Source organism: Corvus cornix, chromosome 18, assembly GCF_000738735.6.
Source record: "Corvus cornix cornix isolate S_Up_H32 chromosome 18, ASM73873v5, whole genome shotgun sequence".
In the NCBI taxonomy this organism is placed as follows: Eukaryota; Metazoa; Chordata; class Aves; order Passeriformes; family Corvidae; genus Corvus; species Corvus cornix.
Genome location: NC_046347.1, coordinates 1,276,854 through 1,561,413, shown reverse-complemented (window position 1 = coordinate 1,561,413; position 284,560 = coordinate 1,276,854). Strand labels below are relative to the sequence as shown.

General features: G+C 51.7%; 2 protein-coding genes and 1 long non-coding RNA gene across 3 annotated transcripts in view; 2 read left to right on the top strand and 1 right to left on the bottom strand.

The window, feature by feature from the left end:
- The window catches only part of DNAH9 (dynein axonemal heavy chain 9), a 179,501-nt gene extending 104,934 nt beyond the window's left edge, over positions 1-74,567 (top strand). The window contains 19 exon segments of the mRNA XM_039562282.1: positions 1,578-1,697; positions 7,188-7,376; positions 8,523-8,758; positions 11,053-11,175; positions 12,602-12,806; positions 16,582-16,746; positions 18,902-19,042; positions 20,945-21,115; positions 22,119-22,241; positions 34,685-34,878; positions 38,753-38,901; positions 41,857-41,984; positions 53,362-53,589; positions 57,044-57,235; positions 57,561-57,752; positions 58,508-58,678; positions 60,999-61,181; positions 68,291-68,680; positions 73,689-74,567. Of these exon segments, the coding sequence (XP_039418216.1) occupies positions 1,578-1,697; positions 7,188-7,376; positions 8,523-8,758; positions 11,053-11,175; positions 12,602-12,806; positions 16,582-16,746; positions 18,902-19,042; positions 20,945-21,115; positions 22,119-22,241; positions 34,685-34,878; positions 38,753-38,901; positions 41,857-41,984; positions 53,362-53,589; positions 57,044-57,235; positions 57,561-57,752; positions 58,508-58,678; positions 60,999-61,181; positions 68,291-68,680; positions 73,689-73,916 (3,528 nt within the window). The 3' untranslated portion in view covers positions 73,917-74,567.
- An 18,263-nt stretch (positions 74,568-92,830) lies between these two features.
- Positions 92,831-275,743, bottom strand: SHISA6 (shisa family member 6). The gene is given in 10 exon segments (XM_039562578.1): positions 92,831-99,226; positions 106,686-106,838; positions 117,240-117,302; positions 236,851-236,946; positions 264,071-264,231; positions 274,544-274,697; positions 274,700-274,787; positions 274,789-274,935; positions 274,938-275,296; positions 275,578-275,743. Coding segments are annotated over 10 exon segments (1,938 nt in total). The 3' UTR covers positions 92,831-98,675.
- Positions 202,635-233,312, top strand: LOC120410970. Its single transcript, XR_005603354.1, has 2 exons — positions 202,635-203,139; positions 233,117-233,312. It is a non-coding gene; the product is annotated as an uncharacterized LOC120410970 (long non-coding RNA).
- Positions 275,744-284,560: the final 8,817 nt, after the last annotated feature.

Below are 284,560 nucleotides of genomic sequence, written 5' to 3'. Positions count from 1 at the left end.
TGGGAATTCAGTGCTCTGCCCCTGGGGGCTGATGGAGGTGGAGGCTGTTCACAGCACACAGCTGTATTTGTGTGCCCCTGGTGGGGCCCTGCTCTGTCCTGCAGCCCAGATCCAAGTACATATTCTATAGATCCTCAATTATCACATCCTGCTTCTATAGTGGAATATCATCTATATGAGCCTTTGTAGGCTCACAGATCCAAATGCACACGGGGACAGAAACTTTTGGTGTTACTGTTCCAAGGCAGGTCAAGGAGAGGCTGCTTTGTGTTTGCCAGTATCCAGGAGAGCTGCAGAGATCTCTAATATAATCCTTTTTCATTTTTTGGGTTTGTTTCGAGCGTGTAGCTCGGTGTTAAAGTGATTTACAAGCAGTTTAGCCTTAAGCAGTCTGCACTGGGTGCAGATAAAATCAATTATTACTTCTCTTATCAGAAGTGAAATGCTCCAAGTGCTTGTGGGAGCTGTTGGCTTGGTTTAGATCCGAGTGTGAGCAGCTCTGTCCAAGCAAAGGGCTCTCCAGCTTTTTCTGCAGCTGCTTTGGTCTCTTCCTGCCCCTCCCAGCCCAGTGACCTGCAGGGGACATGGCACCTGCTTGAGCCAGCTTGAAGAGCAGAACCATTTTATTGAATGACTTTTTATATTCCTTGCTGGAAGCAGCGTGAGGGCATAGCTTGGAGATGGTTCAGGCAGAACTGCAGGAGCCCCTTGGGGATTTGAGCAGGACTTGGGGAATCAGCAGAACCTCAAGGGCTGGTCAGAGACAAGGGGCTGTAGCATCAGGAAATACCAAATTTGGGTTCCTCAGCTGCCTGCTCGTTGCTCTGCCATAGCACTTGTCATCAGGGCTCAGCCAGAAACCCCAAATAAATCCATTTTGTGTGTCCTTTGCCTCTGCTCTGTGCCAAGGCTGTGAGTCCCAAGCAGTGGCACAGCCCAGCCCAGCGCTGCTCCGTGCTGGCTCCCAGTGCCAGCCCGGGGTGGATGAGCTGGGCTGGGGCTTGTCCAGCCCTGCCACAGGGCAGGGCAGCTCTGGACAAGGGTTTGTCTCAGGATCACAGGATCCCAGAATGGTTTGGGCTGGAAGGGACCTTAAAGATCATCCCATTCCACCCCTGCCATGGCAGGGACACCTCCCACTGTCCCAGGCTGCTCCCAGCCCCAATGTCCAGCCTGGCCTTGGACACTGCCAGGGATGCAGGGGCAGCCCCAGCTGCTCTGGGCACCCTGTGCCAGGGCCTGCCCACCCTCACAGAGAACAATTCCTGCCCAATATCCCATCCATCCCTGCCCTCTGGCACTGGGAAACCATTCCCTGTGTCCTGTCCCTCCAGCCTTTGTCCCCAGTCCCTCTTCAGCTCTCCTGGAGCCCCTTTAGGTACTGGAAGGGACTCTAAGGTCTCCCTGGAGCTTTATCCAGGTGAACACTCCCAGCTCTCCCAGCCTGGCTCCAGAGGAGAGGGGCTTCAGCTCCTGGAGTGTCTTCATGGCTTTTTGGACTCCTCCAACAGCTCGCCATCGTTCCTGAGTTGTTAAAACCGTGCTGTTCCTGACTTCCTCCTGTTTTTCATGTGCAGCGCCTCAACGAGAACCTGGGCAAGCTCACGGCCAAGTTTGAGAAGGCCACGTCAGACAAACTCAAGTGCCAGCAGGAAGCTGAAGCCACAGCCTGCACCATCGCCCTGGCCAACCGCCTGGTGAGTGCCAGCAGGGCAGCTCTGGTGGCACAGGAGGGAGGGGCCAGGGCTGGGCTGAGCCCCGTGCACACAGCACGCTCCATCCTCCCGTGGTTTTGGAAATGTTTCCTGCACTGCAGCAGGTTTCAGTAAGGAAAACGCTTTTGCAGTGGCTGTTTCTGTGCATCAGGGCAGCTCTGCTCGTTAAGGTGCCTGGCTCTGCTGCCATCACAGCTCTCGCCTCCTTCTTGGGCCTTAAAGGTGTGAGCAGGTGCTGATGGGCCAGAGCTCTATGAGTCAGAAGTGGTATCATAAAAGCAAAGGTGGGAACTTGCCTGTAGCTTTACAGGTCTAGAAATGACAAGAATTGGAATGAAAAGCTCTCTAAAAGCCTCGGTGTCCTCCAAGTCAGAGTACAAAGGCATTTAGAGAGGGGCCTGCAAGGAGCTGGAGAAGGGTTTTGCATCAGGAACTGTAGTGACAGGACAAGGGAGAATGAGGAAAACTGAAAGAAGGGAAATTTAATTTAGATATATGGAAAAATCCTTCCCTGGGAAGGTGGGCAGGCCCTGGCACAGGGTGCCCAGAGCAGCTGTGGCTGCCCCTGGATCCCTGGCAGTGCCCAAGGCCAGGCTGGACACTGGGGCTGGGAGCAGCCTGGGACAGTGGGAGGTGTCCCTGCCATGGCAGGGGTGGCACTGGATGGGCTTTGAGGTCCCTTCCAACCCCAACTCTTCTATGACACCACATCCCAGGCCAGGCCACATCTCTTCCCCACCCCATGACCTGGGAACAGCTTCCAACCTCAGCAGTTCTGTGATTCTACACTGTCCAAAATTTATCATTTCTGCAGTGTAGGCAAGGAACTCCTCGCATCCCAGGCTCCTGCCTTGCACTGCACACCATCTCCTGTGTCATCCTGGCTTTGCTCTGGGAACAGAGCCTGACAGCCCTCACCGATGCGCAGCTCATTTGACATTCAAGAAGTGTCACCGGTGTGGCTGTGGGTAGAAATAAGTTCCCAGACTTTGAAACAAACACGTCTGAGGTTGTATAAAGAATGTAACTGAAGATGGAGAGCGATGCTTTGGATTGACAAATGAACCTGGGGGATTGAGTCCAGTGCCACATTGGCATCTCACGAGCTCCTGGTGACTTCTAAGGAAGAGGCTTCAGGATCCAAGGGCCAGGATCTGTGCACCAGAAAGGGAGGCTGGCTGCTGAGCGGTGTTTGTGAGTGGGTGTGCGCTAATGCAGAGGAGGAAATCTAGTGGTGACAAATGCTAAATAACGTGTGCAGGGAAAACAAACTGTAATCATGCAGTTACATGGATAGGGCCTAATTGCACCATTATCACTCACAGAAGAGCTCTTGGAGTTGTTGCAGAGAGTTCTCAGGAACAGCAGCGTGGCACTTGACAGGAGGAAAAAAAGACAAATTGAATATTACTAATTGGTAGAAAAAACCTCAGGAAACAGAAGTTAAGCGTCATTGTATCGGGTCTGTCAGTGCCTACATCCCACACGTGGTTACCCTGTCTGAGAGGGCTGTGAGCAGCCTAGGAAAGCTACAACAAAGTGTGTAACCACTTCCACATGAGAAGAGAGGGAATAGATTGGGGCTGTTCCCTTTGGAAAAGGTGTAGAGGGGATGGATGCGACAGAAGCCCCTAAAGTCATGACTGGTGTGCAGAAGGTGGATGAGGAATGGTGAATGGTTGTTCATGTTGACATTACCAAAGAGCCAAAGGTAATCGAAGGAGTAGCTTTTAATTTGCTGCTTGCTAAATAAAAAGAATTCCAATGACTTCTAGGATCTGAGGTGGGAGACACCTGGGATGTCTGGAACGTTTTAAAACTGGCAGTAGTGTGTGATCCAAGCAAAGGAGAAGAAAAAAGCCTCTAGGACCTAAGGAGATAGAAAGTAACCTGAAAAAATTAATTAGGAGCATGGAAGCACCTCTGAGTACCGGGAAAATCAGATCAATAAAGACTTCTTGGTGTTAGAAGGGCTGTGGGAGAAAGATGGGAGTTGACCTCAAGGAGATTGGAGGGGAGACCTATGGATGCTTCATCTATAAAAACTACAAAGGAAAGGTGCAAGAACTGGGCTCTGCCCTGTAACTGTAGTTGAGATTAAGGATAATTTATGAATGATCCTTAAAAGTGACCAATAACTTAAAAGCAGTGCTCTGCTTCTTTTTCAAGAAGTAGGATAAGATGAGATATGTGGGCTGAGACCAGGGCCTGTCCAGCTCCAGCTGGACTCCTGCAGGTGTCCGGAACAGAGGAGGAGCAGGGCAGGTATAGCCTGTGCTGCCTGATCCTTGTTATTTTCCAGCCTTCGTTCCACTGTAAGGAATATGGCTTTCCATGATAAAACAAACTTCCAAGGCTGACAACATAAATCTGGGAATCCCCCCACATAAAGAGGCAGCATTGCTGTAGATGAAAGAACTGGATGGTGTGGATATGGGACCCACAGGAATGGGATGAGGTTCAGTGATGCAAGATGCAGACCTGTGCCTATGGATTGAGAACAGATTGTTCCCCTCTGAACCAGGAGCTCAGTGCAGCAGCCAGGGAGGCTTGGATGTGTTGGATCAGGCTTTGCCCTACGCATTGTGCAGCCCTAGGAAAGGCAGCTGAGGTCCTAATCCTATCATGAGTATCTTCCTAGCAAGGCTAAGGGGACATCAGCCCAGTCTGAGACCAGCAAAAGGCACTGGGGAACCTCTGCAGCTCTGTGAGGATGGTGGTGGCTCATGTTTGTGCACAGCAGCTCAGCTGGGGCACATTTAGGGACAGCTCTGAGGTCGGGTGGGACAAAGAAAACCTGAGGCTGCTCTTTCTGCTCCTGGGAGGGGTCAGACTTCCCAGAGGCAGTTTTCCCTGATCCAAAGGGGCGGTTTGGGCAGGGCAGAAAGGCCATCAGAGGTATTTTTGCAGGTGTCTGTTAGTTCTTGTGTTCATCAGAAGAAACTGATTGTCTGGAGAAGCCGTGGCTGCCCCTGCATCCCTGGCAGTGCCCAAGGCTGGACTGGACAGGGCTTGGAGCAGCCTGGGACAGTGGGAGGTGTCCCTGCCCATGGCAGGGGTGGCACTGGGTTGGCTTTAAGGTCTCTTCCCACCCAAATCAGCCTGTGGTTCTGTGATTCCATGAGTCATAAACGAGCTGGTGTGCAGGGGGTCGCGCGGCTCCACAGTGGTGATGTCGACTGTCTATAAAGAATTGTAAAAATAGTCCCAAGTGATGGAGGGGTGAAACACCAGGTAGATAAATGTAATGTAAAGTACATTGGTAAAATTAGGTTGTATTTCACATGCCCTGTAAGTGATGCTGAGCTGATTGTTATCACTCAGGAGTGAAAGGATGGAGTTAAGAGTGCTGTGAGCTCTGTGCTCCCGGGAGCAAAAAGCCTTCACCAAACCCAAAGCCCATCTGAAACCGGATATTAGGGTTTATTAGGAAAAGAAGGGAGAACAAAACAGAAAAATCCCCATCTTGCTCTGTGAATACCTTCTAAATAAATCTCGAATGTGCAGCATGACCGCCGCCCCCTCTGCTGCACCTCAAAGGCTGGAGGAGAATGGGAAATGGTGCAGAGACAGCAACAATAAAAGGAACCAGATAATAAAGATTGCATCAGTCGGTGCAGATAAGGATTGCAAGGAAAATCAAAAGGCTGCTTCTTGTGTGAGGAATTATTGAAGAGGCTAAAGCTCTTCAACCTGAAAAGAAGACAGCAGAGGGGTACCGAGGGCTTGGAATCCTGAGTGGTGCAGAGAAGCTGGTGCCAGCAGGATTGTTCCCTGGTTTTGCACTGGACAAACGTTTTAGCAATTGAGAAGTTCAGGCAGCACATCAAAGAATGTACTTTTATACAAAGAACAGCTGAACTGTGGATCTCCTGCCCACGGGATGCTGTAGATGCCAAAAGTTGGGTTGATATCCACAGCAGCTTAGGCTCGGTCATGAAGTCAAAAATCATCAGTGGCTGTTAAGCACAAGGATACAAGCTCTGGGTCAGAAGGTCCTGAAGTCTGCAGCTGTGGGAAGCTGGAAGTTGTGTCCAGAGCTGTGCTTGTGTGTACAGTGTTCCCAGGCCAGGGGCTGCTGTCAGCTGCAGGAGGCTGCCCGTGGGTCTGCCCTGCAGAGCCTGTGCTGAGGGGTTTCAGAGGGGAACTCAGTAACTTCTTGGCTTAAAAGATCCTGGCTGTTTATCAGGGGATATGGAGGTACAAGGGTGGAAGGAGAGCTGTTTGATCTGGAGTGAAGCAGAACCAACCACGGGAGCGAGTTTGTGTTGGGAATGTGAAGGTGGTGCTGACTCTCGGCAAGATTCTGCTGGAAACAGGACTTGGCCAGGTTGGAAGGTGTGACAGTGAAATTCAGTGAGGGTCTGCAGGTGTTGCCTTCCCATGCTGGGGATCTGCGTCTGCACAGCAGGTTAAGGTGGCAAAATAGCCAGTTTAGGGGAATGAACTATTGGAGGTGTTGCCAGGGCTTGTCACAGGGATTAGTGTCAGAGCTGGGCCTGTTTAACACTGAACAGGGGCCTGGAAAAATGGACAGTGTCACACCAGTATTCCTTACATGGGGAGGCTTGAAGAGGAGAAGGATACAGAGGAGGTTTTAGTGGAAATGAGAAATATGAAGAAAAATAACCATAAGTTCATGTGGACTGTGGACTGTGGACTGAGGAAGAAAAGTAGAAGGTGCTGGTTGGCCCCGGTGGCAGAGGCCTGGGAGCAGAGGGGAGCTGTGCCTGCTGTGGATGTGCCCAGAGCTGTACATGGAGAGAGGTTTCTCCCTGGCAGCAGGAGGCTGATTGTGAATTTCACCATAAGATCTGGCATTCTCCATCTCAAACCCATGAGGTCAATTCAAAACTGGGTTGGGTTTTTCTGGCTTGCGAGCTGAAGGCTGCATTCCATTCCTAATTCCAATGGTACCCCAAAAAGTACTGATGGCCAAATAAGTGATCTTTGCATGTAGAGGTAAATTATTTTACAAGGAGATGCTGAACCTCATCAAAGCCCCAGCTGCACTGCCTGGACATTGGATGCTGATGAAAAATAGGTGCAAGAAAACATTTTTTTGACAGAATCTGAAGGGAATTGTGATCAAAATCCCACGTACCTGGTGTGATAATAAATTGTGTGACATACTGAAGGCTGTGGAGAGGAGTGTTCTGTGTGGGAGACGGTGTAATGACGTGGGAATCTGTGGCATTAAGGCAATTAACAACTGATGGGCTTAAATGCTTCTGTAATCCTTCCCTGCAAGGGTGGGCAGGCCCTGGCACAGGGTGCCCAGAGCAGCTGGGGCTGCCCCTGGATCCCTGGCAGTGCCCAAGGCCAGGCTGGACATTGGGGCTGGGAGCAGCCTGGGACAGTGGGAGGTGTCCCTGCCATGGCAGGGCTGGCACTGGGTGGGATTTAAGGTCCCTCCCAACCCAAACCATTCCATGACTGTATGAATGATCAATCTGACTTTGGAACTTGCAGGTTGGGGGACTTGCCTCTGAAAATGTGAGATGGGCTGAGGCCGTGAAGGACTTCAAACAGCAGCAGAGCACCTTGTGTGGAGACGTCCTGCTGACCACGGCCTTCGTCTCCTACCTGGGCTACTTCACCAAGAAATACCGCCAGGACCTCCTGGATGGTGTCTGGAGGCCCTATTTGCACCAGCTAAAAGTAGGTTCTGATTCCTCTGAGAAGCTGTTGCTACTGGGATTAATGTGTAAATCCTGGTGCCCACAGGGGATCTCTCAAGTGAGGGACATCACTGTGTCTTCACCGAGCTGGAGTGAGGATCAGGACATGGCCTTTACTCCTCCCTGGGGAAAATGTGGTGGCCTTGCTCCATGAAGTTCCTTCATGTACACAGGGAAATCCCAAACACAGAGCCCAGCCCTGCAGTTTTGTCCACAGCCATGAAGGAGGGGGGAATATGGAGGAGGAATTACTTGGAGCAGGCAGAGCTCGCTGCCAGCTCTCCAGTAGGCTTGGAAAAAATCCAGGTGTTTTTTCATTCTGAACACAAGCTCTGGTCACGCTGGCCATGCCTCTCAGCTGGTTTTATCCATGTCATGCTGTTAGGACCAGATGGAGATCATTGTGCTTGAAACTTATTTAATATTTCACTAATTTTAACAGGGTCCTCTCCTACAAATGGTGCCAAGAAGATTTTAAATAAGGTCCCAGTGGGGCAGAGATGCCCAGATCAAAGGACTGACCGAAGCAGGCAGTTTGAGAGAGGGAAACTTCATTCTGCATTTCTTAATACTAAGCCAGAAACTTAGTTAAGAGGCGCAATATTGTTCCAAAAATGACCTGACTGTGCTGAGAAATGTCACCATCCTCACAGCCAGGAATTCCTTCCCAATATCCCATCCATCCCTGCCCTCTGGCAGTGGGAAACCATTCCCTGTGTCCTGTCCCTCCATCCCTTGTCCCCAGTCCCTCTCCAGCTCTCCTGGAGCCCCTTTAGGCCCTGCAAGGGGCTCGGAGCTCTCCCTGGAGCCTTCTCTTGTCCAGGTGAGCACCCCCAGCTCTCCCAGCCTGGCTCCAGAGCAGAGGGGCTCCAGCCCTCACCTCATGGAGCATCTCCACGGCCTCCTCTGGACCTGCTCCAGCAGCTCCACACCCTGCTGCTGTTGGGCACCAGTGCTGAGGGCAGCTCTGCTGGTGGAGTCACACCCAAGTGGAGCAGAGGGGCCGAATCACCTCCCTCAACCTCCTGGTCGTGCTGCTGGTGACTCGGATCAATGTAATTTATCACTTCTTAACGAAGCTCACTTTCCTTGGAATCACTAGGAAGCCTTTCTGCTTGCCTCCCAGGTGCCAATCCCTGTGACCCCGTGCCTGGACCCGCTGTCCATGCTGGCGGACGGCGCGGCCGTGGCGGCGTGGCAGAACCAGGGCCTGCCGGCCGAGCGCACGTCCACCGAGAACGCCGCCATCCTGAGCAGCTGCGAGCGCTGGCCCCTCGTGGTGGATCCCCAGCTGCAGGGCAGCAAGTGGATCAAAAGCACCCATGGCGAAGGGCTCCGGGTGATCCGAGCGGGGCAGAAGGGGTAAAACCGTCCTTCTCTCGTCGTGAGCAGGGGATGTGCCCGCCTGCCCGGGGTGCTTGGTGGGCAGGGGACACTCAGCTGCAGCCATCGGAGGCAGTCGCACTGAGGCAAACCTGCCGCTGCATTTGCTCACGTTATCTGCTCGTTCATTACCAAAATGACAGGTTTCTCATTAAATCAAGGGTCTGTTTAGTGCTTGGCTCAGTTACCATAGAAACTCCTCTGAAGGTGGTGATGGAGTGAGCTGAGTTCGGGTATCACAGAATCCCAGACTGGCTTGGGTTGGAAGGGACCTTAAAGATCATCCCATTCCACCCCTGCCATGGGCAGGGACATCTTCCACTAGCCCAGGCTGCTCCGAGCCTTGTCCAGCCTGGACCTGGACATTTCCAGGGATGGGGCAGCCACAGCTGCTCTGGGCAATGGGCCTTTGCAGGACTGTGGCATCCTCCACGGGCTCATTGTAACTGTCAGCTGTCCTGCTTTAGTCTCATCCAGGAGGATGACCAGGGCTTCCTACCACTTGGAGAAAGAGAGGGCTTGGGTATGGAGAGGGCACCATGCCCTGCAGACCAGCTGGGCTGAGGCTGCTCCCACCAGCTGGACACTCTCAGTGCAGCACCCCTGCATGGATCTGGATAAATCTTTCATGGGAAGGCCTTTCCACCCCTGGCTCTCTTCTCCAATCAGACAGACTGGTCTTCTGCTGTGTCACCTTGCACCCATCTCTGCCCACTCGTGAGGAGCCCCAGCAGGGGTGGAGCAGCCCGAGTGGAATCCTTATGGAGATGTGCCAGCACTGGGGGTTGTTTCCCAAATACAGAGCAAAGCTCTGGTGGCAGGCAGGAGTGACCCAGGCCTGGTGCTTCCAAATCCCTGTAGATTTGGAGATGCCTTGGGGTTGCCCATGCTTCCTCCTCTGAGGTTACCCAGGTTTTGCTGGTGCCTCCTCTGCTTTCCTCAGAGAAAATAACAGCGAGTTACTCAATCTGACCTCGTGTGGGATCAAAACAAGGCTCGTTTTTCACAACAGCAAATTTCTGTTTCCCGGCCACCTTGGCCACCATGCCTTGCAGCTACTCAAAGCTGTCTGTGGAACAGCAGGGATCCCAGAAGAGGCACCTAAATCTGAACCTGCAGGATGGAACCAGAGGAACAGACCCTGTAGCATCCCTGCTGTGCCAATATGACATCTCTTTTTCCCCTCCCCGGCCACACTCTGGGCTGGCAGGGGCTTTAAAGAGGGGAATTTAGTGTTTTGCTGTGATGTCTCAGAGCTGAGGACTAAAAGCATCATCAGTGCCCCATTACAGCAATTCAGGGGATGTTTCATCCTCTGGGAGATGGAGCTTTTTGCTTTCAACTGCTGGAAGAGGTCTAAACCCACATGCAAGGCCCACCTTCAGGAAGGTGCTGCTGTGTGAGCAGCTCTGGGGCTGCTCTGTCATTCCCTCTGACTTTCTTTGTGTAAAATACCCCTGGACTCAGAAAATTCGGGGCTGCTCATCAGGGGTGGGGGTTTCACTGGGTCAGCATATTTCTCTAAAAATCAGGCCTAAAGGTCACTCTAAACTTTTGTTTCAGCTCCTTCTGTCACCTCCTGAGCTCCCAAGCTCTCTGGCTTTGACGAGGAGTATGAATTTTGAGCAGTGGATTTAGTTGAGGTGACTCAGTGTAAGAGTGATGGTGGAGAAGTGCCTGGAGCACCCTCCCCTCCTGCCCAGGGTCCTGCTCCCCTCTTGGCAGAGGGATTGTGTGAAGAGCAGAGCAGCCCTGAAGGACACCACACAGGCACCTGGCCCTGCCCTTGCATCCCAAAGCAGAAATCCCCATTTCACAGCTAGGCACTGGGCAAAGGGTTCCATTTCCTCATGGGGAAAGAAGTTGTCCTAAGCATGACCCTAAACCCTGGGCACAATGGAGCTGAAAGCTGCTCTTTGTCCTTGCTTTTATGCACGATGAACTTCACCAGTGGGTTCTGTGGGAAACAAAGTACGTGCTGAAAATAACTCCAGGCTGTGACAGCTTTTGCTCACGGCTGCCCAGACTCTTCTGGGACAGACTCGGTGGTCACTGCTTGCCCTTGGAAGGTCTTCAGCCTCATTCTCTCTGTTGGACAGCCAGGACTCTGCCAGTGACACTTTCTGCACCTGGCACTGACACCACCTTAGCCCTCTTTCTGTCTCCAAATGCTGGCACCTGCCTGTAGCTGCCACCGCAGTGAGGGTCCCCTCTGTCCCCTCCTCACTGACAGTGTCACAGCCTGCTCTGCTGCTCTGTGCTGTTTCCCACAGGTATCTGGACACACTGGAACAAGCCCTGGCTGCTGGAGAGCTGGTTTTGATTGAGAACCTGGAGGAATCTGTGGATCCAGTGCTGGGGCCGTTACTGGGGCGAGAAACAATCAAGAAAGGCAGGTGAGCTTGGGGGGGCTTGGGGACACGTGTGGGTGGGGGCTGGGGGCTGTTGTGCTCTCTGTTCCTGCCCTCAGACCGTGGGTGTTCCCACCCAGCAGCATCAACATCCTGCCTTCAGCAGTGAGGGCGTTTTAAATCAGGCAATCACAGGTAATTCAGCCACAGGATGGCCTGGAAATCAACCTGGATTTCTCATTCCATTTCACAGCATCATTCAAACCTCATATAAAAGAGAGACCTGTAATTCTCCCATTGTACACTGACCTCGGGGTCTGTAATTGGCTGTTCTGACACTGAATTATTACCAAAATAGCTGCTGCTGTTGTGAAGTAAAAGTAGCCTTGAATTTTAGCAAACACTGCACAGCGTTTAGAAATGCAGCTACCAGTTTCAGCATCAAGGATATCAAGTGTTTCTTAATGAGGTCAAGCTCTCATGGCAGCTGCTGGTCACCTCCAGCCGAGAGGAGGTCAGCAAGAGAGGCAGCCAGGGAGCTCTTCTTCCTTAAGTTCTTTAAGGATTATTTCCTTGCTCGCCTGAAACATCCCAGGGTGCTGTAAACTGGTGGGCAAGGCAAGCTGTCTGCAAAGGGCTCAGGGGAGAACATCCCAGGAAGGGTGGCTGAGCAGGGGTTTGGCTGCAGGATGGAGGGGCAGGATTGGTCCCAGTGCAGGACTGAAACGGTTGGAGAATGTTGGGAAGGGGGATGAAGCAGAGAGGGAGCAATCCTGAGCCCCTCTCCAGTGGAACACTCAGGCAGCCCCTTTTGGGGCTGTGCATCTCAAAACTCCCTGTGAGATCGTGTCTTTCCTAACAAAGGGAAAATAAGTCATAAATCACAAAGGAAGTCCCTGAGTTTTGTGTCTCCAGGCCCTAAGCCCAGACTCCAGGCAGATGCTGCCAGTCCCAGAGTGGGAATGATTTCGCTGTGGGGTCTGGCAGGGTCTCGTGCTGCTGTGAGCTGCCTGCACTGGGGGGTTTACAGCTCTGAAAGCAATCGAGGGGGCCAGGAGGGCACCCAGTGAGTGATGTTGGACTGGGAAGTGTATTCAAATTCCCTTGAGAACCTCACCGTTCCCACAACAGTGACTAATGAAAAGCTCTATGCTGAGAGGCTTTTCCTCCCTGGAACTCCATTCTAGGCAGAATTCAGCCTCTGTCCAAAGCCAGGAGAGTTCATGGTTGGACTGGTTGTGCTGCCGCTGGAAAATCTGAGCCTCCTTAAACAGGATCCAAAATTCAGGGGAGACTCTCTGGGCTTTTTACCCAAAATCAGAAATGATTCCGGTGTGTCCAGGATGAAACACTTTGCTTAAATAATAATTTCTGTGAGGAGTGCCGAGTACCTGACTGAGACCCACCCTGTCCTGCGGTGACAGCTCCTGGCACACGCTCCTGGCTGATGCTCCTTTTGCCGAAATTCCAGGTACATTAAACTTGGGCACAAGGAGTGTGCCTTGCACCCTTCCTTCCGCCTCATCCTGCACACCAAGCTGGCAAACCCCCACTTCCAGCCCGAGCTGCAGGCACAGTGCACCCTCATCAACTTCTCCGTCACCCGCGAAGGCCTCGAGGAGCAGCTGCTGGCGGCCGTGGTGAGCGTGGAGAGGCCTGACCTGGAGGAGCTGAAGGTCAGCACCTGGGAATTGTCACTGGGAGCAAGTAGAAATCAGCATTATTATTATTATTATTATTATTACTGTTGTTGTTCGTCCTACATCAAGAGGCCTGACCTGCAGGAGCTGAAGATCAGCACCTGAGAGTTTACACTGGGAGCAAGTGTTCCAATCATCATTAGCATGAAACATCATTTATTTTTATTTTTATTTTTATTTTTATTTTTATTTTTATTTTTATTTTTATTTTTATTTATTTTTATTTATTTTTATTTTTATTTTTTATTTTATTTATTTTTTATTTTTGTTTTTGTTTTTATTTTTATCTTTTAGGACAAACAGCATTTCTCATGCCAGCTTGCAGAGATTGTCGAGCTCATCACAAAATCAGATTTTCCCTTTATGAGAAACATTGAGGGTTTTTTTTTCCTTCAGCCTTCTCTTTTCTTGGTATTTTGAGAACCCTGGTACTGCATTTTCAAGGCTTTTCTCCCCAAAATTCTCTTTATTTTCCTCCTCCTGTTGTGACTGAAAGCTGAGGTTCTCACCACCATTGTTTTTCTGGACTTCACAGATTTAATTTTGAAGGCAGCATTAATCTCACTTAATTTTTGGCATTTATGGTGAAGGATTCTCTCCATAAATATTGTGAGGCTGGTAATGATAATTTTCTCTTCCTCCCACTTCTTTGTAACAGGCCAAAATATTTTCTCTCTCTCTTAGTAAGTATGGCTTCAGTTTCAAGATAATTTTCTAAAGAAAACCCTCCCTTCTGATGACACCTTTAACAATGCAACAAATACGTATAATACTAAAAATTTTCTGAGAGTGGGAATAAATTTACTGCACATGTTCAGTCAGGCCAGGCCAGTTCTTTAATAACCTTTCCATTTAATGAGGTTCTGAAGTACCTTAACTGGGCAGCCTTAATGATGCATCGAGGCTCATGTGCTAATGAGCCAAAAGATGCCATCAAAAATGCACAATGAGCTGATTTAATGTGTGAGCCAGGGTGCTGTGCTGGGGCCACGAGGGACACAAAGCCCTGCTCAGTCCCCCCAGCACAGTTCCTGGGGGATGGCATTTTCCTTACCTTGAAGAATATTGAATTCTTTCTCTCTAGCACCACAGCAAGGTAACACCAGAGCCAGCAGCTCTCCTCTCCTTCTCACCCAATTCCATCCTGCTGCAGCCCTGCTGCCCCGGGGAGGAGAAAAGCAGCCTGGTATTCCAGATGTTCTGCTGGATGGGGAACTGTCCTAAAACCTGTTTCCTGCTGCCCTAAAAGCAGAGCTGTGTCTCCTTGGGCACAGTGAGGGATGGCAGTGCCACGTGTGACGAGGGGCTGGCCAGGGGCTCAGCACCTTCTGCCCCCAGGGCTGGGTCTGCTCACTGGGGAGCTCCTTGGAGGCCTGGGCTGGAATCCTGGATTCCCCAAAGGAGAGGTCACCTCTCCAGGTCTGTGTTAGTCCTTCCTCTCCACCGTGGGACTGAAGGGACAGGTGTTTGGTGGCCAGGGAAGGTTCAGAGCTCTGGTTTGAGGGCGATGGAGATGATTCCTAAAGCACTGCACAAAGGTTGCTGAGCTCAAAGCACACCTTGTGTGTGGAGCCCAGAATTTATTGCTAATAACCTAATCAAATAAATAACACAACAAAACCAGCAGAAGGGAAAAGGAGAAGTGGCTGCTGTGGCTGAGCTTGGAAGGCTCTGGAAGTGAATCCTGCAGAGGTGGCTTGGAGTCCTGGTGAACTTTTTTTGCCCATGGAATGAAGTTTGGAAGGCTCTGGGAGTAACCTGTTTGCCAGGAGCAGCACTTTCATACATCAGCTGTGAAATACCAGCTAATGAGCTGCACTGCAGAAATAAGGAATGATGACCTCGCTGTGCTGCAAACCACGGCAGGATGAGGCTGCAGCACCCACAGGGGCTGGGGGCACCCAGTCTGGGCTTCTGAGGGTGCTCCCAGACCCTGTGTGGGGCTTACAGGCAATTGGAACAAAAATCCACCCCCTCCTCATTAATAACTCCAGGGCTCACAGTCCATGGGCTGCAAAAAGAGCTGCAAAATGTCATTTTTCCAGGCATTCTATGCTCGAATGACAGGAATGCACACAATTAGCCACGTTAGTTTTCTGGTTCAGGACTTGTGAAATATTCAGCACCACCAGGAGCAAATTCCTGTGTGTAAAGCCGGGAGAAGAGGCCTTTAAAACAGCCCTTTCCAGCTGAAATACCAAAGCAGACACACTCCAGTGCCTGCTCAGCAGAGCTGCTGTTAACTTGCAATGAGGGTGTGCACGGAATTCCAGCCCATATACTGGAAGATGAGTTATTAATGAAAGAATCCCTTAACCTGCTGGGAAATCTCTGAGAACAGGGCAAATCCTATGGGCTCACTTCTGCATGGTGGGATTGGGAGAGGCACAGGCACATTTCTCCTTCCTGGGGCTTCTCCAGACCCTACAGAGGGACATGGTTTTCCCAAAACTCTCTTTGGAGCATTAGATCCCGTGGCTCATGGCACCGAGTCTGTCATGTGCCAGCTGCCCAGGACTTGTCTCAGTTCCACATGCCCCACGTCAGGTGTTTCACACAGCTGCTGGGTTTTGCAGGGCTATAAAACACTCTTCTGCAAGATCCTTGAGTTTCTTGGCTTGTGTCACTTCAGCACAGTCTGAGGGTTTAAACTGTCACCCAGCAGTGTTTCCCACAGCACTGACTTCACCAGGCTTAGACCAGCATCCCAATCAGAGCTTTCCCACAGGGTATTTTCTGTGAGAGCGCTAAAAATAGGTGTTCACAATAGGGACATATTGTGGAATGCCACAATAAACCCAGAGAGAGCCAGGAGTTTTCTCTGAGCAAACACACAGAATAGGGCAATCACATTTCAGGGCAGGAAGCCTGTCGTGGAGGAGCAGTTCAGAAAGGAGCCAGATGAGAGCCTTTGTTTGCACCATGAACAGAGTTAATGACTGGTGCTTCTGCAGGGGAGAGGGAGGTGGGACCAGTGCCTGCAGAGAATGGAGAGGGCACTTCAGACACAGATTTGCTCTGTAATTCAGAAATCTGCCCGTGGCACAGGATGGTTGTACCGGCCTGAACCTCCTCGCCCATCTGTGTGCTGAGTTTGCAGAGCCTTTGGCAGGGGGGCTTTGTGCAGGTCCAGCTTTAGCCCAGTAAGCCACTGGTCCCAGTGGGACCTGGAGGCCAGGATACAAATGGGAGCAGGACAGGAGAAGCCATGGCTTTGCCCGCAGTTCTGAGCCTGAGATCTCCTCGTGCTCACCTTGGGATCTGAGGGACTTTGCTGCTGGTTTTGCTGTCAGGTTTTAACCCCGTGGCCCCCGTTGCTGGTGCGACTGGTGTGGTGTGGAGTGGCACGAGCAGAGGGTTCAGCAGGAGGGGTGAGGAGCAGCAGGGACTCTCCAGGCTGATGTGGCCCCAAGAAATGAGGTACAAAGATACAGGATGTGTGTCTGAGATGGGGATAAAGGACTTTTCTTCCTGATTCATTTCCAGCATTTTCCTGCATTCCTAGCAAAAGGACTCCATTCTCCTGGTGCTTTCTGTGCTGCACCAGGTTTCTCTGAGCTGATAGCTTGTTGGATAAGGAGTCATCCCAGATTCCAGAACTCTGTCCTTTCCCAGGAGTTGCAGAGAGCAGGAATAAGCACTACAGGACTATGGAAGTTGTCAGTGGGAAGCCTGTTCCCATGTGAAGGTGATTAATCCTTATTTTACCACATCCTTTGTGGCTAAAACTTTCTGAATTTATTACTTGCAGTCAGATCTCACAAAGCAGCAGAATGAGTTCAAGATCACCTTGAAAACATTAGAGGACAACTTGCTCTCTCGGCTGTCATCAGCATCTGGTAATTTCCTGGGAGACACAGCACTGGTGGAGAACCTGGAGACCACTAAAAGGACAGCTGCAGAGATTGTGGAGAAGGTACAAAGACGGTGACAGCCTGGAGAAAAGCATGTCTGTGATCCTTTAAGGATTTCTGGGTGGAATATAACCTCTGCTCTGCCCATCTCTGCTCCGTCTGCTGAGCAGAGAATAGGAATTGGTACAACTTGTAAATGCTCTCCATTCTGGAGAGCTCCAGGCCATTTAGTTCTTTGGAGCTTCTTTTGTGTTAAATGACCTATTTAAGACCAAGAGAAAACATTGGTGCCTGATGTAAAGACAATAAAATTTACACACTGTATCAAGGCAGCTTTAAACTGTTCCAGCATGATCCTGGGTACATCACACTGCCTCAGTTAGGCTGGATTTTAGTACTGACCAGGGACTGGAATCCGGTGAGCGTGTGATCTCGAGTAAATCTGCAATAACGCAGGTATTTCATACCCTTCCATTCCTCAGAGTATAAATCAGCATTTGTAGGAGCTGGGTGAGCACTGCCACCTGCCCAGCTGTCCTTACATGGGCTTAGGCAAATGCACAGAGGTTTTTCCTTGCCACTGAGGGCACTTGGGAAGGGTGGTTCCCATGCCAGGATTGACCCAGGACCCCGGTGTGGCCGTTCAGCTGCTCCCCTCTGCAGTGCCCCCATCTCCAGAGCCTGCACTTGCCCTCCCCCAGCCACTGGCCCATGTTCTGCCTGGCTGGGGCTGGAACTGCCTCTCACTTCCCAGCCAGTGACCAAGAAACTGAGTGCTCCTCCCTCCACGTTAAAAATCGGAATTATTTTCCATTTGTGGTGCATCAGGTGCATTCAGCTGCCTGGGGAGGGGTTGCTTGAACCCCCAGAGGGGGTGTTGAAGGGAGTTTTTGACGTGGAAAGCTTGGCATCTCCCCCTTGAAGTAGGTGGTTTTGAAGTGCTTCACCTTCTAAACCAGCAGTGCCAACAGGGAATGAATTTTAGAATTTGCACCTGGATTTTATGAGTTTGTTCCCACCTGGAAGGCTGTGGAAGAGCCCTGTTAGAGGTTCAAGTCAAGCCTCACTCTGTTTTTGGTCTGTCTCCCCAAAGAAAGGTGTTCAGCCAACATTTTCCTTCCTATGGAAGTCCTCCCTGCTCTACAGATGAAGAGCATCTGTCTGCCCCACCTCTGGCTCTGAGTTTCAGCAGGGGCTGTGTGATGCTGTGCTGGCTGGTTCTGCCACAGAAAGCTTAGGAAGGGCTGGAGAGGGACTTCTTGCAGTGATAGGACAAGGGGGATGGCTTCAAGATGAAAATGGGCAGATTTAGATGAGATGTTAGGAAGAAATTCTTGGCTGTGAGGGTGGGGAGGCCCTGGCACAGGGTGCCCAGAGAAGCTGGGGCTGCCCCTGGATCCCTGGCAGTGTCCAAGGCCAGGCTGGATGGAGCTTGGAGCAGCCTGGGGTAGTGGAAGGTGTCGCTGAGTGGAATGAGAAGAACTTTAGGGTCCCTTCCAACCCAAATCATTCTGGGATTTTATGATCCCATTGCGTGGCTGGCTGAGCTGGCTGGGTCAGCACTGTCTCAGCAGCTCCTGGCCATGCTGTAAGACGTGTCTGTCCTCAGCCAGGGACTAAAATAAACCCCAGGAGGCTCAGGGATGTCACTTCATGCTGCTGAGGTGGAATGAAAGAACGAACAGGACCGAGGTGATGATGGGGTGCTGTATCTGCCAAGAAGATTTTCACATATCCCCCACAGCAGCTGCAGAGCCCTGAGCAGCGAGGTGGGAGAGTTTGGGGCTGCTGACTAAAGGCAGCAAAGAGCTGTTATAAATTAGCAGCTCTCAGCCCTGGGGAAGCTGCCTGAGAGCAGCACTGGGGCTGCTTGACCCAGGGTTGTTAATGACCTGCACAGGAGGGGGGCAATTAGCATGAGAAACTCATTGATGAGAAAACCAATTCCAGTTAGCAAAGAGCAGGGATCCTAGGGAGAAGTCTGGAGGGGACTCAGGAAAACGAGGGATTGGGCAACTGGGTGGAAAATGCAGTTAGATGGAAGGTTCCAGAGGGGGAGGATGCTGGGGAGGGCAGCTCCAGCCTGGCAGAGGCTGGTCCCGTGGCGGGCACTCGTGGGTTGCCCTGCTGCCTTTGTGGCCGATGTCCCCCCTCCCTGGGCTGCACCCGCTGCACAGGGGGGTTCTGACAGGAGTTCTGCTCCGTGTTTCTCTCCAGGTGCAGGAGTTTAAGGCGACAGAAGCCAGGATTAACGAGGCCAGAGAGCACTACAGGCCCGCGGCCTGCCGCGCCTCCCTGCTCTACTTCACCATGAACGAGCTGCACGCCATCCACCCCATGTACCAGTTCTCCCTGAAGGTACCTGCCCTCCAGGGGGGCACTGCTCCCTCTTTGTGGGGTTCATAAAATCAGAATTACAGAGCCACAGAGTCACAGAATTACACAAGGTTTGAGTTGGAAGGGGCCTTAAAGCCCATCCCACCCCTGCCATGGGCAGGGACACCTTCCACTCTCTCAGGTTGCTCCAAGTCGTGTCTGGAAAAAGCTACAGCTTTAATATTTTATTCAATGGGAAACGGGGGTTTTTTTTGTCATATAAGGAAGGTATTTTGGGGCATGGAGGGTTAAATGAGCATCCTGCTCTACAACTTCTTCCAAACGATTTCTTACCTTGACAAGTGCCCTGGAAAAAGGAATTGAGGAGAGACTACAAAATGTTGAGGCTCTTCCACAAAGAAGCTTTTCCTTTTGATATCCACGATTCGTTTGTTGGAGTAATTTTATCAGAAAAATGTACAGAATTCCTTTTGTGCCTTTTGAAAGATTCATCCCTTACACATACATAACAGATACAGGGGTTCCTGAGGTTTCACCTTTAATCTGTGTCTCCCATAGTTCGTTTGTTTTACGTTTTCCAGTGAACATGAGCAGCGTGTATAAATACATAGAAAATTATTGGGTGAAATGTTTTTATCTAATAAATTTTGATGACAGATCATAAAGCATTGTGTAAAGATGCACAGGGATGATTTTAGAATACTTGCCACACAGCTGGGAGCCCATTACAAATTAGAACACAAAGATTTATGTGCTGCTCTGCCGCACGTTTTAACACAATTTAAAGAAACATTAAGCAGGAAAATGCATTCTGCAATTATTTAATAATGCATTAGGTATCAGTGTTACTTTAATTTGTTGAGGCATAATTTTTCCTTTGTAGAACCCTAAAAATAAGGCTGCTAACACGGTCATGCCTTGTCCAGTTGGTGCCATCACTGTATTGGCCTGGTTATTTCCTTCAGCTGGGCCCAGCACACGGAGCCTTTGCACTGCTAAACAGGACTTGGCTTTTATTTTCTTGTTAATTTTCTTTTTCCAGTTACATTTGATAATTTGCTCATTCTTTTAATTTGGACAACTCTGAAAGTTGTTTTGTCTTTTCTCATTTGGATCAGAAATGTTGTTGAAATAATCCTTAATCTCTTATATAAGAGGGTTGTTCTCGATGCAGACACCCACCCTTGAGGGGACTTCACTGGCTGCTTCAGCTCACTACCACTGCTCCCTGCGCTCCTCAGCCAGTCCTTTGCTGGATCCAGACAGTAAGACACTCATGGGACTTAAAAAAATAAATTACTACTACTATTATTATTATTATTATTGTTGTTGTTGTTGTTGTTGTTATTATTATTATTATTATTATTGTTGTTGTTGTTGTTATTGCTATTATTATTATTATTATTATTATTATTGGTGTGGCTGCCCCTGGATCCCTGGCAGTGTCCAAGGCCAGGTTGGATGGGGCTTGGAGCAGCCTGGGATAGTGGAAGGTGTCCCTGGCAGGGGGTAGGACTAATGAGCTTGTGTTGGAGTCTTTTTCCCATGGAAACCATTCTGGAGTTTGCGTGTCCTCTGGGAACCCCTCTCTCTGCTGGCTCAGCATTTGCAGAGAATTTCAGCATTTGAGGCCTGTGTCTCAGTGGCAGCACACTGAGCACAGAAATATTTCCTGTGTCCTTGTGTCTGAGTTCCCTGTGCCCCCCTGTGCTGCCTCCTCAGCCCTGGGCAGCGCAGTGTCCCAGGGGATGTCACCACTGCCAGGCTCTGTGTCCCTGAGGAGCAGCCCCAAGCAGAGCCAGGGCTGGTCTCTGTGTGCTCCCTGTGATGCAGCACCTGAGCTGGCACCACTGTGACACCTCAGGGGCACCCAGGGGTGTGCAAAGGGCATCTCCCAAGCCCTGTTCTCCTCTGCCCTGCCAGGCGTTCCACGTGGTGTTCCAGAAGGCCCTGGAGAGGGCAGCTCCTGCTGAGAGCCTGGCGGGGCGGGTGCTGAGCCTCACTGACAGCATCACCTTCTCCGTGTTCCAGTACACGGCACGGGGGCTCTTCGAGAGGGACAAACTGACCTTCAGTGCCCAGCTCACCTTCCAGGTACCAGCACCACACACCAGCTGTGTGCCAGGGTTCAGTGCCACAGCAGCCCATACAGGGCCTGGGGGCTTGATTGTTTTCTCTGCCTCTCTTGGAATCACAGAATCATTTGGGCTGGAAAAGCCCTCCCAGACCATCGAGTCCAACCTGATCCCCGCCTTGTCCCCAGCCCAGAGCTCTGAGTGCCACCTCCAGCCCTTCCTTGGGCACCTCCAGGGCTGGGCACTCCAAACCTCCCTGGGCAGCCCCTGCCAAGGCCTGAGCACCCTTTCCATGGGGAAATTCCTGCTGCTGTCCACCCTGAGCCTGCCCTGGCCCAGCCTGAGGCCGTTCCCTCTCCTCCTGTCCCTGTTCCCTGGGAGCAGAGCCCGACCCCCCCGGCTGCCCCCTCCTGTCAGGGACTTGTGCAGAGCCACAAGGTCCCCCCTGAGCCTCCTTTGCTCCAGCCTGAGCCCCTTTCCAGCTCCCTCAGCTGCTCCTTGCAGGATTTATTCCTGCCAATAACAGGCACAGATGCTGTGTTGGGTTTGAATTACACTGACAAAGGTTATGTGAGAAAGTAATTCCTGCTTGCAGGACCTGGAAATACTGGCAAAGCAAACTGGCCTGGAAGGCTTCTTGCATTTAACATAAAGAAGTGCTCACTGCAGAGCTGCTGTACCATGTCCACTGTGTTTGTGTAATTTTTAGTGTCCAATCTGGCTCTGCAGCCAGGGCCTTCCCTTCAGGCTGCTCTCTACCCACCTGGATCTCAGCCTTTACCACATGGTTTTCCCAACTTTCTTCCTGTTCTGTTGCCAATCTCCACACTCATTCTTGCTCCTCTTTTGGGACACCCAGAGCACCTACATGGTGTGTCCGTCACACCCCTCCAACATGGGGCACCCTGTATGTTTTAGTCACACATTTTTCGAGCACGTTAATTGAATAATGAATCTGCTGGAGTTTGTTGCTGCTCTGGATCCTGGCTGCTCTAGGACATCTCGTTTGTTTGGAATTGCAGATACTTCTGATGAATAAAGAAATCAACCCAGCAGAACTGGATTTCCTGCTCAGATACCCAGCACAGCCCGGAGTCACGAGCCCTGTGGAGTTCCTGTCTGACCACTCCTGGGGAGGAATCAAGGTACCTGATCCATGGGAAATCAGCTCCCCTTATCTCCTCTAAAAGCCCTTCAGGTGGATCCTTGTGGCATTTGGTGAACAAAATGCTGGTGAAACAAAAGGCTGCAGATATGGAGAGTTCTGCAGGTCCTGATTTTGAGGGCTCTTCCTGGGTATCCCCAAGAAGATGGTTCTTCCCTCTGAGATTTAGCCTTCTCCCTGTTAGACTAGACCGAGAATACCCTCAGGGGTTTGTGGTTATGGTTTGTAAAGGACATGGAGATGCCCCATTATTTGGGAAGAAGTGCGAATTTCTGCAGGGATGTGCTGGGGTTGGAACTGTGACAGCTGCCAGGCCTGCAGGGAAATATTGTCATGGGAATGGGCAGGTCTGGCACCTGCCACGTGTTTGGAGTGAGAGGGGAGGAAGAGCATCCCAGAAAAATGACAGTTATCCCATATTTGCTCCTCTTTGTCAACAAATGTGAATTGTGCTGGGTCTGGACCTGATCCAGCAGGGTGGGATTTGGTTTCTGAAAAGGGTCCAAATACTCTCCACCTTGGCCCGTTCATTCACACCTTGCTGGAGCTGGAATTGTGTCCCTTGTCTGACTGTGGTGCTGGTCAGTCTCTGGCACCTGTGGTGATGTAAGAATCAGTTTTGTTTACAGCATGTTGCCTCTGTGGGACCTTTTCTTGGTGCTGTGAAGTAGGGAGTGAGGACTTCCCAGTTTCATTGGGATAGTTCTCAAATTTTCACCTGGGGCTTTGGGCTTTCCCTTTCTTTCCCTTCCCCCTGCTGAATGGAGAATGTATCTGGTTCCTGAAGAGGGACCAGACAGAAAATCTTCATCCAGGCCAAAGACATCTGTGAAGAAATTCCCACTTCATCAGCCTGTGATGTCAAGCAATGGAACCTCTCACTGAACCAGCTCTGTTCAGCCCCTAAAAGGTCTATTCCCATAATAATGAAGGAATTAAAAAATCCCCTACACCTTTTCCTTAATCATCTTTTGTTCAGTGGTGGCACTTGGCTGTTCAGATAGCAGCAGCAGCTTTAATTTTGTCCCTTAATTGAAGACAAATTAAATGGACCCTGAGGGTCAACACACACAATCAGGGGGGCTCAGCCATCAAGCCCACGGAACACCTGCTTTGTAACAGCAGATTTTGTCTTTGGGCTGTGCAGTCTGTATGGATTGTAGATGTACATCCCCATCGCTGCTTGGCATCACAGCTTTTCTCAGCTCTGCTCTGTCCCTGCCCGTGTTCAGCCTGGGGAAATGTGGGCTGAAATGTGCATTTCAGTTCTCTGGGTTCTCATTCTGCACGGCCTGGGAGCATCCTGCCTTGTAAAGCTGCTTCTGACTTCACTCCTTTAAGCTTCCTCTGGAACATGACCTTCCTTCTGCCATGGGATTTAGAGGTTTCAGACTCTGATCCTCATTTTGGAGATACTTTTATGCATCTGAGGAAACACATATGTTTCCTGGCACTTGAGGACGTGGGTTAGTGGTGATGCTGGGTTGATGGTTGGGCTTGGTCATCTTAGAGGTCTTTTCCAACCTTTATGATTCTGTGATTCTCTATTACTCCAGCAGTGCCCAAGGATGCCTTTGCCACCTGCCTGCAGGAGGTACATTCTCCAAACAAACACCTGCTGGGCTTGCAGGCAGTTTTCTTTGTCAGGTCATCCCTCCTGTGCTGCCAGGCCCCCTCCATGGGGCTGAAATGGCCTTTCCTGCTCCCTGAGTGATTCCCTTCAAGATGAGCCCTTCCCACTCCGCTTCCTCTTCCCCACTGAAGAGCGTTTGTGGGTTTGTGGTTGAGGTGGAAACTCTGATGCCCACAAATGCATGGGAAGGTTTCCAGGTGTGCTGCACACCTCAGGTGTCCTCAGCCTGCACCTGATGGCTCCAGGAACTGCACATCTCCAAGAGTCACTGCCCAGACTCTGCACAAATTCTAGGAATTTCAGGACTTTGTGATAGTGAACTCTACATTATCAGATACTGAATACCCTTCAGGTTGTCTTTTGTGACGATTGTAGCATTGATTTTACTGTAAATAATATGGTTGGTGTCAACTTTATCAGTGTTTATGTTGATGTCTGTTGGTTTATTAGCCTTTGAGTTTTTGGCAATTCTAGTTACTTGAGGCATGGCTTTAGTAAAATCATATTTTGTCACAGACTGCTATAATTAGGTTAATTAGTCATGGCTTCTACACAGCTTATTAGCAGGCTAAAATCTCCTTTTCTTATATCAGGAAGATTAAATGCTATAATAAATAGTTTCTTCAACAAAGCTGGAGCAAAGTACACTTCAGATTTATATTTCAAATTCAAAGTGAAATTTAGCATTCTGCTGATTTTTCACAGAAACTTTGAAAATGCTCCAGCCCAAGGGGCTCCTTTGGCCAGGGGGTTCTGGCCAAGATAGTGCCAAAAGAAATCAATATTGATATTTGTGGCCCATTCTGAGGGCCACATTAAATGTTGAGGGCTCTGGGCATGCAACTGGCCTTGTGTGACTTGGCTGATTATTTACTGCTGGGGGTTGGTTAATATTATATATAGGCCAATAATCCTTTGCAGTTGTGTGGCTGTTTGCGGCTCGTGGTGCTGGAGCATCTCATTTAGGAAGCATTCATTTATGATTTAGTTTTCCAGCTTCTTTCCAGTTCAGCACAAAGTTTCACAGAGCCTTTTGCTGTAAGGGGTGTGCCAGGGAGGGTCGGTATTCACCCCTGGATGAGGAAACCCACATCCCTGGCCAGAAGGATGTGGTTTGTAGGGAGAGGTAATAGCTTTTATTCTATCTGCTGATAGACCTGGGAAAATAGGCACATTTCAGGCTCTTTGGTGCTTCTTTAAACCTGAAACAGGAATTTCATTCAAGCTGAATAAAGGCTGAGAAAAGCTGCTCTGAGCTTGGCTTGGTTCTGTTCATCAGTGAGATGTGTGGGAGGGAATGGTACCTGTGGGGAGCCCCTGTGGAGGAGCTTTCCTTGGCTCTGGAGCAGGGGAGGTGTTAGCAAAGGGCACAGTCATTGCCTCGGTGCAAATCCTGCCTCTGGGTTGTTGAGGGTTAGTTGAGAGCAGGAAGGGGATAGAATTTTGTCATTTAATTAAAGCAGTGCCTTTGCTGAGTCCCTGGCTTTGGTGCTCGGTGGAGTTGGTCATTTCAGTCCTCTCATTTGCAGGGGCTTAGCAGTGATCCCTCGAGAAGGAAAAAGTGTTCTCTGGCTCCTAATGAGGTTTTCTCTCTCTTTTCAATTTCTTTTATTACATCCTGTTGTACTGTTCTCCCCCTCTGTGTTCCCAGTGTCTGCCCTGAAAGTTTTTATTTCTGTTGGTACTTCTGAAAACGTTTTCTGTGTCCATGCAAGGCTGGCCATTTCTCCTGGCTTGGCTGGTGGTTTCCTCACCAGTAAATATGTGGCCACACCTTAGACCACAGTGGCCACAACCATGTGCAAATGCCATTTGGGAATTCTCGTTGTGGGATTGAATTAACACAGACTCCATGTAGAGATTGTCCTCTGGAAGGTGAGTATTCTCTGAATTCATCTCTGAAGTGATGCTCTGTGGTCCCTTGAACCCTGTGTGAAGCCCAGGCTGCCGTGTTGAGCTGTTCTTGGTTATCCCCAGGGCAAGGACAGACAGCTCCTGTCATGGCTCTTCTCTGAACATGATATTGAAATGATGTCATTTGGTTTTAGAGTTGTTTGATCTTTCAAACTGGACTGTATCCAGGCTAACCAGTAAAATGAGCCAGCAGTTGTTTGCTGGCCCTGGCAGCACCTGACTGCACACAGCTAAACTCCCCTGACCTCCCAAACCAGAGCCACCTCACCCATTGTTTCCCATGGGCGGCTCTGCAGAGTCCTGCCCTGGGTCGTGCCCAGCATTTCCTGAGAGCAGGAGAGCTCACCAAAGCCAAAGGTGAGCCAGCAAGACACTGGCAAATTGTGTGGCTCAGGGTGAGCCTGTGCCTGGGCACCTTCTGCAGGCACAGACAGAGGAGCAGATCAGCAGGGAGGGAGCAGCGCCTTCCCCTCGCCGTGCTGGGCTCTGAGACCTGCAGGGACAAATTCCTCCTGCCCATGCTCTGACACAGCCTTGCTCTGGAGCAGCCCTGTAGCAGTGGGTTTAGGCCTGAGTTTAGACCCTGTGCCCGTCAGTGGCTCAGGCACAGCCTCACACAAGGCACGGTCACCCTTTCTGTTCAGGCCAGGCTGGTGTTCCCAGGGGTGCAGCAGAGCACTGGGTGTGTGCCTGGCAAAGATCACCTGAGCATCCCCTGGGGCCAGCTGGGCTCTTCCCAAGCTTCTCCACTACTGATGGAGCCGTGGGCTGTGCCCTCATAGTCTTCACTGCCAGGGTTGCCTTGGCCAAAACCAAAGCCAGGAGAAGGTGAGGGTGGTTCTGGAGGGGTTCCCTGGGACCCCAGTCATCCCAGCTGCCAATTCTCCCAAGCTCCAGCTCCTCCACGTTGCCCCGTGGTCCCTGGCTCCGCGTGGTGCACGTGGCTGTCCCCGTGTCCGGCTGTTCCAGGAGCCTCGGCTGGGATGCGCATTTCCCGAGCCTGATTTCCTTTGTGATATTTCCTGCAGTGCCTCTTCAGTGCTGAATGCAGATGTGTCCCACGGGATAAGTGCAGCGAGTTAATACACAGCAGGAGTACACCTGGCCAACTTGGATTACTTCTTATCCCAATCACTTCCCTCATCTTGTTCTGAAGAGGAAGAATTTTCATTATGTAGATATGAAAACGCCACTGAAAGGGCATTGTTTAATAAATGTGATGTTGAATAATGAGCTCTAAATACCGAATTCAGCTTTCGAGGAGGAGAACAGCCCTAGACAAAGTCGTATATTAACTCCATATTTATAATTTTGCAGAATGCAGATGATAAGATTGCGTGTGTGGCTTATGAGATAAAATACCGAATCATATGTTTTGCATTTAAGAAAACTGGAATTCTTTGGACAAAAGAACAGAAATCTCTCTTCCAACTTTCACTTCTTGCACTTTTTAGATGAAGAAATTTTTCATTCTTCTCCAGGATTCATTGTGACACAATCTGCTGCACACATTGTGTTCTCTGTGCATGTGCAATATCCTTTGATCAGGCTGGTCAGACAGGAAAGGCTCGCAGCTCACAGCTTCCCTTCTACCTTCAGAATTATTATTATGCCAGAAAACCATAGTCTTAATTAAATATCTTCCATTAACTCAGTTCTTCAGATGTGCAGCCTTTTAGAGCATCTTTGATAGAAAACATTGATTGTGACACTTCAAATGGACATTTATCTGCTCTCATCTAGAAGTTTCCTAAGGACATTCTTCTGTCCTCTGTATCAAGTCTCAGAGAAATATTCCCAGTGTCTCACAGAAATGCTACTTGAGAAGGTTTTACCTTTTTTTTTCCCCTTTTCCTTTTTAACCTGCTGGCTAACGATCTGATGCTTATCTGAAATACAGCAGAGATTGTGATCACATCAAATATTTAAGGACTCACTTTGCCGGTTTGATTGCAGAGTGGAAATCGAGTTTTCCTGGATGCTCTACAGCCTCTGTGTTTCCCTGACACAAAGCCTGCTGTCAGCTGAGCATTTGGAATGTAAAAGCCTCTTCACCCTCTAAATGGAAGGAAAGGGAAGTAATGGCTCCATCCTGCCCTTGGGTCACACCAACCCCAGGCTGGGGCAGAGGGGCTGGAAAGCTCGGGAAGGCCCTGGGGGTGCTGGTGACAGAGGCTGGACAGGAGCCCAGGTGTGCCCAGGAGGGCAAGAGGCCAATGGCACCTGGGATGTGCCAGCCCTGGGTGGCAGCAGGGCCAGGGCAGTGCCCGTCCCCTGTGCTGGGGCACCTCCAGTGCCGAGGACAGCTCTGGGACACTCAGGACAAGAAGGACATGGAGGGGCTGGAGCGTGTCCAGGGCAGGGAACGGAGCTGGGAAGGGGCTGGAGCCCCAGGAGAGGCTGAGGGAGCTGGGAAAGGGGCTGAGCCTGGAGCAAAGGAGGCTCAGGGGGGACCTTGTGGCTCTGCACACAGGGCAGGGCTGGCACAGAGTGCTGCAGCTTCCATCCCCAAGGTTCTTTGAGCAGGGCTGTGACCACAGGTGGGGCGGATCTCAGGGCTGTGTGTCCCTGCTCTGGGAGGAGCAGCTCTGCAGCTCATTCCCTCTGCTGCCTGTTCTTGAGGCCAGTCCTGCTCCCACGGGTGAGACCATCACGGTGCAGAGCTGGGAGAAGCCTCATCAGGGGACCAGTCCATACATCTGAGTCCATATGTCTGAGTCCATTTGTCTGAGTCCATTTATCAGGACTGAACCACGGACCTTGAGAGCTTTCCAGCAGGGGACATCTGGAGCAGCTGCTTCAGCTGAATTCTTGCAGATAATGGGACATATTTTCTCTTTCAGCTTTGCTGTGCATTGGTCCATGGCGATGGCCCATCTGGGATTTATAACAACCAAATCCAGAAAAGTTTTCAGAAATACACAAGTACCACCTTTCAGCTGCCCTCGGGCCCCATGCCCAGCTTCTGGCTGTGTGTTGCTGATGTGCTGAGAGGCATCCAAGAGTGAAGAGGAAAGATGGAAAGCATGGCTTAGGAGAACAGCCTGACTTTGCAAGGCCCATTCTCAAACCCACTTGAACAAACTTTTTAGAAAGTGGAGAGAAAATGTCAACATGAACCTATCTGGGAAACATCTCAGGCAGAATGAGGAAAGTATGGTGGGTGGTTGTAAGCAACGAGAACACAAAGATTGTGACTAAGTCTCAGTTCTGTTACTGACCTTTCCTGTCGAGAGGAGCTGGCTTTAAGAACACACTGGTAGGAAGGAGATGAAGCCATTGTTCCCTAATTTATGATATTTCACTGGGAATTTTCTGAGGAAAGGTGGTGAGATCCAACCCATCACTCATCAGATTGCTTGTGGTGTCCGCCCTGCACGTTGTGACGCCCTGGGACCCTGCAGATAAACAGGGTGGGTTTGTACAGGGATGTGCTGTGGCTCTGCACACCTTCTGTCCCCACTGAAATGTTGAAGCAGCAAGGAGGAGTTTGAAGGGAGACAGGCCCATACAGTGCCTTGAGCTTGTCAGTCAGCTTTTATGGAAGAAATAAGGAGAATTAAAATAACATTTTTTGTGTTGAAAGGTGATTGAAGCTTGGCAAACCCCATCAAATCTTTATTTTCACCTTTGGTAGAGATTTTTCTTATGAGTTAAATTATTCAGGTAGTGCGGCTAAACAGAAAATAACACCTTCAGTGTATGAATAGCACAACCCCAAACCTGGGATGGGAGAGGTTGTAAATAATGCATCATCTGCTACATTAATTGCTCTAGTTAACAGTAGTATTCAAATGGAGCAATTCATCTGCCCATACATCTTTTTCCTGAATGATCCAATCCATCAGTTGGAGCCAGGTGCAGGTCTGGCTTTGCCATTCTTCCAGGAGCTGTCATTTTCCAGCTGTGGGGATGCTGCTTTCCCTAGAGACTTTTGGGCCAGCTGCAGAAAATGAAAGAAATGAATATTCACTGAAACCTGTATAAGCAGTGCCCACAGACAGTGTAAGACCTTTACAAAGTGTTTGGGGGATCACAGAATTGTGGGGTCGTTAAGGCTGGAAAAGACCTTCAAGATCCTCGAGTGGCACAACTGCTGAGCACTGTGAACTTCTCATGTGTGGATTTCTGCTTAAAAACTGTGTAATGCAATTCATAAAGCCACAGGTCCTTAGTTCTGCAAGTGGAATCGTGACTAATCATCAGGATTTAATCATCTCACAGATTATTACGACTGTGAGAATATTAAATATCATTTCTTTCCAGTGCTGACAGGTTGTGTGACTTTTGTAGAGAGAGGTTTGATGTTCAGAGTGTTCCCTACAGAACATAATTTTTTCAAGCAGAGGCTCAAGTTTTTTTTTAAAGCAAAGCAAGATATATAAGTGAAAACTGTAAGTAAAAACCAGATATAACCTGAAGCCTCAAAAGATAATGATAGCTTTTACAAAACCCCTCAAATTCCTTTATTTTGATTTCCTTCTGTCTTTTAAAATGCAGTCTCATGGCTGCTGGGGAGGTGGGTAACTGGGTGTTGGGAGTGTTCTGGCAGCTCTGCCTTTACTGGCTCTGTTTTATTTTCGCCCTGTTTGTGTCAGTACAGGGCACAGCAATGAGGTGATGTTGTCCTGCCTTGCCCCAGAGCTGTTCTCGAGTCAGGTGGTATTTTAAATTATGGAAATATCTTAAAATGCAAAACAATCTCTTATTTTTTAAAGTATAATTCCTTTTGGAACTGAAGGGAAAGGAAACATGGTGCTAATATACGTGTTTGGGGTTTTTTAAGGTTTTGTAACATCTTATGAAGCAACACCTAGACTTGAGGCTGGCTTGAGCAGATGGTTCCCTTCGAGCAGTTGCCTTCAGTGATCAGAGCAAGTGTTCCCTCTAATGAATGTCCAGAACTTGTCGTGCTGTGTCTGGAACCAGGAGATAACTCATGGGCAGCAGCAGCCCTCTGGAGCTGTTCTCTTCTCTAAAGACTCCTCTGGATTCTGAGGGTTTCCTCTCCTCCATGGGTGCCCTCCCTGTCCCCCCAGACGTTGTCCCCACAAAGATCCCCCCTTCCCTCGGATCCTTGGCCGTGTGTGGAGGACACTGCCAGGCTCTGTGATGGCATCCAGGGTTGGTGTCCTGCAGCCAGGGGCTGATCCGTGTTGTGTTTCCCACAGCTGTGGGGGAATGGGAGAGCTCTGCATCTGGGAATGTGTGAGTCCCACGGGGCTGCTGACACATCAGCCCCACAGTAACGCTGCTTCTGGCTCAGACGAGGAACTGTCAGAGGAACCTGAGGTGATAAAGCAACTTGTCTGTGACTCAGTGAATGAAAAACCATTTTCTCTGGGAAGATGGTGGATCCTCTCCTTGACATGGTGTGAAGAGCCCTGTTTTGCTGAAAAATTCTCATTTTGAGATGTAAGCTCAAGGCCCTCCTGTTCCCAGCCATCAGAGATGATCGCAGTGTGGGTTGCAAAGACAAGAGCTCGGGTCGTCCAGCCCTTTGGATCATTTTCTATTTCAACCAATCATTTTTGTCTCTCTCAATTTCCATGACAGCTCTAAGTGACAAATGTACTTTTCATTATGTGGACAAAAATAGATACCCTGCACAGGTTGATGTGCAGCTCCCATCTGCTGCCCCAAGGTACTGCTCCTGCCTGGGAACAGGGATCTGTTCGTGCTGGACTAAGTTTCCTGGAAAAATTCACACCAGAGGTATTGAAAAGCAATTAATATTCACAGAAAGGTTACTGATTGAGAGAGCTTTCACTCCACTGGCTTTTAAATGGAAGCATCTCCCATTAATACCATCACTCCTAATAAATGCTATTAGAATTGTTGACTAATGAAAATTTTAGTGTTAATTTATGTAATACAGAGTTTTTATTTGCAATTAGAGCTTTCTTGATTCTGCAATATGTTGTTCAGGGAGAGAGGGAGACTATCATTCCTGATTACATGTCTGTCATTTAGTTAGAAAAAAGCAATTTTCCAGAGTCTCCCTTGTTAACATCAGCCAAGAGACTTCTCGAAACAGCAGCAGCCAAAGTTCTGAAGTGATATTTTGAGTAAATCTCATCAAAAGTGAGAAGATGTTTTATATAAGCACTTGCACTGAGAATTTCCTGAATTCAACATTTGCCATTGTATTACGCTCAGCCACGAGAGGTGCCCTGAATACATTTATTGCTGCAAGGACCAGGGCTTGGCAGGTCAGAATTTGTGGCATCATTCCTGGGAATTCCAGTTTCTCGTGGTCGGTGCTCTGCTTGCTGGTTTTTCACAGAAATCAGGATATGGCGCTGGTTTGGAGCAAGTCCTTCTCTCACTGACGTTCTCCTTGTTAGTGCAAATCCACACATGGAAACAACAGCTGTTGAATCACTGCTTTGCTCACAGTCTCCATGAAATTCCCTGGATCCCTGGGACTTTGGCATGGGGCTGGTCAGGGGAGAGCTGAGCCTGTCCGTGCCGTGGCTCTGCAAACCCTCTGCTCTTCCCTGTGCCTTGGGTGGAGGTGTTGATGGAATGCTGCCTTTGGGCAAGGCTGGGGGTGTTGCAGAAGAGTTTTTTGGTGGTATCCAAAAGTTCTCCTCTGCCCAGAGCTCTGGTTCTGGCCCTCAAGCACACGGCCTGTGAGGGAAGGTGGGGGATTTGTCCAGCTAGGAGAGGACAGAGCCACGTTCTCCATCTTGGCAGAGCGTAATAAGGATCCGCTGTGGCAAACTGCAGCTTGGGAGGCTCTGCTTGAACATATTTTTTAAAAAATCATCTCCTTAGTGTAAGGACAGCACAGCCCTACAGCAGGGCACCCAGAGGGGCTGAGAGCTTCACCTTGGATGGCAGCATTTTGGTGGGCACGGCCATGGGCAGACCCAGCCTGAGCAGGAGCTTGGCCTGGGCCCCTCCAGAGGGTTCTTCCAAGCATTGCTGCTGTGAAGCTGTGAGTGGATATACAGCAAAGGTCCTGGGTTGTGGCACCCTCTGGGAACAGCTCCACAACCTCTTTCCCTCTGTCATCCACAGGCATTCGACCCGGGAACAGGGTGCCCAGAGCAGCTGGGGCTGCCCCTGGATCCCTGGCAGTGCCCAAGGCCAGGCTGGACATTGGGGCTTGGAGCAGCCTGGAACAGTGGGAGGTGTCCCTGCCCATGGCAGGGATTTGAAATGAATTGATCTTTCAGGTCCCTTCCAACCCAAACCATTCTGGGATCCTGTAATTCCCACTGCTAAAAACCTGACTGCATTTGTTATCAGAAGCCCCCTTTTCTGACATCTTCCTCTAGTCTCTTCACTCTCAGTCTGTAAATTCAGTCTGTTAGGAAGACCAAAATTTTACACTGCTCTTGTCTTCTCACCGGGAAGCCTTCCAGAGGGAAAGTGGGGTTTTTAAAACAGTGTGATCCTCAATGTCTTCTGCCTTGTTTGCAGCAGACAATCCCTCACACCTCTGCCAGGGCCCTTCTGGGACTTTCCAAGCCCTGTGCAAGGGTGGATCTTCCCAGTTCATCTGAACAAGGTGTGAAAACAGCATTTCCTAGAGGGCTTCCTCAGGTGCTTCCCACAGTGAGGCCTTATGGGGTGGGAGCAGGAGCACTGCTGTGGGGAGCACCTCTGCCCATCAAGAAGCTTCTGCTTCCCTCCGATGCCCTTTTCTTTCTGTAGAAAGCAGCTCATTCACTGTCTGATATCCTTCCCTTGTCTTTAATCCTTCACTTGTCGTTTCTGTTTCATGTTCAGCTGCTCACAGCCCCAGATTATGCAAAATGAAGATGTTTGTTTCAGTGAGAATTTTACTCGAATCCAGAAGAACCTTACCAGCTCTGCAATGTGTTCTGCCACCACTTGTCTGAAAGAGAATTTGGATTCTTCACTTGTCTGCATAACATTTATAGTTGCCACTTTCTAACTACAAAATTCAACTGCATTTTCATTGTAATTTGAATTTGTTTAATGCCTTGCTGGGCTGGTTTTTGGGGCCTTCTTCAGCTGCCTGTTTCTGCTACAGACTTGTAGCACCTAGAAGTTCATGTTCATGTGCCTTTGGCAAGTAGAAACCAAATGATTTGATTTTTATCACGATCCTGGATGGGCTGAGTGCTTGAGCAGAGAAAGCACCCACCTCTTTACATCTGCCTTGTGTTTGTGGGGGTTCCTGGCTCCATGGTCACCATGAGATGAGTGGGAAGGCTCAGTGTTGTGGGTTCACAGGGGGATGTGAGTGGGGGAACAGAGAGAGAAAAGCAACTGCGTGTGTATGAAATGACCCAACCCTTGGTGGGGGGTTGGAACGAGATAATCTTCAAGGTCCTTTCCAACCCAAACCATTCTGTGCTTTTGTGAAGACAATTAAAACTCTAGCTGTGAAATCCCTTTAAAAAAGAATTTTGGTGAGCGTGGCATGGCTGAGTGCTTGTTCAGCATGTTTTTTCAGCAGCTGCTGTGGGTTTTGCTGCACAATTCTCCTCGTTCCTGTGGAATCAGTGAGGAGACCATGCAGCTCATGGGAATGCCAGCAATGTACTCTCCTATCAGACATGGGCTCCAAATTTCCGGCTCTCATCCAGAACAGGCATTTCTGGGATAACTGACAGCAGCAAGTCCTTGTCACCAGAGGCTTTTCCCAAACAGGAGAGGAGACTTCTTCCCTTTTTGGGTAATGAACAGGGTGTGCTGGTTGATGCCAAAATCTTTCATCCTTCCCTGGACTGTCTCTTCCAAGGAGAATGGACAAAATCTGCTCCTGATGGGTTTCTGGCTGTGGTTGCCAGACTCCAGCTCCCTGATGGAGCAAACCATGAGGAGTCAGTAGCGTTAGAAGAATGGTTCAGAGGCACATAGGCTTGTTCTTCCTGACCTTCCTTGAATTTTTGCAGGCTCTCTCATCCATGGAGGAATTCAGAAACCTGGATCGGGATATCGAAGGGTCTGCAAAACGGTGGAAGAAATTTGTGGAGTCGGAGTGTCCTGAAAAGGAGAGGTTCCCCCAGGACTGGAAGAACAAGTCAGCTCTGCAGCGCCTGTGCATCATGAGAGCCCTGCGGCCCGACCGCGTCCCCTGCGCCCTCAGGTGGGGCCCAGGGGCAGCTCTGGGGCTGGGCTTTGTGGGGAGCAGGAGCAATTCAGGGCTCTCTTTGGATTTGTGAATGTCAGTACATTTTTAGGATGTGAGTTCTGTGATATGGTTTCCTATCAAGGGGTCTTGAAGGAACTGTGAGGGTGGGCAGACCCTGGCACAGGGTGCCCAGAGCAGCTGGGGCTGCCCCTGGATCCCTGGCAGTGCCCAAGGCCAGGCTGGACATTGGGGCTGGGAGCAGCCTGGGACAGTGGGAGGTGTCCCTGCCATGGCAGGGGTGGCACTGGATGGGCTTTGGGGTCCCTTCCAACCCAACCCATTCTGGGATTCTGTGATGTCTGAACTCTGCAAGCCAATCAACACATTGGGTTTAAGTGGAATTTCTTGGTTAGTGGGATCAAAGCTCACTGTCAGCAGCAGGGATGGAGCAGTGTAACCAGCACTGGGTGGGAGCAGACCTGCCAAGTCAGAGATGAGAATCACCATCCAGGTGTTACACATCTGCTGCAGTCTGGGTGGTCATCACAACCTCTAGAGTTCAATAACATCCATTTTAGTTACTAGGTAATTTTTGGCTGCTTCTTAGGCACCGGAATAAAGAGGAGAAGTAAAAGAAAGTCTTATAGAGGTTTTCTCACTCTTTTTTTTTTTTCTTTTCTGTAAAATGCAAAATTTATGTGCTGCTGGTTCTGAAAGTTGTAGTGGTAAATTATGTAGTGAAGGTAACTGGGCGAGGCTAAACTTCCCAAAGTTATGCAAAAGCAACATTCTTGTTCCAGGACAACCTAAAGGTCTTTCACTCCATTAGGATTTGGTTTTCCCTTCTCTGTCCAATGTCTTGACATTTCTGTGATGTCTCTCATGCCCCTGCTTCTCCAGTAGTTTATATTCCTGCACCACCTGATGTGCACACAGCAGCGTGTATTACTCAGTGCATGAACGACATCTGTTTGTGCTTTAAAGTTCACAGAAAAACACAGACAAGACTGAGTGAAGTCTCCCCGTGGTCAATGGTATTATTTTTTATTAGAATAAATACTACAGTTTATCATAGTACTAATACTAATCCATCTTCTTTTTCGTTTCTTACTCTGATGGCTGGATTCTCCATGTGTCCCTCAGCTGAAAATACTGGTTTTCCTGTTGTTGTTTAGCTTGAGTAAAATAAGCTCTTGAAATTTTAGGTGCAACTTATGCAACTAAAATTCATTTCTTTCTTACTCACACAGCTCAGAAATAACTGGAACATCAAATTTCAGCCCCTTTCATATCTCTCTTTTATGAAAAGGGAATCCAAGTTCAAAAGCTTGGCTGGATATTTTTAGGGTTCTGGGCATGTCAAGCTTCTCTGTTTGCACAGGAGTATTTAAATGGGTTTTTGTATTGTTTTGTTTTGTCTCTTATCTCGAGGACACAAATGTGCAAACAGTAACTGTTCACTGAGCCTTCCCCAGGGCTTTGGAGATGCTTCTGGAAATACACCTGAGTTATCAACACTTCAGTGTGCCAACATTAAACACCTCACCAGGGATCCATGGACACCGTGACCAGTCCAAATCTTCCCATCCCTCTGAGGGCCCTGTCCAGACCTTGGGTGCATTTTAGGAGCAATATTTTAGCCCAACCACAGGTGGCCAGGGGGATTTTAGATGCCCTGGAATACTCCCACCTCATTTCCAGCTGCTGCTCAGAAAGGTGTGAGGACCTTTGTATCCCACATCACAGCTCTATGATGATGGTATAGGATTTCTTCGGGATTTAAGATGATCCAGCCCTGTACAGGCTTCTTGCATTTCATGGCCTGGGAAGTTGGGTGTTGCAGCCACTCTTCCTAGCAGATCCCTGGGAATGTTTGCCCAGTCTGGTTCATTCCCTTGGCCTAAGGAGCCATCAGGAGAAGCCCCTCTTACCCTGACTCACTCCTTAGAGCTTCAGGGCCAGCAGTGCACCAACAACTGTAATTCCCTGAAGGATTTTCCCCTGTAAATATCCATTTCATCCTTCAATCTTATTGAAGAACATCAGCCAAAAGCTGCTGGTAGCACCTTGTGCTCCCACTCCTCCACATCCTCGATGAGGTCAGGTCAGTCCAGCAGCCTCTGGTGAGGTGTGGCTTCGTCATGGTGAAGTCCTTGCAGGAGCACTGCCTTAGGGACAGACCGTGGGGACAGTGCAGCAGGACTCAGGGCTCTGGTGCCTCCATGGTCATTGCACTCACTGCCCAGAGAAGGGCTCATGGGCAGCTGTGGGTGTGTGCAGCACAGATCAGCCCTCAGACAGCCACTTGGCTTGCAGGATACATTTTTATTTTTCTTCTGGCCCCATTTCTCATCTCCTGCTGCTGATATGGTGACCCAGCCCCGGGGACACCTTGTTTGAAAGGCACCACACGTAGGGACTCCTCCAGCCTTCCCTCTGCTGCGCTGGGGTCCCACCTGGGAGCCTCCCTCTCACATCAGTTGTGCTGCTGAGTCCCCAGGACACCGTTTCAAAGACCTGAGACCTGAGGTAAAACAAGAATGTTGTGACCTTGGATCTGATGGACTTTGTGAAATTTTGTGACCTGAAGCTTTCCAGCAGCAATTTAGCAAATCTTGACCCTGAACAGAAATTCTACTTGAAAGAGGCACCAAAAACATGGAAGATTTTTTTTTTTTTTTGCAATCCCTTAGGCATTTCTGTTCCAACTGCCTCTCACCAGTCCTTGAAGGAGCTTCTCAGCTCTCTTAGAAAGAATTTGGCTGCCTTCAAAAGGCCTGAGTAATCCACCTGCGTTCCAGCAGCATTCCTGGGCTTTGGATATAACATTCCTACCTGTGAATCAGTGTTCAGTGTCTCTCTCTTTGTAAAGCAGTGATGTCAGGAGCTCACCCTGGGGGAATCCAGCCAGAACATTCTCCATGCGCCGTGCTCTGCTCCGGCAGCTGCTGTGGAGCTGAACCTTTCCCTGTTCACTCCCTTGTATTTTTCCTTGTCACTCCCATGCTCCAGATATTCTTAGAGCCCTTCCCTTTCAGCTTTCCAGATCAAAGTAATTGTGTAAATCATCTGGACTTCCTGTGGATTGGTGCTTCCTCTGGAAGGCTGCTCGGACTGCAAAGCACGTGGCTGGTTCTTGTATCTCGTACCTTAACTTATTTCTTTTCTCCTGAGATTCCTGAGTCACAATCAAGGCATTGTGCTTCTGAGTGCAGCCTTGGGCTGGCAGCTCCCACTGCTCCCCATTCTCACTTCCCTCTGTTTGTCAGGAGCTGGTGTCTCCTGGGGCATCCCTGCCCTGTACACAGGGCCCGGCGTTGCTCCCGAGGGACAGCCCTGCAAGCCCAGCTTGCAGATCCTCTCCACAAATATTTCATGTTTGTTTTCCTAATTTCAGTTTCTAAATCGCTTGAGTCATCAAAATTGGAAACTAATTGGAGGACAGGTCGTATGAGGAGTGGCTGAGGGAGCTGGGAAAGGGGCTCAGCCTGGAGAAAAGGAGCTCAGGAGAGGCCTCCTGGCTCTGCACAACTCCCTGACAGGAGGATGCAGGGTCGGGCTCTGCTCCCAGGGAACAGGGACAGGACCAGAGGAAACAGCCTCAAGTTGCACCAGAAGAGGTTTAGTTTGAATATCAGGGGAAACTCTTCCAGCTGAAGGGTTATCAAACCCTGACACCATCCCTGGAAGTGCTCAAAAAACCTGTGGGTGGGACACTTGAGGACATGGGTTATGGTGAACACGGTGGTGCTTGATACTGGTCGCACTCGATAACCTTGGAAGTCTTCTCAATCCTTCATGATCTGGGATTCCATGATGATTTACTGATTATTTGCAGGGGAATCTGCATTTTCTGAACAAGCTGGCAAAAGTTGTTTCTCTCTGGCAGAGATTTTGTAGAAGAAAAGCTGGGCAGCAAATACGTGGTGGGGAGATCCCTGGATTTTGCCACAACCTTTGAGGAATCAGGGCCTGGAACCCCGATGTTCTTTATCCTGTCCCCAGGAGTGGACCCACTGAAGGATGTGGAGAAACACGGTAAATAAATAAATCCTGTCTCTAGGCACACCTCAGCACTGCTGCTTATCTGCTGCATTATTATCTTAGCACGACATGCCTGTTTCGTTGGGGTTTTTTTTTTCCTCATCTCTTTGTAGATAATGAAGTAATATGTTAAAACCAGATAATTGTGCGAGGATGCGACGGGATTTTGGGATGGTTTTATTGTTTTTCTTAACGTTTCTTGGATTTTCATCTTAAATTTAAATTAAACTTGTCTCTCTCCTGCACTGCCTGGATTCCCAGTGTGGTTCGCACTGCAACAATCTCTGAGTTGGGTTTGTGCACAACCTGTAATTTACGTCAGAGATATCTCACATGCTGTCAGATGCTTGTTACCAGGAAAGGTTGAACCAGAGGACCCTTGAGGTCCCTTCCAGCCTGCTATTCTATGATTTTATGATAACTAAAAATAAGCAACAGCTCCCTGTAACAGATTGCCGCTTTATGGCAAAGTTTCCAGGCTTTCTTCCCGTCCTTCCTGAGCTGATTTCCATGTGGATGGTCAGCTGTGGAGCTGTCAGCTGGCTCCAAAGCCAAAGGGGCTTCTGGGAGATGCCTCCCTAGAGAAGGCACTGATGCCCTTGTGCTGCAGCCACTGCTGTGCTGCAAAGCCACCCTTGTGTAGAATTTGCTCTGGGTCTTGGCTCCACTGTGGAAAAATTCTCATTTTCATCCTGAACATCCCTCTGGAGCAGAGGAATCTGATGCCTTTGGGGCTGGACAGTCCCAGGACTCAACATCATCCAGGCTGGCACAGACCAGGGCAGGAGAACAATGACCTGTGGGTTCCTTTTCCTCTCTGCCTTCTGGGCCATCCCAAAATAAAGTTGGAGTGATCCTTTGCCCACATTCCCAGGGGCAGCTGTCAGAGCTGTTAAACCTGGTGCAGCCTCAGCCACAGGCAGCTCACTGTGGGGAATTCCTGGGCTTAGCTTTGCATTTGAGGCTCCTTCTGCCCCCAAACCAGGTGTCATTACTGGGAATTGAAGGGACCCCCCCCCCAAAGGGAGCTCCTGTCACGTCCCTGGCTTCCTTTCGGAGCCACGTTGGTGATCCTGTCTCTCACTGTTAGTTCCTTGTATGGGCAATGAAGCACTAAAATCAACCCATGAGTGGTTTAATTGGAATTGTAAAGATGAGCATAGCTGAGCACCTGGGGTCAGTCAGCCAGAAAAGCTACAGCAAGAAAAAGTGAGAAGAGAAGCAATGAAATAAAATCATTGCTACAGAGCAGCTGCACTGGCCTTCGAGCTGCCTCTCTGGGGCTGTGTTTGGCTCGTTATTGGTATTTTCTCTGTCTTTCATTAGGTTTTATTAAAGTGCAGGATGATTCCTGTGAATGGCAGTCAGCTTCTTGCAGATGCTGCCCACTCATGGCACCTTTCCTTGGTGTCACAGGGAGGGCCCTGCAGCAAACACCGTGGGCTGGAGGAGCTTTGTGCCCTTCCTGAGTGCCCATCCCCTCCCTTCTGCAGCCAGCAAGGAGGGGCAGGGCTGGCATTGCCAGGGCAGGCTCACTGATATCCCTCTGCAGTGAAAAGAACAACCAATATTCATTTATTATTGGTCATCTGGTTTGGGGTAGTGCCCTGGTTCTGTGATTTGCCCCATCCCCTCTCGAGACAGTGGATCTTGAAGGCAAAGGAGAAGATCAGCAGCTTTCAAAGTTGGCAGCAGCCAGAGAGTGTGGGAAAGAGAACTGGAAACTTTAAAATGTGGGAAGCTGTATCCCAGGGGAAGCTGTGGTGAGGCTCAGCAGAGAGCTGGAGTTTGGAGGTTTGTTCTCCTCATGGCCAGCTCTTTCCAATCTTGTCCCACGAGATGGTTCCTAAGCCTTGCAAGACAAATCTTTTCTTTGTTTCACTCTAAAGCTTGCCTGCTTTTAGCAGGAATCGGGAATTCAGGCTGCACCGTCTGCAGGAAGGCAAACCTGCATGCAGAGATAAGTGTGGGCAATCCCCAGGGATCAGCGTGTGGGGATGAGTCCTGACTCCCTGGCTGAGCCCAGCCCATCCTGGGGGATGTTCGTGGGGCTGTTCCCTCTGGCAGCTCAAACTGGGGTTTGTCTGGGAGAGCTGGTTCCCCTGTGAGAGGGACAGCAGCGGGGCTGCTCTGTCTGTGGATGACAGATTCCAAACCTGGCCAGGAGATCTGCAGCCGTGAGCACAGAAACGATCTGGGATGCTCCAGAGAGACCAGGGGAGGCTGAAGGATCATCACAGACCACATGAAGGGACACTGAAGAGCTGCCATGCTTCCCCCAGAGCAGGGCAGTGAGTGACAGGGGTTTGGGGTTCCCAGCCTGCAGTGCAGAGGTGGAGGGACACTGGGAGGTGTCCGGGTGGCTCCCAAACCACCCCTTCCCATGGCCTGTGCTGACTCCACTGGGGCCTTCCCACAGGAAGGCAACTCCAGTGGTGCTCCATGAGAAATCTGGAGGGATTCACTGCTCTCCAGGTCCCAGACACCTTGCTTGAGGCCACAGGAAGCTCACACGGATTGCATTCCAGCTGCCCTCCCCAAACCCAGCTGGTGCACCCAGCCTGCATTGCAGGGGCTTTTCCCCACCCAGCTGTGGGTGTTCAAAGCCTGGTTAATCAGCAGGAAAAGATTTTAATTTCTTCTCACAGTAAAATGTGTTTTTACACGAGGTTGCAGGGGAATAATGTTCTTTAAACAAGAAGCACTGTGTAACAACGTACCTTTGTGTGGATGCTGCTCTGTAATTAAAAGAGTTTGGGAGAAGCTGCTGCTGTTTGAGCACTTGGGCAAGGAGTGGGTGAGAGCCAAGAGAATGAGACGGGAGAGCTGATATCAGGAATGGGATAGCTCATGTGTGAGGTGGGGTACGAGGGAACTCTGCCTGGCTGTGCTGGGGCCCGGCCCTGCCTCCCCTCCAGGGTGCTGAACTCACTCCTTGTTCCCTCCTAGGGAAGAAACTGGGCTACACCTTCAACCACAGGAACCTCCACAACGTTTCCCTTGGGCAAGGCCAAGAAGCGGTGGCTGAACAAGCTCTGGACCTGGCTGCAAAGGAGGGTCACTGGGTCATCCTTCAGGTATGGGGTCACTGGCCAGTGCTGCCCTTCTCCCGGCTTGTCCCACTGCCATGAGGACAGCCTGCCATGCCTGTCTGGGGCCATGGGACACTGTGTGTCCCAAGCAGCCGCCTCTCCCTGAGTTGCTGCCATCCCTTGCTTTGATCAGGCCCTGCCAGTTTGGGTTTCTGGAGCTGTCTGTGGGGTGTGCACGAGCAGGAGGTTGTGCTGCACTTCCCTGCGCCTTTATTTGCTCCAGGAATGAATGAAGAGCTCTGTTCTGGGAGCCCCTGGACTCGTTCTCTGCCTGCTGCCCAAAAGTCCCCCTGCACCTCAATGAGCATGGAGGGGCCACTCAGGGAGGAAACTCTGCAGTGGGGCTGGCTCCTCTGCCCACCCCAAACCAGGGAAATGCTGCCAGCTCTCATCACAACCCCACAAAGTGCTTCAGAGCCTGCTGGGGTGCGGAGGGAGCTCTGTCTCTGTCAAGTGCTCTCAGGAGCTGCTTGTTAAGTGAGTGCTTGGGTTTGCTGATGTGCACTCGGTGATGTCAGCTCTCATTACAGGTTTTGGGAGCCCCTCTGATTTCCTTGATGTGGATTATATAAACTTTTATTATCACTGAATTGTTTGCATAAAATTAGATTAAGACAAAGCTCTGAGTCCTGATCTGAGCCCTCAGGCCTGGTTACGAATTGAAATTAAATACCCTTGATATTTTGATCTTAATTTTTGCTTTTTTTTTTTTTTCTTGCAAGCTCCCTTTGAGGTAAACAATGCTGAGCTTCTCTGGAGCTTTTAATATAGAGAGGGCTGCAATCCTGGCATCTGCCTTTGAGGTGGTGCAGAAGGAAGGATGCAGCTTTTTGAGCTGTTCAGTAATGCAGAGTGAAGAGTTATTTTCTACAACGCCTGTGTGCTGCTGTAAAGGATCTGTCAGCAGTGCCAGTCTCCATGTGCTGCTTCAGTGCTAACAGACAAGCACTGGGGGCCTGAAGCATTTTTATTACATCCATTCCCATCTTCTCTGGTGGTCAGAGCAAGCAGTAAGAGATCTCAGCAGACACTGAAAGGTAAAGGAGAATAAATCCTTCCCTGGGAGGGTGGGCAGGCCCTGGCACAGGGTGCCCAGAGCAGCTGGGGCTGCCCCTGGATCCCTGGCAGTGCCCAAGGCCAGACTGGACATTGGGGCTTGGAGCAGCCTGGGACAGTGGGAGGTGTCCCTGCCCATGGCAGGGGTGGCACTGGATGGGCTTTGAGGTCCTTTTCCACCCAAACCATTCCATGATTTTATGATTCTGTGATTAAATGAGAAGAAATCAGATTTCTGTACAAGAAGAATGTTGGTGGTTGGGCTGGCTGGTTTTCCAGGTGTGACTGTCTCAGGTTCCCCCTGCGCTCAGAGAGGAGCTCGATCCAGCTGGGTTAGGGTCAGGGTGCTCTGCTGCATGGGGCAGGCTCAGCAGTCCCCCAGTGGCCCTGGGGACAGGATTCCAGGTGCCAGTGCTGGGTCAGGGTCACTCAGACATCTGGGATTGCCCCTGGTGTAGTCACAGAGCTGGTGACACCTCGTACAGGCAAATATTCCAGTTCTGTGCTGTGCTTGGCCTGGAGTAACGGGGTGTGGGCAAGAGTGGCTCAACACAGAGCTCAGAGCTCTTTCTGCTTTTGTTCCTAATCCCAGATTCCTGAGCAATCCAGCACTGAGGGCCCCACGAGGAGCTGGAGTCTGCCTTGGTGGCACTTCACCCTTGGGACAGAGCTGGGCACGTCCAGCAGGGTTTGGGGCAGGCAGCCCCAGTTCCAGCATTTGGAGGAGTGACAGCAAAGCAAAGGCACTTCATTGTCACCCAGCCAGGCCAGGCTGCTCCGCTCCAGAGCCTGTCTCTGCATCTCACTTTGCATTCCCAGCTCCTCCCAGGGGCTGGAGCTTCATGGAACAGGAGAAGGAGGGAGAGCAGCCTGAGAGGCTCAAGGTGTGTCTCCTACATTGGCAGGCAGGAACCCCTGGTCTGACAGAACTCCTGTAGGGTCAGCAACTTCCACGGCAGGAAAGCACCCTCTGGCCAAACTGGGCTTTAGGAGGTTGGACGAAGCACCTTCTGAAGGCTGAAAATCTGACCTTTGGCAAAACCAGTGCCCAAACTCATCCCCGTGGGAGTCAGTGAGGAGGGGTCCCACAAAGGATTCTCCTGCCATTGCAGTCAGAGGGGGATCAGAGCAATATTTGCCTTATGGTTTCTTTCTTACGGAAAGATCCTCTGGCAGGATCTTTCCGGCAAGGTTTTGGTGACAAATACCTCACAACCAGTTCCAGCAGTGTTTGTACAAGATCTGGAATGCCACAGACAACTCAATTTACAGAAACATCACAGGATTTGTGGATCATTGCATTACTAATAAAAGAGAGGACAGAGCAGATCTCAAGAGGCACTCGGGGTAATTTTACCCAGATTAATTAAACTCATTATTTCCAGGCTGTATCCCACCCACAGCACAGTTATACCCAGGCTTCCCATTTGTTTCTGAGCAGACAAAAAGCAACTGTTAGCTTTACTTCTGTATTTTGCTATCCCCTGACCAACAGCTCAGCTCATGTGGAGCAGAGCTTCTCATACTCACATTGTCCAGGACAAACACTTGAGGGGATCATCTGGGTGGCTTTTACACACGTGGCTCATTACTGGTCCTTGATTGGGACCTGACATAATGAGAGTCAAGGACTTTGAGCACTAAGGAGTCGGGGAATTAGGTTTGTGGGAGTTAAAGGGTATTGAGGCAGCTGGGAGGTTCTTATTGGATTACAGGAGCAGGATCACTGCTGTGCTGGGAAGGGCTGCTGTCCTAGGGCCAGCTCCTCTCAGTCCTGGTGCCTCCTGACACAGCAGGAGGTGAAATGAAGACAAAAGCATCCATGCCTGTCCTGGGAACTGCAAAGTTTCTCAGCTCACTGAAAATTCATAGGTTTTCATAAATGACTCATTTTATGGGAGAGAACAGCAGAAATCCACCCAACCCTTCATTTCCATGGGAAGACAATCTCCCTCACCCTGGCAGAGCCTGGCCAGCAGCTCCCTGCTCCTTTAGCACCAGTGTTGTTCTTGTCTGGTGGCTTCAGCTTTGCTGAGCCCTGGTACAGGGTGCTGACAGATGAGGAGAGTGAAGCCCGGAGCTAAAATTATTCTCTACAAGTACAGATGGTCCAGCTGCAAAATAGGAGCCCCTGAGGCAAAAGTGCAGCTCTTTAAAGGAGCCTTTGTTACCTGAGGGCTGCAGGAACAGCCCAGCTCAAGCCCAGCAGCTGCTCTGTTCCTGGCACTGAGGAGCTGAGCCTGATCTTTGAGCTCCACAAAGCCCCATTTGATAGCGGGCTCAGCCTCTGGGTCTCCTTAGCAACAGTTCTTAGGTTTGGAAGGCTTGGAAGCAAGGGGTGGGTACCATTTGGAAGTGCAGCCAGAGCTCGTTGTCAGCTCCTCACGGCTCTGGGGGGCAGGAACAGCTGGGCCCCACAGCTGGAGATGCTCTGGTGAGGCTCTGTGCAGTGCTGGGGATTGTTCAGCCTTGAGAAGAGATGACCTGGGGATTCCATCCCCCTGGATGGTGAGGAGTGAAGAGCAGACTCTCTCCAGTGGTGTGTGGTGGCAGGACCAGGGGTGATGGGGACCACTTGAAATCCAGGAAATTCCATTTAAACATAAATACAATCTTTTTTCCCATGTGATTTCCCAAACACTGGATGTTGCCTGTAGAGTTTGTGGTGTTTTCATCCACAGGGCACCTGAGCATGTTCCTGGGCCACGTGCACTGCCTGCCACTGCTTTGAGCAGAGGGCTGGGACTGGGGGATGCCAGACGTGCCTGCAGCCTCAGTGACTCTGTGATCTCTGCCTTCCCATGCTGAGTTATCCATGGATCTGGTTTCTCTGATGCCTGCAGTCTCCTCTGTGCAGGCAGGAAGGAGCTTTGCACTAAGCTATGAGTTAGCACAAGCTGTGTCTGCTCGGTTTCCCCCTCAGAAGCCTTTTGCTGATCCAGTGGCCACCACAGTCACCAAATGAGCTTTATCAGCTTACCAGCAAAGACGCAGTGGAATTTGCTTGTGTTTGTTCAGATGCACGTCTGAATGCACTGATGGAGGGAAGAGTTCAGACGTTAGATATTCCCAGTTTAATTGTAGTCTTCATCCATTAGCCAAAATGTCACTTCCCTCTCTTTGTGATCAAGTTAATTTAATTCTTGAGCATCTTTCCATTTTCCTAGGTTGCTGCTTCACTGAGTCAGGTTCATGTGTTAAATTGAGTAACAGTGAGCTCCTGGAGCAAACCTGTGTGAGATTCATCACTGTATCATAAATCACAGAATCCCAGGATGGCTGGGGTTGGAAGGACCCCTGGAGATCCTCTGCTCCCACCCCTCTGCTCCAGCAGGGTCACCTGGAGCACAGGGTCACATCCAGGTGGGTTTGATCATCCCCAGGGAAGGAGCCCTGGGCAGCCTCTCTGGGCAGCTGTCCCGGGGCTCTGGCACCCCCACAGAGGAGAAGTTTCTCCTCCTGCTCACACAGAGCCTCCTGGGTGTCACTCTGTGCCCGGTGTCCCTGTCCTGTCCCTGGGCACTGCTGGGATCCGGCCGGCCCCGGCTGCTCGGCCCCCGGCCCTGAGGCGTTGGGACACAGGGATGAGGTGCCCTCTGGGCTGTCTCTTCTCCAGGGGAGCAGCCCCAGCTCCCTCAGCCCTTCCTCAGTCCCCTCATCATCCTCGTGGCCCTCACGGGACCCTCTGCAGTGGTTCCCTGTCCCAGCTGAGCTGGGCAGCCCAGGGCTGGGCACAGCTCCAGGAGCAGGGCAGAGGGGCAGGATCACTCCCTGACCCACTGGCCCCTGGGACCCCAGGACACTCTGCAGGCTCAGGGACAGCTCGGTGTCCCCTGGGACCCCAGGACACTCTGCTGGCTCAGGGACAGCTCGGTGTCCCTGGGACCCCAGGACACTCTGCTGGCTCAGGGACAGCTCGGTGTCCCTGGGACCCCAGGACACTCTGCTGGCTCAGGGACAGCTCAGTGCCCCCAGGACCCCGGGTCCTGCCCCTGACAAGGGGTTGGAATTGGATGATCTTTGAGGTCCCTTCCAACCCAAACCATTCCATGACTGTGATTTTGACAGCACGTCCCAGGCCAGGCCGGTTACATCTCATCCCCACCCCAAACCTGGGAACAGCAGAGCCCTTCCCTGTCCCTCGGGGTCCCCCAGCAGCACCAGTGAGCACGGGCAGTGTGGGTGGCCTGGCTGTGCAGCCCGGCCGGCACAGGGGTGGAACAACGGGAAACATTTTCCAAGAGATCTCACAGGAGAACGAGACTCTGTGAAAACAACCAGCTCTCCTTGTCACAGGAGGTGATTTGTGACAAGGCCTGAAGGAGAGGGGTACTTTCAGAGAGGGGCAGGGTCCCCAGTTGCTGCCAGCACAGGGAGGGGAGCGTGTGCTGCTTTGTGTACATGTGGTGCTATTTCTGATGGTTACCGTGGCAACGCCTGTGCTTTATGTTCCGCCTTGTGAAGGGCAGACACACAGAGGGGCTTGGGAGGGACCCCCCAGGGAAAGGCCTCTGGTGCTCCCATGTTCCTGCACGTGCACCCCAGCCCAGCCCTGCCCACAGCGCCTCAGCCTGCAGCACCTGCTCTGAGAGCAGGGGATGGCCAGCGGGGATGGCCAGTGGGGATGGTCAGCAGGGGTGGTCAGTGACAGTCAGTGTGCAGGGGATGGCCAGTGGGGATGGTCAGTGTACAGGGGATGGTCAGCGGGGATGATCAAGGGGGATGGTCAGTGGGGATGGTCAGTGTGGATGGTCAGTGTCAGTCAGTGTGGATGGTCAGTGTGGACGGTCAGCAGATGGTCAGTGGATGGTCAGCGGACAGTCAGTGTGGACAGTCAGTGTGGATGGTCAGCAGATGGTCAGTGGATGGTCAGTGGGTGGTCAGTGACAGTCAGTGTGAATGGTCAGTGGATGGTCAGCAGACGGTCAGCGTGGACAGTCAGTGTGGATTGTCAGCAGACGGTCAGTGTGAATGGTCAGTGGATGGTCAGTGACAGTCAGTGTGGATGGTGTGTGGATGGTCAGTGGATGGTCAGTGTGGATGGTCAGCAGACGGTCAGTGGATGGTCAGCAGATGGTCAGTGTGGACAGTCAGTGGATTGTCAGTGTGGATGGTCAGTGTGGATGGTCAGTGTGGATGGTCAGTGGATGGTCAGTGTAGATGGTCCAGATGGTCAGTGGGTGGTCAGTGTGGATGGTCAGTGTGGACGGTCAGTGTGGACGGTCTGTGTGGATGGTCAGTGTGGACGGTCAGTGTGGACGGTCAGTGTGGACGGTCTGTGTTTCAGGCTGCCCACGCTGGCTGGTGGTTGTTGGTAGCTGGCACATCTCTCCACACAGTGGCCGGCTGTGCTCTCCTCCCTGTGCTCTCCTCACCCTGCCCTCCTCCCCGTGCTCTCCTCCCCGTGCTCTCCTCCCCGTGCTCTCCTCCCCGTGCTCTCCTCAGCCGTGCTCTCTCAGGTTTTGTTTTCTGACTGCTGGGAATTAATTTGCAAAGTTTCCTTCCACCCTGTGAATCCCTCCCACAGCCTCTCTGCCCGGCCTGGGCAGATATATTCATTGGAATTATGAATTCTTAGTACCAGCCCATGTTTTGCTGCATCTGTTCCTCTCTTTCATCCCTTCTATCACAAAAGGACAGGATATAAATGCGCTCAATTATCACAGGGCTGGAAATATTCCCTAAGTTGGCTGTTAGCAGGCAGTGATACCCACAAATAATGATCACTGGTGTCATGTCAACACAAGCAAAAGCAATTATTTTTGAGCTATCTAACACCACAAAAGCAGATGTGGGAAGAAACTACCAATTAGAGATGAAAACACTTAAGGTCAGATATGCAGACTATGATTAAACTGATACTTAATGCATGAGTTTTCTCTTGATATTTTCTTGAGCTCTTCCCCTGTTTTATTAGATCTCTGTGGTGTTGGAACCACTTTGGTTGCAGGTTTCAGTCCTGACTGTTTGACTTGTGTTTGTAGAGTGAGTTGGTTGTCTGGGCCCTGGGGATGATCTCATCTCCGGAAAGCCTGAGTGCATCAGGCCAGCGCTGGTGCAGCAGCACTCAGGTGTAATTGCATTCTGTCTGCTGCTCCTCACACAGTCCTTGTTTGCGAGAAAACAACCCCAGAACACGATCCCTTTGCCCAGGCATCTCCTCTCATCTCCCCCCACACCCCAAACTCCTTTTCACCCACGTAATACGAGCACAACCCTAACTCATTTCAGGGAAGGGGACTGAATTTCTGCAGTTCTTAATAACAAATACTGTTCGCAGCCATGCCAGTCAGACTTGGGGCAACAGAACCGGAGGCAGCAAAGTGTCTGTGGCTTCCCCAAACAACAATTTCCTTGGCTCACACCCCTTGGTCCATCTCTGAGTGCTGACCCATCCCTCCAGCAGGTTCAAATCCTGATAACAGTGACAGCAGCCGCCACTCTGTCCCAGCCTACAGGAGCTCAGCTTTTCCTTCCCACCATGTTCATCCTCTTCTCCGGTCCCAGCTGGGATGTCTGCATACGTAGCTCACCAGAAACCTCACAGGAGGCACCTGCACCCTCTACCAGGAAAGCCAGAAGAGGTTTCTGTGTTCCCATGAGGGAGCTCCCGGGGTGTCCCTGTGTGGCACCAGTCCCTGTGTGGCTCAAGGCACTGCCAGCCCGGCTCCTGCCTGCCCCAGGCACATCCACAGCCTCAGCGAGGGGGGTGGAAATAGTGCAGGTGTGCAGAGATGTTGGAACAGGGCAGTAATGGAATCACCATCCCTGGAAGTGTTCAAAACCCATGTGGATGTGGAACTTGGGGACACGGGTTAATGGTGCTGGTGCTGGGGTGGGGGTTGGGTTTGGTGATTTTAGGGTTTTTTCCAGCATTAAGGATTCTGTTTCTCTCTGTGACTTCCAGCTCAGCTCCACTCTGTGATTCTCTCAACTCCCAGAGCACCCTGAAGCAGTAAATTGGCAGTTTAGTTCTGTGTCATATGAAAACGCTCTTCCACTTTTCTGCCAAAGCTTTCAGCCTGCTCTGTTCACCCTTCACTCCCTCCCTCTGCCCCAGCCTCTGCTCCCTCCAAATGGGCGAGCCTTTATTGATGGAGTGTCTCCTTTTGTGGGAGTTCAATCCTCTTGGAGCTAAGAGGAGTGGGAGCTGGGTGCTGTTTACATGATGAAGGCCCACCATGGATTTATGGAGTGGCAAAACAATGTCTGCAGCTTTATTCTCTGCTCCTTTGTTGGCATTTGATTGCTGTTGCATTGTTAAGCATTGAAGTGTTATTTGCAGGAAACAACTGTGAGGACTCTGAGATCTCTTCCCTGAGTGATAATAGTTAATTTTGGACCCGTCAGTGTGTGTATCTGTAGCTGGGGTTGTTTTCCTGAGTGCATTACTCTGCATCTATCAGCGCTGAATTCCTTCTGCAGTGTCATTGCCAGTCACTTAGAGTGATGGCATCCTCCTGCAGTTCCTCGCTACCAGGCTTTATTTTCAGGGCTCGAAATGACTTTGTCTTATGAGTAATTTTGTCAGCTCACCAATCATTTGCTCTTTCAGATGGTTTTTGATCTGGTGAGAAGTCAAAACTCCACCAGTAGTTTCCTACTCCGGTACCTGTGTTTTAACTGGTTGGCAGCCTGTGAGACCTTTCCTTTTGCCTGCAGCAATACTGGTTTTGGGAAGATAACCAGCTGGTTCTGATGAAAATCCATGCCTGGGGATACAGTGACCCCACAGAGACAATTCCTGCTCCATGCTGGTGTGGGGGGTGCCTGGAGAAATCCCCTCTCCTGCCCCCAAGAAAGGAGTTCATGGGGATGAGCTGCTGTGTTTAACCCAGATGGAAACTGAGCCCCACATGCTGCTCCCTCACTGCCCAGGGGTGGGATGGGGGAGAATGTGGGGTTAACAGTGAGAAAACTCATGGGCTGAGGTCCAGACAGTTTAATGGGGAAAGCCAAAGCCACCCAGGCAAGGAAGCAAAGCAAGGAATTCATTCCCCATTCCCCTGGGTGGGCAGGGGCTCAGCCATCCCCAGCCAGCCGGGCTCTGTCACACCCCGTGGTGACTGGGGAAGGCAAACACCATCCCTCCCGACATTCCTCCTTCTCCTGCTCTGTGCTGAGCAGGATTCCATATGGCTGGGACATCCCTGGGGTCAGCTGGGACAGCTCCTTGTCCCCCCAGCCTGGTCCCTTGGCCATGTCCACCCTGCTCAGCAGGGACTGACCCCTCCCAGTGACCAGCACTGCTCCAGGACAGATCAACCCCAGCTTGGGGCAGCTCCTGGGGACAGCAGCTCCACCCCAGCCCCAACAACACACACAGCTCAGACTGTGATAGCCTCAGTTTAGCTCTCTAAAATGGGTTTGAACTTGGAGATTCCTGGTTATTCCTAACTCGTGCTGTTGGGGAGTGACTCCTGTCCTGCTGGAGCCCCTGCCAGGCTGGCTGCTGCCTCCTGACCTTCCACTTCTGGGGTCCTTTTGGGGTGAGACCATCTGCTCCTAGAGACCTCTTGCTATTTATTACCTCATCGACTTCTCTAAACAGTTCTTTGTCTGCTGCTTCAGCTTAAGAGTCTTTCCAACAATTGAGAGATAGAAGCATCTGTTATTTGAGAAGAGGCTGGGCTTGTTTAACCTCCAGAAGCTGGGGTTTGGCTCAGAGGGGTTTGTTGGTGTGTTTAAATCCCTCGTGGCAGGGGAAGTGCAGAAGATGGAGTCAGGCTCTTCATAATGGTACTGAGTGAACGAGCAAGAAGCAAAGGGCTAAAATTGAGGTACAAATTTCCCTTAAACATTCATTTCATTTCATTTCCCTATATTATGCTATTTTAAAATTTAATTTGGTTTTTTTTGTGAGTGTGGTTGAACACTGGCACACATTGCCCAGACAGGTTGTGGAGATTCAGCCTTGGAGATATCCAAAAACCCCAACTGGACACGGTTAACAACCTGCTCTAGCTGGCCCTGCTCGGAGCAGGAGGGTGGGATGGATGATCTTCAGGGACATTTCCAGCCTCAGGGCTTCAGGTACTCCACCAGGCTGTAACTGTGAGAGCCTCCCCAGGCTCTGCAGGGAATATTCCTGCAAATATGGGCTGCTCTGGGCTGGCCTGGCCTTTCATGGGCGCTCCCTGCAGACCTCGATCATGTTGTAGTTTTGTAGACTCTCTAGTAGGTTCCTGGTTTCTGGAAAAGGCTTTTTTATTAGCTTTTATGGTTTTCAAAATATTGCTTCTTATAGTACTTTTTCACCTTACCATGACTGGATTTTGTGCTCTTTTCTGTTTTTCTCATTTGGACAAAACTTCCACTTGGTGAGGAATGTAATTTTACTCCTAATAATCTCCATTACTCCGCTATTTAACCACGAGAGCTCCTTTCTGGCCCCATTTTTAGGTGATATATATTTATTCTCAGCCTCTAATATGGTTCCTTGATGTAATTTCTTTGCCACCTCCAAGCAGTTTATCTTTCTGGCAGCTGCTTTTAATTTCGGTTTAGCAAGTTCCTTGTCCTTTCTTTGGGTGGGATAAATCACCATCCCAAGTGCCCGTGAACATAGCCAGTTCAGATTGCACACCTGCCTTTAGAACACGGGTACTTTAGCCCACAAATCCCATTCCTAATATAACAAAAAGCTGTTTTCTTGCCTGGAAACCATAACGCTGTATAGGACTCTAGGGGGAAAACTGAGGCTTGACTTCATCCACTTCACCATCTCCCCACGATTCTGCTTAATCTTCTGAGAGATGTGCCCAATTAGTTGCATGAATAAATAAATCCTTTTGTGTTGAAGGACTTTGTGAAATCACCTGTTTGACATCTTTGCTGTTGAGGGTCCTCACTGTAATTCTGATGAAAATGAACAAATGTTTTCATTTGAGCATGGTGGTGTTGGGGGGAGGAATAACAACTTTGCTCCCAGGAAAAACAGCTTTGCTCCCCAAGAACAACAACTCTGCTTCCCAGGAATAACAACTTTTCTCCCCAGGAATAACAACTTTGCTCCCCAGGAGTAACATCAGCTGGTATTGCTGAAACGAGGACAATTCCAGCACTGAGAGCCCAACCAGCCCAGCTGCCACTTGCAGCTCTGCTGCTGATTTATATTGATTATTCTGAATTTTAAAATGTTCTTGATGCACATGGATCTTTGGGGCTGGGAGCTGCACACAGGCACTCCTGGGACAAGTCCCAAATTCCAGAGCGCATCCATGGGTGGGATGGGTTTGGTGCCTGCTCACCCCACGGGGGTGTAACGGGGGGACTGACCAAGCCTTGTCCCCTTTGTCCCTGCCAGAACATCCACCTGGTGGCCAAGTGGCTGAGCTCTCTGGAGAAGAAGCTGGAGCAGCACAGCGAGGGCAGCCACCGGGATTTCCGCGTCTTCGTCAGCGCGGAGCCGGCGCCGTGCCCGGAGAGCCACGTCATTCCCCAGGGTATCCTGGAAAACTCCATCAAAATCACCAGCGAGGCCCCCACCGGCATGCACGCCAACCTGCACAAGGCCCTGGACAACTTCAGCCAGGTAGGAGCACAGTGGGGCCCCTGACAGCTCTGCTGGAGCCCCTGAGGAGCACGCTGGACATTACCTCCCCAGTCCTTTGCATCACGTAGCCTCTGGGTCCAACACCCCCTCTGCTCTTCCCCACAAGCCGGGCACGGATCTCTTTCCAAGCACTGGGTTTCCCAAGAGAAGGTTCAGGTGGTCCTGAGAAGCCTCTTTCCTGCAGCAGGGCACAGGACACCAGGCTTCTCTTCAGTTTAATCATTTTCTCCCCAGTGTGTGATCACAGAATCGCACAGAATCACAGGGAGAGCCAGGTTGGAAAAGACCTTTGAGATCATTGAGTCTAACCTATGACCCAACACCTCCTCATCAACCAAACCATGGCACAGAGTGCCACATCCAGGCTTTTTTTAAACGTGCAAGGACAGTGACTCCACCACCTCAGAAAGGCTCTTTCAGTACAGAATCAGACTTCCAACTGCAGCATTGGGAGACTTGGTCATGTTTCAGTTGATTTCTCTTTCTGGGTCCCTCCTTTCTGGGCTGGTGAGTGACCCATGCCATCTAACACCCAAAGCTGTGGCAGGTGAGCAGGTTAAACCTCGCTTTTCTGCCTGCTGTCTAACCAGGGTTAGAGGTTCAGAGCTGCTGGTCCGCTCCCATCCCACATCCCCCTCCAGAGCAGCGCAGGGAGGGTGGTGGTGTGTGCCCAAAGGCCATTGAGCTCAAGACCTTGCTGACATCAGAAGTGTTGCAAATCAGAGCTGGAAGCTGCCTGCAGGCAGGAGTTGCTTTGCCAGGATCTAAATTAGGCCCTGTGAGAGTGGCTGGGCCACAAGAGCAGCCTGTGGCAGGCTGCTCGTTGTGTTTATTGCTCACAAACCCTCCTGTCACAGCAGGCAGTGACCCCTGTCCCTCCTGGGCAGGGGAACAGCCCCGTGTGTGGAAGTGATGGAAACATTCCCGGTGCCACAGAGGGTGTGGGTCAGTGCCAGAGGAGCTGCAAGGCTGTGCTTGAAGGAGCTCTGCTCTGTGGCCCTGCTCACACTGAGGGACAGGAGCAGGGCAGGATCCCATCCCTGCAGGACTCCCTGGGAGCAGGATGGAGCCAGGGGTCTCAGCCATGACCCTGTTTGCCCCTCATGACACGAGGGCTGAGCACTCATGGTGCTGATGATCCCTGTCCTGGGGACACCGAGTGCCATGTCCTGCCACCCTGACCCTCACCCACACACCTTGGCACACCCAGCTCTCCCAGCAGGACCCCATCAGAAGGGTCTGAGATGCTCTCAGCCCTCGAACTGCCCTTTAGGATCACTGGTGCTGACATTATTCCAGCTTCTCCATTCAGCCCATGGCTGTGCTGGGAACACACCCACAGATCTTGCAGGGTTGTCTTCTCTCGTGAGGAATCTCTGCTTTGCTTTTGGGAAGCCCCACCTGCAGTGCTGAGTCCCACTCTGGGGCCCCAAACACAGCTGGAACGAGTCCAGAGGAGGCCACTGAGTTGATCAGAGGGCTGAGGCACCTGTGCTGAGAAGAGAGGTAGAGAGAGCTGGGGTTGTTCAGCCTGGAGGACAGAAGACTCCAGGGAGACCTTCCAGTACCTAAAGGTACCCAGAGAGCTGGAGAGCGACTTTGGACAAGGGCCTGGAAGGACAGAACAAGGGGAATGGTTTTAAATTGAAGGAGAGTAGATCTACATTGGATATTGGGAAGAAATTCTTGGCTCTGAGGGTGGGGAGGCCCTGGCACAGGGTGCCCAGAGCAGCTGTGGCTGCCCCTGGATCCCTGGCAGTGCCCAAGACCAGGCTGGATGGGGCTTGGAGCAGCCTGGGACAGTGGGAGGTGTCCCTGCCATGGCAGGGGGTGGAGTGGATGGTGTTTTAAGATCCTTTCCAACCCAAACCATTCTGCAATCGCCTCCATAAAGCCTCTTGTTATTTGGGATGAGGCAAGAGCAGCCCCATACAATTGTGGACCCCAGGCCCTGTGTCATGGGATGGGGGAATGGGGCAGCTCACAGCTGGTTTTGCACTTAGATGTTGGTGTGGAGAGAATCCCAAAGCAGGAGGGAACGCTGATGAGCAGGTGTGGGGGGAGGCACCATGCCAGGATTAGTGCCAGCGGTCAGGGGGGATTATTCCATTTTTATCTGCTGTCATTCATCATCTTGAACTCGACAAAATGTCCTGGAGAACACGGGAGGGGAGAAACTTCACCCCAAGTAACGTTTTCATCCTGCCTCTGCTTATTTCAATCAATAGCAATTAGCATTTTCTAAATTGCTGGAGGATTATAAAACATCTCTTATCAGAAATCCTGGGGCGAGTGGGTGGGGTCCCTTTCACACCTCATTTCCTTGCTTTATACAGAAGAGATGTTCAAATTTAGCTTTCAGCTGCAGGCTACAAAGAAGGCCCTTTATTCTGTGCAGGGGATATTGTTCTGCTTTGTAGCTGAAGAGAAATTCACAACTGAAGAGAGGCCGAATGAGAGTGAACTGGGTTGTTCTGGGGATGTTTCCTAAAATGAGAAAGGTGTTCTGCACGCATGTGAAGCAGTTCTTCATCACAGTGCTGGTCACAAAGGGAGCTTCCAGTGCTGCCTAATCAAGGGGAAAACAGATTTTGGGATATTCTTGATTATCACCTGCACTTGGTCAATGTCTTGCACCCTTTAGAGTAATGGATTCCCCCTTTTCTGCACAGACCCTGAGCTCTGTCATGCTCTCAGAGGATTAGAGGTCTCACATGGCATTTTTTTAAGATAAAGGTTGGACAGGGCTTGGAGCACCCTGGGATAGTGGATGGTGTCCCTGCCCATGGCAGGGGTTGGAAAAACATGGACTTTAAGGTCCCTTCCAACAGAGAGTTCTGTGATCCTGTGGCTCCCTCCCCATGTTTCTGGTGAGGGATGCTGAGCACATGCAGGTGATGGGGCATTGAGTGGGTGCACGTGTCCTTCCATCCCTGTGTGTGTTCCTGTGCAAAGCCACTCGGAGCTGGGAACTGTAAATATTAAGTCAGAAAATATTTGTTGGAATTTGCCAATAAATTTGCAATGCAAAGCCACTGACTTTGAAAATTAGCACGTGTGTGTGAGATGCAAAAATGGACTGGAGGACAATTTGATTGGCCTCCTATCCCAGATAACGAGGGGCAAGGACAACAAGTGTCAGCAGGGGAGGTTCAGGTTGGATGTTAGGAGAAATTTCTTAACTGGAAGGGTGGTTAAGCACTGGAACAGGCTGCCCAGGAAAGTGGTGGAGCCCCATCCCTGGAACGGGTCAGAAAATACGGTTCACAATTAATTGGGCATGGGGCTATTTGGTCAAAGGTTGAACTTGATGATTTGGGGGTGTTTCCCAGCCTTGGCCTCTGTGATTCTGTGATTCACCCCTGTCCAAAGTCCGGTGTGTTTGTGTTCCCTGGGAGCCTCTGGGGCTGAGGGCAGGTGTCCTGTGTTGCAGGACACCCTGGAGATGTGCAGCCAGGAGAAGGAGTTCAGGAGCATCCTCTTTGCCCTCTGCTATTTCCACGCAGTGGTGGCCGAAAGGCGCAAGTTCGGCCCCCAGGGCTGGAACCGCTCGTACCCCTTCAGCACCGGGGACCTCACCATCTCTGTCAACGTGCTCTACAACTACCTGGAGGCCAGCTCGAAGGTGGGGGCACCACGGGGGGGGCTCTGGTGGCTTTGAACTGCCAGGGGTGGCCTGGTTTGTGCTGAAGCTCTGGGGAAGTGTCCTGAAATGCCGTTTCCTTGGTGCCTTTGGGTTTAGAACTTCATGGTTCGGGGAGCCTTTGGGAGGAGATGGGAGGCCTCAGTGCTGCTTGCTCAGTGGGAACACTGTGGTGTGATCAAGCTTTCCTGGGGCAGGATTGAACTCCTACCTGATGCTTGTTTGCTGAGAAAATTGAAGCAGTGAGGTGGGAGCCCTGAGGGCTCGGGGCAGTGCTTGGGCTCAGCCCTCCCTGCTCCACACCCAGGTCCCGTACGATGACCTGCGCTACCTCGTGGGGGAGATCATGTACGGAGGGCACATCACGGATGACTGGGACAGGCGGCTCTGCAAAACCTACCTGGAAGAGTTTATTAAGCCAGAAATGCTGGAGGGAGAACTCTGCCTTGCTCCTGGATTTTCCATCCCAGGGAACATGGACTATAATGGCTATCACCAGGTAAGCCCTTGGTTTGCTGCCATTATTTATGCATGTAAATGGGATGCCCCATAATCTGCCTTAGGAGGCAGGAGCAGGGCTGCAGCGTTCCTGCACTCTTCCTCTTGTCTGCCATTATGTTCTGTTCCTGTGGATGTTTCAGCATTCCCCTGCATGAGCCAAGTCTAATGGTAATTTGCTACTTCATCACGGGCTCATTCTGTTCGTGCATGAGTAGAACAACTGTATTGGTGCTTGAGACTTAAGCGGGGCTCCTGGAAAATTACATCCACATACCGTTTGCTAAAATGGCCCTTTCAAGCTCCTTTTATCATCAGTTTTGATGAGAATCACTGAAGGGTCATGTTGATCTACTTACTGATCTCATCTGCTCTTTGTACACAAATGCAGTAGCAGAGAGAGGCACATTAGGCTGGTTTTGTTCATAAAACTTAACTACTGGAAGCTCAATTCCCACAAGAGATTCCAGGATGCTGATGCTGAAATGCACAGAAGATAATTGCTAGAGAAGGTCCAGCCTGAGACACGGAGCCAAGCCAAACTCCAGCAATTACAGAACTTTCCCAGCAGGAGTAGAAGCAGCTCTGTAAACATTTGTTCTCTCCTTCCTCCATCACTTCCCCGGTGTTTCAGCCACAGGCAGGGCTGGGGCAGCCTGGGCTGACCTGTGTGGGGGGGTGAGTCCAGCACTGGAGCTCTGCAGGCAAAGCGCCCTGGACTGTTCCTGTAACCTGCTCCTGACTCTCTCTGTGCAGTACATAGATGATGCCCTGCCTGCAGAGTCTCCCCACCTGTATGGCCTGCACCCCAACGCCGAGATCGGCTTCCTCACGCAGCGCTCGGAGCAGCTCCTGCGCGCGGTGCTGGAGCTGCAGCCCCGGGACGGCAGCGCCGGAGAAGGCGGAGTGGGGACCAGGGAGGAGACGGTGAGAGTGCACAGGGCGAGCTGCTGGGGTTTGGTGCCTGTCTCATCCATCAGTCCTGTCTAGCTCAGGCTTGTCCATTGTTCTGTGTTCTGCCTTTGCCTGCCTCAAGCTTGGTTTCATGCCGAGCATCGCGCTGGCGGGGTGTACCTGAGTACTGGCAGTAACAGGGCAGTGCCTCTTAATTACCCCTTGCACTGCAGAGCCTTCGTTATCATCCTCTGAAGGTGTTACAAATAAACCTTCCCTGAGCAGCAGCCCCTGTGACTGGCATAGCAATGGGCCCCTGAGCACAGTGCCTGCCGCCCGCAGCGTGCCACCCAGAGCTCAGCCCTCCTCTCACTGCTGCCACCACGTCCCACCAGCTCCCCAGCTCCCAAGGGCCTTGTAACTCCTTATTTCCAGCTGAACTCCTTTGCTGTGCCTGTGTCCTGGGCTGATCTCAGCCCTCCCTGTGGAAACTCACAGCTCATTAAAACGTGGCCCAAACATCCCTGACAGGATCTGGAATCAGCCAACACATGCTCAGGTTTTCGCTCCTGCAGTCTTAAGGTGCCAGCTCTGCGTTTGAAGCTTTGCAAATTAATGACTGGCTAATAGCAGCTCATACGAAGCCGTGGTTTCACACGAGCTTCCTTTGGCTTGGTGTGAAGCTGGGGAACTGACTGCCTTCCCCTAAAGGGGCTCCTATAAGTGCCCAGCATGGGCAGTTTTCAGTTCATACTGGAATTTGAGGTGAGGGGAATAATCCAGAGGTAGCACAGCCAAACAAGATGCTCAGAGATAGCAAATGTGAGTGCCTCTTCTCCCCTCCCACTCCTTTTGTTATTGAAACACAAATAAACTCCTCAGCCAGAGAAGCAAAATGACCAGTGAGTGCCCCAGCAGTGGTGTCACAGGTCATAACCACCCTGGTGACAGTCAAGAAGACTCTCACAGGAGCACAGAAGTCCTCATGGCTCTGCCTGGGAATAAAATCTGCCTGAGAGCAAGCAGAGAGGGACCTCAGTGCCCGGTGTCATGCCTGGGGACACGCTCCCACAGCTCATTTTCTTCCTGGGGTCATTGTCCAAGCTGTCCCTTCCACTTGGTCCTTGGATGGGAGTGAGCAAAGCCTTGTCTCAACTCCTCCACTGCAGGATATCCAGCCCCTGGTTTGGCTGAGGTGATTTTAGGGAGCTTCAGGGAAAATGTGAGCCTGTCATTTTCCCGAGGCTCTGACAAGTCCAGTTACTCCCACAGATTTCTGAGGTCACATTACAGCAAACGAGCTGTAATTGCTGTGAAGGAATCAGAGCCAAAGGGACTTGCAGGGGACTTTCAAATTAGCAGATATTTCTGTACTGCCCCCGCCGTGCAGCTGAGGAGCTTTTCCAGCTTTGGCCACCTGTGTGGCTGCAATAACAGCCCACACATCGTCACTGCTGGCAGGAGCAGAGGGTTGGGAAGGGCAGCAGTGGGAGGGGGTTGGAGTGCAGGTTCCAAAATATGAATATTGGTGGCCCTGGCTGTAAAATGACCCTGCCCTGGCTGGCAGCTGGCACTGGCCCTGCATGCCAGGTTTGGCACTTTGGATCATAGAATTTTAACTGTTTTATGTGTGCCCAAGAAGTGCCCAGGAAGCAGAAGTGTTGCTCAGGTTCCAGCTCAGAAGTAAAGCAAAGCTTTGAGTGAGACACTTCCACAGCCCATGTAACCCTGGGAAATGCAGCTGATCCCATGGACAGGAGGGGGGTTCATGCCTCATTGTCAGAAAGGGGTTTGTCTCTTTTATTTAATTTTTTAGATACTACAAAGATCCTGTTGCACTGGAGCTTTCCCTGTTCAGTACTTAGAGTCCCGAAGAAACTGTGATGGTGACCAGAAAATAATTTTGTTTCGTTATGCTTTTCTTCCACAGCTCCTTTAGTCCAGAATGCCAAATTCAGCTTAAAATTCAATTTTATATAATCACATCTCTCCATCAATACACCAGAGAAAACCAGCTCATAAACGGTGTTGTCCTGAGGCTCAGCTGAGGCTTCAGCCCCATCCATCTCCTCGTGAGTGTGACCTCGGGAGAAATAAGAGAGCCAAGAAGAAGGGAGGCTGCCACATGTCACAGGGACATTTATAAACCATCATTTTGAAAGCTGCCTGTCTGACATTAACTTCTGTCAGCATTTGGATTTTAATAGGATGGGGCAAGCTCTTTGAAAGGTGCCCACGGCTGACAGGGATGGTTTTGGAAACACTGATGGGCAGAGGGAGTTCTCACAGTTCAGGCAGCTGTGAGCCCAGGGATTGCCCACCAGCATCCCCCTCTCTCCTCCCTTTGGCACAGGTGCAAACCCTTCTGGAAGAGATGCTGGAGAAGCTCACGGATGAGTTCAACATGGCAGAGCTGATGGCAAAGGTGGAGGAGAGGACACCCTACGCTGTGGTTGCCCTGCAGGAGTGTGAGCGCATGAACGTCCTCACTGCCGAAATCAGGCGCTCGCTGGCGGAGCTGGAGCTGGGGCTGAAGGTACTGATGCCTTTTCCTGGTCTTAAAATCAAGAGTCAAACACGGTTAGAAGGGGAAAAGGGATTTTACCTTGGGATTTATTTTAAGGATCCTTAGGTGCACACGTCCAGGTCATATGCATCGAGATGCACCCCGCAATGCCCACCCCCAAAAGATCAGGTATAACATTATAGGTGTTACTAATTAGCAGATCTATCAAAGATTCCCCAATGAGAGGCTCGAGTGAGCCCCCCTCCCCAAGGAACCTTCCCCTGGATGGTTCTATCTTGGTTTACAGAATGTGTTCTGGAGAGGACCTTGGGGTCTGGGGCACACTGATCCCTGGCTACACAGCTTCTAAAATGTTGAGTCTCTTAGCTTGACAAACAGGTCCAAGAATGTAGGCAAAAAGCACTGGGAATACAGAAGCTGTAAAAAGGTATAACAGGGGTATAAAAGAAAAGGCAAAAAATCTTCATGGCATCAGTAGGAGAGCTGGAAAATCCTGCAGGGTGCTGCTCAGGGAGTAAGAGGTGTCACAGGGAATGCTTTGCTGCTGGCTCCACAGGGCTCACAGGTGGATTTCTGATGGCACAGTGTCTGCAGGCACTGGGAGGGGTTACAGGCACACACAGCAGTGCTGCCTTTGGGCAACAGGGGCCAAGTGCTTCTGGCCACCCCAGATTGTGGCACAGCAACAGCAGGTCACTCCCAAATTGAGACATGGCCTACTTAAAGGTGAGCCAAAAATCACATCTTTTCATAAAACGTCCATCAGTGGGGGGAACTTGGAACAAAGTGTCTCAGAGGCACAGGCTGAGCTGAAATCAAAGATTGGTTTTGTGTGAAGGCACAAAATGTCCAGAACTGTGAGAGAAAAAGGCTAAAACCACAAGAGTTTTGGAAGAGCTACAACTGCCCTTGCTGGGTGTGAGCCACTGGAGGAGGGCAGGAGCTGACCTTCCCTAGGGAGTCACTGTCCGTGGGGCTCCACTGCTGCTGCTGCTCCACCTGGTGTGAAACGAGACTCTGCCCCATGTCTGTGTCCCCGTGGGTGCTGGCTTTGCCACACCAGTTAGGATGCAGATTTCTGGGTTCAGCAGGGTGCAAGGGAGGGCTGTGATTGATGCTGCATCCACTGGGAGGAGAAGTCACCTCCTGCACCCGCCCAGGCACTCAGTGGGACAAAATATAAAAGGCTCTGAGTGCCCCTTAGGGGATGAACCAGCACGGTCGGGCTGCACTGCCAGGAGCTGCCTGGGCAGTCCTGGTGCTCTGGAACAGCACTCTCCCTCTGCCTTGGGGCTCTTCTCCCCACAGCCAGGTGCTGTCCATCCCTTGGGAATGCTGCAGTGCAGGGCAGGAATGCAGCCCGGAGCCGGCAGAACAAAGCTTCACCACTGCTCTGCTGCCTGCCCTGCCTCACCCTGCACACACAGCCGGGCCCTGGAGGATGTCCTGCCCATCAGTCAGTGGGCATTCCCTGCTCCATCATTTCCACGACGACAGGCTGCCATCCCATTTCACTGCAGTGCTCAGCTCCCACAGCTGGTTTGCACAGCTGGGGACCACCGTGGCTGAAGGATCTGGGCTTTGACCCAGCCCATTCACAGGAGGAGCTGAGGGTGAGCAAGGAGGGCCAGCCCTGGGATGGAATGACATCCCAAACCTCTCCCAGGGGCAGCTGGGAAGAGAAACCTTCAGCTGCCCGCCCTGCACAGGGAGGGGCAGGCTTGGCTCGTGATTGAGGCAGCAGCAGGATTGGGACCAAGCTGCTCCCAAATGCCAGCTGCACCCTGGAGCCAGCAGCTGCAGATGTGGCTGCACTGCATTTGCTGCTGGTGCTTATTAAAGGAGAGACGTCAGCGACACTTGTGGTGGGTCAGTGTGTACAGCCCCTTTTGAAAGAAGCTGATATTTATGTAGTCAATTATCATAAACAGATTTCTCTTATTTTCTAGCATAAGGCAGTGGAATTGAAAATTCCGTTTCCTGAGACAGGTAAACAGAAGTGATTTAATGTTCCAATCCCAGAGCCCCAAACAAGATATAATTGTGACTTGGACAATGTGTGGCAATTAGATTTAATGTGGGGAAGGATGTGCTGTTTAATGTTGGTCGGGGAACGAGGGGATGAATAGTGTGCAAATAAACCACAAACAAAATAAACCACAGGAATCACAGGTGCAGACCTCTCCCCAAGCCTGCACCAATCACAGCAGGGCAGGAGATGGGATCTGCAGAAAAGGCTCCTCTAAGGGCTGCAGCAGCCGCAGCCCCTGGGCTGGCATTCAGGGACACCCGGGGCTGGGACTGCAGGAGAAGCACAGAGCAGAGGAGCAGCAGCCTTTTGCCATTTCTCCCTCTGGTGTTTGCTGCAGAGACACATCTGAAGGCTCTGAAGGCCGTCAGTGGGCACTTCAAAGAGTCATGGAGTCCTTAAGGCTGGAAAAGACCTTTAAGATCACCAAGTCCAACCGTCCCCCCAGCAGCACCACCGTGCTCACCACGGAACCACGGCCTCAGGTGCCACATCCGTGGTTTTCTGGACACTTCCAGGGTACTTTGGCTCAGTTGGTGCTGACACCACCAGAGCTCTGGGTTCAATCCCTGCACAGGCCATTTACTTAAGAGTTGGACTCGATGATCCTTGTGGCCCCTTCCAGCTTGGAATATTCTGTCCATCTGTGGTTGGTGACTCCAGCCCTGCTCTGGGCAGCCTGTTCCAGTGCTTTACAACCCCTTGCCTGAAGAAAGCTTTCCTAATATCTAAACCAGGTCTTCCCTGGCACAACTTGAGCCTGGTTCTTCTGTGTCTGCAGGTAGATGTCACACGTGGGTCCCTGCAGAGCTGAACTGACCTTGTGCATGGCCCAAAACCCTGCTCAGCGTCCCCCACATCACTTCCCACACCTCGAGGACCACGGAACAGCCAGAGGGGGCTGATGGCTTTTTCTGCTGCTGCCCTGGCTTGACTTCTGGGCCTTACACTGAGCTTGGGGAAGAAATCCTTCTTTAATTGTTCCTTTCAGTGAGAGCCCGTTCATCTCTGGGGCTGGGGGCCTGCCCTGAGAGCACTCAGAGGAGGAGAGTTTACAAACCAGGCCCCACAGAGCTCAGCAGAGAATAAATAACGCCCAGGGAAAACAAGGCTTATTGTTTTTAGCTGACTGAAGGATCTGCCAGAAGGCGGCGATTCGGAAATGTCACGGCTAATTTGAATTTTTGAATAATTCATCGTGTCGTCCTAGCGGAAAGTGATTGTTTGGTCCAAAAATAGGAGACATCCCATTAGGAGGAAGAGAAATTGCAATAGACTGGTAGCCATCAGAAATAACTGGCATGGTGCATTTCAAAGCCCTTTGTTCTGGCTGGCTTGGGTGGGACCAGAGGCTGGGCTGAAGCACTTGCATGTTAATGTTGTACCAGCCTCGTTTTTGCAAGCAGATCCTCTGGTTTGCAATTTGGGTGAAGGATGAGCCTCCAGAATGAGGATAATATGTACTGTAAAATAGCAAAGACCAAATTTTGATCGGCAAGCTGGGTATCAAGTGAAAATAACTTGAACTGAGAAAACAATTTGTGCCAATAGTGTGCTCATCTTGAGGGAATGGCTGCAGGCTGATTAGGATTTCCTTCAAGGGTGTCTTTAAATGAAAATTACTCCCAGTGTTGGGGGAAAAAAAAAATTTTTAAAAGTAACGTGAATAATTTCTGATGCACTTTAGTATTCAGCATCTGAAATGCAAATTTATGCATAATTGTGTTTGGACAACTCTATGAGATTGCTGCTGTAGATGCTTTGAACGCTCACAGGAGACTCAAAGCATGCTTGAGTGCGCAGGCTTTAAAAATTGCTTTTCTCAAGCCTTGCTGAGAATTACATTTGCTAATTCATTTGTTTCCTGCAAGTAAAACTAGACATGATATATGATCGAGGGGGGTTGTCTTCAAATCAATTTGGCTCCTTGCACACATTCTGCCACGTTCTTACCCACGTCAAAACACTTCCAGGAGCACAAAATCCTCCTGTTGCAGTGTCCTGCTGTGGCCAGTGCAGGACTTTCTTTTCTTCCTGCATGGCCTTGCCATGGCTTTAGCCCAGCCCCTTGGTAGCTCCTCTTTGTGCCCAGTTTCTCCTGAGGATGGAGATCATGATGGAGATTTTGGAAGGTTGTTCCTCATATTTTAGTACTAATTGCAAGTGCTCCTTTTTCATTTAACCTTATTTGCTGTTTTAGCTTCGAACCCCATCTTAAACCCTTTGTACTCAGGATTTTCTCTATCCACCAGAAATCTGCTCTCCATGGGGAAACCCAGCAGGTTCAGACAGTGTCTGCCTTTAAAACCTCGCTGCATTTAACAAATCATGTCTGGAGCAGAGGTTTAATCTTGCCTTGCACCAGTCCATCCTGTTGAGAGATTAACATTTCGCAGGGAGGGAATTTTGGGATGGGAATCCACAGACCTTGGGAGGGAGGGAGATTCTGAATGGAGATCCAGGGCTGCAGTGGTTTCCAGGCACACAAAAAGTTCTCAGCTCCCATTGGAACTGGGGGGTGCTGGGGACTTCCCTTGAATTCCTGCCCTTGCCTATTGCCAGACAAAAGGAATTTTAGTGGGAATGCTTAGAAATTTTCACAGGAACTAAAAAAGGAAAGAAATAGGACAAGGGAAGAAAAAAAGGATAAGGGTTGTAAGTCAGGTTCTGAAAACCAGAAGTGCTCAAGTGGACATTTCCAGGGCCCAAATTCAGCTGACACCCTTCCTCCCTGGGGCTGGACACAGTGGATGGAGCAGGTGTGTGTCCAAGCCCTTGCTGGGGCCGCCATCCAGCAGCTCCCAGGGCTGTGTTTGCCACAGTGTGGTCATCTCAGAGGATCCTTGGTTCCCTCAGAGGATTCCTGGCCTGGAGACAGTTGTCTGCCAAGGGAGGCTCTGGTCTCTTTGCAGGGCACTTCCTTGGAGAAAGGTTTGCTAACCCCAGAGCAAGCCTGGTTTGCCCTAAGGAGGATGTGGCCAGGTAGGTGCATCTTCTCCAGGTGTCTCTTCTCCCAGGTGACAAGTGACAGGACAAGAGGAAATGACCTCAAGTGGCACCAAGGGATGTTTAGTTGGGTATTAGGAAAAATTTCTTCACATAAAGGGTTGTCAAGCATCAGCACAGGCTGCCAAGGGCAGGCTCAGAGGGAGGAACCATTCCTGAAAGTGTCCAGAAAACCACGGATGTGGCACCTGAGGCCGTGGTTCCGTGGTGAGCACGGTGGTGCTGCTGGGGGGACGGTTGGACTTGGTGATCTTAAAGGTCTTTTCCAGCCTTAAGGACTCCATGACTCTTTGAAGTGCCCACTGACGGCCTCTCAGAGCCTTCAGATGTGTCTCTGCAGCAAACACCAGAGGGAGAAATGGCAAAGGCTGCTGCTCCTCTGCTCTGTGCTTCTCCTGCAGTCCCAGCCCCGGGTGTCCCTGAATGCCAGCCCAGGGGCTGCGGCTGCTGCAGCCCTTAGAGGAGCCTTTTCTGCAGATCCCATCTCCTGCCCTGCTGTGATTGGTGGCAGGCTTTGGGGAGAGGTCTGCACCTGTGATTCCTGTGGTTTATTTTGTTTGTGGTTTATTTGCACACTATTCATCCCCTCGTTCCCCGACCAACATTAAACAGCACATCCTTCCCCACATTAAATCTAATTGCCACACACTGTCCAATTGCCACACAATTATATGACTGGGCTTGGTGATATTAAAGGTCTTTTTCAGCTGTCAGTGTGACCCATAGGGCATGGTCAGCACAGGAACAAACTGCAGGGATCTTTAACTGCTGAGCTCTGACAAGCACTGCCAAACAACTGTGGGGGCTGCTTGAAGATGATTTCAACTTTTGCTAAAGCTCCATTGATTTTTGTGGCCCCAGCAAAGGGCACCTCTGCTGACCTCACGGCTGGAGGCACTGAAGTCCTGTGAAAGAACAGTTGGAATCTTCTAATGTGAATAGACTGACCCAATTCCCTCACCCTAGTTCTCAGCAATGGCTCAACTGATTTCAGCTAATCTTTCCAAAAACACTTTGCCCGAGGCAAAGTGAAATTGTAAATCAGATAAATTTTGGCAAAGTGATAAGGGAACAAAAGGAAGTGTTTATAATGGAGAGCAGTGATCGACATTATCTGTGAGTCTCCAAAGTGCTGGGGGTGTTGTGCCCCTCCAGCTGAGCACAGAGTGTGCAGAGATTTCAGTCGTGGAGATCATTCCATACCAGGGAAGCTGAGCCTGCTTTGCAGGCTTTCTCTTCACATCCTGCATGAGTGAGCCAGAATCAGAGGAGTTGTTCAGGACATTGTCTGGTCCAACCCCATCCCAGAGCAGGGACAGGCAGAGCAGCTTGTTCAGGACCATGCCCTGCTGGGTTTTGAAGAATGGAGACTCCTCTGCCTCTGTGGACACCCTGTCCCAGTGTTCAGCCACCCTCACGTTGTACTTCAGTGGAATGTCCTGGAATTCAGCGCTTCTGGCAGAACTGATACAGGCTTCTAAAAGCTTTAAAACTAATTAATTGCTGCACAAAGGAAAAGTCAAACCTCTCTCTTTATCTCACTTGGCTGAATCATATCTTAGTTTGTTGTGTGTTTCCCTGCTGTGGAAGGAGCTGTGATTATATTTGCAGACAACACGTGAAGTCAGAAAGACAATCTTGCACTGCAAAGCAGTAAATGGGGGGGGGAGTGGAGGAGAGGAGGGGGATAGGACTTGACATAACAAATATTTGGACAATTTTAGAGTAGATCATCAGACACTCCAGTATCCTGCCCTGGCAGTGAGTGAGAACAGCTTTACACCCCTGAAAATCTGCGAGTCCATGAGAGAAAACAGAAAAAACACTGGGACAACTGAGGGACAGTCCTGCTGCTGTCACTATTTTTCCTCTCAGTAGCATTTTTACAGCAGGGAGGGTGGGGATGCAGGAATATGCAATAGGAAGTGTGCAAGAAAACCCCAAACTCATGAAGTCACTCCCGGTACGTGGGCAGCAGTGACTGTGTGGGGTGCTGTGCTCTTCCCCACATCCTGGCCCAGCTCTGCTTCCAAGCAGGCTCTGCTGGGCAGTTGTCAGAGGTGACCGTGCCCTTTCTCACCAGGGGGAGCTGACCATGACCAGCGACATGGAGAACTTGCAGAACTCCCTCTTCTTGGACACGGTGCCCGAGTCCTGGGTGAAGAGATCCTACCCTTCCACGGCCAGCCTGGGCTCGTGGTTTGCCGACCTCCTGGCTCGCATCAACGAGCTCGAGGCCTGGACCAGGGACTTCTCCTTACCCTCCACATTGTGGCTTGGAGGGTTCTTCAACCCGCAGTCCATCCTGACAGCCATCATGCAGACCACGGCCCGGAAGAACAAGTGGCCTCTGGACAAGATGACGTTGCAGTGCGATGTGACAAAGAAGAGTAGAGAGGATTTTGCCAGTGCTCCTCGTGAAGGGGCCTATGTCCATGGGCTGTTCATGGAGGGAGCACGCTGGGACACTCAGGTGAGCTCTGCAAGGCTCGTGGGTTGAGAGAGGACCCACAGGTGTTGTGTTCTTCCCTGGGTATTCCAGGGAACAGGATCTCATCTCAGATAGTCACCTGAGCTCTTTGGGAATGAGAGATGGGAGATGTGGGCCTGTCCTGTGCAGCCTGAGTGGGTGTCCAGGGTGTCAGGGGAACCCCCCTTGGAGCTGGGTGTTCCATGGCTGTGCAGGGCGGTCAGCTTGGACTGACCATCGACCATCCCGTTGGTACAAGGGGAATCTCAGTCTCAGGGTTCAGTCAGTACTTGAGGTGCTGCTAGAGACACAAACCACGGGGTTCTCTCAGGGCTGCATTGTCCCCACACCTTCACGGATGGGGTTCCACTGCTGCCTCCAGAAGTGACCTGGCAGACTTTTGTGGGGTCACTCACTTGCCTGTTTGGCAGCAGTGGGGAGAAAGGAGGGGACATCCTCAGAGCTGGATGTGCCAAACCCAGAGCACTGTCCCTCCACTGCCAGGTGCTGCAGGATGCCATCTGCCGGGGTAGGGTCTGTGACCAGCAGTGAATCTCATCCTCTAGCTACCCCTTAAATAAAGCTGGATGAAGGTCTCCCTGTCAGTCCTTGGGACAGTTCCCAGCTGTCGGGAGCACAGTGTGCACAATGAGAGCCATTGGGCTGACAGTTCCCCATGGGCTCGGACCTCTGAGTCACCTGGCCCGTGGTACCATGGCTCCCAGTTTGTGCTGGGACCCCCAGTTTGTGCAGTGCATGGGAATTCAAGGACAGGGCTTTGTGCAGCTCTTCCTGTGAGCAGCTCGTGCTCTGCTGCTGCTCGTCCATGAGAGAGCCAACGCTCCTCAAAATGGGTCACCCAGAACTTTCATATCTGTGTCGAGCTTACCCCCTCACGAGAAGAGGTTCTCATGCCAAAACCAGCTCTGTAGCCAGCCCCAGCTCTTCAGGCTCCAAGCCAGCCTTGGAGATGCTGGTTTATGTGCTGTGGGATGTGGTGCTGGGTGCTGAGCAGCGAGGCCCGTGCCTGTCACACTCCAAATCCCAGCCTGACCTTGCAATTCTGATCTAACATTCCACTTATTTATCATCTCCCTCTCTGCAACGGTTTTCCATGAAGGATAGGAAACTAGGGAAAGCTGGGACCTGCCTGATGGATGCCATTTCATCACATATCCTCGGGGAGTTGAAAGCTCCAGGCTGTTTTTCACTCTGGAAATGGCCTGAATTGGGTCTGGGAAGCCACAGGCAGCTGGGAACATTGGCAAAGGCTCTGCTGGAAGATTGCAGTGAGGATCTCACGTGGGCCAGGTCAGATCTCTCTGCTCACAGCAGAAGTCACAGCAGCAGAACAGGGCCCAGCCCTGTCCATCTCCCAGCTCTGGCCCCACACTTCCCTGGCTGCTCCCTTCTCCAAGCCTCTGGTGTGGCTGCCATACACAACCCCTGGGAGATCACAGCCCCTACCACAGGGAGCACTGGATTTCTGCTGCCCTAAAAACCTGACAGAAATCAGCAGGACATGCCAGAACAGGGAGTGTTTTTAAAAATTCCTGGTCCTGCATATCAAATACTCCATTTAAGAACATTCCAGTGCCTGCTGTTGTGTTTTCTTTGCCACCACGATGAGAAAATGAATTCTGCCCGGGTTTCACCCAGCTCCAGTCAGTGCTGGGAGTGAAGAGTGAGAGGTTTTGGTGGTGCAAAGCCAGAAATCTTTGGGAAATACTTGGCTTCTCCCCTCTGCCTCCCTCCAATAACTGGTGTGGGTGATTGCATCCAGCAACAGGATTTGCCTTCAGAGACCATCCCAACTCCAGTAAATGTGGTTTTCTGATTACATTTTCCTTGTGATTGAAAGATACTGAGCAATTATGTTTATGGAGCCATTCATAATCTCTGGGTATCATGCTTCAATTTATTTCAGAGAGGAAAAGGATATTTTCATGGGTTGCTGCTCACACTGAAATATCATTTCCACCTAGTGGAACTATTCATTTTACCTATAATCCAGTGAGTACCAGTGTGCATTAATGGATGCAGGACTTTTAAAACAGGTGCACAGCTCTTTTGGGTTGTGTGCTCCTTCCAAATTAATCCTCTGATAAAAATGGCAGAGCACGTTTAGGAGAATTCCTCTGGGGAACACCTCCACTTTTAAAAGAATATTTCACATTTAGGTTGAGCCTCCAAAAAAGGGAAAGAGTCCTTCTGTGTTCTGCTACTCACATTTTTCTATTTATTTAAACATTTATGTTTGCCCTTGGGTGTCTTAAATTTATAAAACATTCATTACAAAACAGCAGGCAGCTATTAGATGAAATGAAACTAAGCAGATTATTTTGGGTGCAAATGATCTCTTGCTGCAGCCCTGTTCAAGTCACTGGGACTCAGTGGCAGTCAGAAGGATGCTGTGGCTGGGGACACTTTGAGACATTTTATCTCACGCTGCTGACGGATTCTTGGCTTTCTTGCTCTCAGCAATGGACAGTTTGATGTCTAAAGTGTGCCCTGCCCCTCCCCAAGGGGGTTGGAGTGTGGTGGGAGAAGGGCAGGGGTGGGTTTTACACCCTCGTGTGCTCCATGGAGCTTTGCCAGCTGTGGACAGCACAGCCCCTGGCATGGCACCACAGAATCCCAGACTGGGGTGGGCTGGAAGGGACCTTAGAGATCAACTCATTCCACCCCACCATGGGCAGGGACACCTCCCACTGTCCCAGGCTGCTCCAAGCCCCAATGTCCAGCCTGGCCTTGGGCACTGCCAGGGATCCAGGGGCAGCCCCAGCTGCTCTGGGCACCCTGTGCCAGGGCCTGCCCACCCTCACAGGGAAAAGTTTTTCTCATTTCCCTTGTCCACCACCACTCTGGGACCACCTTGGAGGGATCCCTGCTGGCTCTGTGTCCCCCTTCCCTGCCAACAGGTGACTCCATCCCAAAGGCAGCCAAGCCATGCTGGGGGTCCCTGGGCCAGGTGACCCCAACGGGGCTGTGGTGTGAGGAACCTGTGCTGGGACCACCTCCACGTGCAGAGAGTGCAGGGCTTTGGGTCACAGGGGCTGGCTCTGGGCCCATCTGTCACCACCCCTGGTTTGGGACAGCTCTTTGAGCCCTCAGCCCATTCTCAGTTGCCTGCTGGGAATCTGGGGCAAGCAGAACTGAGGGATCCTTTAGGATCTGAGACCTGAGCTCTACAGGCACAGAACGGTGGCTTTTCAGCAGGAGTGCCGTGCTGCTAGTCAGGAGAAATTGCTTTCAGAGCAGAATTAATTTCTGATGATGAGAGCGATAAAAAATGCAAATGAGAATCAGCCCAGACATAACAAAATGATCTCTTACACAGAGGTACCTCAGGAAGATTTCAGCTCTTGTTAACCCAGAAACAGGTAGAATATCTCTTGGAAATCACATTTGAAGCAATCTCAGCAGTAAAAAAAAAAAAAGAAAAAGGCCTGATCAAAACCCAGTCTCAGAAATGAAAGGTGTGGATTTAAGAAGATTGCATAATAATGTTTCATAAATAGCTACTGTGCAAGGTATTACACAAATTATTTAATGTTTTTTCAGCACGTTGGAAATATAAAACCCTAAACGAGAGTTGGATTTATCATAGCTGAGTAGAACAGATGGCATTAGCACAATTAAACCAAGGTGTGTGGCAAGAGGGATTTTTCTTCGCTCGTTTGCAGAACTAAATAAACTACTGGAGAGGCTGAATCTCACCCCACAACTCTGATCCGAGAGCATTTGGAATAATGATGATATGTGAAGCTTCAGCTGCAGTGAGAGGCAGCTTCTTTAGCACTGAAAAGTTTCCTTTCCATTTCCCTATTTGTTTTCATTTGGTCTCTCCAGCCTCCATTAGGCAATTCTCCCTGGATATGGATTGATGTGCAGGGTATTTTATTGTCAGGAAGAGAGAGAAAAAAAATGCCAGAGAGACCCCAATTAGAGAAACAAACTTGATTTCTTGTCCTGGCAGGGTTCTCTCCCTCTCCTGGGTTGGGCAGCCTGCTGGGCAGGGCATTGCTTGGAGGAGGATGGCGGGGACTTGATATTTAATGGTGATATTCCCACAGGAAAGTCCTTTTGGATTCTCTTGGTTGCATCCATGAGAGTGGGAACAAGCCCGTGGTGCCTTTTGGGGCCAAACAAGCCCCGTGTGCATTCAGTGCCCAGACAGGGGTGTCCCAGGTCATGCTCACATTGGGGTGCTGTGGTGGGACCTTACTCAGTGACTTTCAGGCTCTTCTCAAGTGAGGGTTGCTCTCCATCCCAGGGGTTCAGGTGTCCACCCTCTCTCCCACCATAAGCAACACCTCCCACGAGGTGATTCTGGTCTGGCAAAACCCTGAGGAAGAGCTGCACGAGAATAATCCCAGGATCACTGAGGGTGGAAAAGCCCTCCCAGCCCATCGAGGCCCAGCTGTGCCCGATGCCCACTGTGTCCCCAGCCCAGAGCCCTGAGTGCCACCTCCAGCCCTTCCTTGGACACCTCCAGGGATGGGCACTCCAAACCTCCCTGGGCAGTCCCTGCCAATGTTTAATCACCCTTTCAGTGAAGAATTTCCTCCTGGTGTCCAACCTGAGCCTCCCCCGGCACAGCTTGAGGCCGTTCCTCTCGTCCTGTCACTGGTTTCCTGGCAATAGGACAAGAGGAAACGGCCTCAAGCTGCACCACAGTTGAAGGCAGGACACAAGGAGTGAAACTTTGTTCATAAAGTGGCTGGACAGGGCCAGGGACACTGTACCCACACAAAGTCTGGCTTGGATGTGAAGGTTTGAGCATCTGGTGAGAGTGCAGACAGCTGGACCCTGGGGATGGTCTACACTGTGGTGAGACAGGGAGGTGCTGCATCCAGACCCTCCTTCCTCAAACACACTCCTCCAGCCCCTGCTTGCATCTCCCCAGTAGGAGCAGCTCGGATAAAGATCATGGGGGCTCAGGTACATCACAGAGCAGCTGATGGACACCTTGGAAATCTGACCAGTGCTTTGCCTCCTTTCCTCACAGACCGGGATAATCACGGACGCCAGGCTCAAGGAGCTGACCCCGGCCATGCCTGTCATGTTCATCAGGGCCGTTCCTGCTGACAAACAGGACACCCGGGGCATGTACCCGTGTCCTCTGTACAAAACACGCCAGAGAGGGCCAACCTACGTGTGGACTTTTAACCTCAAAACGAAGGAAAACCCGTCCAAGTGGGTGCTTGCTGGTGTGGCCTTGCTGCTGCAGATCTAAGGCACCAGCACAGCCCCTGGTCTGCAAATCCCTCACGATGCCTTTGTCACAGAATGCAACCAATTAACTGCTGAGGTTAACCCAAGTTCCATCTCTCTGATGGAGTCCCAAGTTATGTCCCCAGGGCTGTCTCTGTGTCCTGGGGATGTGACCCAAAGAGGGCTGTGAGGAGGTGACGGAGGAGCAGAGTGACACATGGCCCAGGGTCCTGGTGGCTGTAAATCAATATCCTGTAATTCTCACATTGCTGCACTAGAAGATCCCAGCCCAGAGCCTGACATACCACACCCAGAGAGTGCTAAACTTAAATCTAATTTTTATTTCTCCTCATGATCCAAAGTAGTTTTAAAACCAGCGGCCTTCTCCAAAACGCTTAGTCTAATGACTTGTGAAATTCTCCAGAATTTATTCTTTTCTCTCTGTGAGTGTTTCTTTGTCGTGTGTGTAATGCTGGAAGCTGGGAGATGAGCAGATGTTGTGGTTATGAGCTGTGTCTTTGCTAACACTCCTGTAAATCTTAGAAACATTGAAAATGGTGTTAATATCCAGTGTGCTTAATGGAATCAACAGTGAAAGTACAGCACAGGGATTATTTAAGAGAAATATGTCATGATGATAGGTATTTACTAATAAAAGTAATTGTTCCTGGAATAGTCTCTGGAAGCTGCACGTTGACTCAGGTGAGGAGAGCACGGGGATCAGGTGGGAGGAACACACCTGTGTGGGTCACTGGGAGTTTAATTCCGACTGGAGTGGGAGAGGAGTGAGGAGGGAAGTGTTCCTGGTGCAGAGAGCACACAGGGTGGCAGGGTGGGCGTTGTCTCAGTGACAGCCACACGGAGCGAGCATCGCCCAGCGCTCCGAGCCGGGAATGGCAGGAGCCGGGGTGGTTCCTGGGCAAATGGGGCTTTTCCTGGGGAAAGCTCCCGTGCTTGGAGGCACACACAGGCCCTGCCTCTGTCCAACATTTGCTGTTCCTCTCCTCATCCTCCCAGCCCTCACCACACGAGCAGCTCAGGGCTTCCACCTCTGAGCTGGTGGCAGGTGCCAGGGAGCCTGGCAGGAGGGAGGGGGAGGTGCCAGGGGTGCAGAGGGTTTGGTTCAGTGGTATCAGCATCGATGAGCACCCCCAAACCTTCCCACCCTGAGCCAGTGCCAGGGGTGTGGGGACTTGGCTGCTGCTGGGGTTAAACCAGGACAGCACTTCTGTGGGCAGCATTTGGTTTTTCGGAGCCTTGCCTCAGACTGAGTGGTTTTAGGGCTGGCCTCGGCACATGGCAGAAGATGTGGTCAACTCTCTGCTGCTCCAGGGGATCAGCTTTGCTCCCACTCACTCATCCAGGAGGGTGAAGCCCTCAGGCTTTGCAGGAGATCCACAGGAACTCTCCTGCCCTGAGCAGCACAGCAGCTCCCTTCCTGCAGGGATGAGAACATCCAAAATCCTTGTCCTTGCAGTCCTGGAGAACAACAAACTTTGGGATGAAGGTAAGGAGGGAAAGCTCTCTGGTAAGAACTTTGTTTAATTGCCAGGCAGTGTCTCCAAGGCACAGCCCCAAAAACTTAATGATGAAGGAGCTAGTTATGGCTTAGCAAAAGACATCTGCAAATATCTAATGAAAGGCAGAGAACTGTCTTAATCTGGCTTTTTTAAATTGCCTCTAACGCATAAATGAAGAAACAGAGTCTGTAGAGTATCCCACATAATGAGTACCTGCTAGAAGAGGTCTGTTAGCTGGGGAAAGCTTTGCTATTAAATTAAATCCCTCCCAATTTAAATTAAAACCTGCCAATTAGATAGAAAGCATAAACTGGTCACTTCCCACAGCTTTGCAAAGTTGGGCACATTAAATTCCCCCTGTATTTCACCATGCAGGAGGTTTAGATGCATAAACAGATGCTGAGTTAAACACAAGAGAGAAGGATCAGAAGTGTGTGCTCCAGATAATCCATCATGCTGCATTAGTCCTTCACTGGGATGTCTTCAAAGCTTCTTTTGCCAGGAGGGGCCTTGTGGCTCTGCACAAGTCCCTGACAGGAGGGGGCAGCCGGGGGGGTCGGGCTCTGCTGGCAGGGACCAGGGACAGGAGGAGAGGGAACGGCCTCAGGCTGGGCCAGGGCAGGCTCAGGGTTGACAGCAGCAGGAATTTCCCCATGGAAAGGGTGCTCAGGCCTTGGCAGGGGCTGCCCAGGGAGGTTTGGAGTGCCCATCCCTGGAGGTGTCCCAGGAAGGGCTGGAGGTGGCACTCAGTGCTCTGGGCTGGGGACAAGGTGGGGATTTGGAACAGGTTGGACTTGATGATCTTTGAGATCTTTTCCAACCTCAGTGATCCTCTGTGTGATTCCATGTGATTGTCAGTGCCCTGGATGTGGGATTTCCTGCCATTCTGGAGACTTTTACTGTTCTAAACTTCATTCTTCTTCTCTTTCAACACCTTTCCTCCTTTTTCCAGCACACCAGGGCCTCTCTCTACTCAGTGTTGCCCTCCAAGATGCCCCTGTACATGCAGGAAAGAGAAGCTCAGCAATTCCCCAGGCACTGCCTGCTCTTTCCAGAGCCCCAGCCTGGGCTGTTCTCTTGTCAGCTGAAGAAGAATGGTCTGTTGACAACAAAATGGATCCGATTGTTTTATTATATATATATCTCCCTGCATAATTCACCAGTTGGGCAGGCAGGGTAGTGGGGAGATATTTATAGATACTAGAAATGTCACCAGGGTGCTCATTCTTCATCCTTTGAAAATCATCACAGGAAAGAGTTGGCTGCAAAATGCTACAAGAGGATGGTGAAAAATTTGTTGCTTTAGGGGGTGGAAAAAAATCTGACAGGCGTCAGATTTTCCAGCCGTATCTGCCCAAACCAGGCAATTAAATCCAGCTGGACAGGCTTTTCATTAGCAGTGATTCATTAGTCAAAGGTCAACGTTTTCTGTCCACGAGCTCTTGGAGACAGCTGCCCACGTGGCACTGCCATGTGCACCTTCCTCTGCTCCCCTGGGCTGGTGTGGAGGGTCCAGCACAGGAGGGACCTGGAGCTGCTGGAGAGAGCCCAGAGGAGGCTCCAGGATGAGCAGAGGGATGGAGCAGCTCTGCTGGGAGGAAAGGCTGCGAGAGCTGGGGGTGTTCACCTGGAGAGGAGAAGCTCTGGGGTGACCTCAGTGTGGCCTTGCAGGGCCTGAAGGAGCTCCAGGAAAGACGGGGAGAGAGGATTTCCAAGGGCTGGAGGGACAGGACACAGGGAATGGCTTCCCACTGGCAGAGGGCAGGGCTGGGTGGGATATTGGGCAGGAATTGTTCCCTGTGAGGGTGCCAGGCCCTGGCACAGGGTGCCCAGAGCAGCTGTGGCTGCCCCTGGATCCCTGGCAGTGCCCAAGGCCAGGCTGGACATTGGGGCTTGGAGCAGCCTGGGACAGTGGGAGGTGTCCCTGCCATGGCAGGGCTGGCACTGGATGGGCTTAAAGGTCCCTTCCAACCCAAACCACTCCGGGATTCTGTGATTTTCAGGCAGTTTGACAACAGGGAACATGCGGTTGCTCACTTTTACATAAAGCTGGAGATGCTGGGAAATGGCTTCTCCATCACTGGAACAAATCTCACGAGGTCATTGTCCAGGCCCAGCTCTGAGGCTGCTCTCTGCCCTACAGCCCCCTCCATCCCAACCCCACTCCTTCACCCCACCTTCACCACCGAGCTCCCCAGGCCTGCTGAACCCCAGCCCTTCCTTCACCAAGCCCAGCACTGGTCAAGCTGAGCAAGCAAAGTTTTAAACAAGCAGGTTGGTGTTTCTGGATGCCCAGGGGATCCCAGCCTGGCTCTCAGCCTTCCTCTGCATCCGTGGGGCTGCTTTGGGCCTGACTCCTCAAATGGTCTGTGGTCAATTGGTTAACTCCAGATTGGTGACATTTTCCAAGGAGATGAAAGGCAGAGAAGGAAAATTGTTCTACTGAGCACTTAATGTCAGGTGAAATTGAACTCTCCCAGGACACAGAAATGGCTTTTCCACAGCCTGGGAATGTTGTACCTGCTGCAAATTATAATTGGCAGAAGAGCACAGCTCAAAGTAGAGTCTTCACAACTGCTTTGTAATGGTGTCCCAAATTTTGGGGTTAACCAGCTCCATTTTACTGCAACTGTTGCTCACAGAGCAAAGGGAAATGTGGAGTAGGCACATAAAAGGAGAGCCTGGTGGGTGGGCAGGAGATTGGCTCTACTGGGGCAAATTAATTGCAGCTATTCCTGGGCACTGGCAATGCCCAGGGATGCAAATTCTGCGTGTGTCACTGCTCAAGTATTTACAGCACAAAAGTGGCTGTAACACATCAGCAAGATGCATTCATTTTATAACGTGGCATTAATACATTTAATTAGCAATGGCTTATTAGATTCATGTCTGTTATTATGCATTGTTTTTTAAATGACTGTAATTGCCCAAACAAATCTACAAATGTATTTACCTTGTTCGTGGCTGTGAGCCTCATTTAAAAAGATTTTAGGCTGTACGAGACGTTCATGGAGTTGTAAGCAGCCCCTCTAATTGGAGTGCTGATGCTCCTGTTAGTGCAGAGGGTGGTTTGAGGCTGGAAACACCTTGTCCAAAGGCCTTGAAACCCACTTATGTGTGCAGACTTTAGGGGTCTCTTCTATGCAACCCCTAAAACATTCATTTTGATTAGGGCCAGAAGCCATGAGGCGAAACCCTGAGCCTGAATTTGGTGTTTTGGTTCAATGTTTCTGAGAATCCACTGGGAGCTGGGATGAGGGAGCTGCCAGCTGTGACAGCCCCGGAGCCTGAGCCCCTCTGGTTCCTGGAAAGGGCTGTTTCAGTGCTCCAGCCTGGCTGTGGGAAATGCTGCCTTGGAAAATACAGAATATTTGTAGGACTGTGGGAGGTTCGATGAAAGCCACACGGGGAGAAGTGGCTCATGTTCATGAGGGAAGTTTTGCCCACATCAGCAGTCCTAGAGACCCTGGCACATTCAGGGCATTTGCAGGATAAAGACACAGAATCACAGAATGGAGGAGAGGAGAGGAGAGGAGAGGAGAGGAGAGGAGAGGAGAGGAGAGGAGAGGAGAGGAGAGGAGAGGAGAGGAGAGGAGAGGAGAGGAGAGGAGAGGAGAGGAGAGGAGAGGAGAGGAGAGGAGAGGAGAGGAGAGGAGAGGAGAGGAGAGGAGCGGAGCTGGCACAGGAGAGGAGCTGGTACAGGAGATGTGCTGGGGTGCCACAAGCTGAGAGCCTCATGAGATCAGCCCTCACTTCCCAGCACAAAAGGCAGCACACAGGGCATGAGGGAATGAGGATGTGGATCTGATTACAGTGGAGAAAGATGTCAGCCCTGGAAATTAATTATCTCCTTTGCAAAAGGACCAAGTTCTCCAAGTTAATGACAACTAGGAAGATAAAATTGTAGAGGGGGAAACAAAAATGAACAAAAAGTGAAACATTCTCTAAAGAAAGGTATTGGGAGGTAAAAAAGTCACAAGCAGAGAGGCAGTTCTGAGGAAAAGCCTGGAGGGTGGATGGTGTTGGCAACTGCAAATGAAGCTGAATGGAGAACAACTGCAAAGGGAAAAAAAGGATTCTTCACAAAGCAGAGCTGGAAGATGTGGGAAATTGCTAAGGGAAGCTGAAAACAGCGGGAGAGAGCCTGTAACAGGCAAAATTGCAGTCCTGGGATTCCTTCCCAGTGGGTCAGGTCCCACCATGGCACGTGCTCAGCTCTAATCCCTGCTTTGGACAGATGGACACCAGAGTCTGGTGGTTCTGAGGTAGACTTTGCATGCTGGGAGATGTTTACCTCTGTTCCCTAAAGTAGGAGAAGGAATCCTTCCCTCTGTAGCCAGGCAAGGGTGTTGGTGCCTCCTGGGCTCATTGCTGGTGTGCCCAGGGCTCCCAGAGAGCTGCCCTGGAATCCCTGGGAATTTCCAAAGCCCCCGGATGTGAATTGGGATGACCAAATTGGATGAGGTGCTTACAGGAGAACCTGAATGAAAGGCCACGTGGAATCCCTCCAATGCTGGATGAAAGGCCAGCAAGACAATTGCTGGTGGGGTTTGAGGCTTTGCAGCACTTGGGTCTTGTCAAACAAACAAATGATGCAGTTCCAGGCTGGGCTGACAAAGGTAACTGCACAGTGGGCTTAGTCCAGGGGAGGCATTTCATTTAATAATGCATAATATGCTAATTATAAATAAAATCGATAAAACTGTGAAGGAAATAAAACTTTCCTTTGGGAAATGCAGAGGGAGTGGGTGGGGATGGCTGCCTGGTACTGGGAGGAAGGACTCAGTCAGGGATTGTGCCTGGTGCGCCCTCCTGGTGGAAGGGATCTGGCTGTGCTGTCAGCACATCTGCCTGGCAGGGCTGGAAACAGATGTGCAGAGCTCAGCAGTGAGCTGGGAACAGCTCTGATTTTGATGGGATTCCTGAGAGCCGAGCCCTGCTCCAGGACTGCTGCGTTTAGTTCATGGCTCAGCTGAGAGCTCCCCATCCCCGCAGGCACAGGGAGAGCTGAGAGATTGTCTTTGCTTCTGCTCCTTATCTTTGAGATAAGTCATCATCACAGGGCGATTTCCAGAGGCAAACCTCATCCAGAGATAGAGCCCATGGGGCTGTGGGTGCTTCCCTCAGTGCTCTGCCCCCTCCACTGCAGCCCAAGGGTGAATCAACTCCTCAGGGAAGATGCTTTTGGGGCTAATTAGGGAACCAATCGTGGCTCCACTCGGAGATCACAGAGGAGCTGGCATGGCCTGGTGTTCAGCAAGCCCAGCTGCCAGCTTTGCCTGCCCACAGGTCCCTGCTCCCATCCCTGTTTGCATCATCCAGGCCACCGTCCTCATCTGTCGCCTCTTGGGAGTCATTTGTCCCCAGCTTGTTTGGTGTAGGAACATCTGGGCTGTGTCAGTGCCAGCCCCTGCTGCTGAGCCAGGCTGGGCTGGTGGCACAGGATGGACAGGGACCTGTGGCACGTGACAGAGCGTCCAGAGCCAAGGGTCAGCCTCGCTGCTCGGTGTGGGGACAGCAGCGAGCGGCATCTCTGCAAATTGATGAGACGTTGGACTGCCAGCTGGGATCTGCTCGACTTGAGATGACCTCTGCATCTGGGAGCAGAGCCAGGAGGCAGGAGGAGGGAGCAACTGATGCAGATAACAATAAAACACCTCTATTAACACTGACAAAGGATGAGAAGTGCTTTGTCAGGAGCCACGTCTTCCCCCTCCACGTGCGCACAGCGCATTGTCTGGTTTAGTTAAGCTGTGTCTAAAGAATAGGCTGAGATTGCTGTGAGTGAGAGCTCCCCCCCACCCTGGCCATCACCTTTGCTGGTTCATCAGTGGCCTTGTGACGAGCTGATCACAGCACAACAGCTGCCAGGGTTCCTCCAAACATCCCTGGTGGCCCCGTCTCAGACCATTGCTGCACCCTTCCAGCCCTCCGTTGTGCTGTACACGATACATGCATAAGCAATATTTATAATTATTTTAATAATGTATGATCTCGAAGACATCATGGCAGCCAAAAGGGTTGCTCTGGGAAATCAAGATGCATCCGGTTCTTCCCTGGAAAAGAGAACAGCCTGAGGCAGTCCCCTGCCCATATCCGTCTTCAAACAAGGCAGCAAGCAAATCTTCCAGTCTTGCTGGGAAATTGTTCTGTTGGTTAAACCTGGATTTCGGGGAGGTGGATCAGCAAGACACGAGGAAAAGGGCAGCCCACAGAGAGATCTTCCCCAGGCCCGTTTGTACTGGGAAGGAGCAGGATGTGTGCTGGCTGGCAGGTCCAGAGGAAGGCCCGGCTCACTGGGATGTGCAGAGCTGGCAGGAGATGGGTGCAGACCATGTGCAAAGCCCTAGAGAGGATTTTGGTGCTTCCCCAGGTCATTGCTGCATCAACACTTGGTTACCCAATATTTTAGATTCCACAGAAAATCAACCTCCCCTTGGAAAGAGTGGCCAGAGCAGCATGTGAAGGGACTCCCGGAGCACGTGGGGGTCAGCTGGAGCATGAACATCTCTCTGCAAGACCTGTTGGGGAGCTGAGGATGCTCCGGCAGTGCTCTGGGGCTGCTCCAGGGAGCAGAGTGGGGGGTGGAACCACGCTGGACCAAGGACACAACTCATACAAAAGAGATATCTTTAAATAATTAAGAGTGAATTAATTATTTTTAAAAGTGCTTGTTCCTGTCTCATCCTTCCTGGGAAAGATCTGCATGATTTTTCCAACTCTGAATGTGCCTGGCTTCAGCTCCCAGCCCCTGCTCCTGTTGCTTTTCCCAGTTTATTGAGGAGCTTTTCAGAACTTGGTGTTTTTCCACATCAAGCTGCTCCGTGTTGTGAGCACATTGTCTTTCAAGTGTCTCCTCAATTAGCTAAACAGGTTGAGGTTTTAAATCCTTCACTTCAAAGTGTTCTCTTCCACCCTCAAATCATTTTTATGGCTCTTTTTTGCACCGGCTCCCTCTTTATCATCCCTCTAATGTGTGTGGATGGCCTCAGCCCATCATCCCCAGGGGCTGGAGTCACCTCCCTGCCCTGGGCCTCTCCTCTGCTGGAACATCTCAGAGCAGGGTTGGCTTCCTTGCTGCTGAGTCACGCTGAGTTACAGTGCTGCTCTGACCCCTAAATCCAGGTCAGTGCTGGTACTTTTGGGATCAGCTTTGGTCAGGGCTGCGTCAGCTGCAGAGCCCTGCCAGACCTCTCCGCAAGAGCACCAGGGAGCACAACTGGAACTGAACAAACCCGTGTGAGGTGTAAATGGGATCTTCTTGCCCGTGCTCACCACCTTTAAGAACAGCTGCTCTGGGTTTGCTCCAGTGTCCCACAGCCCCCCAAGTTGTCACTGCCGTTCTCAGTGGGGCTGAGCGTGGGGCAGAGCAGTCCCCACCCCCAGAGCATCCTCCAGAGTGTCCTGGCTTCTGCAGGAGGACACAAACCCCCAGATGACCCTGCCACTGCCCCCTACAAACCCCCACGATGCCCAGTGACCTCCTGCTCGCAGCAGGGCTCTCCTCAGCTCAGCTCAGCTCAGCGCTGAGGCAGGACAGAGGACAAAGGACAGCCTGTCCAGTCCTTCCCTGGCCTGTTTCCTCCTGGTCCATTGACTGGACACTCCCTGGCCAGGGCTGTGGCTTTGCAAGGAGAGCAGAGTGGGAGGGAAGCAGGCTGGCAGAAGGACAGAAGGAGCCTTTCCCTTGATTTTGTCCTACCTTGGGTGTCACCGTGCCCTTTCCCCCTCAGAGCTGACCCTGCAGGACACCTGCCCTGCTGCTCCCCGCAGGCTCTGTGACCTCCCACACACGGGGACGTGCCACTGCCTCTGCCCAAAACTGATCCTCAGGGCTCCTGGGAGGTTTTCTTGGCAGGAATCAGGGAAGACCAAATGCTCTGAAGGCACAGTTAGACACAGTGCAGGAATTGTGTGCAGAACTCTCGGCTCTCTGTACTGCCAGGTGTGGGTACGTGCTGGGGAGTCACCGCCCTCCAACACCTCCTCTAAAGGCACCCAGGGGCATCACAGACCTGGAGACCTTTCCATTCCTCTGGGAGCAGAGCCCAGCTCCCTGTGCCCTGTGAGCTGCCAGTGTGCTCAGCTGCGGTGCTGCAGAACAGCCTGGCAGGACGTGGCCCCTGCTCCGTGTGCCCTTGAGGTGACACCACAACTCCTGGGGCACTCTGGTCCCACGGCCCCACACCCAGCACAGAGGAGGTCACGTCCTGCAGCCTCCAGTGATGTCCCTCCAGGGCTGTCCACGTGGAATCACAGAATCATTCAGGTTGAATAACACCTCCAAAACCAACCTGTGCCCCATCCCCACCTTGTCCCCAGCCCAGAGCACTGAGTGACATCCAGGAATTCCTTGGACACCTCCAGGGATGGAGAATCCAAACCTCCCTGGGCAGCTCTTTCCAAGGCTTGACCACCTTTTCAATGAAGAAACTCCTCCTGATGTCCAACCCAAACTTCCTCTAGTGCAGTTTGGGCTCATTTCATCTTCCTGTCCCTATTCCCTGGGATGAGGAACATTTTACATGGGATGATGAACTTTCTTTTAAAAAGAGCCTCACAGCACTTGGGCTTTGCAGCATTCCTGGAAATTTGATTCACAGCTTGGGACAAAATACCCCGGAGAAAAATCTGGCTTCATCCACTTCATCTGGGGAGAACTTCAGCTGTGCCCAGGTGTGCCTGGGCTTGGGAATGTGTCCTGTCCATGTCAGCACCAGCCTGAGCTTCCAGGGGTGATATGACCATTCCCACAGCACCACCATTGCCTGAGTATCTCCTGCCAAAATCCCCCATCATTTGGTTTAGGGCTACTCTGTTCCAAACAGCCCTTCTGTGAGGGAAACCCTACTCTGAGACCCAGCAAACTGTGGCTGGTGGGAAGAGGCAGCCAGCATGTCCTGGAGAGCAGGGCAGGCTGTTCAGGCTTGGGGACACATCTGGATGTGGTGGCTGCGTGTTTGGGCCATGTGGAGTTTTTTTTAATTACAAAGCAAGGAGGTGGCTGCCAGCTGAGACAACGAGGAACTGTCCTGTTTCACATGGAGAGCCTTTGGATTCCAGCACGGGAAGCCTTTGAATTCCAGTGCAGCAGAGCCCAGGCAGTGACTAATAGGCTCTTCAACAGGTGCTAACTTGAATTTACCTTGGGAAAAATACGTGCAGTGGAAGGCAATTAATCAGATAATCCAACATTTGACTAAATCCGTTTCTTGAACCCTTTGATCTCTTCAATTAGCTGCTACCAGGCTGCCTTGGAGAAATACCTTCCAACATAACAGGGGTGGGTGAGAACCATGAATTAGCACCCCCCGTGCTCAGAGCTGGGCCAGGAAGGGGGCAGCAGGTCAGACACAGCCTGGCCTGGCTGGGGGAGATGGGGAGATCGCTGCTGAAGGCTCTCCCTCTTCACCCACAGCAAGGCTGTGCTGTTTTCCTGCCACCAGGCTTGGGCACAAAGGTGTCACCGAGTTGGCTGTGCTCTGGAAACCAGCCCAGCCTGGAGGGACGGGGAGAGCTGATGGACGATGACCTCGCTGCAGTGCGCTGACTCCAGCACATAAACAGCCTGAGGGGGCTGTGTTAGTGCAGGAGATTAAACCAAAATCCAAGCCAGATTCCCCTGGTGGCAAAGCTTTCCCACCACGGTTGTCTGGCCCTACATTTAAAGCCAGCTCTGCATGTCCCCAGGCCAACCTCTCCCAAACACGGGCAGAACAGGGAGACCTCCCCATCCCCATCCCTCCTTCCCAGGCAGCCCTCATTTACCCACTGCATCCTTGGAGACTCTGCTAAAAGCAGCTCTTCGGCCCCATGGAGGGGATGTTTCTGTGCAAACACAGCCTCGAAAGAAAGCCTGGGTAAATGCCTCTTTATTTTGCTCACAGCAGGCAGTGCAATTTGTCTCTAATGAGCACTAACAGGCTCTGCTATCACTCAGAGCAGTTACTCTGGGCCCACTGCTCGCACACAGAGCTCGGATATCCAGCTAAGGGCCTGTGCCAGGCACTGCCTCAGTGGCAGCTCCTGATGGACGCCGTGACCAGGGCACCCTGCAGGAAGAGTCAGCGGCTCAGTGTGACACAGAACCAGGCACAGGAACATTGCCTCTCCTCGGGTGAGCTGCTTCCACCTTCTTGGAGCACCAGTGGCAGGGTTTGGCTGCTCCAGGTGCAGCTGTGGGTGGGCACGGGCTGCCAGACAGAGGAGAGACAAGCTGGGAGCCTGCGCTGGCCACTGGTCCCTGTGTGGCGGCTTGCACAGATGGAGACTGGCTTTTGGGGTGTGGCAGGAGACATCAGTGGCCCTGCAGGCTGAGGGACAGGCACTCTGTTCTCCTCAGTTAAGGATTCCTCCCCTAAGATTTTCCTCCTCCTTCATGTGTTTCTCAGCCTATGCAAAGAAATTCTGTGGATGCCCGGGTCTGCAGAGGAGCAAACACGAGCTGGGGGCTCATCTTCAGCATGGAATATTGAGAGCCCTTCCTGCTCAAAAGGCAAAACTCTTCCTGTGAATTCTCCTCATGCCTGAGGGTGAGGCAGGACCTGGAGATGGAAAGCGAGGTCCTGCTGCCCATGGCCACGTGCATTTCTTCCCCTCCAGTCCATGCCCTGTGACACTGCAGAGGAAGCAGCTCTGTGGTGTCCCACGGCCCTGGGACCGAGGCACGGCACTGCCCTGGCTGCAGGTGGGAGCTGTGCCTGCTCCAGGTCTCACGGGCAGAGCTGAGAGCAGATCCCTGAGGGCTTGAACAGCTTCACAATCTCTGTGGTTTCACCTGTCCAAAATCACCGGCTTTGGGACAAATCCCTGCGGGAATGCTGCCTGCAGGTTCCTGGGGAGTTGCTAATGAGTATTTGAGGAGCATTCTGCAAATCCAGGACAGCATCCGCTCATTAACCCCACAGGCACGGCCACAGGGTGAGCGTGGGGTGAGCTGAGCAGGGCTTTCAGCCATGCAAACAATCAGGAAAGTGCTCAGAATCCAACTCGAGGTGCATTTCAGAGGTTTTTCTGTTGGGATCTTCACTAAAGGTCAGTTCCACTCAAGTAAAAATAGTATTGGTTGGTCCAAAACCAATAAAGAATAAATTGTAAATAATAAATGTATTGTTTGTAAATAAGAAAGCAGTTGGGACTTCTCTCCCAGCCTGCTGTCCTGCCCCACCTCACAAATATGGGATATAAATAAATCTTCACACATCCTTTTCCACAGACCAGTCAAGGGACTCCACTGATAATCCCCGTTCTAGTCAGCCCCCTGCTTGGACTGGTTTTTCTGCCTCCCTCTACACTCCCAAAAGGGCACATCTAAAACTTTGTGAGAACTTCATTTCCTGAAGCTCTTGGTTGTACCATACAGAGGAATGAAAATAGGAATGAAGTTGCCTCCAGCCCTGAGCTGAGCTCAGCACAAGAGGTTAACACCAGCCCTCCTGCCCGAGATCTTTCCTGTCAGAGAATTGCAGCCAGGGATCCAAAGAATCCTAAATTAATCTTAATATTTATAATGGGCTTCAAAGGAGGTGGAGCAGAGCAGCCCCATATCAAAGGTGGCTGCTTTAACAAGAAGGTTCCTTGCAGAAGATCCCAAAATTGAGCGCACAGCAATTGGAACAGAGAGATGGCTCCTGGGCAGGGACTGGGTGAGCAGTGTGGGGTTTTTGTTACTAATTAGGTGCTGGCTTATAGCAGTGATAGCTCAGGATTTAAAGCTCCCTCAGTTTCTTTCTGTGCTGCTCTGGCTGCTCTGTGCTCTGGTGGTGTCAAGGCAGAGGTGGGGTGGGGCAGAGGTGGGATTCTGGCATCCCTGAGTGGAGAGATTCTCTTCCAGATGTATCCCAAACTCCACTCAGTGATAGTTCTCAGCACCGATTCTGCATCAAACTGAAAAACTGGGAGCTGACGGGAGAAAAATAGGGCAGGGTTGGAAGATGACGCTGGGATTGCGCTTGAGGAGCGTTTATTGAAAAGAATTAAACTGATTTCAACGTAGCTCCAAAACATTTAGGGAATACCTGAATGGTGCAGCCCGAGGATCCATCCATGACTGCAGCTCACATTTGTTGTGGCCCCACCTCATTCACTGCACAACCGGACCTGCTCCGGGGCAGCCCTGGGCTGGCTGCTGAAGAGATCCTTCTGCCTGTAGAGCCCCACCCCGAATTCAGGAGCAGTTTTGGGCACGGAGAAGGGAAGAGCTGCTGGCTGATGTTGGATGGGGTCATGGTCAGGATGCTGCCTGGGAGCTCAGCTCTGTCTCCACGCACTCAGGGGATGTTCACACACTAAAGATGGTGTTGATTCAGCCCCATTCTCTGCTGAAGGTAATTCCCAGCAATGCTCCAGATTCAGAGCTGCAGCCGAGGCTTTTCCTGTAAGCCCAAAGGTGCTGTGCGATGGTCAATCTTCTCAAAATCTGTTCCTTTCATGAACCCAGCCCTCAAAAAGCACCAACACATTTGCTCTTGCCTTCCCAAGCCTCAGTTCTTTGTGCAATGAGGATAACACGAGCCCTTCATCTGGGTGTCTGGAGATAAACTCGGCTTTGCACAGCCTCGTCCCTGCCCGTGATGAATGGCACAGAAAAGGCCTCTGGAAGTGACTCATCCCTGAAATGTGGACAGCTGAAAAGGCAGCCTCCCTCGGGACCAGGGCTGGGAATTTGTCTCTCATCTGCTGTGAATGCCAGGCTGGTCATGGAGGAAGGACAACAATGGATGGGGTTTGCTCCCCCAGAGAGCCCCCAGTCCCTGACAGGCAGTGACAGACAGTGACAGACAGTGGCTCAGGACCTGGCCATGGAGCTGAGCTGGAGGGAGGGGGAACCAGGGTTCTTGTTCTTCCCAGGACTGCAGAGAAAATAAGCATTAGCCCAGGGACCTCGATCCAGAAGGCACAAGCCCCACCATTTGAGATAAAGGGGGTCCCCAGCAGCATTACTGGGTTCCAAAATGTGCCTCTGCCCCAATGGACACAGCAGGGCACTCAGAGGGGGGAGAGGAACAGCTCAGGCACCAGGGTCACAAGGGGTTGTGGCCAGTAGAGGTGCTGATGACAGAGGCTGGACAGGAGCCCAGGTGTGCCCAGGAGGGCAAGAGGCCAATGGCACCTGGGATGTGCCAGCCCTGGGTGGCAGCAGGGCCAGGGCAGTGCCCATCCCCTGTGCTGGGGCACCTCCAGTGCCGGGGACAGCTCTGGGACACTCAGGACAAGAAGGACATGGAGGGGCTGGAGCGTGTCCAGGGCAGGGAACGGAGCTGGGAAGGGGCTGGAGCCCCAGGAGTGGCTGAGGGAGCTGGGAAAGGGGCTGAGCCTGGAGCAAAGGAGGCTCAGGGGGGACCTTGTGGCTCTGCACAAGTCCCTGACAGGAGGGGGCAGCCGGGGGGGTCGGGCTCTGCTGGCAGGGACCAGGGACAGGAGGAGAGGGAACGGCCTCAGGCTGCATTAGGTTTAGATTGGCTCTTAGGAAGAAATTCTTCATGGAATGAGTGGTCAACTCCTGGTCTTTGTTTTGAGCACTACAGGCACTGCCACATAACCCTGCACAGTCCCCGAGCAGACCCAGCTCCTAAGGAGCTCTGAGGCAGCAGTGTGACACTAAATCATCTGAAGTCAGCCCTGGGTTGATTTCTGACCTGATGCAGTCTTGTGTCAAGCAAGGAGAGGCAGCAAGGTGAGCAGAGAAACCCTCCTGGCCGTGTTTGGGTGACAGGGACACGCACTGCAGGTCACCTGTGTGGTTTGTCCCCTGCCCCCCCCTCGGTCCCCTGTCCCACAGCAGCCCCGCGGTCACTGCGGAGCTGAAGTTTTTTTGGCAGCGCTGAAGTTCAAGTTAAAATAAATAAAAAAGTGCTTCCCAAAGCTGGAGGCAGAACAGAGGAGCTGCTACCTGGCATTCCGACAAGGAAACAGGATGGGGAACTGCATCGTATTCCCAGTGTGCTCCTGACTCACTCCGTGCCTGGGGTGAGTCACTTCCGAAGGTCTCTCCTTCCAATGTCCTCTCTGCTCTGCAGGGAATGGAAATGCTCCTGAAAGCTCTTCCAAGCCCCATTCATTATTAAATGCCTTTAAGTGTGTGACTGCTGGGGAAGAAACACCTTGTGGGCACAGAGCTCTGCTCCGTGGGCAGAAACACTAGTGGGTTTGAAGGGAGTTTCAAGTCTCACAGAGGGACTGCCTGAGCTGCAGGTTCTGACGGTGAAAGCAGCTGAGAGAAAGGTGGATTCCTGCTCAGAGAGCTCCTGTGTTGGCAGCCATGCAGCGTTTACTGCAGAGGGACACCTTCCCCATTCCGTGTCTCCCTGACCTGTTCCATGGCAGTGGGTCTGGCCCTTCTGAGCCTGGATTAAAGAGTCGTTTAACACCCTACGCTTTTCACCCCCTAAAAGTGCTTATACACACTGAGCCTGTCACCTCAGCCTCTCACGCTGAATTAAAACGCTGAGCTTTGTAAAAACCTCGCTGAAAAGCATTCCCCCAACTCAGTTTTGAGCTGGAATGCTTTTCCACTCGGGCATCCACGTCCACCCCAGCAGCCCTGCTCTGGTTCCTGCAGGTCTGAGAGAATTGGTGGCATTAGGACACCTCATCTTCAAGGGACCCAGCCCACCCCTGACTCAGAATTTCCCTCTTTTGTTGCTCTTTGCATCCCAAGCTCTTTGTGCCTCCTGAAACTTGCAGCAGTGGGAATTTCATCCTTATTTCTGGAGTGCTGAGCTCAGCGTTGTAAAGCGTGTGTGGCCTTGCCCTGAGTTCTGCCAAACACCACTTGAGGTGGCACTTCAGAGGGTGAAACCCCTCTCTAAGCTCCTCCAGTCCCTCTGTGCTGCAGCCCTTTGACACCAGCTCCCTCAAGGATGTGCGGTGATAAAATTCTCCCTCAGTTTATCCAGCAGCACAGGCTCCAGTGCTGTGGGAAAGGAGGAATCGTTGCACCTCCCCATCATCCTGCCAGCTCCAGCTGTAAGAACTTTATAGAGAACTGATTTTGAGTTTGTTTGACAAGATCTGCTTTTTTTAAACCCATGGCTGACAGGTGTTAATTATCCCATAGCCCTTAATTTCCTCATCATTTTCCAGCATCTTTCTGAGGCAACAGGGAGCAGTGCTAATCCTTCGGCTTGGGAAACATCCCCGTGTGTTTTGCTGAGGCCCAGGAAGAGTGGGAGCTGCTGGGAAGATGGGCTGGATGGAGCGGCCACTCTCACTTCAACAGCACCTTTGGGGCCTCCCAGCAGTTTTAGTGGATTCTGCCTTTCAAGGCTGGACACAACCCTCTCTTTTTTCATGCATGAGGATCCCAAGCCTTCCCACACGGAGGAATTGCTGCTTTGCCAATGGAATGGCTCTGTGCCAGCACTGATGTGACAAGGTGACACCAGGCCCCTGCTGTACGAGTGGCCTGTGGCCAAGGAAAATGGACAAAATCCCAGCTTTGTTGCTCCTCAGGGGACTCCACACCCATCCCATCACTCCCACTCTCCAGTCCTTCCAGATAAATGTCCATCAGCTGATTCTGTTCTCTGCTGCCTCCGGGCCCCCAGTGAGGTCCCCGCTGGGTCGCAGGGCCCTTCTCAGCCTGTCCCTCTGGTCAGGTCTGCCCTGTGCCCCATTCCCCAGCGAGGGGACGTGAGATCTCCCCCACACAGTGGGGATGAGCTGTGATCCCACTGCACCACCCAGGGTGGTGACAGAGTTGCCCTGGTGCTGGCCAGGGGCTCTTTCTGTCCTGGGACAGCCACCAAAGTGTCCCTCCAGTCACACTTGGGATGTCCTACCCTCATCAGGGGTGATGCCAGGCTGCCCAGGCCACCTGAGCCACTTCTGGCCACCACCAGGGCAGCTGAAGAGGTCACTCAGTGAGGCCAGTGAAGGTGGCTTGAGGGAAGGCTGCTCAACAAACAGTGAGCTCTGCACCTAAGTGCTGGCATCAATTAGCACAGGGACTGGGAACAGTGGGATTTGCTGTCTTTTGAGGTAGGAATTCGTCCCAGCTTCATCTCTGTCACCACTTGCTCTCAAGACCACAAATCCTGATGTTCTCCTCGATGCCTTTTATGGGAAGTGCAGAAATTAGCTAATTCCCCATTGCTCCATCCCCACTTATTAGTGCTACACGGAATTGGGTAATTATGAATAGAACTGCCAGGCAAAACGAAACTTCTCCTTTAAAAATGCATTTTAATTAACTCTGTTGGGTTCATGTGCTCCTTAGGAAGAGCTGACTGTGCCTTACTGACTGAGCTGTGCTCACACAGGAGACCACAAGCTTGGCCAAAGGGCTGCAAAAGGGCTTTGCCTTCCCTCTGGACCTACCCTGGAAGATGATTGTGGGGTGTTGCTCCTCAAAGCTTGTTTGATCTACTGAAGTTTGGTCTACTAAAGCTGAGCAGCAAAGAAACAGAAAGATACGGAATCACTGAATTACAGACTGGGGTGGGTTAGAAGGGACATGAAAGATCACCCAGCCCCAGCCCTGCCATGGGCAGGGACACCTCCCACTGTCCCAGGCTGCTCCCAGCCCCAATGTCCAGCCTGGCCTTGGGCACTGCCAGGGATCCAGGGGCAGCCCCAGCTGCTCTGGGCACCCTGTGCCAGGGCCTCCCCACCCTCCCAGGGAACAATTCCTTCCTAATATCCGATGTAAACCTACTGTCTCTGCATGAAGCCATTCTCCCTTGTCCTGTCACTCCATCCCTTGTAAATAGTCTCTCTTCATCTTTCTTGTTGGCTCCATTCAGACACTGAAAGTCAGGTCATCCTGAAACCTTCTTTTTTCCAGGCTGGGCAATCCCAATGTGCCAGATCAAAGACGGAAAACAGAGCTGGGGCTTGGTGAGTGAGTGGTAGAGAGGTGACAACCTCTGCCCCGCACAAGGCAGCGGTGGGAAGGATCCCTGGGATATCAGCAATGCGAAATATGGAATTTTACATTTCCTTCACAAAAGGCAAGGAAAGAACCCCTGCCACGTTTCCCAGCTGGACAGAGCGGTAAGGAAGCCCAGGCTCAGAGGTGGTAGAAATGAAAATGCAGTTTGCCCCTCCGGGGTGGCAGTGGGGGCCGCTCAGTCACACCCACCCTGAGCTCCCTGGCACTTCCACATCCTGGAAGGGTGATGGGGAAACTCCTGTGTGTGCTCCACTGCTGAGAGCAAAAGCAAAGCCCCTGTGGAAGCCTCACCGCTGTGGGACATTCCACAAGTTCCAGCTTTGCAATCCAAGGCTTTCTAGATGGAGACAATATCATGGATTATGGAGGCAAACTTAAAGAAGGGCAACTTTAAAATGAAATCCTCTAGGCTTGTGAGACTAAATTTTACAGCAAATGGCAATGTGTCTCTGATTCCCCTGATTGTTCCTGGCACGATGATGAAATGCAGTAAATAAATACATAAAAATAATGAGTCTTCCAGACCTTGCAGCATTCATTTTAATAGATGCTATTTAACTACACATAGAACCACAGATATCTACCTTTCAAACGCTGGTTACAAAGATTGGGAAGGCTGCCAAGAAAATGGCTTTTATTTGCCCCCAATAGATATCAAAAAGAAACAATTTATATGTTGAAATTGCCTTTATTTTTTAATCCATAAATAGTTGTTACTGACAAAAGTGGAAAAATCCTTAAGACTCTAAATTTTACTAAACTGATAATATTTTTGTTTACAGTACATACAGAATGTGCTTTTACAGGTAGGTATAACAACAAGAATAATACAGAGAAAAACAGTCAAATACTGCTCATCTTGAAGCTCGTTTAATGGTTAACCAAGAGTCTGTGCAAAGTTACAGATACAAATGTACTTCCTCTTCAGTACTACTGTATAATAAACATGGAATCCATAAACTGGGCTAAAGCACAAAAATATCCACTTAACCCCTCTTAGGAAATATTGTCCCCCAAACTAAAAATATTACAGTAAGAAGTGTCTTTCTCAGAGCCAAGAAATTCTTGCTACAAAAATGTCTCAGGGGTTTGCAGGCGGGCGGGGGCGGCAGCGGAGCAGAGGGGCAGGGGGAGCGGCTCCTCCTGGCAGCGGGGCGGGATGGAGACCTCCCGGGATGGAGAGAGACCTCCTGGGACAGAGAGAGACCTCCTGGCATGGAGAGAGACCTCCTGGGATTGAGAGAGACCTCCCGGGATGGAGAGAGACCTCCTGGGATTGAGAGAGACCTCCCGGGATGGAGAGAGACCTCCTGGCATGGAGAGAGACCTCCTGGCATGGAGAGAGACCTCCTGGCATGGAGACCTCTTGGAATGGAGACCTCCTGGGATGGAGAGAGACCTCCCAGGATGAGATCTCCCAGCATGGAGACCCCCTGGTATGGAAAGAGACCTCCTGGCATGGAGACCTCTTGGTATGGAGACCTCCTGGCATGGAGACCTCCCAGACATCGTGTGGCCACGGTGGAGACCCGAGGTGCTGGGAGCAGAGATCTCTTTCAGACTGACACCAACACACTCACATGGCCCCATCCAACTCTCCCCTCACCCTGGGCAAAGCACTGTTGGCTTTTCCCAGCCGGGATTTTGGCTCAGGGAGGGCACCTCTCACAACAGAGAGAGCTGGGAATGATCCCTTCTCCCACCTGCCTGTGGACACAGCACAGAAGTGGCTGTTCCCCAGGGAGCAGCCCCAACACGGGCTTATTGCTAACAGCACTCACTAGGAAAATATTTCAGCCCCTTTCTCACACATTTCCCTTCCTTCACTCAGCTGAAATACACCTGAACACAAAATCTGTTGGTGCTAAAGGTACTTCAGCAGAGCCCCTCCTTCCAGATTAAGCACTAAATCTGAAACCAAACTAAGACAAGCAGTTTCTCCATGAGCTGAGGATGTCAAATTGATCGCAAAGAGAACACGTATTTCAAACACAACTACAGTTCCCTGGTTCATGGCGATTTTGTTTGTGGTGGTGGAAGAAGATGAAGATGTCTTCCCAGCTACCAGGAACTAACCATCTCTTACAAAAACCTGATGCCAAGCTCCTGCAGATTCCTGGTGGGAATGCTTCTGATAGAACAGAAATGTGCATGCGGGAAGCTCAGGTTCCTGGGAGCAGCTTTGCAGCCAGTCAGGCTCAGCAGACAGAAATTAAATCCAGGCCAGGGAAGGAGGGCTTACTCCTGGACAGCTGTCTCTGTTTCTTCCCACCCACCCCCATCCCCAAGTAACAGCTCATCGTTTATAAAAGGAACATTAAAACATTGAAAAATATTTCTTTTTTTTTTCCTTAAAACACGGTTCACTGGCATTAGAAGGCTTTTTATGACAAAGTCTCTGTTGCGTGTGGTGCTGTGTGTGGTTCATTAAAAACAGTTTTCCACGTTTCAAAGAATGATTCAACACAGTTTGGAAGCTTCGATTGCGACAGGGTCAGTCAGAACGTGTTGATTGCGTTTTACAGTATGTATGTGTATATATATTTATATATATACACACACAGAGTTGTATAAAACCCAGTGCAGCCACCCGGGATGTGTCGCTGCTCAGGGAATGCAAATCATTATCAGCTTGTAGGAAATAATAGAAACTTTTCTACATCCCCCTGCCCCAGTCCCTGCACATGCGCTCTGGGAACTGGACACTGCCCAGGTGTGGGTTTGCACCTGTGGGTGGAGAAAAAGACAGATCAATTCTGCAGAGTATATGACATTAATCAAGGCAGGTTATATTTTACTGTACAGAGGAATGTGGCTGCTTCCCTCTTTTCTCCTGAGTGCAGGGTGTTGTGGTGGCTCAGACATGGGGAGAAGGAAGCAGGAAGGTCGCAGTGCAGGGGAACAGCATCCCTTAGAGCTGCTGCCTGCCAGGACCCTGGCCAGGAGGAGAGCAGTGGGAGACTCGGCAACCCCAGCCCGGCACTCTCGTTCTGGGCAGACAGTGGATTGTGACACACCACACACGATGTGTCAGGACAATGACAAACAAGATTCACAAAAACACTTTGCTGCTCTACAGTTTCTGTTGTGAGAGGGTCTCAAAGCACTTCACAGCTGTTATGGTCTGATCCCTCCACAGAACTGGAAATTCCCACTATCATCATGTGTGGGCCACGGGGAACTGAAGTGCTGGGGACCAGGCTGTGGGTCTCGACACTCGGTCCCAGGGCAAGTGTTCCTTCAGTGACAAACTCTCAGAAGGAGGAATAAGGAAAAAAAAACGACCTAAGGACAGCTGTGTGTGCTGAAATGCCACTGCCCCATCTACCAACCCATTCCAGCACACAGAGTGAGCTGTGGGACCACATGGTGCCCAGGTGGTATCCAGGGCACGGTTCCTTCCCAAGGAAATCTGCTGAAAATTTTCTGTGGTGGTGGCAGAGTCCCTGAAGAGATTTGGCCTAAAAAGGCTCCTTGTGGGACACATCTGCTTGAAACAGTTGAGTGGGTAGAAAAAAGACAAGGAAATGAGGCTAAGACTTCTCTGGAGGATTCTTGCCCAGGTAGGACACATCAGCAGAGGGCCTGTGATATTCATTAGCTAGAACAGGAGAAGACACAGAGGTCAAATGGCCCAGGCACAGCTCAGCACCTGCACGGGCTACTTGAACGCAAAGTTTCCAAATTTGCATCTGGTCCAGTAACTTCTTAGTTCACAAATGGAACATTTAGATGAGGACTAGAGCTTGAGACACACAGCTATGGACATGGAAAGAGGAGTGTTCACCTACCCACAGCCTCCCACCATCACCTCCTCTCCGGCTCTGCCACCACAGCTCCTGGAGGCTCTACAGTGAACTCTGCTCCCCCCCAGTGTTCAGATCTCCCTGGCTTTGCTTGGGCCAAGAGAGAGTGGAAGAGCCCCAGAACCTCAGCAGCGGCTACAGCCACAAGAGTTTCTCTTCTCTTCACTTCGGCCTGTGGGAAGGTCAGCAAGGGCCATGTTTTCACAGGGATTGTCTTCTGGGAGGAAATATCCAGGGCTGAGCTGAGGAGCTTGGAGGTAGTCAGGGGAGAGTAGTGTCCATCAAGGGAGGGGGGCAGGAGAGGAGGTGTGAGCCTGTTCTCTCTCATCCCTCGCATGCCATGAACTGCCACCCTGATCCACTGACAGTCCTGGTTGTTGCCCAGAGTGATTTTGCCCAAGGCTGCAGGATCTGACCCTGGAGACTATTATTAGATTATTCCTTCCCAGCTCAGTTTCCGTCAAACAAAGCCCCAGTAACCTCTCACTGATGGAGCCCTTCTCAACACAGTCTCCATCAGATGGGGCAGGATAAAGCTCTGGAAATAGGACCACCTCCAGGACAGTCTGGGAAGGAGAAAGGCCACCTGGACACCCCGCTGAGGCCCACCTCTAAGTCCCACTGGGGTAAGGACACATGCTCCTCCCACCTACCCTGCACCAGAAAAACCCAGTGCTGCACCAAAGCCTCCACAGGAGACTCACACTCAGGCCCCAGGATCATTGTTTGCTACAGGACTTGGCACGTTGGACTGGGAATGTCATTAAGGCCAGGAGGTGGGAGGTATTTGAGGGGAGGGAGAAGGGCAGAGCAAAGTTCAGTGAAGCCTAATGAAGAGCCATGTAGGAAAAGAGTCAGTGTGGGGAGGTGGGACAGGAAGAGAAATGCACAGGGATGTGCTCACAGCCTGAAGTCAGTCGTCATCTCACCCGGAGGAGGGAGCGTGCCTGGCCGGATCCACTGGGGGTGTGTGTGTGTGGTGGGGCCTCAAGGGCATGCCAGGGATGGTGTCCAGCACCCACAGCTCCAGCACCAGGTCTGGCTGGCCTTCAAACCCTCTGAGACCCTTTCCTGGCCGCAGAAGTGTGTTCCAGTGGGAGTCGGTTCTACAGAATTTGGTAGGAGCACAAATCAAAGGGAAAAAAGAAAGGAAAAACCAAACCCAAATCCAACAAAAAAAAAAAAAAAAACAACCCAAAGCAAAGCCCAATCTGCCTGGAAAGCCAAAGGTAAAACCCTCACAAATTCTGGACCCACGAGTCTATGTTTTAAAGATTTTACAAATATACAGTATCTAATTAGCATTATATCAGATATACAACATGCCCATTAATTATAATTATGCTTGATATATAATTTATATGCATGAAATGTAACTGTCTTCATGGTTAGGATTGGGACTCAGTGGAATTGGAATTTGGAAGGTTTTCTTGGGAAGCCATTGCAGGGAGAGAAAACCACGGAAAGTTACCGACCTGCTTTTCGGTAAACAGACGCCCTCAGCTCTGTGCCTCTGGTAAGGGCTGGAAAAAGATTTGCTACATATGGAGTTCTAGGCTGTAAATGGGAGGAGAAAACGTTCAGAAACAGGGGAACTGGGCCATGGAAAAGGCTATCAGGAAAAGAAACTTCTGGGGAGAAATCCTGGCTCGGTGACAGGCATGGCAGCCTTGGCTCGCGGGGGTCTCGGTGGGGTCAGGACCTCCCCCAGCACAGGTCAGCAGTGTGGAGCTGAACGGGTTCTGGTGCTTCAGGTTCAGCAGTGGCAAGAAGCTGGAGGAAGAGTAACCCTCTTCCTCCTTCCTATTTACATGTTGGAGACACCAAGATACTAGAATGAGTGGAGAAAAGGGTCTAACAAGCATTTCAGCATATTTGTGCTTATTGAACACATCAACCCCACTACTTCCTACACTGAGAGAGCAGGCGATTTGTAGGCACTAGTATGTTTTTTATCTTATGAGTATATTTAATATAAACTAAAACTTTATTTCTCAGCCAGGCTATTCTTGTCCCTAGATCTGCCAGTCCCGTAGGAAAGTCTGCCCTTGAACTTGCTCCAAGGGTGACAAAGAACAGATGTGTGGGTGCTGACGGGTGTCAAGCAGCCTGGGGGTGACCCCAGCAGCCAGAACTTCCCTGCTTGCTATAGAAAGGCCAAACATGAGGACCAAGAACGAGGCCCTTTCCTGTATTTCCTCCTCCCTATCTCAGGCTGCTTCTCCTTGGAGCAACTGAAAAGTCCTGAATTAATGGAAACTGTGGGATAATGCAGGTGAGCCCTTGGAAGGAGCCATCGATTACTATGGCTTTCTTTGACAGAAACTGATGCACATCAGGAAATTTCCTCTGTTATCCCTCACTAGTGTCTGACTGCTGCTTCAGCTCTTCCTGTGTCACTGATGAAGGGGTGGCTTTAAAAACAACGTGGATGGGACTGTCAGAGAAGTCTTTGCAGACACTGAGTTAGTAGAGGTTATCTTGGCCTATAAGGCCACTGCAGAACGGGGTGCTGTGGCCACCCCAGTCCTTAAGGAGTATCTACAATGCACTGGGTCATGTCAAACAGTCACCTCTGTTTTGCTGGCGGTGCGGTAGTGGTGGTGGTGGCCGGGGATGTAATGCAGCTGTTCCACCGTGTTGTGCCGGCGCGAGGCGAACGCTTGGCGCTTGGCCGAGGTCGGGTTCATACTCAAGGTATTGTACAAGTTATTTGAGGCACTGGGATGGGAGTGCATTTTTGACATCCTGTAGCGATCCAAGACTGGTGTTGACACAAAGACATCTGTGTGTGACAATGCCCTGGACATGGACTGCTCGGGGTACCCCGACCGCTCCGGCGACAGCAGCGGGTCCTGGGAGTGCAGGCGCTCTGCCGACAGGAGCTGCTCGTCTGAGAGGATCCGTTCATAGGACATGCTGAACTCCTCGGGCATGATCCTCTCAGGGGACAGCACTCTGTCCTGGGACATGGCGCGAATGGGACGGCGGGGCCTGTCCCGGTGGTTGCTCTGCTGAGACATTTTGATGACGTTGATGGGCAGCGTTCCCCGGGCTGCCAGGTCGGGCAGGTGTCTCCTCCTCATGTAGTACTCGTCAGCCTCTTTGTCAGCTGTGGGAAGGGAAAGGGAGAGGTTAGAAACATCAGAGTGCTGTCCCAGGGGTGAAAAAGGGCTGTGCACAGCACACAGCCCTGGAGCTGCCTCCTGGTGACACCCGAGAGACCATCTGCCACAGGCACGGACACCCTGCCAGAGAGACAGCCTGCTGTGGGTGGTGCCACCAAGGGCTTGTGGCAGACAGAGGAGTGTGCAATGCACGGGGACAGTGTAACCCCCTGGGCAATGCATCCCATCCTCCTGCACCGTGGGACAACAGACTCCATGTGCTGGGGAGGCCAGACGGCGGTGACTTACATGAAAGATGAGTTATGGAGAAATTCCCAAATGTCACCTTCACGGGAAAGAACAGGGCAGGTGACACGAGCAGACGAGGTCCCCGTTTGAGGACATGAACATATCACCTCTGCCCTCAGACATGGGTATTCCCTGGAGCCATGAGTGACCTCATCACATTTTAATTACCACATTTAAATATTCGGAAATGTGATCACAAAACAGGTTTCGTGGTCGTGGGATGGTCTCTGAGACACTGAATCACCTGCCCAAGGTTTCATTTCCCACTTTTTTAGTCAGCCTTGGTTGATATAATAGAATTTATCCCATGGAACATTTCTTGCTCAGTTTGCTGCTCCTGCATCTTAAACGACTCTCTGTTGCTCTGAAATGCAGCACACACCCCACACACACTCACCCTCCTTTTATTTTTTTCGCTTTGGGAGAAACGCTGCAGTCTCAGAGAGGATGTTGGCTACTGCAGCTGTATCGTGATAGATCGCTGGGATCCTGCAGCAGCTGCAATGACCTGATTCAACCAGCTTGTGACTTGAAGAAGCAACTCCACAATTGTTCCAGATTTTTTAAAAAAGCAACAACAGAAACACAAAACCTTTCTGGTTAACACATTGGATGTTCACATGCTGGGAACTGGGGTACTGGGATCACTTATCTGGAAGGAGGCTGCCCAGAACAGCCATCCTTCCCCAAAATTCCACTGTCACAGGTGGGAGAGCACAACTCTGGTCTCCATGGGTCAGGGGATGGAGTCACATTTAATGCTCCACACTGATCATCCTTGTGAGCCTTCTCCCTCATTGCTCTGTCTGAGGTGTTTTCCTGATGTCTCCAAAAGCATCCCCCTTCCTTTCTGGCTCATCTTAGAGCACCTCAGAGTGAGACCCACCCCAGACACCTGGCAGGAGCCCTCCTCTCCTTGGAGAAGACAGCACTGGTGTGCAGGAAGGGATTCCTCATGCAGAGGTAAAGGAAATTTCTCCACCTTACAGAAGAAGCGAGGCTTGTTGCAAAGTAACCTCGTAGGAAGAGCTTGGCACGGAGCCCCCAGAGCTGGGAACACACGCAGGACCCAGCAGGGACTTGTCCTACCAGGCTTGAGCCAAGTGCTGACGGGCAAAGACATCCTCTCCTACACATCCTTAGCCAGATCCTGGGACCTGACAGAAAATTCCTTGGGAAAGTCATTTGTTTATAGGACAAATATGATAAAGATACATGGTAATGATAATAAAGAGGAGCCTTGTTATTTTCTCAGCTCCAGTATTTCAGTTTGTGGCAGGAGAAGGAAGATGGGAAAGGATGAGATGACAGAAGACGAAAATTTCCCATGCATGGAGGTTCTGAGGAGGTTAGAGTGACAAAAAGAGCAAAGCTCTGCTGCAGGACAGAGGGGGATCATGAGGCAGGTGAAGTAGGTGCTGCCTCTTCCCGCAGGCCTTCAGCAGGCCTGGTAGTTAAATATGGGTGGAAATTCCCTCTTTCTTCTGACAGAGCCATCAACCTGTAGGTTTTATGTGCCACATTGGCTGAGAGTTGAAGACAACTGGCTGCTTGTCCCATGAGCCAGAGCTCGTGTGGTGGGTGCTGACAACATCCCAGAGCTTTGCTCACAAGACACCGGTTCAGCAAACCCTGCAGAGCCGTCACCACGCTGTGCTGGGCCATGTCCCTCACTTATCTCCTCGCCCCCTCTCCCACACCTTCCCTTCACTGCTCCGTGGCCCCTGTGCACACCCTGGAAGATCCATGAGGAGGTGGGGTTGGTTTCCTGTCTCACATCCAGAAGCAGGAGCTGAGAACATCTGTGCCGTGGCCTGTTGGCACCACTGCTGCTGCCAACCCCTTCCTCACAGCCCACACACCCCCAAGGTGTGAGGGCACCCACGGCTCCCCTGTGCTCGCTTCCTGCTCGTGGGATTTGCTCTCCAGAGCACACACTGCAGCAATGAGTCTTGATTTTTCGCAATCCAACGCTTCTTGGAAGGATGTCTCACTGCAAATGTCAGGCAGCAGCTCTCCTGGGCTCGAGCTCTTGTGTCTTTAAAATCACCTTCTAGGAAGCCTGAGGGCGGGGGAAATTCCATATGGCCCCAGGAAATGGAGGCATTTTCATTCTATATTGTGGCCGTAGATGGAAATGCCACACTGGGTGTGCACAGGCTCGGTAACCACGCTGGAGGCTGCCTGCAGAATGGGAATGAAGCAATTAGCACTCTGGCACTTGGCCTCTGCTCTGGATGAGAGGAGTTCCGCTGGATTTGCCCAAGTGACTCTAAATAGATGTAATTAAAGCACAGAACATCCCAAATGGAGATGTGCTTGGATGCCCACACCTGGCTCTGGTAATTGCCAGCAGGAGCTAAACCAGCTTATGTGAGGTTTACAGCTCTGAGGCTGCTAGAGAGGTGGCACAATCAGCTGAGTGAAAGTGGTTTAAAGTTGTTCCTTGCTAATTTCGAACAAACATGCAGCATGCTCTACGCTTTAAAACGTTTTGTCCATTAGGAGCATTAAAAATACCTTTTCCTTGCCTCTCCCACCCCGTGACCCTTGTACAGCCTCTTGCTGGACATGGCCAAACCTTTCAGGGAGCTGATTTAATTCCAGAGGTGCTTCTAAGCTCACTCAAGCCATGCCCCCCGTGATGCTGAGGAGGAGGAACGTTTCCAGGTGTGGAAAAACTTCTCATCTCTATCTCAGAGGAGCCAGAAGAGCCGGAACAGCCGTGTGTCACACCCAACAAGCTGCTTGAGGCAGCACCAGACAGACATTTCCCAGGCTGTTGGCGCTGAGGGGGTGTCAGCCGGAGCCAGGGATGGGGAATGAAGCCTGGCAGGAATATGCTGCATCACACACGTGCCTGGTGCTGCTCAGCACAGTGCTGGAACCACAGAATTCCTGCACCCAGGGGCAGCAGTGAACCAAATCCAGCTCCAGGCTGGGAAGAGTGGAGCTCCAGGAGCTTCGCCCACCGAGTGGGAAGTGTGGAGGTCTGGTTGCACAGTTGACCAAAATCAAAGTTTCTGCAGGAACTGAAACCTTGGAATCATAGAATGGTTTGGGTTGGAGGAGATCTCAAAGAGATCTTAAATTTCCAACCCCCTGCCATGGCCAGGGACACCTTCCAGGCTGATTCATGTCACCCTCATCACACCAGCACAGTCCCTGGGACAGTTGGGATCTGGTAACCCTGCCCCTTATCCTGTCATTGATGCTCACATGAGAGCAGACATTCACAATTTCAACCAAAATAAAACTCCAATCCAGTATGTTTCTCCATCAGGGTTGTGCTTAAAAATTCAAAAATGTGTCTTAAGAGGATTCCAAAAAAACAGAAATTGGGAGCAGACAAAAAGGGATCACTGGTGCAACTGCTTGGCAGGAATTTTTCTATTTTTAAATCAATCCCATATTTCTGGGTCTTTCCTTGTGTTTTTGAAACATTTGGAACTGGAATTACTGGAAATCATGCTTTCTGCACACTTTTTAGGCTTTTTTTCATTGGTTTTGTCTGGGATTTTTCTGCCCTTTCTTTGGCAGTTTCTAGAACATTGACCTGGGCTGGTCTCACCAAACCTCAGGGATGTCTGAGTGCTTCAGCTGCCTTGGCTTCAGACTCAGCTGATTTGCCCTTAGACAGCTCTTTTTTGTGGTTTTGGGGTTGGGTTTTTTTCCCATTTGGAGGGAGATCCCCAAATGAGTGCTCTTAATCACACATTCCACCTCAACCTAAGGTGCCACTGCAGAAAGGCAGAGCAGAGCTCCTCTGGTGCTGGAGGTACAGAAAGGAGGCACATCTGTGGTGCTCTGGGAGGAGAAGTTGGAAAAGCCACGGGTGCTTTTTGTTCCCGTTGTTTGTTAGCATGGTGAGGAGAGGTGCACGTGTGTGTGCACGTGAGGCCCTCGAAGTAATTCCTCTGCTTTTCCTAAAGGTGATTTTCCCGGCTTTCTTCCTCTGCAGCTCCAGCACGTTTCCTCTCTGGGCTTGTCTCTCCTTGTTTTAATTGGCTTTAACATTTCTGAGCTGCCCAGGCATTTGTGATGATTCTCCAGCCAGCACCAAGTGGTTTAATATGCCTGAAAACACGAGCTTCCTTCCTGGCTGACCTTTCTCACTTAGCTGGGAAGAGCAATTCCCTGGAGCACCATGCAGGACGGAATTAATGCGGCTGCTCTTGCTCAGCCACGCTCCCACGGCCTCCCATCACTGCTTTTCCCACCTGCCAGGGCTGCCAGGGGGTGCCCAGCCCCTCAGAGACCCTCCCATGAGACCCCAGGTGGGTTCCTGATGTCTGTGCCCTGAAGGAAAAGCCAGGGAGATAAAGAGCCCTGGTCTTTCACAGTCTGTCTCTGCTAACTGGAAGAAAGTAAGTAACTTTTCCCTGCCTGGCAAGCCCAAAGAATCCCAAACAAGCACCTGAAACATAGATTTTAAAAATATCTAATGTTTTTTATCTTACCTGAATAGAAATGTTTGTTAATGACCTCTTCATAATTTTTTATTTTATTTTTTTGTAACCATGACAGGGAGTCCATTGGAAAGGAGTAATTTTAAATAAGAAAAGTGAATGCACTATGAGTAATTTTCAAACTCCTGCATTTAGATATTGCACCTTTTTTGTGTTGCCTTCAGTTCCTTCATATGGAATAAGAAAATTATCCTGCTGGCATTTTGCAAAGGGAGGTTTGGGCACTGGGTGCCTCTTTTCCTTTGGCTCTGGAGTAGAGCAGCTGCAAGAAAGTGATTCAGTGATTCTGGAGGTGCTGAGTGTATTCAGTCCCAGCAGGAGCAGGGAGGGCTTGGCACTTTCAGAGCTGAGATTATTTGGCCACTCAAAAACACAGAGTCGAGCAGCTGGTTTGGCATTTGCCAGGTGCTGTGCAGGAGGCTGGGGTGGTGCCCTGCAGAGACCACTGAAGCCCTGGGTGGGTAAATAGGTGGGAGATGCCCTGCAGTGAGCAGGGATGCCCTGCTGGGGTTGGTGGGGTGGCTATTTAAGGGTTTGACTGAACCCCTCTCCAGCCAAGAGCCAAAAACAAGCTCAGTGTCCTTGGGTTCCTGGTGACTGCCAGGTGTCCACTGACTGGGACAAGGACTGCCCAGAGGGGCAGGGAGGCTCCAGGAGCACTGACTACACTCAGGACATTTAATCTTGGCACCTTAACACAAATCTGGTTTTGTCATTTTAGACAAATATCTAGGAAATCATAGGATCACACTGTAGAATCCCAGACTGGTTTGGGCTGGGAGCAACCTTAAAACTCATCCAATGCCACCCTGCCATGGGCAGGGACACCTCCCACTGTCCCAGGCTGCTCCAAGCCCCAATGTCCAGCCTGGCCTTGGGCACTGCCAGGGATCCAGGGGCAGCCCCAGCTGCTCTGGGCACCCTGTGCCAGGGCCTCCAGAAATTCTCATTTTGATCACCTCATACTGGGGACAATTCAAAGCAGAAATATTACAATGCTGTGGTTTCAAGAGGTTTCCAATCCCAGGCAGTATCATCCAAGCTACCCATGAACATGGACTGTTCATCACTGGGAGGCTGAGGGGGGAGAACTCTTTTGGTTGGGAATGTGAGATCCAAGTGTTTCCAGGGAACAAAGCTCACGGCAGAAGCAGAGCTGTGCACAGGGAACATGGAACAGGGAGGAAGGCAGGTTCCAATCCCCAAATACCTCAGCTCTGGGCTCCAACACAGCTCAGCAGATTCTTACTTTTAAGCACATCCGATGAATTTGCCTTAATATTAAACAGGTATGTAAGTCCCAAGTTGAGGTGCCGAGGAATGGACTAAGATATTTTTTTGTGCTACGTTTTCATTTCATCGTCTCTTCTGAAAAATCTTCCACAGATGGTTCTTATGGACAGTCCAAGGGCTTCCCTGCCACTTAATTTGGTGTCTCCCTTAGCTGGCTAAACTGGGAATGCAGATTTTGTACGGACTAAGTCAGATCTGCTTCTCATCCTCCCCTGCCCTCCCCTCAGTGACCCATTGGAACACCTAAGTTATTTCTCTAAGTTCAGCACTGTGACTCCATGGCTGCATCCAGAAACTGCTCATGGAAACCACAGAGCAAGGGTGAGTCTGCAGAGAGCATTTCCTGCACAAAAATCACTCATTTCAGAATCCCACCGAAGCTGAAGAGTTTGAAATCGGCAAAGGGGATGAACTGGAGCATTACAGAACCATTGGCAGAACAATGCAATCCATAAAACAGCAGGAAAGGAGAGATGCTAACGAGTGTGCATAGGGCAAAGCTGCTGGAATACCCAAAACACCCTGTGGATCTGAGCATGGAATGGGCCAGGAGGAGCTCTGGACACGCAGCATGGAACAGAGCATGGATCTGAGCATGGTGCAGGTCAGGAGCAGCTCTGGACACACAGCATGGAACAGAAAATGGATCTGAGCATGGCGCAGGTCCGGAGCAGCTCTGGACACACAGCATGGAACAGAAAATGGATCTGAACATGGTGCAGGCCAGGAGCAGCTCTGGACACACAGCATGGAACAGAAAATGGATCTGAGCATGGCGCAGGTCAGGAGCAGCTCTGGACACACAGCATGGAACAGAAAATGGATCTGAACATGGCGCAGGTCAGGAGCAGCTCTGGACACACAGCATGGAACAGAAAATGGATCTGAACATGGCGCAGGTCAGGAGCAGCTCTGGACACACAGCATGGAACATGCGGATTGCAGCACTGCCCAAGGCAGGCAGGGCTCCTCCTGGAAAGGATATTCCCAACCACCTTAGCAGCTTTCTGCTGTCATTTGGCTCCAGCTGCCCCTGTGGCTGGTGAGATCCCTGCCCCTGCTGTGCCAAGGGCAGCTCTGAGCACCCAGCGGGGCTCGGCTCAACTCCAGCAGAGCGGAGAAAAGGATTCTCAGATGACTCCCTCAGGAGCAGGTCCGAGTGGGGCAGTGGGAGGCAGCACAGCAAGGAGGGCAGCAAGAAAAGGACCACATGTGCTCTGCCAGTAATGAAATGACACTCTACACTCATCCCTGGTGGGAGGCAACAGCCAAAGGAGCCATTCCCGGGGATGCCAACCCGGGAGTGCCCCGGCAGAGGGAAGGGGGTTACTGCCTCAACGCCGTGCCCGAGGACACACGAGGTACAGAGGGAGGGAAACGAGCTGACACCTACTGAGTCTCTTCAGAGATGAATATTTACTCGGGTTCGTCTTGACAGCAGACTCGTAGGACGGCGGGAGGTGGGAGAGGTTCTGGAAGGAGCGGGAGAAGGACAGGTCGTAGGGCTCGGTGGCTGAAGTGAGGATGTTGTTCATTCGTGGCTTGTCTGCAAGAAAACAGAGAGAGGCAGGTGTGAGGTGTGCGCCGAGGCGATGGAGAGAGGCAGCCCTTTCCCAGGGGCTCCAGCAGGGAGCAAGGCTGGGTCCGAGCCAGCCTCGGGGGCAGGCTCTCGGACACGATTCCAGCTGGCACCAGCATATCAGCGAGAACCGGATCCCGTGGCGTTGTTCCCTTGTCCACAGTGGTGAGGGAGAGAAGCAAAGTGCTGCCTCACAGTCACCCGGAGCTGTCCCACTGCGATGGGGGCTGGGCTGGCACTCACCCCCCGGCCGAGCAGGGCTGTGCCAGGTGCTCAGGCAGCATCACTCACCTTCACCCCTACACTGTGCTCTCCCCATCCTCAGGGACACAAAACCAGTCTGGGGGGTTCTGTTAACTGGGGCTGATGATCCCACTGCCCTCTGCTTGTGCCGGATTCCTCATTAGTGCTCTGAACCTGGGGGCTCTGGGGCAATGCTTGTCCTTGGCACTGGGGCTGTGGGGCTCTGGAAACCTTCATGCTTCCCCTGCATGCAGGAGTGTGTGAAGTGAGGCTGTGGGGACACTCAGAGGACAAGGCAAGGTGTTGGAGAGGTTCCTGAGGCAGGAAATCTCTATCCCTGAGGGGTGGAGGATACCCCTCTACTGATGTTCATTTTGTTGGTCACTGAGGGAGTCCCCAGGAAGGGTCTAAGTGCCCTCTCTCACAATATCAATGTTGAGGGCACTGTCAGTAAAGATTAACACTGAGCCCAGGTGCTAAAATTGAAGTCCAGACTATCTGCAGAGTTTTGAAACCTTGTTCCTTTGCTGCAAGCTGAAAAATTGCCTTTCATCAGCCCAGCCAAGGCACAGGGACCTGTTGAACTGCAGTTGTAACTCTCAGGTGTTCAGATATTAAAATGGGCAGATATGAAAATATTTAACAAAGCAGGAACTTCAATTATTGGAAGCAAACCTAGAACAGACACCAGTGGGCTCTGTCAGAGTGAGAGCAGTGATGGGGTTCAGTAGCTGAGGCAAAAGACCAAGGAGGTGGCCACTTCCAGTATGGTCTGAAAATGAAATCAGAGGGGTAAATTCTCTGCAAGAGCAGCAGAACGTTCAAGTCTTGGGTTCACATATTCCTGCTGTGCACCCCTAAAGTGTCCCCATGAAGAGCAGGGCATGGTCAGTGCACACTCACCTGCCCCAAACCCTCCTGCAGCCTCTGCACCATGGGCTGGCTGAGATAAAAGCACAAATTCTGCCCCAAAGTGCCAGAGCAGCAGGGGAATCTCATGTGGAACATGTGTTGGCTTTGTGCAGTGTCCAGACATTCGCTAACTTCCCCCATTTCCCAGAAAAAAGTTCAACCCAAAATGCACCCAAGAAGAGGGCAGATATTTCACAGACATTTTTCTAGACCTGACTCATAAGTGAATCTGCTCCCTCCAAAAAACATCTGGAAGAGTGAGGCCATCCCCTCCCCTGCTGCCTTTCTGCCCTCTGGAGCTCTGTTTGTTGGACAGCAGAACATTTTCCTGCTCTCTGCATTTTTCATTTCGCCACGTCCTCGGTGCTCCTGCTGCCTGGAAATGAACCCAGCACCTCCCCTGTGTGTCTGTGCACAGGGATCCAGAGCTGCTTCCACAAGTGTTCTTCCCCTCGATATTTTAACGTTCCTGACACCCACCCTCAGCTCTGCACGGTGTCAAAGACAGGCTGAGGCAGTCCTGACTTCCTTACAGAATTCAGCACTGTGAAAAACTCCTCCCAACAATGCCATAACCACCTCGGTTCATAAACTCTCCCTTCCCATCGCTTCTGTTCCTCTCTGCTCTCCCAGAACAGGGCTCTGCTCTGGCAGAAAGAGCACAGCCCCAAGCGAGCTGGAGCGTCACCTCTCAGAGAGCATCATTTCCTTGCTGATGACTTCAATCCATGTCTAATAGACTGGCTGCAGGATCAGGGAGTGCATTGCATTCATCAGGGGGCTGGAAACAATTGATTAGATATTATCCAGTAAACAGAGACTGTATCAGCATTGAAACCATGTCCCCACTCCTACTCATGCTTGTGTGGCAAGGACCCTGGGGTAACATCTCGTTGCAAATTCCTCAGCCAGAACCTGGAGCTAATCTCCATTTTCATGGGCGTTTGGACATGCTGCAATGAGCCCAGTCATATGCTTGGAGCTTGTGCTCGGTGCCAAAGCAGGAGCATTAATTGACTGCTTGCATGAGGTGTGTGAAATTAAGTGCCACACGTTTATCTGATGGGCTGGTGCAGGATCAGTTCCTCTCCTTGCTGCGTTTTCCATCCAGTCACTCAGGAACAGAGCAGAATGATTCTGGCAAATGAGAAGTCACCTTGAAATCCACTGCCCATCACTCAGCAAAATAAGGGATAAACTGAAATGACCAAAGCTAATTTCAGATGTCTTTGCATAATGTGGTTTGAGGGGGAGATCAGGGAACTAGTAAGGAGAAATATCTCGTGCAATTTATATTCTGAGGCCAGTTCAGCACAAGTTTCTCAGCAGTTTTTCACTCCTGCCATATATTTGAGTCACGCTTGTCTCTGGTCTCTCTCCTCTTTCTTTGTGGTGTTTGTGGGCTCCTATGGGAGCTGCAGGCCATAACCAAGAATTATTAAATCAATAATCAATAAAAAGGTCTCCCATTCCCTGCAGGGCAGCTGAGACTGTTCCCTGCTGTGTTCCCCCGCATTCCCTCTCATCCCAGTCCAGCTCTACGCTCTGGGCAGCTGGAGATGACCACTGGAACATGAGCTCTGTCCCATGGTTACTGGGATTACCTCTGCAAGCCAGGTTTAGTCCCCATTTTCCTCAGCACTATCCTGCAGCTCTGTGCCCATTTTCTGACACACCATCCAGCGTGGCACAGGGATTTTCAGAGGAACAGGCAGGAGATGGAGCTCACCCAGCCCAGAGAACACACAGCAGCCACGGGAACCTCCCCCAGCAATGCCATTTCTCTTGGGTTCTAAACTCTCCTTGCCACAGCCACACCTTGGCACAGTCAATGCAACGCTTTAAAATTCTGCCGATGTCTCTGATTAATTCAGCAGGAGAGGGCTCAGCTCTGCAGCATTTCCTCATCCTCCAGGCAGCAGAGGTTGCACAGTGCTCTGAGCAGGGATGCTCCAGCCCTGGCAGGGCTGGTACCAGGCACAGCCCAGCCCAGAAGTCACAACGCTGGCACGAGGAGCTCAGGAAGGGAGCAGGGAACTCTGTGGGGCTCTAATCTCTCCTCCTAGAGCCCTACCGAGCAAGGTGGGTGCATTTCTTCTGCTCCACGAGCCAGAATTGCCAGGCCAGTCTGAATCCTGCTGTGTTTCTGTGGGAACCAGAGCATCCCTGGGCTGGGCTCCGAGAGGCTCCTGCCCTGCCCACATTGCTGTGCAGGGGCTGGGGAAGGGGCTGCCCTGCAGGAGGGCTGGGAGCACTGCCCGTGCTCCTACTGCACCCTGATCTAAACAGGAGAATGTCCTGGGACTGGCGTGGCACCACGTGCGTGTGCGTCCTGCAGTCCAGCTGTGCCTGGGCCATTGCAGTGAAGGTGGACACAAGAATTCACTGCTCTGCTGGACCCATGCACTCGGCTGCTTTTTCATCTAACAAGGAAACAAAGCCCCTCCGAGCTGAGGCAGAGCCTCCTCTCTCTGCCACTGCTTTGCAAACTCTCTGCAAGTTCAGGGCTCAGAGAAGTTTCAGGATTTCCAGAGCTGTGGAGATTAGACCTGAAGTCTTCTTGTCACATCTCGCTCTGCCCCTGTTGTTGGAAGACAGTTTCAAAGTGTGTTTACACAAGGCACAAAACCTTTCATGTGCAGGACGGGAGCAGATGATACCCAAAACCAAAAAAAAAAAACAAAAGAAAAAAGAAAGTGAATTGATGGCAAAGTTCTAAACAAAGCTCAAGTGGCAAAAGGGATGTGCTGCAGATTTGCATTTGAGTCTGCACATATGTTGTGCGAATTCTGCAAGACATTTCAACAGATGCCTTTTAAAACATTCACCCAGAGAAAGCAAACAATGTCACCTAGGAGAAGCTGCTACAACCCAGCCTTCTGCTGCTCAGCTTCAGCTCAGCACAGCTCCAGCGCTCTGTCAGAGCACTCCCTGCTCCCCCAGCACTGCCTTCTGCTCAGCCCTTTGAAGGCTCAGACGCAAAGCCTCGGATTCTGACGCAAGTCCTTACAAAGGGCCCCATTCCTCAGGAAAATCTGGTAGCACTGATGACGTTCCGGAGCCTTCTGTGCCAGGACTCAGAGTTCCCAGGCCATCCTGAAGTGACACGCTGTCAGAGCAGGCAAATAAATGGATGTTCGCAGACTCAAATTAAAATTTATAACAGATATCTTCAGTGTTTGTGTTTTCACACTTCTGTTTCTCCGTGTTACAAACACTGTTATTAATAGTGCTTTGCATTTCTCATGACTAATCTCCAGGAGGTTTCTACATTTCCAGGTCAGGTCCTCTGTGGTGTAAATCAGAGCTCTCCTGTGAGTAGCTGCCCTCATTTATATGAGCTGGAGATGGAGGGTTTTGAATTCTGCCAGTGCTAAAAACCCTGTGCCTGTCAGGATGGTTCTAGGATCGGGTCCTGCAGGGCTCCTGGCCGAGAACTGAGCAGCAGCCTGAAGGAGGAAGGTGCAGAGGGAAGGGGTGCACCACGCACTGCAGGGCGAAGCCCTTGGACATGGCAGTGATGACATCCCTGAACGCTGCCACCCAGGGGGATGAGCCTGGAAAGGCTCCTGGGCACACAGAGCATTGCAGTCACACCCCACAACTGGGCTGAGAGGAGCAACGCTGCCAATTCCACTGAAAGGGAGAGCTGCGGAAATGAGAATTGCACCGAGCTGTCAGAGCAAAGGATCTGCTCCTTCTGCTGGGGTTTGCTGCCTTTGCATGGGCTGCAGAACACCACACCTGGCTCTGGCAGCAGAGCTGCCAGCACTGGGGGCTGTGTGCAGCTGGGGCTTGTTCTTACTGGGTTTGAGACCATTACAAACTGGTGCCTGCCCCCACCTCTGCAAGCGCCTCATGCCCAGAGCTCCTCAGGGCAGGGAGAGGGAGCTGGTTCTGAAGGGAAAGTCACACAGCCATGGAATGATTTGGTTTGGTCTGGTCTGGTTTGGAAGGGATCATAAAGAGCACTCAGTGCCACCCCTGCCATGGGCAGGGACACCTTCCACTGTCCCAGGCTGCTCCCAGCCCCGTCCAGCCTGGCCTTGGGCACTGCCAGGGATCCAGGGGCAGCCACAAGCTGTGCTCTGGTTGGAAAAGGATGACTGTAAGGCCCCTTCCAGCCCACACCATTCCAGGTTTCTGTGACTGTGACTGAAGGGAGGGCAGCACAAACCTCATCCAGGGTGAGTCCAACCTCCCTCGGTCCAACCACGTCCCCAGCAACCCAGCACAGCCCAGCACAGAGCGCGGCTCTGCGCTGTGGGCACGGCCAGCAGCTCTCAGGGCACGGCCAGCAGCTCTCAGGGCACGGCAGGTGGATGTGGCCCTGATTTTCCCAGGAGCTCCATTTCCAGAACTGAGCCTGTATTGCACCACAGCAGTCTGTGCACTCTGCTGAGGAGTCAGGCCCTGGCACCCCAAAGGGCACCGTGGATGCACCAGGAGCTGGGGCTGGGTGCTCCAGCCCTGTCAGCCCTGGATGTCTCCCTCCCACTGCCATCCCAGCCCTGCAGAAGGTCAGGACATCAAGTGTCTGTCTGTTCTGTGGGTTCTGTGCTGCACATCTGATTAACTTCTCATTTTCTCCCATATATTTCTACCGGGGATAAAGCTAATTTAAACAGTCCTTAATTGTTAGGATTTTGTAAACAGTGTCTTAAACACAATAGACACAAAACTCTCAACAAATTGCTGGAGGAGATGTGACAGAATTGGGAATCATTTTCATATCTTCTGGGATTGCCCCAAATTGAAGCTTCTGGTCTGATGTTAGAAAATTGATGCAAGGATTTTTTCAGCAATATATCCCCCAAAGCCCTATTAGTGTGTGGGAAGGAAGACAGCCTGGATTTTTGAAATGAAGAAAAGAGAAAGAAGGGGGAAGAGAAGGAAGGAAAAGAAAGAGAAAAGAGAGAAGAGAAGAGAAGAGAAGAGAAGAGAAGAGAAGAGAAGAGAAGAGAAGAGAAGAGAAAAAAAAGAGAGAAGGGAGGGAGGGAGGAAGGAAAGAAAGAAAAGAAAGAAAAGGAAGAAAAGAAAGAAAAGAAAGAAAAAGAAAGGAGAAATATAAAAAAGACAAACACCTACATGAGTACAGAGAGGAATCTGGTAAAAGCTCACACAAGTACAGCTATAAAATGAAATTTGCCTCCATCAGAGCAATCCCAGGCATCATCCATGGAAAAACAAATTGGCCACATTAAAACCTTGAAGTAATTGGCTGCTCATGGTGGTTTACCAAGTATTTTTTGAGATGATTGTCAAATGCAATTAACTGACATAAAAATCGTGCTATGAACTTCCTTCTCGCTGTATTATTTGGAAATGCGCTTGGTATTTATAAAGATGTAAAAAAAAATTGTTTATTAGGTGTTCTTAAGGTTAGGATAATTATATATGCACTAAATATAATGAGATGAAACTTCAGCAGCAGTGAAAAATACAGCAATAAGCTGAGCAGAAACTGAGCCCAGGCAGTCAGTGTGTATTTCTGTTAGAGCTGATGCTCAGTTCTCTTTTGTGCCCCCAGCTCATTTTTTTTCCTTCATATTTTAATGTTTTTATGGGAAAATCATTTTATGTGCTTATTTTGTGTGAAGGCTGAATATCTAAGCGAGATAAATTAATGTATCAAAAGATTTAGCTGCATTTCATATGTAAAACTTGGTTGTGCTTAGAGCCTAATACTTGCTCCCTCCCACTCACATTTTACATACAAATCACTACACTTCCTAAAACTGCTGTAGAGTTCTTCATTTGCAGCTCAAATCTGCAGCTGAGGTAGAAATAAAGTCTAGAGTTAAGGAAATCCACAGGAAAATTCTGATTTCAGTGGAATTGAGGTCTAAAGTCTGTCACTGAAAGCAGATTCAGGCTGAGGTTTCTAAAGGGCTGCAGGTAGCTCTGGAATGGGACATTTGGTATCCTGCGAGGGAATTTGGGGCAGGAATAGTCCGGCAGCAGGAAAAAACCAAGGGATTCCTGGAAGATGTGGGATGCTCCGAGTCAGAGTGGTAAATTCAGAGCCCTCAACAGCAGCAGAACTGAAATCCGGGGATTGCAGACCCTGGGTTGGGAGAGTCATGGAACTGTGGAGTCCCAGGAGGGGCTGGGCTGGAAGGGACCTTAAAGTTCATCCAGTGCCACCCCTGCCATGGGCAAGGACACCTTCCAGGGGCTCCAAGCCCCGTCCAGCTTGGCCCTGGCCACTTCCTGGGACTCACCTGCCTGTGGTCACTTCTCCTGATCCCGTTGGGAATTGTCTTCCCCAAGATACCAGATTTTCCAGCCCTCTGTGCCAGCCAGGCAGGGAGGGAAGGGAGACTCCCCCTCCCAGCTCTGCTAACAAGGTGAGAGCAGCCTGACAGAGCAGATTAACTGTGACCCCTCTGTTAATTAGTGGTGATTCCTTCCTGCACGGAAAGAGCTCAGGGTAATCCCAGCTCTGTGGTGGGCAGCCCCTTGGCACTGAAAGGTTGTGCCCCGAAAATGCCACCCCCTGCCAGGTTAAACCAGAGCCCCTGGGGGTTTAACCCTGGGGACCTGCAGCAGAACAGCTCCAAAACCTAAGGTCAAACCTGCTTCTTCTTTGTTCTCCTCCTTCCTTGTGAGCTTGGATTGCTCTGATCCCCTGGGATTTGCTCCTTTGTGGCAGCTGGAGGCAGCAGGACATGAGGAGCTGGAGAGCATCTGCCATGGAAACAGATGCTGGCCACCCTCTGCCTTGCTCAGCTGAACCATGGCCCTGCCAGGGCTGCAGCAGGGTCTGCCCAGAACGCTGCTTGGTGGAACAGCTGCCCCACTGCACATCTGGATCTCTCCTGCACACTGAGATCCCATTACGATTCCCCAAACAGGGAATGGCTGCCCTGCTGCACACCTGGATCACTCCCAGATGCTGAGATCCTGCTGTGATTCCCAAGACCTTTGGGAAAACAGCTGGGTTGGTGCACTTGGCTCTGCTTTTCCAAAGGCCCAGCCAGTGCAGGAAGGGGAAAGGGAACTTGGCTTTCCTTCCTTCTCCGTGAGGAGCTCTCCTGCAGAGCCCCGGGCTCGGGGTCTGCACAGCTGGGTGTGGGAATCCTCTGCTGCTCAGGCCCAGCACGGAGGGAGCTTGGAGACTCAGGGAATTACAGGTGAAGGCTGTGAAGACACCAGCCCACAGCAGCTGAGCTCTGATCCTGACAGGAATTCCAGGTTTCCAGCTCACCCTGCACACCCACGGAGTGCATCCCTGTGGGGTGAGACCCTAGGGAGCTGCTCCAGGCACAAGAGGGATTTTTGGCTGCATGTCACCCACAGCCACTGCCCTGCTGGCTCAGGCTGGAATCCTGGCAACCTTCAGCTGCTCTTTTACTGCACTTAAGGGTGAGCTGAGCCCAGGCCCCTCACTCTGCCTCCTTCAGAGGCTGTCACAGCACGGGGGGTGCCAGGGACAGGCTGAGGGACCAGCTGGTGAACACAGTGCTCCTGTCCACCTCCAAATCTGCATAACCACACAGCAAATGCACCCCATGCCCCAGCTGGGGAAGGAATTAAATTAAACCTTGGTCACAGTTTCAGCAGTAATTCTGAATCCTGCAAGCTCTTCTGATGTCTTACTTGAAAAGTCCAAATATCGTTTCAGACTCGCCAAGCAATGGCTCACCAGCAGCAGCACACACGAGGGGAAGGAACAAAAGCACCCATGGCCATATGGAGAACTCAGGGAGAAGATGAACCTCTGAATCACACAGTTATTTGTAGTCAGCTCATCCAAGCCACTCGGAACAACCAAATTATTAAGACACAGGAAGCACAAGGAATCCAAGATCATGAGTGTATCTGCTTTTGTGTTTTTGTCTCTTAAGTACATGAAAAAGCAAAGCATCTGTTAAGAGCAGAGGGAAATTTAATTGTCTTAGCACATTCCCTGGAGTTCTTGGATGCAATGGGACCCTGATGCTGGGGCTCCATTAAAGCTCCTGGGCAGACACAGGTTAAGGGCGCTCTCCTGGGGCAGCTCAGAGCCCAGCAGGGGCTGGATTTTAAGAAGGAGTAGCAAGATCAAAGAGAAGAAAACACAATTTCAGCCCTATTTCTCTGTTTTCTTCTTTTTTTTTCCTCAGGAAGGTGAAGAAGTAAACAGAACAAGGAGTCTGAGGAGCACTGGAGGCTGTCAGTTCAGGCTCAATAAATACTGCTGTGGCACTGGTGAGTTTAGAGCTGACACTGCTCCTCCTGGAGTTTTTGGAAGACAGAAAATGAAGCCCTAATAACACAGTCTTACCATGGAAGCAACTTGCAGGCTGAAGAGCTGCCTGCCTCCGCTGGGAAGGAGAAACCCCGAAGGTTTTGGGTGATCTTTCCAAGGGCAATTGTTCTCCCACCCTCCTTAGCAACAGGGAGATCTCTACACATGAACACAACTCACAATAAATCAGCTCCAGAATAGTCAGGATGAGGTTTCAGAATTCAAAACAAACGAACGCCAGGACAAAAAGAGTAACAAATACAGAGACCCAGCACTGCCAGAAGCGTTTGAGATGAGATTTACTGAGTGCTTCCAGCAGGAGGAAGGTCCCAGCTGCCAACGCTGGAGGAATGGATCCCATTCCAAAGGCAAAGGGTGCAGGGAGGGACACGGACAGGACCAAGACAAGGCAGCAGCAGAAGAGGGAAGAAAGCAGAGAGGACCTGAGGGATCAATCAGAAATTGGTCTGATGCACAGAGACTGGGAACAGGGTTTGGGTGGCAGGGACTGGCCTGGGGGTGGATGGAGCCAGGAGCTGCTGGGGTTTGACTGGTCTGTGGTGGCTCCCAGGGAGGGGAGACACAGCCCAGGCTCCAGTGCTGCTCAGGGAAACCCAAAGGAGGGGACAGAAGGGCTGGGGGACAGGGCTGAGCAGAGAGAGGCAGGTTCTGGCCATGGAGGGAGTGAAGAAACCTCTCCAGGCTGGGGTGAGGTGGAGGAAACGAAGTGGGAAACAGAGGAGTATCTTGGAATTAGACACGAGGCTGATCAGCACACCTAGAAAAGACTGGGCCATATTTCCCTGGGCACACCACTGAAAATATGGTCCTGTGTTTAATGTTGATGGGAACCATCAGCCATGCAGCATCACCAGAGGAATATTTCCATTAACATCAAGCACACTTTGGTGCCAGTAAACGTTACTGGCTGGCAGAGGAAAGTTACAACGTGTGTAATTTTGCTCTTTGCTTTCTCTTACCATGTGTAGGTGTCTGGGTGGCACTGTTTAGTATCAGGTGATTATAATTTTGTTCTTGGTCATCTGAAATTCACAGAAAAAAGAAAAAAAATCCCTTTAAGAACCAGCTTAGCACCGCCACTGATCTGCAGATGATAATTACAGCTCACAGTATCGCAGGAAATCTCAGCATGATTAAAGGAAGGAGAAGGAAATGCTTAAGAAAGCAGAAGATTCTGTTATGCAGTTCACTTAAAATTCCAGATGCAAGGAGAACACGATAATGGGAATCTGCTCCCCTTCTGCTGAGCCTGCAAATGAGGGTTCTCTGCAAAGGTGAGAAACACGTCCAGGCAGGAGCACACCCAGCTGTGCCCACAGGGGTGGGCTGTTCCTGAGGCCCCCATCCCACAGCTCCAGCTCCATCGAGCACAGAGCTTTGGAGCTCTGGAGGTTTTCAGGATGTGAGCCCCAACCACCCAAGCCCAGCCTGGGCCACTGTGAGCACAAGCACAAGCAGCACGTCCTGTGTGAGTGCAGAGAGCAGCCAAAGGTGTGGCCTCGGGGAGTTTAACAGCTGCACAGGGGCTGTGGGTCCCTGCCCAGGAAGGGGCAATCCTGTGAGACTGAGGCACCCCGTGCAGGGGAAACAATCCATGGCAGAGTCACTGCTGGAACTGGGGCTGGGAACTGCCCTTGGCGGTGGGAAACAACTCTGTCTCCTTCTCACTGCAATAAAAGGATCAGATAAGGGGCTCCTGATAAACCTCCACGAGCTTTAGTTTCCACACCTACTCCAGTAAGGAATGAGCTCTTTGTCCAGACCTTTCCATCATGGATGGAGCTGTAGCAGTGTAGGATGAGAGGAGATCTCTAGGAATCTTTCATGTCCTGCTCTCCTGGTGCAGGGGGTTAGTCCAGTGCCTCCTGTACTATTCCCAAACCTTTCATGGATATCTCACTTTCTCCCCCGAAGATCTGTGTCACTGGGCCTTTCTTTCTGCTTTTCAGACCAGTTCCTTCTCTCCTGTCTTCCAGGGATGTGGAGAGAATCCCCCTTATTTCTGCCACAGCTCTTCATGACCACAGTTAGCATGTGCTCCTTCATCCTTCATGCTAACACCATTCCTTTCCTGTTTCCCTATAAAACTGGCTTTCCCTTGGACCCCTGTCATTCCAGCACCCTCTGCTCCCACTGACCCAGATCCTTCTCAAGTCTGGGATGTGTTTCTAACCAGGACAGAGTGGAATGCCTGGATTGTCCCAAGTCAGCTTCTCTTGTTCACACAAACTTGAAATACTTCTCTTTTCCTGGTTCGTGTAAATTTTATGATCCTTTGTGATTCCTTATTACTTTTCCAAGGAACTCTCCAATTGTTCTCCAACACAGACAAGGCTTTTTAGTATTCCTGCTTCAGCCTGAGGCATCTCATTTTTCTCCATTTAATCAATTTATTTTCAGGCTATTTATCCAATTTGTCAAGAATTTAAATTCTAATCCTGTTCTCTAATAGACTTACGGTCATGCAAGCTTCATATCACCTGCAAATTTAATAAGCAAATTCCTTTTCCACCAGGAACAAAGAGACCAAATCCAGAACCACATCAGCCCATCCTTCCCCTGATATTTGATCCCTGAATGGCCACTCAGCCCTCGTGGCCTCTACCCCAGACAGGTTCATTAACAACCCACTTCTCTAATTAATCTCACATTGCTTTGCTAGAAACTGCTGGAAATCTTGCTAAGGTCATGATCCTTAATACGAATTATTCCTCCCTGGCCATAAAACACAGCAAAAAAAAAGAAAAAAAGGTTAAGTTGCCATGATTTGTTTCTGCGTGTTGGCTGCTCATTTATCTCGGTGGGAGCTGCTCTCCCTCACTGTGGCGAGTGTCTGGGTGCAACCAGGAATAAAATCAGAGTTTATTTAGGCATCTTCACCTGCTTCCTGCTCCATCCAGAATCCAGGCACTCGGTGTACCCCGGGCAGATGGGAAAATGAAAGGGTTTTAGCTTGGCTGCCAGCACGAGTTGAGCAAATCTTGAGAGAAGCCCAGGTCCACAGGGACACCTCAAGTGTCCTTGAATAAGTGGCCCACAGGCTTCCCAGCTGCTCGTCCCCGGTGCTGCCGGACGCCGTCCGTGCCCCGCTGGCCCCGCTCCCGCGGGCGCAGCCCGGGATGCTGGTGGCCTCTTTGCCACAAGGGCGCATCGCTCCCTCATCTTCATCCCGTGCCCGGCACGAGTTCCAGCGGTTCTTTTACCCCCCGTTTATTCCCATATTAATACGTTATCGGATCTCTTTCTGAGGCTGCAAAGCAGGTAGCGAGTAACGAGCCTGTTTTATTTCTTGATGGCCTCTCCTTGACATTTGCAGCTGATAAGTTCATCGAGCATGACTAAATTGCTCCACAGACACTTCTGTCCTGCAAGCCTGGGAAAGATGAATTTCCCCCGGAGGTCTCTATCCTTCCACACACTTTTAGAGGAGCCTGTGGCTCCTGTGCCCGTCCCTCTGGGCTCCAGCCAGGCGTGGGCTGCAGTCACGCCAAGGAGAGCAAGGACTTCCAGCGTGGCTCCAGCAAAGCTCATTTACAGACCAAGCGGCAGAAAACACCCAAACCCCAAAGTCTGTGTGCGCTGTTCCTGCTGGTGCTGCAGGAGCTGCCAGGCGAGAGGGGACACAGAGATGGGGACACTCGAGGTGTGAAATGCCGGTGTTTGGAACAGGAACAGACACAGCCTGAACACAGCAACTGCTCCAGGAGGGAACCAGCAGAGGTTTCTACTCTCCTGCGAACACTCACGGGTCACTTATTCCCACAACCTCACTCCTGGGGGAAGTTGGGTCTTCACTGAGGACAGTTGCACCTGAATAGGAACCACCGTCTTCTGATTCTGAGCAACTTTTCATTTCACATCCAATTTCCTTTCCTTTTTCCTCTCCTCTCACTTCCCTCGTCCTCTCCTCTTCCTCTCCTCTCCTCTCCTCTCCTCTCCTCTCCTGCTCCCTCTCCTTCTCCTCTCCTCTCTTCTCCTTTTCCCACTACTAAAAACCTCTGGTGTTTTGAGGCTCCTGCTGAAGCAATGGCATCCAACCCCGCCAGAACCCGAACTGTTGGCATTTTGATGCGTCTGAGCTAATCAAGCATCTGAATGCAGCGCTGGGCTTCATTTACCACTTCTGTAGCCCTTTGTAAACACTTTCTAAGCAATAAAACGCTTTAAAATGATGGCTGAGCCTTCCTACACCTCTTCAGGTTTAACAAGATAATGCTGTTAATTGTGAAGTGCCAGTTAGGCAGAAGCTTATCTATTGCTGAGACAAGGATCTGAGTTCAAAGCCATTTACCAGGAAACTCCATTAGGAGAAGAAAGGACCCACAGGGCTCTGAATTGCCAGACCACAATAGGAAATTTCTGAGCACAGCTGGAGGAGCGATCAGATAAAATAACCAGCAGAAAGAATGAGATGTTTCACCGGAAAAAAGGGAACCAGTGCTCCCACGCCTTTGCAAACAGGGGAAGGCACGCGCACGGAGGACACGTTCCTTTTCATTTACCATTTATTATTTTATTTCTTTTATTAAACTGTCTCTATCCACAAGTTTTCTCACTTTTAGCCTTCCAGTTCTCCACTGTATCCTGCTGGCGTCGTGGGGGTAAGTCCCCAGCTGGGGTTAAACCACAATCGCCACCTGAATTGTCTGCACCAAGGTGCAAAACCCTGAGGAACTGTTAAAGAATACTTTAAATAGCCCCCAAAGAGTTCCCATTGCACTTCCTGCTGAGAAATCCTCCTGAGACACAACCTTTTTTCACAGATTTAACCTTTCCTTTGGTACTTGGCTTCAGTCTTCTCCAGAGCCTATTTTTTTTTTTTTCAGTCTCAAGAATTTCATATGGGAATATTACTAATAAAACTTTGATTTATTGTGTTCTGTAATGGGAAAAAAAAAAATCAAGTGTCAGAATATGAAAAGAAAATGCCATATTTTCCAGCCTGTCTTTCCTAATAAAATTCCTTATGAAAACTGCAAAGCAAGGATATTTTTAATATATGTCAACGGTATTACAGATATATCTGTAACTGTAACACAGATAGATGATCATTCTGATGGTCGTGCTGTACTTTGCATTCGTTTTAGAGAATTTATTAAAGTACTGGAGGCTGCTCTGAAATCTGTAGTTAACAGGACAAAAGAAATGGCCTAAAGAGGAGCCATCAGCACCCAGAGCAGTGGTGGAGTCGCCATTTCTGAAGGGATTTAAAAGATTTGGGGCCATGGGTTGGTGGTTCGACTATTTGATCTTAGAGGCCTTTTCCAACCGAGATGATTCCATGAAAAACACTTCTTTGCCTTCTGCCCCTCTGGTCTTTCCAACAGCCTCAGCATTTGCCCAGCCCCAGCTGAGATCTCCAGAGCATGGTGGAAGGAGCAGTTGTTGTGCTGCTGACAAGAAACCTCCTTGATAATGAAGAGAAACCTCCTTCACTAATGAAGAGAAAATCCCTTCCCAGGGCTGATCTTACTCGAGGCTTTAGGAACGGAGGGAAATGCAGAGCCAGAAGGCAGGGAGGGAAGCAGCCCCAAACCTGCTGAGGAGAATGGAAATAACTTTGAGCACAAAGCTCCTCGTTCATCACCCACCGGCCCCCTCCGGCATTTTCCGTTCACAATTTGTATTCCAGAGGGGAAGCCTGGAGCAAACGTCCTTCAACTGCTCCAGGGGATGGTCAAGCAGAGCTGAGCAGGGAAGGGGAGCAAGCACCAACCCTTTTCCCCTGATTTTGGGCAGTGAAAGCGGCAAAATGAAGCCCAGAACCCCTCCCGAGCCAGGTCTGCCCAGGCGGGGCTCAGAGGTGATGAGCACAGGAATATTTAGCCTAATAGATCGTTAAACCCCAGCTGCCTTTGGTGTACACGAGCCAATAGTTAATTACTTTGTACTTGTGTGCTGTGAATTTCCTGCTTGCAGAGTGTTTCCACACCTGCCCAGCACTCCCCCAGCACACAGACCCCCAGAAATGGACTGTGGCAAGACAAACCCAAGAGTTAAGCTGCAGGTAGAGTCAGCACATCAGTCACCAGAGGGCTTGGAAATGCCAAACGAAAGGTTGTCCCCAAACCCTCCGTTTGATATTCATCATGTCAGGTTTTTGTTCTACCATTCCAACCTATTTTTCAACTGTAATCCTGTGACTCATTCATTGAACAGGATGCTCAGGGAATAAGGCAGCTATTCAGGAGTTATTTTAATCCTCATTAAGCGGTGAATGGCCCTGTTCTTTAGTACCCCACGCCATCCAAATCCTGCACTGCTTATGGAACTGTTATTTTCCATGCAGGCTTTTCCTCTACACCCATCCAAGCCGCACAAACAGCTCCCAGACTCTCCTGGCAGGCAGGCTGGGGGCTGGCCCTGAGGCCAGAACAGGTGTGCTCACACCTGCCAGGCTGTATTCCTTTTGAGGAACAGCCCTGGAAAACTCAGGTCAGATTTTTCATATCACACAGGGGATTTTTAATAGGATTTTGCAAGCACAAAATCAGCTGTTAATTAATCATGTCCTGTTTGTGGGGGAGGAAAGGCAGGTAGAACAGCTCCTGGTTTACCTGGGGGAAAAATAATGAAGGCAGGTGGAATCAGTGGCCACGCAATTAGAGGAGGGGGACTGGAAAGGCCCCCCCAGCCCAGTTCAACTTCAGGTTTGTCACTCTCCATCCCAGCCAAGGTAGCAAGGGCACAAGCTCCTGGTGAGGGGCAGCTGAAGGAACTGGGAGGGCTCAGCCTGGAGCAAAGGAGGCTCAGGGGGGACCTTGTGGCTCTGCACAAGTCCCTGACAGGAGGGGCAGCCGGGGGGGTCGGGCTCTGCTGGCAGGGAACAGGGACAGGAGGAAGAGGAAAACGGCCTTCAGGCTGGGCCAGGGGAGGCTCAGGTTGGATATTGGGGAATATTCCTTCACAGAAAGGGTGCTCAAGCACTGGAATGGGCTGCCCAAGGAAGTGGTGGAGTCCCCATCCCTGGAAGTGTTCAAAAACCATGTGGATGTGGTGCTTGAGGATGTGGTTCAGTGGTGAACGAGGTGGAGGGGCTGGGTTGGACTCGGGGGTCTCAGAGGTCTTTTCTGACCTGACTGACTCCACGATTCCGTGCCTGTGGCAGCCCTGGAGCTCAGCACTTTGGAAAACCACGCTGGAGGTGCTGGAACTTTGGGGAGCAAGAAACCAAAGGGACTTTGAAAGGCTCTGATCAACTCAGGTTCCTCCAGGCCTGTCCCTGCCAGGGGTGCCCAGCACCCTCCCAGCGCTGTGGGTGCTCTGGGAGGTGCTGGCACGGCAAGGGCAGGCTGGAGGTTGGTGTTTCTCACACCTGGAGCTGCTGCAGGCTCTTCAGCAGGATCTGCCAAATCTCTGGATTTGGCTGCAGGAACTCCCCAGCAGTGCCGAGAGGGATGTCAGGGTCACCTGGACACCGCTCCAGTGCTTCCCCTGCCCCAATTCCTATCCTTCCCTTGGTGCCTCGTGCTTCTGCTACAAGCCCTGAGCCTTCCCTGCTCTGTCCCAGCAGTGCTCAAGGCAGGGATTTTACTTGCAAAATATCCATCGAGTGCCTAAAGGGCGTGTGAGTGAACATTGCACAGGAGACTTCAGCTCAGTCTTCTGCTGCTTTTTGACCCCTCTTTTTTCCACCTTGGGTTGTGTTTGTTCCTTATTTTAAGGCTATGGGAGATGAAGGCTTAAATGAAATCTAAGAAATCAAGTAGGAGGTGAATCACAGGATCAAGGGAGTACCCTGAGCTGGAAGGGACCCACAGAGATCAACCCCTGGCCCTGCACAGACCCCCCAACAACCCCACCCTGGGCATCCCTGGCAGTGCTGTCCAAGTGCTCCTGGAGCTCTGGCAGCCTCGGGGCTGTGCCCATTCCCTGGGGAGCCTGGGCAGTGCCCAGCACCCTCTGGGGAAGAACCTTTCCCTGATCTCCAACCCAACCCTGCCCTGACACATCTTCACCACGTGCAGCTGCAGGTGGAGAACACTTGGCTGCAGTGGGCCCTGAAGTTCTGGAGGTCATGGCTGAGAAAAAGATAGAAAAAACTAAAAAATCAGCAAGGCCCACTGAGCTGCGAGGTGGAAAATAATCCTTCTCCCTCAAATATCTGAGTAAAAATGGGAGCGTGAGGAGGATGTTCTCGTACAACAGGGCGTGGGGTTCACTCACAAAAATCTGTCTCCTGCATTGAAAGGCTGCACAAATCACACACTCATTCACAGTGGATTCTCCTCCTCCCACACAGCCCTCGTATCCACGATGGAACATGGAAACCAGGCCCACTCACGAGCTCCCTACACACCAGCATATGTCTCCCTCCCAGCACATCCCTGCAGCTCCTCACTGCCAAAGAAAACTGCAGGGGAGAGCTTGGCGTGAGGAAAATGCAACTCCTGTTTCCAAGCCACTACAGCAAAAAAGGGCACTTGCAGAAAAACAAAGCCACGAGAACAATTATTTCCCAATCTTGGCTTTAAAATGATATTTTTAAAAACAGCAGCACCATGGTGAAGATAAAGGTCACAGAGAGCTCCAAATCTCTCTCTCCAAGGAAGCTGATGCCTTCTGGAGTGTCTGGCTTGAAGAAGAAATGGTTTTTCCTCCTCATGGACAGTGGAGTGTGAATTCTGTCACAAGGTTAACTTTAAGCTTTTCCTGCTCTTCCCAGAGCCTGGCTGGCTCAGCAGCAGGAGGCTCTGGAGAAGAGACACCTCCTTCCTGAGGATGCCCCCAGCAATGCCTCTGCTCCAGAGAGCAGCAACCACGGTGCCCCTCAGCCAGAGGGGAATGTCTGAACTCACCTGGAGCTGGAGTTCAGCATTTTCCATAACATTTCCTGCTTTATTTGCTCTGATTTTCATTGTTTTCAGCTAACCCCTTGCTGCCCTTTCTCACATGTTCCAGAATAAAGCAGGAGAAAAAAGTGGAGAAAGGGCCAGAAGAAGTCCAGATGAAGAGAAAGAACAAGGACTTTCAGTCTGGGAGAGAAAGTTCTGTGAAGCCCAGGGCACAAAGGTGGCTGGTGTTGACCATGAGTGCCTGGGATCCCCTGTGTGTCTGAGAACTTCACCCTGCCTCGGAAACACAAAGTAATTGGATAAATATGGACTGGTTTCATCAGGAATCCAACAGCTGAGCAGGCTGCATGACTAACATCAGCCAGCACTGCACAACAGCAGCTGGGGGAGCAGCCCTGGATGGCAACCTTTGGAAACAGGTCCAGAATGTGCAGCTCACGGGGAAAACATATGGCCAGGAGAGAACAAAATGTGTCCTTTAAAGGGCATTTCTGGAGATGGAGTTGATTTGAGAAGGTATAAATAGTCTGGGTTGCTAAAGCAGGATTAGTTAAATGCAATCTTTGGTGGAACACAGCCAGCTCTTGCACATTCCGAGCGCAGAGATAATTATGCAAATACCTTTGGAAGTAACACGGTCCCTTTTAACCCCATGGTATTGGCAGGAAGGAGAAGGGAAGGGAACACAAAGTCCTCCTCTTGTTTTTTCCTCTTCCATGAAGTATAAAGAGAAAAAGTTGAGGATGAAATCGCTGTCAGAAGGGCTCTCCAGTGGGTACAGGGGTGCTGGACCTCAGATCCACTTGGAGAGCCGAAGTCCAAGCCCTGGTCACAGCTTTCGCTTAGGAAACACCAGGGCCTGGCTGTCCCATCTCACTCTTGAGACTGAAAAGAAACAGGAATCAGCAGAGAGCCAAAGCCCTTGCCTGCTACACTCCAAGCATAATCACAGGAAAAATAATCTTAGGTTTTTTCCCATGGAACCAAATGGCTTTGGACCAGTCCTTGTCCTGTCACCAGGTCCTTGCCCTGTCACCAGGTCCTTGCAGGAGGATGCAGAGACTCTGGAGAGGAGGGTGGGTCCCAGCTTGCCCAGAGCCCAGCAGGGCTTTCCCAGCCTCAGGAGTGATAAATGTGTGGCGTTATAAGCAACACGACGATGCAGATAAATAGACTGAAGTCCTTAACTGGTTTTAAATCATTCTGAAGCCACAGAAATCCACTTGCTCCTCATCTGTCACCAAGGCATGGCCAGCCTGGAGGTATCTGGGCAGAGAAGCAAAGATCTCTTTATGTGACACAGCAACAAGTGGCTGTGAGGGGCCAGGAACGAGGACGTGTCTGTTGTGATGGTGTGAAACCCATCCCACCCTTCTGCTGGTTCCCAGCGTTTCCTTTTCCCTGGATGGAGGCTTGTTTGCATGCCCCTCAACTGCTAACCATGGCTCTGGGCCAGTGCTTTCAGGACGATTAAGATCCAGATGCAATCTAACACTGATCAGAATCTTATCTTTAAGCATATAAAGAAGTCACCAGCACTAATCAAGCCCTTAAAATGAGCCATGGCCGTAAGTGCTTTATCAAGGTACAAAGAAAGTGGCTCCGCGTTAGGGAAGAACGGGAGAGCTCTAGTTAAATCCTAATCCTATCAGCAATTAAGCAGATGGTTAACTTTAAGCATCTGCTTAAGTCTAACTGAAGTCACATTCAAGAGAGGCTTTCAAAATAGCGAGTCTATAGAAAGATCTGTGTGTGACAGTGTCAAAATCTTGCTTTTTACTAAGAATTTCCTCTCCTGTTCTGGCACTGCTTCAATTCCAGCAACAGGGAGAAGGTGGCACAGACTCTTTGAAGGAGATGAGGACAGATCATGGAATCCTGGAGTGGTTTGGGTTGGAAGGGATCACAAAGCCCATCCATTCCCACCCCTGCCATGGCAGGGACACCTCCCACTGTCCCAGGCTGCTCCAGCCCCAATGTCCAGCCTGGCCTTGGGCACTGCCAGGGATCCAGGGGCAGCCACAGCTGCTCTGGGCACCCTGTGCCAGGGCCTGCCCCCCCTCACAGGGAGGAATTCCTGCCCAGTCTCCCACCCAGCCCTGCCCTCTGGCAGTGGGAAGCCATTCCCTGTGTCCTGTCCCTCCAGCCCTTGTCCAAAGTCTCTCCCCATCTTTTTTGAAGCCCTTTTCAGGTACTGGGAGGCCACAACGTGGCCATCCCAGAGTCTTTTCATCTCCAGGCTGCACAATCTCAATTTTCTCAGCTTTCCTAATGCTGACCACCAGCATGTTCCTGGTATGAAGCACGGATTCTTGGAGAATATATATGTTCATATTATTTTTTAAATAAATATTTAATTATAAAACCCTTTTCCATATGTTGTGATCAGAAATTTTCTGTTTGGCCAACTCCAAACTGGCTGAAATTACAAACAATTTTTTTTTTTTAATAATTTTAATTTTTTATGTTTGTAAGCCTCAGAGCTACTTAGATATTGGGAATATTGGATTACTGCTAAAGAGAAAAAATACAGTTTAAAGTCCAGCTTTTCCAGGAAAGCTGCCTTGATTCCAGTGTCCCAAACTGCTTGGCACAGCCAACATCGCTGGATAATGAGTCTGTCTCTAGTGACAATAAGTTACAGTATTTATCATTATTTAGGTTTTCTCAAACAGGTCTTATTTGGGAAAATTCTGTAAAAACCACTGAAGTAATACCTTTAAAACCAGCAGTAGTGCTTGTGGCATCCTGGTATCCCTTTCCATGGAAAATGAGCATCCCCTGGAGAGCTGCTTGGATGTCCAGTTGTCCCAGGTTTAAAGGTGAAGCAGTTCAGCATAAATCTTTCAAGCCCCAGGTTCTGGAATCCTTTGATTATGTGGGAATTTAATTGATCTTTAATTAATGGAGATCACTGCCTCTCTTTGTGCAGAGACAGCTCTTGGCAGCTCCAAGGCCCTCAAGGCAGAAGGCAAACAAAAGACATCAACATTTATTTATTTTGAACCTGTGGGTTTGGGTTCAACCTCAGGGTTTTTTTCAGACGTCATTTTGGTTTCTTTACCACGTGTTGGGGTTGAAACCCCCCTGATAACTCATGGAATATTTACTGCCCTGCATGGAAAGGATCGGGCAGAGGCCAGGATTTACAGCAGAGTGAGCTCTCTCCTGTAGGCAAAGCAATTCCCGTTTATTTACTCACTCCCTGCCTTCCATGGGAATAGTTTCGTTGGCAGATTTGATCCTCAGCTCCGCTTGCTGGAACACAAATTTTATTGGGTTTTATCAGGGTTTATTTCATTTTATTTCTGCACCAAACTCACCAAGGCCAAGCGAAGCAGCTCTATGGTCAGATTCAGCGGGTGCCAGGCGTGATGGCACTGGGGGAGAAGGTTCTGCTCCCTCCTCAGCCCTCAGGGAAATGATTCTCATTCCTCCCTTGTGCCTGTTTTTATCAGATCTTGCAGGAAATTCTCTCTGCTTTTTCATTTATCTGGTTTTGTCATCGAGTTTCAGCCAGATCGGCTTCCTGATCTCACTTTTGTACAAAGGTGGGAGGCAGGGTGAGGGGATGGGATGGGATCGATGGGATGGGATGGGATGGGATGGGATGGGATCAATGGGATGGGATCAATGGGATGGGATCAATGGGATGGGATCAATGGGATGGGATGGGATGGGATGGGATGGGATGGGATGGATGGGATGGGATGGGATGGGATGGGATGGGATGGGATGGGATGGGATGAGATGGGATGGGATCAGTGGGATGGGATGGGGATGGAAATGGGATGAGATCAATGGGATGGGGATGGGGATGGAGATGGGATGAGATCAATGGGATGGGGATGGGATGGGATCAGTGGGATGGGATGGGGTGAATATGGGGATGCTGACAGAGTGTCTTCAGTCCAGATGCAAAGCCTGTCCCCTGAGGAAGGTTCTCCAAAATCAGGCTGCAGAGACTCTAGGTCTCATTCCATGTGGCCATGCCCCAGTTCCATATCAGGCTCCCCTCCCTCGAACCCTGCTTTTGTTTAGCCCCATACCTATTTATTCTGCTTTCTTTACCCAGATCACGTGCAGGGAATGTGATTCCAGGGCAGGGGGCAATCCCAGCATTGCCCCCAGCCCAGTTAGGCTGGGATCAGCACCAGCAATCAGGACCTCTTTCCCTGAGGACAACAAGCCTCACAGACATCATTTCACGCTCTTGCTGTCAGCTGCCTTGCACAATTTATCTTCTCATTACCTCTTTAACAGCACTGCTATTCAGTGGCTGATCGAGGGAAATAACTCTTGTGATGGAGACGTTGGCTTTGGATATAAAGCAGAGATATTATTATGCAGCAATATAAATGCTAAGTTCCTGCAGCCAGCGCCCAGAAGAGCTTGGGAAGGTGGAGAACCACTGGGCTGCTGGTATCCAAAGGTGTGTGTCTCTGGCTCGGGTAAAGTCACCTTAAGGCAGGTGGTGTTGTCATGGGAGCAAAAGGTGGTGCGCTGGAGAGAGGAGAGAGGAGAGAGGAGAGAGGAGAGAGAGGAGAGAGGAGAGAGAGGAGAGAGGAGAGAGGAGAGAGAAGAGCTCATCTGAAATCAGAGTCACTCAGCCCTCACATACTCCAGACTGCCGTGTTATAGCAGATAATTTTTAAGGGATTCTTGCCTTTTGGGTGCTCCCTATGTGCCCTGCTGCCCTCTAAATGGAGCTGGAGGCCCCACTGTGGTCTCTAAGGAAGAAGTGAGAAGAAATGACCCTAGGGAAGAACACTGGATCTGGATGACTTGGCAAACTAAGCTATCAAAGGGAGCTTGTGCTGTGTGCAACATTTCCCCACAGCCACCTACAGCCACGGAATTCACCTGCAAACCTGCAGGCATGGGGAGAGCTCCCCGTGCTGCTCTCTCAGGTGATTTTTCCAGTCTCAAAAGACTCTGCTCAGCCTCACAGCTTCTTGCCTGAATAAATCCCCAGCTCTCCTGGCACTCCCGGGAGCTCGGGCACACCTCAGCTGTGGCGCTGGGGTTGTGTGAGGACTTTCTGCTTGGACTCCTCGCTGCTTCCCTCTCCCTCTCACTGAGCAGGAGTGCTTATCACGGGAGTCCGTGGCTGTGTGGTTTGGCAAGGCACCAGGAATTTTTGATTCCAGAGGCACTCTGTTTTCAGCAGGAAAGAGCCCCAGCACTTTCCCTGGGCAGTGTCAGACACTTTTCATGGTAAATTTCCCTTTTCTGGGAATTCACCTTCCAACAAAAACAGTGTTAAGAAAACTTTTAGCAGCCTAGTGCACGTCCAAGGCACAGGGACTGGAAAGGGACACCTGTTTCCAGGTGTGGGGAGCAGGCCACCAGCTCTTGGAGCTGCTCATCTCCCTCCAAGGGCACAACCTCTCTCAGCCCAGCTAAACCCAGCTACTGGTAGAGAATGATTAAAAAACCCCAGCCTACATCCTATTTATGTGTTTCCAACTCAGTCACCACTGCTTTATTGAGGATATTTAATGCTGAAATTCAAGATTTTCACCTTCTCTGTTGATTGTCCTGGAGAACTTGTCAGGAATTCAGACCTAGTGATGTGATACTGAGATGTCAGCTCCTGATCCGGTGGCAATCCATGCTGCAAAGGGAATGCAGCCAGCAAGGTCCCTGGGAGAAGGGTTAGGAGCAGGCCCTGCCAGGTCCTACCAGCCCAGAGGCAGTCATGGGCTGGTCTCTGACCCTCCTCAGTGGCCACCTGAGTCACCAGGGTACCAGAGCTGGGCCTTTTGGCCAACAACGCTTTCCATCGGCATCACTGCCACTGCAGACCACGTCCAGGAGTCCTTCCTTTTCCAGGAGAGTGGAGGTGTGTGGGACATGCCCCCCATTGCTCCGTGCAGGGGAGCAGGGATTAGTTACAACCTTAGCCCAAAAAGCCACCAGCAAATTGCACCAGGACTGTGCCATACCAACCTTCCAGCCCAAACTGGTGCAACAGATGATGGGGAGTGGAGCAATGAGGATGTGAGCAGGTCAGAAAACCTTTCTGAGCCCAGCAGCTGCTTTGCTGGGTCACCATCCAGGCTGCAGCAGGGAGCAGCAGCACTGCCTTGCCAGGAGGGACGAGCCCAGACATTTTATTGCCACGTGTCTGAAAAGGGCATTGTCTCAGTGCCTCCAGCTTTCTACTTTTAGGAGGAAAAAACATATTGAATAAAATATAGACACATCAGCAGAGATGCTGTGGGCACAGGAGCTCCCTGGGCTCTGCTGGCTCCCAGCTCTCTCCCAGCCCACTTTGCTGGATTTGCTTCCACGCGCTGCGCACACACTGGAGAGTGTCACTCCCTGGGGACAGACAGGAGCTGTCACAAACCATTACAGCAGCTTCTCCAGACCTGCCTGCATCCCTGGCAGGGCTCTGAGCTCTGCTGGTCACCGGGCAGGAGCCTGCCCGTGTCCCTTTGGGTTTCCCTGCCCGTGCTCCGTGCAGCTGCTGAGGGCACGGCGTGGGCTGGGGGTGCTCGCTGGAGTGGAAAGGCTGGTGCTGTGAGAACACCTCTCCCTCCCAGATCCTGTGACAAGGCTCATTCCCCACTGGTTTTGCTCTCATCTCTACACAGAAGCCTGCAGGAAAAGAGGGCCTTGCCAAAAAGAGACTTTGCCACCTTGGCACGGTGTCTGCCTCTGGCGGGGTTGGACGCGGTCTGGCCAAAGGCCTCCTCCCTCCATTCTCTCAGCTCTTATCTCAAACTCAATCCCCCAAGCTTTCACCCCACCTGAGGGGTGGGATGTCCCCAGCAAGGTGGGCAGGAGTGCTCCGTGCCCTGCTCACTCCAGAGCACGGGCAGAGCCCCCGTGTCTGGCCCAGGACAGGAGGAGGCCATGCAGGGCCCTGGGCTGGACCATCACCGCTCTGCTCCTTGCCTCAGTGACCCTGGAAAAAAGCCCTGTAGGGCTCAGCTGGAGGTTGTCCTGGAGAGTCTGGGATGCCCTCCCAAGCCTGGTGACCCAGTTCAATGTGGTGCCAAAGCACCGGTGCAGGCACCAGCCCGGAATCCTTGGCCAGCACCTCCAGCATGATCTTGCCCATTAACTCTGCATAAACAAACAATCACTTATAACGTCAGGGAAAATAACCTCACCCATAATCACTGATTAGAAATGTTTGCTTATGGCTGGGTATTTATAGCCTACAAGAGGTAAATGTCACCCTCATTGCCGGCGTTCATGGGAGATATTGTTTAATTAGTGATCGCAGCCTCTGGGCTGCAGCTCTTTGGAATGGGAGATGAGTTCTGCTGTGCTTGATTTACCCTTCCTTCTGCTTTCCCTGCTCTTGTGCAGGAGTGGGATCTTGTTGAGGAGCTGGGTCTTACCTGCAGTCAGTCACAGAACCTGCAGGGAGCTGTTCTGGGCTGCCATCCCTCACTCTGCTCTGATTTACGCTGCATCTCATGACCCCTGAGCTCAAACCCTCAAGCTGCTCAGCCACAACACTCCCACAGTCCTGTCCTTCCAAAGGAAGGCAAGAGGGTGGAGGAGATGAAAAGAACAGTAGGTTCATACTGATAGAAATGTCTCAACCTTCCCAAATTTGTGGTAGACTTAAAGGTAGGTCGTCCTTAAGAAAGTCCAGCCTAAGACATCTGAGATCAGTAGTTAGAGCAGACCACAGAGGAGAATGAGCTGGAGCAACCCCTGCTCATGGGAGACCAGTTGTGAGCTGTGCTCTGCAACCCCAAATCAGTGGAGGGATTAAGGGGACTGAGGGAGCCTGGCTTGAAGCCAGAGACAAAAATCCCAGGTACCTGAGCTCCTCACACAACCAGAGTGTGACCAGACCTACAAGAGCGGGATGAAGGACCCCTGAAGTCTCAGGGTAATCTCAGTTTGACAAGAGGTCAGGCAGGGCCTGCACTTTGCACTCCACCTGCGAGTGGGATCAGTAGTGAACAGGTTATGCTGATGAGCCTTTTTTCCAGCATCCCAGATTCACTGTCCTTGATGTTTGTTGAACACACTCAGAGCTACTCAAATCCCCCAGCAGCCTGTGATTATCTCATCTCTGCAGACAGGGAGTTCGTACATGCTCTGACAAACCAAACACGGGAGCAGCAATCTGTCAGGAGGAGTCTGCTTCACTCTCCCTGCACCGTGGCAGGGCTCTGTTGGTACTGCTGGGATGTGTTGTACAAAACAAGAAGACATCCAGGAGCTCCTAAACCCCTCTGCAATTCCTCTGTTTGTCTGGAGCAGCCAAACACGCTGTCTTCCCACGCTGCTCCTGCCAAGCCAGACATGTCCTCACAGCATCCTTATCACCGGGGCAGTACCTCCCTCACACCAGCCAGCCCCTGAAAGGTCACTGTGTGTGACAGTGACTAATGGGAAGTTCATGGCACTCTGTCAGGCACCAGGACAGGAGTGATCCGAGCTGGGCACGGGGGACACCATCCCTGCTGCCCTGGGCTGGAGTGCAGAGGGGCACAAGGACCTGCTGCTGGCACAGAGGCTGGCAAGGTGAGAGCACGGCTGTGCAGGTTTTGGTGGGCTGCAGGGTGGGAAGCAGCACCCCCCATGCAGGAGAAGAGGCAAAGGTCCACAGAGGTTACAGCTGAAAACCACAGGGAGCTCCTGAGTGCTCCGGCCCTGAGCACCAGGATGTCACTTCTCTCTCTTCCCCAATGCATTTGGGTGTCTCCTGGTAGACAACAGTTGCCTTCTGTCTTTTAAACATGCTCTATTAACTGCCATCACATTTTATCACTCCTCTGGCAATATCCAGCAACACCTCTGTAATTTATTGTCATTAGTTTTATTCACAGCCGTCACAGAGGTCACAGCATGGGGGGAGAAGAGAACTTCACCCATTTCACCACTGAACGTGCTGCAATAATAGCTTTTCAAGCAGCTGATGGTAGAGGGATGTGAAAAGATAATGAATAACGAGGAGTAAAGGGACTGACCTTTTTCCAACAAGAGGCTCTTTCAGCATCGTGACACTTGGAATTTGGGTGAAACGAACCCTGACTCCCAAGGCTGTGCGTTCTGACACCTCTGATGCAGACATCTCCCTCGGAGCTGCTCTGCTCAGACTCCCTTTGCAGGCAGGGGAGCTTTTCTGTCAGAGGTGTGTGGTGAATTGTACCTTGCAAACGCCTGTTTCGTTCTGGCAGCACTGAGGACAGCCTGGAGGGATTGTTCTGGATGGAGATACCTGCCCGTGGCCCCGTGCTCACTGTAGTGATCACCTGCTCTTAGAGGTGCCCAAGCTCAGAGATGCAGGTCCTGCCCCTGGGGAGGAACAGCCCCAGGCTTGGGGAACGGCCATGTATTGCTGGGTTCCTACACATGCCCAGCTCCAGGGTGGATCTCTCCAGACAAACAGCTTCCCAACCAATACACTGGGTTTCCTTTGAGCAGGAATTGGACAGGGAGGTCCACTCAGCCAGACAGGCTCGGCCCAGCTGCCTGAGAGAAGTGGCAACTTCAGAGTCCCTTAAGGGATCCTAAAACTCGCGTTGTGGTGCCACAGCTGAGGTGACTGTGAGCCTGTTTCCAGCAGTCACAGCTGCCCAGTCTGCCAGGAAATCCCCCTGTGAGGAGCTTTTTAACCTCCAGGAGGTTGGATCTCCCCTCCTGACTCCAAGCCCTACAGCCCAGAAGGGAGCACACCCCACTGGGCCCTTCCCTTGGTGGTACAAAACATCTGCCCCAGTCCAGGGGCCCTGATACAGAAGGGCAAACAGTGGGGTTTGGAGCCTGAAGGAGGAGCTCAGCTTGGTGCAAGCTTTGAAATAGATTTTGAAGGCAGAAGTAATTAAAGCCGTGGCTCTGAGTGGGAAATAGGCTGGGATGAAGCATGGCTTTATCCAAGCGAGATTGTGGCAGGCTAATCCGATATCTCTCCCTGATAAGGTAATGGAGTTCTTAGACAAAGGGAACATGCTCGATACCATCTCTGGGGGCTGCAAGAGAGCATTCGATACGGTGTCACACGAGGGACTCATTAGCGATGCCGAGGAAAACGAGGATTACGGGAGAATTAAAATGGGAGGGAGGAACCGAATAAAGACAAGACAGAAAAGATCTTGTGTTAAAGCAAAGAGTCAGGCTGGGAGGAGATGCCAGAGCTCCTAAAGGGCTACCCCTAAGGCCGATATTGTTCAATACTTCCATGGAAAATCTTAATAAAAGTACGTAGCGTGCTAATAACTCAGAGCTGGGGAGCACTGAAAGGAAATACAGCCCCCACCTGGCTCCTGGGGCAAATACCAGACAACCTTGAGGAGTGGAGAAATTAAAACTGGAAGAAACATTCTCGCAAAGCAAATTGGAGCAGAACCTGGTTGCAGAGGTGCCCTGGTGACCCAGGAGTCTCTCTGTGTCCAGGTCCTTCCCTGGGTGTAACTACTTGTGGCTGCTTTGGAGTTTTCCTGAGTGATATTTAGTTTGGCTCACTGCTACTCACCTCGGGGTTAAGCTTTGTGAACTCCACCATTCAAGAGACTCTTTTTTCCCCTTAATGAGCTCCCTGTAGATATTTTCAAATTTATCAGCAAGTTAATTAGTTTTGTAGATGAGGCTACCCTGCAGTTTTCATTTCCATGCAGCGAACACGGTGAAACTCCTGGACTTTTATTCAGGATTGACAAGCACGAGAGCACTGAGTCCAGTTTTGGCACCAACAGCTCCAGATAAAGCGTGCAGGGGTGAATTTTGTGGCTGTGTTTGGCCATGGCCCCTGGGGCTGAGTGACTCTGACACAACCCTTTGCCTGGAGCACCAACAGCGTTTGGAAGGAGAAAGTTTTGTGGAGCTACACAAACCTCAGGAACATCAATTGCATGATCAAGAGTGTCAGTGACAACTCACTTTTTATGTTCTGTAGAAAAAATTCTTCATATTGGTCTAAATTGCTGCAATTCTGGGGACTGGTACAACCCAAACCACTTGGAGTTTGTTCAGCCTGCCCTCCCCATTTCTGCCTCTCAGTTACAGGGACAGACAGGCAGATTCCCAGGAAGGAAAAACTCTGCTGAAGATGTATCAGAACAATCAGATTTTTCATTTACCAAACTGCCAAGCTTTGTGCCAGGCTCTCCTTTCACCCCGGTGCATGGGAGTGCTGGATTTGAGGTGGCAGCCACTACAGGAATTACCTGAGGTGCTCCTTTTCCCTGTGAGTACAAAAGTGTGATTGCTCTCTGCAGCAACAGCTTGTTTTCCTCCTTCCTCCCTCCCTCCTTCCTGAAACAAACCCAGATGTGTTTAAAGCATTTAATCATAAATATCTCTTGAAATCTGTATGACTGCGTGTCTTGTACCTTCCTCTTTTCTACAGGCTTTATACAAAACAAAAAAAAAAGTCATTATCTGGAATTCTGCATGTGGTGGAAATTCCATTTGTTCTCTCATGGCGCAGGTTTAGGATTTTCAGCCTGACCTGGCCACATGGGAATCATTTCAGCACTGGGTCCTGGACAGTTGCATCCTGGCTGCACCTCAAGGGCACATTCAGAATCCCTGGAGCCTGAAGCGCTGCTGCTGGTCCCAGACCTGTGGTTTGGGGTCGTGCATCAGCTCCTGCAGTATTCCCTGGCCTGCTGCTCTGTCTCTGGCCTTCTGATACCCTGGTCCACATCATTAAAAACGGAAGACAAGTCCTCCTTTTATTTTGGAGTCCTGCTGAGGACGGCTGTAATCTCACACCCCCCTCATTTCGCAGTAGTCTCCTCCTCATCTCATCTACATAACCAAAGAGCTTTTTCTCTTTGCTTTGACGTGTAACTCACTGGGACACTTGACAGTTCTCCCCCTTCATCACTGCACTCCTTGACCTCTGAGTTGTATTCCTTTGCTGATCAATCTCCTTTAGCTTGGTTTCCCAAGGGGGGAAAAAACCCCACCAACCACTTTTTCATTCCTTTCACTACTTCTCCTGCAATAACTTTCAAACACAATGGCCAATTCCAACCCCACCTGAAAGGATGGTAGAAGCACCTGTGATAATTAAGATTCTGAAAGCTTTTTTTCCAAAAATTGGCAGCTGAGTAGATGAGAGAGATTCAAATTAGTGGCTGCACTGAGGGAAAAGGAAGCATCTCCAAACCATTATAGATTCCTTTTGGCAGCTGCCTCCGTGTCAGTCAGCACCAGCCTGCAGCCAGCTCTGCCTGCAGGAGCCTGCGAGTGCCTCCAGGCTCCCCCAGCTCCCCTGGGATCAGGGAAATGCTGTGTGGGACTTAAGGGTTTGATGTTGGGGTCTCTGTCACTGTTTTGTGGGGTTTTGGGGGTAAGTGGAGTGCAGGAAACACAACACATTCCTAAGCAACCCTACATTCCTGGCCGGAACAAGTTGCTCTCCTTCCTTCCAGGCTCTGCTTATTCCTAAGGTGCCTTTTCTAAATTCAGTCAATTGTGGGACCCTCTCCCCTGAAAATCCCGAAAATCCAGATCCAAATAGTTTTACACCTGGAATCTGAGATGCTGCTTCTGAACTCAAGTTCTTGAGCTCCTCGGGCTTTGCTGAACACTTCCCTGAGTTTGTAAGAGCTTTCCTTTTTGCACTGAAGAGATTTACCCACAGATCCATCCTTTGTCCGGGTATTTCATTTCATCTGAAGCCTTTTGTTCTCATTCCACCCAAGGTCATATTGGGAAGCCTCACAGCTCCTCAGTGTAAGTGGTGCCTCTTGTTCATCAAGTGGCTGTTGGGGAAAGAAACTCATGAGATGTCCAAGGCACCAGAGAGAGCTGGGAGTTGGTGTTGTTCTGCAAACTGTTATTTTCTAGGGTATCAAAATCCCCCTGATGACAAAATTCCTCCACTAACACCAAATTTAGGGCGTTTACCCATTTCCAGCTCCAGCCCTGCAAATCTTCAGCTCATTACAAACATTCCTCCAGCAGAACCTCTTTTACCTTTATACTCTATTATCTTTATTCTGTCCCAGACTGGGAGCAGCCATGACACACTTTCATTGCCACAATTTCCTTGATTTTCTCCTCGTTCCATCACGTTCCCATCTCACCTGTACAGCCCTTGAAGGCTGCACACCCCAGGCCCAGCCTCAACCACTCCCTGCCCTTAACTCTCTCAGCTCCTTCACATCTCCACTGGTTTTTGTTGCTGCTGTTCAGACACTGATGCCCCAGCCCTTCCACACTGACCCATTTAGGTGCTCTGATGTGTTTTCACTGCTCTTCACACTCCTGCTGGCTCCCATTTGTCCTTTCCTTTCTTCACTGCGCCTCCTTTCCCTGACAAGAAATTCTTAACCAAGACTCTCTGACCACAGGGGTCTTTCTACTGTTCTGCTCTCCAGTTTTTGCCCTTTGTATCCTGCCTGAGAACAGTCTCCTTTCTTCTCTCACATTTATTTTCCTCAAACTCTGCCCTGTTTAGCTTGGACACCAACTCCTCTTACTTTTATTGCCCCTCCCTGCTCCACCTCATCTCCATCTGTGCTGATTTCTGTTGCATATTCATTGCTGCAGCAATTCAATCCCTTAGATCTCTTTAGCAGTATCTGGCCTCTTCCTCTTCTATGTGGCCTCCAAATTCTCCTGATCACCTCATTTCTGCAAATCTGGGCTTTCTTGGACACTCATTTCTAACTTGTCATTTCCACTTTAAATGTAGCCAATTTTAATTTTCCTGTCTGGTTTGTTTTCATCCCTTGTCTTTCACCAGCTCAGTGTGTGTTTGACCCTGGAGAGAGCAAGATGTGTCCAGTGTCTCCTTTCTGGTGCTACAGTTCTTCTGGATATGGCTTTAATCCATCACCACTGCCTTCCTTTTTTTGCTTTAATCCATGGAATACAGACTTCCTGAAGTTCCCTGAGTGTTTCACTTCCCAAACTTTTCTTCCAGTGCCAGCCTTAACTCGTTTTGGCTGGTCTGTGCCTCGGTGTTGAGTTCTCCATGAAATAATTCATCAATGACACATCCTGCAAACTCACAGGAGTGGCCTTTTCCCACTAGGGACAATTCCAGCACAAACAGCTGGGTCTGGGTCATGGCAGAGCCTTTTCCATTGCATTCTCTGTGGAACAAGGTCTATAAATTGAAGGGAACACGTGACGAGGATGTGACAACACAAAGGCTGGACCAATACTCTGCAAGCTACAGGGAAAGAAAAACAAACCTGAAAAAACAGCTCCTAGTAAAAAGCACTGTCACATTCCATGGCAATCCTGGCTTCTGAGGACTTCATCTAAAAGGAATTGTCTCATTCTGGGAAAGTGATGGGACCTGACTGGCAACAAAACGTCTGCACCGTGTGGCAATGCCTTGAGTTATTCAGTCATCAGCTAAAGATGTTTTGCCACTGCTCACAGCTTTGTGGAGGACATTTGTCTCCAAACAGTGCTCCCAAAACCCAGCCTGTCAGAGCCCGGACCTGTAAGGGTGGAATATGAGCACTGAATGAAAATGGGATTTGTACTGCCAAGTTTCTCCCTGCTGCAGCCATTCCCTAGGAAGGACTTCCCCGCCCCCCTGGAATCTGGGCTTGCTGGGACACAGGAGAGAAGCCCAGTGCACTCAGAGAGCTAAAACCGCTGTACAAGCAACCACCAGATATTTGCACCTTCACTGGGGGCTAGCGAAGTCTTTACCCTGGGATCAGAGTGAGAATCCGAGCTAGCCCCTCGGTGATGGTTCTGTTATCAGTGCACGCATCAGAAGCTGCTCTCTCCACCTCCCTTTGGATGCACAGCCAGCGACTGAGGAGGCTCTGGCATCCCGAAATCCCTTCTGGGGAGCTGCTGGGGCAGAGGGGCTCCCTGAACATCCCATCACACCCTTTGCTGGAGGAAGGGCCAGGCAGAGCAGAGCAAAGCAAACAACAGAGCCCATTTTTCATATAAATTTGCCTAATTTACACGCAGGATTTTCAGCCTGGGATCTTGTGGGCAGATGTGCCCACACGGGCCTTTTGTGCTTTGCTGCTGTGGTTGGTGGTGTGAAACCCAAGCCCTGGAGGAGCCTGCTGCAAGTAACTTCTCTCCTTCCTTTGCTTCCGTTTTTTAGTAGGTGCTAAAATTCCCCAGAGCAGCAAACACAACTTGGGGTTGTACTTCCCAGCCTTCTCTCTCGGCTTCCAATCCTTGCTTACTGGGTGAGCAGCATCAAATGCCTCTGAAATGCCTCTGGCAGGTACCAGACAAGCCCTCGGAGAATGGATCTCACTTTCGCTCCTCCAGCAAGTGCTTTCCTGGTGTTGGGTGCATTCAGCAGGCGAAGAAAGGTGAGAGATAGGGCAGCTGCAGTGATGCAGACTGGGGAGGAGAGCGGAGGCCCTTACGCTGGAGACTTGTGGGCTGTAATTATTTCCCAATTGGTAATTGGGGTGTGCAGCCTTGGGAAGCAGCAGATGGTAATTAGGTCCCGTTAGATGTTTGTGTTCAGCGTGGAGCTGGTTCAGCCAGGGCTGTGCTGGGGGGGCTGCCTGACACCTCACCAGGCTCTGGGGGGAAGCTCCTGGGTGCTTCTGAGATGAATGAGAGGGAGGTGTCTTTACAAACAAACTGTGGGGCTGCTGGTCGATAAAACCAGATGCTGACAGGTGAAAGAAGAGTGGGAGGACCCATAAATTCCAGAGGGATTCCGCTAATTGACACAGACTGCTGCTCGCCCTGGGCAGAGGGGAAGCAGAGACCTGGCACCACAAGGTCTGGGGAAGCAGAGGACCTTCAGCCCCAAAATGAGTGAAGGACACGCTAAAGAGGAGAGATTAAAGGAATTAAATTATGCATGGCTCGGGCGGGCAGTGATTAAGTAGCCAGGCAGGAGGAAAACTGTTTAGCGTAGTCTGATAAGGAAGAGCCTAAAGTTAAAAGGTGAGACTGATAATGGGAAATGGGGACTGCATAAGAGGGAAACTTTCCTAGGAAAAACTCTGATACTGCTTCATACTGGGTTTCTGAAGGGGGGTGGAAATGCAATTATTGCAAACTTGGCAAAATGCTGGAGAACCTTCAGAGGGACAAGTGTGCCCTGCCCAAGGCACAGGTACCAGCCCTGCTCCGGGAGCCAGTGGTGCCACTGCTGATGTGCCTCTCAGTGCTCCTGTGTTTTGCTCATCCCACCAGTGGAGGCTCCTTTGTGTGCAGAGCAGGGAAGGTTTTCAGAACGTGCTGGGCTGGATTGTCTCACAGTCACCAACACAGCAGCAGGGAGCCAGCCCTGGCAGTGCTCAGGTGGTTCTGGTGTTGTATGGGCAGAGCTGGGATGCCCCAAGGATGGAGGGTTCTTTGTGAAATAGATACCTAAATACAATTTTATGGTGACTCCTAGTGATGCCCATTCTCAAAAAAAAAGGCTGTTAAAATGGCAATAAAAGGTCCTTTTCCTAGGGAGACCTTTGGAGGGGAAAAATGTCCTGGGGTCCATCATCACTGAGTGTGGTGCCAGAGTCACTGGCCTTTGCAGGATGTGCCCTGCACTGAAGAGGATTGGAAAGCCTGTGGGGATCCTTTCAGGACCAGCTTTCTTTCTAAGTGTAAAATATTATTCTCATCCATGATAATTATTGGAATAATAAAGATCTCATTACAGAAGCAGCAGGACTGTTCTCAGGTACTGCACAGAGCCCTCCCTGGGAAAGGCAGCAGCGTGAGATATGCTGAGGTAGCCTTCTAGCAGACACATTCCAACAACTTGTGCTAATTACCATTAATAAATACATGCTGAAAGCATGACTGGGAACCAGGCACAGACACAGCTTTGGCTGCTGACTGAAAGCTGTACCACCAGGTTGTATCATCTGCTCGCTTTCATCCTAAATCTCCAAGGGACTTTTATTGTTCATGTCTGCAATCAACAAAACATTTGGGTTCTGCCATGGGCCGTACCCCCACCCTGTGCAGCTGTTGGGATGCTCTGGTTTAACACCCACCACACCCCCAGGCTGCTTTCCTGATGGACACAAAGCTCTAAATTCACCAGGGTGTTTGATGTCCCTTCCTCACGGGAGGTCATGGCTGTGGCCAGTGCCCACACTCTGCTGATCTCGGCTGTTCCCTGATTTCTGTCTCTGCTGTGTCTGGCACACAAAGGCAATGGACACAGCAGAATTTCCTTGTGCCAGAGCCACCAAACCTATGGGAGCACTCAGCATCTCCCTCAGGACAAGTTCTCAAGGCTTCGGCTCCTGTATGGATCAAAGCCTGGCCTGGTGCCCATTTCCCAGCAGATACTCCGTGGGTGGGACATTCACATCCCTCCTCATCCCTTCCCCTGTGTCCCAGCCCAGGCTGCCTGAGGTCTGTGAGGGTCTCCTGTGTTAGCAAGACACCTGTCCTGGGCTGTGGGTGCTGCCAGACCAGCAACACCCAAACTGGGATCCCACAGGCCCTCCCACACCAGGGCTGCAGGAACTGCTCTCCCAGGGGTGTTCTTTACCAGTGTTACACAGAAGGCAGTGATGGAAAAAGGCAAGGCCCACTGGCACACAAATGAGGAGCAGGAAATTGCACCAGTAAGGCAGTAAATCCAAGAAAAGAGTTAATTTCCATGGCAGGAAAGGCCCTGGATCTCTGCCCAGCGAGTTGTTCTCAGGCACTCAGTTGCGTGAAAAGATATTTTTGGTTGAGTTGTCCAGCAGTGATGACCCTGACAGGACAAACACCGGGCCCTCAGTACTCCCATTTTTGGTGGCCGCTTGCAGACCGATTTCCTTGCTCTCCTGGAAGTGCCAATTTCCATTCCCTGACTGAAGAGAGAACCTCTGCCCCTCACACACAACAGGCTGTCAGAGCGAGACACTTCAACCAAAAGCTGGAAATGGATGGAGAGGCCTTGGTGCCCCTCTCTCCCTGGGTGATGTGTCCAGTACAGACCCAAGAGGTGGAACAGGGAGAGCCTTTCCAGGGGCAGGAAAGGACCAGGGGTGAGAGGCTGAGCACCAGCTCTGCAGAACACCCAACCAGGGCAGTATTTGACCGAGATCCTCCAGCACAGCCACATGGAAAGGTCACCCAGCAGTGCCAGGGCTCGCTCCTGCCTGCCCAGGTGGGACACAGAGCTGGGGATGCTCAGGTTGTCACCGCCCTGCCTCAGGCTGCTGCTGAGCGAGGCAAAAACGTGCCAGGGACAGCTCAGAATCCTCCTAATTCACAGAGCACACGCTAAAAGTTATAACTGCTGTTAGAATAAGCCACATCCCTGGCATTAAGGCTCGTTGGCATTGCCATTAAATGATAAACGTGCCCAATAACAAACACAACAAGGTTTTCCTCTGGAACTATCCTCGTGGTTTTGTTTGCTTAAGAAAAGGGACGCAGCCGTGTTTGGGGACAGCATCTCCTGCCTGATGCCGGATCTCACCAGAAAAGCTGCTTTGGAGCACTTTGGAATCAAACACAGACGAAGGAAAATGGAAACTTCACTGTGAAAACGAATGATGAACCAACTTATCCAAGTTAAAGCAGAAGCCTGAAAACAATTCTAAGCAGTTTAATGACAAAATACTCTAATCCAATGCTGGTGTAAGAGTTTCATTTGTGGCATCTCCTATTAGAGAAACTGAACCCACAGGAGTATGGATGTGAATAAAACATTTCATTTATGGCTTCAGAAAGAGGAAAAAAAGAAACCTTTGAGGGGTTTATAAGCTCTTTCATCATTATGCAATTGTTCTGCAGGGCTTGGGAAATCCTCTAGATTTAGAATAACTTTGGAATCCTGTATCATGTGTATGGAGGTCTCTGGAAGTGCCAGGGAGGGGTGGTTTGGTGCAAAGACTCAGACGGATCCTGCTCCCAGTGCCCTGGGAATCACCCTGTGGAGGGCAGGCAGGGAGCTGCACGATCAGAATGAACATCAGCAATTGATTCCCCAATTAATTAATGAAATAACAGTGCTAAGGAACCTCAGAGACACTCACAGAGTCTCAGAGCACTCGCCCAGGCTGGCTCCTACAGCCAGAGGTCTCTGGTGGCTGTGCCCCTGCACACGGCACAGACACAGGGCAGGCAGAGGGACACTGAATCCCAAAATCACTGAGGCGGGAAAAGCCCTCCAGGACCACCAAGTCCAAACTGTGCCCAATGCCCGCCTTGTCCCCAGCCCAGAGCTCTGAGTGCCACCTCCAGCCCTTCCTGGGACACCTCCAGGGATGGGCACTCCAAACCTCCCTGGGCAGCCCCTGCCAAGGCCTGAGCACCCTTTCCATGGGGAAATTCCTGCTGCTGTCCACCCTGAGCCTGCCCTGGCCCAGCCTGAGGCCGTTCCCTCTCCTCCTGTCCCTGTTCCCTGCCAGCAGAGCCCGACCCCCCCGGCTGCCCCCTCCTGTCAGGGACTTGTGCAGAGCCACAAGGTCCCCCCTGAGCCTCCTTTGCTCCAGGCTCAGCCCCTTTCCCAGCTCCCTCAGCCTCTCCTGGGGCTCCAGCCCCTTCCCAGCTCCGTTCCCTGCCCCAGACACGCTCCAGCCCCTCAGCTCAAGCTCTGGGGAATGTGCCCTGTGCCACCTCAGGGAACTGCCAAGCACCCCTTGGCACATTCGTGATCTGGAGCTGGAACAGGGCTCTGAACCCACAGGATTTCACCAGGAAAGCAGATCTGGCTGGAAGTCAATTGTCTTCCTGAGGGCCAAAGGTGAACAGGAATGAGGAGTCAACACTGCTCAGAACCTTTTAAACATCAAAGGCCACTCATCCCGAGGAGCTGAAGGATGCTTCACCCGAAGCCTCAGACAGCTCGAATTCACAGCCACTGAAGCCTGCCCAGATTCCCTCATGGAGAGAGAGCCAGGGAGGAGAGAGACAGCTCTTCCCATCCTCTTTGAAACTTCATCTGCATTCAGCAGCAGTGAGAAACCCACGGATATGCCTGGGCAGCGCAGAGCTCAGCCTTCAGAGCTGGCCTTCCCTCCTACAACCCTGATCTGATCCAGAAACCCACAGAGACAGGAGCTCTGACTGGTGGGGGGGCTCTAAGATTGCATTTTTTTTCTTATTACTTTCCTCTTTTACAACTGTACTCCCAATTTTGTAAGCAGGAACCCAATCTTCCTCGTAATTCAGATAAACTCCTGCAAGATTTCACTTGCTATTTCGAGCAAGTACAGCTGGAGGGATGATGTCTGCCTGAACACAATTAACCCCCATCTACAGGTGAATTCCTGGGCTGCTGGGCTCCGGGATGAACTGGGAAATGTCAGGATAGGGACATGTTTGGTGCCAAGCAGCAGGGAACATCTGGCAGACTGCTTATCAGCAGTGGGGTGGCTTCTGGGAGGCATCTGCTGATAAGCAGAGGGGACAATCCGAGTGTGGAAGGGACACCCTGAGTGTGGAAGGGACACCCTGCGTCACTCAGGGCACCTGGGTGCAGAACCGAGGCAGTATCACTGCTGTGGGCTTGGGACACACATTCCCTGGGATAAATAAAATCTTCCAGCACTGGGCTGGGTTCCTTGTGGGTCCCCCCCCAAACTTAGAGCATCTGGGGTGGCCACTGAGAGAGGAAGGATTGTCTGAGTTCTCACTACAAAACACTCCCTTCTTTCCTTTTCTTTGAAGCCCAGGAGCTGCAGATCCCCCTGTGCTGGACACTCAGGATTCCTGGAACCACTGGGCTCCTGCCAAAGCTTGTTCTGCTCCGAGGTGTGGGATGAAATGCTGGTGGATCAGTTAGTTATCTGATTTCTTCTGCAAGCCTTTATTTCACCGGGACATTTACAACAGGGACTGCGATACCCAGCTCCAATTCAAATTGGCTGGCTGGGCTGCTCCCTGTGTTCCCTGAAATCCTTTGGTGACTCACAGGAACAGTTGCTATCCTGACCTTTTTATTTCATTTTTTTATGCTTGAGAGTGGAGATGAGAGCAAGCACCACGAGCTCACCAGTCTTTTGCTATTCCTGCTGTCACATCTGTCCTCACGCTCCCTTTCCTCCCTCTCTTTGAGCTCTGGTGACTCTGCACTCAGGCTGTCACCCAAGGGGAGGGGTTAGACCCAGCTCAACCCAGTTACAATCTGCTGACTTCTGGTCAGGGTCAATCATCAATCACAGAATCATTAAGGTTGGAAAATACACCCAAGGTCATCAAGTCCAACTCTCAGCCCCATAAAATGATGTCTAATACAGTGCTGCAGTGGGAATCTGATATTCCCATTATCCTTCACGTCTGCTGGAGCTGCAGCCCAGGCTGATGGCTCTGCAGCTGGGCCTCCAGGCTCTCACTTTCTCACAGCTTTATGGATATTTTCTCATTTTTCTTTAAAATCCTTCTTTGCGCTAACCTGAAAGAATGGTCTCTCCTACAGCAGAACAGGAAGGGTGTTGGCCAGGTCAGACCAGGACAGGCAGAGAGGGATATCACCTGTGCCTGGTGAGTCAAGAATTTCCCAGAATCGCAGAGGATGGTCCAGAGAGCCCCAAGGAAGCACAGCCCTGAGTCACTGACTGCAAAATCTATCCCAGCCCTGAGGATCCCCTCCTTAGGGATGATTGTGTGCATTCAGGGCTGGTTCCAGAGGAGCAGGAGGCTCCTCAGGCTGCACACACAGGGATGGGGCAGGTTCTGCAACACCTCCCCCTGCGTGGTCCTCGTTTGGTCAAAGGTTGGACTCGGTGGTCTGGGAGGTCTTTTCCAACCTCAGTGTTTCTGTGAGTCTGGGATTTCAAAATTGGGTGAGATCAAACCCTGAGCAGAACCAAAGCCCTCAAGCCACACCAGAGATGTTCCCCAGGCAGGTGAGGTCAGAGGGATGGGCAGGGCAGATTTTAGGCAGGTTTTAGACAAAGAGCACCCAACACCAGCAGCAGATGATGTTCATCCCCTTTTCCTCCCGTTCATTTCCCTTTCCCTCAGTGCTTGGAAGCTGCTGTCTGTGACTGAAGGGAATAACCAGACCTCCTGAGCTTTGGAAATTGTTCAGAAATTGTTCAGAAATTGTTTTTTCCTGGTGTCAGGCTGTCTGCCAACCCTGAGTCAGAGCATGGCCGAAGGGAGGGGCTGTCTGGGGCAGGCCCCTGAGTGCAGTTGATCACTTGGCTGTTAATTAGTGCTCAGTGCTGAATCCTCCCTAATATCCTTCATCCTGCTGGCTGTCAGCACGACTGTGACACCAGGATTGCTGTGGTGATAAAGCAGGTGAGGGACAGAGGGGGGACAGGCTGGGACACTCCATATCATTGATCCTGGTTTTGTGCCAAATATTGTGCTCAGAAGCAGGAGCAGGCAGGGACCTGGCATCTCCCACAGCACCTGAGTCAGGTATTTCCACTCCTGGGGGCTACCCAGAGAACTGATGACAGGATTGTAATTAGTGTTGGCCAGGTATGAATTAATCTGATAACTTCACAGGTTGAAACACCTGATGGATCTTAGGAGGGATCTGTTTTTATGGAAGATCTCTACAGTTCCTCTCCCCACAGGAGCTGTGGAGTTTTGGGGACTCGTGGCTGTTCTGAGGGTGGTGATCACTGATGGAAGCAGGGGAAGCAGCAGTGCTGGGTGGCACAGGCAGCACCAGGAGCACAGGCAGCTTTTAGGAACATTTTTCTGTATTTCCAGGATGTTTCCCACAGGAACTGGAAAAAGGAAGCAGCCACTTCCTTCTGAAGTTTGATTCTGCTCCCCTTGAGCCATTGCAATTTGCCCTACACATTGCCATAGTTTTGCACCCAATTTCCAGTGGTTCTTTCCCCTCCCAGTCCACACAAATAATCACATGTACATTTATCTCTTCATGGCAGCCTTTCTGGTGAATTTGCCTCCTTGCGACATTGTCATTCCCCCACAGCCCAAAATTCTGTATATTTTCCAGCAGCTCTATTTATTCCAAGATAGTTTTCTGTCAATCTCTATTTACGCTGCGTTAGTATTTTTCCAAACATCTGATTAAGTTCGCAATAAAGTTTGGAATGTGAAAGAGAATCAAAAGAGGCCAATATAATTTTCAGCAGCACACGCACAGAGCCCCCAGCTGGTACTGGTGCCCTTCACAGTTCCTCACAAGAAGCCACCAAAATACTCTATTTATTTTGACATGAGCTTACAGTAGAAAGAGGAAATGAAACAGAAATAAACTTGATAGGCGTGGTGATGGGAGCTGGGATGGGGCGTGGTGATGCACCCCAAACTGCAAATCAGCCTGCACAGGGTTCATCAGCCCTTCAGCAAAGGGACAGGGACGTGTGGCTGACACACAAAGGTCACATTTGCTCACGGCGAGTTGATATAAAAATATTCCAGTTAAGACAATTAGAAAACAACATGAATAATTAGGCTTAAATCTGGATCCATCTGGGCTTGTGTAAACACAGAAATGAATTAGTGCCTGGTGTGGCAGTGGACATGCTGCTCCAAAAGCTGGACCCCGCTTTGTCCAGTAAAATCCTGATTTTACAAAGATTTAGGCACTGGAGGTAGAACAACAGGTCTCTGCTCAAATTTGCCCTCCTGGAAGTCCCCATCCCAGATTCCCCATAACTCTCCTGATCCCACAGCACAGCGTTTGTGGTTTCCAGGCTCTCTGCAGAGCTGTCCCCTGCTCTGCCTGGGCCTCAGTTCTGTGCCCAGAATGGCACTGAATGAGAGCTGGACCAAACCTGAGCCCTGTGAGCAACTCCCTGCACCGGGAATTTCAGAACAAACGATTCCTTCCCACTCTTCCCTCTCCCCTCTGGGTGCTCTGAGGCAGCCAAACCCCGCAGAGAGCAGAGAGCAGAGAGCAGGTGCAGCCCCCAAGCCTCCTGCTGAAGCTGCCACGTAAAAGAGAGAAAACTTTTCATTTGACTTGCCATTTTCACCCTTCCTGTTTTCTTTCTTCACCAGCAAAGACAACATCCAAAACCTCCCAAGGAGTCAGCGCTGAACAAGAAGCACAACTGGGAAAAGTCTCGCAGCTCCTTTCAGATAAAGAAGAAAATCCCTGCCCGTGTCTGTTGTGGGAGGAGCTGGCTTCAGGATGAGATCTGGTCCTGGCAGGACAACCCTCCATTCCCAGACCTGAGACAGACTTTTGGGCCATCCAGCAAATCTCCCAAAATTGATTTCACAGCTCTGCCATTCCTCCAACACTAATTACTAATAGAGACTAATTATCAGAACAGTGTGATCGCAGGCGTGGAGCTTTATCCTGTCGGAGTGGTTCCAATTACAGTGGCACCAGCAGGAGCTGCTTTGCCATGAGTCATGCAGGAAATCCCAGGATGGGAGTTCTCAGTCTGGGTGTCCCTGAGTGAAAAACATGGTTTGGTCCCTATCCCTGCAGGAAATCTGGGCCAGCAGCAACTGGAAATCAAATTTCCTAAGAGGTTACACTGTCAGCAGAGGCAACTGGAAGAGTGAAGGGCTGGACAATGCCAGGGACACCTCCCACTGTCCCAGGCTGCTCCCAGCCCCAATGTCCAGCCTGGCCTTGGGCACTGCCAGGGATCCAGGGGCAGCCCCAGCTGCTCTGGGCACCCTGTGCCAGGGCCTGCCCACCCTCACAGGGGGGAATTTCTTCCTAATACCTGATCTACATCTGCTCTCCTTCAGCTCAAAGCTGTTCCACTTGTCCGTGTCCTTTGGAAAAGTCCCTCTCCAACTCTCTGGAGCCCCTTTAGGCACAGGAAGGTGCTGTGATATCTCCCTAGAGCCTTCTATTCCCCAGGCTGGATCAACACTGAGCTGCTGGGACGCTGAGCTGGGACTGAGGGTGGCCCAAGGCAGCTCCTGCTGCTGTCCCAGGCACACACAGACCTGTGACGCACAGACAGCAACCTCCAGGGCCCCAAAGCACAGCAATCCATGGATAACGGGCATCTGGAGTGTTCCTGTGCACTCAGGCTGTGGAGCTATGGACCATCCAGACCTGTCTATTAAGAGATTCCCTCGGTTCAGTGCTGATGGCATCTCCTGCACCGTGGTGTCACACACTGGAACCACTGGAAAGCCACGTGTCCATCAAGGACAGTCCCACAGCACCCATCTGCAAGCCCAGCCATGCCAGCAACCTTCTCCTCAGCTCAGCTGAGCTAACAGACTGCAGAAAATACATTAGAACTCCCCAATAATAACAATAATAATAATAATAATAATAATAACAGCAATAATAATAATAATAATAAATTAATCCACTTTGATTAACAATAAAGGGCTTTTCCTTAATTCTTAGTAACTCCTAAATAATTTCCAACCATTTTGGCCTTGATTTCAATTCCTGGTGTATGAAAGAAAAAAAAAAATCAATTCCAGCTTAAAGCTTGTTAAAGTATTATTCTATCTGCAGATGTGATTAGAATGAAACGCATGAGGCTGGGTTTAATGGTCTTGCTCTCGTAACATCACTGGTTAATTAGAATCCCTTGGGGTCATGGCTGTGCTTATCCTTCACTCCCACCAGGAGACACCTCCCCAGTGTCTCACACCTCAAACTGCCACCCAACTCTACTCCTTTGGGACTGATACTGTCCCAAAAATGTTGATTTTTTCAAAAGATGCATTTCAGGCTTGGCAGAGCGACGGTTGTACTGAAATCTGAGTTTTCGGAGTGATGCTCCTTGCTCTTCATGGGGCACAGAACACTGGGAAAGGATGAGGCATTGCCAACAGGGAACATGCACCCCTCGAAACCCGGAGCTGTTTGTGAGGCCAACAGGAGGCAGGGTGGGACCCCTGCGTGTGACCAGGGGGCAGAGCCCGAGCAGCCCCTGCCCATCCCAATCCCACAGGTGGAGAAGGGCTGGGCAGAGCCCTGCAGGGAGTTCTCCAGCTCCCCTGCCCAGGGGTTCCTGTTCTCCTGGAACAATGCCACGGATTCCATGCTCTGTCTGACTCTCTCTGTGCCCTGAGAGGCTCTGAGCTCAAATACCCCACTGATGGTTCCTCACATCCCTCTTGGGGAAGAGGGATAACTCTGTCCTGCCCTTCCTGCTGTAAGATGGGGAAGTCTGTCAAGGGGGTGACAAGATCAGATTTTGGTAGTAGCTAAATACATCCCATAGGTCTGAGAGGGTCTTTGAAAGCCCCTTGGACTAACTCAGAGTTACCTGGACTATTTATACAAAGACAGCTTGAGTGGAATCAGGTTCCTTGGCTGGCAGGAGAACCAGGCTCCCACAGGGACCTCAGAGTGCCAAGGCAGCCCCGAGGGCAGGGCCAGAGCTCCTGCACACGGGACGGGACGTTCAGCACCTCAGACAGAACCACACAGAGAGACCAGCACAGGGCAGAGACCTCCCCGGGCTGCCCAGGACGAAAAGCTGCAGAGGTGGCTCAAACCATCATTCTCCGTGGGAGGCAAAGGCGAAGGACACTCATTTATAGAGAAAACAGCATCGTGTGAGCTGAAAATGAGGTTGAAAATGAGGTTGTTTGTGGGGTTCTGTCCCTGTCTGGGTTCAGACACTGCTCTCCAAACAGCAGCTTTTAAATGAAGGTCTCTGCTCTCTGGTGTGGGTGGAATCACACACCACTGTCCAAGGCACTAAGGTGGGAAGCAGTCGGATCATTTAGGACCAAAACAAGGTTTTACTCACATCCTTCTCCTGCTACCAAACACAGGAGTCAAGCTCACCTCAACTTCCTCAAAGTTTCCTATAAGAAATATTAAACTTTGATAAAATTTACATCTAAATAAGAGTCCCCTCTGAAGGAAGAAGACTGATGCTGATGTGTGGAGCTGAAATAAGATTGACATTTGGAGGACGTGAAATCTTTTGGGAAGCCCTAAAATATCCCCTAAGTAGGTCAGCTCAGTGACCTGGATCTGTACTTTTAATACAGGAGTAGCCTACATTTGCTCCCACTATTTGCTGAGGAACGAAGGTTTTTTGGGCTGTGGGTTTATTTTTAGTAGTTAAATGTGACCTTTGTAGGAGATCCTATAATAAGAACAACGACAGAGCTGGCCAGGGGTGAGTCAGACCACATGCTTTGATTTAGAGCTGATAAACACACATCATTTACTCCCTGGTCATTTCTGGGAGAAACTTTGGTACAGGCAATTTTCACTGGAGAAATCAAGTCAATACTCTCAAATAGGGATTCCTTGATGGCAAAAAATATCCCTTGTCTTACAGGGTAATTAGTCATCATTTCCATCAGTGGAGAAGAGATTCTTTAGGATCGAAAATGAAAGAAGAAACCTGGGCAAGGCCAGAGGTTTCCCACTGCCTTGCCAAGCCTAGCTCAGATTTCAGCTATCCAGGAGTTTTTCCAATCAATCCCATAATAAACTCCCTTGTTTCTCCACTTTCCCCATTCTAAAACAGTCCAGACAAAGAAGTACAGAAAGGGTTGAGCTTCCTTCCTCCTTTGGGGTGTTCCTTACCCTGAGCAAACCTGCCTGGATCAACACTCCAAACCACACAACCCGGCCATGGGAGAAACTGCAGCCTGGGCTGGGAAAAGAAAGCTTTTATTCCTGTTTAACCACATCAATAATCCCCAGACTTCCCTGGGAATAAATCTGAGTTACCATACGCATCACCCTGCTGATCTAAATCCATGTGGGGTTCATGGAAAATCAATATTTGTGTGAATATTCTTCAGGCGAGGGATGGAATTAGTCACAAGATATTAAGTAAAAGATACGTGAAGCGATAAACGGAGTGGCTTCCCAAAGGACATTTTCCCTTCAGGCCCTCAGAGAAGATCTCGCTGGCCCAGGTTAAACATTCCAGCTCAGCCAGGGAGGCAGGAAAGTTGCAGGGACCACGGAGCTCTGGATCTGGCCTGGATCTCCAACTCCTCCAGTCCATAAAATCCCTGCTGCACAGGGCTGCGAGCAGCACATTTCACCCTCATTCATGGAACCATGGAATGGTTTGGGTTGGAAGGGCCCTCAGAGTTCATCCACTCCCTGCCCTGAGGCTGCTAATCCAACCTCCAGGGAGACCTTTCACTGCACCATCCAAAATTCACTGCAGCTGCCATGGAAGACACAGCTCCCACCTCCTCTGCTCTGGAGAAGCAATCTGGCACTGGTTGTCCCTTTCCTAGGCCACAAGTAAATGCCTTGAAGTGGGATTGGATCCATCAGAACTGGTTATTTCCTTGGATGACTCTGCCAGCAGGTCTGGCAAGTTTGTGGCAGACCACACTGCACGTCACCTCCACGCTGTTTTCTGTGCTATCCAAGGACTTTGCCATTTCCCCCTCTTTTCCTGCTTTTCCACCAGCTCCAAGAATCTGCCCTCTTTTCCTGTCTGTTCTTTGACAGTCAGCTGGTGGCTGCCAGAGAGATGATGAGTTTTAGGTAAGGAGCACACAAAAATAATCCCTCCTTCAATGTGTTCCCACAGCACAGACCTGAAACGTGCTTGAAACCTCTCCCTGTGCCAGGGGCAGCACCCAGGGAACGGCTGGAGCTGTGTCAGGGCAGGTTTAGGTTGGAGATCAGGGAAAGGTTCTTCCCCCAGAGGGTGCTGGGCACTGCCCAGGCTCCCCAGGGAATGGGCACAGCTGTGGCTGCCCCTGCATCCCTGGCAGTGCCCAAGGCCAGGCTGGACATTGGGGCTTGGAGCAGCCTGGGACAGTGGGAGGTGGCCCTGCCATGGCAGGGGTGGCACTGGATGGGCTTTAAGGTCCCTCCCAACCCAAGCCAGTCTGGGATTCTGTGATTATGACATCAGAGAGGGAGCACCAGTGCCCCGTGCAGCCAGGGAAGGATGGGATTTGTCTCCACAGGACAATTCAGATTTTGGGGGCAGTGAGTCCCACCCAAGTGACAGGAGGCAAGGGTTTGGGAAGGAAACATCACGCAGGGTCAAGTCCTCTGATGCCTCTGGCTACATCACCAGAAAGGATCCAGAACGCCCTCAGCCTTGCTCTGTTCCAGCATGACTCCACTTTGTCCTCTTCTCCATAACAGCTTTTTAATGGTCCATCAATTATCTGGAAAATCTCACCCTTGCAAGCTTTGACTTGGAGGAAAAATGCTGATGTATTGATGTTTGTTAATAGAACACATCAGATGAGTAAATCAGTCTGTTAAAGGGATATTAAATGGGAGAATGGTTTCCCTCATACTTTAAATGAATAGAAAAGTCTTTAAATGTCAATAACATTATGCAAACATCTTGGGAGTTGACTTAAAAAATGGATTTATTTGTGTATTTGATAGAAATCTATCCTAAGGTAATACAACCAAAACATGAGCTTACATCTGGCTTCACTTTTTCATTTATCCATGGAAAGACTGACGAAACAGGACCCAAAAGGGGTGATAAGGTGCTTCTTCTTTCCCCTCCCTGCCAGGCTTTTTTGGTTTGCCCTCCGACTGCTTTTATCTTCAAAGTGTCCCAGAAAAGCAGAGCAATGTCAGAACACACACTCGGTCCCAGGTAAACAAAGGCAGCCAGGAGCCTGACTCACTTCTGGCTACGATGTGCAAGGTTTGTATTTATGCTGGCAAGTCCAGGAGGAGCAGTCCTGCTGGTTCCAGTGGCACTCAGGGCATCTCAGCGTGAACTGTACCATCCAAACGCTGATGCCAGCATGGTGAGCAGGGTCTGGCCACGCTCTGCTGCAGCACAGGCGGCTGTGGTGCCCTTAGGGCTTTATTGGAGCTAAAGGCCAAAAGAGGAAATCTTTTGCTCTAACAAACACCTTTCCCTAAGGTGGACTGGGAGTGGACATCTGGGGTGATGCTGCCCCTCTGCCCAGCCCTGGAGGCACCTCTGGAGTGCCCAGCTCTGGCTCCTCAGCCCAGCAGGGCCAGGGAGCTCCTGGAGCGGGGCCAGCGGAGGCTGAGCAGCTGAGGAAGGGCCTGGAGCAGCTCCGTGCCCAGCACAGGCTGAGGGAGCCGGGGCTGCTCAGCCTCGAGAGGAGCCCCAGCTGAGAGGGGCCCTCAGCCCTGGCTGTCCCTGGCCGCAGGGAGGGCTCAGGGCAGGGCCCGGGCTCTGCTCCAGGGCCCAGCAATGGCACCAGAGCCATGGGCAGGGCCTGAGCCCGGCAATTGCCCTGCACAGGAGGCAGAAGTGCTGCCCTGGGCAGTGCCCAGCCCTGAGCAGAGCCCAGAGAGGCTGTGGGGTCTCCTCGCTGGGGATATTGCAGAGCTGTGGGCACACACTGCTGTGCCCTGGGCTCTGGGATGGCCCTGCTGGAGCGGGGAGTGGCACCAGATGGGACTCACTGAGGTCCCTTCCAGCCTGACCCATCCTGGGACTCTGGGATCTGTAGCACACCCTATAATCTCAAAATGTAACTTAATTTCAGATCATTCCTAATAAGCAAATTTTGTCTTGAATTATACTTCCATGTCTTTGTGTTTGAGAAATCATGGAATAACACCGTGGCTTCGAGTTGAGCCCAAGGTGAGGCACGATCCACCTCACCAGGAACTGCCTCTGCCAGGGTCTGCTCTTGTTCTTGGGCCCTCCTAGACCCAACCTCTTGTGAGGACAACTTGGGCTTCATCCCTGTCTTTTGTCATCTAAAAGTGAGGTGTCTCAAGGCGGTTTCTGGATCCCTCCCACCATCCAAGGAAAAAGAGAGGCATCTCCAGAGTACCCAGAAAGCCTCAGGGTGTGGTGCATCACCTCCTGGAGGTGCCCAGCTCCTGATCAAAGCAGAGGTGGCTGAAATCTTGGATCCTGCCATTGGGATGACAACTTCAGCCTTGAGCTGGAGCCAGAATTTCTTCACATATGTGGGAAATTATTCATTTCTTATCTCATTTCTTAATGAAATGCTGTGACCTTTGGGTAGGTGACATGAAGTCAGCACAGACTTTGATTCCATGCAGTGGAGAGGCCACAAAGGAGTTGTGACAGTGTCTAAGGATCCAAATGTGTTTGATTGCTGCATTCCTGGGGCTCAGCACAAATCTCTGTGTGAAAATTAGGAGACAAATTATATCTCTCTGCTGCATCTCCACGACAAACAGAATTGTGCATTGATTGCACCTTGATTTTGTTTGATTCAAGAGCTTCAGGTAAATGAGATCTGTTTATTTAAGTAAATTATAAGTTTTTGGGAATGAGCTCAGTTTAAGAGGTATCTAAATTTAGCTGTAGTGGTAAATACTTCTAATAATGCCCCAATAGAAACAATTTTCTTCTGTATTCCCCAAACTCCAAGGTAACTTCTTCAGGAGCTCTTTGGACGGCCCATTTCTCCTGGAGTTAAGGTTGTGACAGCCTCATAAGTGTGTTGATCACTATCACAACTCCTGATTAATCTTGGAAGTGGTGAGCAATTCCAGCAGTAAACAGCAAAGCTCTCCAGTAATCTGCTGACTGTTACCCTGCTGCAGTGGTTGGGAAAGTCCCCTCGGAAACTAAAGCTGGATTTCAAAGCCACGCCATTCACTGAGGCAAATGTGACTTTCAGCTGGTTGGACTCAAGCTCTGGAGCTGCTGATAGGAAGGAAACCTAATTAATGGGGAGTTAAAGAGAGTGATAACAGTTGAAGTGGGATTAGTGGTGTGGGCTTTCACCCTTAGTTCTCTGTGGGCGTCCTGGAGAAATAATCCATTATTGGAGCAAAAGACAGGATCCAGGCATTCCATTTCATTTGAATGATACAGTTTGGAGTCTGCCCTAAAGAAATATCCGAAGGAATAGCTGCCAAAACTCCTGGGGAAATGAGTGTCCAGTGATACTGAGCATCGCAGGAGCTCAAAGTATTCAGGACGTTCTCAGCTCCCAAATGACAAGGTGTTTTCTCCCAGAGAGGTGGCTGGGAATCTTTTAATTGCAACGAGGGGGAATAAAAATGTTATGGAGTCGTAAAGCTTGCAGCTCCAGATGGAGCAGCTGGCACAGCAGGGACGGGGACATCAGGCACAGCTGCCACTCCCCAGCGTCCTGTGTGTTCAGAACCAGACCCGGGGACGTGAGGCACCAGCCCTGCACGTACAGTCCTTGAAGGACCTACAGTGCCTGAGCTCATTTTAACTCCCCTCGCACCCAGGATGGACACTGGGCTCTGCACTAGACAATTCCATGACTTTTTTTAGCGATTGTGGCATTACAGAAGGATTTTATAAACCCATCAACCCTTCAAAACCAATGTCCTGCAGAGGGCACATCCCAGAACCAGCCCTTGCTGTGACCATGTGGTCGCAGGAGGGAAATGACTGAAAATGCTGCACTCAAACCTTTCTGAAAGCCCAGTGCCTGTGCTCATTCTGGGAAGGAAGGGCAGAAGGGAAAGAATTAAACCCATTCCACTGCTCCTTGTCCAAGTTCTGATGGGAGAAGGGATGTGGCAAGGAGTGAGCAGAGGGCTGGTGATCTGCCTGGCTCCAGAGACCTTCACACGTCCTTGGAGTACACAAAGGAACTCTCCTGATTATTCTGGATAAATCTAAATAAATCAATACCAAGCAGCACACAATGACCCCGGGCTGTGCCAGGAGGAAGATTAGCAGGAGTCACTGGGAACAGCCTCATCTTTGCTCTTTGCTCTTGACAAATCTCTGACAGCAGGCACCAGGTCCTGCCTGTGCCTCGAGGGGAGGGGACTGAGAGGAGGATCTGCCTGTGGCTAAACCTTCTGCCAAGGCAATGAGAGGAAATATCAGCTCATTTTCCTCAGCCGTGCCCCTGTCTGGGAGCTGAACATTTGTTTTGCTCATAGGCAGCACCGTGCCATGGCTCCCAGGCCTCACTCCCACTGCTGGGCTTTATTGGCTGTTCCCACCCACTGACACCGGGACATCCTTCCCTTCCCTTCCCTTATCCTGAATTTCGAACGAGCCGAGCTCAGGGGGCTCTTTGGGCTCCGTGTGACACTGCAGCTGCTGCCTCCCTCAGGAGGCTGGGGACAGCCCGTGTGACACTCCCACAGCAGCTCCTGTCACTGCAGAACTGCCCTTTCCCTTCTCCCGAGCACAGTTTTGGTTCCACTGGACACCACTGCCAGGAGACCCTCCCATCCTGCTGGCTGGGCAGCAAATCCCTCATTTCTCTTTCCCTGCTGTCTCTTCTCCCAGCTGGGAGCTCAGCCCCACGCAGCAGCGGGATGCAGGAGAGAATTGGAAGGGTAAAAGTGAGAAAACTTGTGGAGAAAGACAGTTAATGAAAGAAATAAAATAATAAATTGTAATGAAAAGGAAAATCATGAAGAGAGGGAAATAAAGCCCAAATGAAAGCAGTTGCTCATCACCAACCAACAGATGCCCAGCCAGCCCTGAGCAGAGCCTCCTCTCCAACTTCTCCTTAGTTTTGTTCCTGAACACGACCTCATATTGCCAAGCATTGGAAGGGGCTGCCAAGGACAGGGGTGGAGTCTGGAAGTGTCCAAAAAAATGTGTGGATGTGGCACTTGGGGGCACGGCTCAGTGGTGAACACAGTGGTGGGGCTGGGTTGGACTTGATGATCCTCAAGGTCTTTTCCAACCTTAACATTTGTATGATTCCATGGGGTCTGGGGTCAGTGGGGGTCAGCTGGGACAGCTGGGACAGCTCCTTGTCCTTCCAGCCTGGTCCCTTGGCCATGTCCACCCTGCTCAGCAGGGACTGACCCCTCCCAGTGACCAGCACTGCTCCAGGACAGATCAACCCCAGCCTGGGGCGGCTCCTGGGAACAGCAGCTCCACCCCAGCCCCATCAGCACCCACCAGCCTCCTGAGACACTCGGCCCTGTGCCCAGGTGCCATTTGGGAACAAAAGGCTTCAGGGCTTGAGACACACCCGGAGGGATCTGCGCGGATCCTCCCGCTGCAGCATCAGCACATGGAATTACAGGTACCAGGAGAAATAAATTGCCTGAAGCCAGGGCCTTGCCAGGGCTGCTTCCTATCGCTCTTTCGGATTTTGTGTATCAGGAGCTCGAAACTCTCACCCATTCAGTGTGAACCTAATGCATGAGGGACAATCTCTTTTCTTCCAGACACAACCTCTCCCATCCAGCAGAGGTGGCAGGACAGATTTTCCTTTCAAACTAGTCCAAACCTCATGAAAAATCCATGGAAAAAGAATGAAATCACCACAGAATGATAGCCAATGGCTAGGAATCAAGTCCTTGCCCAAGAAGACAGAGCCAGTGCACAGTGCCTGACTGACTACGTGCCATAAACCCACAGCACTACATAAAAATAATAATAAAAAATAATAAAAAAAATAATAAAAATAACAATAATAATAAAAATAAAATAATAATAGTAATAAAAATAATACCAACATCCTCTGCCTGCATTATTCTGCCTCAGCTGTTACACACACTAACGAGGACTTCCAGTTGTATAAATACAACGTGTTCTCTACTAAGTATATTATTTGTAGGTTCTCTAATAAATCAATGTTTTATGCAAGCAGAACCCTCAATGTTAGCAAAAAGTGCGCTCTCATCCCCAGCAGCTCCCAAAACCCTGCAATGCAGCCTTTTATTATTTCTGTAAAAGGAAAAAAGGAAATCAATAGAGACTCCTCGTGCGTAATCCTCAGCGAGATTAGCACTTTGTCAACCTCGGGTATAATCTCCTGGAAAGCAAAAAGGAGAAGGGTAAGAGGGTGAGGGGGAGGGAGAAAAAGGAAAGAAGTCACAGGGAAGCCACAAAGTGGGGATTTGTTGGGGGTGTTCCCTGTGATTCTTGAAAAGAATATTTCGAAGGTGACTCTGGTCTGCTCCCCTTGGTGCCCAGAAATCCTGGAGATGCCTCAGGCAGCTGTTGGAATATTTAGATTGTCACTGGAGGAGAAACCTCCCAGTTGAGCAGTAAAGCAGCAGAGTTCCCTGTTTTAAAAAGGGATTTAGGACCTAAAGGCTAAAGTCAGCCCAGGCTGGGTAGTGCTAAGCATCGTTGCCTCATGCCATGGTCGAGGGTGGCCAGTCCTGGATGGGGGCCTGGAGATCTCCGTGGGGACCTGCCAGGAGCCACAGGGATGGCATTCCAAGTGAAAAATCCACAAGCAGTGTGCAAGCTGAGAGTAATGGACCAAGGGAAGGACAGGGAGGGACAGGAATGCACCAAACTCTGTGTGAGGGGCAGAATTTGTCGTGTTGTGTCGTGTCAGCTGTTCCCCACCCCTCTGCAATCACCCCAGGGTTAAATTCACACGGGAGCTGCACCAAGAGGCAACCCCAAATGTGAGAAAGAGGGAGAAATAATATGAAAGGATCAAAGACGTGGACAGAAAACGAGCGGAGAAGGTTGGAATCACAACAAACAACTCATTGGGAATCATCACTCAATTCAGGCCAGAATTAAAGAATGCTGCAAAATAATTGGGGCAGGAGAGAAGGGTGGGGACAATGCTCCATGGAAAGAGCTGGAATCACTGGCAGAGGGAGGAGCAGAGCCCATGGATGGCACCACTGGCATCTCGCACAGCTCAGCAGTGGCAGCAGCAGCTCCTCAAGTGCAGGTGCCCAGAGCAGCGGCTCTGCTGCCGAGGAAGTTCCCCCTCCCAAACTGCGGTTCCTGGAAAGCACGGGAAGTGCAGGAGCAGAGCTCCGAGCCGGAGTTTAAACAAACAATCCAGCAGCTGCTGCTGTTCAGCTGCTGAGATCCTCGAGAGGGGCCGCTGCCTTTTAGCCCTGTCTTCCTGATAAAACCATCCCTGGCTCGTGCTCAGCTCCACCTGACAGCACAGAGCCAGGAGTTTTATCACAATTCCCTCTTTCCATGCATAATTTATTGAGAAAAATGTAAATGAACCTTCAGTTTTTCCTTGCAGTTCCTCTCACACGAGCTTCCTTTCGCTTACTGCTGTGGAAATGGCCTCCCAATAAAGCCAAGTAATCTCTTTGTGAATAAATAGATATTGCCAGTAACTCTCCAATCTCTGGGGCTGATTTTCATGCAGTTCCCATTTCACCTGACAAATGTAAGGCTTGATGTAAAACAGTCAGGGAGAACTGAGGGTGCTTCATGAAGAATTTGCATTCTGTAGACCTTCCCAAGTTACCCCTGAGGAGCTGCAGTGAGCAGATAACGAATACTGCCAGGTAATCATCCATCCAAGCCTAAGACTTCTTTCCAAAAGTTACTACAGCCCATTAATAATATTTAATAAGCATGACTTTTATTGTTGGATGGAACTCATTTGTTCCACGTAATAATGGAAAAATGGGTGTGCTGGTTTTGCTTCCGGTGCCTCTGTGCTGAAGCTGGAGCTGAAGGTTTAACACACTCCACAGAGTGCTGATGCCACAGAAATGAGGCTCCACTTGAGACCTGAATTGCTAAAGAGATGAGCTCCTTTCTCTTCAGTGGCTGTGCAGAAGAATAAGCTCCTCACTGTTAGACAGCCTAGTGGATGAGTAAATTCTCTTGTAATTTTTGCTCCAGATCTGTGGAATTCCCCAGACCAACAAACGTTATTTATTGAGCTCCTGACGCCAGGGTTCTGGACTCCTTACATAAAACTAGCAATAAAATCTTCAAAAATCTCATTAAAAGATTAGCCTGCTATCACCAGCAGCTGGGGCATTGCAGAGGAGTGTGCTGAGCTCCCAGTGTGAGGAGGTAGAGGAAAACCTGGGCAAAATTCCGCTCTCAGCACATTCCATCAACAAATGCTGCACAGCTGGGACGAGGCTCCGAAGGGATGCACATCACCAGGTATTGGCTATCTAGAAACCAGGAACTGATGTTCTCCTTACAGCCTCCCCCAGCTGCCACTTCTGATTAGATGAATGTCCCATTTTTATCTCCTCACTGAAGGGGGCACCTTGGCTCCTGATTCAGCCTCGGCTGGATTTGGGCACATTGGGCAAATTGCTGCAGTTCAGTGGTGATCAGGCAGGTCCTGATCCCCGAGTCCTGCACAGCTCTGGCTACAGCAGCTGCGTTTGGTGTTAGTTCTGGCCTTGTCTTGAAAGCCTCCAGAGATGGAGGAACTTCCCGGTCACGTTAGGTTTATTTATTTATTATATTAATTAATTAATTAATTAATGTATTTATTATATAGCGGCCATTCCAGTACCTAAAGGGGCCAGAGAGGAGCTTTTAACAAGGGCCTGGAGAGACAGGACAAGGGGGAATGGCCTTAAGCTGGAGGAGGGCAGGGCTGGAAGGGATATTGGGAAGGAATTGCTCCCTGGGAGGGTGGGCAGGCCCTGGCACAGGGTGCCCAGAGCAGCTGGGGCTGCCCCTGGATCCCTGGCAGTGCCCAAGGCCAGGCTGGACATTGGGGCTTGGAGCAGCCTGGGACAGTGGGAGGTGTCCCTGCCCATGGCAGGGGTGGCACTGGATGAACTTTAAGATCCTCCCAACCCAGTCAATTTTGGGATTCTGTGGTGCTTTCCTGAGCTGAGCTGGTTTTTCTCTGTCTGCCTGGGCTCAGCTATCAAAGAAACTCTTTATTAGATCTGTCATCTCAGCTCAGCTCACCTGATAAGTGTGTGCTCTATATTCAGTATTTTCAGTGCTGTCTGAATCCCTGATTTCTTTGTGGAATAAAAGCAAATTTTCTCAAATCAAGGAATTATTCAACTCTTATGTTCACAATTTTCTCTTCCTTCATGGCTGATTGGTTGAAATTCAGAGCAGAGCTGTGCTGTCTCACTGGGGTTGTTTGCACACATCTCCTGATGCACCACTTCAAAACCACAAATGAAACAATGAAGTTTTTGTCAGCACTGGGGTACCTCGAGTTCAGCAGTGAATGTTGATGTCTGTTCAAACACTGTTCCTTGTTTAGTTTCCTGTCCAATACTCAAAACCAAATTCTTAAAACCACTTTCCTATGGCTTCAGCTGATAAAAGGCAGGTAAAAAGAACACCTGGAAAACTGAGGAGAAGCGTTGTCATGAGTACAGCCGAAGAATTTTAATTCAACAGTTCAAATAAATACCTGCAGGCACTTTGCTGTTGCCTGTCATTGCTCCCTGAGCTCAGTGCCAGCCTGCCTTTCATCCCCCTGCTCTGCAAAGGACTGGAATTTCTCCTGGGAGGTGTGGTCACACTTTCCAAACGAAGTTAAAGTTAGCTTGGACAACTTTTGAGGCTTATGTAAGGGAAGAACTTCGTTGTCTTTTCCTTGTTCTTAGCTCCTGCAGGACACAAACAGTATCAACACCAGGATTCCAGCAGCATCCGTGTTATTGGTAGGATAAAGCACTGTTTTGGTAGGAATCTCAAACTCCTCAGATGATCCCCAAATCTTTGGGATACAAGATTCACACAGAAATGAGCACTGGGCATTGCAGCGTGTCCTGGGTTTTTATGGGATCGTGGCAAAGTCCCCGTGAGTCCCCTCAGCGACCACTGGGACACAGTGAGGCTGCAGCAGATGGGGGGAATTATCAAAGGATTTTATGAAAAGGGACATGAAAGGGGATATTGGTGTGCCAGGTGGCTTTGTCCAGAGGAGAGGATACCAAAAGCCTTAAAATAAGTTTTACAAGATAACCTTATCTCGAGATAACCTTGTCTTGAGATAACCTCGAAGGGATCTCCTCAAACTTCTCCTTTGTGGACCGGTGGCGAGTTCCCCAATTTAACCTCTCATTGTAGCTGCTCCTGGGTCATTTCCTGCCATGCCAAAAAAACACCCAGCAGAAGGAAAGCACAAAGTGACCCTCAGTTTCAGCAGGTTTAGCTAAAATCCTCCTTAATTCTCATGCTGGGCCTGAAGCCCCAGTGGACAAAACTCCAAAGGTTCTTAAAACACTTGGTGGGAAGGAGGTTAAGGTTTTAAGGTGCTAATAAATGTGGGATCGCTCCTGGCAAAATGGTTTTGTTTGTCTCCTCTACTCCAGCTGACACTGGCACTTCAAGTCAGGAAGTTGATGGATTAAAGTCAAGAAATGCTCTTTTTTCATCCCGAGCACCATAACTTGCCTGTGGCTCAAACATTTTACTTACCCACCCTCTCTGCCCTCAGACAAAACCGACCCCAGCTCACCACGGAGCCACATTCATAGCACAGAAACTTGAGCCCCTCTGGGCCACATCATCAAATTAATCTGCATTCAGATGAGGGCTGGACCTTGAAAGGTCGAAGCAAACAGCTGCTGATGTGACTGAACATCTGGCTCGGGTCCCTCATGTTCAAGGAACGTCCCCAGCTCACTCAGAGCTGTGCTGGCACCAGTCCCTGTGGGATCCCCAGCACATCACCAAGACCTTCGAGACCAAAGGCACCATTTTCCCCTCCTGAAGGTGGCTGTGGCTCCAGGACTGTGACTCATGTCTGCAAATTCCACATAAACAGCCCTTAGGTCACTGTGTCCCTGTGCCCCCGCCAGGCACATCTGCTGTCCCTCACACTGATGTCACTGCGGCCTGAGGGTGACATCCACACCCAGCTCAACATCCCCCAAAGGACAGGGCTGCTCTTCTGCCCTGCCACACCTCTGTCCCCTCAAATGAGCGAGTTATAGCCAGAGAAAACTCACTCTGTTCCTGTGGACTCAGCAAGGCTCATCCTGACCCAAGATTCCCGTGGTTCTGTAGCCTGGCTGATGGAAAATATCTCAGGGGACAAAGGACCTGCCAGTCTCTGGGAAATGGCAGATCCTGGCTTGTTCTCTGGGTTACAGAAGGGAAGATGAGAGAGCAAAAATGCAGCTGTGTGTTAAACTAGGCAGGGAAATAGAGAATTTTAATGATTTTCTTGTCCTCGTTGTTGCTTCGCAGTCCCAAAAACATCACTCTCCATTTTATCCCCACTGCATAAACCTTTCCTCTCTCCATCACTCACATTCCTTTGCATCCCTAAATCACAGACCTACAGAATCACACAAGGTTTGGGTGGGGAGGGACCTTAAAGCTCATCCAGTTCCACCCCTGCCATGGGCAGGGACACCTCCCACTAGCCCAGGGTGCTCCAAGCCCCAATGTCCAGCCTGATCCTCTAAACCAGTTGAACGTTGTAGTATGAACTGTTTTCCACTGCAAAAATTACTTTCATTGAAATCTTCATTAAAAAACGCCAAGATTGACTAAGATTATGTGTTCTTAACATGGGCTAGAGGGGTATTTTGGTGTGTCACGTTTGTGGGAAAAGGAAAAAGTGACCTTTGGGCAGCTCAAAGATCCACATTAAACAACCTGGAGTTAAGGAAGGGGGGACCTATTGCTGATGAGGAGGGGGAAATGACTCCCTAAACATGGAAAGGAGCAGCTGAATCCTGGACTCCCTGGCATCAGCTCAGGTGAGAACCAGTGAGGAGAGAGAAAGAACAAACTTTAGGAGATAACAGACCACTGCACTTAACTTTGGGGCTTGCTAATTGGTGAGAGAAATAAGTTCAAGTCTATCATTAATATCTGGAGAAAATAACTTGATGAACAACACCGTGGGTGGCAATCCTGTCAAAGTTTTGATCAACGTCGATCAAAACCAATTTGTTGAGAAGAAGCAGCCAGTGTGGGTTTAGGAGGAGGAACACACCGAGCCATCGGTTGAAATGATGCCAGAAAAATGAAAAACCATCTTTTAGAGACGCCAAGGGCCACTCAGCCCAGCACTGAGAGCCCTCTTCCCGTGGCTCCGAGGACTGGCTTGTGCCACTCCCTGCAGTGCCAGCAAACCGGGCTGGGATAAAGGTTCCTGCTGTGGAAAGGGAGCAGGAGTCCCATGGTAATGCTTAAATTGCTCAGTGCCCTCGGGCTAGACCACATCACTCAGAATCCATTCGGTTGGAAAAGATTCCCAAGCCCATCGAGGCCAAGCCGTGCCCGATGCCTGCCTTGTGCCCAGCCCAGAGCACTGAGTGCCACCTCCAGGAATTCCTTGGACACCTCCCTGGGCAGCCCCTGCCAAGGCCTGAGCACCCTTTCCATGGGGAAATTCCTGCTGCTGTCCACCCTGAGCCTCCCCTGGCCCAGCCTGAGGCTGTTCCCTCTCCTCCTGTCCCTGGTCCCTGGGAGCAGAGCCATCACTGGTGGCACCCTCCAAAGCCCTTTCTGGCCAGAGATGGGTGCAGGACCCCACAATGGAGGCAGAGCTGTGGAGCAAAGGGTGCTGCTGGCCCAGCCCGCGGCAGGAAATGTCACCCAGATGGCTCCAGACTGGTGTGGGATCCCAGCAGGGAAGTGAGCCTTCCCAGAAACAGCTTTTCCTCAAAAAAACGTGGATGTCTTCAAACTGATGCTGCTGGTGGGAATGTACCAGTGTCAACACATTCCCAACCGGGAAACACTCTTGGCACCTCCATGGAATCTCTAGCCAGAAGTCAGAGCGAAGCTGAGAGCTGGGACTTGAACTTGTGGTGAGGACATTGGCTCTCTGTGGGGACATGGAGGTCAGTCCTGCAGGCTCCATTCCTGCTGCCCCATCCCAGCAATTTGAAGGAAATCACAAACCCAGCTCAGCCTCAGCCCCTTTTGTGTCCAAAGTGAGAACAACCCTTGCCAGCTCGTTCAGAGGCTGAGGTTGAGGAGCTCAAGACGGGTCCATTGGGGAAAATTGTTCCACGTTGTGAATTTACATTTCTCTCCATTCGCAATGCCAGCTTCCCTTCATTCCAGTTTAGTATTCCAGATTTATGCAACCAAATTTCTTTGATCTTAACCAGCTCACAAAAGCTTTCAAGATGCTTCGCCTTTGGAGCCTTTGAGGGGGAGTTGCAGCAGACAAGTTTGGGGGATGGATGTGCATCTTTGAGCAGCTGTGACCGCAGGGTCCCTACTGCAGTGGCTGCTGGGCCACTCCTGCTCCTCTAAAGGAGATCTCTGTCACTGGCCTGTGCTCCCTGCGGGGACCACAAACTGCTCAAACAAAGCTGCAACATCTGAGGATTGCTCACCACAGGAAGAGGCATTTTTTCAAGGAGGAGCCGTGTGTGTTTAATGAAAACCCCTGAAGAGATCTGGGGTCATTCCACAGAATGAGCAAGTTCAAACCCGGGAATAAAGGGATTAATTCACCGAGGAGGAAGTCAGAACCTTTCACAGCGAGAGAGGGACCCTGCATCACCCCTGGAATGCTAATTACACTGGGATAGCTAACTTGTCAAAACACTGGGGGCAGACAGATTTTCAAAGCCAAGAGTTGGCCAAGGTCAAACATCTCGAGCCAGGTACTTTGCCCAGAAGCTGCAGAGGAAATACAGCTCTATAAATACGGTTATGGGAGTGCGAGGCAGGTGTTTGCACAGAAGTTGCACAGCCATGGGGATTGTCCCTGTACTGGTGGTGCCTCGGGTGCCCTGTGGCTGCACTGGAATTAACCCTGCCTGTCCTGATGGATGTGGATGGGAATCCATGTCTGAGATCTGCTCTGGTGCTGTGGAAGAAAAAGGAAAAGATGCAAAATATGACTGATGAATTCCTTTATTCTGAGTCATACTCCACTGTCACCTGTCCAGTGGGGTCAGCCAGCACCAGGCTGCGCTCACAGACCAACAGCCAAGGTTAGGGTGATGTAGGGAGGAATCTGAGCTCTCACATCTGCATCCTTCAAGGAGTGTCCAGCTCAAGAGCAGCTTTACTGCTCAGCCTGGGTCTCACCTGCGCTGCTTTACACGGCCCAGGGGGCTGGGTGTGCTCTGGTCAATGTTTCACCCTCTCAGATTTATGTCCTTTGAACCATCTAAAAGGGTTTTGCTTACATCCTCTCAGCTCAAGGACATTTCCTACCAGGTCCTTGCAGGGAATTTAAAGCCACAGGTCATGGTAGCTGCAGGGCAAATGTGAGCATCCAAAAAAATTACAGCAACATCAAGGAAACTCTGAATATTTCATGACTTTCTATGAGCTGAACAACGGAAAAGGACAAACTGGACCTCACACCTACACACCAGTGTGGTTAGGGAAGGCATGACCTGCTGTGACAAAGGATTGCTATTTTCTAAATATTTATTAATATGGGCTGGAGGAGAAACTGGAACAGAAGAGGTGTGAACCTGTCCTCACTACAGGATCTGTCCCAGACATTGCGTAATTTGGTTTCATAACAGACTCAATAACAAGTGTGGGGAAGAATAATCACAAGTCATGTGGGAAGGGTGCAAAAATGTAAAAAATAAATAAAATATCCATGTTGATGGTAATAGCAATGACAATGTACAGCAGGAGCCACGAAGCTGAGGGTGCCTGGGAGTCCCAGGTGTGCTCGTGGGGGCTACAAACCCTGTGCTCCAGCCCCTCTAACTTCATGGTCGTGAGGATTGGATGATTTCTGCTGTTTGGGGGACCTTTTGCAGCCTGGCACTGAAGCAGATGCTTCAACACAATCCAGTGTTTTCTGGAGTAAATCCTACTGTTAACAGAGAGCCTTGATTTTGCCAGACCACCTCGCTAGATCACGACCAATTAATTTGGTGGAAAGCCCATTCATTTGCAAAATTAGCGGCTAAGGCACCTCAACAGAAAAATAAGAATGTGGGCAATGAACTAAACAAAATGCAGAGCATTCTGCAAACCAACAATCAAGGGATTCTGGAGCCTACTTTGCTGTAAAAAAGCACTTTATCAGTCAGGATATGCTTTAGCAATAATGACACTCTATGAAGCTCATAATATATTCCCAATTCAGACCATCCTGGCCAGCAGAGAGCCAGAGTATTCTACAGCTCAGTGAGATTAGAATCCCAGGAATAGGAGGTGCTGAACATTCATTCAGCTCCATCTCCCACTCCTGACTGTGATCTCTGCTCAGATTCTTGAAGTCTACTTTTAATTAATATGAGTTGTTGCTTAATATTCAGCCTGAAATTTCATTGTGCCTCCCTCTTTCCTTTTTGGAGGCAGCTGAATATTCACTGCCTAATGAATTTGCATCAATCCAGGAGAAGTTTTTCTCATGAAATGAGGCTGGATGAGGGCTGGCATCATAAAGTCACCCCAAGACAGAGTGGCAGTGAGTGGAGCTGTCTCATGAACGTGAGTGTCCTTTATTTTCTTTCTCCAGCAGCCCCAGAGCTCTTAGACCCTCCCAAATCTCTCTCCCATGGCAAATAGATTGTGACAATCTCTACCAGAAGGGGAAGGAAGGAGGCTGGAAAGGTTTCCATAGTGACCAGTCCATCACCAGAGTCTGTGATGGAGGTGAAATCCCTGAGTTTCCACCACTGTGGATGTCCTGTGGTTATTCATGTTCAGGTAGCTCCAGTGCTGGGAGCTCAGGGGGGACACTGAGGTGAAAAATCAAAGAACCTCACCCTGGAGTTCACTTCCACCTCCACAGAAAGGAAAGATCCTCAGTGAAACCAGAACCTCTGAGAAGATTCATATTTTGGTGTGCTGGGAATGAGGGATGAGGGACACAGGAGGTGCTGGGGCATGGTCTAAGCCAAGCCCCCTCTGAGAGGAGGAAAAGTCTGAGTCAGGACTGCCTGGAAAGGGTCGTGGCAGCAAACAGGAACATCTTTTTCTTCAGGAAAGGTGATCATGTAGGATTTCCATTCTCTGAAATCACTGGACCTGATTCCAACAGGACTCCCTCCAGCTTGGCTTCCTGTCCAAACTGGGGCCAGGAACAGCTGAGGAACCCCATGGTGGATAATTATCAAATAAAGTGCCGGAGGAAAATGTTCTCTTGGAGCTGCATCAATTATGGGGAGTTGGCTTGAGCTCTGAGAGATAACAGAGCATGACCCAGAAACGCCTCCCATGTGTGTCAGGTGCAGCTTACATAAGCTTCCCAAGGTAGTTTGTAAACAAAAAAAAAATAAATAATGGACACACAACATGTGTGGGAAGCACGGGTATCCCATGGAATGGGAGCTGCGGGACAGAGGAGGTCACTCAGGTTCCCCTAATTGCCAGTTTGATCCCAGAGTGCACTTGCAGGAGCTGGGACGGGAATGACGTTTCCTTTCTCCGTCCTGACTCTTCCTGCTCCCCGTTACCCCACTTTAGGTGGTTTGCATGGGAATTGTTCACAGAATAATCTCCTGGGAAGCTTTTCTCTTGTCTGTGCTGATAAAAACGCACCATCTGCGAGTGTTGTGATGAGTCAGTGAGGGAGAATGGGCTCAGATGGGGCCAGCACAGCTCCACCTGGGAATGTGCTACTCCAGGAGTGGGAACGAGCTCCGTCTGCGTGCAACGCTGGCATTTGCAGCAGGAAGTGATAACAGGCTACATTGACAGCCCTCCTCATGAAACATGATTTGCTATTCCTCCTGCTTCTGTAAACCTGGCTTACTGCTACCGCTGGGTCAATAAAGCTGCGTGTTTACCTCAGTGCCTGTCAATATTTGTGCCATCCTAGCGCGGCTCGGGGTCAATAACCGCGGGCACCTGGGCAGCACAAAGCGCCGGGTCTGGAGCCAGGGAAGCCGCGCAGGATGGATCTGTGAGGCACAGACTCTGCGGGAGGCTGAGCAGTGTAACGCAGGGAACAGCGAGCTCTGCTTGGCAAATCCTCCTCCTCACAGCATCACACCATCAGCAGGGGTGGGAAAGACCTCCAAGATGATCAAGTCTGATCTTTGATCAATGCTCCCGTGCCCACCGAGCCGTATCATGCACGATATCATCAACCGCGTCTGCCTGGGATTTGAACACTTCCAAGGATGGGGACTCCACCCCCGGCAGTTGTGCCAATATTCACCCATTCTTTTGGGAAAGAAAATTTTCTTTCTATCCAACCTGAACCTCTCCTGGTGCAACCTGAGGCCATTTCCCACTTGTTACCTGGGGGAAGACCCCAAATCCCCCCTGGCTGCACCCTCCTGTTGCAGCAGAGAGCAAGAAGGCCCCTCCTGAGTATTTTCTCCTCTTTGTGTATTGATCGTACAAGTTTTATGATTATTTTACATTATTGCCTTTAGTCCTAAGTTCACATCCTGTCTGAGCTTGGAGTTTGAGTTGTTTCAGGCAGAGAGCAGCACACAGGGACATCTTTGTGTCTCCTCAGAAGAGGAGAGGCTTCAGGAAAGGTGGACCCCGTGATCTGAAGCCACTGGAGCTGATTCCAACAGGACTCCCTGCAGGGAGCAGGGGAGGGAGATGAGGGGGGAGGCTCACAGCTGCTCCTTGCACTGGGACAGTGGCTGGATTCCCACTCCTGCAGCTGGCCCTGGCCCTGGGCAGGCTGAGGGAGCCCTGCTCACCTGGCTCAGGGTTATTCACACCCACAGAGAGGCCTCCTGGGCGTTTTGGGTGCAGTGAGGAGGGGGTGATGAGCAGATCCCGGGGCACAGAACCCCCTCCCAGACATTCACACCCAGCTCTGAGGTGGGGGATCACCAAGGCCAACCTGTGACCGCAAGTCCTGCTCACTGTCACCTGCTCCTGGCAGGGAGTGAAGAACCTTCCCTGATCCCTGGGTGCAGATGGAGACCCTCAGCTGCTCCAGGAGCAGAGCCAGGTCACTGCCTGCAGTTAATGCTCACAAATCCCAGCTCCTGGATCCATCCTGCATCCAGAGAGGAAAAACTGAGCAGCTCCCTCTGTGCTGGAGGCTCAGGGTGCTGGGCTGGGACACAGCTGGGATTTCAGACCCTGAAATTCCTCATTCCTCACTTTATTCAACTCAAACTCTTTTTGTTTTTGGTGATTTTGGTGATATTTTGGAGAAGTGAACTTCTCTGTGGTGTTGTGTTACAACAAATGAACACTTCCTTGAAATTAGGAACTGGGGAGGCAAATTTTATGTCTATTTTTAACTTGACAGAATTATCTGGGTCTGATTGGCCAGGATATCCAAGCCAGAGTAGGGTTTTAAAGCAAAGCAAGTTGGAAGAGACTGATTTTTCCTTGCAGAAGCTGAGTTTTCCTCTAAGAAAATCAGAGGGGGGAAAAAAAAAGAAGAAGAAAAGGAAGTCCAAAGAATTTTCAATAATAATTTTTTTTTCAATTTCCAAAAGTTTTTGCTGGTTGAAAATTGAATTTCCCCCACACACAAAGCTGCTTGGATAAATGTCTGAGCATCTGCCTCGGTGACACCTTTACCTGTCACCATCTATCATTGACATTCCAGCTTTGCAGTCTGGAAATTTAACCAGAGACTCTGAGCACAGCATTCCATCCCCCTCACTCCAGCCAAGGGTGGCTTGGGGGATCCACTCTCCAAGGCAGGAATCGATCATGAGTTTTATCAGGTGGTTTTGAGTATTGTAGGGGAACAGAAACACAATTATTGGTACAAAAGAAGCTATCCTAGACTGAAAAAAGAAAAAAAAAAAAAGTTCCAGTCATTGGAAAATAAGCAGTATGAACAGTTAAAAAAACCTAATCTCTAAATTGTCAAGAATCCCCATTTTGGCATCTCCAGCTGGGCAAGTTGTTGGGTTTTTTTTTTTTTCCTAATTCAGTGTTTAGAGAAGTCAAGAGGATTTTAGGTCTCTTAGTTAAAATTATGTATTCTGAGTCAAAAAAAAAAAAAAATCATAAAATCCCAGAATGGTTTGGGTTGGAAGGGACCTTAAAACTCATTTTATTCCAGCCCTGTGGGCAGGGACACCTTTCACTGTCCCAGCCTCTCACCCAGGTGTGGGGCCTGCAGGAACTGTCCAGGCCAGGACAAGGAACACAATTGTTGTTTTCAGGCCTCTGAGGGGAAATGTCTCTTGTCCAGGGCAGATTTCCTCTGCTATCACCACTAATCCTGTTAATAGAAATTGCATCAATAAACCCAGCTCCTTTTGATGTCTTCCTCCCTAATCTTCATGGTGGATTACTGCAGTAGGTCACCTTGCATCCTCCCCTCTCCCTGCTAGAGCATCCTCCTTTGAAATCTGCAATTATCTCTCCGAGATAATTGCCAAAATCATTTGCAGTCCTGGAGAGATCTTCAAAACCTACTTGTTTATGAAAGCAAATAATTCAGGTTAATCAAATATTGTGAGGTTTCCGCTCTGCCTGCCTAGGTGGGTGCACGTTTAAATCCGCACCTCGGCTGTTCCGCAGGAAACAGGGGAAATCCACCTCCACTGCAGGAGAGGCACGGGCAGGATGGCAGCTCTGCAAGGCTCAATTCCAGGGAAAAGCCCTTCTACTGATGGATGAATCCCAGGGAATGCACGGGGGGTGCTGGTGATGCCCTTTTGGGTTTTATCTTTTTTTTCTTTTCTATGTTCTCTGTATCCTTTACACACATATCTGTAGCTATGGAACTTCTTATCGTAGCTTAGCTTCAACGTTTTCCTGGGCAGAAAGACAAAACACATCCCAGGATCCCTGTGCTGTCTTGGTTCTCCTCAGAAACCAAAGCTGAAACCAGCTTTTCGAGATATATTTTTATAAACAGGGCCTGGGTCTCTTCTGAAGGAGGGAGAATCTACTAGAACTGAGGAGATGCTTCACCGAGCGGGTTCCTAATTGGGGAGTTCTTGTTTTTAGAATTGATAGAGTCTGTAAAATTGTAGAATCCATAAAAATTTACAGAATCTGTAGAAATTGTACACGTGCCACGCGCGGGGCACGCCTTCGGCGTTTCCCACCCGAGGGATTTGTGCACCTGGCGATCCTCATATCCCTTTTATCACCCTAACGGTGGCTGGCTCCTATTTTTAGGGCCAGAGAAAAAGGCATCACTGGAAGAGGAGAGGTTTGGGGAAGCAGAGCTGAGCATTGCCAGTGCCACGCTGGAGGGCACCTGGTTGTGGGTTAGAACTAGAAATAGTATTTTTTTTTTTTTTTTTTTTAGGAAGTGGTAATTAATTTCCAATTAATTTCCAGAGTTCCACAAGGATTTCTACAGCTTGGGTTCAAATTCCAGATAAGGAATTCCACTTGCACCAGTTGTAACTCGTTCATTTTTAAGTTTAGGGATAATGCTCAGTGATTCCAAATTCCTCTCTCATCATTTGCTGGAGGTGACAAATAAGAGTGTCCTGAAGGAATAATTAATTATAACAAGAACCTGGGATAGTGGAAGGTGTCCCTGGTGGCATGAGATGAGCTTTGAGGTCCCTCCCAACCCAACCCATTCCGCGATGATTTCCTGACAAATCGGACAATTCCAGATCTCCCATTTAAAAGTATATAACCATAAATGCTTCAAATGTCTCTCCAGATTTTGAAAAAGATCTGTGACCAGGGGGTTTTTTTTGGTTGTTTGTTAGGGGTTTTTTTTTTAAATTCTAAATGACATTTATTTTAAAATTTCACTTACAGCCTACAAGAGAAATCTTCAAAGATTGAAAGCGAAATGGAAACGTTGCAAGATCTGTCCCAAATTTCTGTTATCAGAGTGTGTATTTTTAAATATCTTTTTTTCTCCTGCTTTCAGTAAAGGAAAAACAAGACATCAAAACATCAGCATTTCTCATCTAAACTTCACTCCCAGCTTCAGTTTCCTGTCTCATCTTCTCTGAGAGCAGCCAAAATTGCAAGGAACGAGCTCCGAGAGGGGGTTTGTGGCTGTAACAGAGAGCCCCAGGAAGAGCAGCAATTCCAGCCTGGCTGGCCCATGGACAGGAATTTATAAAAACACTCAGCAGCTCTGGAAGCTCTTCTCTAATTAAGATGCCATCATATAAAATCTGTTTTTATAAGGCCTATAAAATTCATCCTGGGAGTGGACTTGGCATCCCCACGGGACCAATCTGCTGCTGTTTGTTTATTTTTTTATTGATTTATCAAAAAAAGTAATAGACATCGTGTTCTTCCCCTGCCATGCTGCTGCTTTATAATTGAAGGAGGCCCTTCTGCTCCGAGCCCCCATTTGCAAGCAATTAGATGTTGCTTTAAAAAAATACGTCTGGTGAAATTGATTTTTCGCCTCTCTCGTGAGTGATGAAATATAAGTTTCAATAAAAGGCCAGTCCTGAGACTTCCCAGCTCCAGTGTTTTCTCTGCCTTTAAGTAATAGCAGTTTGGGGTTGTCAGGCACAGGGAGGGGGACGCTGCCTACTGCAAACAGCTCAGGAGTTTAACAAATAACAGTGATGGTGTTGAATCCATTGATTTTTCCCAGTGAAATGCAGCATTAGTTCCTGCTGCTTTCCAATACTCCGTTTTCCAGGCTCCCCCAGCAACCCAGCTTTATTAACAAATAAAAGTTTCCAGTGCTGATGGCTGGAGAGAGAAGGCAACGTGCACAAATTCAGCAGATTTACACAGCAACCCCCAAATATTTTAACATCTCACAAGTTTTGGAGAGCGGCTTTTGGATGTTCTAATGCTGGGCTAAGCGGTAACAGAAGGATGAAGTAATTCCATGTTGTTCCTTCATTTCTCCTGCTCTGGCTTCCTCCCTGCTCCAGCCCCACAGACTGGGCTGCTTAGTCCAGAACACAAAGCCCAGAATGGAGTTTGCCATTGAATTTCCAAGGGATGGAGGGACAGGGGGGACTTGACTTCTCCTGTGCCTCTCGTTGGGGACTGAACTGTGCCCACCCAGGGTTATGTCACAGACCATGGAAAGGCTTGGGTGGGAAGGGACCTCAAAGCCCATCCAGTGCCACCCCTGCCATGGCAGGGACACCTCCCACTGTCCCAGGCTGCTCCCAGCCCCAATGTCCAGCCTGGCCTTGGGCACTGCCAGGGATCCAGGGGCAGCCCCAGCTGCTCTGGGCACCCTGTGCCAGGACCTGCCCACCCTCCCAGCCAGGAATTCTTTCCGATATCCAGTGTCCAGCCCATCCAATTCCCCTTGCTCTCAGGGGAGGTCATTCCACTATGACCACAAGGGAATCATCCCAACCCCAGGTTGTGCTCAAAGGTTTTTGCAGCCCAAAGTGATGGAGATGAAGTGTGAAGGTTTTCAGAGGTTGGAGACACAGCCAGAACATGGGGTGGAAAATGTCCTTTTGCTCTGCAGCCTTTGGGATGTTCTCTCCCTGTGGGTTCAGCCTCCTCCCAGCCCCCCAAAGGCTGGATCAGGACCTGTGCAGTGGCCATGGCTTGTACTTGTGTAGCCCCAGGGTTTGCTCTCAATCCTTTCGTGCTGGGCACAGGAACCAGCTGACCCCTCTCTGTAGCTGACCCATGAAGGGCATTTTTGTGCCATTTTTGTCCAACTGGTAGTTTGGAACCTCAACCCATGCCCACCTTCAGAGGCGGAGAGGCAAACACCCACCTCATCCCTCAGAGGGAAGTTTCTTCCAGCTTTCAGCTCATTTTCTGCATTTTCAGTGCAACCTCCCCAGTTTTACCTGACACTGGAGCCTCCCTCCCTTCAGACTGAGTCTCAGGTTTCTTTTCAATGCCAATTAACACTTTTTCTCTTCCTCTCACTAGGATGCCCTTTACCTTGTAGTTTTCCTGCCCTGTCTCAGTGCTCCCAGCACCGCAGATGCTTCCTGCTGCCAGGGGAGAGCAAATTAGAGCTTGTCCTGTCTCATATGTCAGTGAGAAGTGTCAGGGGAGCCCTTGTTCCCAGCACACACAGGGCCATATGTTTGTCTCCCAAGCCAGAGCAGCAGTGAAATGCTGCTGATGGAAGCAAAGTTGGAATATATTTAATTCCTTCAGTTTTGTGCCTTGGCACCCCTGGATAATCCTTTGTGCTGTGTGCTCGGAGTCACTCCTGTCTTAAAAACTCACAGATCAAGGAGGGCAGGGCCAGGGCGAGGGGAAACCGCAAATCAGCACCAGGAGAGGAGCAAACCTGGTGAGTGTTAAACACAGCGTGGGGCTGGCCTCAGGGTTTGGCTGAGCAAGGTCAAGATGCTCTGCAGGGAACCAGAGAAGGGAATCAGAGAATCACTGAGGCTGGAAAAGACTCTGGGATCATCGAGTCCAACCTGGGACTGATCCCCCCCAGCCCAGAGCCCTGAGTGCCACCTCCAGCCCTTCCTGGGACACCTCCAGGGCTGGGCACTCCAAACCTCCCTGGGCAGCCCCTGCCAAGGCCTGAGCACCCTTTCCATGGGGAAATTCCTGCTGCTGTCCACCCTGAGCCTGCCCTGGCCCAGCCTGAGGCCGTTCCCTCTCCTCCTGTCCCTGGTCCCTGCCAGCAGAGCCCGACCCCCCCGGCTGCCCCCTCCTGTCAGGGACTTGTGCAGAGCCACAAGGTCCCCCCTGAGCCTCCTTTTCTGCAGAAAATAAGAATATACTTGAGGACAAATGTAAGCAGGGGGAGCCCCACTCGTGCCCCAGCTTCCTCTGCACTGCATTTTCCCCCTCCTGCCTGCAATTCCCCACCTCTGTTCCGCTTGGGGTGCACCACACCCTGCGCCTTTCTCAGCCTCATTCCTTCTGTCCTTCCCTGGCTCCCCATCACCAACCCGCACATGGAACCTGACACCACTCTCTGCTCTTCCTGGCTTTATCCCAAACGGGCTCTCTCACAGGCAGGCAGGAAGGCTTTCCACAAGGAAAACCTTTTGGATTTCTGGATTCTCCACGTGGTCACAGTCATGTGAGAAGCTGCACATCTCCGTGTGAAAATCTCTTAAAACCTTTTCACGCTGCTTTAAGGACGGTGCTATGGAATGGAGTTCCCAGAGCAGCTGGGGCTGCCCCTGGATCCCTGGCAGTGCCCAAGGCCAGGCTGGACATTGGGGCTTGGAGCAGCCTGGGACAGTGGGAGGTGTCCCTGCCATGGCAGGGGTGGCACTGGGTGGGATTTAAGGTCCCTCCTAACCCAAACCTTTCCACGATTCCGTGACTAACAGCAGAAATTTTCTGTTTCTGCAGTCTCAGTTCAGACACTGAATCCTGAAAATAAACTGAATTTCAGACACTCAACCCCGGTTTCCAGGAAATAACTGGCTAAGAACTCAAACGAGACACCTCAGAGCCCTCACACCACCCCTCTTCCAGGGTCATGTCCGCTAGCAGGAACCCTCCGTGCTCCTCAGGGTGCCTTCCCAAGGCCGAACTTTTACTTAATCTGCATTAAAAAGAGCTGGAAGGCTTTGGAACACCTGCTGCTGCCCCGGGGCCGTGATCAGCTCATTCTCATGCACATCCACATCCCTCGGAACTGACAGGATGGCTTCCCGGGTTCAGCGGCCTCTGGACCAGCCTCTCACAGAACAAATGAAGCAAAAACTCCTCCAAAATACACTCCAAAAAATGATTGCCTCCCTCGTGTGAAATGGTGACGCTCAGGGCACTGTTTCTGGCTGGGGTTCTGGCTCTGTACAATCACTCGTTATTGTTTTCTAATGAAATGCACGATCGAGTTAAATGAACATGAATGGGAGCAACAGTGCCGTAGACAAGAAAGCAGGAGGGATCTATAATTAATGTGATCATCGGAAAAAAGCTGTGTGATATCATTCCATCAATTATCAGCCTCTAATAATTCTGTCACTGAGTAAATGAAAGCATTTTATCAATTAGTGCCAATCGTTTCCCCATCAAGAGAGCTGAATGCTGCTGAAAACCAAATCATAACTGCAGCGATGGAAAAAGAACAGGAAACAAACACAGGATGAGTCTGGAGACAGCAGTGACCCTCCCTGCAGACAGCACTGAACCAGCTCCAGCAAAGGGGGCATCAGGAAGAGCATTGAGGGGTGATCCTGCCCCTCTGCCCAGCCTGGGGGCACCTCTGGGCTGACCAGAGACAGGGAACGCCTGGAGCTGGGCCAGTGCAGGGTTAGGGTGGATATTTGAGAAAGGTTCTTCCCCCAGAGGGTGCTGGGCACTGCCCAGGCTCCCCAGGGAATGGGCACGGCCCCGAGGCTGCCAGAGCTCCAGGAGCGTTGGGACAGCGCTGCCAGGGATGCCCAGGGTGGGGTTGTTGGGGGGTCTGGGCAGGGCCAGGAGCTGGATCCATGATCCTGTGGGGCCCTCCCAGCTCAGGATGTTCTGTGACTCTGAGATTCTGTGACTTCGTGTCCCAGAGCAGCTGCTCCTCTCCCGGACAGCCTGAAGCCATGGAGGGATGGCTGAAGCTGCTGCTGCCCCTGCAGAGGCTTGGAGCCCTCGGTGGAGATGTTTGTGAGCACTCAGCAAGAAGCTGCCTCTTCAGAGGGATTTTCTTTGCTCCTCTCAGGATGGGAGGCTGGTATTTGATTACATTATCTCCTAACTTAAAGTTCAGGCCATCTGGCATCCCAGTGTGCAAACGATCTTGTAAATTAAGGGGGAAAATATGGGCCTGGCTCCCTTATGGCTACAGGCTATTAAATAGCTGGAGATGTGCAGGGTGTACTTGCAAAGAAGCAAAGCTGCTTCTCAGCATCCCACCCCCAGCAGGTAAGGCAGCAATTTAGGAACAAAGGAACTGGGAATATGACTGACCTTGTTCCTTTCTGGAATGTTTTCCCTACTGACTTATCCGTGGAACACTGATCCTCCTCCAGCTGGATGCAGTGATGGGGCTCAGCCATGATTTTGCAGACGTGGCCATAGGGTTTTATGCCATCCCTTGGTTAGAATTCCCAGCAGGTTCACTCTTTACCTTAGCCCAGGAGCTAGTTTTGCTCTGTGCTGAACCCACAAAACTTTTTCCACTCCGTTTCCTTTAACTAACCTGGAAAACTTTCTTCACAAATGCTTTTAAATTATCACCCTCTCACTCCTTTCTTCGAAAGCCTCCCTGGTATATTTGGTGCATTTTTCACAAGGCTCCTATTTTATTTAAGACCATTAGCAGTTCCAAAAGTTATATAAAGATGAAAGATCCTCCCATGTTTTAATGAACCTCAAAATGAGCTTTAGAACAATTTGATTAGAAAGCTCTCAAGACGTCAAGCGCTCCCTCGGGACTGAGCTGTAACGAAGGTAGTAATTAGCAAGAACAAATTTTAAAATGACTTATTCCATAAATATATGTTTTACTCCTGGTACCTGGAGCCCGAGCCAAGTGAGTAAAGGTCTGGAGAAGTGGAGCAAGGCTAAGAACATACAAAGACATGAAAGTACAGATGTCTAGCCTCCACAGGAAAAATAAAACGAGGTGGGAAGAGAGACAAGGAGAGCTCTGTGCCTGCCAAGGAAACCGAGGTGGGGCTGGGAGGAGAGGGGCATCCAACCTGGCACGGTGCTGAGGATGCAAACAGAGGTGGTGACCTGGCACCCCCATGACAAAAACCACGATAAACAGGAGGGCAGGGGCTGCACACGGATTTTGTGGGGTTTTGTCCTGTGGCCAGCAACGAGGTGGTTCTGACACAGGAGTTTCAGGGGGCTGTGAGTCCCCAGCGATGGGGGCTGCACAGGAATCACCCTCAGACCTGTAGGATGGAGAGAGAAGTCCTGCGGGATTGGTTATGTTGGTAATTAAATCCCAAGGATTTAATGCCATAATTCCTGAACTCGTACAGGCTGCTGCTGCTGCTGTAAACAGCCCTTGCAGCAGGAGTGGATGGAAATTTTTCCTGCACTCCTAACAGAAGTGCAGCTGGGGAGGCTGAGCAGGTAGGATAAAGCTGAAGAAAGCCTCTCTGATTATCACAGGAGTGATTTTTCTGTCCCTTGTTCACGTAACAAGGCAGATCACTGCACTGGTTTCCAGCGTGACTCGGGGCTGGAGCCAGCCTTTACCCACAGCCAGGACCAAACCAGACTCACACAAAGCTTCTCCAGGCTTCCCACAAACTGGTGGAGCTCCTTTTCTCCTCAGACATCACAGCACATGGCTTTTGTACTATCCCAGCCAGGTACCTTCGTGCTTCCCACATTCTGGAGTTTTCTGGATGCCAGCAATGGAGGAGCACAGCAGAACCTTGTGGTTTTATTGGAAACATTCCCTATTCATCCTTCCACCATAATTTATACCACAGCATGCAAGATCCCTTTCCCCAAGCCACGTGACACTGCCCTTAATGTTGGGTTGTTTTTCTCTAAGTTTGGCCTGGCTCCAAGGGCAGGTCTGTCCTCAGCAGGAGCTCAGCTCTGAGATATTCCCAGAGCTTCTCCTCCATGGAGCTCCATGTGGGAATTCCCAGCTGTGTGGATCTGATCTGATCACTGGGCACGGGTCCTGAGCTCAGCTTTCAAAGGAAGGGGTTGCCTTTGGAGGCAAATACAGAATTATCACCCCTCATTCTTTGTCTTATTTCTACTTTTATACATTTCTCTGTCTGTCTTATCATTGTTTTCTTGGCACTCCCCACCCTGCAGGAGCTGGTGGGAGCCCTCCGTGGCCCTGTGTGCTCTGTTATTAAGCACAGAGCCCAGAAATCTGCCCATCAATAATTCCCTTCTGCTGCACACAAAGTCAGCAGGAATGGTCCTTAGAATGACAGACATTTTTCCCTCCCTGTGAGCAACTGGAGAGACGGGCAGGAGAAAGAGCAGCCAGGAGGGGATCTGGGAGAGACACAGACTGCACAGCTGAGCCTCAGACACCAGCAAAAAAAAGGAGTTTCAAGTAATTAAAGTGAAGTTTGTGCTGCCCTGGGACTGGCTGAAAATCCAGCCTGGTTATTGCTGCTCTAACACATCCCAAATGACCTCCATGAGCCTCCCAGGCTGATGACCCCTGCCAAAAAGGAAGAAGCGCTGCTGGGGCCTGGGGAATTTCCTCTCGGTGGCTCTGACTCGAGTTCTCAGTCCCTGTCCCTGTCGAGCACCCGGGCACCTGCACACACAACACACACGGACTGGGGAGGGAATGGGAAAGGGAACAGCTCAGCTCCAGCGCTCCCTCACAGGGACAGCTTCGTGGAGACCAAAACCAGGCATTGTTTCAAAAATAGGATGATCCATTTTTGACATGAAAAAGGCTCCCTGCTCCATCTTGGGTTGTGCATAAAATTATCTTGGGGTTTTTTTCGCTGCGTCTCCTCCTCATCAGAAAAAATCTCACCCCAGGCTATTTTGAAGCTCCGGCGTGTTCCTTTTCATTCATATTTTTCAGTGTACTACAGAAACATTTGCACTTCTGAAATCTCCTCGATGAAACGTGTGAACTGCTCTCCGCTGAAAGGGAAGCCTGAATTTCTGTGGATCTTTTCCATTTGTCCTGTTTTGAGGTGAAGCAGTAAAGGAGAATGCCTGAGGCCTTCCCAACACGGAGGAAATGTCTCAGAAACAAGCAGCGGGTGTGAAAGAACAGCATCATTAAGGCTGGGAAAGATCTCCCAGAGCATCAAGTCCAGGTTGGCACCAGGACTTCTTAAGTGGGGATTTGACAACAAGGAGAAATCTGGAAAAGCTCTGGAACCACCACAAAGAGCAGCCTGGGAGAGCACTTGAGTGGGAGACAGAACTGAGGAAGGAAATCTGGGAGAGCTTTGCTGAGGAGACAGAAAGGAGAGGGAGGAAGGAGCTGAGCGATGCCAAGATCAAAGATCGCAGTGACCAAAGTTTCCTGCCTGCCACTGGAGAGCCTGGCCAGCTCCCACCAGCTCTCTCTTTCTCTGCCTAGTGCATTAAAACCCTTTTTTTTCTAGCGGTATAAAATACAGGACAATTTCTGTTCCAGCAACCACGGTCTAGAATGAGTAGTGCTGCAAAGAGATTGCACAGATTTTAATCCATGTAATCATCCTTAACCTTTCCTGCCTGGCAAATTGGTTCATTTCCTTTCATTCATGTATCTCAATCGATCTGATGTAAATATATACTTTTCTTGGCTTCTTTGCCTGCTTATTTTATCTTTTTTTGTTGTTGTTGTTTAGAAACAAAAGCAGCAATTAAAGAATGATAAAGCCATTACTAAGTGGATGACGTGGTGGCTTTCCTTTAGAAAGGAAAGTGTTACCACTTGGTGATTCAGGGGACTTCAGCCACAGTAACTCTGAGAGTGAATTCGATGTTTTGTAAGCTGCTTGTATTAAATTTCCTGAAGCTCCTGCTCCAGGAATTCCAGCTTCAGGGAAGGGAGGAGTGTAAATAGAAGGAAAAGCAAGCTCAGGGCTGTGCTGGGAGCAGGGACAGTCCCTGGGAGTGACAGAGCATCGGGGGGAGCAGGACTTTCAACAAGAAAAGCCCTGACCCTCATCCCCAGGAGGGTTTGACCCTCTCAGGGGCAGCAGGACCAGCCCTGGTTATGGGCTGTCACAACAAGCAGGGTTTGTCCTCGATCCCTGACACACTCCAGCAGGAAGCTGACCAGTCCAGTGCGTCCCACTGCCAGGACATGTCGATCTCCAAGGGACAGTGCTCCACAAACCCAGAGCTGGAGCCCCCAGGCTGCACCCACGGCCCCAGGATGGGGTGTTATCCAACCTTTCAGCCCTGTCCCAGCCCCACATTATCCCATGGCTCAGCTCCTGTGTCTGTCAGGTCCCCAGAGCTGCGTTTCCTGGCTCGCTGTGGCATTAGCTGAGGACAGATGATGTTCTCCAGTTCCCAAGCTGTGATTTATGGGGTTGATTGGGATGCTACGTTGCAAGAAGTTCTCTGCACAGGCCCGCCCTGGGGAGGCAGGAGCAGGGGCTCTAAAACAGTACATGACAGAGGAGGCAGTGAGGACAGATTATTCACACTTTGTCAAAGGCAGGCGTGAGAGGCCACCCAAGGCAGGGATCGCTGCGGCGAGCTTAAAGAGCACGGAAGGAAGCATTTTCTCAAGCAATGCCTGATTAAACTCTGAACCTCACTGCCATGGGAAGGGAAAAAATTAAAGAAAGGCAAAAAATCTGCAGGGAATTGAAAAGCAGATCAGACAGGCGAGTAATGAAATGACACAGGAGTCCAGGTGCGGAGTCAGGCACTCTCAATGCCTTGTGAGAGGGTAGGAGTGAGGAGACGGGAGAGAGAATTCTGTGCTTTCTGGAGCTTTTTTCCTGAGTCTCTGCTGTCCCAGAGGAGCTGTGGGGCAGGATGGGACTGGGTGGGTCCATGGGAGTTTTCTGACCAAGGCAAAGCAGGGCTGGGTAGGAAATGGGGCACTCAGAGAGCTCCCAAAAAGGGAAATGCTGTCTGCAATACCTCAGGAAAACCAGGTCTCTGGGTGGGTGGTTTGTGCTGACAGCAACAGATCTAAATTTGATGATAATCTCTATAAAGAAATCACAGACCTAAAATTACCTTCTGTTCACATTCTGGCGTATTTTTGATCCACACTGCAGTTGGAAGAGTCACCCACAGGGAGCTTGTAGAAATAGTAACGTGATGATTGTGTCTTGACACCCATTTGTGGGTTGAGTAGAGACTTTTAGAGCTGAAAGTCACTGCTGAGAGACAGCAGGGTCCCCTCCCCACAGCCCTCACCTACCCCTGCTCCCAGCAGGGACGGTGCCACAGGCAGGGGACAAAGTGATATTTGGACAATGTTATCTGTCCTAAGTTTGGTTTGGCCACTAAATCATCTCATCCAGGCATTGCTGGAGCAATAAAATCCTGCTGAGTGCTCCGGCTTCCTAACCAGACTGGAGTTTGGAAAGACAAAATCCACTCAATTCTGGTGTGGGAAAGCCGGATGTTATTCCAGAAATGGGATTGTGGGAAGACTGGTGAGGGCAGCTGCCTGCAGCTGGGGCTTACACTGGTGTCCCACATCCCTGTCCTTAGTAAAACACCCCTCCAGCCCCACAAACTCCCCACATCCCCTACACTTGGCTTCCACACCCAGGAGAGAGGGAAATCAGAGGGATAACTCTGCTTTCCCAAGCGAGAGCTGCTGGACAATGCATGATCGGATATTTGCAATGAACAACTCTTGCTCCTCTATATCTAAGCCAGAGCCACCTAATCAATACCTGGCTGGGAACTGCTTAAAGAGCTCGTCAGGCCTGGATTGTTGTAGTTGTTGTTGTTGTTGTTATCCAGGCCGATGTGGCCGGTGGCATTTTGGTGGCAATAATCATGGAATGTGTATGAATTCTGTGAGACACTCCACTAATGAACGTGAGACACTCCACTAATGAACGTCTGCAGGCTGGAGAGGAAATCACAGAGCAGAGAGACAGACAAGTGGATCTCTAAAAGAGTCCCCAAAGTCCTTAGCAGGCTCTGAGCACCGAAACAGCCCTTGAATGGATGGGTATAGGGAAAAGCAGCAGATAATTGAGGCCTGATGGGCTGAGGAAACAGCAGCAGGCTCCAGTCCCTGGCCTGTCCCACATCAAGGAATGTGGATTTGGGTTGATTTTGCACAGATTGGTGCAGATTCCCTTTGCTGGATTGGGACCCAGGGCTGGCAGTGCCCATCCAGAGGGGCAGCTTGGCCAGGAGTGGGTGAGAGCCCAGTTACACTTTGGGGCTGGACACCACTGACCCAAACTCCAGACTTGTGCCACAGCTCACAGGGTGAAGGAGCTGCTTTCTGTCCCATTGCATTGCCCAGCTGGGTTTCCCAGGGCGTTGGGAGCACAGGGAAAGGGTGGGAGCCAAACACTCTGAAAAACAGCACTGAAATCTATTTCCATTCCCACCTGCATCAGAGGAAACTGGGAGGGCTTTGCCCTGGCCAGAGAAAGAGAGGGAGAAGATCCCTGTGGCTGTAGAGGCTCAGCAGGGATGGAGGTGAGGGGAGGGGATGGAACCAGGCTCTTCTCATCAGTGCGCAGTGAAAGGACACCAAAAAGTGAACACGAAACTGAAACGCGATTTAAATTCCATTTAAACACAGAAGAGCTTTTCTCTTGTCCTATCCTAACCCCACCTGGACACAGGCCTGGACAATCAGTGCAAGAGCAGCCTGCCCTGAGCTGGGTGGGACGGGGTGGTCTCCAGAGGGGTCTCTGTTCCCAGAGATGCTGAGTTTACAGAATAGAATCTCAATTCATTCAGGTTGGAAAAGACCTCCAAGAGCATCGACTCCAACCTGTGACCAAACCCCACCTTGTCAACTAAACCAGAGCACATCCAGTCCCTAAATCTGCAGTTTTGCCAGAAAAGCCACGTTCTGCTGTCCCATTACAGGAGCAGAGGGAAATGGCATTGGTTACTGGGGCTGCATCAATTCCAGCATCAGTCCCTCCCTTCCCCTTCACCTCCCAGCTCCTTCGATCAGTCACTCCCTTTATCACCTGGCAGCTCAGATCAGGGTCTCTCACAGCAGTGGTGCCCCACAACAGAGCTGTGGAATCTTCCAAGCAGCCCAAGCCCTACTTGGCAGCCCCTGGGGAGGGAATCCAGACAAACTGGATCACTCTGGGTTACTCCATGCCCGGGTTCTGCACTGGGTGTATGGGAAAAAAATGGGAAAAAAAAGGAAGAAAGGGGGGAAAAGCCCCAGAGGAGGTGGAGGTGGGTTATGGAAAGCTTCCCATGCTCACGGAGCTCAGCCCTTGCAGAGACTCTAACCTAAATTAATAGATCCTCTGGGGTGTGCAAAACTGGGCTAATATTTTGCAAGAATAGCTCTCCCCTGCCTCTTGCCCTCCAGTATGATGAAGACAAAATGCCTTCATTATTGCAGCATTTAACAGTGTGCAGTGTTTATGAAGAGGCTGGAGGATGTGAAGGAATCCAAACCAATTACATTAATCTCCCAGCAAATAAAGCTGCAAATATTTACCTTCACTACACTGCTTTATCTTATTGGACAAGCTCTGGAATTAATTTAATCCAGTCCTTTAACCTTGCTGGATGGATTGTTCCCACTGACATCAGGAGGTGACCCAGGTTGTGTAGCTGGGCTCCACAGGCAGACCCCAGCTCATCCATAAATTGCATTTTGGGCACAGGAGCCCTGTTTAAATCTCCTCCATCCATTGCAGAGCTCTAAGAGAAGCTCTTCCAGCCCCCACTGAGTTCTTGGTGGTTCAGGAGGATGCTGCAGTGCGAGAGAAGTGCAGAACAACCCATCCCATGGCTAACAAGCAGCGCAGCAGCGTCAGATTTTATGCAAGACTGTTCCTGGAGTGATGTCAGTTCTTCACCACAAAACCTTTCCTCACAGGGATCCATTGATCCAGCCCGAGCTCTCCCTGTGCCTCAGGCAAGTCCCATGTCTGCTACAAATAACTTGGTTTGCAAAGCTCCAGCTTTCTTTATTTTTTTAATTTTTTTTTTCCATGTGACACCAAATTCAGAGCTTTGGCTTCGGCAGCAGCACAGGAAGGGGTGAGTAGAGCATGAACTCATGGTGGCCACAGGGCAGGAGCAGCCAGGACCCAGCAGGGATGCACAGGTTCGATCTGTGCTGTGAAATACCCAAGTTACTGCTTCCCATGCCAATCCAGTCCCAAACTGCAGCCCCTCCACCCCCCAATGACCCCGGCTCTCTGAGCTTCTACTCTGCCCAAAAATGCACTGCTGGGTGTGTTCATCCAGCAGGGCCAAAGCTCTGCAGAGTCAGATCACAGGTTTGGAGCCCTCCTGCCAGGGATGGCACAGAGACTTCTCCTACCAAAGAGGTGACGTGATAGAGTCCGTCCTGACTGCAGGCCAGGAAATACATCCCTTCCCATCACCAGCAAAAATCTCCAGTCTGTCTTTTGATCTCAGGCTGGTCCGGATTTATCACAGAATCACAAACTCATTAAGGTTGGAAAACACCTCCAAGCTCATCAAGTCCCACCGCTCCCCCAGCACTGCCAAGGCCACCACCAGCCCTTGTCCCCAAATGTCCCCAAGTGCCACATCCACTTACGTTTTAAATCCCTCCAGGGACGGGGACTCCACCACTGCCCTGGGCAGCCTGACCACCCTTTCAGTGGAGGAATTTGTCCTAATATCCAATGTAAACTTTCCCTGGTGCAACTTGAGGCTGTTTCCCTTTGTTACCCAGGAGAAGACTGACAAGTACATATCAGATTCTCTACAACAGTTTTAAGTGTTTTATTAATTAGGTTTTTCTCTGCTAGGCTTTTCTCTACCATGTAGACATTTTGGACAAGTAGACTTTTAAATCCATACACTGAATTCTGAGTCCTGTGTACATAAAATACAGCAAGGTCCTTTTGCCCATCACAATCTCTGAGGGTGATGCTGCCCTGTCTGTGATTTCAAACTCCCCAGATGTGGCCAGGTGTGTGCAGCAGTTCCTGGGATGGTCTTTCCATAGAATCACAGAATGGTTTGGGTTTGGAGGGACCTTAAAGCTCATCCAGTCCCACCCCTGCCATGGGCAGGGACACCTCCCACTATCCCAGGGTGCTCCAAGGCCCATCCAACCTGGATTTTGGTGCCAGACCCTGGGGTACCTTCTCAGGACAGGCCTTTGAATGCTCTTGTCTAAAGCCCATCAGCACAAGTTGTCCTGAAAAATGTTACCTGAGTGTTCTGGAATATGAGAGTTTCCTTCAGCTCAGCTCTGCCAGGCTGTGGAAGTCAGCCCCTGGAGAGCTTTTGAGTTATTTTTTGTAAACACTTTCAATCTCCAGATCTTGGCAATTGGTGCTTTATTTATTTAATGTCCCCTCCTTACACCTTGGAACAGCATTTTGCTTACACAAGTCCCAAAGCAGAAGAGGGAAAAATCACTCCAAAGGTGCTGTGTAACACCTCCTTCCTGCCCATTTAGGCAATTTACAGTGAAACCAGATAGCTCTGAGTAGACAAATCCATTCCCTCAATCGTTTATATCCCATAATAGTTCCCTCCTCTCATAAATTTAACTCACATAAGAAAAATCACACAAATGCTCCAAATACCCTGTGAATTTCATTGATGGCAGAAGAGTGATTTGAGCCCAACGGGGAAGCTTCTTGGAATGCCAAGAGCATGCAGGGAAGAGAAGCAGCGATGTCCTGCTCCATCCCTGTCCCTCCCTTGGCAGAGGGTGCTGGAGGGGACTGTGAGACCAAGCCAGGGGCACAGCCTGCTCTGAGAGCACCCCATGGTCAGGAGGACACAATTCTGGTGAGAAGTGGGATCTGAATCACTGAGTTTACCAAAGCAGAAGATTTGCTGTGAGACAAATAGAATCTACAGACTCCCACACCAAGAGGAGAGCTTGGGAATTGGGATGTGGCTTTGTCAAGTCGGAAAAGGCTGCCCTCAGGGAGGAGCTGAATCTGGAGCAGCCCTGGTCCTGCAAGGTGGGTGCAGATATACCCGAGTGAAGGAGACTCCCAGCTGGAATAAATAATCTGGGCATGGTGTCGAGTCCCCATCAGATGAAATCTTTAAATTAAACCCAGATCACAGAATCCCAGAATGGTTTGGGTTGGAAGGACCTTAAAGCCCATCCAGTTCCAGCTCCCCTGCCCTGGGCAGGGACACCTCCCACTGTCCCAGGCTGCTCCAAGCTCCATCCAGCCTGGCCTTGGGCACTGCCAGGGATCCAGGGGCAGCCCCAGCTGCTCTGGGCACCCTGTGCCAGGGCCTGCCCACCCTCACAGGGAGGAGTTTCTTCCTAACATCCAATCTAAATCTACCTCCCCTTTGTCCTGTCCCTCCAGGCCCTTATCCAAAGTGCCTCTCCAGCCTATTCTGCAGGAATATTTGTAAGATATCCTTGCAGAGTAGCGCTGCAGAGCTGTAGGGAGAGTTTGAATGCAAGATTTCAGGCTGAGGAGTCGGTGTGGTCCCCGTGGCTCCTGGCAGTGCCTGGAAATGCTGATCCAGCACAGCTCCAGCTGCAGGGCTGGGAAGATGCAGCTCCCAGCACAGCTCTGCCGGCCCTGGTGGCTGCAGGACAGCCTGGCCATGCTGCTGAGCTCCCTGCAAGGAGCACAGGGAGCTTTGAAGTGTTGCACTGAATATTTCATGTGCTGCTCTGAGGCCCTGGGTGTGGACTTTGAACTGAAGAGCCATCACTGCTGCCGGCTCTCCGGGCTCTCCGGGCTCTTACAGCCCTATCCTACCCAGGACTGTGGGATAGAGGAGCAGTTCATCCTCATTTCCAAGGTCACTGCAGGGCACGGCACCCTCTGCCTTCCCCGCAGAGCCAAGGTGCCACGTTGCAGCAGGGACAAGGCCCTGCAGCGTGTCCTGTTGGGAAGGAGCCTTGCCCTGCTCTAAAGCGCCCGTGAAACGCCTAAGTGTGACCTCAGACCTGCCCAGGAAGGTGCCAAGCTGCTTTCTGCCTCAACCACAGAGTTTTTAGTCACCCTCTCCTCCTCGGTACGTGCCAGACAGCCTTTGCCCCTCGTGGGTTGCCTCTGTTGTCCCCCTTGGTTGCACATTCCAAGGGGCAGCTCTCAGGGCGGCTGGGGCTGTGGTGACAGCAGCTGAGAGGCCTTTGGAGAAGAGCTGGGCAAAAAGGCACAGAATCTTTGGAAAAGTCCCCCAAGACACAGCCCAGTCCCACCAATGCCCACTAGAGCAAATCATGGAGGGCCACAGCCACTTGGGTGTTGAATGTGATGCCTTAGGTTTGAACTTCCATGTTTTTCCAATCCTGCACTGCCCGGTGTGTAACTCTGGAGTTTCTTGTAGCCCACTAACTTCTGCTCTCTGTGCCAGGCACACATAACAAAGCCTCTGCAGGCCTGCTCTCCAAGGACACCCAGACCATCCTAGGCCCAAAATGTGTAAACCAAAGCCTCTAAAAGGGGGGCAAGCTTGGGGAAACTACATCATTAACTGAAGCTTGAATTGGAGAATGAACCCTGCTATGCAAATGAACCCAACCTATAAAAGTGTGAAGAACTCATGACCTGGGGTCCACCTTGGGATCCATCTTGGCAGTGACCTCGGGCTCCCCAGGGGTACCTTTGAAAGCCTTTCAAATAAATCCCTGCCTTATTCCCGTACTCCTGTCCAGTCTCTGTTTCTGGGTGGCCTCTTCAGGCATCAAATGTTCCAGGAATGGTGACTCCACCCCATCCCAGGGCAGCTCCTTGCACTGCTGTGTGAGACGGGACAGAATGTCCAGTCCTGGGAGGGATGGGTGGATTCCAGGGAGGTTTGGGGGGGAATGAGGTAAGAAATGGCCAGAGTTCACAGGTAACCTGCGGGGAGTCTTGGGGGGTTTCTGGAGAGCACAGAGCAACAATATCCGCAGAACCACATTTATAAAATTATGTACGGCCAAGCCTCCCCACACCTGCCTCAGAAACACCAGATTTTGGTGCAAAACTGGCACAAATGGGGAAACAGTAACTAGCACAAGGCTGTGAAATCATCATTGCTAAGGAGAAATTCCTGATTTATACTGGTGTGAGGATGATCCCTCTGCCAGAGAAATGCATGTTCAGCCACGGGAACCACAGCCCCACATCTGCCCCAGCTCATAATTCTCTGCTGAATTATGGGCGGGTACAGCTCCAAAGGGAACTTGTCCTGCATGGCACACGGGGAAAGCTCATCCCTGAGACTCTTCCAAGTCACCAAGAAGGAGCTCCGAGAGGTGGCAGAGGAACTGGAGTTGTGGAGTTGAGGAACAGGAAGGAGGAAATGCATCTGGAGTTTAGAAATCCCTAGGAAGTGTCTTGGTTAAGTGCATTGGAGCTGCAAATTTTTTTTTATTTGCAGCATTTTGCAAATGCCTGAATTTTTTATTTAAAAAAATGGCAGAATCAATTTTATTAACTCATCTTTGTTTTGCTGATCTGTTTAAGGCAAAGAAAAGCAAAGAAATCATTCCCTCCACTCCAGATGAAATGTTTCATATCGAGGTCCTTCAGGGGAAGTCATTTGTATTTTCATTCAGAGCTAGCTCATTATGAAACATCTTTCAATTGTCATTTAAAGGGAAACACAGAATTTGCAATGAAACACGCTGTTAAACACAGGCCAAAAATCTCCCAGCTGGAAGTGAGGCACTGATTCCAGGCGGGAAGCCCAGCCCAGCCCTCAGCTCCTGCTGGAGCCCTTCTCTGAACCCACATCCCGGGAAATGCCAGTCCAGGGGCAGCTCCTGAGTGCTGACAGCCCAGCAAGAACCACAGAGCACACCTTGGGTCACATCCTTGGAAGGAGGATCCAAGGAGGGGTTAAATCCTACAGGGAATTGCACACGGAGTAAGCCAGGCCTGGGTTGTTAATTCCTCCTGGTGTGACTCCATTCAAAGGCTCTGCAGGGACGTTCTGCTACTTTTTATTTTACTGAACCCAAACTTCTCCCTGAGGTTCCCATCGCTGTTCTCTCCAAAAGGCAACTTAGTGCTACATCCCCAGTGAGCTCCATGTTTTCCACGGAGTGACAGGACAAGGGGGAAATGGCTTCCCACTGCCAGAGGGCAGGGTTAGATGGGATATTGGGAAGGAATTCCTCCCTGTGAGGGTGGGGAGGGACTGGGATGGAATTCCCAGAGCAGCTGTGGCTGCCCCTGGATCCCTGGCAGTGTCCAAGGCCAGGCTGGACATTGGGGCTTGGAGCAGCCTGGGACAGTGGGAGGTGTCCCTGCCATGGCAGGGGTGGCACTGGATGGGCTTTAAGGTCCCTTCCAACCCAGACCAGTCTGGGACTGGGTGAGTGTGAGGTTCCCCTCTGCCCCTTTGCAGTGCTGAGCAGTGTTTGGCCACATCCCCTTTGTTGTGCCTTTCCTGTTCCCAGTGAGCACCCCCAGGTGTGAGCCCAGCCCAGGTACCCCGAGCTCCCCAGTGAGCACAGACTCACTCAGGGACCAGGAGGAGAAATTCAACCCCAATTCCATCCCAAATCCCAATCAATTCTGCCACCAAGGCTCCAGCCAAGCCCATGAGGGGCCGATCACACTCAACACCAGAGCCCCCTCTCCTCACCCAGAGCACAGAAGCTGCAGATTCTTTGATTGCAGTATAAAAATGACTGAAACTCCCTGTCCTCGCCGCCAGACACCGCTGCCATTCCTGGCTGCACTGAGTTTGAATCCGCAAACTCCGGATTCCCACACTTTCAAAACATAAATCCAAAAATCCCCATTCTTTTCAGAATGACCTTGACTTTTCAAACTGCCCAATATCTTCATTTTATGTATAAAAATGCAATTCATTCAGCCATAATAAATATCCAGGATTGTCCTGAGAGCCCCCATACATTTGGATCCAGGCAGTGAATTTCAGTTTAATATTGCAGGCCTGTTTGTTTTGCTATTAATTCCAGCAAGGACAATTGATCAATTGTTTTAATTTTAAATCAGAGAGCTAATATCTGCCTTTGGCTTCCCTTGTGGTCATTCAGCTGCTGCCTCTGAGCTGCAAAGATCACTTTTGATTATTCTGTTTCATAGGTAATTCAGCCGCCCCTTTCCCTGTTAGGATGGAGATGATGCAGCATTTCAAACCAGCCTGAGGGATGATGTGGGATTCCCACTTTGGGAGGTTTGCAGGTTGTGAGACCTTTCCACCACCCCTGACCCTTCTGCCCCATTCTCACCATGTCTGTGCAGGCCATGGCCAGCACTCAACCCTTTGCATCAAAGATTTCTGGCTCTGTTCTCTGGGATCATCTCCTGCTTTCTCTCTCCCCTCATCATTTTATGACCTTCCACAAAATCCTCTTGCTGTCTGCACTGCAACTTGGCCCTTCCCCATCTCAGGGTTGGTGGAGGTCTGGAGCTCCCTCCACCTCCTTCACTTCCTTCTCCTGCTCTTTTTTTCCACCTCAACCTCACAGAAACCAGCCCCCACATTCAGCCCCCAAGTTACAGAATCCTGGGATGGTTTGGGTTGGAAGGGACCTTAAAACTCATCTCATTCCATGCAGGGACACCTCCCACTGTCCCAGGCTGCTCCCAGCCCCAATGTCCAGCCTGGCCTTGGGCACTGCCAGGGATCCAGGGGCAGCCCCAGCTGCTCTGGGCACCCTGTGCCAGGGCCTGCCCACCCTCACAGGGAAGAACCTCATGGACTTTTTGCCAGCTCCTCTACAGATACAAAGTCAAGGTCTTAGCAGAGGTCACACCATCACTCTCTCCCCTCCCCCTTTTCTGTGAAGTGGTGTTTCCAAATGGTGCTTTTTTGGAAGAATGTTCTGCAGAAAGGAATTTGTTGGGCTTTGTTTGCTGTGTTCCTCTCCCGGAATCAATTATTCTTGCAATTCTCATTTGTTAGCAGATTCATTGCTTTGATTCCTTCCTGCATACTGATATCCCAATCCTGGTTCTCCAGGTACCTGGAATGGTGGCAAAATGCCTTTGTGGGGCAGAGGCTGCAGCTCCGATCCTCACAGCAGCTCTGGAATGTTGCGATTCCATTCTAAGTTCTGCACATTTTAAGCTCAGCCTGTCCTTTCACTTGACACTTTTGATCTGGTCTAATTGCAGTCCCTGCAGCTCTGCTCTGTTCCATTGAAGAGCTCATTTTCTGAGCTTCATTTCACTGGAGTCCATTCTCTATAGCTCATTCTGCAGCCAGAGCAGAGGGGGCCCTGTGCTCCTGCTGATCCTCTCCAGGCAAACCAGGCCAGGCTGGGGCAGGAGCATCTGCTGGGATGGGGATCCCCACTCAGTGCTCTGGGTGGGTCACTGGAGATGACCCACAAAGGGAGAGGCTCTCAGGGGTCATTTATTCTCTCTGGTGACCCCAGGGAGTGGCGGGATCTGGGCCTGGGTTGGAGATCAGGGAAAGGCTCTTCCCCCAGAGGGTGCTGGGCACTGCCCAGGCTCCCCAGGGAATGGGCACGGCCCCGAGGCTGCCAGAGCTCCAGGAGCGCTGGGACAGCGCTGCCAGGGATGCCCAGGGTGGGAGTGTTGGGGTGTCTGTGCAGGGCCAGGAGCTGGATCCATGATCCTGTGGGGCCCTCCCAGCTCAGGAGATTCTATAGAATCACGGAATTATTCAGGTTAGAAAAGTCCTTCAAGGTCATTGAGTCCAAGCTGTGCCCGATCCCCACCTTGTCACCAGCCCAGAGCACTGAGTGCCACATCCAGACAAAGGATGGGAAGACAGTGTGGCCTTGCAAATATTGAAATGAAGGCTCTAATTCATCTGGAAAATGCCGGTGTCACCCTCCTGCCCCTCTGTCCCATCACCGCTCCAGCTCACTCCAACCACTATCACCATGCTTGGGAAGCTGGGATAGGATCTGAAATCTTAAGGATGGGGGCATGTGACATAAAACCCAGTTATATAAGGGTTTGCAGGACACAGACAAGGCAATCACATCCATCCATCTCACTCCTGAAAACCCAGTGGATACCTGGAGCAGGTGCCAGGTGCTCAGGACATGGCACAGCAGCCTCCTGCCGTGGTACCAGCTCTGAGCAGGATAGAGATGCTGCTGGGAGTGACAGTTTCTGTCCTCTGGCCTCAGCTCTGACAGCTTCTTACAGCAGTCTGTGTTTATTGCAACTCCAGTGAGCCACGGGAAACGGGCAAGGAGCTCCAGGCAGGAGCTGGAGCGTTTGCTTTGCTCTCTCTGCACTGTCCTGCAGGCTGCAAGCTGGGAGAGATGAGATAGAGAAGAGATGGATCGTCTCCTGAGCTCACTCTTTCCCTGTCATTAATCAGCCTCTCTCCTCAGATAATTTGTGTAAAAGTACAACTTCGAGCAAAACAAAGCCCGTGGAATGATTTCTGCCCTTATGAATTCTTAATCCAAGCAGGACAGCAGATAATGTCTCTCAAAACGCTGCTGCTGCGCTTTCCAGCAGCGGCCAATTAATTCCTGCAGGGACGGGGTTCCGGGGCCGCCTCATCTCTTCAATAAATCTCCTGTGTCCAGTGACAGGAGGAGTTCCCAGTGCACAGGCATAACACAGAGGGACAGCTCTGCACTGTGTCCAGCAGAGATCTCCTGCTGCCAAGAAGGGCCCAGCCAGACCCAGGAGAACAATTTCTGCTGGTTAAACTGGGGTTATGTGTGGCACTGCTGGCCCTATTCAGCATCCTGTGCTCAGAGAGACTGGAATTTGGTCCTTGGCACCCTCTGGAATATTCTCTGTCCTGTCCTCATGGCTGGACCCTGCGCTGGAGGAAAGCAGGGGCTGAACTGTATCTAAAGACGGATTCCCAGTGGACCAAACAAAGCGCATTTGCTGTTGGGCCTTAAAATTTACTTCCAACCGAGGCATCAAAATATTGAGCCCATTCCTCAGTGTCCTACAGAAGGCCTGGCCACAGCTATTGATGTGGAGCAGTAACTCAGTCACCAGCACCCTTGGGTCAATAAACTTTCGACATTATCTCAACAGAAATTTAAATCTCGGGTTAGTTTCCCATCTGTTTATTTAATACCAATGCATTAAGAATGTTCTGCCCTTGGCAATCAATGAAACCAAGCCTGCCGTGGGGTTTGGGCTGAGCTCTACTCTTTGAAGTTAAGTCAGGTATAGAAATCTGTCTGCAGTTCCCTCTGTAACAGTTTGTTCTAGGGGGGGAAAAAAGTTTGAATGTTATGCTCTGATTCTGATAGAGAATTCTCTCTAAACCCATTGTAGTCCAAAAAAAAAACCCCCTTGCAGCTGAAAGCAGTGCTGAGCTCGGGGATTTGGCAGCTTTTACAAATGGGGATTAATGAACAACCTCGCGCTGCCCTCGGAGCCTCCCGGGCGCCAGCCCGACGTGGTGCCTTTGAAAATGTTCCAGTGCACTGCAGGCAGTGGGAGCTGTGGGGTTGGGGTTGGAGCTGCCAGAAGAAAGGTGCCCATGAATAACAATCTGTAGCAGCTGCAGAATTCCCGGCCCTTTGCTCGCCCAGCTCTGCTCCGGCTCTTTGGATGGATTATGTAAACCTGGTGCAAGTCTGGAGTGCTTGGAGCTCTGCACCCACTTTGCAAGGCAGAAAATTGCAAAGCACGGAGGTCAGGCTCAGCAGTCTCCTCCAGATCCCTGGGAGCCACAGGGAAAGCACCTGGGGGTCCTGATTCACTTCCAGCTGAGGAGAAGGGAATAATGAATGGGGAGAAACGAGATAATAATAATAAATCTTGTTCTGAAGTCTTTAATAATGAGGCTTTCTTGTAAATCCATCCCAAAGAAACATTAATATGGAGCCACCAAATAGGTCAGGTTAATTACATCATCTGCAAATGCTGTGGTACCTCCAGCCCGCATTAAAAAAAGGAATCAAATCCCCCTGGAGTGGGAGAGATGGATTTTTTTTTTTAATTAGTTGAGTATTAAAATCTCTGTGCTAACATCTCCCAGTGTTCCTCTGGCTTAAGTGAGATGCTACATTTTACCTCCTGTTTGACAAAACCTGATCTTTACAGGTTTTTAAACCTGCAAATTTAGATATTATTTAGATAATTAGAGCTGATTATCTGTGTGCCAGTTTGCATCCTGCACTGCTGGCCCATCCTGGAGTCATGGAAAAAGCTTCCAGGCTGTCCAGGATTTGTGCCAGGAGACATTTGGGGGCCTTGGAGTGAGCACCTGCCCTCATTGTGCTCCGTGTGCAGCCTGTGCGCCCATTCCCTGCTCCACAGCTGGGAGCACAAGCCTGCCCTGGGTGGATTCACCGGGATGTGCTCTCAGCTCTTTGCTGGGTGACTGCAGGGAAGGCTCTGAACTCTCCCTCACTCCCTCCCTGCCCACGGTGCTGCCACTTCCCACGTTTTCAAGGTCAGCTTGGCTCCCAGAGTTTCCCAAACTCTTCCCCAGTCCTGCCTTTCCAGGAAAAAACCCCAGAAGTTGCAAGACCCTTGAGCTCCCCAGCTCCAGGAGAACGTGGTCCATGTCCCCGGAGTGCCAAGCTGAGAGCACAGAGCCAGGGATGCTCCAGAGGTGGAGCTTGGGTACCCAGCAGATGCAGTTTTAGCATAAAAATGGGAATATTCCCACAGCGAGCTGGAAACAGGAACACTCCCAGGCGGGGCTGTGCTTGGGACCAGCCCAGCTCCCCTTCCTGAGCCTCCTTTGGTTTTTCTTTCAGCCACAACCAGCTGGACAGGGCTGCCCAAAACCAGTGTTGGAAGGGGAATGATCTTTTCAAAGGGAACAAACATCTCCCTTGAACAACTAAATTCCTTTTGAAATATCCTCCTGTTGGGTTCTGTGTTTTGAAAACTCGAAACATTCTTCAATTCTCAAAACACGTTTGGTTTCTTTTCTTCTCACTTTTCATCCAAAAATACACTTTTCCCAGGAACTGTTATTATATTATCACAATATATTATCCCTCCTCGTCTGTAAAACATCAGTGATGTATTACTGAGTTATATTAAAATCTCTATTTATACTTTTCTCGCTTCAAGCCACGGCATTTTTACCAAGCAGCAGTGACTCCAGCAGACCTGCACTCACTGGCAAGGTGTCACTGAGCTTCCTGCACCCAAAAAAAGGTTTGTTTAAGGCTTCAGTAATTGTTTTGAGCTTATAATTGCCAGGTGGGAGAGCTGTGAGTCACCAAAGCGCTGGAATCCTGTGACCTGCAGAGCTACCTGGAGGAGGCAGAGGTTATTTAAGAAAGCAGCATTTTCCCCTGGCTGGTTAAAAGCAATTTCTTTGTGTTGCCGTGCCAGTCACTGCGTGGCTGACGGAGGAGTGCAGAGTGTGACATGGGAAAGTGGTAGGTGTTGTTACTAAGCACATTACCCTGACAAGAAAAACACAGGGCTCAGAGACAGCTGAAAGGCTCTGCTGAGGCTCACCAAGAAAAACAAGCTGCTGACAACTCCTGCTCGCCCCAAGGAACCTCCAAGTCCAGGGAGGGCTGAGGAGCACAGCTCTAAAATGTGGGTGCAGAGCAAGGCTGGACAACTGGCCAAAAGCCAGGCTTTGCTACGGTAAGGAAGAGCTTAAAGGGTTCTGTGGGGGAAAAGAAATTAGGCAGAAATGAAAGAAAAAAAAAAAAAAGGCAAAGATTGCTTTCTATAAATAAATGTGGGCAGGGAAAGTGCTGGGGAGGGAGAAGATCTAACAGACAAACTTGGCACGAGAACAGAAAGGAGGCACTAGCCATGAATAAATTCCGAGTGGAAAACTGAAGGAAGTTTCCATCCAACGACAGAACAAAAGCCTGGAACAGGCTGGCCTGGGGAGAGGAGAAGTGACTGGAGCGAAGCTGAAGGGCAGGAGAAACGTGTGGGGAGAGGCAGGAGCTGCCTAGGTCAGCCTGGGAGTCCTACACAGCACCCGGAGCTTTTGGGGATGCTGCTGCACCTCTTCACCCTCGGGGAGCTGGATGTGGGGGTCATGGATATTGGGGTGCCCACAAGGAGCCCTCCATCCCTCGACCACTGCCGGGACATTTCCTCCCTGACATTCCCTCCCTGCAGCTCCCGGCTCAGGAGCATCCTGCCAGGGGCAGGGCCGCTCTGGGGCTGCCTTTGCCAGCCCCCTCGGTGGGAGGGGGATGGCTCTGAGAGCTGAACCCCAGGCTTAGCTACCCAGAGGTTTTATCTGAAAAGGGTTTCTCTGAGAAATCCCTGTCCCTTACCCAAAGTGTCTTTTTGTTCTCCTTTATCCCATGGCCTGGGGCTCCTCTCCTCATAAGATAATGGGGCAAGGGAAGAGGGATTTTTGAACTGGGAATTTTTTTTTTTATCACTGGAGAAAGCTCAGGACCAAATTAATAAAGTTATTTTGCAAGGATCTGAAATGGTTTTTTTTGACTATAAAATCAAGATAAAACTGTCTGGGATCAAATGAAACACTGATGGATTTCTCTGCTTTAAAAATTGAAATTAATTATCTGCCTTGTCCTGCCCTCAGCATTTAGATCATTAATGGGATGGTGATTACTGCCATTGCTCCTTTTAATTTTTTTCTTTTATGCAGGTGATTTATCTGATGGTTGCAGCAACAACCAACATGGAAACCTGGGAGACAAAAGATGTGGATCAGAGCTCTGAAGGAGGGAACAAAGGGAGCCTCTGCAAGACTTTTTTCCTGTGGCTGTTCAGGATTCATCAGAAGAACAGAGTTATAACCAAAATCAACCATTCAGAGCTTAGATGGACACGAACAGCGCTGAAGATCCATTATCCAAGAACTTGCAGCTGGGGATGCTGTGGAATGGCCTCTTAGGTATAGAAACAACAGAACAAAAGCTAAGCTGGACCTGAAAATGTTCACAGATCAGAAAAGAAAAGAAGCTCCCGACAAAAGGCGTCTGGAGGTGCTGATTTGTTCAGTTTGAGGTGATAAGGAACTCACACCTGGGACCTGAAGGCTCTTTGTTGCATCAAGCAGGTTTGGCTTTGAGGCTGAAAACGAAATTGAAAGTAAAAGATTTGGAACAAGAAGTGCAGAGAGCACTTCAGAGAAAGACCAAGGGAAATGTTTGTGGAACACTCAGCGAGAAACCCCCTGAGCTTTTCCTCAGCCCCTCTGCTAAGCCTCGTGCAGAGCCCAGGGTTAGAGCCCCCCAGAATAATGAGCCCAGGGTTAGAGCCTCCCAAAATAACTTCCCGAGTTCAGTGAGGGCCTGGAAAAATGTTCTGCTCTTCTGCAGGAGAAAAGCCTCCCCTTGAAATGCACAGGGAGTCTTCAGCTCAATTTCCTGATATAAATAGGGCAGCTCAGAGTCACAGTGAATACAGAGAATGTTTTCTTATATGCAAATGAGAGCTCACATTATTTCATAGAAGGAACTATAATAGTTGGAAATTAGCAAATGTTTCCAGATCCTTGTTAAAGGCAAAGGAAAAAAAAAAAAAGCAGCTCATCTAATGTTCCCGGATAAAAATGACATTAATTGAAAGTTTGATTCTATTCCCTAATGAATTTTCCTGTTGCATTGTAATTAATAACTACTTACATCCAAAAGAACTCGATATCCCTTCAAATTAGGGCATTACTTATAAATATGGTAATGTTTTAAGAGCAGTTCTGAGAACGCCAGGCACTGCTCTTGGAACAGCTGTGAGGAACGGGAACAAACCCTTAACAAACCCTGCAAGGGCTGCAGGACTGCGGGGAGCCACTGCAGAGCCTGAATCTGTCCTCTCCCAGGAACCCAAATCCATCCTCTCCCAGGAGTTCTCCAACCCAAGACCTTGCAGTGCCTCAAACACACCTGGTCCTACAGCAAACCCCACAGGGGCATTTCCACCCCGAGATTTGGGATTTGTCCAATACCTGCCATGTTTCATCATTCCAAGGCCGGGCAGGATGGATGGAGGCAGTACCTGTCCCTCAGGGATTTCCCTCTGGGTCACCTCTGAGACATCCCAGAAATAAGAGAATCACAGAATCATAAAATCTTTGGACAGGGACACCTCCCACTGTCCCAGGCTGCTCCCAGCCCCAATGTCCAGCCTGGCCTTGGGCACTGCCAGTGATCCAGGGGCAGCCCCAGCTGCTCTGGGCACCCTGTGCCAGGGCCTGGCACCCTCCCAGGGAACAATTCCTGCCCAATATCCCATCTAAACCTACAGTCCTTCAGTCTGAAGCCATTCCCTGTGTCCTGTCCCTCCCTCCAGCCCTTGGAAATCCTCTCTCCCCATCTTTCCTGGAGCTCCTTCAGGCCCTGCAAGGCCACACTGAGGTCACCCCAGAGCTTCTCCTCTCCAGGTGAACACCCCCAGCTCTCGCAGCCTTTCCTCCCAGCAGAGCTGCTCCATCCCTCTGCTCATCCTGGAGCCTCCTCTGGGCTCTCTCCAGCAGCTCCAGCTCCTCCCTGTGCTGGGCCCTGGAAATTCTTTGGCCATACTTGGCCTCTAAACTTGCCCTTGAGGCTGCTGTTAAAGCATCACTTGGATGCTTGAGACTCTTTAAAAGGGGCCTCAAGGATATTTTTTCCTTGTTCCTGGAAAAGAAGGAAAGGAGGGAAATGCGAACACAGTGAGGAATGAGCTGACACGTGCAGGCGCCTTCCTTGCACGGTGTCTGTGCCACTGTTCCTGCTAATGCCACACACACCCACGGCCAGCATGGTGCTGCAGCTTCCAGCCTCGTTCGTGTGCTGCAGGATCCAGGCCATTCCCATCCCAGGAAAGCTGATTATTTGGATTAACCCTGTTTCCTAACAGCTCCCACATTCTTTACTCCCTTTATTACAGTAACTGATCTGAACATGAATCAATAACCTCAACCACACCCCAACCAAAACCTCCACCATGAAACACCAGGGCTTGGCGACCTTGACTTGAAATAATTCCTGTGAGTGCTGGAAAGAGAATTCCCACTCATCCTGCCTGGCTGGGGAACCAGGAACCACTCACGTGTTGGGATTGGCACCTAACGGGAGTGACCTTGTCCCTTCCTGCACCCAGCACAGGCAGCGGGGCTTTGTGGGGAGCTCTGAAGTCCGAGGGAGAGGGAGGTGGAGAGGAGGGGTAGGGGAGTGCTCCCATCAATCCTGGGATGCTTCCAGAGGGAAAACAGGTTCTGCTGCACAGGAGGAACTCCAGGGGCCAGCACTGGGGAAGGGACAGCGTGAAGAGCTTGGATGGAGGTGACAGCCATAGAATCATGGAATCATGATTGGGTTGGGAGGGTCTTAAAGCCCATCCCATTCCACCCCTGCCATGGGCCTTCCACTGTCCCAGGCTGCTCCAAGCCCCGTCCAGCCTGGCCTTGTCCTGGCATTGTCAATGCCCCTGGAAAAGGGCTGGAGTCAGTCCTTGGTGAAACTGGGTTTATGTTAATGAGTGGGGTTTTTTTATTTCTTTCTTTTTATGGTTACTTATTTTGGAATTACCTTCTAGGTGAAAGCAGCATTATGGTCACATTTTCCCTCCATCACAGGGACAAAATTTTAGAATTTTATATATTTTTTTAACAATAAAATTTACACGGAATTTTAATATTCTGTGAATAAAATTCACATAAATTTATTTTTTCTTTAAACTTGCTGCTCCCTTGACCCAGGGCATGAAGGTCTTTGCCGAAACACCTCCTGTTGTGAGCCTTGGTTCACATCTAAAACTCGCCCTGTGTATCAGTACTTCTGGATTAGCCTTCCTCTCCTTCCTCTATCCAGAAACCTCCACAAATTTCCCTGCTCAGAAATGACGTCAGCTTTGCTTCCCGTGGTAGCTCAGACACCCAGCGAAGAGCTTTTTCCAGAGCAGCTTGGGCTGAAATCCCTTCTCTCGCCCCAGCACACACCTTCACACTCCTGTATTTACGGCTCAGGAACTCCCCGTGCAGGCAGCAGCTGCACACCCGCAGCTCTCAGCCCAGCAGGGTCCCGGGATGGTCCCCCCGGAGCGCCGGGAGCCGGGGCAGAGCTCATCCTGCTCACCCAGGCTGCAGAGCCTGGCAGCGGGATATAAAAAGCTGGGCATGGATGTGTGCCAAGAGGTAGTAAACAAACCGGGAGCTCTGTTTTTCCTCTGGCTTTCACTCCACAGCCGTGTCTGTCTGTGGAGGAGAGTGCCCGGCTGCGCTGGGCGGATTTTTTGTATTCTAAGCCGGGCGCTTTTGGGGGGAGAGACGAGGAGGGGCTGTCATTAACCCTGCTCTCCAGAGGGCCAGGCGAGCAGCAAGAGGCTGCCTGGACTCTGCATTCAGGCCACAGACGGTGAATGACACGAGAACAAAGTTCAGACCTGCCCTCAAATCTCATTGCCATCCCGAAAGCATGAAAGCAGATGCACACGATGGATGAAAAGCCAAACATATCGATCACTCCGTACATCGCTGGCAGCCAGCTGTGCTGGCAGCAGGCAGCCAGGGCTGTGCTGCAGTCAGGCTCAAGGTAACGAGCAGGGAACACAGGAGCTGGCACCGGGTGGGTTTTATTCCCGGGGAGGTCCCCACAGCAGCGATGCCGCTCCGAGCCTGCTCACGCTGCCCGCCTTGCCCACGGTGCAGCCTGCCCGGCAGCCGTGCCCGTGTCTGCTGTGTGTCTGCAACCTGCTGCACCTCTGCCAGCCTGTGACAGTGCCCCTGCCGGCCGGAACGCCGGGACAACGCCGCTGCCCTTGCCCACGACCCCCGGAGCAGGTGCAGGCAAGGTAAGGCACGATTCCCGTTAATTCTCGGCTGGGCAGTCAGGCAGGAGGAGGTGGAGGAGGTGGAGGAGGCAGAGGCCTCTGCAGGCGCAGGGAGCTGCAGGAGGGGAGGATGTGATGCTGCCGTGAGAGGGATGCAGGGATGCTGTGAGGGAGAGGGGCGGATGCCGGGCAATCCATCCTGCGCCGCGCCGCCGGCCTCCTCCTCCCGCCGCTCCCTGGCTCAGCCCGAGCTCCTGGGGCTTCTGCACGCTGCCTGCTCCCTCCCAGCCCGCCCAGCTCCCCTCCAGCCAGCTTCTGGTGCCCTCGGGGATGCTTTCACACCTCTGGCCCATCTGTCTGCCTGGAGCAGGAGCCAATTCCCCTGGCAGACGGGGCCCCAAATTGGGCTCGCCATCCCCTGGGAACCCACCCAGAGCCCCAGAGGGCACAGCAGGACACGGCCACTCCCCCACCCACCAGGACAGGAACCCTTGCCCTCATGGTCACCCAAAGCTCTCTCTTCCTTGTGCTGCAGCCCTACAGAGAAAGGGAACAAAGGCACACAGCTCCTGGAGGCTGCTTTTCCCATGGGACCCCTTTCCCAAAGCCCCGTTTTGCTCGTTCATCTGGGAAATTGTGCAGACAAAAGAAGGCAAAAGCAGCTCGTGGCTCCTGTGACAGCAGGGGGTTCAGCCTTCCTTTGGAAGCACCAAAGTAGAGACAAAAATAACGCAAGACAATGCAGAGGGGCTGTTTGTCCCTGCCTGAGGCCGGGGCCAAGCCCCTGCCCCTGCCTGTCCTCAGAGCTGCTTTTATAGGGCCTCACAGCCTCCTGCAGCCGCTGCCTTGACCTTCCATCTGCACATGTAGAACCGTCCTCCAGGGCCAGTCCTTGTCCTTTTGGTCTGGTTGCCTCCGTGCAGGGATGTTTTAGAGCTTGTTATCCATGTCCTGCCTGGCTGGAGCCTCCCCCCTCCCCATGGCCGAGGAAGGGTTAAGCCTCTCCCTGGCTCCGGACCAGCGTCCTCCTGTCCTCACTTGGTTTCAGATCATTTCTTCTGGGGGGAAATGTGTGCCCTGCGAGTGCAGGTCCTGAGGCCTCTGTGCAGCTGCTGGAGCAGGCAGGTTGGACTCCCACGGGCACCCAGTGCTCCCTAAAGCAGGGCTCCTGCACGTCCCCCCACTGCTCTGGGGTCACTGCGGCTGGGAGACGTCTCTTCCATTCAGGGTGGAAGTTTGAAGGAGGATAACAACAGATGCAGGGACTGCAGGGAGACAGTGATGGGGTTGTGTTTGAGGAGCTGCTCTCCAGACCTGGAGCCTGTCTCCAGGCCAGATTCCTACGTGCTGTCGGATGAATCCTCACCCTGTCACCACATGGTCACTTGTTTTCCCTTTCTTCAGCTTTGGGCACCTGCAGATTCATTTGCAGAGCCTTTAGTGCTCCCAGCTCTGTTGTGTGAGGTTTTGCTTTCACCCAAACTATTCCAGACCTATGATGGCATGAATATTTTCCTTGGAGATGCTGATTTTTCCCCTGAGCCATGCAGGCTATTCCCCAGCCACGCAACTCCCTCCTTGCCAGCCGAGGCCAAGAGATGGATTGTCCCTGCTCTGCCACTTCGGGGATGGGGATTTTTCATTCTCTCTGCTCTGCAACCTTATTGTCCTTTGCTGTCACCGAATGATTATCCCTTCAGTGCCAGGGATCTCCATCTCACCGAGTACAGTTCATTGAACATCACAGAGCTCAAAAAAACCTCCAGCCCAAGTCAACAAATAAATGACATCAGCAAAAATCACCTCTGAACAACCAAGAGCAAAACCAGCCAAAGAAACCCCAACCCTGAATGAAAACTGAGTTCAGCTTTTGAGTCCAGAGCTGGGGGGTTTTGAAGGCAACAAAACTGCAGGGAATTCTTGTGAGAGAATTTGGAATCATAAAATCCCGGAATGGTTTGGGTTGGAAGGGATGCTAAAGATTATCCAGATCCAGTGCCACCCCTGCCATGGGCAGGGACACCTCCCACTGTCCCAGGCTGCTCCCAGCCCCAGTGTCCAGCCTGGCCTTGGGCACTGCCAGGGATCCAGGGGCAGCCCCAGCTGCTCTGGGCACCCTGTGCCAGGGCCTGGCACCCTCCCAGGGAACAATTCCTTCCCAATATCCCATCTAACCCTGCTCCCTGTCAGTTTGAAGCCACTCCCTGTGTTCTGTCCCTCCATCCCTTGGAAAGTCTCTCTCCATCTTTCTCGTAGCTCCCTTCAGGCACTGGAAGGCCACAATTAAAGAGAATCCCTTAATTTTAATCTCCTTTGTTATATGTGTTTCATCTACAGAATCCATCAATAATTATCAGTATTAATTAATGTCCCACAACATTGCACGGTTCTAGATCTGCCCAGAAATGCTTCTCATCTATAGACGTGCAGAAAGGGACAGAAAGGAAAGAGCAGAAATGAATCCAGGGAGAAACACCACAAAAGGTTTTGCAAAGGATTCCTTTAAAAATAAGAAGGAGAATGAAGAGTGAGGCTGGGCCTCAGCTGTACCCGCCGGTGCCTTGGGGGATGGTTGGTTTGATCTGCTTGTGGTTTAACGTGCTCTGTACCACAGCTCCCACCACTAATCCCAGCCAGTGTCTGGGGAATTGCAGCATCCTACCTTGGATTTGCTTGGAATTCCACTGCTAAAGGAGCCCAAGAGAACAGGGCAGGCTGGAAGAAAACCGATTCTTGGAGACTTTCTGAAGCCTCTAATGAGAGGGACAGTTCATCAAGGGCTGTTTTTACTGGAGAGAAGCCCCATCTGGTACCTTTTGTAGGATCAGTTCCCTACAGAACTGTAGAAAGGTCCTGGATCTCTCCAAGACCTCAAGAGCAAAGGCTCCCTGAGCCTGATTTCATCCTTTAGGATTCAGGACTGTGGCAATAATCAGAAAATACCAAGTACAGAAATGTCCATATTCCACCAGAAACAAGATTTCCATCCTTAAGGGAAAACTGTGTCTCCAGCTTCCTGACAGGGTTGGAAATGTCCAGCTAGGGAACTCTGAATCCTTCATTTTCAACAATTTGGGCTTCTTGTAGCACTGTGAGGTGATGGGAGGGCTTTGAACACCTGCTAGAGCTCCATCAGGGAAAGCACCTCTGGCCCACGGCTGTGGCCATGTCCGGTAAAAGCAGGGAGGAAGGAGCGAGGATCAAAGGCTCGGGATGGAGCATCCCAGCGCTCTTCCTTCCATCTCACACGTGTGAGACTCCTCACAGACCTCAGGGGCTGGAACAATTTTGGTGTGAGCAGCAAAGGAGCAACGCGAGGATCCCAAAGGTGTGGGATGCGCTTTATCCACGGTGATGCTGCTCATCACCGTGATTTGTGCAGATATGGAGCACTGCAGGAGGGGACAGAATAAGCCATACACTTCATCTCCTTCATGCCTGTCCCCAGTAGGAAATGCTCAGTAAACAGGAACTGGGTCATTCCCTCTCTCCAGAGAAGCTGGTGTGAGAGAAACAGTTAAAAAATAATTATGCCACATGAGCCACTAGAAAATGCCTTTTCTGAGCAGCTTCTGAGGACGCATGGGAACCTCTTTGGCTTTTCAAACTCAAAGGGACTTCGCTTAAGTTGCCTTCCAAAGGAAACTGCTTCAGCTCATTATTTGCAGACAGCATCTGTCACTTTTCTATGCCAGTGGCTGCTGATCATCCTCAAAGAACATTGTACAAATGTGCAGACTGCTGTGTGCTGAGAAAGGACCGCTATTATATCAATTTTCCACTTGAAAGCAGCAATAACAGCAAATAAAGCCGGAGCCACATGACTCTGCTGGATCTGGGGCACTCACGGAGCCATTCACCCTCCCTGAAAGCTGAGAGCCTCCGAGGGGCCGTGTGGCAGCCACAGCACTGCCTGGTGCCAGGCACAAACTGGTTGTACTGGTGGGCGAGGCAGAGCCAGGAGGTCTCAGCCCCGTCCCCTTGGGGACCTGCCCAAGGAGCTTCTGCTGCCTGCAGAGCCCCAGGTGACACCTGGCAGTGTCTGCTCTGTCCTGGAGCCCAACCCACCCCAAAATGCAGCTCCTGTGGGATGTGGGTGTGATGGACACAGCCAGGCCTTGGCCAACCACTGCTTGAGGTGTCCTGTCCTGTAGGATCAGCAGGAGCTGAACCCACGGCTCCTTATCCAGGGCTGGGGAGGGCTCGTTGTGTCTGCTCTGTCCTGGAGCCCAACCCACCCCGAAATGCAGCTCCCGTGGGATGTGGGTGTGATGGACACGGCCAGGCCTGGGCAACAGAGCATGGGAGGTGTCCTCTCCTGTGGGATCGGCAGGAGCTGAATCCAGAGCTCCTTTTCCAGGTCTGGGTGACACCTGGTTGTGTCTGCTCCCTCTTGCCAGGCCCTGGTGAGGAGGCTCTGCCCATACTGGGAGAGGTGAAGCAGCATCACCCTACAGACTCCCAGTTTGTGCTGGTTCCCAAAGATCTGTTTGCACCCACACAAGCAGGGAGGGCAGCAGCCTGGGCCAGCCCTGCAGCTAAAGGAAGGACAAATCTGAATAATCCTCTGGAAAAGGCAGCAATGGGGAAAGCCAAAGAAATTGTGGGTGAATTCTGACCCCGTGGCCCTCAGCACTTCCTGGCAGGTTTGAAAAATCCCCACATTCCCCAGAGCCAGGTACAGACCCCTCAGAGTGATCTCTGCAGTGCAGACCTGTGTTTTCCCTATGGAAGAAACATTGGAGCTTTCCCATGGAGGAGACGTTTCATTTTTCATCAGTTAAATTTCAGATTGCTGAAATAATGGGGCTGCAGGAGGGGGAATGAACCTTCTCCTGTGACTGCCTCGTGCAAACAAGTGATGGGTTCTCTTCTGCCTCCTGACCAGAATCCCCAGCCTGGCTTTGCCTCGGATATGGGAAAACGATGGGATTGCATGAAATGCCCCCTCTGCAAGAAGCAGCTTAGAGTGAGCAGGGTGTGATAGCCAAAAAACCCAGCTGAAGGACATTCCCTGTCACCCCAGCAACTGCTGAGCAGGGAAATGACCTCCCACGGCCCAGGGAGAGGTGTGAGCTCATAAAGGAACATGCCTTGGAATGCTGTGTGTGTCCACACCTGCCCCAGGAGCAGCTCATCCCATCCTGCTCCCAGAAGGAAAGGAAGGGAGGGAGCTACAGCACCAACGAGGTTTGCCAGGTTGGGATTTTGCAGCAGCGTGTTTCAGACACAGTGCAGTGACTCTTTAAAAATGCTTGTGGAATGTTTTTTAAAAGGTTGGTTTGCTCGGAATTTAAAAAGTGCATACCAGTGTTTGCACACCGAATGGATTTCACACAACATCTCAAGTTCATTTAAAAGGCCTTAAATATCTGGATGTTTCTCAAAAGTAGAAAATTCCCGTTTCCGTTCTGTCACAGCTCATCTTTTCCATTCATTATGTTTTGCTTAACCTTTTGGATAAAAATGCCGTCATTCTCCCAGGGCTTCTGCAGCATCCTAATGGAAAGTGGCAGATTTGGAGAATATATACGGATTTCAGGGAAAAATAATTCCAGCTCCGTTGTATTCGACTGCAAACAGCCACTCTGTGTGCTGGACCTGCTCCAGAGGGATCCAGATTGAGAACTAGATAGTCCCTTTTAAAAATCCAGCCTAATTCTGCTCTTACTAAAACCGGTATCAACTGTGCTGCTGACTCCAGCAGGGAAAAGATGGGATTAGTGGTCCCAGGATCTCACACTGGAGGGACGTGCTGGAACATCCAAAGGAGTGTGGGCAGCAGGGCCAGGGAGGGGATTCTCTCTCTGCTGAGACCCACCTGGAACAGTGCCCAGTTCTGGTGTCCCCAGTGTAAGAAGGACAAGGAACTGTTGGAACAATTCCAGAGGAGACCTGGAAGTTGATAAAGGGACTGGAGCACCTCTCCTATGGAGCCAGGCTGGGAGAGCTGGGAATGTTCAGCCTGGAGAGGAGAAGGTTGAGTGGAGACCTCAGAGCCCCTTCCAGGGTCTGAGGGGGCTGCAGGGAAATGGGACAGGGACCTTGTGAGGAACTGAGTGACAGGACAAGGGGTTCCGACTGAAAGAGGGAAATTCAGGTTGGGATATTGGGAAGGAATTGTTCCCTGGGAGGGTGGGGAGGCCCTGGCACAGGGTGCCCAGAGCAGCTGGAAGTGTCCAGGGCCAGGTTGGACATGGCTTGGAGCACCCTGGGACAGTGGAACTTCAGCAGGGCTGGAACTGGATGGGCTTTAAGTCCCTTCCAGCCCAACCCATTCTGTGTTTCTGGCACCGGCATTCCCAGAATCTGCTGTTTCTGTCCCCAAAGGGGAGCTCTGAGGGCCACCACACCTGAGATCCCCTTGCACAGCTCTCCTCAGGTCCTGGCACTGCACTGGGTGTCCACGTGGAATCCTCTCGGGAGGCAATCTCTCCTCGGCAGGGTTTTAGAAGTTTATCCATGTCAGAATTGGACACTGAGGTGACACCAGCCCTTCCCAGAGTTTGCTCCTGGAGCTGTGTGTGGCAGCAGCAGCAGCTGAGCAGTCGCTGCTCACAGCAAATTCACCTGAGCAAGGCTCTGGGACAGCTTTGTGACAAGTTCCTAATGAAACTGGGGACAGGGCTGGTGGAGGAGCCCTGGATTACCAATGTCCACCGTTTTCCAGTCACGGAAAAGCCTCACAGAAGGCAGAAATGAGCACTGTAGCTCTTGACTCATCCATCATTTTAAAGGTTCACCTTTTGAAAAAGCTTTGAAACAGCAAAATCAATGGAGGCTCCAATCCTGGTGTTTAACCACGTTGGAGTTATTGGAGGGATTTGCAGAGAAATCAGAGAGCCAGGCATGGGGCTGGGTTAAAGATCCAGCTCCAGAGAGATGTGAAAGCCCCTCTGGAAGAGCCTGGCTCTGTGGGAAGGGGAAGGGGGAGACATTGGAGGCAGGGCCTGGCCATCAGCAGTGCTGCTCCTCTGCCTGGGCACAGGGAGCTCAGCCAGGGGACCCTGCAGTGGGATGGGAGCCCCTGGCCAGCTGTGGATCCCCGTTCCAGGCTCTGGAACACAGGCACTTCCCAGAAACTGCAAGGCCAGGAAGAGCCTTCTGTTCTCAGCAGCAGTTTGGAATCATGGAAAAAAACCCTTTAAAATCATCCAGTCCGACCACCAGCCCAGCCCCACCACCACGGTCACCACTAATCCATGTCCTCAAGTGCCATGTCCACACATTCTTTGAACATTTCCAGGGATGGGCACTCCAAACCTCCCTGGGCAGCTTCTTCCAGTGCTTGACCACCCTTTTTGTGAAGAATTTTTCCCAATACCCAATCTAAACCTCCCCAGCCCAGCCTGAGGCCGTTCCCTCTCCTCCTGTCCCTGTTCCCTGCCAGCAGAGCCCGACCCCCCCGGCTGCCCCCTCCTGTCAGGGACTTGTGCAGAGCCACAAGGTCCCCCCTGAGCCTCCTTTGCTCCAGGCTCAGCCCCTTTCCCAGCTCCCTCAGTCCCTCCAGGTGCTCCAGCCCCTTTCCCAGCTCCATTCCCTGCCCTGGACACGCTCCAGCCCCTCAATGTCTCTTATTCTCAACATCTTTCTCCTTAAGCCATTTATTTATAGCCTGGGATTTCTTAAAATTGCATTTAAGTGAAAGGACACATGTCAGGGAGATGAGGACAGGAATAAACAGGGTAAGCACCTGCCTGGCTCTGTGAGTAGCTCAGGAGTCATTAGGAAAGCAACACTGGGATACCAGGCATTGGGAATGTTGGGAGTTCTCCCAAATCTTTGGGAAATCTGGCAAAGTGACCTTGAGTATCCTGAAGAGCGGGGCTTTGCTCCTGAAGCTGCTGGTAGACGATGATGATGCTGGTCTGTCTGCTCTAATTAGGTTTTTAAGTGCTTCAGGGTGAGGGCTGACTTTTCACAGGGGATGTGGCAGCAACCAGCACGAGGGAGCTCTGAAGCAAGGCAGAGCATCTGGCTTTGTTATCTGAATAATGGTCACAACAGAAACAGCATAATAAGGAGACAAAAACGCTGTGTCGGAACAAGAATAATGCCAGTAATATGATAATAGCAATAATTACAGCCGTGGTGTTAATTGGGATTATGTGAGGGTGCTCAGCAGAGCCGAGCAAAGGGCTGGGATCGGGAGGGGAACACACCCCTACAGAACAGGTCCCGTACCCCCTGTGGGCACCAGGAGCCCTGGGCAGGAGGAGGTGGCTCTGGAGGCTGCAGTGTGCCCAGATGTGCCAGCAGCTGGATTGTTTGTGGGTGGGACAGGAACCTCAGCTGGGGTCACAGCTGTGGCTGGGGGGAGGAGGGGTGACTGACACTGGCCACCGGGGGAATTTCCCTGCCCACGTTACCTCGCTGAGCACGAGCAGCCCCATCTAAACGGATAATTCCAGATTTTTTGGCTGTAGTGGAGGAAAATGGGCCAATTTCAATCCGTCCCACCCTGAGCAGAGTGTCTGAACTCAGACTCCATGCCTGACTTTGGGGCCACTGCAGCTCTCACGTGTCTCAGATGTGTGTAACTTTCAGTGTCATCACCACTGAAATTCGCAGCACTTTGGGGAGTAGCTCCCTTTTCCTGAAGCCACACAGTGCAGATCAAAGAAAGCTCTCAGCTTGCTTGGCTTCTGGACGTCCTACTGAAGTTCCAATAATAATAATAATAATTACAAATGAATCAGAGAATCACAGAATTGGAATTGGTTGGAAGTGACATTAAAGTCCATCCAGTCCCACCCCCTGCCACAGGCAGGGACACTTCCCACTATCCCAGGCTGCTCCAAGCCCCGTCCAAGCTGGCCTTGGACACTTCCAGGGATGGGGAAATCTTCCTTAGACACATCCTGAGCGATGCCAATCGCTGGTTTCTGCTGGATGATGCAGATCCCAGCCTCTGCAGCCAATCTGAGAGCCCTCAGCTGCAGTTGGTATCCATTGAGTACATGGGAAGTCAGCTGCCACTGCATCCCGCTGTGGATACAGCACCAACCCTGGCAGAGGGGCAGGATCACTGCAGAGGTGCCTCCCAGGGCTGAGGGGATGGGATCTGCCATGGGGTTACTGTAAGGGCTCCCTGACCCTAGCCAGAGCACTGAGGGTGCAGAGCTCAGCCTCAGCCTGGTTCCCTCGTCTGGCTTTGCCTCAAGTGAACGCCACTGACCTCAGACTGAGGCATCAAAACTCACAGGGCTTTTTTGGAGACCATCAGCAGCTAAACTGGAGCTGTGCCAGTTATTCCTCCTTGGAATCTGGGTAAACTAGGAGCTTGTGATGTGGCTCTGGAACGTGGGCTTCATTGGCAGCCTGGGAAATCAACTCCTCTCTGATACAGGGATAATGTGGAAAGGCAATTTTTCCTCTGAAAGGAAATTGAGACTTAGATGAAAGCCACGCATTTTTTATGCAAATGATATTTTCAAGGAAAAAGTGGACCTTTTCTATGCTGAACTTGTTGCTATTTCCGTGGTTTTATCCCCCATGTCTTCTGGCTTGGTGTTTTCATTCAAAAGACTTGTTTGGTGTGTGAGTGCACATGTGCGTGCATGAATAATAGATGTTTTCTTAGCGGGATTGTTCATCACCCTCAGCCTCCTTTGTAATCCTCTAATTTTGGCATAAATGTGTTTTCCCTCAGTGCTGGATCGGTCTGACCCCAAATTAATACAGAGCCAGGGTAACCTGGGGACTGAATTGAGTGATGTCTGTGGAAATGGAGAATGTATTAGTTATGTTAGCGGGCACGTTCCCTGACAGCAGCTTAAACCGAGCACTTAAGAACCCTCTCCAGCGTTTTATTGTCTCTGATGAGATCATGATTCAGACTACTCCAGCAGTATCTCAAGAACAAAAGCCCTCGGGGAGCGGAGCTGGATCTGAGGGCAGGGTTTGATGCATTGGTTTGAAAGGAATGCGGGTTTAATTCTCTCTTCCAACAGAAAGAAAAGTGTGAAACGAGCCCCCAAATAGGGATGGAGACAGTGACAGCCTAGCCAGGGAGGAGCCTGAGGGACACAGAGCATCCCCAGGACACGGAACAGCCTCAGGGAATCCAGTGATTCACTCTAAAGGGTTTTATTGAGCAAGTTTGGGACGTTCAGAGTTTTGCTCTTTGATCTAAGACTAAAAGGTGCAAGAAAAAAAGACTTAAGGACACTCTGCCAAACCCTGCTTTAGAGCAATTAAATAGTTAATAAAATACAGGCAAACCCTTTCCTTGCTATTTCTTACTGGGAAAAGGATGAAGCTTTTTTTCTCCTGAGTATTAAAAAAGTAAAAAGAAAAAAATCCACCTTGAGAGATACAAGGAGCATGGAAGGGTTCAGCCTAATTAATTCTGTTCTTCAAGTCATTATCACCTAGCAGCAGGTGAAGAGGAGCTGCTAGACAGACTGATACTCAGGCTTTGGTGTTAAACTGACCCTAAAGATTAACTGAAATCTCCTCTCCAAGAATCCCCCCCCCCCCCAGCACATGGAGAAGCAGGGGCCAGGAGGAAATTATTCTGTGCCCTGGGTTGAATCCTGCGCCGCAGCACTGCTGTGTCCATGGCACTGCAAATGGCACTGGAATGCTCCTTTTCCAGATCTGCTTCATATAAATGGGAACACTTAATTTGTTGCATGGATTTTTTTCCTTCTCGTATCTGAAGGAGCTACAGGAAAGATGGAGAGAGGTTATTTACAGGACAGGATGGGGGGAATGGCTTTAAATTGGAGGAAGGTAGATTGAGACGGGATATTGGGAAGGAATTCCTCCTTGTGAGGGTGGGCAGGCCCTGGCACAGGGTGCCCAGAGCAGCTGGGGCTGCCCCTGGATCCCTGGCAGTGCCCAAGGCCAGGCTGGACATTGGGGCTGGAGCAGCCTGGGACAGGGGAAGGTGTCCCTGCATGGCAGGGGTGGGATGGGATGGGCTTTAAGGTCCTTCCAGCCCAACCCATCCTGGCATTGGGTGATTCTCTGTCTGCCCATGTCCCCAGAGGACCCAGCTCTGTGCACAGCTGCCCTCCCTCCCCTGCCACAGGGTCCTGCTGCCTCCTGCACCCCAAACCTCACACAACCTGCGAGTCTGCTCAGAGAACTCACTGAACACAGCTCCTGCAGCTCCCGCACGGCCCGTGCCAGCCCGGTGTGGGGCAGTGCATGGCTCAGGTCTGATTTCCACGCCCGCGGCTCTGTGGATCCTCCGTAGCTCCGTGACTTTGAGCTGGGACTCTGGAGGGGAGTGGCTCCATTTTCCATCTCGTGGCAGTGCCAATGTCATCCTCAGGCAATGATCCAAGGCCTGGGGAGGAGGGCTGGATGGGTAATTCCAGCTGCAGCTCTTCGTCCTGTGTGGCTGCAGGACTCATTGCTCATCCAGCCCCTCGTGGAGCTGCCCTGGAATCCCATCAGGATGGGGCTCATTCCATCCCCCTGCTCTGCTGGAGCTGGGGATAAACCCACCCCAGAATGAGCAGAAGCTGATGCTGGGACACCCCATAACCCCATCCCCACCCCAACAGGCTTTATTGGCCTGAAGAGCTGCTCAGTCCCTGGGAATTGTGTTGGGAGCCTTTCTACCTTGTTTATTTATGAGATGACCTCCCGTGATTCCTGTGTACAGCAGGTTTGTTATCTGAGACAATGCTGGTAAGAGCACTGGGATAACAGGGATGGCAGCACCCAGAACGGATTATCTCCCTTCTCCTGGGACAAGGGATTCCTCATAAAAGGGATTTTGCACTCATACAATATTTGTTCTTGAAAGCAAATCCCAAAGTTACAACATCAGTACCACACAATTCCTCTCCCTGCAGCAAAGCAGGGCAGCCCCAAAGTACAGCTGGTCTCAGCTGAGCTGAAATGTGGTAATTCCAGGGGTGTCTGGGGGACTCGAACCCCCTGACTGCCGCTGAGAGCACAGCGAGCCAGGGAACAGAAATCTCCCGAAATTCCTCCACGCTGCCTTTGCCTACAGCAAGCACTAGGAATTTTTTATTTTCCTGCTTTCCAGCCTAAATTTTTCTGCCCTAATTTGATGTATTTCCTGCTCACATTTGCCTGTATCAGCCTGTATGTTATGTAAATATGACATTTATTGTTCAAGAAGCCTGACACGTGTACAGTCATCACTCAGCCGTGCTAATGAGAGAGAACCACCATTTGTGAGCTGCTGCTGGAATTCTGTCAGTGCTGTTCCCTTTTTCCTTACCCCACGAGCCATAGGGTGGTAACTAAAGAGCTGGATGCCTTCTCCACAAAGTGGGAGTGCTCCTGAACTGGGATCAAACTGGTGGAAGAGAGACAGCCTGAGCCCTACCAACATTTCCTTTGCCCTGCAACAACCCTGATTCCTGATCCAGGCATTTTTGAGGCTGTATTTGCTCCGTGAGCTTTGCAGAGGGCAACTTAAGCTCTTGGGATCTCTTGCAAAAAATATTTGTGATGCAGAGGGGTCTCAGATTTCTCTCAGCACTGCTCAACAGGTTTCTACCACCCTTTTTGGGCAGGACACGAGGGACTCTCTCCTGGTCTCCATCTCTCCAACACTGCCACTGAGAACACCCTAGATTGCCTTAACTGGGCTTTGCAGACTTGGCTGGAGTGAAGTCCCCACTGAATTTCCCCCTGCAGCCCAGGAGTGAGCGTGGCTGGGCTGGTGGCATGTCCTGCTGGTGGAGAGCACCTTTCCCAAAATGCCCACCCCCCGAGCTCGTTCCCTGCCTGTGCGTGGAGACACAAGACCCAGCAGTTCCCTGGAGCCTGCTGGGCTCCTGGGAGTGGGGCACAGACCGAGGTGAGGACACCTGGCAGTGGCACCAGTGGCACCTTCTCTGTACCAGCACGACTCAACCCACACGTGGCTCTGGTGTCACCAGCCGTGCCCAGTTCGTGCCTCACCAAAGGCCATGGTGGAGTCACCATCTCTGGACGTGTTCAGGAGGCACTTGGGGAGATGGCTGAGGGGTGATTATGGTGATCCTGGGTTGATGGTTGGGTTTTATCTTGAAGTTCTCTTCCACCCTTAACAATTCTGTGGTCCTGGAAAGGCCGCAAGGGCAGGGATGTTTTAGCAGCTTTAAGGCCTGAAATGTTGGAGGCCCCCTCAGGGTCTTACTCTCCCCTCAACAGGACCTGCCTTTCCCATTTTGTGCCAAAGGACCTTACCCAGCCACTCCAGAAAGCTCCTCAAGGAACCATAAACCAAGATTTGACAGGAACCTTCAGAGGGATGAGAACTGTTGAGTCTTTACCCCGGCAGTGAGGCCAAAGTCCAATTTCTGCCCCCAGATTTTGGGGTGGGTGCTGTTAACTCATGGCCTGCCCTCATGGGATGGTTCATGGGAGAGCGAGAAGGGAAGGGAGCCAATATTGGCACTTCGTAGGACTTTTCTGCAGCTCCTTCTGCTCTCTGAACTCCTGCAGGGGATCATTATCTGGTGATTGCAGGCTCTGCCCAGCTTTTGCTCTTCCCAGTCAGGACTCATCTCCAAAGCAATGGGAATGAATTGTGTGGAGGATTTCACCAGACCGGAATGTTGGGACACATTCAGCTGAAATCAGGGCAGAGCAGGGCTGACTCTGATCCCACAGGGGACTGATGGGGTTTTGTGGTTGCTCAGAAAAGCCTGGTTCTACTCATCTCTGTGCCCAAACCTCAGTGTTTTATCAGCAGAACATCTCTCTGGTGGCTGCAATTTGGTTTTTGGAGATCTTTCTTTGTCCTGTTTTGTACCTTCTGTAAAACCATACGTTTTCCACTGTTTTTCCCGTAAATTCTGCTTTCACACTGCTGTTGTTTCAACTCCCTAAAAATGAGGCACATCCTGAGGATTCAATCAGCCCTACCAGACCACCACACAAATAGAGCTGGGAATCATCTCTTCCCCCAAGGAACAGCCTCATCCACCCAAATGCCACCTTCTGAACCCACCTGCCCTTACCACCATTCTCCTTATCTTGTTGATAATCATGTAGATAATGATAATAATCGTGATGGATAATAACCATGATGGTGACAATAACAATGAGGATCTTTCTTTGTCTACAGTCTTAGGGATCCCCATTTCCCCATGGCTGCCTCCCTACCCAAAACAGGGGCAATCAAACCAGCTCCAAGAAAATTCCAGCCCCCAAAAAAGGAATCTCGGTGCCAGCTTTTGGGATAAATTTTATTTGTATAAACTTTCTACCCCCTCTTCTCTCCCTCCTCCTCTCAGTTACACAGCATCACCCTGACCTCAAGGTTCACACACCTGAGAGAAGCAAAATATCTCTGAGTGTCAGCACGGATTAGAGACTCCAGTCACATCTTTGGCATGGACAGGCAGTAAATGAAGTCTGAAGTAATTCAGATTCATCATTCAAAAGCGTACCAGACCCAAACTCAAGTTTGAAAGAACAGATCTGAGCAAAAATCCCCATTAAAGCTTGTTAGCAACAACCAGGGTTGACTTTTGTTTTAATCAAAAACCAATTTCCTTGACTAATATTACTGACTAATATTACCTTCTAGTGCACAGCAGGTTCAGATGTTTTTTAGGGAGCAAAATGAAATTTTTCTAAATATTCTTCTGCCTCAAGCTTGCACTTCAGCCCTCTGTGTGCACAGTTCAGTGGAGTCTGTTTGCACTTGGTTTAAAATCCTTCCACTGAGCCACCTGCTCTGGATTGCACTTTTTATTCCAGATGTGAACCTGGACTGAGCCTCCTCTGCTGCTCCCTCCTGGAAAGCAGCTCCAGAGGAAGCAACGGGGCAGGAAGACCTTTCTGCAGGAATTCCTAAATTGTTGTAGCTCTGTGTCTGCCCCGGGGCTGCTGGAGCCTTTCAGGTGAGCGCAGCCTGCAACACGAACTCCCTGCACTCACCCTGTGAGGGATCCAACACACTCAGACTCCCCTTGGACTTGCCTGGATAAAAACGCTTTTGTTTTAACTACTCTTTCATTCTCGGGGGTGATTAGCTGCTTTAGCTAAATGAATCCTATTATTCAAAGCCTTCTTGTCTCCTTCTCTGTGTGCTTCTGACTCACGGAGCTATTTTCACACAGACATTATGGAAAGAAGGTGGATTTTTGCCTTTTAAAAAGAGCAGCGGGCAGGTTTGGGGACTGAGCCTTCTCTCTGTGGAGGGCCAGTGGTTGGTCCCATCTTAGCAGAAAGAGCAGACGCTCAAACCCCTTGGGTAAAGCTTGCTGGTCATGTTTGACTCTGCAGAAAAAGCTGCAATGGAAATAGAATCATGGAAGCACAAAATCATGGAATGATAGAATGGTTTGGGTTGGAAGGGACCTCAAAGCCCAGCCAGTCCCACCCCCTGCCATGGCAGGGACACCTCCCACTATCCCAGGTTGCTCCAAGCCCCAATGTCCAGCCTGGCCTTGGGCACTGCCAGGGATGGAAAGTCCTCAGCCTCTCGGGGCTACCTGTGCCACGGCCCCACCACTCCTAGAGTAAAGAATTCCTTCCTAATACCCAACCTAGCCCTGCCCTCCTTCAGCATGATGGTCCTTCAGACCACTACGGATCCTCACCCGTATTTTTAGGACTTCAAATATCAGAAGATGCATCTTAAACCAAAAGGTGCATTCCCAAACCCAATCCAATCCAAGCTGAAGCTCCTGGGATTCCAGAGGACACTGGCACCAGGAGCAGCTCTGGAGCTGGAGGGGCATGAGGGGTGATCCAGGGGTCACAGGCTGCAGGATCAGGGTGTGCTGGCACAGGGTGGGCAGGAAACAAAACTGCTTCCTTCAGCTCCTTAGAACTGATGGGAGCAGGGCAAGGCTGGAAGCTGCAGCCCCGGGAGCAGCAAGCTGAGGTTTTCCATGGAAACAGCCCTGCCCTCCTTGGTTTCCCATGGAAACAGCCCTGCCCTCCCTGGTTTCCCATGGAAACAGCCCTGCCCTCCCTGGTTTCCCGTGGAAACAGCCCTGCCCTCCCTGGTTTCCCATGGAAACAGCCCTGCCCTCCCTGGATCTGCTGCGTTTCACTGAGCTCCCCCTGCACCCCATGATCCATGGGAAACCATTCCCTCTGCCTCCCTCTCCCAGCCCAGCCCATGCTCCTCTTGAACTGGTGCTCCCTGGCCAAGGTCATTTTTAGGTTCCTTATCCCCCAGCAGGATAAAGACCTCCTGGAGCAGGATCCAGTATCCCTTGGACACAACTTCTGCAACCCAGAGTGACCGAGAGCAGCTGCAAAAAATAACCACATGGGCCTGGAGTCAACATCCAGAAAAGATCAATTGAGAAAGAAGCCAAACACAAAGAGCACGGGGAGGGAGAAGGAACAGGAGCCAAGAATTTGCATTCCCACGACTGAGGAGATTTATCTGCATTTCTAGTTAACAGAAGACATTAATTGATTCTTGTTTTTATGGCTGCACACTGAGCTATTTCTGTCTGGAAGGAGACACTCTTAAATGGAATGAGTCAGCCCAGACCTGTTATGTCACCCTGGGACCCTGGAAGACTTGGTAATAGCTTTGAAGAAATCAAGTTGCTTCACAGGGCTATTTTCTCTTCAGACATCAAAAGCAGAGCGAAAGGAGAGTAGTTCTGAAGGCTGAAAATGATTTTTTACACGGTCCTTTGCATTTGACAAATAGCAACAGGATAATCAAAGAGCTCTGCTCTGCACAAGACACTTCCACAGACATCCCAGCAGGGCTTGTCCATCCAGCTGAGCATGAGCTCCTGAAACGTGGCTGAGGGAAGTCCTAGCAGGTCCCAGCTCCTCAATTCGCTTCCTTCCAGATTAACTTTGCAACCCAGAAGAGAAGGAAAGTGTATTTTTCATTGTTAAAATATTGAGAAACACATAGGAAGGAATTGTTCCCTGTGAGGGTGGGCAGGCCCTGGCACAGGGTGCCCAGCGCAGCTGTGGCTGCCCCTGGATCCCTGGCAGTGCCCAAGGCCAGGCTGGACATTGGGGCTGGGAGCAGCCTGGGACAGTGGGAGGTGTCCCTGCCTCTGGACCTCCCTGTCCAGTGGCAGGGCTGGCACTGGATGGGCTTTGGGGTCCCTTCCAATCCAGACCATCCTGGAATTCTGTGACATTGTTCCTCCAATGCCTTCTTCCCTAAAAAGGCACCTGTCCTCTAGACTAGACAGGAATAAATAAGGCTCTTTATTCTGAAGTGAAGCTGTAATGCCCCTCCAGATGCCACAAGGGCTGCTGTGACCCATCCTGGTGGCTCTGCCCAAGGAGAGGGGGACAAGTCCTGGGATGGAGCCAGCCCAGGAGCTGAGCAAAGCCGAGTCCACAGTGACAAATTCCACCTGTAAGAGGCCCCACCTGTGCCGTCAGCCCACTGCCAGCATTGCCACCTCCGGTTTGGAAAGGCAGTCAGGTAGCGTGGAACTCAAACCCACCAATGCTTTGTTTTTCACCATTAGGCCAAAAATATCTGTAGGAAACTCTGACAAATCAAAAGCATTTGTCATTTCTGCTTCTGTTTCCCTGGTGACAAAAAGAAAAGACCAAAACAAAAAACTGAACCCCCCCTGGTTTTTCCAACCCTGCAGTTCACGGCCTTGTCCATTTTATGCTGATATTTGCCTTCCTTTCTCTGGTTCAAAGCAGCACAAGGGTGGCACGGACCTGTGGAATGGGCCTCGGCCTCTCCTGGAAAGCTGAAGCCTCTTTACCAAAACCAGCTGGAATCTGTTTGCTTCCCTCCAGGTGGGAAAATGCCACCTGGCCCAGGCTGTTCATGGCAGAATAAATGCCTGTATTGGCCTCATCCTATTTAGGAAGGGAGAGTTGTGCTTCACTGCACCTCTGCCAGGCAGGAACCATCGCTCCCAGGGCTGAGGATGGGACATCTGTTGTTTTCTCCAGCCTCTATTTTGGTGTTGCTGCCTTGAACATTTTTGCAGCTCATGGACACCAGAGGAGCCCATCAAAGGGCTCAATTCCATCTTACAAACTGGGACCCTGGGTTTCTTCTGAACTCTGGCACGGGGTGGTGATGGGGTTTGTCCTCATCCCGTGTTTGTGACTCCCTGAGCAGCCCCGCAGGATTTCGGGAGCTGGCCCAGAGTGTGTAAAAGTACAGGCAGGTAAAAATCCTTACAGTTCAGACAAATCTGCCTCCAGCTACAGGCACGCTGTCATCTCTCCCAAAGAAAAAGCCTGAGAGAGGAGAAAGGTGCTAATTGGGCACCCCTGGAGCCTGTGGGGAGCACGGCTTGGGAGCCCTGCTGGGCTGGGAGGGTTTAGTCAGAGAATCCCAGATTCCCAGGATGGTTTGGGTTGGGAGGGATGCTAAAGATCATCCAGTTCCACACCCCCTGCCATGGGCAGGGACATTTTCCACTCCAAGCCCTGTCCAGCCTGGCCTTGGGCACTGCCAGGGATCCAGGGGCAGCCACAGCTGCTCTGGGCACCCTGTGCCAGGGCCTCCCCACCCTCCAAGCCAAGAATTTCTTCCTAACATTCAATCTAAATCCACCCTCCTTCAGCTTAAAGCCATTCCCTGTGTCCTGTCCCTCCAGCCCTTGTCCCAAGTCCCTCTCCAGCTCTCTTGGAGCTCCTTTAGGCCTTGGAAGGGACTCTAAGCTCTCCCTGGCTGTTCCAGGAAGGGTCAAGGGGTATTTTGGGGGTGTTTCCCCTCTGTGAGAGTCCCCTGTTGGCAAATGAAGGCACAGAAGCCTCACCCTGGGTGCTCTGCGCCCAGTGCCCTCCCAAGCTCCATCTCTGGGGCTTGCAGCCCCCTGGCTGCCCAGCACCAACTCTCCAGCTGGCCCATAGCACCCCGTGCTTTTGCTGTCAGCTCTTCTCTGCCATTGAAGCCCTACATGAAAACCCCCAAGAACCCGAAAGCCAAGGAACGACTGTGGCAGAGCAGGGATCGACCCAGGCAGGACAAACACAGGCTGTGCTAGCTGGAGCTCGTGAGCTTTGCAACACAAACCTCAGGGTGTGACACCAGTTACAGATCTGGGGGATCCTTCTGTGCTGTCGTGCTCAGAGACTCTGCTGTGACTCTGCTCTGTGCTGTGACTCTGCAGAGTGGGTGGCCTTCAGCTCACGCTGGAGTTCACGCTTGGTTTAGGGAGCAGCGCTGCTGAAACAGCCACAGCCCCCTCCTCCTCCTCCTCCTCCTCTTCCTCCTCCTCCTCCTCCTCCTCCTCCTCATCTTCCTCCTCCTCCTCCTCCTCCTCATCTTCCTCCTCCTCCTCCTCCTCCTCCTCCTCCTCTTCCTCCTCTTCCTCCTCCTCTTCCTCCTCCTCCTCCTCCTCCTCATCTTCCTCCTCCTCCTCCTCCTCCTCCTCCTCCTCTGCCCTGTGCTGCTCCTCGCTGTGCCTGTCCCCAGGCCAGCACAGAACCCCAGAATCCCAGGATCACTGAGGTTGGAAAAGCCCTCCCAGCCCACTGAGGCCACCCTGTGCCTGATGCCCACCTTGTCCCCAGCCCAGAGCTCTGAGTGCCACCTCCAGCCCTTCCTGGGACACCTCCAGGGATGGGCACTCCAAACCTCCCTGGGCAGCCCCTGCCAAGGCCTGAGCACCCTTTCCATGGGGAAATTCCTGCTGCTGTCCACCCTGAGCCTCCCCAGCCCAGCCTGAGGCCGTTCCCTCTCCTCCTGTCCCTGTTCCCTGGGAGCAGAGCCCGACCCCCCGGCTGCCCCCTCCTGTCAGGGACTTGTGCAGAGCCACAAGGTCCCCCCTGAGCCTCCTTTGCCTCCAGCCTGAGCCCCTTTCCCCAGCTCCCTCAGCCGCTCCTGGGGCTCCAGCCCCTTTCCCAGCTCCGTTCCCTGCCCTGGACACGCTCCAGCCCCTCCATGTCCTTCTTGTCCTGAGTGTCCCAGAGCTGTCCCCGGCACTGGAGGTGCCCCAGCAGTGCCAGCACAGGGGATGGGCACTGCCCTGAGGCTGTGGCCACACCACGGCTGAAACAAGCCTTGGCCTTCTTGCCCACCCGATCATCTTGGCCACCACAGCATCCATGAGGAGACTGCTGGACTGATGTGGCTTCAAAGCAGTCTGGCCTTGCTTCCATGCTCTGGCTCCGGTGTGGGCACAGCAGTGGCTGGAGCAGGCAAGGTGCCCTGAGAGGTGCAATGAGCGGGCTGGGCCGATTCCCTCTCCTGCTGCAGCCTTGGGGATGCCATTTTAAACCACACCCAAACCCCCTGGTTTTAGCTGCAAGCCTCGTACCCAAATTCCAGTGCGCCACCTCAGCCCGTAGGTACCCCCAGGAACTGCCCTGAACCACGGCAAAAACACCCGCTGACCCTTCCCTGCAGAGCCCCAATGACTAAAAGCCAAATGACTCAGATAAAAGCCCCGGTTTTAGGTGCTAATTAAGATGAATCCCATCTATGTGGGATCTATATGACCAACGTGTGAGTTGTGAGCTTTGCAAGGGTTGGGATCACCTGGGAAAGGAGGATGAGTGGGATAGGGTCCCAGATGTGGGCTGCCCCCCTGTTTTCCCTGCCAGGATTTTCTCCCCTCTCTGCAGAGCTCTGGAGGTTTGACATTTGAGGCACAGGACCTAGCTTGCAAGAAGAGCAGAGGGTTTCGAGGAGAGAAAAGCAACGGCCTGATCTGTTTATCTCGGAGTCAATCAATTCCTGCAGAATGAGGATGTGAACAGACACAGCTCAGGGAAGGGCTGAGCAGCTGGAAGCTGATGGACTCAGAGCTGCTTCTTGAGGGATATTATTTGTGCTTTCAGAACAGAACTACAAAGGCACAAATAAATCCACCTGCTCTGGGAAATTGTCCTTTATTCTGCTCCCCATCAGGCACTCGGGGTTGCTGGGACAGGTTTATCACAGAAACCTTGTCCCTGCTGGGCTCCAAACCTCGTCAGGGAGTGCCAAGGGAGGAAAAGGGATGCATCCACCAAGCCTTGTGGCAGAGCTGCTGGGACACAGTGCTCCTGTGGGGAATGACCAGTCCTTGCTGCAGAGCTGCTGTGCCTGCACGGTGCCTGCACTGATGGGAGGCTGCTGGAGAAATTCCCAGCTCAGCCCTTCACACCTTCCTCACCAAATGCAGCCAGGACAAAGCTCCACACTCCTGGCTTTGTGCTGGGGCTGTCCTTCCCTTTGCCTGTGCCTTCCCTCCCAGGTGCTGAGCCAGCCCCCTGATGCAGGATGATCCCGCATCTCCCAGCCCCCTTTTCTGGGCTGAACAAGCTAAACTTCAGTCCCATCTTGTCCAGCAGGACAAGTCCTCCCCAGAAAATCCTCTTTGCACACAGTTCTGTGCCTGCTGCAGGATGAATGAACCTTCCTTGAATGGAGCAGAGGAAGAGAAACCTCTCAGTAGCTCCTGCACCTCCTGTGGGTGATTCCTTATCCAGAGAGGACTAAAGAACAGCCCAAGGGCACCGAGTTTTGTGCCTTCTCTCTGTTCCTAGTGGTGGTTCACATCCATCCTGAGGGCTGGAGGCTTCTGTCCCAGGGGATCTGAGAAATGAATTTGTCAGGAGCTGGGGATCCTGTAGCTGGAGGCCCTCGAGAGGTCTCCCTCTGGGTCAGTCACCCTGGGAGTTGGTGGGGGAGTCAGACATGGTTGAGATGAGTCTGCTCTGGACTTCTCTGGGATGTGGGATGTGGCCCCAGCAGGGCCCTGGCTCCCGAGGGCACCGAGGAGCAAAGTCACCAGAGCTGCCACACTGCCCCTGCTTGGTCTGTGCTGCCTGTCTTGGAAAGAAGGGCAGGAAAGGAGCAACCACGAGACACAGGAGGGGGCTGGGGGCTGCCAAACCCCTGCCAGGACCTGTCTCACTCTGCTTTGCTTTCAGAGGGCAGGACGGGTTGGGCTGGGAAGGGACCTTAAAGCCCATCCAGTGCCACCCCTGCCATGGCAGGGACACCTCCCACTGTCCCAGGCTGCTCCCAGCCCCAATGTCCAGCCTGGCCTTGGGCACTGCCAGGGATCCAGGGGCAGCCCCAGCTGCTCTGGGCACCCTGTGCCAGGGCCTGCCCACCCTCACAGGGAAGGATTTATTCCCAACATCCAATCTAAACCTGCAATCCTTCATCTCAAAGCCATTCCCCCTTTTCCTGTCCCTCCATCCCTTGTCCAGAGGCGTGGATGGGAGGGCAGCAGCCTGGCCCGCCGTGAGCGCTGCTCCCCCAGCGAGAAATCCCATTTGCAGCGGGCAGGGATCAGAGCCCACACAGGGATTTAACATCTGAGGAGAGAGAAGCGGCGTGGGTGATGTGACGAAGCACCGTGGCTCTGTGGGCTCCTTTGTGGCACCTCTGGGTGCGCAGGTTCCTTTGGGCTCTGTGTGGCACTGGAGGGGGTCCCACATTTATCTTTTCCCCCCTGCCCTGCTCAGACTCATTTCCTTGCTGCCTTGTGCCTGTTCACAGCTGCAGCTGCTGGAGCCAACATCACCTGGAGTTGGAAGGAAACAAAACATCTCCCTGAGAGGCCACTGTGGCTACCAGGGACCACCACGGGCTCAGACTGGGGTCAGCTCAACAACCTCTGAGCACCCCTGACTTGTTGGGCTCAGTCTCTGGGCTGGGAGCTCTCAGGAGCCAAAGCTCTGGGCTTGTGTGGGGCACAGGACAAAGCTGGGCGTGCACCTGGCGCCCCATGGCCCTCGGGCAGGGCCCTGAGCTGCAGGAAGGTCAGGGAGCCCTGAGAAGGAAAGGGTGAGGGGTCACCAAGCTCGGCAGCAAAGCTGCGTCCCCTCGCCGGAGCCACAGCGGTGTGGGGGTGTCAGCTGTGCCCCCAGCCCGGGCACAGGGAGCTGGTTCTGACGGGGACCCAACCCCTCCCCGAGCAGCTCCCGCTCCCCTCAGTCAGGGTGTCCCATTTTCACTCAGGTCACAGCAAACTGGGGCGAGATGAGGCTATTTCTGGCAGCCCGTGGGTGCACGGCGTGAGCTGCTCCACGGGATAAGGCCCTGCCCTGGAAGCTGAGGGACAGCAGGAACTCGGGGAGGTTCCTCCAGTCCTAAGAGGCTGGAGCACTTCATGCTCAGGCCTGAACGCTCCTGTGAGTTCCCTCACTCCTCTGGTAGCTCTGGCAGTGGCTTTGCCTGTCCCCATCTCCACAAAAGCATCGGGACCTGTGCTCTGTGTCCTGCACAGCCCTGACCCCACCACACCCTGCAGCAGTGACACCCAGGGGTGACACCCTGAGACAGAAAGCACTGCCTGCTCTCCCTTCTGAATCCAGCACTTTTCAGTCCATGCCTTCCACACACAGAGAGGAGCAGAACTCACCAAACTGCCTTTTCTGGCCCAAATCTACCTCACAGACTTTCATCCACAGCTCCCTCCAAGCACAGACACTTCACCAGGCACTTTCAAAGTCTTAATTCCCATTCTACCTCCTAATCCGAACCTCAGGTTGTTCTCATCACCTATATTTGAACCGCCTCTATTTTTAGTTTCCTGCTTTAAAATGAAGATGAGGACTTGCCTTTTATAGTCTGTGCACTCCTGCTATCTGAGCAGATCTGAAATTACCACCAGTTACTTATACCTCGGAATAAAACCTGGTGTAGCATTCGAAACAATAGAGGCAGTGTGATGACAGAAAAAGGAGAGACAAGAGTGGAGCACCTTAAGGAAATGTTGAAGGTCTGCGTTTCCAAAGAGCAACCCAGGAACTGTGAGCACAGATCTGGCCACACACAGAGCTCAGCCCTGCTCAGAAATGGGGTTTGAAGGACAGTTGTACTCAGCAGATCTGCAGCTCTTGGCTGCACAGACATTTTCCTATCGTGGCTGGAAGGTGATCCCCAAGCTCAGTGTGGGTCCTGCACTGATCCCAGGATTTGAACAAGCTCCCACCAGCAAAATCTGGGAGTCAGGGAGCAATTATCACCCTGCCAGGACACTCCTTTGGGGGCATATTGTACTTGCATTTCTTCCGGGTACAGAAACTAGGGATGGAAAGGGAATGGGAAAGGAAATGGGAATGGGAATGGGAATGGGAATGGGAGGAAAGAAAAGAGAAGAGAAGAGAAGAGAAGAGAAGAGGAAAGGGTTCTAACATGTTTTCAGTCCATTCCTGGTTCAGAGGGGAACTGCAAACCGCCTTCTCTCCAGGGACAGGTGTGCAGCAGCACCACGGGCTGCTCTGCATTGCACACACAAGTTCATTTTCTGCAGCACATCCAGGCAGTGCCATTGAAATCCATCACAGCCTCCCAGCTACTGGCAGGAAATGGGCTCGGGCTCAGCTCTGTGGTTGAGGAGCTGGGCTGAGCTCCAGAGGCGGTGTGGCACCACAGGAGCCGCTGGCAGTCCCCCAGCTCTCTGCTCATTCACTCGCTGGCAGGACTCTCCAACAGGCAGAACTGCCATGAAAAATCTGTCCCTGGCCCAAAGCTCCCTGCTCCATGGATCCCCTTGCCATGGGCTGGAATGCTGCTCCCTGCCGGGCAGCCACTCACTGAGGAGAGGGAAAGAGCTGCTCCTTGTTTTCACCTGCCAGACAGGAAACCCCAGGTTCAATCCAACCCCCAGCCTGCCTCAGGTCCGGGCTCTGGCAGCTCTGCTGCGGGAAGGACTTCATTCAGTTCCTCCCTTCCTGTCCTCCCTGCTCCTTGGGAATCCTGCACTTTGCTTCATGGCGACCAGGAGCAAATGCTGCCCTGCACAGGCTCCCCTCACCTCTAAAACAGATCTGCTCCAACCTGGTTTCAGACCCTGAACTCAATCTCAGCTTGGCAGGGGGACATTGCTGAGCTCTGCCTCTCCCTGAGCACACAAAGAGCAACTCAACAGCTGGGAATAAATTCTGGATAAAGGCAGTTCTTTCATGAGTGTGCCAGAGAGAAACTGCTCCTTCTTGGAGCAAAAGCCAGGCTCTGCTTCCAAAGGCCTGGGCAAACTTCTCCAGCATCTGCTGTGCCCATCCAGGATGGCAGAGCCTTGGCTCCTGTGGGCACTGAGCCTCCCACAGACCAAGGCTGCAGCAGCCCAGGGGTATCCTGACATTTCATGGACACCAGGAGGGCCACAGCCATGGTGGTGCTGCTGGTGACCCTGTGACGTCAGGGGGATGAAACAGAATCATGGAACCCCAGAATGGTTTGGGTTGGAAGGGACCCCAAATCCCACCCAGTGCCACCCCTGCCATGGGCAGGGACACCTCCCACTGTCCCAAGCTGCTCCAAGCCCAAATGTCCAGCCTGGCCTTGGACACTGCCAGGGATCCAGGGGCAGCCCCAGCTGCTCTGGGCACCCTGTGCCAGGGCCTGCCCACCCTCCCAGGGAACAATTCCTTCCCAATATCCCATCCATCCCTGCCCTCTGCCAGTGGGAGCCATTCCCTGTGTCCTGTCCCTCCAGCCCTTGTCCCCAGTCCCTCTCCAGCTCTCCTGGAGCCCCTTTAGGTCCTGCAAGGGGCTCTGAGGTCTCCTTGGATCCTGGAACCCAAACCATTCCATGATTCCAGGAATCATGGTTCCCATCTTCAACCTCTGGCCTTCAGACACTGCCAAAACACAACCTGGTCATGGGCAGGGCCCCACGTGCTGCCAAGAGGCGAAGGGGAATCTGTGCCAAAGAGTAAAACCAATCAGTAATTTCAAGTCTGGCTCTCCTGGACTGTCTGCAGTCACTGCTGTGGCGTTTGCTGGGCACACCCCTGCAGTGCCCACAGTCTTGTCCTGACTATTGAAGGATGAACAGAAGCTCCTAAAACCAAATAACTCCCCCAGGAGCAAGCACCATCCATAGAAAGTCAATCTGGAAGGCAGACCTGAGCCCTGTGTCTCCAAAACCACTTCCCTGATGATGAGTTCATCCCAAGGAGTGCCTCCCAAGGAACCTTGGCAGATAAACTGCACATACCACACTGGCTTTGCTCTAGCAGTGGATTTTTGGGAGTGCTCAAGCTCCCCATGTGCCAAACTCTGACCGTGTTGTTCTGGAGAGGTCACAGATGCTTCAGAATCACAGATCTCTCTGCAAAGTCCCCTCTCTGCTGCCAGGAGTCTCCAGTTCTTTTCACAATATTTGAATTTCTTATTTACAACTGGCAAGCAGGATTAAGAGTGAATGCAGCCCTTCCAAAGGCACATCAATCCAGCTCCAGGGTGAGCCTTCATTTAGGTTAAACTCCCTGTTTGAGGGAGAGAACCAGCCTGAGATACTCAATGACACCACAGCAAGAAATCCAAAGGGCTTTTTATCCAACAGTTCTTGATCATAAATAGAGAAAAGCACGTTCTTCAAAGAGGAGCTTGTGGCAAGCAGCTGCAGCTCCAGTTTCACAGACAGCTGGGCTGTACCTGCCAGCTCTTCCCCAGCTTTTGGCTCAGCTTTCAAAGGGATCTGCCAAAACATCCCAGAGAGTTGACAGACTCTCTGAGAAAGGGCAGCCAATAATAGGCAGGGCTTCTTTCTTCTCCCCTCAGCCATTGTCATTTATTTTGTTATCCTGCTAACGCACATCAGAAAGAAGAGGAATCCATTCTGGAGTTCCAGATGATTGAAACCCAACCATGGAACTCAGCAGAGGATGAGTTTGTAGGGCTGGGCAGCAGATGGAGAATCAGCGGAGTGATAACTTGTGGGATTTACCTCAGCATGGGAAGAGGAGGTCCTCAGCAGTGGCACTGGGGAAGGCGAGTCCCAGACTCTGTCTCACACGGAGCCAGGGATGCCCTGTGACCTCCCAGCTGCCCAAACACTCGGCTAATCCTGGGTGTGCACACACAGAAAGGCCCTGGTGGCCTTTCCCTGCCCCAAACACAAGATTCTGGCTTTCACTGTCTCTGAGAGAGAAAGAAGAGACAACCCCAGCCCTGTCCTTGTCCCTCAGGAAGCCCCTTTGATCAGGCCAAGTTAAAAATGCCAAAACCAATGGATGGGTGAGCAGTGGGATCTCCAAGTGACCCTGTCCCATGGGAAAGGCTCCCTTCCTTGCAGCAGGCAGCAGTTTCCATGTTCCAGCTGGCTCTGGAGCAGCCTTGAGCTCCCTGCATGGGGATCTCCTGGATCTCCTGGCTCAGCAGGGACCCATGTGCTCCATGCCCAGCTCGTGGCCACTTCCCTGCTGTTCCAAGGAACAACAAGCTCGAGGGAGGCTCTCAGATCAGTTGCCAGTCCTTGTGCTCAGTGTGGGACATGCTGGCTTGGACAGCCACATCCCAAACACCCTCTGCAGGTTCCTGCCCAGTCTGGGGAGAGAAGGACACCTTCACCTCTGTTATCTCATTGCTCATGGCAGGAGGTGACACCGGGCACCGAGAGCGTTTCACCGGTGTCCCCCCATCCCTTGCCCACAGCAGCTGCAGCCACTGGAATGTTTTCCACGCCCTCCCCCTCTCCTCCCACCCGGCCATTCCGAGGGCTATAAAAACCAGAGCTGTCCAGACTCTGCTGAGAAATGGACCGGCCATGTCTGAAGGCGATTAAATAATTCAGAGCAGCTGGAAATGTCCGATTGCATCATGGAATCTTTCTGCAGAGCTCCTGGGCCCCTCTTCACATCCCAATGATCCTATTTCCGAGTCAATACAATTAAGTGCCAGGATATGCAAGGCTTGGAATTAATCTGGAATCAGGATGCGAGGGATCTTTAGCACACCCGCCGCAAGACACCGTCAAAATCACCCGAAATGATCCAGGATAAACAGAAAGTGATTCACTGGGATGCAGCGGGCTCGGGCTCCACAGCTCCCCGTTGATGGGAGGTCTAACAAGTGTTTAGCAAGCACACCCAACCCTCAGTTTTTGCAAATCTATTCACGGCGAGTTACAGGTGCAGGTATGAAAAAAATGATCCTCAAAGTTCTGCCTTTGCCTGTATTAACGAGTCTGCTGCAAGTGTGGATTACTAATGACGGGGGCAGGCAGTAAATCCCAGCTTGGAGCTGATTCACTGCGTGTTTTGTAGCTGCGCTGGGCTGAGGAAGTTGTGACAGATGTAATATAAGACCCCAAAATAACAAATTAAGGGTATGAACCAGCACTTTGGGAAGGAAACTGGAACACAGAGCTGCAAGCCAAGCAACGGGGAACCAGCCATGACAGCAGGGAACCAGGGCAGTGTTGGAGGGAGCAATCAGAACTCTCAAACTGCTAATGAGGAACAAATTAATAAAGCTCTTTCCTCCCATTCATCTCTGAATCACATTTACGTGCCAATGGAGCAGCAGCACTGCCGGCCCGAGTCGATGGCTGTGAAAGGGGCTCAGTTTGGGGTGTCCCAAAGCAGCAGGGGCGTGTCAGAGGGGGCAGTGGGTGTGCAGGAGGAGGAAGGGGTGCCAGCCCCAGTGTCCCATCCCGCTCTCCCATCTCAGTGGGAACGCACAGCCTGCAGCAGCTCAATGCTCTACGCCAGCTGAGGTGTCTGCACCGAGATTAGTTTGCACACAGATCTGTCAGCGCTGAGACACAGAGCCTGTCAGAGCCACTCCTCAGCCTGCAGGAAAACCACGGAAGGATGTGCAGATGAGGGAACACGACGGATGGGGAGATCAAAACATCTCAGGGAGGAAACGACCTGCTCCTGGTGCTGACACAGGATGTCCCCAGCCCTGCCGTCAGTGACAAGCTGTTCTGAGAGTCCCACAAACACAGCCCCAGCCCTGAGGCACTGACTCCGGGCTCCTGTCCCCACACACAGGGAAGGCATCGCTCCCACAGGGAGCGGCAGAGCTGGGAAAGCTCTGGAGCTTCCAGAGGAGGAAGGGGTGAGGCAGTGGAGCTGGCACCCAGCTCAGCTGGAGACACAGAAGCAGCGCAGGAAGATTTGATTGCTAAGTGTGTTCTGGAGATGCCTTTGCCTTTCTGTGGCTGCTTCTGGAAGTTTTATGTCCAAGCCCAGAGGTTGAAGTGGCAGATGAGGCTGATGCTTTACCTGTGGCTTTGCCTGAGTGACCCTTTGGACACCATGCCCCATCTCCCAGTGCTGACCTGGGGGATCTGACTCTCCAGGAGGCTGTAGGGGGGAGGTTGGCCAAGGTGCCAGCTCAGAGATGAGGTGTTTCCCTCAGCCCGTCAGAGCCACTGCCAGACAGGCAAGGGGAGAAGCCACCAGACGCAGCTGCCCCCTCACTCCAGTCTCTCTCCCCCCCCACCCTCGTGTTTCCCACAAATTCCTGCAGCTTCCAAACCCTTAACCCACAAGGCAGCCACCTTCCACTGCTCTGGCTCCAGGAATATATGGTCTGTCTGCCCTCATGCCCAGGGAAAATAATTTCCTAAGGTAGATCAAGAACTATTCTTTTGAATAAACACAAAGCCGGGGAGGGGAATGCTCACCAGGAGATGTCAGGGGTGATCTGAGGACTGGTATCTAGCTGGGTGTGAGGTCCGGCTAAAGCACAAATACCCCGTTTCCACCCACCAGGCACAAATCCTGTGCCCCCAAAGCAGTGCCCTGAGCCATGTGCCCATGCACGAGGTGCAAGAGGAGTGAGAGCAGAGGCCCAGCAGGCAAATCCCACATTTGGGCTGCGAATCTGCCGGATCTGCACAGAAAATGTGCCGTGGGGAGCTTTTGCTGCTCAGTCACCAGGCTGGCTCTGCCCAGCAGCTTTGCACCTTGCCCACACTGAGGGTGATGCCCGCACACGGGGCTGGGGCTGCACAGCCACAGCCACTGCCCTGCACACGTGGCTCATCCCTTCCTCTTTTCCCTGCCCACTGGCACTGCAGGACATCCTCAGAGCAAATTTTAGTGGGATACTCCAAGAAAAGAGCCTCCTGACTCAGAGCACACCTCCCAGGGAACCCAGGCACAGCCTTGAGCCAAGAGGGAGAGGTTCCATGTCTGGAAGTGCTGTTGGGCAGGCTCTGGGGACATTCGACTCTTGCTGAGTCTCCCACATGGCCCTGCCTCTGCGGTTCCTCCAGGATGTGCCAGAAGCTTGCAAGGAACTAAGATTATAGGAACAGTTCTGGTTTTCCCTACAGGATGACCCTGTAGCGTTTAGAAGAGTCTAAACCCCTCTGTTCCTCCTGCCTCACTGCCCCGATCCCTTGCACTCAGCTCAACTGGGAAATTCTGCTTTTTCCAGAAAATAACCTCACTATTTTTCACACTCTTGCAGAGTTACCAGGAAAAGAAAGAAGCTGTTGAGTGATGAACAGAGATGATCATCTGCTCTACAGAATTCCTGCTGCTGTCCCAGACTGCTGAAACTCGAGGGGCTCAGTTGCGTTGGGAAACTATTTTCAAGGTCTGAGACAGTAAAAAAAAAACAACCAACCAAAAAGCAAAATAAAAGTCGTGGTTTTACCTGAAAACTCAGCACTATGATGAATGTGTTCCCTCCCTGGAGTGTTTTATCTGTGTGGGTGCAGCTGTAAATCCCCTCCAGCCTGGGTGAGTGCCAGAGCTCTGGGGAGCCCTGGCAGGACCGAGGGCACAGCCCAGGCCAGGGTGGGACACTGGGAGTGTCAGGATGCTCGGGATAGGCTGAAGAAGGTTTTATATTGGGTCAGTGCACAGAGAGGTGAGCTGGCTCCTGTCTCCCACGTGTGTCCCTGCAGCACCAAACCCTCCCAGCACCTCCCACAGCACTGGAGCTGCTCCTACACAGGAATGTGGGATCCACCCTCCTTCTCTGAGGGCTGAGAGACCCCCTCTGGCTGGAGGGGGGCAGAGGTGCCCTGTGCCCACCCAGTGAACTCCTCAGAGGTGCGGGTGTCCCCCAGCTGCCTCTACATGGAATTAAAAGCCGCTCCCTCAGAATCAACCATCCAACTTCCTCCTACCTCATGAGAGATGAGATCAGCCCTGCCTTGTGCCTCACCACGGGGCCTTCCATGGCCTAAAGAGCTGGGATTCATCCCCGGATCATCCTGACAGGCTGACAGCAGAGTCTGTGCCCGTGGCTTGAGGAACACACGCTGTAATGCCTTTAGAGCCTTCAGATGCCAGGCAGCGATGCACTGCCCAGTGGAATGCCATGGAAGAGCCGTAAATCCCGATCCTGCAGGATGTCAGACATGTGGATACGCTGATCTGGTATCCATGGTACTTTGGCATGTCTCACATCTTTGTCTTCTGCCCGAAATAGATGAGCTCTTAAATATTACTCAGCACTTGGAGTTCTGCCACGGCACAGAAGACAGTTGAGAAAACACCAAAAATGTGTCTCCCAGTGCTGAGAAATATTGAGAGAAACTTCACTGGTTTTGGTCAGCCACGGGGCAGAACCCTCTCCACAAGGCAGGGTGAGGTTATCTGGCTGAGGTGGAGGTGGTAACACAAGGGCTGGAACTCAAATAGGACAGAACCTGCTCATCTAAACAGGAATAGGACAAAACAGGACAGAACCTGCTCATCTGCAGCCCTGGCTGAAGCTCTCATCCCTCCTTACAGGTACTGGGTGGTCACTTCAAGCTGGCCTCAGGAAATCTGTCACACAATATTTCCTAAAATCCAACCTTTTCAGGCACAATCCTAATGATAAATCCCCTCAGTCCTTCGTGACACCCGAAGTCCCCGCTGTCACAGCACAGACAGACAATCAGATCAGGTCACAGACAAAGACAAAGCCACACGTGAGCACAAGCGGGTCCTGCAGCAGGTGTGAGAGGCTCATCGCTCTCACCACTCAGCAGTGGGGGAATCTGCCATCAAGAAACTGGAAATGAACATTAGAGCACTGCTCGAAACCCAGGTGAAAGGCAAATTCTAAGGCCAGTCCATTCTGATGTCTACAAACAGCCACGATATTGTTTCATTTCTTCAGAGAACAAGAGCCTTTTATTCACTTCGGAAAGCACCCCCTGCCTGGTGGCTGTGGTGGATAAACAGCCTGCACTCCCACTGCCCACTCTCCCACCTTCCCAGGGATGGGAAATGTGCTCTGGGAAAGGTGTGGAAACCCCCGGCCCACCTACAGGAGGGCAGAGCCCCCGAGCCTTTGCAGCTAAAGAAGGAAAGGAGGTTTTGTTCTCACCTGGGAAGGAACTGGGAAAAGCCTTTTGGACAGCAAACTGCTGGGAGGTGCCTCTGGTCTGAGGTGAGGATAATTCACCTGTCTGAGACAAAGGGCTGGATTTACAGCCCTGCTCAGGGTTCTCCACGGGCTTGGTGGAGGCTATCAGGACACCCCACTCCACAGACCATCGCTCCTGGGGTACGTTTGCTCCCTGACCCTAAATACACTGCTGACGTGGCAGGACATGACTGTAAAACTTTGGGATGGGGACACCTTGTGTGAAATGCCACCCACAGGTCCTTCCTTGAACCATTGCAGCTCCCAGCCCACCTGGGGTTCCCCTGCTTCCCTTCCCTCGGTGCAGAGCTGGACTGGAATTGCAGGGTACTGGATTACAAATCTGGGATTGCAGGGTATTGGATTACAGTTCTGGGATTTCAGGGTACTGGATTATAAATCTGGAATTGCAGGGTACTGGATTACAGATCTGGGATTGCAGGGTATTGGATTACAGATCTGGAATTGCAGGGTACTGGATTACAAATCTGGGATTGCAGGGTACTGGATTACAGATCTGGGATTTCAGGGTACTGGATTATAAATCTGGGATTGCAGGGCACTGGATTACAGATCTGGGATTTCAGGGTACTGGATTACAGATCTGGGATTGCAGGGTACTGGATTACAGATCTGGGATTGCAGGGTATTGGATTACAGATCTGGGATTGCAGGGTATTGGATTACAAGTCCCACGGGTGCTGCCTCAGCCTCAGTAAACTTTATTTAAGCACACACAGACATACACAGACAATATACATATATTTGTTTCTTGTCTGACAGTTCTACAGGACCAACACTGCTTTGGATGACACTCGTGGAGAACTGGAAAAAGTGCAGGAAATGCAGGAAAAAAAAAAAGTCAAGGTCTTTTAATCATTTGTGAGTCATGGTCATCCACAGAAACAACACAGGAGCGTTCAACCAGGCGAGCACGAGGACACAGCTCCACATACAGTACATTGTCTATAGAGGAATCTCCATACATTGTGTCTAGAGGGGGTACAGCAGTCTCGGGGGACACAAAAGGGAACAGGAATGGCACATGCACCCCCAGTGTCACAGCCAGGGCACCGGGTGGCACTCGGGCAGGGCGGGGGGGACGGGAGGACACTCCAAACACGTCTCACCGTACACTAGAAAAACTCACCAAACAGGCAACAGCGTCATCAGTGAACAGTGCCCGGGCTTCTGGTGTCACCAGGACACAGCTTTGGTGTCACCAGAGCCCCTTGGGTATTTGGGTACTTGTGTTAAAGAGCTACAGCTGTCTCTCCACAGATATTTGTATACAGTACATGTACACAGAGCATACACAGAGCAGCATATGGATATTTTTGTGTTTTCCTGTTTGTACATTATATCACAGATTATAGGAACACAGAAAATATAGGCTTTAGGACCTAAAAAGAAATAATTTTATAAAATGTTCATCATACCCCCCCCCCCCCATCAAAAATAAATAAAGAAAGAAAGAAAAGAAAAGCCCAGAAGTCAAAGGAAAGAGCTCCAGACCCACAGTCTGGACGTGGTCACTGCCTGCCCTGGGCCAGCTGGACATTCCTGCCCTCCCCTTTGGGAGCACCCCCGCACCCAGGAAAACACAAAGCTGGAGGAGCAGTCCCACCGCAAAGCCTGGATGGAGCCCGGCATCCCCCGTGCCCTGCCCCAGCTCCCTGCCAGGACCCCGCAGGTCCTGCCCCAGCACTGACCCCCAGCAGCATCTCCTGGGCTGAGCCCAGTGCCAGCTCAGGGCACCCAGAGCCCAGCTGCCGGCCCAGAGCTTTGGATTTAAAACAATCTTTTCATTTAGCAAAAAATGGTTTCCACTGTACCCTTCGTGTGTCCTCTTCCTAACGTGACAAACCCGGAGGAGATGAAATTATGGAGATCTGGCCCTCCACTGCGATAAATATCCTTTCCATAGTGACCTGCCAGGGAAAAGGAAACAAAAACACCTTCAGTCAGTCTGTCTGTGTGGATATACATATATCTATATATTTTTATATTTATATATTTATATATTAATATATTTATATATTTTTATATTTTTATATTTATATATTTATATATTTATATATTTATATTTATATGTATATTTCTATGTTTATATATTTACATAGATATGTATTTTGTATAGATATTTATTTATATATATCTATATATTTATATAGATATATATTTATATATTTATATATTTATATAGAGATATAGAGATATGTTTATATAGATATATATTAATATATTTTATATATTTTTATATATTTATATATCTATATATTTATAGGTCTATATATTTATATATTTATATAGATATATATTTATATAGAGATATATTTATATTTTTATATATTTATATAGATATATATTAAAATATTTTATATATGAATATATATTTATATAGTTATATATTTCTATAGAGATATATTTATATATTTATATGGAGATATATTTATATAGAGATATATTAATATATTTTTAATACATTGATATATTTTTATATCTATATATTTTTATATCTATATACTTATACATTTATACATGTGCCATACAGCCCTGCTGTCACCCTCATACACGTTGCATAATTAATGGCACCCCGAGGGTGGCACAGAAAACACCACCTATGGCAACACCGAAGCCTTAATTCTTCATTGGCAAAGATCTGTGGAGAAGAACAACTGCACGTTTTGGAAATTGCCAAGGAACGAACAGGATCTGCGAGGGGAAGCACCCAAGTGCCAAATGAAGCAGCCCAATCTTCAGGAAATTGGCTCATCCCTGGCTCAGATCCACGTTTGCTCTCCCAAGGGCCTGGTCTCCCTCAGACCTTCCAGATTGAGGAGATAAAGGAAATCAGAAGAGATTCCAGCCAGACCCCTGAGAGCATCCTGGTGGCACAGGTTTTGTCCCAAAAGGTGCCAGTGTCACCCCTGTCCACGCTGGGCCCACGGCCCCATGAACAGCAGCGCAGCAAACTTGGATTCGAGCTTTCGTTTGCTCTGCCCCATGCATGGCATCCCTGCATAGTTCCTCAAGTGCAAATATCTCCTCAAAAGACTTCCTCGGAGCTTTCTCAGTCCCTGACAAGAGAGTAGGTTCAAGAGACACCCAGCTTTTTAATATTTTAATACATTAATAAAGAAAAAAACCCTCCTGCCTCCCTGTTACCATGCAAAGCTCTGAAATGAGGACACAGATAATTTTTCAGATACTCTTTATCATCTCCTCCCTTTTTCATGTTGTTAATTTTTCTGCTCCTATTATTTCAGGAAGAGGCAGAGATAAGATAGGTGCAGGGGGAGGGAAGGGAGGCGCCTCGGGGGCCACGAATGCAGCTCAGAAATTCCACTTCTGCCCCGTTTCCTGCACGAGCTGTGGTAGCTCATGGTCCTGGGCTGGAGCAGAGCCGGGTCAGGCAGCTGTGGGCAGCACCAGGAGGGCATCCAGGATCCAGGTGGGAACAGCCTGTCCTGCCTGGCTCACACTGGCACCACAGCCCTTCTCCGCTTTTCCAAGACTGACCCCAAAAGCTGTTTGTTCTCACCCAATTTCAGGCTCTCTGGCAGCATCCTGTGAATTAAGAGAGACTCGAGAGGTCTCCCTCTTTCCTTTCCAGCCGGTCACTGTCCCCCAGTGCCCAGCAGTGGGGTCTGGTTTATAATAACCTGAGGGGAAGCACCCACCTACCCCCCAAGATCCCCAAATGTCATGGAATCGCTGAATGGTTGGGATGGGAGGGACCTTTAAGCCCATCCAGTGCCACCCCATGCCATGGGCAGGGACACCTCCCACTGTCCCAGGCTGCTCCCAGCCCCAATGTCCAGCCTGGCCTTGGGCACTGCCAGGGATCCAGGGGCAGCCACAGCTGCTCTGGGCACCCTGTGCCAGGGCCTGGCACCCTCACAGGGAACAATTCCTGCCCAGTCTCCCACCCAGCCCTGCCCTCTGCCAGTGGGAAGCCATTCCCTGGGTCCTGTCCCTCCCTCCAGCCCTTGGAAATCCTCTCTCCCCATCTTTCCTGGAGCTCCTTCAGGCCCTGCAAGGCCACACTGAGGTCACCCCAGAGCTTCTCCTCTCCAGGTGAACACCCCCAGCTCTCGCAGCCTTTCCTCCCAGCAGAGCTGCTCCATCCCTCTGCTCATCCTGGAGCCTCCTCTGGGCTCTCTCCAGCAGCTCCAGCTCCTCCCTGTGCTGGGCCCTGGGGCTGGGGCAGCTCTGCAGGTGGGGGCTCAGCTCTGCCCCCCTTGTTGTGCCCCAGTGGGTCTGAGCAGGCTCCAGCCCCGTGTCCAGCAGGTGCCAGGCCAGGAGAGGCTGGCACGGGCTCTGCCATGCCAGGGATGGTGCTGGAGAGCCTCGGAGGAGCTCCCAGGGCAGGCGGGAGACGCTGACACTTGTGACAAATGTTTATTCCCATCTAATAGAAAACCCTCCCCACTCCCTTCCCACACGGGGTTTTTTCTGGTCAAGGTCAGCCAAGCGCTCCCTGGAAATGTCACCAAACACACACAAAGTGTTTCCACAGCTCTGGGAGTGGTGGCAGCTCCCAATTTTCTTCTCACAGCTGTGGCAATGAGAGGCGGTGGCAAAAACCTCCAACTGCTGAGGCGTCCCCCAGAAATCCCCTGAGGAGAGCGTCCAGAATAAAGAAAGATTTTCTACTTCCATGGGGAACATCACAGGCTTTCTCTTTTCTTCCCGCCTCCCTCTTGCAAACTCTGGCTTCTGGATTCTGGGTGCCTGGAATTATTTGTGCTCCTTGAGATGTTTGTGCTGGTCCTGAGGAGCCTCCAGAGATGCTCCGTGGCTGAAATGCCCAACTGGATTTCCTTTCCTCTATCACTCTTCTAAACTATGCTGCATCATTGCTTTCCAATGAGCTGATTTTTGTTCCCAGCCCAGGAATTTCTGTGCACTCAGGCCCAGCCACTCTGGCCACTGCCACTCGAGCAGTGCCATAAATTCCCTGCTTTAAACCAGGATAAAAGAACCCCACGAACATCGCTGCTACCTCCAGCTGAAATCAGCTGCCCTTTACAGGTCCCTTCGGAGAATCTGCTTAAGACAGAGATCAAGGAGGGGAAGTTTATAAAAAAAGCAAACATTTACTGGCAGATTGAGGATTGTTCATCAGCCATTTGCTCTCTGAACCTTGCTCTGCCCCTGCTTATGGAACATTGTAGTGCAATTAAAGCATCCCTGTGAGAACGAGCCATTAGCATTTGAACAGGAGCTACATTTTCCCAGGAGAAACTCGAATTTGTAGACTTCAAGTAGCATGGCTTTTCCCTTTCCACGGATGTATTACAGGATGCTACGTTTGCTTTTTGGGGTTTTTTTATATTCCTGCTCACTTGTGAGCATTTCTCTCAGCTTTGCAAAATTCTGGGATATGGTTTTTCCTTTCAGAAGTGCCTTGGGGGATGCTGGGGCACCAAATCCAGGTGTTGTTATTGAACTCATTTGCCATAATCCCATCCTGAGCTGGGTGTTTCCCACTGGAAGTGAAGGATCCCTTGGAGCAATCCCAAATGCAGGTGCCCAGCAGAGCAATGGGAGCACAGACTGGGCCATGCCAGATCAGGAAATTCCCCATTTCCATCTCCACTGGGGCTCTTTTTCTCCTTTCTGCCTCCAGCTGTGCTCTCCCCGAGGTGCTGGGAGTCCTTCCGGAGCTGCTGGAGTGGGATCAGTGATGCCAGAGGGGGTTCAGCCACGAGCTGATGGAGCTGCCTGTGCCATGGGCTGGGAAGGAGCTCCTGCAACTCATCCCAGATGCTCACCCTGACCAGGCTAAACCTCCGGTGTTGCCCTCTCCCCTACGGAGAGAGAGCTAAAAAATGCAGAATTCCTTGAAAAACTGGCGTGAATTGAGTGATTTTCCTTTCAGATTTCAGGGATTTTTCACTGAATCACAACATAGTTTGGGAAGGGACATTAAAGCCCATCCAGTGCCACCCCTGCCATGGCAGGGACACCTCCCACTGTCCCAGGCTGCTCCCAGCCCCAATGTCCAGCCTGGCCTTGGGCACTGCCAGGGATCCAGGGGCAGCCCCAGCTGCTCTGGGCACCCTGTGCCAGGGCCTGGCACCCTCACAGGGAACAATTCCTGCCCAATCTCCCACCCAGCCCTGCCCTCTGCCAGTGGGAAGCCATTCCCTGTGTCCTGTCCCTCCCTCCAGCCCTTGGAAATCCTCTCTCCCCATCTTTCCTGGAGCTCCTTCAGGCCCTGCAAGGTCACACTGAGGTCACCCCAGAGCTTCTCCTCTCCAGGTGAACACCCCCAGCTCTCGCAGCCTTTCCTCCCAGCAGAGCTGCTCCATCCCTCTGCTCATCCTGGAGCCTCCTCTGGGCTCTCTCCAGCAGCTCCAGCTCCTCCCTGTGCTGGGCCCTGGGGCTGGGGCAGCTCTGCAGGTGGGGTCTCACCTGAGCACAGGGGCACAATCCCCCCTGCCCTCCCTGCTGCCCACCCTGGGGCACAGGGAATTTCTGGGTCCCAGTTCTCACCCACAGCACCCCCAAATCCTTCTCCCAGGGCTGCTCTCTCAGCTCATCCCCAGCACTGTCCCCTCCTGCCACTCCCAGCCGGGCAGTGCAGCAGCCCTGGCCCCCCCTCGTGTCCTCGTTTGCCCAGGGGTCCCTGCCTGCACATTTTGGGGGTCTGGGAATGAAACCCCCGGCCCAGAACTGCTCCTGCCAGGGTCCCACAACACCAACAGCTCCCAAAGCAAAGCAGCCACCCCTGCCTGACCCCTGGCACACACGTCACTCACTCCCGGTCCACGCTGATTTTGTATCTCTGTTTCTCCTGGGCAGGATCAGATTTAAAGTGCTTCTTCAGAGCGCTGTGTTTGACCTTCTGGAAGAGGCTTTTCCTGCTCTTTTGCTCCCTGTTCTGGCTCAGGCTCGGCTCCATGTGCTCCAGTGCCTCTGAGCCCCTGCACTCAGCACTCGCTCCCAGGCTCTGGGGCTGGGGCAGAGCTGCAGCACCCCAGCAAAGGAAGATTGGCACTTCCACAGCTCCAAATTGCCAGCAGAGACTGAAACAAGGCAGAATTTCACTTCTTTCCCCCCTCTCCTCTGGCTGCACGGCCAAGCAGAGAGCAGAGAGCTCTGCCTGCCACACAATAGAGGCAAATTCTCCAGGGCACAGAGCTCCAAGGGAACATTTCGTTACAATGGCATCCTACAGAACACACATATGGAACAGCCCCGGCCACAAACTGCAATTACAACCCCGGCTCTGCTTTAACAGAATTATTAGAGCTGAACTAAAATGCTGTTATCCACCTCTTGGAAATGTTATTACTGAGCACAGATTACATCACCCCGAGAAGGGCAGACAGGGACCGGCGTGGACAGACTTTTGCAAGAGACACAGAGCTCTGACCTCAGCCTCGACACAAATTGCCCTGGGGAAAAGAGCCCTGCACCCAGAGAGGAGCCCTCACATCCAGCTCCTCAGCACAGACATTACTGTCACACAGAGCTCTGCAGGAAAAGAAAAAACCCTTTCATCTTTGGGGGGTGGATGGAGGATCCACAGCCTTCCTGCTCCTGCTCATTTCTGCTGGAGTGATTCTTTTGGGGCTGTTTCCCACATAACAGAGTTGGAGTGATCCTTTTGGAGCTGTTTTACACGGAAAACCAAGGGAGGGAGATGTTTGCAGAGTGCTCTGCACCACCCCTGTCCTGCCACCCTTATTGGGGGGGTCTTGGAATGCAAGGCAGGCTCAGCTCCGGAGCCAAAACATGAATTCCTGCCCCCAGAGGTGCCCAAGGCAGCCAGAGAAACCCCACCCATCCCAGTTTGGGGGAAACCTCAGGAATTTGGGGGTGTCAGACATGGTGGAAATGTTTGCAGCCAGGTCAGGCACCTGGGGGGACTTCTCTTGGGGTGCAGTTTAACAGAGATTACAGTGATGAGGGACATCCCAGGGATGCCACTGAGACCTCAGACATCCCCATTTTCCTTCTCCAAACAACCCAAAAAGCAGGAGCCAGCTGGCACCTCTCACACGTGTCAGAAACAGCTCAGTGAGGGCTCCACCAGTGAGTTTTTCCTGTTTAACACCATCCTTCTGGCACTGCTGCCTGTCCAGGACACAAAAATGTGCACAAAAAAGCAACTGGAAGGAGTTCAGTGGCACTTGGGGTGAGCTGTCGGCGTTGCACAGGCAGACATGAATGGGATGTATTCCAAATCAGTGCAGGGAAAATCAGATTTTTCCATGTCCTACAGATATTCTGTAGCTTAAATCACACTGGGTGGGCTAAGGAGAGCCAAGTTCCCTGTCCCAGGAATCACAGAATCACAGGAATATTAAGGCTGGAAAAGACCTCTGAGATCACCAAGCCCAACCACTTAAACCATGGCCTCAAGTGCCACATCTGTGTTTTTGAACCCCTGGGGCAGCCTGTCCTGGGGCTTTACAACCCTTTCCATGGAGAAATTGTCCCTGTTGTCCAATCTTAACCTCCCCTGGCACAGCTTGATGCCTTTTCCCCTTGTCCTGTTGCGCTGGGGGAGCGGAGTCCCCCTGGCTGCAGCCTCCCCTCCAGGGGCTGTGGAGAGCAGTAAATGTGACAATCCACCCAGAATTTCACCCTCTTTCTGAAGAAGTTCTTCCTTTCTGTCCCTTTCCCTCCTGCCAGGCCTTTGTAACATCCTGCCCTGCCTCATCTGGGGTTTGGGATGTTCCTGCGGGAGCACAGGGGCAGAGCTCTGTCCCCAAGGACACTGAAAACATGGGAACAACTCAGGCCAGGGTCACTCCCGAGCCAAGAGGGAATTGGGGTTCAAAACAGAACAGGGGGACCGTTCCAGCTGGAAAATGGAGAGATCTTTGCTTTGCCTTTTGAGTCATTCCCGTGTGGCTTCTGCATTATCAGCCTTGAGGGGGCATTTGTGTCACTTCTTCCACCCTTCCCTGCAACCAGACCCGGTAAAAGCTCCCCGTTCACAACCCCATCCTGCAACTTTCAAGTCAAATCATCGGCCAGGAGCTGAGCTCTGTGGAAAATGACGCATCCTGGAAGACTTCCCAAGACAAGAACGGGAAACAGCTCCCTGGCACAGGGTTTGGAGCAGTCCAAATGGGCAGCCCTGCCAAAAACCTGCCCACTTACAGCACAGCAGAGCCAGACCCAGAGCACTGAGCTCGGACTCCTGGATCTGCCTGGCACTGGAAAAGCTGGAGAAGATGAAGCTCAAAGCTGTGCTGGCTCCAGTGACCCAGGGAACATCTCCTTCATTGATTGTTTACTCTGTTAACTACAGCAGCTGTCCTTGACTTTGAACCCCCCTGCGAGCTGGAACAGGCCGGAAGAGGCTTCGGGAAACAGCACTCTGAGGTTCTGTTAACTTTAAAAAATGACTCTGTGAAAGCAAAACCCAGGAGTGCAGCGCTCGAGGGTCTCGGCAGCAACGTGGGATGACAGAAATGCCGTGATGAGCTCATGCTCTGCTCAGATAAAAGCACTTTCAAAAGGAGGGGATTAAATGGATGAGAAAATAAAACACAGCCCCTCTCCAGCTCTCCACAAGCAGCACAAAACCCATGAAGGACTGGAACAGCCCCGCTCCCATGGGCTGCTCCTCCTCCCCAGGGACACACGCATGGCTTGGAGCTCTGATGCTCCTCGAGGAGCAAACTTTAAAGCCCCTAAAGCCCCTAAAGCCGCCCCTTTGCTCTGCAGCACAGCAGAGGAAGGGGCCCTGTGGATGTTGCCCTTTACAGAATTCCAGGATGGTTTGGGTTGGAAGGGACCTTAAAGCTCATCCAGTGCCACCCCTGCCATGGCAGGGACACCTCCCACTGTCCCAGGCTGCTCCAAGCCCCAATGTCCAGCCTGGCCTTGGGCACTGCCAGGGATCCAGGGGCAGCCCCAGCTGCTCTGGGCACCCTGTGCCAGGGCCTGCCCACCCTCCCAGGGAGGAATATTTTCCTTACATCTGCTCCAATCCTGCTCTCCGTCAGACCCTCTAGAGCTGCCAGAGTCACCCAAAAGCTCCCAGGGATGCACAGGCTGGGATTGTTGGGGTGTCTGTGCAGGGCCAGGAGTTGGACTGGATGATCTTTGTGGGTCCCTTCCAGCTCAGGAAATTCCGTGGTTCTGTAGGGATCTTTTACAGCCTTGATTTGTTTGTGCTTTCACTGCATTTTATGTACGGCCTTCTGGGAACAGCAGGAATTCCGTCCATGGAAAAGGCACCGAGGGAAGTGCCCGGTGCTTCCCCAGCACTCTGGGATTGGATTTAGCGAGGGGAAGCAGCAGGAAGGAGTCACTGCTCTGGGACAGCTGGAATTCCATCAGGAACCTGCCCCCTGCAGAAAGCCACTGTGCAAAGGAGATGGGGATGTTGGTGGAAAATTCAACTGAAAAGGAGAAGCCTCCAGAGGAGAAGGAGATGCCAGGATCAAACCTGTGAGTCTGGTGTTGGCAATTTGTGCAACTGCAGCCCTTAATTTCTGAGTAATAACATCTCCTGAGATAACTCAGGGAAGCTGCTTTATCCCAGCATCCTTAACTGCCTTTAAAGCAGCGCTTGTAATTCAAGATGAAGATATTAATTTCAGAAGTGTTGAAAATTTCTGCATTCACATTCATCTTCCTGAAGAAAGAAGCTCCAAAACCTCAGCTACATTCCTCAAACGCACCTGGCTCATGAAATGACGCCTCAACAAACCAAAGTTTTAGGGATACGTGGTCCATGTGCACGTTAACTGCAGCCTGCACGTTGTGGGATGACTTTCAGGGGAAAAAGGATGATGATGACTGAATTTTCCTTCTGGATAAGTGAGGAAAAGGGGATGGAGCTGCTGCTGCCTCAGTTCACTCTGAAAGCACAGGAGCTCAGGAAATCTCTGGAAAAGCAGGGATAAAAGGAGAGGAAATAACTGTGTGTGAGTGTCTCAGGCACCTTCTGAAGGGACTGATCCCCCCAGGAGGAGCAGGAAGGGCAGAGGATGGAGAAACACAGGTTTGCCAATAAAAAATGAGAGTCGGTTGTTAATACTTGCACTTCTTTTTCTGGTTAAGATGGGGGGAAACTTTCCTTTGAAAAATACAGCAGAATATAACTTATTGAGGAGATGGAAACAAGAACTGGTGAGGGAGACAAAGTGACTGGACACATTCCCAGCCAGAGGGGCCACCTGGACACATCCCCAGCCCAGGGTTTCCCAGAGCAGCCGGGTGTGGAAAGCTCCTCAGCTCAGCAGGGAGAAGTGAGGGTTTGGCAGAGCTGCAGCTGCACCAACACCCAGAGATTCCTGCCATGAGCCCCCCAAAGGGGCTTCCAGGAAGGGTGGACAGGGATTTTTCGCAGGGGCACTGACAGGACAAGGGGAATGGCCTTAAGCTGAAGGAGGACAGGATTAGAGTGGATATATGGGCAGAATTCCTGCCTGTGAGGGTGGGCAGGCCCTGGCACAGGGTGCCCAGAGCAGCTGTGGCTGCCCCTGGATCCCTGGAGTGTCCAACACTCAAGTAACACCCACTTTTATTGGGGTCAGGGATAGGACAGGGAGCATTCCCAGAGCCCGCTGAAGGAATCTGGTGGCCCAACCTCTGCTGTTAATGAGACACTCAACAGCAGCAGTTGCCTGCGTCCTGCTTTGAGATGAATCCCGGGAGTGGCTCCAGCAGGGGCTGCTCCAAGCCCCATCCCCTCCCCGTGCTGTGTCCCCGAACACTTTGTACCCCTGGAACTGAGCAGCTGCTCAGGGGCTGAGGAGCAGCAGAGCCAGTCAGGCTGTGCTGCTTCTGCTGGAGCTTTGCTGATCTCATTTAGAGAGGGCCTAATATTCCCCTCCTAATTAATTTGTTCTGTTCGCCTGCGACCGAGCTGTTTTTTGTTCTTTGGGAGCTCCTCAAAAATTAGCTGCAATACCTGATGGAATTTAATTATATAGGCTAAGGAAAGTGATTAAGGGCAAAGGGAGAGCTGATCACACCTCAGAGGCTTCAAGGGTACCAGCAGAAGGGAGGCAGAACCTGCTTTTCTCAGGTGGAGGGAGAATATGGAGGAGTGATTGTCCCAGCAGGGATTTGAGGTTGGAGATGAACATTCCCTGATATCAGAACGCCTTTGTAAGGGTCCGCTGTGAATGACTAAAGCTGTCCAGATCTGCCTCAGATACCATGCCAGGGAAATCAGGTCTGCATATCAGCCCCGGCCCTGTGCAGCAGCTCTGGATTTGGATGCTCTTCAATCCCCTTGGGAGCTGAGTGCTCCATAATGGAGACCAGGCTGCAAGGGGAGCATCCCCCATGAGAACTCGGGGGGAATTGCTCCCGATCCCTGCCAGGATTAGCTTGATCCAGAGTCTGGGACCACACATCCCAGCTCTCAGTGGGAGAGCAGAGCTACCCAAGCTGCTAGACGTGAGGGAAGGCAAGAAGCTGGGATTCTTCCAGGGCATGGTTTAACTCCTGGAAGAGTGGTACAAAAGCAGTTCTGCCATCCAGCCCAGAGCCTCCTGTAAACTGAGCCAGCAGAGTGTCCTGGGGTCCCAGGGACACCGAGCTGTCCCTGAGCCAGCAGAGTGTCCTGGGGTCCTGGGGGACACCGAGCTGTCCCTGAGCCTGCAGAGTGTCCTGGGGTCCCAGGGACACCGAGCTGTCCCTGAGCCTGCAGAGTGTCCTGGGGTCCCAGGGGCCAGTGGGATCTGGGGGCAGGAGGAAGAGCAGTGCCAGCAGGTCAGGGAGTGATCCTGCCCCTCTGCCCTGCTCCTGGAGCTGTGCCCAGCCCTGGGCTGCCCAGCTCAGCCGGGACAGGGAACCACTGCAGAGGGTCCCGTGAGGGCCACGAGGATGATGAGGGACTGAGGAAGGGCTGAGGGAGCTGGGGCTGCTCCCCTGGAGAAGAGACAGCCCAGAGGGCACCTCATCCCTGTGTCCCAACGCCTCAGGGCCGGGGCCGAGCGGCCGGGCCGGCCGGATCCCAGCAGTGCCCAGGGACAGGACAGGGACACCGGGCACAGAGTGACACCCAGGAGGCTCTGTGTGAGCAGGAGGAGAAACTTCTCCTCTGTGGGGGTGCCAGAGCCCCGGGACAGCTGCCCAGAGAGGCTGCCCCGGGCTCCTTCCCTGGGGATGATCAAACCCACCTGGATGTGACCCTGTGCTCCAGGTGACCCTGCTGGAGCAGAGGGGTGGGAGCAGAGGATCTCCAGGGGTCCTTCCAACCCCAGCCATCCTGGGATTCTGTGGTCTCCAATCTCAAAACCTGCTTGGTTTTGTAGGACAAGTGGAGTGTCTGCCTGTGCTTCAGTCTGAGAGCTGGGAAATGGTGATAATCCTGATTTTCTCAGCTGGGCCTTGGGAGCCTCCTTATAAATATTTATGAAGTGCTCTGTTTATAATTGAGAGTAAATAAATGGGTGTATGGAATTCACAGTCCAAGCATGCAAGTTGTTCTCTTTCACACCCTCAAACGGAGTCATTTATGGTTTCTGCTTTCCTCTGGAAGCAAAGGATTTGGGAAGAACAACTTCAAAACCTCCCATCTCAAAGGGAGCCGCAATTAGGAAAGAAAAGCCAGGATTTAAGGGGCAAATCCTGCTGACGTCAGGAAAGGCAGGGAAAAGCTCCCAGAGGTACTTCCTGTGCCTGAAGATGGAGATGGTGCCTGCTGAAGTTTGTAAAGTGCTGAAGTGTCCAGATCCTTTCTTAAATCATTTTGAGAGGGGACATCCCGCTCAGACACTCCGAATCTTTTGGGATCTTGTCCACTCGTTCTGCTGTGACACCTGTAGGGGCTTTTGGGGACCTTCTGGGAATCCTCCTGGTTGTCTTTTTGCATCTTCCCACCCCCTTTGTCCTGAGCAGCAGCTGTCCATGGCCTTGTCCTTGACCTTGTCCCTGATCCTGTCCCTGCCCATGTGCCCAACTCAGCAGCCAGCTAGAAGTGCACATTCCCAGTGAACCCACGGGGTGCTGGCAGGGGAGCTGGAACTGGACAATCTTTAAGTTCCATTCCAAGCCAACCATTCCAGGATTCCATGACCCTTTCCTGGACGCCTGTCCCAGCACTCAGGCCATGCTGGCCAGAGCTGGCCATGCCCTGCAGCTCCTCCTGTCCCTGTTTGCACCTCTGCTCACACCCAGCCAGCCCAGCAGTGACAGCTCCAGGTAACTCCTGTCCCCCACACGGTCCCACCACCTTTTCCTTCACCTGGAAAATGCCCCAGGCCCTGCCTGCCATTACCATGGGAATGCTTTCCTGCCCGTGCTGTCAGGAGGTGGCGAGGAGCTAAATTGCACCAGGCAGCCACTGATGGATGATGGCACCCAGAATTAACCAGAGGGATATTTATATTTTCCCTGCCGAAGCCTTGGAATGAGTCCCTCTGTGTTTGGCAGCTCTCCCCCAGAGCTGCTGAGGGCTGAGGCAGACGCCTGCAGAGAGTGAGTGCTGGCTTTGTTTACGAGGGAGTTACTCTCACAGGGAGGAGCTCAGCCAGTTGCTTTCCTCTTTAAGGTGACACCATTATTTTTGTGCCTCTCTGGAGCGAAAGTGAGCTCAGCCTTGGCCCCTTCTGCTGGCGTTTTTGCTGTGGGACAATTTGATTTGCCTGAGTCATAGAATCGTAGAATCATGGAACCATGGAATCACAGAAACATGGAATTATAGAATCATTGAATCATGGAATCATGGAATGGTAGAATCACAGAAATATGGAATCATAGGATCATGGAATCATGGAATCGTAGAATCATAGAGTGATAGAATTACGGAATCAGGGAACCACAGAAACATGGAATCATAGAATAATGAACTCATAAAATCACAGAGTCCCAGAATCATGGAATGGTTTGGGTTGGAAGGGACTCCAAAGCCCATCCAGTGCCACCCCTGCCATGGCAGGGACACCTCCCACTGTCCCAGGCTGCTCCAAGCCCCAGTGTCCAGCCTGGCCTTGGGCACTGCCAGGGATCCAGGGGCAGCCACAGCTGCTCTGGGCACCCTGTGCCAGGGCTGGAATTCCTTCTCTCCTGCTGCTCCAAACAAGAGCTCAGCAGTCTTTCAATTTGAACACCCACGGGAAGTGAGAGTGGTTTAACCCCTGCAGCTCTGGGAGAACCTCTCCCAAACTGTGAAGAGCAGCACAAACCACACACAGAGCTGGGACACGACCACCGTGGGCAGGACGAAGCTGTGCCCAGCTGCCCCTCGGACTGGCCCTCACTGGACAAAGCTGTGTCCAGCTGCCCTCCAGGGCTGGTTTTGCTCCCCTCCCTGGCAGCCAGCAGAGAGCCCTCAGGGCAGCCACAGGCCACCTTGCTTTTTGGACTATTTTCTGTTTGGCTGGATTGATAATGCCGGAGTAATTACTTAGGAAAATTCCTTAATCAAAATCACATTTGTGGAGGTAATGAGCAAATAGGTCAAGGAGAGCAGTGTGCCTTAGGAGCAGGAGCTGCCTCCCTGAGCATCTGCAGAGCTGGCGGCCTGCAGGGGCCAGGGCTGAGCTCCAGGGCCTCTTGGCAGTGCAGGGATTCAGCCAAGCTGCTCTTTTGGGTGCTCTGTGCTCTGGGGAGCTGCAAGCATCTCCCAGGACTTCTCTGCCCTGGTTCTGAGTGTTCCAAGTCATCCTTCCAGGAGCACGTTGCTTTCACAGGGATGTGTTCAGACTCTGGATGGCTCTGGCCATCAGCACCCAGAGGTTTTAGAGGAAACCTGGATGATAGAATCTGTCCTGGATTCTTGGGAGGGTGGGAACTGTCAGAGACTCAGTCCAAAGCATTGCAAGCACAGAAAAGGTTTGCTCCAAGATTTCACATTTAACCAACTAAATACCACGATGAAGCAGGTGCTGCTGAGCCCCCAAACCCCAGCTGGGAGCTCAGCTGTCCAAGGCACAGCTCGCTGGCCTCCCTGTCTCTGACCCTCACCCACTTCAGTCCCTGCTGCCAGCCTCAGGTTGGAGAATTTGGGATAATTGCACATCACACACAACCTCTGGCACCTCCCTGTGCCTCTCCAGGGGATCCTTCAGGAATTCACTGAGCAGCCACAACCCAGAGCAGGTCCTGCAGGACTCTGATTGTCCATCCACTGTGAAACCCAACTCTGTCCTCATCCACTGCCTGCTGTCATGGAATATGTTACCAACTCTTGAGCAGGCCTTTCCTCTTAGCTGTTCTCCAGCCCTGCTGATGAAAGACTTCCCTGGCAATTCCCAAAGAAAAAGGCTCTGCCTTGATGGCATCACTGCCATGCCCACATGAGCCAGGCTCACCACGGGCCACCCTTCCCAAAGCCATCCTGCCTCCCCCACTTCATTTCACTGCAGTCCCTCAGGGTGCACCTGCAGCCCCAGCTCATCTTCCACAGCCCCAGCACCATCTCCAGAGCCTTCCTGAAGGTGGGCATTGCCACCCTCACTCACCAGTGGAATGGCTGGGCTGAGCTCAGGGCAACTCAGCTCTGATTTCAAACCTCTTCACTGGACATTGTCTAGTCCAGGTTACTTTTTACCATTTCACTGATAAGATTTTGTACAAAACTTCACTGGTTCTTCAGTTTTAGGGAGGTGATCAGACACAGCCCCTACCCTGCACAGGAATCTCCTGTCCTCCCCCTCTACAGGGATTAACAGTGCAAAGAGAAAAAAATCAGGGTTTTGTCTTCCCTGAGCACCCTCACATTCTCACTTTGCCATCATTTTCTAGCAAACTCTGCCTAAAAAAATTTTCCCTCCTCTAGATCAAGACATCAGATTGCTCAGGAAAAACACAACACTTTTTCTGTTGAAAAATCTCCTTTCATCTTGAGGTGATTCTCTGGATGAATCTCAACAGAGGAGATTCCAAAGCACATCTGGCAGGGAGAGCTCAGCTTTGTCCAAAAATCTCCAGGCAATTCCAGATTTGATCCTCTGCAACTCTGATAGTAGAAAGGAATTTTGTTGGTTTTACATCTATTTCTTTAGGAATTGGCAAAATTCACCAACAGAAAATCAAGAGCAAAAGCAAAAAACCTCCCCAAACCTATGGAAGCCAGACATTGCATGGCACATGCTTCCTGCTGGGAGAGAAGGAAACAGATTCCAGCCCAAACTGAGGTTAGGCCTGGTCTTTAAAGCTTTGCTGCAAAGCACAGAACACTCCTTGGGACCTGAGCTCTATTCCAAGCTCAGCCTTGTCCTGGGGAGGATTCACATCCTCCAAACGCAACATCTGGGCTTTGTCCTGTGCCTCTGCCCACGCTGAGCCGAGCCAGCACCCCTCAGCAAGGCACCCACAGGGGTGCCAAGATGAGAGGAGTCACCCTCCGAACGCTGTTGCTGTCCCCAGACTGGATGCAGCGTCCCCAAGGTGTGAGCTTGGCCACAGCACCACAGCAGTGCCACCGTGCCCTGAGCCTGTAACACAGCAGGGTGGCACTGGAGCCCCCAGGCCACGCTGAGGGGGTGGGATGGAGGCATCTGGGAGGGCTGGTGGAGGGTCAGGGCTGTGCCACCACCTGGTCAGTGGCCAGGGTGTCCTCAGGAGCAGGGCAGAGGAGTTGCTGCTAATTGCAAGTGCCCCTGATTGAAGGAGGGCAGTGCAATTAAACCTCATAAACAATTCAGGAGCGTAAATCAGGAGCGGGCTGGCAGCAGCCAGTGAAACATTAATGGCCTGACAGCTGCTCCAAGGTAAATATTTCATCATCTCCACCAAGTATCATCCTGACAATTATGTTCAACCATGTTCACAGGTGTCACCTGCGACTGAACTCAAGGCTGGGAGCGTGTCTGTGCCAGCAGGGTGAATCCCCATGGAGTGACCAGGACCTGTCAGCTCCTGAGGGATGAGCCTGGACACTCGAGGAGGTGTGAGAGCAGCATCACAGCCCAGAGGTGAGACCAGGGGCTCAAGGAGCGGAATTTGTTCTTGTGGGAAGAGCTCAGCACTCCCCAAACTGCCAGAGCCTCGCTGAGCACCACGGGCAGGAAAGCAGCTCCTCGAGGGAGGCTGGATTGAGGATCTTGGAGGTCTTTTCCAACCTTAATGATTCTGTGATTCACATTGAGTTCAAGGCCAAGCATGGGAGGACCAAACATCTCAAGATCTTTGGGTTCTCCTGCAGAGACGGAACCAGAACCTTTGTTCTTCTGGCTATGGAACTGCTGAGCTGGAAAGGAGCCTCCTGCTGCTTTTCTCCGTTCTCACTCCTCCACATCAGCCACACTGGGCACTGGCACTGCTGCCCATCCCTTGTCCTGCCTGCCCTCCCCAGCCATGGGCACAGAGCTGCTCTGCTTCTGTGCCACTCCAGACCTTGCTGCCTGGACCTGGGAATGATCCCGATGCAGATCCAGCCCCTGCCAGCTGTCCTGGGCAAAGCCCACGGGTTGTGTGCCAGGTCAGGAGTGCTGGGGCTGCTCCTCAGGGCTGCTGGCACTGTCCTGGGTCACTGACAGCCTCCTGAGGGACAGGGTGACCTCACAGATGTGGAGTGACAGCCTGCTGCATTCCAGAACGTTCCACAGCAGCTCAACCTGTCCAACCCCCACTGCAGCTCTCCGTTCCAGCAGAGAACATTCAGCGCTGCTCAGATGCCACACTGATGCTTTGGCCTGAATCCTTTGATGGATGAATCCACTCAGAATCCTGTCAGGCAAGTGGAGAGCTGAGTGGAGCCATCCTTCCATCTCCTGGTGCTGCCCTCTGCCCCAGCACAGGGACCGAGGACACAGAGCAAAGGACAGCAGTGCAGGTGTGACAGGAAAGCTCCTCCAGCCATGTCACACCTGGAGTCCTCTGGGGTCACTCCTGTACCTCTCAGATGGTCACCAAGGAGGAGAAACACGCAGAGAGCAGCCTCAGACAAAGAGGACACCACTGACTCTGTGCTGCTGGGTCTGCCAGGGTGGGATGCAGTGAGGGCAGGCAGCTCCTCCTGAGGGGCAGCTCCGAGCTCTGCTCCCTGGGACAGGGACAGCACCCAGGGAATGGCTGGAGCTGGGCCAGCGGAGGGTTGGGTTGGATTTTGGAAAAGGTTCTTCCCCAGAGGGTGCTGGGCACTGCCCAGGCTCCCCAGGGAATGGGCACGGCCCCGAGGCTGCCAGAGCTCCAGGAGCGTTGGGACAGCGCTGCCAGGGATGCCCAGGGTGGGGTTGTTGGGGTGTCTGGGCAGGGCCAGGAGCTGCACTGGGTGGTCCTGTGGGTCCAGCTCAGGAGATTCTGTGGTTCTGTGCATTCCTGCAGCTGGCAGATTTTGGGTAGAAAGCCACGCACTGGAGATTTCATATTTATCTCGGTGCTTTTTGGAGGGGCCACTCTGAGCCCTGGGGCAGCGCTCAGGACTGGCAGTGGTGGAACATCTGTGGGGGGGTTCTTTTAGAGAGCAGCTCTTATCCACAGAAGTGATTTCACAGCAGAGATAGAGGTGTTGGCACAGCTGACAAACCAGGGACAGATTTGGGGAGAGAGCTGCAAAAGGCCAGCCACATATTTTAGAATTATTTTCCTGAGGAGGATTTGGTGAGATGTGAACTTCATTATTTGCTAATGTTGCAGCACAGAGCCTTGTCCAAGGCCCAGGAGAGTCAGAAGGAATCTTTCCATTAACTTCCCTGATTGTAAGTGAGATTGTGACAGATGTACTCCCTTTCCCTTCCTCCGCAAATATTTCAAATCAAACAGCACGAGCAGTTGGATGTGTCCTTCTCTGGAGGAGGGCATCGTTCCCTCCTAGGGCTGCTCACATAAATAACCCCGGGGGAGTCTTTCAGGTGCCCAGAACAAATCAGATGGTCTGAGGGTAATAAAGCTTCAGGGAAGGGGAAGTGAGGCAAGAGCCACTCCATTCCCAAAGTGGCTGGAGGGCCAGGAGCAGCAGGGCCTGCATCAAGGATAGGAGTTGTTTGCAGACAACAGTGAAATTGTCTTCAGCATGAGCCAAACCTTCCTGCTGTGTGTCAGCCTTGAGAAAAACCTCCTGAAAGCCACCAGAAAACACCCTTGGCATGTCCCAGAAAGGGAATGCCCTGGAGATGTGGGCTGTGGAGAAGCTGCCTCAGGTAGGGAAATTGCTGGAAGGAAGGGGAAGGCAAAGATTCAGCCTCAGCTCTTTGCTCTGCCTGAGCAGAGCCTGAGACAAGGCAGGGAGAGGCACTGGCTGAGCCCTTTGGGATGTGGATGCTAAACCAGAACCTCCTCAGTCATGTTTTCAGAGGCTTCAGCGCTGTCTCCTGCTGGTAATCACTCCCACTTCCCCTGTGCAAGGCCTGTGAGAGCTCCACGCCGGAGCTCAGGTGAGGCACTCGTCACACACCCAAGGACTGGCTCGCTGGAATTTAACCAGGTCACTCCTCCAGCATCACCTGCACCCTCTGGAAGCTGAGCTGGTCACTTGGAGCCATGCAGAGCCCATGGCCACTGCTCGCGTGGGGGCTGTGGCCAGTGGGCAGCTCTCAGTTCACTGATCCAGGCAACAGCACCAAGGCTAAAGCAGAGAACCTTTATTCCAGTACATTTTTGTGCAGTTTAAAGTCAAAAAAAACCCAGCTGGGAACTAGAGGAAGCTGATGGTGATGGAAGCAGGGCATAGATTGAGTTGCAATATCTGGGCAGGGGTCCAACAAGAGGGGAAGGGAAGTTTACTGATTCTGGCACGCTCTTAATGGAGCTTTGCTTCCAGCTCCTCACCTCTGTTTACACTTCCGTGGAGTGTGATAGGATCAGCAATCAGGAAGCAGGAGAGGCTCAACACGCACAATGTGCTTATAAAGATTTCATTCTTCACAGTGTCAAAAGCAACTTTCTGGAGGCCAATTTAAGTGTTGTCAATACCGGGTGCAAATTGGCCTTAACATTTTAAATTGATGTTTTCTGTAAACTGCTCTGATTAATGGAAGAAAAAGATTGTGTTTCTGCCTCTCCTCTGAAGATCTAATGGAGGTAACAAACAATAATTGATCTGGCGAGACCCAGAGAGGCAAACAGGGAGAGTCAGAGCTGCTACAGAAATGATTTTACCCATCCACAGAAGGATGGCACGGGACAGAACAGCTGCTTAGAACGTGGGCTTGCTTGGGTTTGTTCCCTGAGGAAAATCTGAGCAGCTTTAACTAAAGTATCTGAACTTCAGGCAGAAGGGTTTGACTGTAAATTGCCCCCACGGTGTCCAATCTGTGTCCTGGAAAATCCCAAACCTGCTGGCCTGAGCCTCAGGCCACATCTCACAGATCCTGGAGCCTTGAAGATGCTGAGACTCAGTCTCCCACCTGGACACCAAATTCCCAGAGCATCTAAACAGGGGCTCCCTGTGGACTTTCTCACAGGCAACCTCTAAAAGCCCTACTCAGGTCAGAGGGACTCAGCTCTGGGGTACCAATCTGAGCAGGGCCACCCCTCTCAGCCTTGCTCCTGATTGCACTCCTACATGTCATCATTTCACCTCCTGGTGAACGAGCTAAAGCAGCTGATGGAGGAATGGGAGAGCTCCAGCGAGGAGAGAGGAGTGGCCATGGCAGACGGAGGGGATGGAGCCCTCAGTTCCATCAGCAGAAGGGACATTGGTCTGACTCAAGCTCCTGGGAAGCTGGAGCTTGGGAAGTGTGGCAGGACAGGACAGGACCTGACCTTCCCCTTTTAGGTGTTATGGTCCAAAACTGTTCCCATTTCTGCTTCTGTGTGTTTTGAGAACAGCACTGCTCTGCCATTCCCAACCCCACTGTACAGATCCAGGAACTGGGAAAGCAGCCAGATGGATCAGGCTGGACCTCCTACACACACGGAGTCTCCATCCTCCCTGACTCCATCCCACTGCTCCTTGTCAGTGTTCCTGTGACTCCTGCATCCATCCATCCATCCATCCATCCATCCATCCATCCCACTTCCCAGGATCACATTATCCCATCAGCCCCAGGATTTGCTCTTAAACCCAGCAGCTGTTACAAATACCAGGCAGACAGTGGTAGGACAAGGGGAAATGGTTTTAAACTAAAAGAGGAGAGATTTAGATTGGATACCAGGATGAAATTCTCCCTGGGAGGGTGGGCAGGCCCTGGCACAGGGTGCCCAGAGCAGCTGGGGCTGCCCCTGGATCCCTGGCAGTGCCCAAGGCCAGGCTGGACACTGGGGCTGGGAGCAGCCTGGGACAGTGGGAGGTGTCCCTGCCCATGGCATGGGGGGGCACTGGATGGGCTTTAAGGTCCCTTCCCATCCAAACCGTTCTGGGATGCGTTGGTGCCAATCCCTGGCTCTGGGAATCAGGCCTGGTGCTCCCAGCCGAGTGCAGGAGGGCCTGGGAGCTGCTCTGGAGCATTTTGGGCATCACTCAGAGCATCCCCAGAGCCCCTCAGTCCCTCCAACGTGTTGGGTACATCCTGCATAGGGTTCCCTGACTTTTTCCACCTCGATGCCTCTTCTCCACCGGAGCACCATGCCAGGCAATCCTGCTCCAGCGCACTCCCACGTTATCCCCGAGTTCGGTGTGGAGCTCTCAGCAGGCCGAGTCCCACGGGGAGGTTTTGTTTCAAAGTAAATCTGTCAGCTCAGCCCTCCCTCTTGCTCCCAACTTCCATTAGTCCGGCTTAAAAAATAAAAATTTTTAAAAAGCTGTTGCCATAGTAACCCCCAGTTTGCAGGCACCGCCCGGCTGAGAAGCACCCACTGGCCCCGTGGCTCCGGGCCTGCACTCTGCCCAAGGAATGCGACATTCCACAAAAACACTTGGAGCAGGCACCTGCTCCTTATCCCGGGGCTCTGGATGCTGCTGCTGAGTCGTGGCTGCGTGGATCCTGCGAGTGTCATTACCCTCCCTGAGTGTGCACACTCACACCCTCCTCCTCCTCCTCCTCCTCCTCCTCTTCCTCCTCCTCCTTTGTTTCCCCACAAAAGCCAGACTTCCTGATTTATTTTTTGAATCTTTTTTTCAGCTGTGTCACTCGTTAGCTGCTGTAACACACAAACCCCTGACATCAGCCACGGGAGATGTTTGGGCGTGAGACACAAGGAACGACTGCAGAAGTTGCTGCTTTTCAGTCCCCACCAAGTTTGCTGGCAAATAAATTTGCACTAGGGATATTTTGTTGTCTCCTGTGTCTTGTTAGTGGGGCAGGGTTTTCCCAGAGGTTCTTTCACACAGACTACCCTAAAATACTGGTTTATTCTGCTTTCCAGCTCAGTAAAAGGCTCAGGAGAGCAGAACAAACCAACATCCAGAGGCAGCAGCCAGTGAGGCCCCGGTGTGGCTGGGGGAAGGAGGAGGCTCTGGGACCAGGGGCAGTGCTCCTGGGCAGCCAAACCTCTCACAACTGAACATCCCCCAGCCTCTGGCAGCCATGGAAGAGGGGGGTTGGACGTCCAAAGCAGAAAAGATAAGCAAAGAAATATTCAGCAGTTTAACAGATCCATTTGGACGAGGGCAATTAAGCTGTTTGCACTCTAGCTCCTTCTCCTGGCTTTCCAACCCCTCCCTTCTCCCGTGTTTCTGGGTTCTAAAGCTGTTTGGGACACAGGCTTTGCTTCCCAGCGCCCGTTGGAAGCTGCTTTCCAAGCTCTGGCTGAGCACACAGGACTGAAGGAGCCTTGTGGAGATGCAGGAGGAGCATCTCTGTGCATCCAGGGTGGAAGTGAGGATCCTAAATCCTCCACCCCACAGAACAGAGCAGCTGGTGTCCTTAGTGAGGATCCTAAATCCTCCACCCCACAGAACAGAGCAGCTGGTGTCCTTAGTGAGGATCCTAAATCCTCCACCCCACAGAACAGAGCAGCTGGTGTCCTTAGTGAGGATCCTAAATCCTCCACCCCACAGAACAGAGCAGCTGGTGTCCTCTCAGCTCCCCCACCCCAGCAGCACCCAGCTCTCGCCACTCTGGACTGATCCTCCCCTTGGCAATGATATTCCAGGTGCCAGGACACCGAGTAACTCTTCCCTCGGAATGTTCTGAGACAGCAACTCTGACATTTTCGAGTGGCTCAGAAAATGCATCATTAACCCTTTGGGGATTTTCCTGGGAGGGAAGGCACTGGGGCCTTCCATGACGTGGGATATGCCGGCAGGAAAAGCAGATGGAGTGGCACTGACTTGCCTCAGCTCCTACAAATCCTCAAGGTTTCATCGCTGGTCCTGCTCCTTTCTTTTCAAATGTCAGGGAATGGCAAGAGGAGCGTGGAGAAAAGCAAAGCCCCGTTCCTGGAGCACTCTGGGTGTTTTCCAGATGGTTTCCCTAATTCCTCACCCACCTGCACCTTAAGTAGTTTCTCACAACAGAGCGCAGGGGCTGGGAAACGACCGGGGGATGGTTTTACACCTGCTTTGTGTTCCCCTGAACAGCTGTAAATGACAACACAAACTGCGAGCAGCGGGGACTGGAACGCCCTCCACACACATCCCTGCACTGATCCTCGGCAAATTAATTCCAATAATTGCTGGGGATCTGGGGGAGAAGCTCGCTAATTCCATGAAGGAAGAAAGGAAGCAGAGCCCAGCTGATCTGGGGCATGGGAGAGAGGGGAAAGGGGGAAGGATGGATGCGGGGAAGGCATTGATAACCTGCAGAGAACCTGGATCCCCTGGGCTTTAGGGGAAGGCATTGATAACCTGCAGGGAACCTGGATCCCTGGGCTTTAGGGGAAGGCATTGATAACCTGCAGAGAACCTGGATCCCTGGGCTTTAGGGGAAGGCATTGATAACCTGCAGAGAACCTGGATCCCTGGGCTTTAGGGGAAGGCATTGATAACCTGCAGGGAACCTGGATCCCTGGGCTTTAGGAAAGGGCCAGAGCCCTGCTGAGCCCGTGGGGAGCTCAGAGACCCCCTCCCGATGTGATGCTGGGGTGGAAGTGCTCCCCACGCTGCTGTGCCAGGGTTTGGCTGGTTTTCTGCCATTTCCATAAAGATTAAAGGCCTCTCCTGCATTTGTGCACATTCAGAACAAGCTCCGAATGTGCCTCTGGGTGCGAGGCACTGCTGAAAGCAGCACTTTGAATGCATCCATCTCTGGAACATCCTGACTCAAACGGCTTATTAAAGCCTTCCCCAGATAGATCAGGCTAATCAGAGCGCTGGCCTGCGTTGTTTGCTGCATTCCAAGTGGTGATCCTGGCAATGAGCTGCTCTTCACACCTGCAAGTCCCCCTGTCCCCAGCACAGGTGAAGAGCAGATTTTAACTCTGGGGAAATCTCTCCCTGTGGGCAGCCCTTCCCTGGAAGCTCTGGAGCTGGGTCCAGACCAGCGCATTCCCTTGGGGAGGCAATTGGATATTCTGAGAGCAAAGAGGCCAACAGAATATAAATCCAGGCTGGAGTCTTTCCTCCAACAAAAGGAGTCTTCTCATTGCTCTCCTGGCCTCCTGCTCCTGGGGGAGATCAGGGGTACCATCTCAGTTCCAAAAGGCCTTCCAGTATCCCTTGAAGGCCAGGAATATTTCAAGCATTTTGAAAGCCAGAAGGCCTTCAAAAACATTTGCAGGCTGGGAGAGCTGAGGGTGCTCAGCCTGGAGAAGAGAAGATTTGGGGTGACCTCGTTGTGACCTTCCAGGACCTGAAGGGAGCTACAGGAAAGATGGAGAGAGACTGTTTACAAGGGGTGGAGCGACAGGACAAGGGGGAATGGTCTTAAGCTGAAAGAGGGTAGTTTTAGATTGGATGTATAAGGAAAGAATTCCTCCCTGTGAGGGTGGGCAGGCCCTGGAATAGAATTCCCAGAGCAGCTGTGGCTGCCCCTGGATCCCTGGCAGTGCCCAAGGCCAGGCTGGACATTGGGGCTTGGAGCAGCCTGGGACAGTGGGAGGTGTCCCTGCCCATGGTAGGGGGTGGGACAGGAGGTTTGTAAGATCCTTCCCAACCCGAACCCATCTGGGATTCTGGGATTCTGGGATTCTGCAGCAGCAGCTGGCAGGTGGGAGATGGACTCCTCCCCAGCCTGCCCTCGGCTGCTCTGCCAGGACTCTGCAGCCTCTGGCTCAGCCCACCTCCATTTGTCACTGTCACCCACAATCATCCTGCTCACTGACACCAGCCCAGCCTAATGGAAAAACGAAGCCAAGGTTTATTTAGCAGGACTTAGGGGCACCCTTCCAGTTACAAGTTTGGAAACAAAAGTTCCAAGTGAAACAAACACAGCTCAATCAGCCGCTGTGCAGCGAGGACAATCCCTGCTGGCTGCTTAACCTCTCCTCCTCTGGGCTCCTCAGCCAGGCCACAGCCACCAGCCCTGCAAGGACACCCTGCAGCTGTGGGCTCCTTGAGCCAATTTGCAGCGCCAGTGAGCAGTGCCTTGCCTGGATCCTGCTGTTCCGTATTACTGCCTCTTTTTCCTCCAGCTGTCCCTATTTCCTTCTTTTTTTTTTTATTTTTTTTCCTCCCCTTCTCCCCAGAAAACAAATACTGGTGATTTTCTACTCCCCACCAGGGCTGGCTAGCTTTATTCTATTTAACAAGCTAGGCTACATACTTGTTTCACAAGTTTTACTTTTTCCCATCTATAAGATTTTAGTCCATCAGATTTTAGATTTAGGGTTTTACATCCACTTGTACAATTTCCTAATCCCAACAACAATCTGGAGTTTAGCTCAGTAACCGGGTACAGACCCCACAGAGCATTGCCCTGCGCTGACCATAAAACATTACAGGAAAACATTACAAGAAAGCATTGCCTGTAAAGCTGTTTTATGAGCTCGTGATCTGTCAGGGATCAGCTTTCTGTCTGCCACGATCTGCCTGTTAATGCTGGCCACAGCTGAGCCAGGAACAAGTTCTTTTGGGCAAATTCTCCCTTCCCAGCTCTGGCAGGGGCTGGTGAGGGTTCGGTCCAGCTGGCTGCCCCGAGGCAGCAGGACCAGTGCCCTGCACTGCCAGGGAGGGAGGCTGAGCTGGGAGTCCTCTCCTTTATGCCTGGCTTTGGGAATATCTCCTTTTGCTGGACTCCTGCCTGGGATGGCTCTTCCCCCTCACACAGCCTGGCCAAACATCACCTAAGCAAAAACTGGGTCCAGTTAACATCCTGCCTTTCCTTCTGAGCCTCTTTGCCTTGATCTCTTGTCCCAGCCCTCAGCAAGGACCAACAGCTCCTCACTGGGTGCTGTCACTCTGCAACGAGGCCGTTTGGTCACGATTCTGTGCTCTGGTCCTTGCATCCTTCTGTGCCTCCATTTATGCACTAGGAAGTCTTAAAATCCTCTTGGAATCCTCAGCTCCCCACAGACAACAGGCAGGGATTCTGCAGTCAGCAATTCCCCTCCAAACATTCCCATTTATCTCCTCTCAGATTTGCCAGTGCCTGAACACAACACCTAAGCCAGGCTTGCAGCACCCAGCTGGTCCCCTCAGCTGTGAGCAGAGAATTCCTTCTGCACCTTCCTTCTGGATTTGTGTGCCCTGACTGAGCAACGGGCGCCAGTGGGAAGAGACAGAGCGTCTTCAGAAAGGATTAATGGCACAGAATCCCAGGATTATTGAGGCTGGAAAAGGCATCCAAGATCACCAAGTCCAACCTGTGCCCGATGCCCACCTTGTCCCCAGCCCAGAGCACTCAGTGCCACCTCCAGCCCCTCCTTGGACACCTCCAGGGATGGGCACTCCAAACCTCCCTGGGCAGCCCCTGCCAATCCCTGAGCACCCTTTCCATGGGGAAATTCCTGCTGCTGTCCACCCTGAGCCTGCCCTGGCCCAGCCTGAGGCCGTTCCCTCTCCTCCTGTCCCTGGTCCCTGCCAGCAGAGCCCGACCCCCCCGGCTGCCCCCTCCTGTCAGGGACTTGTGCAGAGCCACAAGGTCCCCCCTGAGCCTCCTTTGCTCCAGGCTCAGCCCCTTTCCCAGCTCCCTCAGCCCTCAGGACTCATTCTCTGTTCCCTTGTCACCCTAAGGCTGATGTCAGAGCTGTCCCCTCATGGTGGCTGTCTCTGCTCACCAGGCAGAATCCCTCATCCTCGTGTTTCTGTCCTGGGCCAGAACCACAAATCCTCTCCAGAGCCAGACCCAAGGCTCAGATGTGCAGAAGCACCTCCCTCTTCCACACAATTCCCCTCAAGGCTGTTCTCCAGACCCAGGTTTTATCTCCCAGACCCAAATTTACACACAAGATCACAGGGCTCCCTGGCTTCAGGGTGAAAATGGGACAGCAAAGGAATCCTTCTCAGTTCTCAGGGAAAGTGTTTTGTTCCCAGCAGCAGGGGAGGCTTCAGAGGACACTGTCACCAGGGCCTGTCTGCACAGGGTGAGGACATTGCACCAAAACCCTTCAAAGAGTCACAGACCAGCCCTGCCTCAGCCAAGGGCCCTTTCCCTCTGAGCTGAGCCCACAGCTCCCACTGGCTTACTCCAAAACCTTCCCCAGCAGGGACCACGAGCAAAACCAGGTGACACAGGGCAGGAAATGCCACCAGAACCTTCCACGTGCAGCTGAGCAGCTTGGGAGTGAATGAGGGCACATCTTTGTGGAGGAGAGTCACACATCCAGCCCAACAAGGATGGTGAATCTGCCACACCCCACTGAACAAAGACAATTACCCATCCATAGAGCATTAAATAAATCAGAACAATGTCTGTAGCTAAAGGCTGCAATCCCTGGGCCACGGGGGAAATCAAGACCAAAAGAATTCAATTTTTTTTATGAAAAGAAGCTGAAAACAACCCAACAAACCCTAAATTCCTAGGCCAGTGCTCCTGGAGCAGCTCTTTGAGCTCCTGGGATGCCCTTCGGGTCACCTTCCACACTATCCCAGCGCATCCCTGGAGTTCACCTGAATGAACCAGAATTGCAATCCTGTGGAATCCTCCCCCGTCAGCTGCTGTGTGCAGGAGCCCGGTGATGCCTCCCAGCAGATGTGTTTTGCAGGAAACACACAGCTCCACACCAGCTCCAGGTGCAACCTGCACTTAACACCTCAGCAGCCATGAATTTTTAAAATGCCTGGAGAGAAGAGGCACTCTGCTCAGCAGAGACCAGCAAGAATCATCACCACTGATCCCTGCACGGCCCTGCTCTGCCTGACTGCCTTTTAAGGCCATTTACCATCCTAATTTTAGGTTTACACAGCCTGCTGTGGTAGGGGTGATGTTCTGCTGCTTTCTAACACAGCTCTGAGGGGAGAGAGGGAGCAGCACTTACCTGGGTTGCTCTTGGATGTGCGCACTGGGGTGTAATGGTTTTTGGAGGAGGTCCTGACTGGGGTGTTTTCTTTGGGGGAGGTATCTATGGCCGAGATAGTCTCTCTTTCACAGTGTCCGATTGGGATTGGTCCCTGCTGCCTTAGGATGTCAGCCAGAGCCCTGGGGAGACAGGGAAAAAAGGGGAAAAACAATGTATTTTCACACATCTAGAATTCAGTGTTTGTACTTGCACAGTCCATGAATCCAGGAGCAGCTGGATTTCTACCATAAACAGGAAAAAAAGCAACAATAGTAATAATCATAAAATTTAAAAGTATGGCTTAAAAGCTCCGTTTGTTTCCGTGTGTCTGCTGCGAGTAGTTCCAGGCTTGCCTGGCTGTTGTTTGGGCTCTCATCTGCTCCCTCTAATCCACTTCAGCCCAGGGTTATGGCACCTCTCCATCACCTCCAGGGCAGATAAACTGCTCCTGGCACACAAAGCACCGCCTCCATCAGGAGCCACTGCTCGCCACAGCCCTGGCACCTCCTAAAACTGACACCAAAACTGCCCTGCCCAAGCCAAACTCCTTTAAAACTGACTCACATCAGGACTGTGATCTCCACATCCCGAAATCCCTGGGTTTTCTGCACACAGCTCAAACCCCAGCAGTGCTGGGAGAGTTTTTTAAAGGAGAACCATGAGCCAGAAAAAAAAGATTCACCAACAACAAATTGAAGCCCTTTTTGGTTTTCATCCTGAAGGGATGGTAACAACAAGAGCTGCTCTCTGGGTTGGTTGCTGCTCACAACGAGGAACTGATTTCAGGTGCCAGACACATGGAAGGGAGGAGACCTTTACTCCCAGACAAAGTGAAGAAATCCCAGGAAAGTGATGCCATACATGAGATAACCTGGACACGAGTGTCCAAAGCTGCCGTGGCTGGTTTGTGTGTGGGCCTAAAGCCCCAACCTGTGATCCTGAGTGCTCACTCCTCACCCTCCTCATGTCTAACAGAGGGAAAAAAGACTGCTCAGAAGCACCAGGACAAAACATTATAGGCGGAGGAGAAAGTCCAACTCCGATGGAGCTGGTTCGTTCCGTGCCAGTCCAATCACGGCACTGTGTGGGATCCAGTTCATTTCCTAAAGGTGGGACCCAATTCGTTTCCTAAAGGTGGGATCCAGTTTATTTCCATAAATGTGGGATCCAGTTCATTTCCTAAATGTGGGATCCAGTTCATTTCCTAAAGGTGGGACCCAGTTTATTTCCATAAAGGTGGGATGCAGTTTATTTCCATAAAGCCCTGAGGTGTTGGAAGGTCAGTCCCACTTAAGTGAGGAAGGATTTGGTTGGTGTGAGTCCCTTGGGTCCAGCTGGCTCACTGCCCACTGCAAAGCTCCGAGAGAACAGAGCCACTGCAATATTTGGGTCCCGTGTGTGCAGCCATTTGGGTACAATTAGTCCCACTGATGTCACCAGCATCCTTATCACCTGCACAAGGATATGAGACACTCCAGAAACCTTCCTGTGACAGCACATCTCTTATCTGAGGGAAACAAACCTCCCTGGCTGCAGCGTGTCACCCGTGGCGGCAGCGGGAGCAGCCGGAGCAGCACCGCAGACAAGGATTTGTGACACCTTTCCCTGGCATCATCTCTGTGACAACGCTGAGGCTTCGTTCCACCTGAACCCACAATAGCCACAGTGCCAGCACAGAGGCTGTTCCACAGTGCTGGACTGGCCTGTGGGAGGGAAAGCTGTGGATGTGTCCCATGGCAGGACAGCCCAGGCCCATCCTGCTCCCAGGAAAGGCTCTCGTGGGACTCTGGACAAGCTGAGGACTTTGGGAAGAAAGCCAGCGGGATGAACTCAGGGGCCACAAGGCAAAGAAGGAGCTGCGGCCATTTTCAGAAGGAAAAATCCAAAGGACTTGGTGTAAATCCAAAGGAACCAAGGGGGTGGGTGGAAGCAGTGGGGCAGCAAGGCTGGGCATCAGCTGGGGCCTGGTGCTGGAAGGGGAAATGACAGACTTTGGTCCCAAAATGTGGCTTTGTAGTGAAGAAGAAGAAGCTGCAGGGCTGGGAGGGAGCAGCTGCAGCTCACCCTGCCCCTCTAACCCAGCCCAGAACCTGAACCTGCTCTCTGAATTTCCCACGAGGGAACAGCAGCAGTGCTGTGCTCCCCAAAGCCTTTCTGGGAAAGTACTGTCCCGCTTTCCCGATATCCACAGATTCCCAACACTAACTGAGAGTCTGAGTGTGGGCACAGGCATCCCTTCAGCTGAAGACAAGGGAGCTTTGGTGACAGCTCCACCAGGCCGGGATGTGGCCTGTGGGAAAGGAGATTGGAGCAGAGGGGTCTGTAGATGCTGGATGGGAAAGGCTCTGGGAAGAGCTGCCCGCCTCCAGCAGCACAGGGGAAACAAAAACCTCACTGACTGGCCTGCTGAAAATGCCCTCCCATGGAGGCCTTAAAAACAGGTGCTAGAAGACAGAATTTCCTGTTCCGAGTACCTACGAATTTGGGGAAGGATGGAAGGAGAGTGACCAAATGGGTCTGGCAGAGCACAGTGAGAAGAACAGTGCCTGGCTGAGCTGGAGCTGCTAAAAGCAGAGCAGAGATGGAGTTGGTGGCAGAACTCCAACCACTTCAGCACAGCCAGGATTTCACTACATTTTCTTCAAAAAAAAGCGAGGTTAAAGACTCCCCTATGCTCTGTAACTAACTCGGAAAGGAAGAGGCAGCTATTCCAGGAGATGGATTTATCCAGCCTGGAGCCAGCTCACCGGGAAGGGACGGCTCTCTCCGGGGGACAGCATTTCGGTCACCAGCCACTCTCACAGAGGGCGGCCGTGCATTATTCATGGCTCGGCTCCTTTCCCCACACCTGCTGTGAGCCTTGGGAAGCTCCAAACGCTGACCACGCCCGGGGCTGGACAGTTCTGGGAGGCTCCCGCATTCCAGGACCTGCCAGCCGGGTCCTGCGTGCCCGGGACATCCCCCGGGCTGTGTCACACAGCAGCTGGCAGGGCAGAGGTGGCCTCAGCGATCCCCCTCTGCTGCCTGCTGGGCATCACCCTGGCCGTGCCCAGGTCTTATCTCCACGAGGATGGGGCGTTAATCGATGGCACGAGCACACTGCAAACTGATCCATCGGGGAATTGCTGCTGCTGCTCCCTCCGGGAGGCTCTGCCGAAGCTGAGCTTGCTTTGTTTGGAAGCGCAGGGGCTCAGCAGAGCCAGAGCTGCACCGGTCCCAGGTCAGCAAAAGAGAGAATTGGGCTCTGCACTGCCAGGAGCAGCAGCAGCCCATCCCTCAGAGCAGGAATTCCGGCAAGGAACACCGGGAATGGTTTCTCACCTGCCTGAAATGTGGTGGATGCCCGGCAGAGCTCCAGGAGCGTTTGGACAATGCTCTCGGGGATGCACAGGGTGGGGTTGTTGGGGTGTCTGTGCAGGGCCAGGGGGCTGGAATCTGATGATCCTTGTGGGTCCCTTCCAGCTGGGGATATTCCAGGATTCTGTGATTCCGTGCCTCTGTGTGTGTGTCCAAGAACAGGTGAATTCACCCATGGAGTTAAGAAGGGAAAACACTAAACATTGGGACACCTTTCCAAGAGGGAAGCATTTGCACCCAGCATAAGTGAGGAGACATTCATTCTTACAAACACACACTGCAAGGAAAAACCAGATGTCTCCTGAGAAATCTTAATGCCAAGGACAAGAATTATTTGGGAAGCTCCTGGAATTTAATCCGGCCCTAATGACAACCACTTCACACACCTCACACCGATGTCCAAACTGAATAATCTCTTGTTATTGCTGTGATGTGGGCAAGGAATTTACAGCAGTGACTGAGCTCACAGTGGGCCACACCAGTTCCTGTGAACACAGCAGGCCTGAAGAGAAACAAACTGTTACGTAAAGATTTGGCAATTAAAAGCTTCAAATGAACCTTTCTAAGGGATGCTTCTCTGCAGAGAGATGCTACCCTGAGCAGAAAGTGTCCCCAGCAAGGGCAGGACCTGCACCTGAGCTGTGGTCAGGCTGTTGGGGGCAGGAGGGGGTTGGTACCCCCAGGTACCGCCGGGGCTTGGGCTGGCTGCAGGAGGGAGCAGCCCCCAAGCCCTCCCTGTCCCTGCTCCCACCCTCAGCCACCCAGCTCCAGCCCCTTCTCTTCTCAGAACACATGGGAGGCTCGCTGGAAAGAGATGCACCCAGGAAAGGCATCGGGGGTGCTGGGGAAGCTGTGCAGAAAAGGAACAGAGCACCGCTCCTGATCACGGAAAGGAGAGAAAATAAAACCAGCAGCTCTTGCTGGGTGTTCCCCAGGCATGAGAAGCTGTGGGAACGATGCTCTGCTGGCCCAGCTCTGTACCCTGCTCCTGTTTGTGCTGTGCATCCTCAGGCACAAACACAGTGACAGCACCAGTGCTCACGTGGCTTTGGGAGCACACGGCTGCGCGTGGTTCGTGCACAAAGGGTCTGGTTTTACACCAAATCCTCTGCTGTGAGCACAGTTAAGGGGCTTTGAACTCACTGAAGAAAGCTGCACTCTCTCTGAAGAGCCCTAACCCTGAAGAGCCCTCACAACAAAGGAGGTTGTGCTGAGAGCTGCAGCACAGCACAGCATTTATTGTGGAAGAATTCCGTGTTTATCTGCCTGGGGAAGGAGACATCTGAGCCCTCCAAGCAACGTGGTGCATACAGATCTAAGGAAACACAGCCAGCCCATGTGAGCAGGGGCAAAGGCAAGCAAAAAGCAGCCTGATCTCATCTTCCTCAGAAAGTTCAGATCTTATGTGAAACAGAAATTTTAAAAGGCATCTGATCTCCAAAGGCGCAGAGATCAACTGCTACTTAAGGATATAAGAGATTACAAAAGTAAAAGAAATAGAAGTTCAGAGCTACACTGGATTCCCTTGACACCTTGTGATGGAATTGGACTAATAGAAAAAGTTAATTAGCAAGCAGGAAAATCTCAAATAAATGGGAATTAGAGACACTGAGATGATTTGGCAGAGGCAGCGCAGTTTCTGGGCCTGGCCTCTCATAATGGGAGAAGTTCAAAGGGAAAGGAGCAGACCCAGAAGCATGCAGAGGAAGTCAGTGGCCAGGCAGCCTCTGAGCTCCCACAGAGTCAATCGCTTCACAAAACACACTCAGAGAGGAAAACATGGCAAAAAACCCCAATTATCAAACTGCAAACCACGAGCAGAGCTCCAGACTGGAGCTTTCCCAGCCCATGGAAGTGAAACAAAAGGAGAAATATTTTATACAGGTACATGCACACAGATGCACTCCTGCCCTGGGTTTGGCCAGCTGGGTCTGGATCTGGACAATTCACCCTGCAAACAGGACAAGATCCAGGTGTTCTCCCTGCTTGGGAGTTACCCCAAATCCAGCAGGGTGCAGGGTTGGTTGGAAACAGAACTAGTTCTGAGTAACTTCTCTGAGGTCACCAGTGGAAGGTGTCCCTGCCCATGGCAGGACGGGATGATCTTTAAGGTTCCTTCCAATCCCATCCATTCCCTGATTCTGTGATTTTACAGCTGCACCTTTTTCTGGTTTATCTCAGTCCAGTCTGACCCGTGCTTGTGGCCCTGTACTCTGTGCCTTTGAGAGGGACAGGGCACTTCAGAGAAGAGACTCAGAAAGCATCAGGATTAAACACCACAAAGCAGGGCAAAGAGCAGCTGAAAGGCACCCGAGTGAGTCTGAGCAGAGTGAAAAAAGGCAGAGCATAAAAACACATCAGTGGAAAGAGAGTGGAAGCAGGAACAGCACCCAAGAAAGAAAGTCTTCTGTAGCATCCCTGTGGCCAGGTGTGCTCACAGCACCCCCTCCTTGCCCTGGGGACGGGTGGAGTTTGATTGTCTGGCTCCAGCAGCAGAGAGCAGAGCTGAAGGAGCTGCCTGTGATCCCCATCTCAAACAGCAGGGCTGGAGAAAGGCACTCCTCATAACCTTCCCACCTGAAAGCAGCTCCCCCTCAGCAACCCCTCAGCAGGCACAGGGCCCCGCAGCTGTGGGGAGATGCAGCCTGCAGGAACAGAAACCCTCCTGCATGTCAAGCCAGGCTCACACAGACCAGCAGCCTCCTCGGATCTGTGGGCAAACAGATCCACTGCCTCTGGCTCCCGCTGGAATTCAGAGCCACGGAGTAGGAATGACAAGGAATGGATCGGTTTAACTGTGGTCTCTGCATGGGGAAAGGATGCTCATTTATAAAAGCTCTCAGTTATCACTCACGCAGCAGGAGATGCAAAGGCCAGAGAGAAGAGGAGCACAGATATCTTCCCTCTGCAGCAGCACAGATGCTGTGGGAGGAGGGTGAAGCGAAGCACTGGGCACACAGAGCCTGTTTCCCTTCTCCCTTTCACACCCCTCAGATGTGCTCCGTGCAAGGCCAGAGAAGGCCTTTGAGCAGGATACAGAGCTGGTTTGCTGGGAAAAACCCCAGCTGCTGCTTCCCAGGAGAGCAGCTGGGCTCCCACCAGTGCCCCAGGGCCAGCACTGCCACTGTGTCCCTGTGGCTCCGGCTGCCCAGTGGGAAGCACTTGGGATGTTTCAATCCCGAGCTGCAGACCACTCCCAGGTTCCAATCTGTGCATTCCCAGCTCAGCAGAGAGTGCAGCAACTGCTGCTGAGGCTAAACAGGGGTCATGGGGCTGGCTACATATGTGAATTATTTATGTTCTGTAGCGTGGGGATGCAGGGTCACGGCCACGGGATGACAACGTTCTGTGTCACCCCCTCTTGCTACAGAAAAACACACCCAGCTTTGGAAAGAACCAGCTGGTATTCCCTGTTCAAAGATTCCCTAACTCATCCCCATCCTGAAAGTAAAGCAAATACTTCTTAAATTTCACTTAAGAAATGCTCAAGGAAAGAAAACAACCCTGGCAATGAGATGAAAACAAACCATCCTCACCAATGCAGGAGAGAGCATCAGCACACACAGTATTGCCAGGTGTAATCCTGAGAAATCAGCCCCAGCCTCTACCTGGAGCCCAGCACGAGTCCTGGCTGTGTAACCCCAAAGCAAGAGGCAGCTCTATATGGCCAGGCTGCAAGGTCCTATAATTAGGAAAAAAATCAGTTCCATTGAAAGCATTACAAGAGTTTCTGTAAAATAGGAATATTTCAACTCCTGCTTTTCAAAGCACTTCTGCTTAACTGCTCTTAGAAACGACTGTCTCAGTTACTGCTGCTGCTGAGCCCAGAATCACAGCAGTGCCTGTGCTTTAAAGGGACGTGGCAGTGCCTGGAAACAGGAGCTGATTCCAGCTCGGAGCTGCACATGCAGCTCTCCGTGCACAGCCAGCCCTCCCTTCCACGGCACAGTGACAGCTCTCCTGTGAATTTGTAAACCCTCCTTCCATCAAAGGACATTACGTGAGCCCTGCCTCCCTCAAAATGCTCTTTCTAAGTGAGTTAATAAGGATTTTCTGTAAAAGCTGGGTGAGAAATGAGCAGAGGAATAACATCCACGCACGGCACTGCTCAGCGAGCATTTACGAGGAAGTAAAATTTCCAGTGTGATCCTGCTCGTGGTGGAGCGCAGAGAAGTCCTGACTGATCCTCCCTGGCTGTGGGATACTGGTCCCAAGAGGCTTTTTCCAGCCCCCTGTAACAAGTTCTGCTCATGCTGCTGCTCTCCTCCTCCCCGAGGAGGTTTAATGCACTCGCCATCACTACAGAGAATCATTCTGGGTGTTACACTTCACTCCAATTGACACGAGCTCAAACAGACAGAAATATCCGACCCCATCCTGCTTCCCTTCATCCTGGAACTCCTCAGCAGCTGTCAGAGACAAAGACAAATTCCTCTCCTTGTATTTACATTCTGCTTAGAGCACTGAGAGCGTTCAGCCTGATGCAGGAGATGCACTTCACAATATTGAAACCCTCGTGTGATGTTGATCAAGTTCAGGTAACACAGCTCTGAAAGGTATAATCTTTTACCAGCTACCATATTATAGAAGTCAATCAACTCCTTAAAATGCTCTGGAAGTCAAGCTTCCCAAGCACTCAATCTGCCATTCATACTTCCACACACAGGTGAATCATTTCACCAGAACTTATCCAAATAAAGCAAAGCAAGCATCAAAGAAATGAAAACATCAGGAATAATCCAGACAAGTCTGGCAACACTGGCTCTGATTTGCAAGGGTGAAGGATCCAACCCTGCAGCAGGCTGGAGCTGGAGCAGAAGTAACATATGGACATCCAACCCAGATTTCCAAATTTAGTGTGAAGATAAGGCCCAGGCAAAGTTGCCTTGAAGCCAGAAGAGCTGGGCAGCTGGGGAACCATCCCTGAGTTAACAAAAGACTTACAAGAGCCGATTTTCCGGCAAAGCCACTTGCAGGACCCTTTCCTCTCCACAGTTGTGTGTAGTTTTTAACACTGTGAAGTTATTTTCTCGCAGGGACCAGGGGCAGGTGGGATTTGGGATGGAATACATGGGCCAGACCCTCAGCAAATGTAAACCAGCCTCACTGTTTGTCCTCACTGCAGGGAGGAGTCTAAATAAAACACATCTTCCCAAATAATAGAAACTGTGTCACTCATCTCTTTTTCCTCGTAAAAAACTAGTATTTCTCCCCCCAGTCTCTCTTGATTGCAGCTGAAGTTCAGCCTTTGAAATTTGGTCAATGATTTCAATAGTTTTGATTAAATAATCTTCATTAAAATAATTTTTAGGAGGTATTATCAGCTAGAGTTAAAGTCTTTCCCCCTGGTGCTCACCACTGTTCTTCTAAAGAAGCCTCTCACCAATTTTTATGTTCAGACACAGGCAGCTCTCGGATTCATGGCACGCAAGCAGCACTCATCGTTTGGAGGGACTTTTTCATCATAAAATAAATATGAACCGAGAGAGAACGTGCATTTGTCCAAAAGGAGGATTGCCACAGACGCCCGAGCTTTTGCTTTGAAGCAGGATTTTCTGTGCCACGCCGAGCGTTCCCTGTCATTACAGCGCTGAACAACACCACTGCCGAGGGGACACCGAGCCACCTCTCCAGCCAGCAAGGGCAGAGTTCTCGGGATTTGGAGAGGGAACCAAATACAAAAGGGAACGTGCAGAGCTCTGCCTGCCACCGGCGCTTCCCCACGCAGCCCCAAGCGCCACACGGCGAAGGCACCACCCAGGGGGGTTCAGATCCATCCCCTCCACACTTCCGAAACTTCTCCCCTGGCCGGGCCGGGCAGGGCAGGACCCGCGGGGGTGCAGGGCTGTCCCCGGGGAGTGCAGGGGGAGCTGGGGGAGGCTTGGAGGGGAGCAGGGGGGTCTTGGGGGTTGCTGAGGATCCCGGGTGCAGGGGGGGAGTGCCGGGGGCAGGAGGGACGTGTCGGGGTCCCAGGGGCAGGGAACAGGGTGCAGGGAGGACGAGCCTGGGTGCTGGGGGGAGACTCCGGGGGGCAGGAGGGGGGGTGCTGGGGTGCGGGAGAAGAGAAGGGGGCTCCGAGGGGTAAAAGGGGCGTGCCGGGGTGCAGAGGGAGGTTCCGGGGGGAAGGAAAGGGGAGCCGAGGTGCCGGGGAACAGGACGGCGCTCCGGGAGAGAGAACGGGGATGCAGGAGGGACGTGCCGGGGTGCCGGGAACACCGAGGGACAGGGGGGGCGTGCCGGGGTGGCGGTAGGGGGTGCAGGGGACAGGAGGAGGGTGCTGGGGACAGGAGGGGTTGTCGGGGTGCCGGGGCCGGCTCGTGCGGAGCTCCGGGACGGGCGCTCGGCAGCGCGGAGCTGTCCGGGAGCTGTCCGGGAACGAGCCGGGAATTACCCGGGAGCTGTCCCGGAGCTGTCCGCGGAGGCCCGTGCTGAAGGCACGGGGAGGCTCCCGCAAACGCAGCCACGGGAGAAGAGCCACGGGGCACCAGGACAAGCCCCGAAGTGGGCAGTGGGATGGTCAGAGGGGTGCGGGTGCCCCTGGTCAGACCGCGGAAAGGAGGAACTCCTGGGCAGAGGATGGAAAGGCAAAATCCTTTGGCGGGTGGTGCAAAGAGGGAACCCTTGGACAGCCCTGGCACAGGGGGGAACCCTCGGATAAATGACTCACGGGGGGACCCCTCGAAGCGGAAGCACAATGGGAAATTGTTTGGACTGGTGGCACAAAAGGGGAGCCACTGGAGAGTCACGGCACTGGGGAAATCCTTGGAAGGGTGGAGCAGGGGAAACTCATGGTGAGCCAGAGCAAAGCATGGAGGCTCGAGTGGGCAGTTCAGAGGGACACTCCTTGGGCAGAGAGTGCGGTGGGACAACCCCTGGGCAGTGGTGTAAAAGCTGAGCCCTTGGACAGCGAGTCTAAAGGTGGAGTCCTTGGAGGGGCCATGCAATGGGGAACTCTTGGACAGGCTGCACACTTGGGAAACCCTTGGCTGGGCAGCGCAATGGCGAAACCCTTGAGCAGACTTTGCCAAGGGGGAACGCTCGGAGAGGGGCCGCCCCTGGGGACAAGGGGCGCTGGCAGCAGGGGAAGGAGCGCACCTGTGAATGTTCATCTCCCGGGGCGGGCGCCGCGCCTTGTCGTAGGCCACCTTGGCAAAGACGCCAGCGATGAGCACGAAGGCGATGGCCCCGCACGAGATGTAGACGGTGGCGTTGGTGCTGTCCTTGTCCGGGTCGTACTTGTTGGCGTCCCGTCGCCGCCGTCGCCGCCGTCGGCGGGCAGGGCGCCGCTGGCCGTGGTGGGGTGGGCCCACTCGGGGCTCTTGTAGTTGCGGCACAGGCCTCTGGTTGAGCTTCTCGGCGCGCTTGTTGCAGCAGAAGCGGTAGAAGCAGGTGCCGCAGCAGTAGCGGAAGCCCGTGAGGCTGTTGTTGCACTCGAACTCCTTGTCCCACTGCCCGCTCACGTCGTAGTACCCCCAGCACGTCTCGTGGCCGCCGGGGCCGAGCCCCCGCCGCCGCCCCCGCCTCCGGGGGGTGCCTTGCCGCCCCCCGCGCCCTTGCCGCGCCCGGGCAGCGCCGTGGGGGCGGCGGCCCCCGGGCCCGCCAGCGTCTGGTTGAGGAGCTCCTTGCCCGGTTTGGGGGTCCGCCGCGCCGCCGCCGCCCCCTGGGTCCGGTTGCCCTTGGCGCGGGGGGGTCCGGCCGCCTGCGCGGGCAGCAGCAGCAGCAGGGCCAGGAGCTGCAGGGACAGCAGGAGCAGCGGCAGCAGCAGGTGCCGCGGCCCATGGCGAGGGGCGAGGCGGGGGGCGCAGCGCGGGGGGCGCGGCGCGGGGGGCGCGGCGGGCGGGGTGGGGGCTCAGCGGCCGCGGCGCTGCCCCATGGAGCGGGGCGGGGGCGGGGGGTGCGGGCGGGGGGTCCCGCTGCTGCCGCGCTGGCTCCTCAGCGGCGGCTGCCCGGCGCCGGGCGCTTCATGCCGGCGCGCAGCGAGCGGCGGAGCCCGGCGGAGCGCGGCTCGAGGCGGCGGGGTCCCGGCGCTGCTCCGGCGAGGGGCTGCGAGAGACGGGGAGAGGGTGAGAGCGCGCCGCGCCCCGGGCACCCCGGCCCGCCCCGCCCGCCCGCCCCCGCCACGGCCTTACCATGCCGGAGCGGGACTGCAGCGGGGCCGCGGGGCTGCCCGCGCTCCTCGCCGAGCCGGGGGCGGAGCGGAGCGGCGCCGAGCCGGGCGCGGAGCAGGGGCGGGCGCCGAGCCGAGCCGGGCGCCGGGGAAGGGACCGCCCACCGCTGCCGGGCCGCTCCTGACATCACCGGGACCGCGCCGCGCCGCTCCGCCGGCACCCCGGCACCGCCGCCCGCCCGCCCGCCCGGGGCAGCGCGACCCGCGCCGCGCCCACAGCCCGACCCGCCCGCCCGGGGCAGCGCCGGCGCTCGGGGGGCTCCCGAGGGCCGCGGGGGGAAGGGGCCCGGGGCGGCGGTCCGTGTAGGTGTGTGTGGGATGCGGACCTTGTGCGTGTCCCCCGGGATGTGGCCCTGGCAGGGATGTGGTGAGTGGCCACTGTACCCATCCCTGGGGAGGCGGTCCTGGCAAGGATGAGCAGGGATGTGGTCCCTAAAGGTGCCTGTGGTGTGTGGACCCTCTGCCTCTCCCCGGGGGTGTGGTTCCGGCAGGGATGGGCAGGGATGGGGTCCCTATAGCTGTGTGTGGTGTATGGCCACTGTGGCCGTCCCTGGGGATGTGGCCCGTTCAGGGATGGACAGCATGCAGTCCCTAAAGGCGTGCGTGGCCCCTGTCCCTGGGACTCGGTCCCTGCAGAACGGATGTGGTTCTGCTGGATCAGTCCCCGTGGAGGGGCAGGGACAGCAGCGCCCCATGGGCAGACAGGGGCTCTGGTGGCTGTAGGTCTGCAGGCTGTACAGTCCCTGCCGGTTTGTGCACTGGGGATTGCTCCTGTAGGTGTGCACGGGTTCATGGATCGATGTGTGTGGGGAATAGGGTCCCTCTGGATGTTTGAGGGCTGCACAGACCCTGGGGGTGTGTGAGTTGCAGGGATGCCATGGGCACGTGCTGAGATGGTCCCTCTCGGTGTGTGGGAGGTACAGTCCCCACGGATGTGCATGAGCAGCACCTATCAATGTGCACAGATTGTTTGGGTTGGGGACCCTGGGGACACGTGCAGGCTCCTGGGGTCGATGGAGTGCAGGGTCTGTCCCCGCCAGTTCAGGGGCAGAGCTCCCTCCCCTCTCCAGAATCACAGGATATTCTGGGCTGGAAGACACTCACAAGGACCATCAAAGTCCAGCTCCTAGCCCTGCACAGGACACCAAACAACCCCAGCCTGTGTCTCCAGGAGGTTCCTGTCCCGGGGCAGTGCCCCCAGCACAACCTGGTGCTGGGCACACCCTGCCATCCCTGCACGGGGACGTGCCTCCCAGGCTTCCCAGGGATTGCTGCTCCCGCCCGGGGCTGTTGGCACCTCTCTGGGAAGGTGCCCTGGGTCCGGCTGAGTCCCAGTCCCTGCTCCCTGATGTGCTCGGGGTGGAGAGAGCAGCACCCCCACCCAGCCTGATACACTCCCCACTTCTTCCAAATATTCCCCCTCCAGGAGAGCTCTGGGATGCTGCAGGGATGGGCTGGCACTGCCCTGGGCTGCCCAGTGACCCGGGCACAGCCACCACAGGTTTGTTCTGGGCAAGATCCCTTCAGGCACAGCAGCTTTCACTGCTGTGAGCCGCGGCTAACAAGGCAGAATTTTCTCAAAGTCCTGGTGTTTCCCCCGTGTCCCACTGCAAACCCAACTAAAGCCTCTAGAAACCTTTCCTGGAGACAGCCAAGGTGCTGCCAGCTGTAAGGACATGCAGAGGACAGTGAGGAATCCCGGCAAGGAGGAGCATACAGAGATGGGAGCTGAAGGGATGCCCTGCAGCTGCAGGTGGGCAGTTTTCAGGAGAGCAGGGAATGCGGTGTAGGAGGAAGAGAGCAATGGAAAGGGAGAAGCACCCTTAAAAATCCCCTGATGTGCACCCTGTGGGAATCATTTCCTCAAGCTACAAGGTCTGAGTACCCACAGCTCGTCTGGTAACTCCCTTAGGAGAGCCCACGGACTGTGAGGTTGGCAAAGAAAGCTTTAGCTCTGCTGTCTAAAGCTGCTCTGGTGCTGGGGAACACCTGGGGAAATGGAAAATCCCCTCATTCCTCATGGAAGGGAGGCCTGTTACCCTGCCATGGCCTTGGAGTACCCGAGTTAAGGGAGGTGCCCAGGTTAATCCACACCATGGGGGGTCCCCAGGCCTCAGCAGTGCCTGACCCCAAAATCAAACCTGGGGCAGAAGGAAGCAGCCTAAGGCCAGCGTGGTCCCCCAGGAGGAGTTAGAGCTGGCTTAATGCACCCCTCTGAACCTCAATACCCTGAGCCCAGCTCCTCTGGCCTCCCCTTGGGGATAATTCTCCTGTTGTGAGGGACCTCCAACCCCCGACACCAAAGGTTGTAAAGCAGATTTGACTGATGAGGCCATCTCCGCACACTGTGGGCCTTCCAGCACATCCTCATCAATGGCCCCACAGAAAGCATCTTCAGCCCTGGGCTGAAACTCTGTCCCTGCTTCTCCAAAGCTTTACAAAGTGTGGGAGGCACCGGGATGGAACAATCCATGTCCTTCCCTCACCTGGCTGATCCCTGCACACCCACACAGGAGCGGAGGGCTCTGCAGTGGCTCTGCTCAGGGGAGGGGAGCTGCCACCAGGGAAACCCAGCGTCCTCTCCCAGGTGGGCAAGGCTCCCTGCTGAGGCAATCCGTGGGGAAAAGATCCCATGTTCCTGAGACACAAACAATTGTCAGACCCCCTTCCTCACACCAAACGTGACAAGGGCACAGAGGATGCCTGGTGAAACACTGAGTGTCAGCTTTTCTGCCCCACAGGATATTTGGGGCTGAGATTGGCTTTTCCTCCGTGCCTGCCCAGCCTCCAGAACCGGTTGAGCCTTGGGCTCCACGTGCTCCTCGGATGCCACCACGGCTTTATCACACGAAGGTGTTGGTGAAACCCCACCCAGATGCCTCTGCCGCCCACCTGCTCGATTTATCAACACCACCGAGCATGTAAAGGACAGAGCTTCCCTGGATCCCCGGTATAATCCCATTGCCTTGCCTGGAGCCAAAATACGGGAGAGAAAAAGCTGAAGCAAATGTGAAAAGAAGGAAAGAGTCCCTGAGGAGCAACGCCGGATTTCTGGGACTTTCCTGGGATTTGGAGCCGCGTTGCTGGCTGTGGAAGGGAAGGACAGAGGCTGAGATGCTTGTGGGGGAAAATGCCTGTGCTGCACTCCCCCCATGCCCGCGGAGCTGTGACAGCGGCTCGGTGACAGCGGCTCGGTGACAGCCCCGCTCCCCAGCTCCATCCCCACCTGGATGGGGGAAGTCACTCCCAAATCTCCAGCACTTTCTCTTTTATCTGCCGTCCCATCCTCCCCAGGCTGTTTTTGGCAGCGTGACTGGTCCAGAGCTGTTTTCTTGTTTATCTTCTTTGCCGGCTGCTTTCATCTCTGTGCCGGAGCTGCCGCGGCTGCAGGCAGGGAAGGGAAGTGCAGCTTCAGAAACTCCCGAAATCCAATTCCTCCCCAGCATCTTTCCCCTTTAGCCCCTTTTCCTGCCACCCCTCGTCGGCCTCTGATGACTTTGTGAGGAGTTTCTAATGAGCCTGATGTGCTCAAAAGCTGATTCCTCCTCATCAGGGGATTCGACTGTGACCGTGAATCTTCATTAAAATGAGCCCAGCACTCAGGACCTAATTTTTCTTCTAAAATTAATGTAGCTACAAAAAGCTCCTAATAGGAGTTTGGGGGATTGCTTCTGTGGAGCTGGATTCCTTCTTGCTTGAATAGGAATGGGTGGATCCCGAGCTTGTTCCAGGCTGCGTATTCCAGGTACAAGGCAGGCTGAATAGACAGAAAACCAGACAGAATAGAAAGCAGGGAAATGTGAGGGGAACAAGCAGGCTCAGGGACGGCAGGGCCTCACACAGGCAGGGCCAGATGTGATCAGCTTCTCCTGCAGCTTCTGAGCAGCTGCCTCAAAGGACAGGACAAGAAACCGGAGCAGAGCAGGGACATATCACCAGCTTGTCATGGCTGGTTTCTTCTCTGCTGCCTGAGAGGATTCTGTGGTTTGTGTGGTTTTGTACAGTTTGAGGAGCTGGGATTCTCTTTCCTCATGGGAACATCTGGTTTCTTTCTCCCTGTCCCCATCCCCTCAGCCCCGTGGCAGTGGCTGTCCCAGCTCTGTCCTGCAGCAGTGACGTGTCCCTGTCTCCTGTTCCTCGGGCAGGGGCTGCGGGAGGAGGCTGCCAGGCCAGGAGCAGATGGGAGGTGTGCCCAGCTCTGCAGACAAGGTGCCCACCTGTGCAGCAAAGGTGCCACCAGCACTCCTGGAGAGGTGCAGGGATGTCACTGAGGTATCCCCAGCATTGTCCAGGCACTTCAGCAACGCACTCCCTTCAAATGGAGCCATCTGTAAACAGAAGACAAAGGAACTTCTACAGCAAATGAGAAATTCCTCAGTATTTATCCAGCTCTGCTCACAGAGAAGTCTTTAGAAAGTGCTTTTACCCCTGCAATTCTGCAAACCCAGGGGTCCTTCCACTGTCCCAGGCTTCTCCAAGCCCTGTCCAGCCTGGCCTTGGACACTTCCAGGGATGCAGGGGCAGCCACAGCTGCTCTGGGCACCCTGTGCCAGAGAAGCACCCGCACAGGGAAGGATTTCTTCCTAACATCCAACCTAAATTTCCCCTTTTTCGGTTTGAAGCCATTGCCCCTTGTCCTGTCACTCCATCCTTACAAATCACCTCTCTCCATTTTTCTTGCAGGCTCCTTCCTGATATTAACAGAAACTCCAGCACAAGGGAACCCTCCAAGTATTCCCTACAAACTGTGGCATCCCCTGGGGATCCAGGGAGAAAGAAGGGAATGCAGAGACCTCAGCCTGGGCTTCCCCTTCACTGGTCTCTCCTGTGCAATGGTTCCTCCAGGCCTGCCAGTCTGGGAAAGACATTTGGAACTGCTTTGGCTTCCTGCCTTTGTCACTGCAAATTTGGGGCTTCTGCAGGGTGGCTGTTCCTCAGCCCGTGAAGGGCAGCACACACCTGAGTGTGGCACCAGACTGGGTATCAGGGGTTCATTTCCTTTATCCTGCTGCATGTGCACAGAAGGGAGAGCAGTGTGAGCTTTTCCTTTCCGTGTCATTACAGTCCCTGTTGTCATTTCCATCGCTGTCATGGCACAGCCTGTCACTGACACCGGGCAGGCTTCTCTCCCAGCTCCCAGCCAGGCACGGCTCCATCAGTGTCTCTGAGAGCCGGTTTTTCCCGGGATCTGGCACACCCAGCAGCGACTCTTCCATCCAGATTGCCCTGCAGCTCCAGGCACTCACCAGCAGCCAGCCTGAGCCAGGAGGATCCGGCCCAGCCAGCGGAGGAGCAGATGGAAGGAGCCAGGTTCAACATCCACACCTTGCACGGTCATTACCCAGCCAGGGCTGGATGCAGGTGATAACAGCAGAGAGATGAGAGCAATTAGCACGGATTTGATGATCCCAGGCTGCCTCCAATGTGACGCAGCGTTGTGACACTCAGAGAGCTCCCACACTGTAGCCCAACTGTCCCTGTGTCCACACCCACCTCAGCCAGGCCGCCCCGGACAACCCTGAGGTGATGTGAACGGGCATTTTCCTTCTCTCCAAACATCTCTTCCATCGGCTCTGACTCTCTTATCTGGATGTGTTCATCTAGCAGCAGAAACCAGGCACTCAAGGCCATGCAGGAGTGCATTTGCAGCCTGCCAGAGCCTGGCAGATGTGTGATCCCAGACCTCATGGTCTCACAGCTCACCCAGGGCTGCCCCTCGCCTCTGTCTGGGCAGCCTAAGGGGCATCGATGCCATCACAGCCCTGGGGCTCCCGAGGGGCAGCTCCGATCTCTGCTCCCTGGGACAGGGACAGCACCCAGGGAGCGGCTGGAGCTGGGCCAGGGCAGGCTCAGGCTGAGATCAGGGAAAGGTTCTTCCCCCAGAGGGTGCTGGGCACTGCCCAGGCTCCCCAGGGAATGGGCACGGCCCCGAGGCTGCCAGAGCTCCAGGAGCGTTGGGACAGCGCTGCCAGGGATGCCCAGGGTGGGGTTGTTGGGGTGTCTGGGCAGGGCCAGGAGCTGCACTGGGTGTTCCTGTGGGTCCTTTCCAGCTCAGGATATTCCTGCATTCCAAGTGCAGGGCTCACGCCGCGGCCCAATAAAGACACAGGAGTTTTCCAGGAGAGCTCCTGCCCGGTGCCAGCCCCTCCCTCAGCCCCGGTGCCAGGCAGGCAGATTTGTGCAGAAAGAAAATGAGTTCCTGAGGCACGACAGGGATTTCAGAGGGAGTGACACATCTGCTCCAGGCTCCCTGAGTCCCTCTGTTTCTCTTTACAGGTGAATTTTACACCTTTTCTAAAATCCCCAGGGACGAGCCAGTTCTTCCCAGTCATTCATGGGCCGGGTGAATGACTGGAAAATGGGAGGATTCAAAAGTCTTTTGAAACGAGCTGAGAGCTCTCTGAAATTAGGATATTTTTCAAGGCGGAGAGGGAGACCAAAGCAAGCTGAACCCCAGGCTGGCACAATTGAGCAAAGAGTGTGGGATGGGAGCACGGCGTGCGCGGCAGGGCGGGGCAGTCCTTGCCTTGGGCAGGAACAATCGCAAATCCCGAGCAGGGGGCAGTGGGAGGAAGGGCTCCGGCGTGCTGGAGGCAGGCACTGCTCAGGCAGGGTGCTCCTGGCTTAATGGGAATTCTTTTCCTTAGATCTTTGTGCTGCTGCCAATTCACTCGTCTGGGCAGACAAAGGAGCACTTCAGGAGTGCGATCGCTGCTGCCTGCAGCCAACACAGTGGCCCCGGAGCAGCCCAGGAGAGGAGGAGAGAGCATCCCAACGGGGCAAGGAGCAGGTTCTGTCAGGACTTCTGGCTCTGTGGACACCAAAATTCTTCAGAAAACTGCGTAATTCCAGAGAAATTATCGTAAAATCATGGAGTGGTTTGGGTCGGAAGGGACCTTAAAGCCCATCCAGTGCACCCCTGGGCTACATGAGGTGCTCTGAACCTACCTGGGCAGCTCTTAGAAGAGAGCGTTGAGGGAAATAAACTTGGTGGTGAGAAACCAGACCCTGTAATAACAGAAAACTTGAATGGAAAGGTGAAGGATTCCTGGACAGTGTGACCAGCAACGAAGAACTCAGCACAGTGGTGAGGTAATGTGGGATCTCTTGGAGACAAAGAGTCCCAGCTTTGGTATCGGGCAGAGCTGGCTGAACTGCCTCTGGCAGCACAGGAACACTCGGAATGCTGGATAGATCCCTGCTCTGCTCTGCTCTGCAGTCACCATGCAGGCAGGAGGGTCACCATGGTCAGCCAGCAGAGCCACTGCTCCTGCCCTGCCCAGGACACAGGGAACTCTCAGGCCTCTCTCCCAGCATTTAGCCAACATCTGAGACTGGGTTTGTGCTGGAGACTCTCCCCTGCCTGAATCCCCTGCTGCAGCTGCCCCCTGATGTGGGATAACCTGCACTGATTTATCCTGGCTTGGTTTGCAAGAGCCAGGACAGCCCAGAAGCCTTTGGCACGGGGCAGTGTCGGCCCCTCACTGGAGGGATTCCTGCTCTGGAGCACTGGGGAACCCATGGACACATCCCGTGAGTGAGTGAAGCGGGGGACACCAAGTGGCATCCACAAATTCGGGGCTGGAGGGCCGGGAACCCACACTTTTTTTTGCAGAGCTGTGTGTGGACTGAATCATGGAATTCCAAGCTCTCCTCACTCCAGCAGCTCCCTCGTTCCCACTGCACAGCCCTGAGCAGGATCTGCACCTCCCTGTTTCTCCGTGGAAGCAGAGAAGGAGGTGCTGGGACCACAGGCTGCTCTCCCTGTGCCTGGGAAACGATTAGCAAACATGCCTGGGTCTGAAACCTCCCCATTCCACTTTTATTAATTCTCCCTTTGCAATAATCCTCAATATGCTTCGTTTACATTCAACGAGCAAGAGGGGAGCACTGCCTTAGTTAATTTAACTCCCACAAATTCCCATCTCTGCTGGGGAGAGATTGTGCTTCCTCGCAGATAAAGCAGCTTCTTCATATTTCAAAAGGTTAGAGATTAGATCTGCTTACTGCTACACTTTTATTAAAATTCCTATTTACATTTTTTTTTACATTGATACAATTACAGAAAAGGTAGAAAGAAAACGTTGGAGCCAGAGCAACCCCTGCACACCGGAATATCCCTCAGCCTGTACATGCATGGATGTGGCAGGGGAGAGCCCTGATTGCTGTTCCTGCAGACGGGCAGGAGGAGCTGCCTGTCCTTCTCCTCCTGCTCCTCCTTCTCCTCCTTCTGCCCCATGTGCTGAGGGCTCGGAAGTAGCACAAAACCTGACCACAAACCTGACTGATTCCCTCAGGCCTGCAGCAAGAGGGAAGCTGCACAAGAAGGCTCCAGAGTGACCTTATTGAAGCCTTTCAGTGCCTGAAGGGGCTCCAGGAGAGCTGCAGAGGGACTTGGGACAAGGGATGGAGGGACAGGACCCAGGGAATGGCTTCCCACTGCCAGAGGGCAGGGCTGGGTGGGATATTGGGCAGGAATTGTTCCTTGTGAGGGTGCCAGGCCCTGGCACAGGGTGCCCAGAGCAGCTGTGGCTGCCCCTGGATCCCTGGCAGTGCCCAAGGCCAGGCTGGACATTGGGGCTGGGAGCAGCCTGGGACAGTGGGAGGGGCCATGGCAGGGGTGGCACTGGGTGGGCTTTAAGGTCCCTTCCCATCCAAACCATTCTGGGATTCTGTGATTCGATGGCTGAGAAGCAGCAGCAGCTTCAAATCCCTGCTCCAGGGGCTGCATCCTTGGTCACCACACGGGGCCCTGGGCAGTGCCCTCAGGCCAGAGCACACTGGCCTGGCAGGGGGAAGGCAGGGCTGGCTCCAGAGCTGGCCATGGCTGGGAATTCCCTCCCTGGGCTGGAGGAGGAAGCCTTTAAAAATGCAGGAGCCTCAGTGAGGCAGCAGCTGCTGCTGGCCCGGGGGATGTGCAGAGCCCAGAGGCCGCAGGGTCCCTG